Source organism: Tachyglossus aculeatus, chromosome X4 (genome assembly GCF_015852505.1).
Source record: "Tachyglossus aculeatus isolate mTacAcu1 chromosome X4, mTacAcu1.pri, whole genome shotgun sequence".
In the NCBI taxonomy this organism is placed as follows: Eukaryota; Metazoa; Chordata; class Mammalia; order Monotremata; family Tachyglossidae; genus Tachyglossus; species Tachyglossus aculeatus.
The window spans coordinates 24,100,334-24,388,691 of NC_052098.1; the positions used below are offsets into that span (position 1 = coordinate 24,100,334).

Here is a 288,358-nt window from a genome sequence, read left to right on the forward strand (position 1 = left end):
TCTCCTGTCAGGCCTTCTCTTCTCTTCTCTGGTTAGCTTGGAAGTCAACTTGATTCATAGGTCATTTTTGCAAGATCATTTTTTGGATTGAAACATGCACAGAGCAAGCAAGATTCATGCTCTTTGCCAGTGTAATGTCAGTGGGGATAGCACCAGGCAGGCAGAACCAAGTCATTTTGGAGCCCCACACAACTTGTCCCGCGTCAGGAAACCAGATGCCCACGCATCTGACTGGTTGACAGAGACCATTTCAAGCCTTCCCCCCCACCCAGCCCTGTCCTTCCACTGTGCTTCCTCTGTATATGGCCCCAAGGCAGGTTGGCATGGGGGACTGCCCAGAAATCTGGCAGGTTTTTGGCATGAGAAATGGGGAAGTGAGCATAAGGTTAGTCTCACCCCTGGGCAGCTACTGCTGTCAATTGGGAAGACTCAGGCCAATTAGGAAGCCTGCATGAAGATGCAATCACAGCAAAAATACTCTATCTGTGGGAACACCACCTAACTCTTTTCACTCTTATCATGCTGAACTGACAACATTTTCTAGAAGTAAATCCCTCCAGCATTTGCTTGCTAATGAGTCAGATATAATTAGTGTTGATCAGACGCAAGGTTGCGGACTGAATTTGTAAAATTTGTCACCCTACTGACCTATCAACTTGACACGGAAATAGTGTTGCCTAGTGGAAAGAACCATGCTTTGAGAAGACTGGAGACGGGGATTCTAGTGCCAGCCTTGCCAATGGCCTGCTTTGTGTGACCTGGGACAAGCCAATCCCATTTTCTGTGCCTCACTTTCCTGATCCTAATGATAATAATAATAATAATAATAATAATAATAATAATAATAATGGCATTTGTTAAGCACTTACTATGTGCAAAGCACTGTTCTAAGCTCTGGGGGGGACATAATGTGATCAGGTTGTCCCATGTGGGGCTCACAGTCTTAATCCCCATTTTTACAGATGAGGGAACTGAGGCTCAGAGAAGTTAAGTGACTTGCCCAAGGTCACACAGCAGACTTGTGGTGGAGGCGGGATTCAAACCCATGACGTCTGACTCCAAAGCCCGGGCTCTTTCTACTGAGCCACGCTGCATAATAGTAATTATTACCACTATTGCTGTACTTGTTAAGCACTTACAATGTGCCAAACACTGTTCTAAGTGCTGGGGTAGGTACAAGGTAATCAGATTGGACATAGTCTCTGTCCCACATGGGGCTCACCCTCTTAATCCCCATTTTACAGATGAGAGAACTGAGGCCCAGAGAAGTTAAGCGACTTGTCCAAGGTCACACAGCAGACACGTGGCAGAGACGGGATTAGAACCTAGGTCCTTCTGAGTCCCAGGCCTGAGCTCTATCCACTAGGCCAATACCTACCTACCCCTACCACTCAGGGATGTTGTGAGGCTAGAATGAGATCACTGAGGTGAGAGCACTTTGGAAAAATAAAAGTGCTCCATAAATAAAATGTATTGTTATTAGGTTTACCCCATGTGGGCAGGGACAAATCATATTTTTCATGTTTAATATAAAATATATTTAAGAGTTGAGAAGGATAAATAAGGATTAAAATACTCCAAACCGCTTAGAAATTTGAAATATAGGACCACGAAAGACCAACAAAAATGAAAACAATCCAAGCAACCACTACTTCAAACTCTTTTCTTCAAAAAGGAGTATATCACAAATGAAAAGGTATCTGTGTGTCAAAGGATAGACGATAATACAATATTTATTTCAAAGTATTAGACTGGGCACTGGGTATTTAAATCAACTTCCCATTCTCTGGAGACTTGTGCCTGAGGCAGAGTCCCTGCATCTGCAGAAGAGAGCTGGAGCCAGTGGGTAGCAGGTTGGGCTCCCCCAGATCCTTTGTTCATTTGGGGGGGCACTTCTGTAGATATACTATGTACCCCATTACCAAAGCAAAACTTCTGTAACTACCCTCTTTCCCTAGAATAGCAACGTGGCTTAGTAGAAAGAGCATGGGCCTGGGAATCGGAGGATCTGGGTTCTGATTCTGGCTCTGCCACTCCCCTACTGTGTGACCTTGGACAAATCACTTCTCTGTGCCTCAGTTTCCTCATCTGTAAAATGGGGCTCCACTACCTGAGTTGACCCAATACCTATTCTCCCTCCTACTTTGATTGCGAGCCCCCCGTGGGACAGGGATTGCATCCAACCTGATTAACTTGTATCTACGCCAGTGCTTAGAACGGTGCTTGTTACATAGGAAAGTACCATTCGAAGTATTCTTATTATCAGAAAGTTTTGGAGCTGATGCCTAAGGTGACCAAGATTTCTAGCCATCCAAAATAGATAGAGTGGGGTCTATCGGGTGTGAAACCTTGGAGCAGACAGAGTAACAGAAAGGGGCGGGGGGAGAGCGGGGATAATAGTAGTAGAAGTAGTAGCATTTATTAAGCGCTTACTATATGCAAAGCTCAGTACTAAGTGTTAGGAGAGAATACATGGATGAGATGTAGACACAGTCCCTGGCCACCAAAGGACTCAAAATCTAGGAATAGGTTGGGGAAGGGGGAGAGTGACAGGCGCACATGCTGCTAGTGGGTAGGGATGATATCTACCGGTTCTATCAATCAATCAATGGTATTTATTGAGCATTTACTGTGTGCAGAACACTGTATTAAGTGCCTAGAAGAGTACAGTACAACAGAGTTGGTAGACATGTTCCCTGCCTACAAGGAGCTTACAGTCTAGAACATTAGTATAAAATAAATTACAGATGTATACCTAAGTGCTATGGGACTGAAGGATGGGTGAATATCAAGTGCTTAAAGGGTAGCCCTATCATATTGCATTTTCACAAGGACTTAGAACAGGGCTCTGCACAGAGTAAGCACTCAGTAAATATCACAGATTCATTTATTGAAAGTTTAAACAAAAATAAAAAGATGGTAAATATGCTAGAACTAGGATACCAGGCATCTCATGGAGAAGCAGCTTGGCTCAGTGGAAAGAGCCCGGGCTTTGGAGTCAGAGATCATGGGTTCAAATCCCAGCTCCACCACTTGTCAGCTGTGTGACTTTGGGCAAGTCACTTAACTTCTCTGGGCCTCAGTTACCTCATCTGGAAAATGGGGATTAAGACTGTGAGCCCCCCGTGGGACAACCTGATCACCTTGTAACCTCCCCAGCGCTTAGAACAGTGCTTTGCACATAGTAAGTGCTTAACAAATACTATTATTATTATTATTATTATCATCATCTCATGGCTCAGACCCACAGAAGTCAGAGCTGTGGCTATAGTGGTGACTAGTAAACATTCTAAAAGTTAGCAAGACCGCTTATTTCCAGTCTTTCAGCCCCTCCCCGGCTGGAGTCGGAGCTGATGGCAGCCCAGATGACATGGGGGCCTGTCTCCCATGTGGTCGGGCCCTAGATATCGACAGCAAGGAAAGCGCTCAAGTTGCTGCTCCAGCAGCAGCAGTAACAGTGACCCAGCCCAGAATGAAATGGCTACTGGGGCTGTTGCTTATTTACCCCCGACTTCTTGCTTGCATCTTCCCTATAATAATAATAATGATGGCATTTATTAAGCGCTTACTATGTGCAAAGCACTGTTCTACTGCACGGAATTCCCTCCCTGGTCAAATCTGCCAGATGACTGCTCTCCCTATCTTCATATCTCCTCCAGAAGGCCTTCCATGATTAATCTCTTACCTCCTTCCTCTATTTCCCCCACAGCCGCACTTCAGTACTCACCCCCTGCCCATCAACCCCAATGCACATATTTTTATGTACTTTAGGCATTTGTCTTCATTCTCTACTGTTTCCTCCTTCCTATAATTGATTTTAGTGTCTGTCTCCCCTGAAGGTTGTAAGCTCCTGGAGGGCAGGGAATGTATCAACTAACTCTAGTGCACTCAACCAAGCGCTTAAGACAAGGTTCTGCAATAAGTATGGGCTCAATAAATAGTTTTGATTCACTGATTGATTGTCCCTCCCTCCACGGCAGTAGTGGTGGTAGAACCCCTGGATGAAGTGACCCATCCTGGGCCAAATTCCCACCCCCTCATCGTCACCACCACCACCACCAGTGCCACCTGGGCAGCACAGGATGGGCAATAACTTCTTTGGTTACCTGCTCAGGGGTCTCTACTATCTCTGGAAAAATCTTACACCGACCACGGGAAGAGGTTCCTCCAAGATCCATTCATTATTGACTGCTTAACCTCAGTCCTCTGGGGAGGAAGACAGCAAGGAATTTACTTACCTGTAAAGTCAGATGAAACACCAGGATGATTGGGCTCTTGGGCAGAGAAAAGCATCGGACAATGGAGGTTGCGTCACTGGAGTGGTGAAGTTTGGGGTAAGACGTCAAACGATACTGGATACACCCCCAGGTCGCATGTATCATTACGTAACTGTAACCTGGAGTAAGGTATTAAACAAAATCTCCAGGTTCTCTATGTCGTGGGGAGGCTGGACCCTGGGGTATGTCTCTAATACAAGGCTACAGTGTGCAAAACAAGAACTCCCTCCATTTTCTCATGCCTTGGCTGAATGAGTCAAGCTGGCACTGCCACATCCTGATGCAAACATTGAGCTTTAACAAAATCATGAAAATATGTACACTTTTGGTTTATCCTTGCAGCAAATTACAGGGCTGAATTGCAAAATCTGGAACTAGGAATGGAAAGAAGAAAATGCTTCAAAAGTCTTAGAGTATATGCTACTAGGGGACTGCACAATTTGCTTTAATTGAACATCTTTAAAATGAATAAAAGCGGCTAGAAGCATTTAGATATTCCAAAAGACTTCAACATTCCTTATAGTCTAATATTTAAAACAAGGTTCTCCTTTTACATAAATTTCAAAAGGAAGAGTTTATCCTGAGTTCTGCTTGTGTATATATGTGTGTGCATTCACATGTTTTTAAAGAATCCCTTTATTTGTAAGTAAAGTAGAGATTTCAGATAGGCTTCAGACAGATTCCAAATCAATGCTTAAAACCTCACACCTTTATTTTAATTCTCTGCAAACTGTTCACTTAAAAAGAGTGTTCCTCATTTCTTTTTTCTCACTTTCCAAGAAGTTGTGTTTGGGAGCCAATCTCACAAAAATTATTCCAGTGATTTATTTGTCATTTTCTTTAAAGTATTTTACTTTCCACCTCTCCTTATGTACAGTTAGGTGTGTCTATTTAGGTACAATTTCTGGTTTTGACTGGTTGAAAAAGACCCAAGATAAATAGATAGTTTTTCCCTGCTATATAGCCTCTTGTTTTCCTCTTTCAAATTTCCCATAGCATTTGCGGGGTGGGGAAAAGGCATTTCAATCCTTTCTCAAATGACTATCTGTTAATTTCTTATGAAAGTTATTCTTGAGTGCAGAAAGTTGCAGTCATTTCTTCTAAATCCTATTCTGTGTTCTCTACTGACTTCTCAATAACGAAATTATTTGCCATTTGCCTCTGTATGTCTTTGAAATGGATATAATAACACCTAATATTCTAAGGCTTATTGCTGTCTGTTAAGTGCCTTTAAATCCTTACTTGAAAGTTGGTATTTGAGATCAAATTAAGATATGAATATGATTGTTGGTATGTGCTGTTTGTCATGAAATATCTTGTCTCTAAACTCTTAAAGTTAATTTTCATATATCCCTCCAAATGAAATAAATGAATTACCAACAGAACAAAACAGAAGAAAATTGGTCATCTGAGGCTAAAAATAAGAAATTGGGATATACTTATTCTCAATTTGACTATAGAAGTAGGGTGCAACCTATCTCTTTTATGATTCCTCTTGATGCTATATGGATTTATCACTCTCAAACACGATTTTGTTTTCAGGGGGAGAGAATGTCACATTTAAGGAATAATGGGCCAAGTTGTTCATAACTTATCACCCTGTTTGTGATGTGTCTAGGGGTATCATAATGTGATGACACACATCAGTCATAATCTCACACTGCAGTTCACGCTGCTAGGCCCCATTTGGGCAGGAGTGACTACCTTATGTGGCATTCACATAAGGTACCTGTAGCTGTCACTTAGATGCTGAACCATGAAAGACCCTGAGATTCTGTTCTTCTAACTACAGTCCCCTACTGATTTTTATTTTCTATATTTGTCATTGTGTCGTAGGTTGCTTTAGCTTTTTATTTTTTTCATCACACGTTATTGTGCCTGTCACCAGTCCCATCTCCTCACCTTATATTCTTCAACTGTGAGTCCCTTAAGGGCCAAGGGCATGCAGTGCTCAGCACTGAAAACAGTGCTTTGCTCATAGTAAGAGCTTAATAAATACCAATATTATTATTATTATGTCTAACCTCTCACAGCAGGTATTCTTTGCCATCAGTTAGTACAGTGGTCTGCAATCAATTAATCGAACAACGATTTTCACTGAGTGCTTACTGTATGCAGGGCACTGTGTTAAGCACTTGGGAGAGTATAATACAACAGAATTGGTGGAACATGTTCCCTGCCCACCACGAGCTTACAGTCTAGATGAGGAGACAGCCACACACAGTGCTTATTACTACTACTACTCCTAGAGAAGCAGCGTGGCTCAGTGGAAAGAGGCCGGGCTTTGGAGTCAGAGGTCATGGGTTTGAATCCCGACTCCGCCACATGCCTGCTGTGTGATCTTGGGCAAGTCATTTAACTTCTCTGGGCCTCAGTTACCCCATCTGTAAAATGGGGATTAAGACTGTGAGCCCCACGTGGGACAACCTGATCACCCTGTATCCTCCCCAGCGCTTAGAACAGTGCTTTGCACATAGTAAGCGCTTAACAAATGCCAATTATTATTATTACTACTATACTACTACTTGTCTTATGCTGTCTAGTCATCTCTGACCCAAAGCGACGCCATGGTGACATCTACCCCAGAATGCCTCACCTCCATCTAAAATAGTTTTGGTAGTGTATCCATAGAGTTTTCTTGGTAAAAAATACAGAAGTGGTTTACCATTGCCTCCTCCCGCGCAGTAAACCTGTGTCTCCACCCTCGACTCTCTCCCACGCTGCTGCTGCCCAACACAGGGGAGTTTTGACTTGTAGCGGATTGCCTTCCGCTCACTAGCCATTGCACAAGCTAGGAATGAAATGGGTATGCCTCTGCTGGACTCTTCTTCCAGTAGTCGAGACTGGTAGAGTACTGGAAACTCTCCAGGTGTGACCCTGAGGAGCAGCGTGGCTTAGTGGAAAGAGCACGGGCTGGAGAGTCGGAGGTCATGGGTTCTAATCCCAGCTCCGCCACTTGTCTGCTGTGTGACCTTGGGCAAGTCGCTTCACTTCTCTGTGCCTCAGTGACCTCATCTATAAAATGGGGATTAAGACTGTGAGCCCCACGTGGGACACCCTGATTACATTGTATCTACCCCAGCAATTAGAACAGTGCTTGGCACATAGTAAGCGCTTAACAAATACCATCATTATTATTATACTATGACTACTAATCTCCGGAGGCATCTAAACGTTGGAATGACCATCCTCCTTTTCAAATTATTACCACTGGCAAAGAAAACCTCTGAGCTTGCCAGCCAGTGTTCTGTCATGGAATTGAAAAGAAGCTTCAAAGATATCAATAATAATAATGATGATGGTATTTGTTAAGTGCTTACTATGTGCAAAGCACTGTTCTAAGTGCTGGTCTAAAGAATGATATACCAATATATCCAACTCTGCTGATTTTAAACCGCATATTTTCCTACAAATAAAAGTATGATTCATCATTTAAAAAATCCCTGATACTATGACTTGTACAGCTCTCTTGGAGAGATGAATTGAAGTTTACGCAGTCCTGACTGCCAAAGTAACTGGCTGCAGGAAAATGATTCTCTATATGCGGTTAATGTCATTTTCAAAATTGGCCCTACCTGCTCAGGCATTTGGGGGTTAAGAGGATCCTTTTGTTAGGCAGCAAATGAGGGGGAAAAAATCACGAGTGATTTGAGTATTTATCTCAGTAACATCTCTACACATCATTGGAGTTGTCAGACAATAGAAATTGCATCCTGGTGTGTAATTACCCAATTAAAAGCTGCTGCTCAGAAGTTCAGGCAACTCTCAGTTATCCGTTTTACTCCATTACCAACCTACTTGGACTCTAGAGATTGTCCTGAAGCTTCTCTCGACACTGGTAGAGTGGGAAGGTTAGCAGGTTAGCTATCAAAAAGCTTTATAGACCTTCTACTCGGTATGGAGCATGATGCCCCATTATCATGATATGGTCTTGCAGTCTTAGTTAGCTGAAAGCCATGAAGGCTTCTTAAAGTCAATTTTCTTTGTCTTCATCACCAAAAACAGTATTGAGTGTGCACTGAATGGAGAAAATCGTTCTAGACACCTGGGAGGAAACCACAAAAGCAGGAGACACTGACCCTGCCCTCAAAGAGTTTACAATCTAATACAGGAGACTGGCAGAGAACGTTAGCTTACGTACCATGGGAAGTTAAGGAAAAAATTAGTAGCTGTTTGGCAGATTGGAAGGGGGAAGCCCTTCCAATCCAGGAGACAAGATGAGATAGAATAATCAGGAGTGAGATGCAATTAGGAGAAGAATGTGAGCTGGGGTGTAGGAGAAGAAAGTGGTAAGAATTTAAGGAGTCAGTTAGTAAAGAGCATTTACTCCAATGCTCAGAAATGTACATTTATATCCTCAGGCGTCGTACTGATTAGCTAGAAAAATTCTCAACAGCTTTGAGTTTTGTGTTGCCGATGAAAGTCTTAGTTTGTTGGTAGGGATGCCCAGATAATAGTAATAATAATGATGGCATTTGTTAAGCGCTTACTATGTGCAAAGCACTGTTCTAAGCGCTGGGGAGGGTACAAGGTGATGAGGTTGCCCCGAGTGGGGCTCACAGTCTTAATCCCCATTTTACAGATGAGGTAACAGGCACAGAGAAGTTAAGTGACTTGCCCAAAGTCACACAGCTGACCACTGGCAGAGCCGGGATTTGAACCCATGACCTCTGACTCCCAAACCCGTACTCTTTCCACTGAACCACGCTGCTTCTCGAGGCTCATCCATAGCTCATCCAGATGTAGACTCATCCATAGTTTTTGTTTTCTTCAGTTCTAATGTTAATCCATACTGCTGAGCTGAATCTGCAGGGATTCATTACCATTTGTATGTCTCCATGTCTTCTTGTATATGTTCGTCATGAAGCAGTTCCTGAATAACCGTCCCAAGGATGTTTGTTGATCTCTCTTGCATCCTGTTGAGCTAGAAGCATTTCCCAGTGCTCGATAACATGTTCTAACTCCAGCTTCCAGATCTCAGATTTTCTTCATTATTCATTCTAAAATATCAGGCTTAGATAAGTCCCAACAGGGAGTAACGGTTCCAGTGGGGTACAGACAACAGTGATTTTAAGGTGAGAAAGAGGAGGAGGCGGCTAAGGCATTCCCCGCTCAAACTTGGACTGATGAGGATTTTCTCTCATTGGAAGAGGACTTATCAATCCATCAGTGGCATTTATTGAGTGCTCACTGTATGCACAGTATTGTACTAAGTGCTTGGGAGAGTACAATACAGTTGATTGTCAGGATCCCTGCCCCTAAAGAACTTACAATCTAGTTGGCGAGACAGGCATATTTCTCTGGCCTCTCTTTCTCAGTCTCCTTTGCAGGCTTCTCTGCCTCCACACCTTCCAACAGTGGGAGTCTCAGTTCTGGGTCCCCTTCTTTTATCTACCTACACCCACTCTCTTGGAGAACACATTCACTTCCACAGGTTCAACTACCATCTCTCTGTGGATGATTCCCAAATCTATACCACAAACTAAACATGTCCAAAATGGAACATCTTCCCACCCTAACCCTGTTTTCCCCTATCTTTTCCATCACCGTAGACAACACTATTCATTCAATCGGATTTATTGAGCGCTTACTGTGTGCAGAGCACTGTACTAAGCACTTGGGAGGTACAAATCGGCAGCATATAGTGACGGTCCCTACCCAACAACGGACTTACATTCTAGCGTGGCTCAGTGGAAGGAGCACGGACTTTGAAGTCAGAGGTCATGGGTTCAAATTCTGGCTCTGCCAATTGTCAGCTGTGTGACTTTGGGCAAGTCACTTAACTTCTCTGGGCCTCAGTTACCTCATCTGTAAAATGGGGATTAAGACCGTGAGCCCCACGTGGGACAACCTGATCACCTTGCATCCCCCCAGCGCTTAGAACAGTGCTTTGCACATAGTAAGTGCTTAACAAATACCATCATTATTATTATTATTATTAGAAGTCTACTATCTTTCCTGTTTCACAAGCCCATAATTTTGATATTATCCTCAACTCATCTCCCTCATTCAACCCAGATGTTCATTCTGCCACCAAATTTTGTCCATTCTATCTACACAACACTGCTCAAACCCTCCCTTTTCTCTCCATCCCGAACGGCTACAGACTGATCCAAGCACTTATCCTATCCTGCCCTGATTATTGCATCAGCCTCCTTGCTGGCCTCCTTGTCTGCCTCTGGCCTCATTCCAGTCCCTACTTGACTCTGCTGCCTGTATCATTTTAAAAAAAAAAAACTTGAACACAACTCCCCACTCTTTATCAAACAGAAACTCCTTATCATTGATTTTAAAGAACTCTATCAGATAGCCCCTTCCTATTGATTTTCTACTACAACCCAGTCCATACGCTTTGCTCAGTATAATGAAAAGGCTTTTGGCATACTTGGTTTGAGATCTATCAGCACCTATGCTTAGTGTTGTACAGCCTTAAGATGTTCTTAATGGAGGAGGGCCCCTTCTCTTTGCCCATAGAAATCCCCAGCCATTTTCTGGTTGGATGAGATTTAGCTAGCTGAGTGTGGCTGTTTGCCAGAGGGCAAAAATTTGAACACTTCAGGTCAATCAATCATTAGTTGTTATTGAGCGTCTACTATGTGCAGAGCACTGTACCAAGCACTTGGGGCAGGACAACTGAAGGCGTTGATGACAATCCACACCCTAGATCTTGCAATCTAGCTGGGACACATGTTCAGTTGTGCAACCCTGAACGTACTGGTTTCTTCAGGAACTGAGGAACCCAATAAATCCCAGGGTGGATCCAGGTGATCCAGTCTGGCCCAACTCTCTGATCCCTCTCATTTTAAAGTCTTCCAGGAGTGAACTAGCCACTCACCTGAAAGGTTGCAGGGGATCTGAACTGAATTGCCCTCTCATAACCAGATCAGGACATAAGCGAGGCCCAGTATTTCCCATGCTTCCGGGTCCCTCTTAGCCTGGGAATTGGCTCAGGCTGAGTGACTACTCAGAGCACCTTAGATATCTTCCAGGTGACTCTAGACTGTGATCCCACTGTTGGGTAGGGACTGTCTCTATATGTTGCCAACTTGTACTTCCCAAGAACTTAGTACAGTGCTCTGCACACAGTAAGTGCTCAATAAATATGATTGATTGATTGTAGTTAGCCAATCTCCCCTCATTTTGCACCAAAATGCTATGGTGAGGCTAAATAGCCCCAAGAAGGTTTCATTTAACTGCACAGTCCTATCTGGGGCCACTAGATAAAACTTCCTCCACCACACCAACATCCCCCCCCCCTTGGTATGACCTTTGAAGAGAAACCGCTGGAATAGTTGGAAGCGATTGTTTTATAAGAGAGGAACTGCTATTTGCACACATCCTATGTCTTCCTTTTCATATTCTTTAAAAGAAAAAGGCATGGTGAAGGTTATTTTATTTCCTCGCAAATTGCCACATTGAAATAGGGGTAACCATGAACTCAGTCAATCATACGTATTTGTTGAACACCAACTGTGTGCCGAGTCCTGTACTAAGATTTAGTAGACATGATTCCTACCATTAAGGTGCTAGGGCAGGTGGTGAATGGGGGAAAGATACCAAGTGTGTAGATGGCGCAGAAGTGCTAGAGGGGCAAGAAAGGGATATGAAGTGGGAAGAGTTCAAGTTAATTGGGGCAAGCTTCCTGGAGGACAGAAGGGCTCTGAAGATGGGGAATTCAAGGGAATTCAAGGGCAAGGGTGTGCTCATCTTAGCTCCATCACCCCTCTCATCTCCAAAGCCCTATTAAAATCACATCTCCTCTAAGATGCCTTCAGCAACTAAGATCTCACTTCCCTATCTAAGACCTCCCTTCTGTATCACCTAAATTGATGAGTGCAAGCACTTAGTACAGTGCTCTGCACACAGTAAACACTCAAATACGATTGACTTAAATATGAATGACTTGAGTCTGTTCTCCTATTAAGCACTTTGGTATCCACTCCTTGCCCAGCCCAACAGCATTTATGAACATATGTCTGTAATATATTTTATGTCTTTCTCCTCCTTTAATTAATATTATTATATTTGTCAAGAACTTACTATATGCCAAGCACTGGTCTAAGTGCTGGGGTAGATATAAATTAACCAGGTTGGATACAGTGCCTATCCCACATGAGGCTCACAGTCTAAGTAGGAGGGGGAAACCAGTATTTGATCCCCATTTTACAGTTGAGGAAACTAAGGCACAAAGAAGTTAAGTAACTTGCCTAAGGTCACACAGCAAGCACTTGGCAGAGCTAGGATTAGAACCCAGGTCGTCTGACTCGCTAGCCCATTCTCTTTCCATTAGGCCATGATGCTTCTCTAGTTTGCAATCTCCTTGTGGGCAGGGATCAGCTATACTTACTCTGTTATACTGTACTCTCCCAAGCACTTAGTACAGTGCTCTCCACATAGGAAGTGATCAATAAATTCCATTGATTGATTGACTGTCAGCAGGAGAGATGAAAACAAGACACAGTGAGTAGGTTAACTTGAGAAGAACGAAGCATGTGAGGTGGGGAATAATGAGAAAAAAGAATTGATAAGTAGGAGCGAGGGGGCTAGAAAGATAGAGGGAGAGCTGATTGAATGCCTTCAAAAGAAACAGATTTTATAGGGCAAGCAGGTGTGCAGAATTTGTGTGACTAATTTGAGGAAAATAAATTGGTTATTGTGCTGCCCTTCCAAAAGAGAATATAAAATTAACCCATCTTTGGTTAAGGTGGAATTGTTCTGATATTATTATTCTTAGAAACCTGCACAGGCAAGGACTGAGACACACACATCTCAGAACCCCCAAAACCCTCTTGGGTCTCCCAGTCACCTGGCCAATGCCGTAGGTCATAGTTTGCTGGATGGCTACCTTTAAAATCTTTAGACCTCTGGAACATCTTTTTCTGTGAATACCAATTTGTGCTCATCCTAATCGGCCTTTGAACCTTCTAGTACTCAGCTATACCAATCAACAAAGACCATCACAAACTTCATTATAATAATGATTTTGGTATTTGTTAAGCACCTGCCAAGCACTGTACTAAGCTCTGAAGTCGAAACAAGCCGAGTTGGACACAAACTCTGTCCCACATAAGGCTCACAGTCTTAATCCCTATTTTACAGATTAGGTAACTGAGGTACAGAGAAGTGAAGTGACTCACCCAAGGTCACACCACTGACAAATGGCAGAATCGGGATGAGAACCCAGGTCTTTCCGACTCCCGGGCCCGTGCACCATTCATTAAGCCACTCTACTTTACCAGATCACCAGGCGTCAACTACAGTGCTATCTTGAGTTCCAAGTCACCTGGTCCCTCAAACATTGTTGCTGAGCCAGTAACAGTTAGAAAGGGGCAAGAGCTCCGCTTTTCCAAGCAAGCTAACTGAGGTAAGACACGGGTTGAGACTAGCACTGTAGCAGCATTCCATACAATCCAGGCTACTAAATCTGAGTTTGAATCTGATCCCAATCTTATTCCCTCCTGGGTGTATGATATGGCAGGCAATAGATACACTGGCTTTTATCATTAGATCATTTTCACTTGTGACATATTACATCATTATACAAAGGTTCCAAATGAAATAAAATGCTACATAAAACAGGCAGAATGATAAACTGCCTAGAGGTTGTAAATCATTGGTATATCCAAGTTCTACATGTATAACCAAGAATCAGTGGACACTCCATATGTTCCTAATCCATAGCATGCAGATAGCTTTGGGAAACGAATAGTTTAACTTGTCCCAACAAAGTACATCTTATTTTAAAAGAAAAAGAAAGGAGGGGAAGTGATTAATCCCTAAAAAGGATTAAACTTTAGATGTCTCCTTGAAATCACACTTTTGCTTCTAAATGTGAAGAAGTGAAGTAGGTATCCAGATGACTCAAATCAAATATCCCCTTTTGGCTTAATTATCTGGATATTTCAGAAGTAAATGTTTTCTTGACCTGAATTTTGGTGTCTGTGGTCTCAGAACTTCTCTACATTATGCAAATGAGGATTTTGCCAAAAAAGAAGTTCAAAGAATAAAATTACTAATATATTTCAGAAGTCAAATTCAAATGACTTCCCTAAAATAAAAAAAAAAACACAAACATGGCACCCCTGGGTGCCAGTTTCTTCTTCCTCTTGCCTGTTTTGCCTACCAGCCTACCTGCTTATCTGCTGCTCCTTTGTTTGATGACTTTGGTGAGTAATTGTGTGTGCATAAGTAATGTTTGCATATGTGTACTGAGTGTGAGGCTTATAGTGGTGAAGGAGTGTCTCAGTGAGCGTTCTTAGGAAGGGGTGACTAAGTCAGCAAGTGTGGGGTGGTTGGTTGGATGAATGAATGTGTGTGATTGGGGGTTGTGGGGCTAATTGAAAGGCTGGTAAGGGTCTGTGTACAGATGAACACTCTCACCTTCTCCAAGAATCATTCTACTAATCCCCCTCCTTCTTGCTAATGCCACCCCAGCAACCCCCGTTAGTAAATAAATAATAATGGTATTTGTTAAGCGCTTACTATGTGCCACACAGTGTTCTAAGCACTAGGCTAGATGTAAGGTAATCAGGCTGTCCAACGTGGGGCTCACAGTCTTAATCTCCATTTTACAGATGAGGTAACTGAGACACAGAGAAGTTAAGTGGCTTTGCCCAAACTCACACAGTTGACAAGTGGCAGAGCCAGGATTAGAATTTACAACCACTGACTCCCAAACCCATTCACTTTCCACTAAGCCACACTGGTATTTGTCATTCATGTATTCCATTGCTAACATTTATTTTTATCATATACATCTATTCTTACTCTTTTGCTTAGTGTATACTTGGTAATATTTGCCCATTTTTTCCTCTGACTAGATTGCAAGCTCTTCGAGGGCAGATATTCTGCTTTTCATATTTATTATACATATTCAAGGCCCTTTGGCTCCTTCCCCTCTGGCTTCTGAGCCTAACGCTCTCCAAAAAAAACCTTTCTGGATCCCACTGCACCCTCCAGCTCCCATCCCATCTCCCTCCTCCTGTTTCGGTCCAAATTAAATTCACTTATTCAGTCTGTTGAAAATCCTGTCAATTTTCCTCCACATCCCTTCCAGGATCCATCCCCTCCTCTCCATCCATCCCTTCTTTATTGTACTCTCCCAAGTGCTTAGTACAGTGGGCTGCACACAGCAAACACTTAATAAATACTATTAATAATAATTATGGTATTTGTTAAGCATTTACTATGTGCCAGGCACTATACTAAGTGCTGGGGTAGATAAAAGATAATTGGGTTGGGCACTGTCCCTGTCCCACATAGGGCTCCCAGTCTCAATCCCCACTTTACAGATGAGGTAGCTGAGGCACAGGGAAGTTAAGTGACTTGTCCAAGGTCACACGCAGAGAAGCGGTGGATCCAGGATTAGAACCCTCAGGTCCTTCTGATCCCCAGCCCCATACTCTGTCCCACTAGGCCATGCTGCTTCTCTATTACTCTATTACTACGACTAGTACAGAATACAGTACTTTTTACAGAAGAAATGTAAGCACTTAATATGAGCTTAGTAGAGTAGAATACCAAAGACCTGGCCAACACAATCCCTGCCCACAAGGAGCTCACAGTCTAGAGGCTTTTGATGGCCTTCAGGGGCCGGGCTCCTTCCCGATTTGGAAGATCCTCTGAAACATAATCGGTGATGATATGAAGTATTCTCTTTGATGTGTTTTGGTTTTTTGGGGCCTGAGGGTGCCTATGCTCAAATCTGCAGTTCTCTCTGACCATACAGTATCCCTTTAGCAATGGAGATCTTTCATACTTTAAGATTCAGAATAGGATGACCTAGCCGAGCTATAACAGTGAACTTTTATTCTGCATCAAGTTGAATTTATGGCTAATAAATTGTTTCTTTTCTACCTTTGTTAAGATTCTGTGGGTGTTTCTCATTATGACTTCATACAAATTGGAACTGAAGAGTCTCTACAGACTACCACTTGCATTTTATGACTACTTTTGTTATAAATATTGGTAACAATTCTGATAAAGAAGGGTAAACTCCTTAAGGGACCATGCTTTGCTCTTTCTCTGTAATTCCCCCAGTGCCAATTATATAGGATGACCATTTGCCCTGATTCAGTCAGGAAAGTCCCAGAATTCGGGACTTTCCAACCTTCTCATCCAGATGTTGATAAATATCACCCAAAGTCTTATCCAGGGGCTACAAGTCTCAGAACTGGGTGGTGTTTTCTTGTTTCTTTTAACTCATTCAACGCCCCAAATCCTGCATTGCTTACAGATGAGAAACCTTTTTTTGACCCCAGGCGAAGTCTAGGGAAACTCCTTGTATTCTGCTCCTAGGATAGAAATGATACTCGGAAGATCCCTGCTCAGTCCCTATCAGGTAGTAATAATAATAATAATAATGGTGATAACAATAATAATAATAATTGTTAAGCACTTACTATGTGGTGAGCACTGTACTAAGCACTGGGGTAATACAAGATAATGGGGGGCGACAGTCTCTCTCCCACATGGGGCTCATAGTCTAGGTAGGAGGGAGAACAGGATTGACTCCCCATTTTACAGATAAGAAAACTGAGGCAGAGAGTTGCCCAAGGTCACATAGCAGATAAGTAGCTTTTATTTGCCATGGTGTTTTTGTAGTTTAAGAGGTCTTATGACCACTTTAAAGTATTCATGTATACCAAATGAAAATATAACTTGATATATACCTGGAATATATTTATAGATTAATATATACAGAAGTAAGGTGGCCTAGTGGAAAGAGCGTGGGCCTGGGAGTTAGAGGTTCTGGGTTCTAATCCCTACTCCACTATTTCTCTGTTGTGTGACCTTGGGCAAGTCTCTTCTTTCACTTCTCTGTGAAATGGGAATTCGATTCCCTGTTCTCCCTCCTACTTAGACTATGACCCTCATGTGGGACCTTTTATGTACCCCAGCACTTAGGACAGTGCTTGGTGCATAGTAAGTGCTTCAAAAAAATATCATTATTAATCCTGGTCCTCGAACTCCCAGGCCCACACTTTTTCCACTAGGTCATGCTACTTGGAGGCTGCAGCCCTGGGCCTCAGGCTAAAGAGTCTGGTCACCACGCAGAGATGCAGGACTCAAGCCACCGCCTCATCAATTGGCAAGCTCCTCCTCCCGACTCTACCAACCCGGCTGCAACTTGGGATGTTACCAACATGGTGCCTGAAACAGACCTTCCCCTCCTAGGTGTTGCACATGTGCAACATTAAAGGAGGTGGGATTATGCTGGATTGACTTGCAGCCACCATCACCCAAAAGCTCCCACCCCCTCTGACCCTGTTCACGTGTAGTGGCCATTTTAAGTTGCTCTGCTCTGTGAAAGGAAGGGAGATTGATGAAGGAGCAGGATGAGGGGAGACCAGACTGGGGCGGGCCCGGGAGCTCACTCCAGCTGCCAACCACTGTCCGGGCATGACCCTAGCTTGACCACTGCTACTGACTTCACGTGACCTCCTAGACAGCCTCGAGGATAAGGCAGCCTGCAGCAGGCAGCGTGCTATCTGCCTGAGCTTGGGCAGATGGTGGGCAGATTCTTCAGGGGTTTGTTCGCTGTCCTGGCCCATCCCCGTGAGCATGGCCAGATGAGGGTTTTCTGCCTTAGTAAGGGAGGAAGCCAGAGAGTGAGATGCACAGACACCAGATGGTGATCCCTGCTGGCAAAAGTCAAGATCACCAGGGACTGACACCCAAGTCTTCTCCTTCCCTCTCAGCATGGTTCCTGCTCCCCTCATGGACACTCCCCCAGTCAGGCAATGCCTGAAACAAACGCTCTCTCCTCTGTCTTGGGGAGCGAAAATATCTCCAGTGATTGGGGGAGGGCAAGGTCTGCAGATTCAATTTGACTACTGGGCCAGAGGTCTTGCAATGCCTGGCTCATTCTCTGGGGCGGAGGGATGACACCCCCTACCCCTAATACACACAACCCCCATTTTCTGGTTGGGACACAAAAAACTGCACAATGTGATGTAATCACATTGTCCAAAGACTCCCCCTGCAACCTCCAAGGCCCATGGTGTCCTAGTCCAGGCGTGGAACCTAACAAAGCTGGATCAAGAGCAGCAGATAGGTTCATGTGCTCCACATTCCCTCCACAAACATTACCAGAGGAGAGCTGGACCTGAAAGCAGCATGTCATATGCTGTCCTCACCAATCATTCATCCAGTCACCTGACTGATAGTATTTATTTAAAATAAATAATTATAATGACATTTATTAAGTGCTAACTATGTGCAAAACACTGTTCTAAGTGCTGGGGAGGTTACAAGGTGATCAGGTTGTCCCATGGGGGGCTCACAGTCTTAATTCCCATTTTACAGATGAGGTAACTGAGGCCCAGAGAAGTTAAGTGACTTGCCCAAAGTCACACAGCTGACAATTGGCGGAGCCGGGACTTGAACCCATGACCTCTGACTCCAAAACCCGTGCTCTTTCCACTGAGCCACGCTGCTTCTCTAGCCACGCTGCTTCTCTATTAGCATTTACTCTGGGCAGAGCGCTGTATTTAGTACTAAGAGTAGACTAGGAGAAGTAAACGTGATCACTGCCCTCAAAGAGTTTATAATCTAGCCATGGAGACGGGTATTGAAATAAATCGCAGGTACTAGGAAACAATAGAGTTGAAAAGTTCACAAGTAAGTGCTATGCGGAGGTGAACACCCAAGTACCTAGGTGATGTGGAAGTGCTGAAGTCGCAGTAGAGGGATGAAGTAGGATGGACTGATAGCATTCAATCAGGAAAGGCCTCCTGGAGGAGATATGATTTCTGGAGGGTCCCCCCTCTAGACTGTAAGCTCGTTGTAGGCAGGGAATATGTCTGTTACATTGTTATATTTTACTCTACCAAGTGCTTAGTACAGTACTCTGCACACAGTAAGTGCTCAATAAATATGATTGAAGATGGGGAGAGCAGTGATCTGCTGGTTGGGGAGGGAGAGAGAGTACAGGCAAGAAGCAGAGACCGAGCAAGAGGTCAGGGGTAAGAGAGATGAGAGTAAAGCATTGTGAGTAGTTTGGCTTAAGAGGAGCAAAGTGTGCCAGTTGAGATATAGTTGGAGAGAAGTGAAATAAGGAAGAGAGCAGATTGAATCCCTTAAGGTCAGTGGTCAGGAGTTTCTAATTGATTCATTGAGGAATAAGCAACCGTTTGAGGATTTGGAGGAGTGGGGAGATGTATGGAAAAAAATGTTCTAGAAAGATGAAATCAGGTAGCTGAGTGAAGTATGGACTGGAGAGAGGAGAGACTGGAGGCAGGGAGGGAGTTCTGTGAGGAGACCTCATTCTGGGCAGTGCATCCCGGAGAGGCAAGAACTAGTCCTGGGCATTTTTTTCCCAACAGCATAACCTTAGACAAAGCATTTCTCTACACAAATTTTGTATTGTTACAGCGATTTTTTCCAGAGGACCCAAGACTCTTTCAGATGTACCATTAGTCTCTCATAGTCCCTGGGAGGTAAATTAATGGCAGAGATGTTCATCCCCTGAGACAAAGGCAAGTTAACTGCTTACTTATCCCAGTGTCACACAGTGCACTGGAGTTCCAACTAGTTCCCAGGTTTCCTGACTCCCAGGTCGGATTTATAGCTGTTGACTGCTTCAAAGACAGAAATTCTCTGCCCAGAAAACTTCACTTCACCCCAAACTTTTCCTGTCACCTGAGCACAGGCCAAAATTGAGATTAATGCTGGAGCAATGTGTTGATCTAAGAGCTACAAAGAGCGATGCTCACAAATTGCCAAGATCCGCCCACATTGCCAAGATCCGCCCTTTCCTCTCCATCCATACTGCTACCCTGCTCATTCAAGCTCTCATCCTATCCCGTCTGGACTACTGCATCAGCCTTCCCTCTGATCTCCCATCCTCGTGTCTCTCCCCACTTCAATCCATACTTCATGCTGCTGCCTGGATTATCTTTGTCCAGAAACGCTCTGGGCATATTACTCCCCTCCTCAAAAATCTCCAGTGGCTACCAATCAATCTGCGCATAAGGCAGAAACTCCTCACCCTGGGCTTCAAGGCTCTCCATCACCTTGCCCCCTCCTACGTCACCTCCCTTCTCTCCTTCTATAGCCCAGCCCGCACCTTCTGCTCCTCTGCCGCTAATCTCCTCACCGTACCTCGTTCTCGCCTGTCCCGCCACCTACCCCCAGCCCATGTCATCCCCCGGGCCCGGAATGCCCTCCCTCTGCCCATCTGCCAAGCTAGCTCCCTTCCTCCCTTCAAGGCCCTACTGAGAGCTCACCTCCTCCAGGAGGCCTTCCCAGACTGAGCCCCTTCCCTCCTCTCCCCCTCGTCCCCCTCTCCATCCCCCCCATCTTACCTCCTTTCCTTCCCCACAGCACCTGTATATATGTATATATGTTTGTACATATTTATTACTCTATGTATTTATTTATTTATTTTACTTGCACATATCTATTCTATTTTATTTTGTTAGTATGTTTGGTTTTGTTCTCCGTCTCCCCCTTTTAGACTGTGAGCCCACTGTTGGGCAGGGACTGTCTCTATATGTAGCCAATTCGTACTTCCCAAGCGCTTAGTACAGTGCTCTGCATACAGTAAGCGCTCAATAAATACGATTGATGATGATGATGAAATGGAAATATGAAGAGTTTAAAAAGACCCGCGACCAAAGGACAAGGAAAAAACCTTTCCTTTGGAGCAAGGCATTCAAAATCAGATATCTGGGTTCGATTAACAACTTTGCCACTCAGTGAATTGTCCAAAAATGACTGTATATTTCAAGTCACCCAGGGTAGAGCCTCACAACACAAATGGGAGGGAGGAAAAAACTCCGATTCCCTGTTTACTGTGTCTTCTTTAATCACCACATGATGGTGCTGCTGTCTTGCTAAAGTTAGAGAATGGAGTTCGGTTTTACTTCATTTCCCTTTCCTCCACCTCTACTCCAGTTCCCTTTCTAGGCCCAACCGAATTCGTGCAGCCCTTGCCAAGAAGCTGTCAGATGGAGGATGGCAGTGCCGCCCACCTGAAACTAGCTCTGGTTTTCTCTTTTTTTTTTTTTTGCAACAGGGTATCTTTTGCAACATTTTTGTTCCAATAAAGAATTTACAAAACACGTGGAACCGTAATTATGCTATTGAGAATGTGGTATTTTCAATTGGGGGATTGTCTTTGTTTTCTTTTTTACAACTACCTGTCTCAAAATAGGTCAAGGAGCCTAGAGGCAGCAGATGAAGACCTTTAATTCCTAGAAAGAGAGGCCACAGTGATGCAGTGTTCTTCAGAATCCACGGAGCTAAGGAAATGAAAGGTTTGAGGCTTGGCCCAGATGTGATGGCGAGCTGGACTGTTGGGTTGTACAACTTTTTCAGAAATCTGGACTCAGATCAGACGTATTAAGCTCAGAAGTACAACTAGGTTATTGAAATAGGGACACGGAATTAAGAATCAGAGTAATGCAGAAAGGAAATCATTAATGGGTTGTTGTGCAGCAAAACAGAGAACAAAGGTTTGCACTCAATGAAACTGGAATTTTTTATCGTTACATGTCTTCAACCCATTTTGGCAAAACCATATATTTTCTCAATTTCCTCAAAACTACCTCTTCTTTGTAATATGGAAACCCCAGTTTTAAGCTGGATCAGAGTTCATTTGGAAAGGTTTGGAAATCAACTGGGGCATTTTAAGTGAAATGAACTTTGAAAACATCTCCTATTATCAATAACTCAAGCATGAGAAAGGACTATTCTGACATCCAAAAAGGTGTATTCCTTTGAAAGAGGAGCTATATAACTGCATAATATATTTTTACCAATTCAATTCTTTTCCACTCATTTAGTGTCTAAATACGAGGCCTTCCTGTTGGCCTAGTAGAAAGACTACAGAGCTGGGAATCAGAAGGCTGACTTCTAGTCCTGTTTCTTCCTGCTGGAACTATGCCATCAGTGAGGAAGGATTCTGGGAGGTGGACAGGCCTAGTAAGAGTTCTGAAAAATTGCTGGCTAACATGTCAGCCAAAACCACAGAGGGGCAACTAAGGCAACTTGTTGCCTGTAGGCTGGTAAGGCCCAGTACCTGCATAGACAGTCCACTCCCTTCCAGATACAGAGCAACCACCAAATCCACGTACCTGATGAGGTCGGCTTGGGTCCCTTCCTCCAGAGTTTCATTGAAAAGTCCTGGCTCCCTCTTCCCCAGCACTTCCCCCTGGTGTGAAGATAATTTAAACTATGAAGCCAATGGATCAGGAGCCACTATAAACAGCCTGATTAATGTGACAGAGCGCCAAATGTGCTAATCTGTCATGGAACCCTTGTTCCTGATTGCTTCAGGCCAGTCTGGTCTGTCTACTATCTACAACAGCCTATGGTCAATCAATCAATCAGTCAATCAATCAATGGTGCTTATTGAGGACTTACTGCGTGCAGAGTACTGTACTAAGTGCTTGGGAGAATACAATATAATAGAGTTGGTAAACATGACCAATGCCCAGAGGGAGCTTACAGTTTACAGAGCCATTCCACATCACATGCAGTTGTGCTTCAGTATTTGAAAACAATTCTTCTCCATTTGTTGCTTATAGTGCCTCCACTTCAATTCAGTGATTGAATGTGTTGCTGTCCTCCACTTTTCTCTTACATTCTACTGAGAGAAAATCAGACTAGCAAAAGGCACTGCAAGTAGCAAGAACAAGAGTACAGAAAAGGATAGTCTGCGCACAAGCACTTGGCAGGTAATCCATTTGATCAGCCCCACTTGCCCACATGGACAAAAAAATACTGTTAGTAGCATCTTCTTTGAACACCAAGGATGGTCATATACCCACTTGAGCAGAAATACCTGGTCTAGGTCTGCTTTCATCCCTTTCGTCATCCAAGTCCCTGTCAGTGCTTCTGCCCCAACACATTCCCTGCCCTCTCCCCTCTTCCTGATCCATCTACCATCAGGTTCTTCCTTGGGGCCTTCTATGCCACAATGAAGCATCTTAGCTATGGAATACTGAAGAACAGAAGCAGAAGGCAGGCCAATCTGGTGTGTAGCAATCAGAAATAGTTTGACACATTTTGTTCCAAGTTGTTGAGCAGCCCGCAAGTTGCAGAGACAGGGTTGCAATCAGTGACAAAGTCCACAAACAGCAGCTAAAACCCCAAACAAGGAAAGGTTCCATGGATATGCAGTGTGGAAAGGATGGCTGATCGTGTATTTGTTTTCTCAGTCACATTCACAAAATGAATAGCAACATTGACAGCAGTATTATCTTTGAACAGAGATGCATTTATACCCTCACAAACTAGCTGAGTCACTCAGTCATCAAGGGGAGAATGTAGATGATGAATCTCCCTGTGGCCCAAGGTTGAGGGCAGAAGATTGTCTGCAATAGAGATCTCTTCTTCACTGACAGCAGGGTTGCAGAGGCAAAGGGCTACCTGGATCTTATTTTTGCTCTGGGGGAGCAGGCTGAAGCCAGAAAGGGTCCCAGTGAGTCCCCACCATAGTCAGAAATGGGATGCTCAAACCATTTTCCTTTAAGGAAAAACCAGTTCTTAGGGAGGAAAGTCAGGCAATATCTGTTGGTGAAGGTAGCATTACACTGAGTGTTTTGAACTGGCGAGGGATGTGGTTTGGTTGTAAGCTCCTTGAGAGCAGGGATCATGTCTACCAACTGTATTTTATCAATCTTTCCGTCAATCACTGGTATTTATTGAGTGCTTTACTATGTGCAGAGCACTGTACTAAATGCTTGAGAGAGTACAATACACCACAGTTGGTAGGCATGTTTCCTGCCCACCAGTAGCATTCAGTCTGGAGTGGGACGCAGACGTTAAAATAAATTATGGATTTGTATATAATTGCTATGGAGCTGAGGATGGGGTGAATATCAAGTACTTAAAGCATGCCGATCCTGGTGCATAGGCAATGCAGAAGGGAGAGAAAGTAGGGGAAATAAGGATTTAGTTGGGTAAGGCTTCTTGGAGAAGACATGATTTTAATCAATAAGGCTTTGAATGTGGGAGAGTGGTGGCTTGCTGTATATTAAGTGGGAGGGAGTTCCAGGGCAGAGACAGGATGTGGACAAGCAGTTGGTGGCAAGACGGATGAGACTGAGGTATAGTGAGTAGTTGGCACTAGAGGAGTGAAGCATGTGGGCTGGATTATAGTAGGAAATCATTGAGGTAAGATAGGATGAGGTGGTTGGTGGGGGCAACCATTGGAGATTTTTTTTTATTTAGAAATTTTTTTTTAGAAAAATGATCCAGGTAACAGAGAAAGTAGGACTAGAATTGGGAGAAACAGGAGGGAAGGAGGTCAGCAAGGAAACTGATGCAATAGTCAAGGCAGAATATGATATGTGCTTGGATCAGCATAGTAGCAGTTTGAATGGAGAGGAAGAAATAGGTTTCAGTGATGTTTTAAAGGAAGAACCAACAGGATCTGGTGACAGACTGAATATGTGAGTTGAATGAGGGAGATAAGTGGAGGATAATGCCAAGATCATGGATTCGTGAGACAGAGAGGATACTGGGGCTGTCTACAGTTATGGGAAAGACGGGGGGGAAATGGTGTTTGGGTGGAAAGATGTGGACCATTCAGCAGTGTTCTGCAAACAGTGAGTGCTCAGAAAAGACCATTGATCAATTCAATGAGTGAGTGATTTAAAGGAGGAAAGCATTCCAGGCAGAGGGGAATGTGTGAGCAACGGATCAGAGATGTGAAAGTTGAAATTGAGGTATAGATCAAAGGTTGGCTTGGGAGAAGCAAAGAGTACGAGTTGGGTAGAGGAGATAATAACAGTGGATAAGTAAGGGAAGGTGATTGGTGGAGAACTTGGAAGGTAATGGTTGGGTATTTTGTATAGTGAGAGAAGAAATGAGTGGCCATAAAAGGTTTGTAAGGGAAGAGATGGGGCAACTCTATGGAGGATAGACTGCAGAAACATTCAGGAAGTGATGAGAGTTTGGACCAGGCTGCCAGAAGAAAAAAAGTGTTGTTTTACTCATTTATTTTCATTTATGCTTCTTGATTTTTGCCTTTCCATTTCTAGTTTTTAGGTATCTTGAAACGGAGTTCCTTGAACCAAACTAAATTTAAGGGGAAATTATTTTGTGAAATAAAAATAATATTATCTCCCTATTCATATTTGGTGAATGATATAACTTGAGGCAATGTTTGATTTTGGATAATAAGTTAGATCTATGCAAAAGCACTTGAACTACAGGAGAACTCAGCCTTAACCTTTGTTGACCAGCTGGTCAAGTCCACCTGTCCAACAGCCCATGCTGATTTCAAAGTTAATCACAAATGAGCAGCATGCATCATGAAGCACTCAAGAGCATAAGAAGGCACCTGGAACCTACTAGTGCTGTATTTGGATGGAATATTTCCAAAGGGGAGAGACTATGTGAGAGCTAACTATGGAAATTGATGGTTACAGCCGAGCTCAGTTGCACTAGTTGGCCAGGCACATAAGAAGGATATTTTCCCCTAGATGCTTCCTTTTCAAGAGGCTTCCCTATGGATTTAAATCAGACAACAGTTTCACATACTCAAATGTGCAAGAAGAGGATGAAACTCAACTCTTGAAATTTTTCATCAAATTGTACCTTTGTACAGTAAATTGTACTGTGTGCAGTGTACCGTACTGCGCTAAGCCCGTGGGAGATACAAACAGAAGTTCAAGATGCAATACCCTCCCACAGGGAGCTGACTCTCTGATCGAGAAGAGAGACATACCAATTTTGAAGGTAAATATACAGGTTTACCTCACCGTAACAATGTGGTTACATTCCTTGAAAATGTGGCTGTGTCATGGAGCAGGTTTTCCCATAAACTTACCCGCTCTTAATGGGGATCCATTGTAGACTCCCTCGATAAACCAGAACTCCTTTTATGTGCCATATCCTATTAAATTAAACATCAATAAACTATTTTAAAATCTTGCTCTGTAGTAAGCTGTTAGTAAGTGCTCTAACTACTACTCCTACTATTCTATCTATCCCAGTGCTTCTCAAAGTGAACTACAGAGCAAGAGGCCCCTTACTGGGTTACCAAATTTCCCTATCCAACCAGCTGCAAACCTCACTCCTGATCTGGACCTGAGTTATTTTTTTGCTTACTTGTGGTTACATACGTGTACTTCACGCTTAGTCACAATGCCACTAGAAACCCTGTGCCACTCCAACTACTGAGATCATTGATCATGTAAACATTGGTGATTCTGTAAAGCTGGTGGGATGCAATGAAGGTTCCAGTGAAAATTTTAACCAAGTCCTGATAAAGTACCAGCGAGAGTGGATAGAAAGCTTCCCAGTTCTCCTCCCTCTTACCATGGACCCCTTGCCCTTCACATCCTACAGACCTGCATTCTCCCCATCTTCCGATCCCCCCTAAAATCGTATCTCCTCCAAAAAGCCTTCCCTGGCTAATCTCTCATCTCCCCACCCTATTCACCCTCTCTTCTATAATAATTCTGGTATTTGTTAAGCGCTTTCTATGTGCCAAGCATTGTTCTAAGCACTGGGGGAGATACAAGGTAATCAGGTTGTCCCATATGGGGTTCGCAGTCTTAATCCCCATTTTCCAAATGAGATAACTGAGGCACAGAGAAGTTAAGTGACTTGCCCAAAGTCACACAGCTGATAAGTGGCAGAACCGGGATTAGAACCCATGAGCTCTGACTCCCAAGCCCGTGCTCTTTCCACTGAGCCACGTTGCTTCTATGTCACCTATGCACTTGGATCTGTACCCACAAAGCACACTGATAGCCCCACAGCACTTGTGTACATATTCTTATAGTCCTGTTACTACCTGTAATTTTTTGGACTGTCTGTCTCCCCCACTAGACTATATGCTCCTCAAGGGCAGGGATGGTGTTGATCAAATCTATTGTATTGTACTCTCCCAAGTGCTTAGCACAGTGCTCTGCATGCAGTAAGAGCTCAATAAATTCTATCGACTTACTGATTGTTTGATTGCCAAAGGAATGATTGAAATTTATTGCAAGTAAATCAAAATGGGTCTACTCATTTGTCTCTACAGTTCTCTCTCAACCAAAATCAGGCACAATTGCCTGCAGAATAGAGGGGACCAGTGTGGCACTAATATTTGAAAACCTCCAGACCAGTTTGGAGCCTCTGGAGAGCTTGGGTCTCAGTGCCAATCCTTGACGATTCACTGCCGGGGAAGTGGCACCCCAAATGCCATCACCTGTGGGCTCAGGAAACCTCAGTCGGGGGCCTAGCTCTCACCTTCTGACATATATCTAAAGTCGCTTCTGGGTGATTTTCCCACCTGGACTTTTCCCAGAGCTGCGATTTCATAGGGGAAAGTCCTGAGAAGGCTCCTGAAATTTACCAAAGAGCACCAAAAGGCTCATCCTCCCAGAGCTTGCAGCCACCTTCAGATGCGAAGTGGAGTCCTCCCGTGATAGCTTGTCACCTTCTTGCCTCTGGTCTTCTCTGGCTTTTCTTTTATCCTGGGAGGAGGGAGGGGAAGAAGAGATAAAAACAACTAAGTTTGAAGCTGGTATTTCCTGGAGAGATTTGTTACTATGCCCAGAGGCTATGAAATGATGAGCATAGGCAACATATAGACTAAAAATCCAACCCTTCAAAATTGCTATTTAGATTGTATTAAAAATTCCCTTTCTGGTTCGTCTCTTGCTCATTAAAGTGCCTAGTTGCATGCTCTTTTTTTGTAGTCTGTTTCAGATTTGCCTCTCATGACAGCTTGTGGATGCTTTGGGTCCCATCCAAGTGCTGGCCCTGTGAGGTGAATGGCAGAAAGCAGGACAGCCTGGTGGAATAAGCTGTTCACTCAGGTGTTTTCTTAGAACTGTGACTTCTGTTTAAAACCAGCTAGCAGGAAAGGTCTGATCCATGCTTCATGAATTCAATATACTGTGCCAAGTTGTGACACTGTAATGTTTCTCTCTGCAAACATTCACAACTGGAGGCCTTCACACTTCACTTGAGAAAAAGAAGCAGCTTTCATTAATTCCTATCTTGAAAAGAAGCCCTCTTCAATTTTTTATTTTAATCTACCATTTCACATATTTGTAAGCCAAGAAAAAGCCCACCGCTTATGAATAATGCAGTGTGTGCTGGACATATCTTGCATCCGATTTTGAGGGAATTATGATGGGATGTTCTGTTCGTCAGCCATTGAAACCTCCTTTGCAGCAGTCTTTTGATTAAGGCATTCGGAAACAATCGGGGTGAGAAAGTTTGAGCCCTGCATAGCCTTGTAGTAATAATAATAATGATGGCATTTGTTAAGCGCTTACTATGTGCAAAGCACTGTTCTAAGCGCTAGGGAGCATACAAGGTGATCCGGTTGTCCCACATGGGGCTCACAGTCTTCTTCCCCATTTTACAGATGAGGTAACTGAGGCACAGAGAAGTTAAGTGACTTGCCCAAGGTCACACAGCTGACAATTGGCAAAGCCGGGACTAGTAGTAGTAGAGCATTTATTAGCCGCTTCCTGGGTGCAGAGCACTGTACTGGGTGCTAGGAAAGAGTGTACAGGTGGGAATTAGTCATGAATCCTGTCCCTTGAGGGGCTCACAATCTATGACTCTGGGTGGGAGCAGGAGGAGGACTGGAGACAGAGACATTGGGAGCAATGAAACACTGAAACCTTAAAACAGCATAAGGGATAAGAACAAATACATATTACACAAAATAAAAACAAAAAAGTAGGTAAGGAGTTGTAGTTTTCAGGGTCCACCTCAAAAATAATGATAGTGATGATATTTGTTCAGCACTTACTATGTGCCAAGTACTGTTCTTAGAACAAGATAATCAGGCTGACCCACGTGGGGCTAGCAGTCTTAATCCCCATTTTACAGATGAGATAACTGAGGCACAGAGAAGGTAAGTGACTTGCCCAAGGTCATACAGCAGAAAAGTGCGGAACTGGGATTAGAACCCACATCCTCTGACTCCCAAGCCCGTGCTCTTGCCACTAGGTCATGTTGCTTCTCACCTCAATGATTTCACAGCCATTAACTTATCATCATCATCATCAATCATATTTATTGAGCGCTTACTGTGTGCAGAGCACTGTACTAAGCGCTTGGGAAGTACAAGTTGGCAACATATAGAGACAGTCCCTACCCAACAGTGGGCTCACAGTCTGAAGTTGTATGAGACCTCACGCTGCGGGTGCTGTTCTCCTTCCCACTGAGGTGATGGAAAACAGGATCGGAGGAGCTCTCCTTGATGGTGCGGAGGGGAGCTGATACTGGCCCTTGCTGGCGGGGAGGGAAGGCAGCTCGCTCGGCCATGTTGGGGGGGCTGAGGGTGTCAAGGTAGTGAAAATCAGATCAGAAGTGTGGGTCCAGAGCCCAGAGGAGTTGAGGGATCTGAATTCTAGTGTCCCTATTGTTACTAATTGGTCATCTGAACACATCTGAATGTGATTGAGCAGTACTGGCCTAAGAGAGAGATGGGCAGCGCTTCATCCTCCTTGGAGATCACAGCCGCCTAATGGAAAGTAGACACCTCAGGGCTTCCCACCATATTTCGGCCCCTCAGCCTGCCCATCAGCCTAGATGTGAGAGGCTCAGCGTGGCCCCCCGAATCCAGACAGCCTGGGGGAAGGTGAGTAGGTTAGGCAGCAGCACGCTTTCCTTCAATCAGAGAAATTTACTGAGTGCTTATTGTGTGCAGAGCATTGGGAAAATACAATCCAACTTAGTAGATGGATGTGATCTCAGCCCACAAGGAGCTTAGCGTTTACAGTGGGAAACGGACTTCGAAATAGAGAGATCCCCTACTTTGTGGGACTAGGATGGGGATAAATGAAGTCAGTTACGTGAAAATGCCGTCAATATTTGGAAAGACACAGGCCATGCAAATCACAGGTAATTACACTCTTAGTACTATTATTACTATTGTCTCACTCTATTATTGTCCTTGTATCCAAGATGAAAATTTCCCTGGCAAATTTTCAGATGGCCCTAATGCCCCTATGACACTTTCTGCTCTGCTGGAGATTGGCTATGGTGTACCTCTGACAGGTGCAATCAGGTTAGAATCAACAGCTAATTCTTGCTAGGGGGAATTCCATCTGCACAATGAGGACAGTCCCCTGCATCATTCCTCTCCGTCCCCCACAGGCAAGTTCAATGCTGATGGCAGGGAATATTCCCTCATCTATTTAGTTAGCTACATGGAAAGAGATTTCCCTTCTGCTATCAGCAATTCAGTGAACCTACAGAGGCACAGAAATGAGAATCAAGTTGGGATATTTGCCTCTTTTTAAAACAGCTAGGGCTATTGATTGAAATATTTTACTCTCTTCTTCATGATTAGGGCATGGATTTTTCATGTCCTAGCCAATTTTATCCCAATTTCTACCCCTCAATTCAGTTACTTTTAATTTTGATTACCTTCTCCCTCTCCCAAACCGCCCCCCATCGAAAAAAAAAAAAAAAGAGGATGCAGGACCTGGCCATTGCTCTTGCTTGCTACTACTTGCATTCCTCTTTCTCCCTTCCCTGATCCTTCTCCTCCTTCCCTTCAACACCGACAACCCCATAACCCTCCTCTTCTTTTTCTTCTCTCCTCCTCTACCAGACTGAGCCATTGGGAATAGCCCCTTTGGAGGCCTAGAAACCACAGGAAGAAAGGAACAACTATTGAACAGCAGTTTGTAGAGCTTTTAACTCTTTACTTTCCCCTCCCAAATCCCTTCCCTCAGGCAACAACGCCCTTCTAAGTTTCCAAAGGAGGGAGCTTTAATTGCACTCTAGACTGGATGCCAACTCCAAATGGACATGGAGGCTATCACCTCCCACGGAAATGGAACTTACCTACACCTTAGACTCCTGCTTGGCCCTGGACTCTCTCATTCTATGTCTCGGTATTTCTGGTTTCTCACTCTCTGCCTCCCTGTGTCTTTTTCTTATATCTCATTTGCTCTGAGTCTCTCACTACCTCTGTCTCAGTATTTCTGCTCTCTCATTCTCTCTGAGTCTATGTCTTCTTTATCTTATTTGTTCTGAGTCTCTCATCATACCTTTCTGTATCTCTCACTCCCCATATCTCCCTGTGTCTCTATTTGCTCTGAGTCTTTCACTCTCTCCCTTCTATATCTCTCTCACTGTATCTCAGTATCTCTGGTCTCTTATTCGCTCTCTGTCTCTCTGCATCGGCACTCCTTTGTTCTGATGCTATCACTCTCTCCTCTCTGTAACTCTCACTCTCTGCGTCTCTCACTCTCTCCATGTCTCAGTATTTCTGTCTCCCATTCCTCCATGTCTCTTCTTTATCACTCACTTGCTTTGCATCTTTCACTATCCCTTTCCTCTCTTTGTCTCCCACTGTCAGTGTCTCTCACTCACTCCATGTCCCTTCTTTGCTCTGAGTCTCTCATTATGTCTCCCCTCTCTCTCAGTGTCTCCGTATTCCTCATCTCTCATTCTCTGCCTGTCCCTTCTTTGTCTCTCATTTGCTCTGAGTCTCTCACCATCCCTTAGAGAAGCAGTGTGGCTCAGTGGAAAGAGCACGGGCTTGGGAGTCAGAGGTCATGGGTTCTAATCCCGGCTCCTCCACATCAATCAATCAATCGTATTTCTTGAGCGCTTACTGTGTGCAGACCACTGTACTAAGCGCTTGGGAAGTACAAGTTGGCAACATATCTGCACATGTCTGCTGTGTGACCTTGGGCAAGTCCCTTTACTTCTCTGAGCCTCAGTTACCTCACCTGTAAAATGGGGATTAAAACTGTGAGCCCCAACGTGATCACCTTGTATCCTCCCCAGTGCTTCGCACATAGTAAGTGCTTAAGAAATGCCATTATTATTATCTCTCTCCTCTCTGTGTCTCTCGCTCACTGTTTCTGAGTATTTCTGGTCTCAATCGCTCTACTGTCTGTCATGGGTTCCCAGGCTCTCACAATCTTCCTGTGCCTCTGTCTCTTGAACATCTCTTCCAATTCCGAAGCAGCAGCACCTGCAGGGGGTTAGAGAGCTTTCCCCATTGACACCTGGATCCACAGCCAATCCTAGCACTGGGACTACGGGAGAGCAGAAAACCAGGCACGGCTCTTTGCCCTGCTCCGGCCTTGGGCAGCATGGCAAAAAACCAACAAGCTTGGATTGAAACAGAAACGCCCAGGGCAGCAGGGAATTCCCGGCCAGGATGTTGGACCGGTTATGGCGGCTGCACGGAATTCCCAGCCTGGATCACGGATCAGCTGGGAAGGCCACACGGAAAAACGGGCCCGGAGCCCAGATCGGGTCTTCTGGCTAAACAGATGTCCCGGCAACGATCCATAATCGGGCCTGCTGGGTGGCAGAAGTCATCATCATCATCATCATCATCAATCGTATTTATTGAGCGCTTACTGTGTGCAGAGCACTGTACTAAGCGCTTGGGAAGTACAAGTTGGCAACATATAGAGACAGTCCCTACCCAACAGTGGGCTCACAGTCTAAAAGGGGGAGACAGTCCTGATTGGGTCCACCGACTGCCTGGAATAGCCGACCAGGACCCACGGAGAAGCAGTGTGGCGCAGTGGAAAGAGCCCGGGCTTTGGGGTCAGAGGTCATGGGTTCAAATCCCGGCTCTGCTGTCAGCTGTGTGACTTTGGACAAGCCACTTACCTTCCCTGGGCCTCAGTTACCTCATCTGAAAAATGGGGATTAAAAACTGTGAGCCCCCCGTGGGACAACCTGATCACCTTGTAACCTTCCGAGCCCTTAGAACACTGTTTTGCACTTAACAAATACTGTTATTATTATTATCTACTCCAGGGAAGACCCCATCAGGAGCAGCCGGCTGCCCAGAAAATGAGGCCCAGATCCAGGAATGGGTTGGCGAGCTGCTGAGGAAACCTGCACCCAATCCAGGAACAGCCGCCAAATTCATATGTTTGAGTGCTATGTGCACAGCACTGTACTAAGCACTTGCAAAGTACAATTCAGCAATAGAGACAATCCCTACCCAACAACAGGCTCACGGTCTAGGATGGGGAAGACAGACATCAAAACAAGTAACCAAGCATCAGTAGCATCAATATAAGTAAATCGAATTGCAGATCTATACACATCATTAATAAAATAAATAGAAAAGTAAATATGTACATATATGCACAAGTGCTGTGGGGTGGGGGGGGGTAGAGCAGAGGGAATGAAAAGGGGCGATGGGGAGGGGAGGAGGAGCAGAGGAAAAGGGAGGCTTAGGCTGGGAAGGCCTCCTGGAGGAGGTGAGCTCTCAATAGGGCTTTGAAGGGAGGAAGAGAGCTAGTTTGGCTGATGTGTGGAGGGAGGGCATTCCAGGCCAGAGGTAGGACGTGGGCCGGGGGTCGACGGCGGGACAGGCGAGAACGAGGCCCAGTGAGGAGGTGAGCGGCAGAGGAGTGGAGTGTGCAGGCTGAGCTGGAGAAGGAGAGAAGGGAGGTGAGGTAGGAGGGGGAGAGGTGATGGAGAGCTTTGAAGTGAGGAGTTTTTGCTTGATACCAAAGTTAATAGGCAACCACTATTTAACCCCCTTCTCAGGCCCCCTGTTCCTCCCCCTTCTCCTTCCCTCACCCCCAATGATCTGGCCTCCTACTTCATTAGTAAAATTAACTCCACCAGGTCTGAGCTCCCCAAAGTCACTCCTCCCCCTTCTCCAACCCCCCGGCTCTCAACCCTCTCTGCTACTCTCCCATCCTTCCCAGCAGTATCCTCAGATGAGATCTCCTCCCTCCTCTCAAGTGCTACTCCGGCCACCTGTACTTCTGATCCCATTCCCTCTCATCTTATGAAATCTCTCGCCCTATTCCTCCTCCTCTCCTTAACTTCCATCTTCAACCGCTCACTCTCCACTTGTTCCTTCCCCTCTGCCTTCAAACATGCCCATGTTTCCCCCATCCTAAAAAAACCCTCTCTTGACCCCACCTCCCCTTCTAGTTATCGCCCTATCTCCCTCCTACCATTCCTTTCCAAACTCCTTGAACGAGTTGTCTACATCCGCTGCCTCCAATTCCTCAACACCAACTCTCTCCTAGACCCCCTCTAATCTGGCTTCCATCCCCTACATTCCACCAAAACTGCCCTCTCAAAGGTCACCAATGACTTCCTGCTTGCCAAATACAATGGCTCCTACTCTATCCTAATCCTCCTCGACCTCTCAGCTGCCTTCGACACTGTGGACCACCCCCTTCTCCTCAACACGCTATCCAACCTTGGCTTCACAGACTCTGTCCTCTCCTGGTTCTCCTCCTATCTCTCTGGCCATTCATTCTCAGCATCTTTTGTGGGCCCCGCCTCCCCTTCCCATCCCCTTACTGTAGGGGTTCCTCAAGGGTCAGTTCTTCGTCCCCTTCTGTTCTCTATCTACACTCACTCCTTTGGTGAACTCGTTCGCTCCCACAGCTTCAACTATTATTTCTACGCTGATGACACCCAAATCTACATCTCTGCCCCTGCTCTCTCTCTCTCCCTTCAGGCTCATGTCTCCTCCTGCCTCCAGGATATCTCCATCTGAATGTCTGCCCACCATCTGAAACTCAACATGTCCAAGACTGAACTCCTTATCTTCCCTCCCAAACCCTGGCCTCTCCCTGACTTTCCCATCACTGTTGACGGCACTACCACCCTTCCAGTCTCACAAGCCCGCAACCTTGGTGTCATCCTCGACTCGGCTCTCTCGTTCACCCCTCACATCCAATCCGTCACCAAAACCTGCCGGTCTCACCTTCTCAACATCACCAAGATCCGCCCTTCCCTCTCCATCAAAACCACTACCCTGCAGGTTCAATCTCTCATCCTATCCCGACTGGATTACTGCATTAGCCTCCTCTCTGATCTCCCATCCTCCTTTCTCTCCCCACTTCAATCTATACTTCACGCTGCTGCCCAGATCATCTTTGTGCAGAAACTCTCTGGGCATGTCACTCCCCTCCTCAAAAATCTCCAGTGGCTACCAGTCAACCTACACATCAGGCAGAAACTCCTCACCCTCGGCTTCAAGGCTGTCCATCACCTTGCCCCTTCCTAACTCACCTCCCTTCTCTCCTTCTCCAGCCCAGCCCGCCCCCTCCGCTCCTCTACCGCTAACATCCTCACTGTGCCTCATTCTCGCCTGTCCCACTGTCGACCCCTGGCCCACGTCCTTCCCCTGGCCTGGAATGCCCTCCCTCCGAACATCTGCCAAGTTAGCTCTCTTCCTCCCTTCAAAGCCCTACTGAGAGCTCACCTCCTCCAGGAGGCCTTCCCAGACTGAGACCCCTCCTTCCTCTCCCCCTCCCCCTCCCCCCCCGCCCTACCTCCTTCCCATCCCCACAGCACCTGTATATATGTTTGTACAGATTTATTACTCTATTTATTTGACTTGTACACATTTACTATTCTATTTAATTTTGTTAATATATTTTGTTTTGTTGTCTGTCTCCCCCTCCAGACTGTGAGCCTGTTGTTGGGTAGGGACTGTCTCTATATGTTGCCCAACTTGTACTTCCCAAGTGCTTAGTACAGTGCTCTGCACACAGTAAACGCTCAATAAATACGATTGAATGAATGAATGAATGAATGAATGAATGGAGATTTTTGAGGATACGTGGAATACCCATTCCGTAGCACAGAATGGCTGGGAAGTCTGCACAGAATTGCCAACTCAGATAGCGGATCAGATGGCCCCACAGAATTACCGTCCTGGATCACAGATAGAATTTGACAGCCACATGGAACTAATGAGCAGGATAACAGATCTGAGGTGATGGCAGCTTGGAATTTCCACCCTGGATCACTGATCAGGTTCAATGACTGCATGGAATTCCTGGGTCAGAACGCAGCTCAGATGTGACAACTGCACAAAATTGCGGGCCCTGAAACCAGACCTGATCTGCCGGCCGCCCAGAAGACCCAGAACCTGAATCCCGGACTGGTTTCCCCAGCCTGCCAGGAAAACCGGGGAACCAGATCCCCAGGCCACCCTGAAGACATGGAACTCAGATCCCTGATCGGGTCGCCGGCTGACCAGAAGACCTGGGACCCGGATCCCAGACCGAATTGCCCGCTGACTAGAAGACCTAGAACCCGGATCCCAAACCGGGTAAGTCAGCTACGCGGAAGATCCAGAACCTGGATCCCGGATGGGCCACCCGGCTGCCCAGAAGACTGGGGACCTGGATCCCAGACCGGTCCCCCAGCCACCAGGAAGACTCGGGTCCTGGATTGTGAACCAGTTCTGCCAGCCACCCAGAAGACCCAGGACCTGGATCGAGAACCAGGTCTGCTGGCCACCCAGAAGACCCAGGACTTGGATCCCACACCAGGTCTTCCAGCTGCCTAGAACACCTGAACACAGATCATGGACCAGATCCTCTGAGTGGAAGACCCGATCCATTTCATGGATCCGCTGGCAGGTCTTCACAGAATTCCCGGCCCTGATATCGGATCAAATCTGAGGACAACACAGAATTCCCGGCCTGAATCACTGATCGGTTCTGATGGCCATAAGATATTCCAGACTCAAATTGTTGATCTGATCGCCACACGGCATTCCCAACCTGGAGCACTGATCGTGTTTGAGGACTGCACAGAATTCCCAGCCCGGATCACGGATTGGATCCGGTGGCTGCACAGAATTTCTGGCCTAGATCACGGCTTGGCTCTGACGGCCACATGGAATTCTTGGCCCGGATGGCTGCTCCGAAATAGAAAATGACTTTTCACTATTTATGTTGTAGATTGTGGTTTGTATCTCTCACAATTTTACTGCAGAGTATAATGCAAAGTATAATTTCAACAAACTGCCATCTTTCTTGCCTCCTGTTCTTGGTCTGAGTAGATACCCTTTGGCCACCTGTTAATGAATAGTATATATAAATATATATATATATATATATATAGTGTATATCTCATCTGAGTTTACCTTCCCAACATGTGCCACAATGCCTCATCACCAAATGACCTGTCAGAAAATTCTAGTTTCGGTCCCAAGGGTTAATTGTTCATGGGATACTGCACTGCTGGAGCAGAAAACTTCTCAGGAAAACTTTAAGAAAGACTAGTGTCCATTTTCCATCTTGTGAATTTTGCTGGCTGGGCATGCCTTATTTCTCACTCTTTTCAATAAGAGATGCTGTTTCTAACCCCAGCATTTCCAACACTAGAAAAACTGTGACTGCAAGATCTTATCAACTGGCAAATGACTCCACCTACACGTTTTCAAATAACAATACATGGCATGGTGGTCCATCTCCCCCACCAGATTGTAAACTCCTTGAAAAAAGGAATCAGGTCTACTCTACTGTATTCTCCCAAGTGCTTAGTACAATGCTCAATAAAGCACTCAAAGTAAGCTTCTTGTGGGCAGGAAATGTGTCTGTTATATTGCTGTTTATATTCTCCCAAGTGCTTAGTACAGTGCCCTGCACACAGTGAGAGCACAATACAATTGATTGATTGGTCTGTTGTCAGTTTTCTTCTGAAGTATTGAAATCAAGAGTTGGGATGAGAAGTCCTGCCATAGTCTCAAGGGAAAATAGACTAGGTACCATGCCAAACCCAAGAGTGGGGAAATAAGTCCAGATGAATCCATGAGTTCAATCTTCCTAAGCAGGAAGCAGTTTAGAGATAAGAATAGAGACTTACAAGTGAAAGTTGTGAACAGGAAACTGCTAGTCTTAGGTTCTGGGCGTTATCTCTAGGGATGTGTGGGTGTCCTATATACACAGAAAAGACAAATAAAGTCACAATCAGCTCATGAAATATATGAGAACCATGCCCTTTCCTAGTCTCACTAAACCATGAAAATTTACTGTTTATGGAAAGACTAGATCAACCATAATGTAATAGATGATAGATAAGATTATATGATGCCTCAACTAAAGGCTTCAAAAATCTTTTTTGACTTTTTCTTCTCCACCCCCTTTGTTGTTTTACATTATGTTGGCTCACTGTTTTCCATTTCATCAGTACTATCTTTCCTATTCAAAAATCTATTCACAGATTGTGATTTTTCCTTAATCTGAATCACCACTTTGGGAAAGGAATTTAGGAACAAATACTTCACTCTCCTCTCTAAGATGTACCATGTCAGAAGTTCGGATGGTAATTTGTATTCAAAAAATTTGAGATCTTTCTGATGTTGCTTCATGTACAGCTGGCAAATGACTTTGCCATCTGTATATATATAATAATAATAGTAATTTTGGTATTTGTTAAGCGCTTACTATGTGCAAAGCACTGTTCTAAGCACTGGGGGGATACAAGGTAATCAGATTGTCCCACGTGGGGCTCAGAGTCTTAATCCCCATTTTACAAATGAGGGAACTGAGGCACAGAGAAGGTAAGTGACTTGCCCACAGTCACACAGCTGACAATTGGCAGAACCAGGATTTGAACCCATGACCTCTGACTCCAAAGCCCGGGCTCTTTCCACTGAGCCATGCTGCTTCTCCCCATCCACCAAGCTAGCTCTCTTCCTTCCTTCAAAGCCCTACTAGAGCTCACCTCCTCCAGGAGGCCTTCCCACTGAGAGCTCCTTTTTCCTCTCTTCCTCCCCACGCCCCCACCCTACCAACTTCCCCTCCCCACAGCACTTGTATATATTTGTACAGATTTATTACTCTACTTGTACATATTTACTATTCTATTTATTTTGTTAACGATGTACATATAGCTTTAATTCTATTTGTTCTGACGATTTTGACACCTGTCTACATGTTTTGTTTTGTTGTCTGTCTCCCCCTTCTAGACTGTGAGCCCGTTGCTGGGTAGGGACCGTCTCTATATGTTGCCGACTTGTACTTCCCAAGCGCTTAGTACAGTGCTCTGCACACAATAAGCGCTCAATAAATACGATTGAATGAATGAATGAATTCATTTGTTCATTCAATCATATTTATTGAGTGCTTACTGTGTGCAGAGTGCCAGCAGAAGCAGCTGAGCCCATGGTTCATCAAGATCTTCAATTAGGCAATGCCAAAACTCAATGAATATCTTCTTCATCATCATCATCAATCGTATTTATTGAGCGCTTACTGTGTGCAGAGCACTGTACTAAGCGCTTAGAACAGTGAAAATACAGAAAATACAGAAAATACAACCTGAGATCCCATTGCAGGATCAAAATCTAAACTAGAAACGATGATCCAAATGGCAGGGGAAATGTTATCAATAAAGATTCAAGGTGTGGGTCAACTGAAGTAGCTCTTACTGCCGTAGAAGACCTTTTCCTTTGATCCAGTTAAATCTAGTTCTTACAGTGTTTATTGTACATGTATACGGGAAGTAAAAGGGTATACCCTGATAAAGTTAGACTACAATGTTCTGGAGTTTTCAATAGTCTATTAAGTGATATTGCAATATTTTTTTTTCTTTCTAGGGCAGTAAAACGTGTTCTGAGAATAAGGAATGTTGGTTAAGCCTGCTTTTATTAATCACATTTTTCAACTTTGCAGGGCATATTGAAGCTCTTTCTCTATCCTGAAATCCATTGTCCAGTCTAAGTCCATTCCATTTACTCTGTAACTCAGAAAAATCCTCTTGAGAAGCAACAGGATTAAGTCTTATGATGAAATTCTACATAACACCAAAACATGAAGAGACTTGTGGGCATGGTGGTAGTAACTATTTCACTTTGGAAATGTGAATATCTTCAGATATACTGTCTTACTCTGAGGCAGGTGTCAGGCAGACATTATTTGAATCACTCCTCAAAGCAAATTATATGAAATGGGATATCCTTGCGAAGATGAAAATTCTTCAACACTCAAATACTTCAAATGAATTTTGTCTTGGAATTCGGTAAAGGTAAAATGACTCTTTGAAAGCATGCTTTCTGGAACAAATAATACAGGAGCAGGCCTACCATCTGTTTCTTGGTTGAAAAATAAAATTGACTTATTCCTTTCACCTGAAATGCAGAACAAACATGCTCTCACACCATAATAAACAGACTGTAAATGGGTCTAATTCACAGATGTAAACTGATAAAAAAAAAACAAGGTACCAACACTTAGTATTGTGCCTGGCATATAATAAGTGCTTAACAAATATCATTGTTTTTAAAAGAAGGTAGAGACAGGCACCAGGTACACAAATTCATTGTTTGTCTGGTTTTTAGGTGAAATAGGGAGTTACTTTATTATAGATGCATGTATTTGGTACCTGTTAAGCGTTCACTATGTGCCAAGCACTGTTCTAAACATTAGGGTAAGTACAAGTCAATCAGTTTGAACACAGTCCCTGTCCCACACAGACACTTCAACATACACCGTTACTATAGCCAGAGGCACCAGCTACTGCGCTACATGGCCCACTGAGGCAGACATTTTTATTATTCTGTGTAGCATAGACATGCTTCATTATCTCCCCGATTTCTTATTTTATCCATAGTTTAAGTAGTTGGGGATTGCACATAACAGAAGTCTAGACACAATTGAATTAGAGAAGCAGCATGGCTCAGTGGAAAGATCATGGGCTTTGGAGTCAGAGGTCGTGGGTTTGAATCCCGGCTCTGCCAGTTGTCAGCTGGGTGACTATGGGCAAGTCACTTAACTTCTCTGTGCCTCAGTGACCTCATCTGTAAAATGGGGATTAAGACTGTGAGCCCCCTGTGGGACAACCTGATCACCTTGCAACCTCCCCAGCACTTAGAACAGTGTTTTGCACATAGTAAGCACTTAATGCCATTATTCAGTGCTTAGAACAGTACTTTGCACATAGTAAGCGCTTAACAAATGCCATTATTATTATTATTGTTTACCATTGTTCCCTCCAAGTTGCTCAAGATGCCTCCTCTCTCAAGAAGCAATCAACTCACCTTTAAAATACTATCAACTCCCCAAAACATAGGATTTCTTAGGTTACCAAAAAAATCCTGGCTCTCCTGGAAACATGACGTTCATCAATGCAAATTCCTGAACTTAGCCTGCTTACTCGACTTTATCGGTGGACAATCCCACTATTCAGAACTTAGTGACAAAAAAAAACCTTTCACCTTAATTTTATTATAACCCTACGAGCCCCAGCCTCTAATTTTCAGTTTTACTTCCTATGCTTTGTTTTACTGTATACCCTGTTCACTCCTAAGTGGCTTCAAAATCACAGGCTCATGTATATGGAAACCTGAAAAGAAAGGCAGCTCTCTTTATTAAAATAGCAAATTCTTATAGATAGGGAGTGGTAGAAGATAAAGAGAACTCCCCTCATTAAAAAAGCTTTGCCCCTGGAGCCTTGCTTGAACATATCTCAACATGAATGAATGGTTTATCCAGGCTGTAAATTACAAGTTGAGTAGCTTCCATCCAATTTCATTAACCTGTTACTTTATGACTTGTAATGTGAACATGCGGTAAAGTGACAGTAAACAAAAGTTAGATTTTTAAAATGCCCAGAGGATATGTGATACACAATATTTACAGAATCTGTTTCTGCCTCTAAAGACTAATAAATTAAAAGCCTATCAAATTTAGCTGATGAATTACTAATATCGATGTGAACCATAAGCACGATACATTGTCTATATAGCCTGGCTCCTTTGTCCCATTCTGATGGCTTCATACTGCTCATATTTGGAGTCATAAGCAGGAATTCATCTTGCTTTTTTCTAAACGCATAACTTCTTGACTCTCTCCCGAGAACTACAATCAGCATTAGAGAAGTGGCTCTGGGGATACAATGCTATTAATGCACTCATGAAAAGTAACCTGGATCACCTATGTTTTTTCAAATATGTGGTAGCCATGGAGGCAGAGCCACACCATCAGGGTCATTTAGATTCTGGTGTTCCACATATATGGGCTGACTTCATCTTTCCTCTTAACTTTGCCCTGCAAAACTTTCCAGTTGTTCCACTCTCTACTCCAGATCCTAAAAGTAGTGTAGAACAGAGGCTTCAGGCGCTAGTTTTTCCATTGTTGACTTTGGTTGAAACTGCGGTCCTCCTTTGGCCAACCCGGGAGCTTCAGTGATCCAGGCAGAATGTTCTACCATTCTGGTGTTTTTGAGAGCTGAATCATCAGGTTCTTTTTCAACAGAGGAGCTCTATGGGGAGCCCCTCTGATCTAGGGAGATGGGAACTAACTGGCTAACCTGCCATAAGAAAAGTTGGAAATTCAGAATTATCAATTCAGTACTATCAGATTGGATGAAAGACAAAAGAGAAGCAGCCTGGCCTAGTAGATAGAGCACAGTCCCGGGAGTCAGAAGGACCTGGGTTCTAGGTCCAGTTCTGCCACTTGTCTTCTTTGTGACCACAGGCAAATCACTTCACTTCTCTGGGCCTCAGTTACCTCATCTGTAAAATGGGGATTAAGCCTTGGAGCCCCTTGTGGGACAGGGACTGGGTCCCACCTGATTAGCTTTTATCTGGCCCAGTGCTTCCCCCTCTCAGGGTCACACCTGGAGAGTTTCCAGTACACTACCAGTCTCGGCTATGGGAAGAAGAGTCAGGTAGAGGCATACCCATTCCATTCCTAGCTTGGACAGTGGCTAGTGAGTGGAAGGCAATCTGCTACAAGTCAGACTCACCTGTGCTGAGCAGCAGTGGCATGCGAGGGAGTCCAGGATAGAGACTCAAGTTTACAGCATGGAAGAAGGCACTATAATAATAATAATAGCATTTATTAAGCGCTTACTATGTGCAAAGCACTGTTCTAAGCACTGGGGCGGTTACAAGGTGATCAGGTTGTCCCACGGGGGGGAGGGGGGGGCTCACAGTCTTAATCCCCAATTTACAGATGAGTTAACTGAGGCCCAGAGAAGTTAAGTGACTTGCCCAAAGTCACACAGCTGACAAGTGGTGGAGGCAGCATTTGAACCCATGACCTCTGACTCCAAAGCCCGTGCTCTTTCCACTGAGCCACGCTGCTTCACTACCAGAATGATGGCAGATGGAGGTGGGGTGTTCTGGGAGAGATGTGCCCATGCAGTCAATATGGGGCAGAAATGACACAACAGCACACGACAAGATAAGCCCAGTGCTTAGAACAGTGCCTGGCACATTAGCAAGCCCTTATCAAATGCCATTAAAAAAAGAAAGTTGCATTTTCCCCTGAGTTCCCAAGAATTCTGACCAGCTTCATAAGACACTTAAAGGAAGTCCCCTGCCTCCAGAAACACATGTTACAGGGTATTTTTTTCTGGCAGATATGTTGCAATCAACATTTCTGTTTGATTTGTGAGTGGCTGTACCTTGTGTGCACTGTGAGGTCTCTGGCTGTGAACTGTTCATTTTCCTCTGAACATAATTTGTGGGGTCCAAAGAGTTGTTGTCTTCTTGAGAGTGAAAATATGACTTAACACCCTTTGAATCACCACTGCTGTTGGGGTATGATGTCCATAGCAATAGTCCCAGAGAGTATTACAGTGAACAGATGGTGCAGGGTGTGTTACTTAAGTCAGTTTTGCCAGGAGGTAAATTTATGCTTTACAAATGTATTTCAAAACTATGCTATTTGATTTAATCACTTAATGCAAAGACAGCTGCATACTATATTTGCCTTAACTACACTTATATGGGTTATCTGCCAAACTGTTAATTATAGTATTTTGAAAGGCTTGGGGGAAAAAAACAGTAATTACACAGATTGAGGGGAGAAAGAAACATTTCTGAAGCCTAAATTCAGACATTCATTCATTCCCAGTTAACACACAGTTACTGAAGATTTTCAAAAAATGCTAGTAAAGTGGAATAGATGTGATGGTTTTCTTTCAAAATAGGCTTTCATAGGGGTTCCCATAGCTCACTGGTAACCACAGTAACTTCATGTAAGATAGCTACCCTACCCACAAAACGAGTTTGGAATTTTCTGCCCACACTGTCTTTATGGGTTGAACTTCTCTCTGGACCAAACTGAGGAGCTAAGAGGCCCAAAGTGGGATTTTTAAATCCCACTCAATTAAATGCTCAATTAAACATCTGACAATGCCTTTATTATTGTGTCCGCAGCAGCCATAACCTCTTCCACCCTCTCTCACTTCCCGTTTTCTGGGCCCAACTTTTATTCCCAAACATGGCATTTGGGATTAAATAGACAGGCAGGGGCAATCCTAACAAAGCTCCGGAAATTGCCCATGTGAATTGGCACCAGAGCAAATAGAATGAATTATTCTGCACGTGCCGTATCCCAAGACTGGGAGTCATGAATTAATCTCTCCTTCAAGTGGTATGATGCTGGGTTGGCACTCAACAGGTCTGGGTTGAAACCAAAAATGTACCAGGGACCAGCCCAAAGGGTCAGATCCAGGACATGGACTTCTCCTGATAATAGGGTGGGGGGGGGATGCACAAGCCCATCTTCCCCGTCTTCAAAGAGCAGATAGGTCTCAACCTGCCTACTTGTCAAATGCATCAGACTTATCGGTAAGCTTACATTCCTGGATTCCACGCCATGGCCGGACAGGGTCTGCACAGCCTGTCTCCTCTTCTTCCCTACTTTAAAGCACGCAGGTGGAAATCATCCGTTCGTTCTTGTAAAGTCGGAAAGGAGGAAAATTCATATTCCGGGATGCCTCCAATCCCTGAGCATACTCTTGGGGGAGTTCCAGTAGATACCAAAATCCCAAACCAAGTGGGTGGAGTTGTAAGGTGGTCCAGTCATTTCTGAGGTTCTTCTTCTTCAAATGCCTTCAAGTCATTTCTGACCCATAGTGACTCCATGGACACACCCTTTTCAGAACATCCCATCTTCTGTCATGAAGTCATTTTGGTATATGTATCCATAGAGTTTTCTTCCTTTCTTCCACACAGTAAAAACTTGAGTCTCTGCCATTGTCTTTGAGCAATATTTTGATCACCCACATTTGACCCTCTCTCATGCCACTCCTGCCCAGCACAGGTAAATCAACTTTGTGTGACACCTCGGCTTAGACTTTTCCATTCTGGGTAACCTTATATGGCATAGCTCTAAGCTTTATCAGCTACGCAAACTCCCATGCCACAGTAAGGCGTCAATTCATTGAAGAGGTTTCTTAGGTTAATTGTATCCCATCTGTTTAAGAAAAATACGCCACTAATGCTTCAGGCCAACATTTTATCCAGCTCAATACCGTCCATCAGTGGCAGCAGGATACTTGAAAGAACTGTGTGGTGATTCCCTCCTTGATATTCATTCTCTTATTAGGGACGTACCACATGGACCATCTTTAAGGCCTTGATGTCTAACAGCTAGGGTTCCGTGCTCTCCCCACTGCGGCCCAGATTCAATTTCTGGTCAGGGCAACTTATTCCCCTAGACAGTAAGCTCACTGTGGGCAGAGAATGTGACTGTTTATTGTATCGTACTCTCCTAAGTGCTTAGGACAGTGCTCTGCACACAGTAAGTATGCAATAAATACAACTGAATCGTGAATTCATTCAGTTTTGGAATCTACTGATATTTTCATTCTGCACAGCTTCTTGTGATAAGCAGTTGACTTGCTTACTATCCACCGTGTGAGGACATAATAATTGTGCTTTTTGTTAAGCATCACTATGTGCATCTTTAAGTGCATCACCTTCACTTGCTCACTCTGAAGCTCACCTGCCATTTTTCACCCCACCCAATTGGTTTTATAAAGTCTTCTTGAGGTTTATCCCCCAGAAGAAGTATCGTGGCCTACTGGAAAGAACGTGGGCGTTGGAGTCAAGAGATGTGAACCTTAAACCCAGTTCTCCCATTTGTCCACTGCGTGATCTTGGGCTAGTCACTAATTTAGCTTCAGCTTCTTCATCTCTAAAATTGGGAATAAAATACCTGTTCTCCTTCCCACTTAGACTGCAAGCCCCATATGGGACGGGGACTGTTGCTTGTCTTGTAGTGTAAATACCCTAGCGCATAATACCATTCTTGGCAAGAGAGAGTGCTTAAACACCACAGTTATGAAAACCGAGTGATTTCACTGTGAACTCCCTCTTTCAGACCATTTACTCAAAGTAGCTGCCTTACAGTGAACTGAAGCTGGGCCCAGAACAAGGAATGCAGAAGAAACAATTTGACCTATACTGAAGTCCCACCTAAAGCAACGTGGCATAGCTGAGGACAATTGAGAAAAATGGCAGCAGACAGAGTTAAATAGGGTGCACTAATCAGGAGTAGAATGACTAAGTTAGAGCCAAGATTTCCAAAAGAGCATGATACCAAATGAAATAGTGCTAGGAGCTATAGGCAAAAAGGCAACAGCACAGTAAAGATGACCTTTAAAATTGAGCAATGCAGAGAAGTGGGTTGGCTGCACTTCAGGCTTTTCAGTCACTACCACATTCATGGATAAAAATCACATCATCAGTAATGTTATCTTCAAAACCAAAGGGCAGCACACTTCTCATTCTGTAAACATTTAGAGCTACCTCAATGTACAACTGATTTACAAAACAGTTTTCTTTCTTGCAAAAAAAGAATCACTATTTACATTGATTAGCGGTAAAAAATTGTCTTTGACATTTTCTCCTTATTAAATCAGTCCTCATGATAACGGGGCTATTGTTTTGTATAGTTCATGAGCTGGAATTCATTTTTCTTGTTCATCTCCTTTTACTCCTCAAATAGACATCTGTTCTCAAATAGCCACACCATCAGTACTTATGCTGCTTTCAAGTACCCCTGCAGTCTTCCCATGATTATACAAAGCTAATCCAGATAAGTGGTACAGAAATAGATTGTTCATTAAACTAATGCATACTAATTGCAGTACCAGTGCATGTTTGTAAGTTGGAGGCCAAGTAGCACTTGGTTTTCAGCTTCTGTATCTATCCCTAGTACCACCAGAGGAAAAAAAAAAACTCTTCAATTGTCCCTTTTCTCCATGAGTAGAAGGAAATATGGAATGTCTTTACCTTAGCTACTGGGACATTGTTTTTTCGGGGGTGGTGGGGAAATCACAAACCATAAACTGGGTGCATGGTGCAAAGCTGCATTGGGTTTGCAGAGATTGTCTTCAGAGCCTGAGGAAGTGATTTCATTCCTTCAGATGTTGATTTCCTACATAAATTTAAGGTAATAATCCCGGCCTAGATTGTTACTGTGATAAGTAAAACAATTCCAATGCCTTTGAAAATGGGCAGAATGAACGTTTAGCTATTTCAGTTTCCTAATCCAAGTCTTCCTGTAGGATAGCGCTCTCTGGGAAAGATCCATTGGATTTGCCACATTTTCCTTTTTGCAGGCCTTTTTCAATCAAGCCATAGTATTTGAGTGCTTACTGCACAAGGAACACTGTATTAAGTGTTTGGGAGAGGACAATAAAGCAGAGTTGATCAAAAAGTTCCCTCCCCACAAGGAACGTGCAGTCTAGAGGGGGAAGACGGACAATAAAATAAATTAAGAAAATGTACACAACTGCTGTAGGTGGGGTGAATTTTAATAAGCCTTTGAAGGTGGAGAGAGTGATGGGAGGGGAAGGGAGGTTCAGGCTAGAGGCAGGACATGAGCAAGGGGTCAGCAGAGAGATAGACAAGATAGAGATACAGAGCACAGGTTGGTGTTAGAGGAGCAAACTGAACGTCCTGGGTTGTAGTAGGAAATCACCAAGATGGGTGGGGACAAGGTGAATGAGTGTTTTAAAGTCATTTAAATTGCTTTAAAGCTATTTCAAATGCATTTAGTTTATCTAGGACTGTTGAATAGAACCTGAAAAATAAAGTGACATTCTCAGCTCCCTCAGCAACTCATGGGCAAACCAAGTTCAGGTGCTCCAACCCTTCCCTTGTCATGTTTTGGTCCCTATTCACACTGAAGAGGAACCTTGAGCGTTCCCTTGTATGTAGGTGGCTGTCACTTGATTCTTGCTGATACCTGAGATAGATTAATTGAATACCACCTGAATTGTCTGTGGAAAGTTGGGAGCATGCTTATCAAGTTTGTGGGGATACAAACCCACAGTTTCCACCACTTGGACTATGATTTGTGGTTGGAAAGATGAGGCGAGTCACACTTTGAACACAGCCAGAGCAGCGTGGCTCAGTGGCAAGAGCCCAGGCTTGGGAGTCAGAGGTCATGGGTTCTAATCCCGGCTCCACCACTTGTCAGCTGTGTGACTTTGGGCAAGTCACTTAACTTCTCTGTGCCTCAGTGACCTCATCTGTAAAATGGGAATTAAGACTGTGAGCCCCATGTGCGGCAACCTTGATTACCATGTATCCCCCCAGCACTTAGAACAGTGCTTGGTACATAGTAAGCGCTTAAACAAATACCAACATTATTATTATTAAATGACATTCTTCAGTGGCTCTTTGTCAATCATGCAGACCTTCCACTCCTATGTAAATGCAATGAATGCAACGCAACTTCTCACATCTACGAGGGCTAGCAATCCAACAAGACTGCTGTCCACAGAGAGCGACGAAAGCATTCACAGCTATTTTTATACATCGGAAAACCTTGGCTGCAGATGACTGACTCTCCAAAATATCCTGACCTGAGGAACAATTCGACAAGGAGATTCAGATCTTTTTGTGTGTTTAACATAACTAGACTCCCCCTTCTTGCTTCCTTCCAAAAATGTGAACGAATGAGTATGAACACTTCCAATTGTGTGCCAGCTTGCTTTCAAAACAATCATTTATATAACTGAGATTAAAGTTTAACTGGCCTATTTCAGCATTCATTTAATAAGCACGGTCTTTTCAGCAGAATCTGATAAAGATCAGATTTGCTGGAACTTGTTTTGCTGCGCTACAAAACAGCTTTGGTGTCACTGGCAATTAATAGGAATGAATCATACTGTACCCTTCCTGTTTAAACTCTTCAGCCAAGAAGTTGCATTTCCAAGTAGAATTGTGTAGTTGGGGGTAGGGAATATACTCCAGCCTTCCTTGGAGGTTGCATGTGCTTGCTTTTGTCTGATAACATTAACCTCATATTTATTTGTGCTTTGAACCCTGATTTATCCCAGCTTTGGATATGAGATGTATAGCTTCAGCCCCTTGAGAAGAGTTATCTGTATCTCAGAACTGCCATAGGTCACTGGAGATGACTGACAGAATTGGCTAACATTGAATTCTCAGAGAATTTCAAGAGGCTCTTATCACGCAGGGAAAGTCGCCCCTTCAAGAAGGAGTCAAGGGAATTGGCAAAGCAGTTGAAGATGAAATGTTTGTTGAACTTTGTTAATCTCTGGCTAAATCGAGGCCATTAGGTTTCTAGCACTGCATAATCCCTTATCGCTTTCAAACACAAACTTCCCCAGAAGGAAAAAAAGGCAAGCAACCTCTTCATCAAAGCTGCCAAGTGAGGGGCGTTAAACTGCTTATACAGTGTTTCTGGGTAGAGTACTGAGTTTGACAGGTTTCCATTGAGGGATAAATCACTTCCCAGGAAGTGAGTCTTTATATCTGAAATAGTATGGGTTCTGGATTTCCATCGGCAATGTGCTCAAGCTTAAATGGGGAGACCAAAGTATTCCTCCAAGAAGCAAGTCTCTGGATTCACTGAATCTATCTGGGAAATCATCTTTCTTGGACAACGTTACCACCCAGTGCCTTGATAACAGCATGTTCTCAGAGATAGGCCCAAAAGTCAACGTGGGCAAACAGTTGCATGAGCAAAAGACTGCTCACTAATAAGAGTTTAATTTGACCAGAAGAAGTTCCTTTAGAAAAATAGACGGTCTCAAAGACTAGATGGGAAGGCTGTGTTTTCTAGGATTGGGGCTATGGACAGCATCAAGATATAGCAGCCAGCCATTAGCAACACCACATCCCACCCAAACTTGTTCATATACAAACCCTACTGATTAATTTTAAGAGGAATCATTTAGGAACCTACAGTACTTTGAAGACCAAATAAGCAATGTGTGGTAAAAGTCTGGTTGGTTTTATTTTATTTTTATACACAGAGGCACTTCATATACCATCATATATTATCTCTCTTCAATGCCTTCCACTTCTAACTAAAGATAGCATTTTTTTTTAGCTTATTGGTTAAAAATTTCTAAGTCCTGAGGGATGCACCTATTTTATTAGCTTCATTTTACAAGAGGGAAACCAAGATCTAGAGAGGTAAGTGACTTTCTCAAGATCACACAGGGAGTCACTGGAAACTGAAAGTAGAGCCCAGCAGTTGACTCTAGACCATCTGCTCTTATTACAAAAGTACCATATGTCTTTGAAAACACAAAAATACCCAGCGTTTATTGGTCCAAAATAAAACCAACGCTTATCTCAGAAACGTTCTTTTTTTCATTTTTAGAGAAGTGACTGCATTCATTAAAAGAAAGTTAAAAATAAGCAATCAACCTGAAAACTACAGTATTAGTAGAGAGGACTAGGTTTTTTCCTGAGAAAAAGAGGGATGAATTAAAATCACGAATTCCAAATCTTTTGGAAATTAGGGTTTTAAAATAAGCAAAAGGAACAAAATGGTTATGGTGAATTTCAATTCTATTTCACTCAAAACATTTTTCTGAAAGAAACATTGACCAAAATTTATCTTTGGAATGACAGGTATAAATGAGTCGCTTTCGTTCTAGAAATTAGTTGTAACAAGGACCAGAGAAAAGCCCTGAATACATTTTTTAATGGTATTTGTAAAGTGCTTACTATGTGCCAAGCACTGTTCTGAGCGCTGGGCACATTTCTTTCTTCAAAGCACCTGTATATATGTATGTATGTTTGTATGTATTTATTACTCCATTTATTTATTTTATTTGTACATATTTATTCTATTTATTTTATTTTGTTAATATGTTTTTTGTTCTCTGTCTCTCCCTTCTAGACTGTGAGCCCACTGTTGGATAGGGACCGTCTCTATATGTTGCCAACTTGTACTTTCCAAGCGCTTAGTACAGTGCTCTGCACATAGTAAGTGCTCAATAAATACGATTGAATGAATTAAGGATCAGCTATCCAAAAATAAAGATCAGAGTGGGATCATATTTACCTGTAATTCCCTCATTTTCACGAGTCCTTTCTGGAAAATATGAATGCCTAAAAATATTAAATGGAGTCATTAACATATCTTTTTGGTTGGGGCACAGTGTGCAGCCTGAAGATTTTGGGGGAAAAACAAAATATAAAAATAAAGTAGAAATTACTTGAATTCTACTGCTCTCTAGTGGGCAACGACAGGAAACAGATCACCTTAAATAAAACCAGCACCACATTCATCATTTAAACCTCAAAAAAATTCCCCAGTCTTTTAAAATGAAAAGAAAATGATTAGCAGAATAGTAATGACCATTAGGGTGACATTACTTTATTTCCCAAATTTAAAAAGCTACTCTGTGGGTCATCGCTCCCTTTTTCTTTTTGTCATTTAGGAAGTCGGCTATTTGGAGGAATTGAGAAGTCACTGGAACATTTTAGCACTGGGAGTAATCAAATACAGAGAATCCAAAATGCAGTTGATGCTTGGTGACCCTAACTAGTCAAAGCTAGCTAACCAAACTCATCTTCACCCCCTTTGAAACATTTTTATTTTCAAGACATCTGAAGATCTTGATGAGACAGAAACATGGCCCCTGGGTGTCACTGTTGCTTCTCTAGTGGGGCAATTGAGAAATCACTAATGTCGTTTGGAAAGTCACATCATGTTTTGATAATTTTATAGGCCTGTCGATCTATATTGTTTCTGAGCTTTCTGATTGTGTGGGTTCAGTAAAGATGTCCACTTTTTTTCTCCAATGCAAATTCCTAGTACTGTATCTGAACTTTCATTTCAAAACCTATAACCAAATATGGCCTTAACAAGGCAATTCTAAAATGCTATCTTGAATCATTGATGGGACATTTCTTTACCCTTTGTACTTGTGGAGAGTGGGTCATAATAATCTAAGTGCCCTACGATCATAGTTATCTCCGTAACAACTGGGTGTGTTGGGCTTATTTATGAAAATGGTATTTCTTAAGCATTTATGCCAGCCACTCTACTAAGCGCTGGGGTAGATGTAAAATAAATGGTTTGGACATAGTCCCTGTCCCACATGGCTCACAGTCTTAATACCCAGTCTCATAATGTCAGCGGTGGAGAATTCAGCCTCCTTTATCCAGGTGAGTCCCAGATTTTCCTAGGCTGTCTGGACAATTGCAATAACTGGAATTCCAGAATGGGGATGACCACGACCAAAATGGTGAGTCTACCTTTCACTGTCCTGTCAGCTCTTCTTCCTCTACTTAAATACTTGGACTTCTATGTTTGTGTGAACTTGTTCACTTTAAATCCCTCATTTAGTTCCCCAGGATTAGAGTATCTGGTTCTGAGCTTCAGCTGGTCAAACTGGAAGGGCAGTCGAGGCCTCATTTCTGGAGGAGTAGTTCTGGGTACATGCAGTTCAATTAACATCTAAAATGTTGGAAAGATTATGGGGATTTAGATCCAGGATGGCCCTAGTTAGTTATGGTATTTCTATGTGCCAAGCACTGGGGTAGATATGAACTAATCAGATTTTTTTTAAATCCCCATTTTACAGATGAAATGACTTAGGAATGAGAGGTTAACTGATTTACCCAATGTTACCCAACAAAAATTTATATTAATGTCTACCTCCCCCTCTAGACTGTAAGTTCACTGTGGGCAGGGAGTGTGTCTGCTTATTATTATGTTGTACTCTTCCAAGCACTTAGTACGGTGCTCTGCATCCAGTAAGCACTCAATTAATATGACTGAATGAATGAATGAACTGGGAGTAGAACCCAGTCTCTGACTTCTAGTCTTGGATTCTTCCTACTAGGCCCAGAGTTAGTAAGGAGTCTGAAGATTATTACAATATTGACTATTGGAAGGGTTTGTTTTCTGGTGTTTTTTTTTTTAATCAACTTACAATGAAATACTTTTTTCTGAGTCTGCGTTTCTCCTCAGCTCCCTAACTGTAAGCTCCCTGCAGTCCAGAGAGCATGTGTGAATCAACATCTATGTATCATTCTTCAGATCTCAGTACTTTGCTTCATACATTGTTTTATAGTGCTTGTTAAGTACTCACTATGTGCCAGGTACTGCACTAAGTGCTACCAGAGAAGCAGTGTGGCTCAGTGGAAGGAGAACAGGCTTTGTAGTCAGAGGTCATGGGTTCAAATCCCGGCTCCACCAATTGTCAGCTGTGTGACTTTGGGCAAGTCACTTAACTTCTCTGTGCCTCAGTTACCTCATCTGTAAAATGGGGATTAAGACTGTGAGCCCCCCGTGGGACAACCTGTTCACCTTGTAACCTCCCCAGCACTTAGAACAGTGCTTTGCACATAGTAGGTGCTTAATAAATGCCATTAAAAAAAGTGCTGAGGTAGATATGAGATGATCAGGTTTTGGACACAGTTCCTGTCCCACATGGGACAGCACTTAGATCAGTGCTCTGCACACAGTAAGCGCTCAATAAATACGATTGATGATGATGGGGATCACAGTATTAATCTCCATTTTACAGATAATGTAACTGAGGCCCAGAGAAGTTAAAGTGACTTGCCTAAGGACACACAGCAGGCAAGTGGCCAAGCTGGGATTGGAACCCAGGTCCTCTGACTCTCAGGCCAGTGATCTTTCCACTAGGCAATGCTGCTTCTCATGTGAACCCTTAATAAATAACAAAACTATTAACCATCACTACCCCCATCTCCAGCACCACCACTTGTCTCTTTGGGCTATAGTTTTAGTTGCCCACTGGAACAACCACACAGATGTCAAACACTGCCCATAATAATAATGACGGTATTTGTTAATCTTTTACTATGTGCCAAGCACTGTTCTAAGCGCTGGGGTAGATACAAGGTAATCAGGTTGTCCCACATGGGGCTCACAGTCTTAATCCCCATTTTATATATGAGGGAACTGAGGCACAGAGAAGTTAAGTGACCTGCCCAAAGCTTACAAGTGGTGGAGCCAGGATTAGAACCCACGACCTCAGACTCCCAAGCCCAGGATCTTTCCACTGAGCCACGCAGTTTCTTGTGTAGACACCTGCCCATGTGTAGACATGTTCCAGTATCCATGCTATCCTTGGGCCATAATAACTCAATAAGTAGTTAGGTATGTTGGTGGCTAAACTTTATCTCAGCTTTAAGCCTGCAACCTCCATATCCACAGAGTGGATCTAGAATGTTGAGGTTATGGTGATTTGATTAAGAGATTAAGTGGTGATTAAGAGATTGAGAGATTAAGGTGGTGATTAAAGGAAACAGCATGGCTCGGTGGAAAGAGGCCGAGCTTGGGAGTCAGAGGCCATGGGCTCTAAATCCGGCTCTGCCACCTGTCACCTGTGTGACTCCGAGCAAGTCACTTCACTGGGCCTCAGTGACCTCATCTGTAAAATGAGGATTAAGACTGTGAACCCCACGTGGGACAACCTGATCACCTTGTATTCCCCCAGCGTTTAGAACAGTGCTTGGCACATAGTGAGTGCTTAACAAATACCATTATTATTATTATTATTATTTGGACCCAGGATGGCCCTTGGTAGGTTCTCAAGCTTTCCACTACGTTCAACAACAGTGACAGCCATAGTATTTTTGGAACACCTACTTTTTGCAGAGCACTGAACCAAGTGCTGAGAGGGATTCCAGAGGAAGAGTGACAAAATAATCTTGGCCTTTCAATGTAAAGGACAAACAAGCAAACATGTACTCCTTTAAGCACTTGATATTCACCCCACCCTGAGCTCCATAGCACACATATACATACCTGTAATTTATTCATATCCGTGTCTTCTCTTATAGACTAACCAAAATCAAAGTAATGGTTAATATATGCTGACTGTGTTTTTTGTATTTTAAGAGAACCAACATGCAGTTTATCATGTGATGATACTATGTAAAGAAAAAATAAAATCTGGTGCAAGACTCCACCAGAGTAAGGAGTTCCAGGATCAGTCCAGTAGAATACAGGATAGGTTTGAGTTTAACAACACTGGAGAATAATTCTGTTCTTTAGAACCACCAGGGATTATTCCTAATCTGAATCCAGAAGCAGATCTGCCAGCATTAGATGTAGCAAATCCCTGGCAATTCACTATAGTACTCACCTGGGAGGCAAAGGTATATTTTAATCCATCAGCATTAAGCTCAAAAACACTGATTCATGTTTATTCATAGATACCACCAGATTGTCATATATAGAAGTGTGATATACCAATCTATAAATTCCAAGGTTATCTCTGGAACCACTCTATAATGGCAATCCACCTAACAGTACTGTTGTTATTTGCAATCATACGTTACAGATTTTTGCCAAGAGTTCTCCATCTTTCCTTCCCAGCACTTGGAGAATTCTTGGGTGGATGCCAACTGGCCATTTTGTTTTCTAAATGATCCTGAATGTTAATTTAGTGTGGAAATATCCTTAATATCTTCCACAGTAATATATCCCTTTCATCTCTAAATCAATAAATGGTATTTGTGCTAAGTATTTGGGAAAAGACAATACAATAGAGTTGGTAGGCATGACCCCTGCCCACATGGAGAATACAGTTTAGAGGGAGAGACAGACATTAAAATACATTATGGATGACAAGTTGTGAGGTTATATAAATTCTGTGTAGAGAATATCAAGTATTCGAAGGGTAAAGATCCCAGTGCATAGGTAATACAGAGGGGAGATCGATTGGGTAGGGGAAATGAAGTCTTAGCAAGGGAAGATCTCTAAGAGGATATGTTATTTTGATGAGGGTTTGAAGGTGGGGAGAGTGATCATCTGTCAGATCATCATCATCAATCGTACTTATTGAGCGCTTACTGTGTGCAGAGCACTGTACTAAGCGCTTGGGAAGTACAATAGAGTTGTAATCACTAATCAAGGTGGGATAGGATAAGTGTTTGGATCATAGTAGCAATTTGGATGGAGAGGAAGGGGCAGATTTTAGATTTTGTGAAGGTAGAACTGACAAGATATAGTGACAGACTGAATATATAGGTTGAATGAGAATTGTGAAAATAACTGTAGCACTTGTAAAGCACTTACTATGTGCCAAGAACTTGAGTAGATACCAAGCAATCAGGTCAGACACAGTCCCTGTCCCACACAGGGCTCAACAGTCTAAATAGGACTTGGGTTCTAATCCTCCAATTTACAGGCCTGTGCTCTTTCCACTAGGCAATGATGCTTCTGCAATATCTTACATGAGTTGAGAATAATGCCAAGGTTACAAGCTTGTAAGACAGGGAGGATGGTGATGTTACCTACAGTGATAGGAGAGTCAGGGGAGGACAGGATTTGGGAGGGAAGATGAAGAGTTTTGTTGTGGACATGTTAAGTTGGAAGCCATGGAAGCCAGGTTGGAGGGGGTCAAGGAGAGAATTGGAGGAGAACAAGTGGAGACAGCGGCTGAAGGCAACTCACTCAAGAAGTTTGGAGAGGAATGGTAGGAGGGAGATGGGGTGATAATTGGAGGGAGTTGTGGGGTCAAAGGAGGGTTTTGTTTTTTGTTTTAGGCTAGGGGATAAATGAGCATGTTTGAAAACAGTGGGGAAGAAGCCACTGGAAAGTGGTTGGTTGAAAATGGCAGTTAAGGTTGAAAAGAATGTAGGGGGCAAGTGTTTTCATGAGGTGCGAAGGGTTGGAGTTGGTGGTGTTGGAGACTGTAGAATTTGAGGAGGTGGGGGACATATTACGCAATCAATTCCATTCTCAGTTTCCCATTTGTGATGCAACTGAATATTTTTTCATTTATTAGTTTTGACATCTTGTCTGTTTTAGTCCCGACCCTCAAAAACACATTTCATATTTTTAAAAAGAAACATGGGTCTTCTTTTGTCAACTTGTACCACATAACATGCCATGTAATCTTGTTTAACATGATACATTAGAGTTTCTGGAGTTAATCAATACAGAGCATATGTCTTGAGCTTAACAATCATTGATTCTGACAATGTAGCTTAGTGAAACGGGCACTGAATAGGTAACTGAAGTTTGAGGGCAGATTCTTCTATTAAATCATTATGTGATTTTTGGACAACGGGAGAAAAAATGCTGGATGAGAGCCAAAATATCTAGCTCTGGTTCTTCCAGTTATTCACTGTGTGCCTTGGTAAAGTAATTTAATAAAGCAACCAATAGTATTTACTGAGCTCCTACTGTGTGCAGAGCACTCTACTGAGGACTTGGGAGTATATAACAGAACTTTAAGACAGATAAATTGATTAATAAACAAATTAACATGTCAAAATATGCACAAATGCTAAGTAATGAAAAAAGTTCTAAAGGTCAATTAATCAATAGTATTTATTGAGCACTTACTGTGCATAGCACTGTACCAAGCAATGGGAGAATGCAGTGCAATAGACTTGATAGACAAGATTCCTGCCCTCGAGACCTTAGACAGACATGTGTGGGGAAGGAGGAGCTTAATGGAGGACTGCTTCCTGGAGAAACATCATGGCTTATAAGTATGAGGCTGGGAGTCAGAAGGACCTGGGTTCTAGTCCTGGCTCAGCCACTTGTCCGTTATGTGAGCTTGGGCAAATCACTTCACTTCTGTGTGCCTCAGTTACCTGATCTGTAAAATGAGGTTAAGACCGTGAGTTTCATATGGGACAGGGACTATGTCCAACCTGATTAGCTTGTATCTACCTGGCACTTAGTCCAGTGACTGACACATACTAAGTGCTTAAATATCATATTTTTTAAAAAAGAGTTGGGTTTTCAGGAGGGCTTGGAAGATGAGAATGGTACTTGGAGGATTTGAAGGTGAAAGGAGTTCCAAGCAGAAGGAAGGGTATAAACAAGGGGTCAGATGCAGGAGAATAGAACATGAGGCACAGTGACAAAGTTGACTTGGGAAGAACAAAGAGGGTGGTGTAACAGAAGAAGGGAACTGATACGTAATGCGAGATGTGATGGATTGCCTTAAAACCAGTGCTTGAGGCGGAGAACAATGGCTAACCTTGAGAGGTTTTGAGTAGACAGAGGTGTGAACTTTGCACCAGGCAGCAAAGAGAAATTTATCCTGAAGAGAGGAAAGAGATCACTGAGAAGGTTAATTCAGTAGTTTAGCCAGGATATGATGAGTTCCCAGATCCAGGTGGTGACCCTTAATATTCAGAGGAAGAGACTGATAGGAAAAATGTTGAGGAGCAAGAACTGGAGATATTTAGTGACAGAATCAATGTGAATGAGGAGTCAAGGATACTGCCAAGGTTGTAGGCTTCTGGGATAAGGAGAGTGGTGGTGCTGTCAACTGAGATGGGGAAGTTAGGTGCAGGAGTGGGTTTGTAAGGAAAATGAGGAATTCAGTTCTAGTCATGTTTTAAGCTTGAGGTCTTGGCAAGATGTCCTGGAGACAAAAAAAAATGCCAGATTGCAGAGGAAATGAAGTACTGGGGTTAGTGAGATAGATTTGAGAGTCAACCACTAGAAGAGGCAACTAAAGCCAAGGGAGTGAATGATTAAGTCCCTCACTAAGCCCTCATTTCCCCTATTTGCCTTCCTTTCTGGATCTGTACCACTTAAGCACTTGATATTCACCCCAACCCCACAGCACTTATGTATATAGTCCCATATTTTCCCCCGTCTGTAATTTATTTTAATGTCTGCCTTCCCCTCTAGATTGTAAACTCCTTGTGGGCAGAAGTTGTGTCTAACTCTAAGGTATGCTTCCAGGTACCTTGTACGGTGATCTGCATACAGTAAGTGCTAAATAAATACCACTGATTGATTGATGAGCTAAATGATGGGCTTAAGCTCTTTTTTAGGGCCAGCTGGAAGCTAAATCATTTGGATAGTCTTAATTCAATTATGAATAATAATGATGATGATAATGATTGTGGTATTTGTAAGTGCTTACTATGTACCAAGCACTAAGTGCTGTTGTAAATACAAGAATTAGGTCAGACTCAGTCCCTGTCCCACATTGGGCTCACAGTCTAAGTAAGAGGATGGACAGATATTGACTCTATTTCACAGATGAGAAACTGAGGCATAGAGAAGTGAATTGTCCTAGGTACCACAGCAGATAAGTGGCAGAGCCAGGATTATAATCCACATCCTCGAACTTCCAACCACATACTTGTCTGCTGCGTGACCATACATAAATCACTCAAGTTCTCTGTGCCTCAGTTACCTCATCTGTAAAATGGGGATTAAATTGTCCTTTCTGTCCTACTTAGATTGTGAGCCACATATGGGACAGAGACTGTGTCCAACCTGATTTTCTTGTAGCTATCCCAGGGCTTAGTACAGTGCCTGGCCCACAGTTAGTACCATTAAAATATATATATATATATATATATATATATATATGTATATATAAATTAGAGGATCTAGAAAATTGCTCTGACTACATATCCAACAATAGCGAATTAATTTAAATTCTAGTAACTTAGTTGATCTTTCAAAATATCAGTGAGAAAAATCAAGGTTAAATGTTCAACAATCCCACAAACTGCTCAATTCCTTTCCACTATGCAGGTATGCAGCAAAGAATGTATGGAAAATAATCCCATACTAAACAGGGAAATCATATGCAAGCACCTTTTATGGGAAAGGGAAACAATACTTCCTAGCAATAGGGCCCACTTGAGTTTAAAGACATTTGGCCCAAATTGCTATCAAACGAACAAAAAAAATGCAGTGATGCTGAGTCCTAATTAATGGTGCCATAGCTGAAATATTCTTAACTTTCACAACCCATAAAGCCACTTTATTTTAAATGACACCAAAACCATCCAGGTAGCTACCTATCAATCGGTAGGGTTTATTGAGCCCCTACTCGATGCTGAGCACTGCCTTAAGTATCTGAGAGAGTAGGATAGAGTTAGATGACATGATCCCTACCTGCGGGAAGACATATGAAAGAAACTTCATAAAAACATGGGTGAAGTCAAATTAGGACCAATAATCCCATCTGTCTCTACTAATGTGAACGGTGACTGGAAATCTCTACAAGATATTTTTTAGCAGGCAGCCTTTAAGATGGTGGGTGTGACTGTGAGCCCGTTGTTGGGTAGGGACCGTCTCTGTATGTTGCCAACTTGTACTTCCCAAGCGCTTGGTACAGTGCTCTGCACACAGTAAGCGCTCAATAAATTTGATTGAATGAATGAATGGGTGCTGCCGGGAGACCAGAACTGATTTCAAGAGAATAATTCCGAGATCAAACAGCTACTTGTAGAAAAAACAAGTGATGTGTCATCAACCCCTTTGGCAATACCATCACCCACAAAAGAGATGCTTAGTAAAGCCTACACTACAAATATAAAACCATCAAAAGAAGCAAAGCTGTGGGACACCAAGGCTTAAGAGGTGCATGCCTAGGCAGAGAGAATGCAAGCCAGATTTCTAGGCATCTCTGGCGATTGTATATAAACTGAAACGAAGCTCCCCTGAAGTGTAAAGCATGGCCTAATGGATAGTGCCAAGGCCTGGGATTCAGAAGCACCTGGGTTCTAATCCCAGCTCCACTTGTCTGCTGTGTGACCGTGGGCAAGTCACTTGACTTCTCTGTGCCTCAGTTACCTCATCTGTAAAATGGGGATTGAGACTCTGAGCCCTCTGTGGGACAGAAACTGGGTCCAACCCGTTTCCTTGTATCCACCTCGGTGCTTAGAACAGTGCCTGGCACATAGTAAGTGCTTACATACCATTTTTTTTTAAAGTGTTGCCACTGTTGTCATCTCTTACATACCTTTCAGCATTGAAACTAAACCTCAATGAATAAAAATCTGCCAATTTGTGAAGACCTCGCTTTGGTTCCGACACTTCCTTAAGAAGAACAAGTGCCTGTAACAGAGTATACTGGCTGAGCTCCACAAGCAAGGAGATGAAACACTGAGAAAAGTGCTGCAGGATTTTAAAATGGCACAAATAATAACACCAAGTTTAAGAAGAACGCCATGGAATGGATCATTTTCTCACCTATTTCATCTTGTTGAGGTGACCTCTGGGGTTTGGCAGGCAAATACCACCCTCCCTAATTGACCTTTGAGAGTAAGTACTTAAATATCATACTAAGAAGAACAAGGACAGGGAGGAAGAAAAAGAGGTGGAGGAGAAGGATGAGGGTTAGAGGTGATCGTGGAAATTACTGTAGAATCTCACGGCACTAGATTGCTAGAAAAATCACTATCTATCAGGACTATTTAGTACCTGTGTTCAGGGCAAATACTAAGCACTTGGGAGAGTAATAGAATGAGTAGACATGATCCCTGCCTTCAAGGTGCTTACAATCTAGCAGGAGGGATAAACTAGATTGTAGACTAAGGTCATTGTGGGCATGTAATGTGTCTACCAACTCTGTTACATTGTACTTCCCCCCCCAAGTGCTCTGCACACAGTAAGTGCTCAATAAATTCCACAGATTGATTGAAACTAAAAATCAATTACAGTTGGGAAGGAAGAGAAAAAGGGGCTACGTCCCTAAGGCAGTAAGTGTGGACGCACATACAGACCTCAAGAATGCGTAGATATTTGGTTTGGTTTCTCTCCTCACAGCACTGTTTTTTCTGTACTAATGAAAAACATATTTAACCATGTCATCCCAGAATCACAATGCAGCTCAGACCACAGTGGGTATGATCTTTTTTGCACATCATATTCATTCATTCAATCATATTTATTGAGCGCTTACTGTGTGCACAGCACCGTACTAAGCACTTGGGAAGTACAAGTCGGCAACATATAGAGACGGTCCCTACCCAACAAGGGCTCACATGCCTTCCTCCCACTCCCCGCAGCTCAACAGGGAGGCAACATGGGCCAATGAACAGAGCACAGGCCTGGGAGTGCGAAGACTAGGGATCTTGTTCCCTTTTTGCACTGAGATGCTGTGTGACCTTGGGAAAGCCATGTAATCTCTCTGGGTCTCAGTTTTTTGATTTGTAAAATGGGGATAAAATAGATGGTGAGCCCTATGTGGGATAGGAAATGTGATCTGATAACTTTGGATGCACCACAGTGTTTAGCACTTAATAAGCACCATAATTGTGATTACACACTGGTCAGGCTATGAAAGCATTTGGTACCATTAGTACAGTGGGTTTCTGGGACTAAAAATGTGTTTTAGCCATCTAAAAAGCTCATCTAGATAGATCCTAAAATAGCACCATGATGATATGGCTGGCCACGTCAGAATCGGAAGGGTCATAGCAGTTTCTTTCCCTATTATCACTGAAGTAAAATAGGGGTTGTGTCCTAGGTTCAGTCTTGTTCAATCTTTCCTACACAACCATGCTAGAGTACACAGCAGGAAATATAGAAGCTGGTACCAGAATATGATTCCCATTTTCTGGGAAACCTTGTCAACGCAAGAAATCGAGCACATCATCAAAATGATCAGTTGATGACAGAGGACTGGAAGTTTACATTCAAGACGATATGTAGATATTAAGGTGAATTTAAAGCACAGTAAAGGAAGACTCTCAAAGGGGATGGGATAACAGAGAACATTTAGAAGACAGCAACAGAAGAAATATCATTCTGGCTCAGAGAAGTCAGGAATGAGGTGACCATGTTGGAATGGAGGTTTTGGGTGGCTTAGAGTGCCATATAATCACGAAATATTACCAAGAACTGTGGGTAATAAATGCCACCGTGCGAGGGACAATTTATGTATGCTGTCATAGATTGATACTTTCAGCCAAACTCATTAACACTAATAAAAAAATCTCACTGTCAGTACTGTCATCCTCAAACCCAAAGGACAGGTACATTGAAATATTTGTAATATTTTCTATACTATGCTCCAGCCCAATGGCTGGTCCACTGGTTATAGCACTGCTCAAGGAATCAGAAGTCCCAGGTCTGCATGTAGCCACCTAATGTGGGCAAAGGCTGTGCATGCAGTGCTTGGCACATAGTAAGCGCTTAACAAATACCACTATCATCATCATCATTGACAAAGGGCTGCATCCCTGCCCACTTCCGTACTCATTGCGTTCTGGGCCCCTGTGTTAACATGACTGGTAAGTTAGAGCGAGTGCCGCTGCACAAACCACTAATGCTAGAATCAATTTCTCTCTGGATCCCATGTGCTTTTACTAATGCTTTTCTAGCATTATCACTGGGTTTCGACTTCTAGACTGTGAGCCTGTTGGTGGGCGGGGATTGCCTCTCTTTGTTGCTGAATTGTACAGTGCTCTGCACACAGTAAGCGCTCAAATACAATTGAATGAATGAAAACAAATCCTTTCATAAGGAATGATCTGCAGCATATTTTCCCATATCTTCTACTTAATAACAAAGTGTCCCACTAATGATATCTCACAAGAACAACTGCAAACAAGGCCAACAATAATTTGACTCATTACTACACACTCCAAATTTCTTGACCCCAAAAAATGAAATTTGTCAGGCATGTTGTAACAGTCAATCAATGGAATTTATTGCATGCTTACTCTGTGTGGAGCACTGAACTAAGCACTTGGGAGAATAGAGTTGGTAGACACATTCCCTGACCACAAAGAGTATACAGTCTGGAGGGGGAGACAGACATTTAAATAAATTACGGACATGTACGTAAGTGTTGTGGGTAGATAACTGCTTAAAGCGTACAGATCCAAGTACATAGATGATGCAGAAGGGAGAGGTAGTATGGGAAATGAGGGCTTTGTTGGGGAAAGCCTCCTGGGGAGTTGTAATTTTAATGACTTTGAAGATGGGGATAGCGGTGGTCTGATATATATGATGGGGAAGTTCCAGGACAGAGGGAGGACGTGTGCAAGGGATTGACGGAGAGATAGATGAGATTGAGGTACAGTGAATACATTGGCGTTAGAGGAGCAAAGTGTGTGGGCTGGATTGTAGAATGAGATCAGCAAGGTAAGGCAGGAGGCAAGCTGAGTGCTTTAAAGCTGATGGTAAGGAATTTTGGTTTGATGTAGAGGCAGATGGGCAACCACTGGAGGTTCTTGAGAGTGGGAGATATGGGCTGAGTTATTTTGAGAAAAATGATTTGGTTAACAGGATAAAGTAAGGACTGGAGCGGAAAGACAGGAGGCAGGGAAGTCAGGGAAGAGGCTGATGCAGTAGTCAAGGCAGATAATGAGTGTTTGGATCACTATATTAGCATTTTGGATGGAAAGAAATGAGTGGATTTAGTGATGATGTGAAGGTAGAGACTGCAGGATTTGGTACCACATTGAATATGTAGGTTGAATGAGAGCTATGAGTCAAGGGTAATGCCCAGGTTATGGGTTTGAGACAGGAAGGATAATGGTATTATCTATAGTGATGGAAAAGACAGGGAGAGGACAGGGTTAAGTTAGGAAGATGAAGTCTACTTTGGACATGATAGTGATGATAATAATAAGTGCTTACTATGTGCCAAGCACTGTGACAAACGCTGGAGTAGATACTAAATTATCAGGTCCCTCATCGGGGCTCCCAGTCTAAGTAGGAGAGAGAACAGGAATTGAATCCCCATTTTGCAGACGGAACTGAGGCACCGAGAAGTTAAGTAACTAGCCCAAGGTCACACGGCAGGCAATTGGCAGAGGCTGGATTAGAACCCAGGTCCCCTGATTCCCAGGCCCATGGTGTTTCCACTAGGCCAGGCTGCTTAAACTTGAGGTGTCGGTGGGGAATCCAAGTAGATATAGCCTGAAGGGTAGGGGAAAATGTGAGACTGCAGAGAAGGAAGAGATCAGGGCTGGAGAGGTATATTTGGGAATCACTCACGTAGAGATGGTAGTTGAAGCCATGGGAGCAAATGAATTTTCCAAGGGAGTTAGGTACAGATGGAGAATAGAAGGGGATCCAGAACTGAGTCTTGAAGGATTCCCACAGTCAGAGGGTAAGAGGCAGAGGTATATGTCCGTATGATGGGACCTAATTATCCTCCTCAAATTTAGCTGCAGCAGTAAGCAAATGAATGTATTTTACACTCAGTTGAGAGATTTTATTAGTACACTAGAAAAAAACCAATAGGGTGCATAATTAGGTACGCCTGCCATCTGCACAATACTCCAGGTGCAAGAAGCATTAGCCTTAAGATCACTATGACATTGATTTTACTCCATTAATTCATGTCACTTGTCCTCTTCCAATCCAGTGTTGCCAAAACTGAAACACCTGACTTGATAATCCCATTCAGATTTAAGTGGAAATCTAATAATAAGTAAAATCCTTTTTTAAATTGTCTAAATGTTACACAGTTGACTTAGAGGGGCAGTCGTGTTTTTGAATGTTGATATAACACATTCCAGGCAAAAAGTTGCTCAAACAACATTTCTTTGACTTTGATGCTGTAGCTTATGGCCCCATCAGAAAAGGAAAAGGGGGAAAAGTTCCATTTCCATAAGAACGTGGCGTTGAGACTATGGAAGAAAAATATTGAAGACCTCATCTCTTTCAATATTAGGTGACCGGTCACATAATGCTCAATTCGAAATGGGTCCCTTGATGCTGTAGTCCGCTTAATCAGTGTTCCACTAGCCATGATGCCTTGCCTCATCAAAATAGCCATTCCTTTAGCTATTCACAAGTTCTGAAATAGTTGGCCTATATCTTCTACCCATTCATATAACCTTCTTTCTGCAAAAAAGCTCCAGTGCTTCTGACAAACACTTGTGCAAGGAACAAAGCTAAATATGCGCGCTCTTCAGCATTTGGAAAAATTACAGCTATCATCTACTGTTTTAGAATCTTGAATGCACAATGCAAGAGACTGAGATTAGGTGTGAAATAAAAACCATAGCACATCAATCAGCAAGAAGCAGAAGAAAGGAAGCGGCAAGGTTCAAGAGAAACATATTTGTTTCTAAAACTGTGCAGGTGGGGAAAAACCAGGAACAAAGCAAGGCATTACCACATCATATGTGACAAATCCCTTTCAACAAAGTTCAAAGTTACCTGAACAAGCTGAAGCTGTCTCTTAAGAGAGGCCCCAGGCGGTCACTTGCCTATGGTTGCTTTGGAAACTTAGAGGGACAAGTTCCAGGAGGCAACTCTGAGAGGATTTACTTTAGCCAGTAGCTTCATTTCTACAGTGGATATCTGCCGATCCACAGAGCAAGTCTTAAAGAAGATACAGATTTTTTCAAATCACAGACAAGAAAAATAGCCTTCTGATTTCCATTAAAATATAAGAAGCAACACTAAACCACCATCCCAGTATACTGGCTCCAATGGTGGCACCATGGAGGAAAAAGGTGATGGTTTTCCTCATTATTAGGAATACCCCATCTAATGCCCCTTAAAAAAAAAGGCAACAAAATGAACCTAGGCTCTGATCATAGGATTTTCACGCTATTCAGAGACAAGACTTCTTTTCAAAATATATCATAAAAACAACATTAATCTATGAAGTACCGGAATTTTTGAGCTCTTGATTCTGGAATCCTTCTCCAGCCAAAGGTTTTTGTCAATAGGGATGCATATGTAGCTTTTTTTGAAGGAAGAACATAGTTATACACAGCTTCCTAGTCAAAAGAATCAAGCCCCATCTCTGTACAGTTCAAATACATTCCTGCATAAGTCAACTAGTCACTTGCTGTCAGGGGCATGAAACAACAGAATTGAACTGTTGAAAACACTGATGATTGTTTTGACATTCCCACACCTAGAAGATGGATAGGTTTATTCTTGCCTCCCTGCAGTCATTCTTTTAGCTTCACAATTCAACCAGACTGGAAATGTTCAGAGTAGAGCTAAATCAATATATGACATGCCTAGTCATCAGATTTCTCCCAGAGAATGCAGGGCAATAATGATCTATCACAAGACATGAAAATGGGAAGGGAATGCTTCAGCCATCCTGGTCCTTGTCCCACTCTTCCCATCTTCCTATTAATTGCTATCCTTCCAGTGAGGATCTGACAGTCTCTGGATTCAGTGCCATCTTCTCTTGTGTTTTCCAACTTTTTCCTCCTGCCCTTCTTAGGATAGGCTCAATTTACCAATTTCCAGTCAGGGTTCACACCGACCAATCACTCCCTACAATTCTTTTTATGCATTCCATGCTGTCACACTAGATTCACCATACCATCCAAGCAATTGGGTACTCAAACCACCTACCATAGCACTTACAGACATATCTTTACACCCTAATGCTTCCTCCTACTGCTAATTTATTTTCACGGCGGCTTCTCCCCCTCACACTAAGTAGTAAGCAAGAAGTCGGCTATAAGAGAGGCAAGACCTGTCAGTTTCCCCAGAAAACAGCATGGCCTAGTGGATACAGCATTGGCCTGGGAGTGAGAAGGACCTGAGTTCCAATCCTGGCTCTGCCACTTGTCTGCTGTGTGACCTTGGGCAAATCACTTCACTTCTCTTTGCCCCAGTTACGTCATCGGTAAAATGGGGATTGACTGTGAGCCCTGTGTGTGATAGGGACTGTGTCCAACCTGATTAGCTTGTATCTACCCCAGTGCTTAGAACCGTTCCTGACATATAGTAAGCACTTAATACCATTAGTTTTATTATTATTATTCTGTTTTCCTTGTCTTCATTTATTTGGATAACGCATTGTCTAGATAGAAGAATTCAGTGAAAGCTTGTTATATGTTGCTGATGAACATCTTTGGTTGAGTCGTAGGGTTTACTGGGTATAGGCCTTGGGTTTTTTTTTTTTTGAGGCTTATTACCTGTCCATATGGCTGTGCTAACTCTCTGTTTTAATTCATATCATCTACATGTCTTCTCATGCATAAGCATATCTTACGTACATATGTACATCATAAAAACAAAGTGTTACGGTATTTATTAAGTGCTCATTATGTTCCAGGCACTGTTCTATGCACTGGGGTAAATACAAGCTAATCAGGTTGGACACAGTCCATTTCCCACACGGGCCTCACAATCTGAATTCCCATTTTACAGATGAGGTAACAGCCACAAAGTAATAATAAAAATAATAGTAATAATGGCATTTGTTAAGTGCTTACTATGTGTCGAGCACTGTTCTATGCTGTAGAACAGTAGAACACTGTAGATACAAGGTAATTAGGTTGTCCCACGTGGGGCTTACAGTCTTAATCCCCATTTTACAGATGAGGGAACTGAGGCACAGAGAAGTTAAGTGACTTGCCCAAAGTCACATAGCTGACAAGTGGCGGGGCCAAAATTAGAACCCATGACCTCTGACTTCCAAGCCTGGGCTCTTTCCACTAAGCCACACTGCTTCCTCAAGTGACTTGCCCAAAGTCACACAGACAAGTGATAGAGCTTGCATTAGAACCAAGGTCCTTCTGGCTCCCATGCCCGTGCTCTCGCCACTAGGCTGCATGCTTCTCAGAAGCTACTTTTCTCACTTGGATGTGATCACCTTCTCCAATCTGGCAAAACTACATTTCAACCTTATCATTTATCCTCGGTATTGGAAAATATTCTTGAAAATGAGAAATACTGAGCTTTTCATAATATGTGGTGCTAGGTTTTGTTAGATTATAACCATGGATATCATGTGTTCAATTCAACATGATAAAAATGAACTGAAATCTTAAACACCTAGCAACAGACTAAAAAAAGCTTCCTCTCAAAAAAACAAAAAATACATCTGCTTCTTTTATTCACTCATTAATGAAACAGGTTCACTTTTATTCACTTCAACTCTGCATTTACACAAGAATGAAGTAATAAAATATCTGCATACTACTCCTACTACAAATACAGGTAACAGTTAAAGTGACTTAACAGTCTAATGTTAAGTTTCACACTCTAAAATAGGAACACGATATAATTCTTCAGCTGTCTCAAGAAACAGCTTCCTGCCTTTTTTGTTAATCTCAGGCTATTATATTTTAAAATGCTAATCTACCATAGTGAAATGAAGTGTTATGCTAATCCCCTTGTCTACTTTAACATTAGCATGCCAACACAATTACTAATATTGTTATTTTTCTGTAATTAAAATTAGTACTAATTGTAGACAGTTGCACCATTGCTTTGGTGTTAAAAATCAGCATTAAAAGATTCCAGTTTTCTTAGCTGTTGCTGTATTTTACTCTGCCTGCTTCCTGCTGCATCAGCCTCACTATATTAACAGGCATATATGAGAAGTAAACTGGATATGGGTGGATTATTCTGGTGGTCATGGACCATGTCAGGACAGGGTACTTGGTCTAATCTTGGTCCAAGAAGTCTCTTGCTCTCTTCTGCATTATTCAAGCCTGTGGGGTTGACTAAAAACTCTCCTACAGCTTTGCCCAATGTCAACTTTTGCTTTAAAGCATTCTGTATTCTATTTTTTCAGAAGACCTAAATTTTTCATAGTGTCTTAGATTAGTCTTCCCCCTGCTAGTTAAATCTTTTTTGCATTTTTATGGGAACCAATACTTCTTTTTCTGTCTTGACTGTTTCTGCACTTACTACTTTTACCCCTCTATTACAAAATTTCAGACATCTCTGCAAACATTCCAGTTTTGCAATGGGATTACTAAAGCAAACATTCCTTCTCTCCTGGATTAGATGCATTCGCTATAAGAATAATGCGGGTGGAAAAATAAAAAAAAAGGTCTTCCGCATGAAATACACAGACCCATCCAAGGGGTAGGACAAATACTTCTATTGTGTACAAAGTTTGAACAAATTTCACTTTTCTTTAGCCACATTAGGAGAGTACAGTGAGAGTGACTGTGCCTTTTGTCCGCTTTAGGATAGCAACTGCTTCTTCATGGGTAACACCTTCTAGACTCTGTCCATTAACGGCAATGATCTGATCACCTCTTTTCAGGTGTCCATCTTCAGCGGCTGCTCCCTGCAATTTCAAAGCCAACTTGTTTACTTCTGAAAAGTCCCAATGTAAATAGGAATTTGTTATACTACATTAAAACACGGAGATTCCAGATGACATGCTGAAATAGTCAATACATTCTAAGCGCAAGTGAGGAAGAAACCTCTTGTTTGTTAGATACTAAAAGTAGTCTGAGATAAAGGAATACTATCGATGGGTTCCTAGCATGAACTGCATTTTTTATTCTGTTTTAGCCAATCAACAGTACTTATTGAGCACCTACTGTGTGCAGAGCGCTGTACTAAGCTGTACTAGCTGTACTGTACTATAAAATAATGATGGTATTTGTTAAGCGCTTACCATGTACTGTTCTAAGTGCTGGGAGGGATACAAGGTGATCAGATTGTCCCACGTGGGGCTCACAGTCTTAATCCCCATTTTACAGATGAGGTAACTGAGGCACAGAGAACAGAATGCCCCTAGAAATGACTAATCCACGAGGCAGATCATAAAGCTAAATGAAGATGGGTTTACAAGAATGTTCTCCTGTTGCAGAGTGCAACATCAGCCTCACTATATTAACAGGCATAAACAAGAAATAAACTGGAGATAGACGGATCATTCGGGTGGTGATGGACAACGCCAGGACTGGGTACTTGGTCTAATCTTGGTCCAAGTCATCAATTTCTAATTCTGTATTCTTGCACAAGCTGTTCTTATCAAGTTCATTCTACACTTTACATGCCACATCAGTAGTAATGCCATTAGATACAAAATTGAAGTATTTCTAAGTTTTGAGAACAATTCATGGTAGTGCAATTTTTAAAGTATGCTCCAAGTTAGTACAGCTTTAAAAGTCTCCTGCTCAGATCTTTGGAAAATAGATCAATCCATCAATCGTATTGAGAGCTTACTATGTGCTCAATGATCTGAACATGTTCGTGTTTTTGAATATGCTTCTACTTATATTTAAAGAAATCTGGGTAATTATGTCTGTGACTAGTTTGGCTACAGGTAGGTTGACTGAAGTCAATGGAAATAATCAGAAATTCCAAAATAGCAGAAGTAAACCTGTACTGTGCCTGACAAAGTGTCTGTGCACAGAACATATCTACACTCCATTTGTGAATCTAGGTATTCTGAAGCAAAATCCAGGCTCCTTGATCACATATTTTCTACACTTTTCCTTCAGCCTCTACAGGAGGCCTTATCCAGATGGCTATTTTTAAAATTGCTTAAGCAGATAACTATGATCATATTTCTCTTATTTGATAGTTTAGATCGCTTTTTGTGTGTCAAACCTAAAACACTTTTACATTATAATCAAATTTAGGTTGATCCAGAAAACTTAACTTAAGCTCATTAGCATTTGTGTGTGTATAAAGTAAAGGGTTACAAGGAATGTGAATTTGCGCTTCTTTACCTCTCAATATAACCAGGCTCATATTGGACAAAAATATTTAATGGCCTATTCCTGGAGGGAGTTCTGAAAGAAAATGTTTGCTGTTCATCATTTGGCATTACCTCAGGCCATAAACTAATAAGCCAGCTGCTGACTACTAACAAAGAATGTTTGGGAAGAGAGGAGATGTGGTTAAAATGTATGTAGCATGTACTCACCTTTGCAAATACAGTTTTAACATAAATGGGCAAGTCTCCATGAGGGCTCCCATATCCACCTACAATGCTAAAACCAAGCCCATCTGGTCCTCTATCTAGGGTAATAGTCTTATATTGAGGAGGCCTGCAACAGAATGGGGGGGAGAATAATGTATAGCTCTGATTCACAGATTATTTGACAAAAAAAATCTGATGCTAAAAACCATATAGTCTAGATAATAGTCTGCTCACTTCCAGCAGTTGGTACCGGTAGATTCTTTTCCTTAAACTTGTTAATGCATTCTGCAGGGTACATTTTAACTTCCAATAACATCCAATAACTCCTTCATTATAGTCCCCATTTACCCTTACATTCATACCAGTCTCCACACACAACTTGATCCATCTCATTTGAGATGGCTACATACAATGCAAGGTACTAAATGTGGACCAGAAGCACTAGTATCCCAGAAAACAGGTAAAATAAATATCTAGTCTCTATATATTTGCAGTACAAAGTAAATGCTATGATAACATTAATCTATTGGTAAGCAATACTTCTTTATGCATTCACTGATCTATTGCGTGGTGCTGTAGTTTGGAATTCAAGTAAGTGGGGGTTGTATTTTTCCACGTAAGGGACTTTGCATATTAGGCAAGTGGAAAAGTTGGAGTTGAAAAAACGTTATCTTCATCATGTGTGAAATGAACCCAAGCACCTATAAGTGTCCTAGAGATAACACCAACCATTACATCACCAGTGATAAACAGACTCACCCTAAATCATCCTGAAAAATAGTGCTGGAGGTCAATCCTCCAAATGAAAGCCCAGAACTTGTTGGATCCTGTTGCTGGCTGGTGACAACACTTACATCTCCTCCAGCAACTACCTGTAAGCACAAGAAAAGGAAAAAGCCTCTCAATTAAGTGGTAAAGTAGTAAAGTAAATCCTACACAACTTGTTGGCCTCTGAAAAACTATACAAGAGAAAAAGATGAAATGTGAAGAAAATTACTTAATGGACTTTATATTCTTAAATCTTGAGAGTTTCAGTATAATAATAACAATGGTAATGATAATGATAATAATGATATTTGTAAAGTGCTTGCAAGTATCGAGGACTGTTCTAAGTACTGGGGTAGACAGAAGTTAATCACATTGAACATGGTCCCTGTCCCTCATAAGGATCACAGTCTAAGTAGGAGGGAGGGAGGATACTGAATCCCAATTTTACCGATGATGGAACCGAGGCACAGAGAAATTAAGTGACTTGCCCAGGGTCACACAGCAGGCAATTGGCAGAGCTGGGATTAGAACCCAGGTTGTCTAACTGCCAGGCCCATGCTCTGTCCCGTAGGCCATGCTGCAAGTGTAAGAAAGATAACTTCAGTAAGATCTTTTTTTCCTGCTTTAACATCAAAGCTAATTTATTCTCAAGCATTTCATGCTCTGAATCTATGAAGAAGCTTCTTACCTGTACTTCAATGGATCCAGAGGAATTTTTCAATAGGCTAACAGCTTGAGAGTGAGTCATACCCTCAGTTGATGTTCCACAAATACTAACAATCTTATCCCCCACCTTCATAAAGGGAAACAGGAAAAAAAAAAATCCATCAACTAAAACAGTCCTTCAAATATTCTCCTTTCCCACTAGAGTAGTCCTTGAAGTTTGATGGTGGTGTCGCTGATAATGTCAGTGTGTATGGGTGTACCTGACAAAACCAGTGTTTACTGACAATCCTTTCTGTATTGCATGTCAATCAATGGCATTTACTGAGCCCTTACTGTGTGCAGAGCACCGTACTAAGCACTGGGGAGAGTATACTATAACAGAATTGGTATACACAGTCCCTGCTCATGAGTTTACTGCCTAGACGAATATAAAGATTATCTCCTCCTGCACTATTGTCTTGGTTACCCACTAGGCCTGGTACTCTTTTCTTTCTTCCCTCTTGGGGTCAGAGTCTTCGAGAAGCTTCTTTCTTAAAAGTGTTACCTCCTTCCTCATAGCTGAATGCCCTATCTCCTGCAGCTTTCACCCAAATATCCACTGCCACACCATGTAGTTTGCTACAAGTGTGGCCTAGTGAAAAGCAGTGTAGCCTAGTGGAAAGATCACAGTTCTAGGAGTCAGAGAACCTGAGTTCTAATCCTGTCTCTGCCACCTGCCTGCTCTGTGACCTGTGGCAAGTCACTTAAGTTCTGTTTCCTCAGCTGCAAAATGGATTCAATACTTTTTCTCAATCCTACTTAAAATATGAGGTCTGTGTAGGACAAGGACTGTATCTGAACTGATTATCTTGTATCTACTCCAGTGCTTAGCACACAGTATGCACTTACCAAATGCCATAAAGTGATTCTTCTATCCACCTTCTGCATAAAACACCATTTCCACTCATCCTAGAGCAAATATTTGGATATCCTGCTGAAATCCATTCTCCTCACATGTATTGTCCAATGAAAGTATGATATGAATATGCATTTCTTTAAAGCCCAGAGTCTGTGTTCCAGATACTCAGTATTTATGATCCTGTATTGCCACTTAGTGTTATGCATTGTGCATTAGGTGGCCACTGTGGAACTGCTCTAGAAGTCAAAAGTGGCTTGACTGTTGGTCCAGGTCTCACAGTTATAAAGAAATTTGGAAACTACAACTTGCCCTGTAAATTTTGTTTTGATTGAATCATGCTGCCACACTGGTAAATCAATCATTCATATTTATTGGGCGCTTACTGTGTGTGCAGAGCACTGTATTAAACACTTGGGAGAGTACGATATAACAGAGTTGGTAATTTAGAGGGGAAGACAGACATTAATATAAATTATAAATATACACGTAAGTGCTGGGGGGTTGAGGGTGGGTTGAGACAAACATTAATGTACATAAATAAATTACAAATATGTACATAAGTGCAGTGGTATTGAAGATGGGGTGAATAAAGGGTGCAAATCCAAGTGTAAGGTGATGCAGAAGAGATTGGAAGAAGAGGAAATGAGGCTTCTTGGAGGAGATTTTTAAAAGGCTTTGAATGTGTGCAGGCTAGGTTGTAGTAGGAAATCATAAAGGTAAAGTAGGAGGGGGTAAGCTGATTTGGACTGCTTTAGAGCCAAGAGTAAGAAGCTTCGGTTTGATGCGGAGGTGGATGGGCAACCACTGGAGGTTCTTGAGGAGTGGGGAAACCAGGGACTGAATGGTTTTGTAGAAAGATGATCCAGGCAGCAGAGTGAAGTACAGACTGGAGTGGGGAGAGAGAGAAGGCAGGGAGGTCAGCAAGGAGGCTGATGCTGTAATCAAGGCGGGATAGGATAAGCTTGGACTAATGTAGTAGCAGTTTGGAGGAAGAAGAAAGGGCAGATTTTAGCAATGTGAAGGTTAAACTGACAGGCTGAATATGTGGGCTGAAGAAGAGAAATAAATCAAGGATAATGCCAAGATTACAGACTTGTGAGACAGGGAAGATGGTGGTGCTGTCTACAGGATAGGAAAGTCAGGGAGAGGACAGGGTTTGGGTGGAAAGACGAGGAGTTCTGTTTTGGACAAGTATGAGGTGTTGGCAGGACACCAAAGTAGAGATGCCCTGAAGATGCAAACTCTAAACCATGAGCTCTTACAAAGTCATAACGGCATCATTGCTAATTTACAGGAAGAGATGATATTTTATCCATCTTACATAACTGCTCTCTTTACTGATTACTCCAACTTGCACATCATTCCTTCCAAGTTTACCTTCTAACAGTACCTCACTTTTGCTCACACAAGGCACATATTCCCTGACATTAAGAAACTCACAATCTAAAGGGGAGGCAAAAAGCAAAGAAAACTCCCTTCCCCTCCAAATCAGACCACCACTCCATCTTCAAAGCACTTCGCAAGTAATTTTCAAAAATCGATTCATGTTGACTCAATAATATCCTTAGCACTTATATATTTGATTCCTAACCTTAGCATTTAAAAAAATTATGTACACTTATATTTGTATATTCAATTATTTATTCAGCTATTTTCATCCTGATAAACATTTGTATTATGTCCTTGTTCATCATCTTCTACTTTTTGTAAGTAGTTGTTATCTATCTTGTCATCCCCATTAAAATATTAAGCCTTGCTTCTCTTATACCCTCTCAATCACTTCAAACTTATTAAATGCTCTGTAAATACCATTGCTGAGGACGATTTGGTAGTTACTGAAAAGCAGAGTCTAGTAAGACATGGAACTCACAAAACCTGGTCCCCTTTTCTCCCTTTTGGTTCTTTGAAAACATTCGCCATTGTTTTCTAATTTGATATGAATACATTTTATCCAGAGAGCTCAAGCTATCTTCATTGACTTTAGAGTTTGGATGAATTCACAGTTAACAACAAAACTTTCTATTTAGGTTGAAATGTTGTGGATTAAAGATGAAACCTTTTTTTCCATCTGTTAACACTGCCTCAATCATCAGGTTGCAAAGGTTATGTCAGTTCTACCTTCACAGCATAACTAAAATCCACCCTCTGCTCTCCAACCAAACTGTTACCACGTTGATCCAAGCACACATTGACTTTCCCCACTTCAGGCAATACTTCACTCCACTGCTCAGATCATTTTTCTAAAAAGATGTTCAGTCCATGTTTCCCCAAGCCTCAAACAGGAACTCCTTACCACTGGATTAATAACACTCAATCACCTTGCCCCTGCCTAGCTTACCTCCTTGATTTCCTACTATAACCTAGTCTGCACACTTTGCTTCTCTAATGCCTACCTACTCACTGTACCTCAATCTCATCTATCTCTCTGCCAACTCCTTGCCCATGTCCTGCCTCTGACCTTGAACTCCCTCCCTCTTCATATCTGACAGATTATCACTCTCTCCACCTTCAAAGCTTATTAAAATCACATCTCTAAGAGGTCTTTCTCTGATTAATTTTTCCCTTTTATTCACCCCACCCTCAGGCCCACAGCACTTATGCACATAGCCATAATTTATTTTAATTTTATCTCCTCCTTTAAACTGTAAGCTTGCTGTGGGAAGGGAACGTGTCTACCAACTCTGTTGTATTATAATCTCCCAAGAGCTTAGTACAGTACTCTGCACACAGTAAATACAATTCATTAATTGATTTATTATTACCGAAGGATCTGACACACAGGAGGCCCAGCTGAACATATCTAAAGCAGTTTCACATTCTTTGCCAGTCAATAGTTTCCCCAGGAAACTTACTCTGAGTTTTTGGGTTTGAGCTGCAACTCCATTTGGGTGCATCATTGCAATGAAAATAGGTACATCTCCAAGTGGGCTGCCCACGCCTCCAGCAATGCTGACTCCCAGGGAATCAGCAGGATCCTATCCGAGGAAAAGAAAAGCAACTTGTATCAACAAACCTGAAGCATTTATCATGAAATTGCTGCAAGGCGAAAAGCGCTTTGACTGGAAGTTATGTGGCGCGGACAGCTTTGGGTGTGAAATTTCTATTTCCTTTATGACTGTTCCATTCTCCTTAGCTGTTCCCCTTCCCAATCAGAAACTTATTAACAATAAACCAGGACAGACCTAATAAATGTCAGGCAAGGAGTCTAAATTCCATTTAATAAAACCTAAATGCCCATTTTTTAGGTTTTCTGGGAACTGTGTGTGCACTGAATGGAATCACTTAAATGACTGTGTTCAATCAATCAATCAATCGTACTTAATGCGCTCTTACTGTGTGCAGAGCACCACTCTAAGGGCTTGGGAGAGTACAACAAGAATATAACACATATTCCCTGCCCACAACGAGCTTACTGTGTTCTTTTTACCTTGCGATTTAGGAAACAGGGTGAACGGAAGATGACTAGTGGTGGTGCAAGGGTCAGGGGAGTGGGGAGGTGAATCAACGAGTATTAGGTCAAACCGATAGACAAATTAATTTGATGGGCCTCACTGATCATGAAAAAAGTTCATGCAAAGCTGTGCCTACATCAACCCAATTTGCTCCAACTGAGCTATTCCCAGAAAGGCCCAGGATCAAAAGACAAAAAAAGGAGTAGATAAGTAGCATGGTCTAGTGGAAAGAGCATGAGACTGGGAATCGGAGGACCTGGATTCTGATCAACTCTACTGCTTGCCTGCTATGTGACCTTAGGCAATCCATTTAACTTCCCTAAGCAACATGGACAGAGCTCAAGCCTGGGAGTGAGAAGAATCTGGGTTCTAATCCCGGAACTGCCACTTGTCTGCTCTATGACCTTGGGTAAGTCGCTTCACTTCTCAGTGCATCAGTTACCTCATCTGTAAAATGGGGATTAAGACTGTGAGCTCCATGCAGGACAGGGACTCTGTCCAATGTGATTTGCTCGTTCCCATCCCGGCGCTTAGTGCAGTGCCTGGTACATAGTAAGTGCTTAACAAAATACCACAATTATTAATATTATTATTTTCTGTGCCTCAGTGTCCTCATCTATAGAATGGGGATTCAATGTCTGTTTTCCCCCCTATTTAACACCATGAGCCCCATGTGGGACAGGGGTTGTGTCCAACCTGAGTATCTTTTATCTACCTCAGCACTTATTGTTTTATTGTACTCTTCCAAACAGTACAGTGCTCTGAACACAGTAAGTGCTCAATAAATATGATGGAATGAATGAATGAACGACTAGTACAGTGCTTGGTGCATCTTGTCCTGTCTTACGCTGTTGAGTCATCTCTGATCCATAGTCACAACATGGATACATCTTTCACAGAACGCCCCGCTCTCCACCTGTAATTGTCCTAGTGGTGTATCCCTAGTTTTCTTGGTAAAAATATGGAAGTGGTTTACCACTGCCTCCTTCCATGCAGTAAACTTGAGTCTCCGCCCTCTACTCTCTCCCAGGCCACTGCTGCCAGAATGGGTGAGTTTTGACTTGTAGCAGATTGCCTTCCACTCGCTAGCCACTGCCCAAGCTAGGAATGGAATGGGTAGGCCACTGCTTGACTCTCCCTCCCACAGTAGAGACTGAGAGCATTCTAGAAACTCTCCGGGTGCGACCCTGAGAGGGGGCTTGATACATAGTAAGTACTTAAACACATCACTTATTATCTGAGAAGAAAGGAGTGTTTGTACTAAGGTTCAAGTTAATTTCCTTTGTGTAATTTGGAATCCCAGACATGTTTCATGTGCCTTGTAGTCTATAGAACACACACACACAGCGCCCATATTTAACATCACATTGAATCCAAAGCGTTAAAGAAAATGCATCTAGCTACTTAGATGATGACAGTTTATCAGACATCACCAATCCCAGCACATATCCTACAAAATGATGCCCTGGCTTCTGCTTGATACATAAACTTCTGGTCATAACTTAACCTCCCATCCAACAGCTTATCATTCTTCAGTCATTCCCCGAATAGAATAACCACCTTAAGGCTCCTATCATTCTAAGAATCCTATCACTTTTTCCCACTTAGTTCTGCCTTTTATTGTGGGCTAGAAACACAGTGGAATGCTTTAGACAGTTACAGAAATAGCTTTCTGTGACAGGAAATCAAGAAAGTGTCACTACACTGTAAGCTCCTTATGGTCAAGGGTTGCACCTACCAACTCGGTTGCACTGTTCTTTCCCATGTGATTAGTACAGTGGTCTGCACACATTAAGCACTTAACAAATACCACTGATTGACTCAATACAGTGAAGCAGTAACAGTCATCAAAATGAAGCCAGCTGAAAATTTAAAAACATAGCTGATGCCTCAATTATGCCTGCTTTGTATCCCAAATTACCTTTTTAATTTCAACTGTTCTTAATCCCTGTATTTCAGATGCCACTGTGAAATAAAGAGAAAAGATTGCATAAGGTTAATAGTGCTGTTTCACTTAAAAGTATAATTATGATTATGTGCTATTCGAATAATAGCAACATCTCAAATGGGTGCAGGACAGACTATGGTCCTAGTTTCCATTATTTGAAAGCCATGATGCCATTAATATAACTGAATTTTTCATGCTTTCAGACTGGAAAGTATTTCAGAAAAAGGAAATTCCTAACATTTATGTGTAAAATAAGCCTGCTGACTATATGCGCCCCCCACCCGCCCCCCAAAACCTAACATCTTAGCTACTGCTTTGCGCTGGAGAATGAGAATCATGGATACTTTATCATAGCCATCTTTGATAGCAGAAACTATCAATGAAAAAAGGATTCAAACATGCTTGACTGAGAATTTGTTGCAATGAGAATAACTCAAAGTCACAAAATGGGATAGCTCTGGGTGAACCATTATACATCTAAGCAACTAAATCTTTGATGGCCTTTTCCCTCCAGCCCCATAACTTCAGAAAATGGAGAGGTGAAGGATTTGAATGATAACCTGAACTGATATCTGAATGAATAAGGTTCGCTAGGTGACATGGCTTCCAAATTAGAATCCAGGGAATTTCACATGTTAAATTCTACAATGTATTTATACATTCAATCATATTAAAAATGAAAATTTCCATATGATTAGTTTTTGTGATGTGAGAAATTTTCAACCAATACTAATCTATCACAGATTGTGCCCTGGTGTTCCCACGCCTTAAATGAGAATAATATTTATCATTCAATTTACAAAAATGAAAGATAAGATACAAGATAAGAGTCACAGTGCCTAAGAAATAGGAAAACATTATTTAAAACAATATAATGATGCTGATGGATTCTCCCATCAGGGATGACAGGTGAGCCTCAGTTCTAATGTTTCAGGATTGAGAAGCTGTGCAGGGAAACTGATTAGAGTGTTAGTCATGCAAAGGATGCAGTGCATTTTGAAATGCATGTGAGGTCTTCTCCCACATTAGCCAGGAACAGGAAGACATGGTTTAAAATCAGATCCCCTGATTCCCAGATCAGTGCTCTTTCCACTGGACCAACAGGAGAACTAAAAATAATATCATCAACATGAATTATCTTAATAGGAAAGGAGGAAAGTAATTCTACTTTCAGGATCTGGATTCTTGAAGTGCATTAACATTAATAAAGTTGCCACAAATTCAGCATCAGAAAGGAATATAACATATAGAAATGTATCCATCAAAGTTATTAAGTACCATTAGGGGGAAAAAAAGATATCAAAAAAGACCTCAGCAGAGGTTTGAGGGGAAATGATTTAGGGAAAACAATATTTGCTGTATCAAAGCAATCTTACATGCATTTTTCTTTGGGCCACTTTCCAAAGCATCAGGTGCACTGGAGCCAGAAAGCGGGAAAGTGAAAGATGACAGGCTACCTTCACTCACCTACAAAAACAATTCATAATTACCTTTTGAGAACAAACTGAAAAAGTAAATATCAGGATTCCATGATTATATTCAGTACTATGATATCACAATGGTAGGAAGAAAACACCAGCTAAATATGCTGTTTTTCTCTAATGTGGGGGTTACGTTCTTAAACTTCTCCTAATCTAAAGAAAACACATATTATAGCACACATGGCTTGGACAACAATGTACATAAGCATACAACTGTTTCTTGTGACACTGCATTTGGTCCAGATAGACATGCTGTTAAACAATTGTTCCTTAATTTCCCATCATCCTATCCATAAAGTGTATTTAAAACATGTTATGGAAAAACTCTGTGTATACACACACACACACACATATTAAAAAATGTAACAATTCTGATTAGTTTCTGGAGCCATTACCTATATATAGGACAATTCACTTAGCAAAATATACAAAAGTATCAGGACAACTATTTGTAAGTATGATAGAGCTATGGGAGGCCTAGAGGCATTATGGTCTAATGGAAATACCAGGGGATTGGTTTCTAGTTCCAGTTTGCCACTGGTCTGCTTTATAATCTTCGGCAAGTCACTTAGCTGCTCTGGGCCTTAGTTTCCTCTTCTGCATAATGGGGATAAAACAGACTGTGAACCCCATGTGGGACAGACTGTGTCTGATCTGATTATCTTGGATCTACCAAAGCGTCTAGCCAATAGCAGGCACTAATCAGTCAATCAGTGGTATTTATTCAGTGCTGTGTGCAGAGTGCAGTACTAAGCGCTTGGGAGAGTACAATATAACAGCTTGTAGACATGTTCCCTGCCCACAACAAGCTTACCGTCTAGAGGAGGAAACAGACATTAATGTAAATAAATTATAGATATGTACGTAAGTGCTGTGGGCCTGGGGAAGGGGTGACAGTAGGAGGAAAAACAGGTACTGACTCCCCATTTTACACTTGAAGAAACTGAGGCACATGGAAGTTAAATGACTTGCCCACAGCCACACAGCAAGCAATGAGCAGAGCTGGATTCGAATCCCAGTCCTCTGACTCTCAAGCCTGTGCTCTTTCCATTAGGCCATGCTGCTTCCCTGCCTAGAATGAGCTTACACTCTAGAAGGGCAGACAGACACTGATTTAAATAAATTGTGGATATGTACATAAGTACTCTGGGGCTTAGAATGGGGTGAATACCAAGTACATAAAGGGTACAGATCCTAGTGCATAGAAGATGCCGAAGGGAAAGGGAGTAGGGGAAAAGAGGTCTTAACTGGGGAAGGCATATTAGAGGAGATGTGAACTTAATAAGGCTTTGAAGGTGGGGAGAGTGGTGGCAGGAAGAAATGAAAGACTGCCAAGAATAAGAGAGGTCAGGGCTGGAGAGATAAATCTGAGAAACATCTGGGTAAAGATGGGAGTTGAAGCCATGGGAACAAATGCATCCTCCAAGGAAGTGGGCGTAGCTGGAGAATAGAAGGGGACCCAGAACTGAACCTTGAAGCATCTCCACCGTCAGAGGGTGGGAGGCAGAAGAGAAGCCCACAAATGAGATTGAGAAGTAGCAGTCAGAGATATAGGAGAACCACCAGGAAGACAGTGTTAGAAGTCAAGGTTAGATAATGTTTCCAGGAATAGGGAGTCACAGTGTCAAAGACAAACTGAGAGCTCTAGGAGAATTACGATGGAGTAGAGGTTGTCAGATTTGGCAAGAAGAAGGTCACTGGTGACCTTAGAGAGGGGAGTTTCCATAGTGTGAAGGGGACGGAAACCAGATTTGAGGGGATAAATGAGAGAACTGGAGAACAAGGGAAGAGAGCAGGTATAGACAACTCTCGGAGTGTTTGGAGAGGAACAGTAGGAGGGAGATGAGGCAATAAATTCAAGAAGCCATGGGAGGATTTTTTTTTAGGGGACACGTGAGCAGGTTTGAAAGCTGTGGAGGGTAAGCCATTGGAAAGAATAATTGAACAGTAAATACCATGATTATTAGAGTATCTCAAGGGAAATATTTCAGATCATCATCAATCGTATTTATTGAGCGCTTACTATGTGCAGAGCACTGTACTAAGCACTTGGGAAGTACAAATTGGCAACATATAGAGACAGTCCTTACCCAACAGTGGGCTCACAGTCTAAAAGGGGGAGACAGAGAACAAAACCAAACATACTAACAAAATAAAATAGAATAGATATGTACAAATAAATTAAATAAATAAATAAATAGAGTAAAAAAATATGTACAAACATATATACATATATACAGGTGCTGTGGGGAAGGGAGGGAGGTAAGATGGGGGAATGGAGAGGGGGACGAGGGGGAGAGGAAGGAAGGGGCTCAGTCTGGGAAGGCCTCCTGGAGGAGGTGAGCTCTCAGCAGGGCCTTGAAGGGAGGAAGAGAGCTAGCTTGGCGGATGGGCAGAGGGAGGGCATTCCAGGCCCGGGGGATGACGTGGGCCAGGGGTCGATGGCAGGACAGGCGAGAACGAGGTACGGTAAGGAGATCAGCGGTGGAGGAGCGGAGGGTGCGGACTGGGCTGTAGAAGGAGAGAAGGGAGGTGAGGTAGGAGGGGGCGAGGTGATGGAGAGCCTTGAAGCCCAGGGTGAGAAGTTTCTGCCTGATGCGCAGATTGATTGGTAGCCACTGGAGATTTTTGAGGAGGGGAGTGATATGCCCAGAGCGTTTCTGGACAAAGATAATCCGGGCAGCAGTATGAAGTATGGATTGAAGTGGAGAGAGACACGAGATAAGTAATACCAATGTTTAAAAAAAAGAGCATGATACTACAATGAAACAGTAGAAATGCAATATCTTGTGATCCAAGGTCATTCCCTCATTATACTCATAACTGGTCAGATTTGATGCCATTATTGTGTCCAAATGGGGCCCAACAACTTAAGCAAGGAATAGAGAATATAGAAAGTTCATAAAAAAATACAAAGAGATATAGTGTAAGTGTAAAGCTAGCCATTTATTATGCCACCAAGAAGCCTATCAGGGGACTTTGGCCTTAAATGTTAAAACCTTGGAATGTTTCAGCAATGCAATATTTTCTTGAGGGATTGACTGAATGCTGTATCTAGGCTTTAGAAGCATTTCCTTGGTAGCAAGGGTCTTGTTACTTGAGTGTGGCTGTGGAGATAAGACCATAGAAAGCCAGGAACTCACCTGAACTTTTTCAGAGAAGTATTCAATGACCCTAGTGAAGTAGTCTATTTTTAAAAACGACCTAATTTTTCTAATTTTAAAACCAATCACAGGACTATCAAATTGCTTAGTCACACAATGAGCAAATAACCTACTTCAGCAGAGTGCCACTGCTCATCAAGGCCCAAGAAGCTCTTTCTTACTCATCACCACCTGGGACAACCCACCCTGTCCAAGTGGAAACAAGGAAAAATGGCAACAGAACCCTTTGCCCCTAGCCTTCACTGCTCCTTCCCTAGCAAAGCATTGCTCATTGCTGAGGAGCAACTGCTCCTTCCACCATCACTCAGGGGTGGGGGGGCGGTCACGGTGAGGAGGGGTTGCCCTGTCCAAGTGGGAAGGACAAGTCACAGCAAATATACAAACAATTGGTGTTCAGAAGGTTGTGCTTGCTGGACTCTGGATTGGCCTGAGGCAGTGATAAAGAGCCGGCTTCAAATCCTTATTGGAGGGACATTTCCACCAGGGAGGCCTTCCCTGTCTATGCCTCACTTTCTTCTCCTCCCACGTCTTTCTGCATCATCCTGACTTGCTCCCTTTGTTCATTCCCCCCACCCCCCTCGCAGCACTTACATACATATCTGTAATTGATTTATTTATATTAATGTCTGTCTCCTCCCCTCTAGACTGTAAGCTTGTTGTGGGAAGGGAATGTGTCTGTTTACTGTTGTATTGTACTCTCCCAAGAGCTTAGTACAGTGCTCTGCACACAGTAAGTGCTCAATATGATTGAATGAATGACTGAATGAATTGTAACATTTCTACCAACTCTGGAATCCCATTCTGTAACCACAACCTCCTAAATTGCCTTCTCTCCTATATGCTCCTTCCCCACAAAATAACTATCTTTCTTCAAAATTATTCTCTCCTAGCACAGCGACCTCCTATCTAAGGACCCCCTCCACTCCTGCCAGGCCACTTGGACTCACTACTCAACCTCCTCTGTCTTGATGCATAAACCCACACCAACAGCACCCTCTGTTCTACTCAACTCTTTCATCCTCTTCTCCCTCCAGTGATTTTTCACCACTCACTCCCAGCCCTGGATCACCTCTATAGTATGTTTCCTTCGCTCTTTTCTGCATATCGCACAGGATCGTTGGTGAAAATCTAGGCACCAGACTGACTTTCAAATTCAAATTCAATTTCAAATTCATCCTTACTTGCTATACAACTCTATCTCACACAGCAGCATTACTTCTCTTATTTTGACTCCCAAACACACTGCCCCCACCAATTATTTCACACCCTATAACCACCCAAGGTTACCCATTTCTCTTTATTTTTCTGTGATTGTCTTCATTTTCCCATGGAGACAGTAGCACACACTGGCTTCATAATGAAATTTCATTAGCTCTAAATGACAAGGGAAGTAGGATTAACCTGAGGGTAAGATGTCCAACAAAATATCCAATGTAGGTTGTTTAAAGGCAGTATAGACTACACAAGTCTTTTTTTTTTTCTTTCTAGGCCTATGCTCTCCAGCAATACTTTGCATAGACTCCACTCTTGCTGAAAGTGGGGTCTGCAATGTGATCTGTAGGTAGATAGCCCAAAGAGAATGGGCAATAACACTCAGAAGCAAAGATGTTTTCATATCTGAATGTAATGACAGGTGGTAACTGGGTCTCACAACAGTTCCTTTTTTCCCCACCTTTGGGATTCCTTCTCTTAAATGTTCCATAATGACAAACCTGGCTGCTCTGGGATGTCCTCCTTTCTGAATGGAATGGGCCAGCTTTGATTCGTCCAACTTCCAATTTTACTGTACCTAGAGAACACTGAAGAACAGATTTTTTTTATAGAAGGCTTTCCAACACTGAAACATCTCATTAATCTTTCATATTATATTTTACCACCACAGCCCAATTTTTGAAAGGCAACTTCCTATCAGTGCTTCCAATTTTCATGTTTGCAAATGGATCTAAGACTCCCAGGCTGTGTCTCTACAGACATGGAAACTGAAGGGTTGAGTAATTAACAGTTGAAATTTAGGTTTTACATAAATGAATTTTTAATTGAAAGTGAACTTATTTGTCTTCTTACCGCTCCAGGGAACACAATGATGTGCCTCCTGAGTGGGTGTTCTCCAATGCCACAATTCCACAGTTTTACTACAGTCTGCTCTCCCACTCCCCAGGGAGAATAGGGCCCAGTAAGCAATTGCCTTCTAAATATTGCTTCCTGAAGTAGCTCAAAGAAATACTTTTTAATGAAAATCATGATAATTCCTCTGACCAGCACATTAGCTCTTAGGCAATGATACCCCTTATGTCTTTTCCCTTCTTTTCACCCCTGTTTCTCATCCTCCTCTTCATTCAATGCAATTTTCTGTGGAATGCTTCCTAATTTTGTTCCTCATATTTTTTTTCTACTGCTTCTATTATAAAACTACTCCAGATACAGCAAGAAAGGAACTCCTGTAATAAATGGGCAAAATTACAACAATGTCCCTAATCCTCTGGATGTCTTTACTAAGAATGTGTGTATATATGGATACACATATTGTCTTTTGGTTCAAAGATTGAGCTATGGTGGCTAACAGGACAGTGTATGACTGACAATCCCTCCCACACTGTATGCATATAAAGACTTCCCCTTGCTGCACTGTTATGTTTATTACCAACATTACCGGACTTTCTCCCCCTTGCCCCCTTCTTGGTGTCAATCTTCCCAGAGCAACTGCTCAAATACAGTCATCTGACATCTGATTGTGCTTGGCAGACTGATCTGCCTTTCAATGCTTTCTTCCAGCTGTCCACAGTTATGTCCCTTACTTTGATGTTTTGCATTACTATGTCTTTAAAGCCATGTCAGTTTTAAGATAGCACTTAAGTGATCTGCTGTCATCTATCCTCCTGTGTCCAACCCAGTGAAGGTATGATGTCATGAGCATTGCTTCAATGCTGTTATCTTGACTCTTTATCAGGATCTTATTGTTTGAAATGCTGTCTTGCCACATGCTAACTTTTTGGCAAAGTGGGCAATTAGTAGGTACTTGTCTTGCCAAGCTAATTCCCTGATTCCTTCGTTCCCCCACCACTGACATCTTGCTCTTGCCCTCCCACTACTTGTATTCCCAACTCCCATTATACCTGGCCAACCACAAATCACTATCTTCAAAGCCCTTCTGATAAAACATCTCTAGATACATCTTCCCCATGTGACCAGTAATCTCTCTACTTTATATCCCAGTTCTTCTGCACTAGTGAACATTTAAGTGCCTATGACCTCTTAGCACTTAAGTACACATATGTGCTTGATACTTCCTCTTATCTCTACTTTCTTTCAAAGTCTGTCTTCCCCACTAGATTGTAAAGTGTCATTAATTCAATGCTTGTTTTGTTGCAAGTAATTCTTGATCTTGGAAGTATCTGTGTTAAATCAGTCCTAGTACCTGCTTCTGACATTCATTCATTCAATCGTATTTATTGAGCGCCTACTGTGTGCAGAGCACTGTACTAAGCGCTTGGGAAGTACAAGTTGGCAACATATAGAGATGGTCCCTACACAACAATGGGCTCACAGTCTAGAAGGGGGAGACAGACAACAAAGCAAAACATGTGGACAGGTGTCAAGTCGTCAGAACAAATAGAATTGAAGCTAAATGCACATCATTAACAAAATAAATAGAATAGTAAATATGTACAAGTAAAATAGAGTAATAAATCTGTACAAACATATATACAGGTGCTGTGGGGAGGGGAAGGATGTAGGGCAGGGGAGATGGCCCCACAGTCTTAAAGATTGCCTGTAATTAAGTATATCATAGAGACACTGCACTGCTTGCCAAACAGCTTAGCATAGATGGGATTTCTTGGCCTAAATAAGTCAATAGCATTTATTGAGCACTTACAGTGTGCAGAACATTATACTAGATGCTTGGGGAAGTACAATATAACAGTTTATTGATACATTCCCTGCCCTCAAGGAGCTTACAATCTAGAGAACTAATGGGACTGCTTTATTGTTATCATGTTTTCTGAGCGACTTCCAGCCACTTGGGTAGTTTGGATCAATCAATCAGTGGTACGTATTTACTGAGTGCTTACTTTGTGCACATAACTGCACGAAGCACATGGGACAGAACAATACAAAACACTTGGAAGATAAAAAATAGCCCTGCTCTCAGATGAGTTAAGTGAATGCCCCTTGGTTTCACCGTTAGAGAAAAACTTGTAAAGTATCAGATGACGGTCACATTAGCACCCTGCAAAGCAGTAGTAATATGAACAGCCTAAAGTCTTGCTGTTGGCGAATGATATAATCAATTGGTTCCAACGCCTATATTTGAGTATACTATAGCCAAGATTTTGCTCTCTTGCCTAGTTATAAGCTCTGTTGGATATTAAAAAACGATGCTTAGCCCTTTAAAAGGGCTGGAGTAAGACATTATTTATAGATTCCTTGTTGGCAAATTATTTTTCTTCACATTTCAGCATCATTGCCCACATATGCTTTGAAATCTCCCATAAGAATCAGCTTGTCAAATATTGGTTTTACTATAATGAGCCTTTCTCATCCTGGGTTTAAGTCAGTGTGGGGCATTTGCATTGGTGATTGTGGCAAAGTGGATCTGTTTTATGGGTAAGCATAGGGTCATCAAATGCTCACTGATGCTTTGGCAGACTTGACACAAGTGACTGTCTAATGGTAAAGCTTTTACTGCCAGTCCTCCTCTCCAGAAAAAGGACGACAAGACTGATTTCCATAAACTCTAGTCTACAAGGAAGTCCTGTTTCGTTCTTTGTGGTCAACTCCATATCTAGCTAGTTCATGTGCAACAAATACTGTAAGCTCCCTGTGGGGAGGGAACATGTCTTGTGCACCTGTTGTACTTTCCCAAGGTCTCGGTACTATGCACTGCAATCAGTGGGTCCTCAAATTTCATTTTTACTACCTTCTTGTTGAATAACTGCTGCTATCATCAGGTAACTCCTGATGCTTCATGATGTGATTGATATTTTCTTTATGTTTGGCAGATTTTTATTTGTATGCACATGGTCAAATGAATCAGTGGTATTTACTGAACACTTACTGTATGCAGAGCATTGTACTGAGCACTTGGGAGAGTACAACACAGTTGGTGAATATGTTCCCTGCCCACAAGGAGCCTGCAGTCTAGAGTCCTGGGAAGCAGCGTGGCTCAGTAAAAAGAGCACAGGCTTGGGAGTCAGAAGTCAGAAGTCATGGGTTCGAATCCTGGCTCAGCCACTTGTCAGCTGTGTGACCTTGGGCAAGCCACTTAACTTCTCTGTGCCTTAGTTACCTCATCTGTAAAATGGGATTAAGACTGTGAGCCCCATGTGGGACAACCTGATCACCTTGTATCCCCCCAGCGCTTAGAACAGTGCTTTGCACATAGTAAGTGCTTAACAAATACCATTATTATTATATAGTAAGTCCATAACAAATACCACAATTACTATTATTAGAAATGGCTTATAGTCTTGTGGGTTAATAATAATAATAATAACGATGATGGTACTTGTTAAGCAATTACTATGTGTAAAGCACTGTTCTAAGTGCTGGAAGGATGACCAGCTGTTGTTTTCTGGGGCACTGGCTTGGGGAGAGGCAGGTCATTTTAAGGACCACTTCCCTACCACTCTGCCTATTCAAAGTGAGTACTTCATTTCTTAGGAGAGCTTCTCAAGCACTCAGACTGTTAGTTAGAGGCTCCACATTTTAAATGCTCAATAACCTGAGTTTGTTACTTGCAAAAGACTTTGGTTTAACTACTACGTAGCCTATAGGTTGAGCGGGACTGGATCTACCACATAGCCTTGCTTAACCACCACCTCTAAGACTGTAAGCTCGTTGTGGGCAGGGAACATGTCTACCAACTCTGTTATATTGTACTCTCCCAAGTGCTTAGTAGCGATCTCCATACGGTGAGCACTCAATAAATACCACTGATTGATCGACGCTTGAAGATGCAATATGGTATCTGCACGTTGGACTACAGAGTTTCTATAAAATTCACTGGAAAACTCTTCCAGTTCAACGGCTACATTAAGGGTCCTTGAGACAATCATCCAAGAACTGTTTTATGCTGAAGACTATGGTCCTGATGCAAACATACACGATGATATGTGTATATTTTCGGCCACACTCAAGTGTTTGGAAGCATAAGATCTATGCATTAGTCATTTTATCTTTGAAACAAAGGACAGCTCCCTCTCTGTCCATCTCTCTATATATTTAATGGACAAAATGAAAACCATGCTTTGGAGCTGAGAATAGGACTTGGAAATTGTTCAATGGCAAACAAGTACCTGTCCCTTAATTATGGGTCTGCTTGTTTATGATCCTCTTATTTTATCAATATATATATAGTTCTGAATGGTCTATAGTGTACCACTACTTGGTACACTTGTGTACCACTAAGGAACACAAGAATGGAAATTCAGGAAAAAAATCATAAGTTTAAAAGCATACTGCATCAGTACCTTTGTAATGGACATGGCCTCTTGCCAAGTTTTCACAGATTCCTCTCAGGCGGAAGAAATGAGCAGAAAGCTACAGTTTTTAATAACACTGAGGTTTTAGGTTCCTTGGCCAGCCTCCTGTGCTACTCAGATGACAAGGCATTTTGCCAAGATTGCTGGCTCAGCAATTTTAATTGAAAATCCATACTGCTGCTAAATAAAATGTCTCTCATTATCTTGGAGACATATTAAAAATACCATTTTTCAACTAAGACTCATAACATTTAATTGTCAGGATTTTATTTGTAAAAATGAGGGAAGATCATAAATTAATAGGTATTTGACTATAGCCATCCAATCTGAAACTATTTTCTTTTTCTTAGAATACAACCCCACCACCACTGCTACTTCCATTGTTACCTTTAGCAAAGCAGCAACAGCTTCCTGGGTGGCATTTCGCACATCTTCCCCATTGACCATTAGTATCTGGTCTCCTTGCATCAGTCTTCCATCTGTATCTGCAATTCCTCCTTTCACAATGTCCGACACAAACACACCGGTATCATTTCTGCAAATATACCATCTTAATATTCAGCATTATCCTTTTACAATTGCATTAATGACTGCAAGCACAGTGCCTTGTCAGCTAATTATACTCATACAATTTCTCCCCCTGACAGGGAAAATGAATCCTGAATCAACATCCTTAATGAATAGGACCTGGATTCTAATCCCAGCTCTGCGACTTGTCTTCTGTGTGACCTTGGAGGTGTCACTAAACTTCTCTCAGCCTCAGTTACCCCATCTGTAAAATGGGGATTAAATCCTACTTCCTCCTATTTAGACTGTGAGCCCCATGTGGGACAGGGAATTTTTCCAACCTGATTGTCTAGTATATGCCCCAGCCCTTAGTACAGTGCTTGGCACTTAGTACACGCTTAACAAGTACCATTAATTGTTAAAATCTCTGCAAATATTGGGATCATTTTACCACCAAACATTTTTCTTCTCTCCGATTTGTTTGTAAAGAATTCAAATTCATTTTTGCAAAGAAAGCAATCAATAAAACTACTGCTTGAGTAGCTTTCTATATTCTGCTGTGGCTTGAAAGCTTCATAGATTTAAATAGCATTAAACTATTTCTGATATTAATTTTCCTCTATTCGAACTTTTAAGTTTACTTGAAACCTAAAATTAGGTCTGAGAATAAGCATTTTATGAATCAATCCAGTTATGGATAATTTTACAAGCAACCGAAATTTCTTCTCTATCTATATGCATCCCTGTCAGTACCTCCCTTATTGATGGGGGACAATGCAGATAACCCTTGTGCAATAATCAAGAATTGATTGCAGAATGGTTTTATTGACTCCATTATAAATGAAATGACCTCCTCATTCCCTAAGAGCATTCATATTTGACTTACCAAATGATCATCACAAAACAAACTAATGTGGCCTCTGATAATCTGCACTGGTGTTTTCTCACAAAATTGACTTGCAAACAGGCATTTTATCAGTGTGGCCATTTATAGGAGCCAATTAGTACATCATAATGACCCCAATTCTCCCCATTATGTGGGGAAGACCAGGTCTCATGGAACTAACTCCTTCAGAAGAGAAACACTGGTCCAGCAAACCCTATGTCTTGGGTATTGACAAGGTGTACCATCTGGGCACAAAGTAGGAGGTTGGCTGCTATCCTTTAACTAGAACAGCAGCTGCTGAAACATGCCCTGGAACCACCCAATAATTCAGGCCTCTTCCAGAAAAGCACTTCTTGTCCCCAGTGGATATCCCTACCTGTCTCACTCACAGGTGTTTGCAGCCAGAAGCAACCTCCCTAAGCTGCCTTAGACCCAAGGCAGGCCCAGGATACTCTGGTGATTTGGGCTCCAGCCACTGCCCTTTCTAGTCACAGGGCCCTTCCTTTCTAGACAAGGGATTCACTCCTTAAAAATGGGGAAGGCATGCAGAGTGAAACTCCTAGGTGCTGCCCACCATGTGTGCCTGCATCTCTGAGAATGGTCTAGAATATAATGGAATGGATTTATTTCTCTTGCCCCTACATCTTATGATGAAGCTTGTTTGTAGGATGGCAAGTCTTTGGTGCTCATTTTTTGGGCTGAAGTGCTGCACCTAAAATGACCAAAAATGTTAACGTAGTTACTTCAAACACTGCCATGCGGAGCCTGCCCATTCACAGTGCTCCATTTGCATTCAGAACGGCAATGACAGGGAGCAAAATTTAGTTCTTAGAGATCAATCGGATATACTGAGCACTTACTAAGTTCTTGGGAGAGTATTGACAGGTTTGCTGTCTTATTCATACCTTTTACCAACAATGCTTAATCCAAGACCTTTCCCTGGTTTCTTCTGTAGTTCTATATTCAGGATATCATACATATCCTCCTCCTTGTACTGGGCTTCATCTCTGTAGACAGTTAAGCGAACTTTCTGTGGAGTTTGCCTCAGGACATTTATAGCTTCATCATGTGTGGCACTCCTCAGATCAATTCCATTCACCTGTAACATATTCACACATTAACTCTGAGAAAAGGGGGGGGGGGGCTAAGAATGAGTAAACCCAAAACCTTCATAAATCAACTACTCCATGACCCAAGTGAAAACCCACTCCATTATTTATACCTCTAATATCTGATCTCCAGCCCAGAGCCTTCCATCTTTGCAGGCTGCTCCTTCTTCATAAACTTCATGGATAATAATTGCACCCTGTGGATTAAAAGCAAAAATATTTCTATTTTTTGCTACCACTAAACCCAATACCTAGTAAAAATTAAACAGGAATACCAATGGCATTTGAGTGCTTATGGTGTGTACAGCAGTGTACTAAGCATTTGGAAGAGTATAGTATGACAGAGTTGGTAGACTTGTGTTGTATAAACATACTAAAAGCTCCAGACTAAGGGCTGAGTCCTCCAGATTCCAAGCAGGCTTTCAAAATAATATTTTTCCAGCAAAAGATCAATATGCTGAGACCTAGATATATAGATTAGATGATGTATATAGTTTTAATGTAAATTATTAGGGGTCCATGGGACAGAAGTCTGACATGGTATAGCTTCATCATCAATACCACCATCAAATGATTGGACAAGGTGACCAACAATAGTGTCCGGAATGCAGCAAACGCCCCAGACTGAGGCAATGCAAATGACAATGCATCCTGGTTAGAAAGGGAAATGAAGGAGAGTGGATAACAGGATATGGACTGCAACTACTGTATGGTGAAGTGAAAGGGGAAACACACAAGTTGGAAGGGAAGAATAAATGATTCAAATACACAGAGAAGCACAGTTTCAAACAATGCATTGTATCAGTGAACTGCTGGGAGACCACTATCTTAAGCAGAGCAGCCTGCTAGTGATGCTTTCCTTGAGCAAAGGCTTCAAGAAAATCAGGCGATGAAGAGGCAGGCTTAAACACAAACATGCTACATGTGGGACAAGCTCATTAGCATGGTATGGATCTATCTTTAAGTGCAAACAATGTGGAAGGGAGTGTCAGTTTTGAATCAATCCCTTCAGCTAGATTCACATGCATGGATAGGATCTCATTATCAATAGCATCACCTAGACTGTGAGCCCATTGTTGGGTATGGACCGTCTCTATATGTTGCCGATTTGTACTTCCCAAATGCTCAATACAGAGCCCTATACACAGTAAGTGCTCAATAAATACGATTGAATGAATGAATCACCCTTGAAAAAAAAACCCATACACTAAATCAAAGCAACTACTAACCCAAAGCTGATTTTATCCATTTTTTACTTTTAGTAAATACTATCAAAACACATGAATTTCCTTCATCTGTTTTTTTCTAAAACTTTGAATTTTAGAAATGATTTTACTTAACTTGTTCTTATAACCTAAATGAGACATCTTCAAAAAATAATTCCTTTGGTGAGTATGAGACTGCCTATGTATTCTGAAGAATCACAAGACACTCACCAGTAAAGTGTCTGCCCCTCCAACAATACTCAGCCCAAGCCCAGTACGTCCTTTAGAAATATCAATTGTTGTTTCACACCCAGGGATGATGGGACAGGTAACTGGATCCGAAGAAAAGGTAGGAGTGGATGACCGGCTTGAACCTTAAAATAGCAGTTTCAAACATCAGAAAACAAGGAAGAATTGAAGTGAAAATTGCAGTACCCCACCAACTTGGAATGTTTTCCTGACGCCAGCTGTTATTAACCTCCAAAATAATGGACATGCACTATTACATTCAAAAGTTTCTTCAACGCCTTGAAAATTTCCCCTAAATAAGCTATGATCCACAAAACAGATGGTGCCATTGCCTTGATATTCCCTTTTGCCTGCTCCTTATGTATTGTCCAACTTTTCATTTGGAGCACCAGGTTGAGCCTGAGGCACTGAGTTGAAGGGTTGGGGTGCTGAAGAAGGTGATGGTAGACAGGCTTAACGGGGAGAGGGAGTTAAAGAGGAAAGATGGGGGAAAAGAAGAGTGGAATGGAAACGAGGAAAGGAATGGGGAGCAATGGGCAAAAGAGCGGGCAAAATGAAGAAGAAAGGAAAAAAGGAGATAGCAAAGGAAGGGGCCAAAGAGGGAAGAAGAGATAATACCCGTCTTCCATGGCCACACTATCACCTCTGTCCCACCACAGCTGTCAGAACCACCCAAAAAGCAGGGGCCCTGACGCTGACAAAGGAAAGACAAGCTGACACCAGACCACGGCTGGCAAATCAGTGCTAAGCAGCAGCACAGTAGCTGTGCACCACCGTGGGATTTCCACACAGCTAGCACAGCGCCTCGAAATGGGAATGTCAGCACTGCCCCTGGAGCATCCAGTCAGGCTGTTTGGCTTGTTTTCACTAAGCTCTGGGGCCAGGATTAAGGGTTGCCAAAAAGAATCCCACAGGGGCTAAGGTGGAGCCTGTGGCTTGCTGCCAGAGAGCAAGAAGTGCAACTTAATAATAATAATAATGATAATAAAAATGGCATTTATTAAGTGTTTACTATGTGCAAAGCACTTTTCTAAGTGCTGGGGAGGTTACAAAGTGACAAGGTTGTCCCAAGGGGGGCTCACAGTCTTTATCCCCATTTTACAGATGAGGTAACAGTCACAGAGAAGTTAAGTGACTTGCCCAAAGTCACACAGCTGACAATTGGTGGAGCCAGGATTTGAACCGATGACCTCTGACTCCCAAGCCCGGGCTCTTTCCACTGAGCCATGCTGCTTCCATCTTGATTCCACTTCTAGACTCTTTATGGCTAAGAGGGAAAGTGGGGGTGAGTGGGGGGCAGCCGGCCCCACCCCAAAAGCTGAAGATAGACAAAGCCATTAGTTTTGTCTGAATCCCATGGGGATGATGCCCTGCTTGGTCCCCAAATACGATCTCTAGCACCTAGGAGATTTTTCCTCTAGTAAAATATCAAGCCTATGTGGTCAGTGACTGAGTTTTCAAGAGACTCAAACTTAAACCTACAGCCTTCATTCCTTTCCTTTTCCTTCATAAGTTTATATCCTACTTCCTTGATTTTACCAAAGAATCTGAAATGGGAAAGCCAGAAAACACTATATAGCTATGACAGCTTAAGAGCCCCAAGTTTCTCTTTATATTACTTCATATAAATAGAATACTTTTATGGCTTTAAAACACATACTTTCCCCGCTTCATACTATTTTTGAATGTGTCATTTCACTTTATTTTCTGAATGCTATTTCTGGTCCAGTAGAAAATCCACGGGAGTATAGAAAGTTTCCAAGAAAGCTGATTTTAATGCATTGGCAAGCATTTTCTAAATAAAATGAATTTTTCATCAAATAAATGCTTTATTTGATATGATCCTAGATGCAAATATGGCTTCTAGAAGCAAATGTTTGATCCGTGTTTCGGCAACAGGCATTTCAAAAGAAAACAAATGTTTTGATTGTTGAAGCCAAAACAGATGTTTTCTTTGGGGCTGTTAAGACACCCAGCTATTTTCAGCACATTTTTGCTAGTTGCCTATTGAGAAGACTACTCGATCACAGAATGTTTGCACTAAACTTCATGTTTGTAAGATACAGAAAACCGAAAAGTAGAGAGAAGTAGGGTTAGGACACCTCAAAGAGCATTTTTGAAAAAACATCAGTACCTCTTGCAACAACATTTTTATATCAGTCGTTACCAAGTATACGAATTTGTGGTAAAACACTCAATAAAATATTTAAGATCTGTCATATACGTGTATTGTTTTCCAGTCCAGCTTTGCCTGTGGAAAATGAAACTTATGTCAGGGTACTTACTTCTGAGAGACTCAGGCTCAGTTGGAACTGTCTCGGGCTGTAATATGTTCATTTTGTCTCCATTGGTAGTGCTGAGTGCAGACTGGGGAGGCTGAGCATCTGGATCCTCTGCATTAATTGTAAGTTTTACTGTGGCCTTTGAGGTCTTCAGCAGACTGATAAACTATTGGATAATGAAAACAGAAGCAAACCTTGGGAACCAGTTATTTTACGTAAACAAGCAATCAATATAGCAAATAGTTTATCATTGTATCTAGGACTGTAGGAAGTGGGGTTGTAGTTCTCCCTCCCTAACTCACTCACTTTCCCTGACATGCAGCTTTCCTGACCATATTTTGATCATGAGAGATGAAATTGGGAAACCGGAATCAGAAAGGGCATGGTAAACATTTTAAGGGTATGGTAAAACAAAGCTTCAAGCAACACTGTATCCCAACTGAAAACTGAGAGTAAATAGCCAAGGATAGGCCAGCATGGTACACTGCTATCAAAAAAAGGAGTGGCTTTCACTGAGAAAAAAGCTTCTCATAGAATGAAAGCCATGGAGGAAACACAGAAAACAGGGCCAGACACTACAAACATTAAACATGACAACACAATACAGGACTGTCTTTTTGTGTATTCAATATGCCTGGAATTATGGCCCCTGAATTGATACTTTCAGCCTTCTCCTCCTCACCCCGTCCCCCGCAACACAGAAACACACACACACACGTATCACCATTAGTGATGTCCACTTAATATAAATATATATTAATCATGAATATCTATGGCTAAAGCCAAGGTACTATTAATGTGGATCTTTATAGATATTTGTCGGTATATTTATGGAAGTTTTTATACTGACTGTATACTATACTGAATTATTAGGAGAGAATAAGCATTTATTTAGACGTCACCAGTCTGTCCCTCTTCATCTCCCTGTATATTAAAACTAAATTTCTTTGGTGGTTGGAAGTGTATCAAGCAACCATTAATTTCCCCCAGTTTCCTCCAACACTCACGATAGTTGACCTTCTTTGACAGAAGGTCATAAAGACTATAATGATAAAGCTTCGGTTTTGAACCTGGATTTGTGGTAATTTAATGACCTTGAAGTCTACCAGTTATCCACAAGGACCATCATCTATCATCTAGTGATTTGATTTTTAAAAATTTGTTGGTGTGAATGATTTAAACATTTCCTGAAGGTAGTCTTTTAATTTACAAGACCTAGTTAGCATATTTCTACGGTCCAATTATGGTTCTAGGTTTTAAGGCAATAATAATAATAATAATGGCATTTATTAAGCACTCACTATGTGCAAAGCACTGTTCTAAGCACTGGGGAGGTTACAAGGTGATCAGGTTGTCCCAAGGGGGGCTCACAGTCTTAATCCCCATTTTACTGATGAGGTAACAGGCACAGAGAAGTTAAGTGACTTGCCCAAAGTCACACAGCAGAGCCGGGATTTGAACCCATAACCCATGACTCCAAAGCCCGGGCTCTTTCCACTGAGCCATAATGCTAAGTGAAGAAGTCTTTAATAACAACTTTATTTGAAAAAAGTATGTTAAATACTAATCATAAGGGGACATAAATGTTGGGATGGTCTTGCTGTCAGATAACCCTGTAAATATGAGAAACTCCAAGCAATTTTGCAAATCACAGCCCACAATATTTTCAAGGACTCTACCTTCATTCCTAGATATTCAGGTATAGCACAGTAAATGAAACTAATGTTTTTACTCCTCACTCTGGGGAAATAATTCCCTTATCTAGGTGAATTGTCATTTTCAAACTTGCTAACATGAGCACCCAAAGATTACACTAATCAATAACCACATTATTTATAAGAGCACCTTTTCCACAGGATACCCCACAACAACTTCATCATCTACTGCCAAGATCTGATCTCCAACTTTGATTCGTCCATCCTAGAAAGAAAAACAACAAAAGGTTGAAACTTAAGCCCTGGCAGTTGTACCTCCAAACCCCCACTACCTTATATTTGCTAGAACAGAAATGCCTCACCCTTGCTGCTACTCCATGATCCGTTAAACTCTTAATGACAACTCCATTAAGTGTGTCATCTTCACTGATAGCAATGCCTAATCCTCCTTGATCCTAGAAAAATAGAGATTGGAGCAATCATGAGATTTAAACAGATGGTTTTCCAAAATAGAAAAGGTTTGCATGTAAAATATAATGACACAATTCAAAAAGAGGACTAGAAAAGGGGGTAAGGATTTCCTCAAGCCCACTCTATGTGGACCATTTAGAAGGAACCAAATGTTCCTGCCTCCTCTTTGTCTACTGTATAACTAAGCCATCTGTATCTGTATCAAGTGATAGAAATATAGACTTCGATATAGCCTCCAGAGCATCACCTCCCTCAACCACGCCGCTCTTCTTCCCATTCCACCTTTACTAGAAGAATGTATGAACCAAATGCAGCTGGGCTGCAGTTACTATTAGGCTCCCTGTGCTTGCTGAAAATAAGTGCCTGGAGTCTGCTTCCCTGGAGGGCAGCATTTTGGTACTCGGCAAATCAGGGGTATCCCAAACTTTGAAGCACAAAGGGTTGCATTGAAAAACCGCCAGAGCCTGAGAGCTGCACCTACTTTGTCTACATTTTCCACTTTAAAAAATAACCAAAACCAAATGTTTAATAATATTTGCTCATTCTTTTCTTTAATGTGAAGTACCATAAAATTAAACTACATTTTTCCAGGCTATTTTTTTTATTCTACCCAGAGCCAGCAACACTTCTCACTGTTCCCTCAAAGAGCCAAAAAAAAAAAAAAGAGAGAAGAAATGAGAGTGGTCTTTCCATCTATTTTAAATCAACAATGAACATATTAATAGTCCCTTTGCTCTTTGCAGAAAATGAATGGTAAGAGGTTATTGTACTATGCCAAATTTAAGCACACTCACTTATATTTGACAAAATGATTAAACAAGCTAAATTATGACTTTTGTACTTGGGAACCCCTTGGCAAAAAAATCTTACAGACCACAAACTGAAAGGCTTTGCATGTTGACTACTTTGCATATTGTGACTTTCTTCTAGATTTTCTAAATAACTGTGGAAGGAAATACCTGTGGCTGTGCTTACATAAGCAAAGTGGAAACTCAGGGAAGTATTCATATAATTGAGGCCTCAAGCCCTACTATGGAAGGAAAAGGAGGCTTGGGGAAACTGACTTATGCCAAGTGACAAATTTATCTAGAGAACTTCTCAACTCTTCACCTTGCTTCACCTGTGCTGAGGAACTTTGCAGGAGAAAGCTGTGACATTTCACTAAATCAGAGCATTAAAAAAAAACAGTACAGTAAAATCTGTGAAAAAGGCAGGATGTCTGTAAATACAAATATCACAATAGAATGGGCAGAACAGCATGGTGACCAATTCAAAGATCAATCTATCGATGATATTTATTGAGTGCTTACTGTGTACAGAGTGCTGTACTAAGCACTTGGGAGAGCATGCATGTATCAAGGACTTATTTTTGTGCCTTTAGAATGGAGCAAAGGTGGTACAGGTAGAGTTGCCATCTTCCCCTGGGACAACTCCAATCTGGGCTCTCTGTTCCTTCCCCTCTCTCTCTTCCCTATCTCCAAACAACTGCTCACTGCAGTCTCCTGGCCCAAACTTCCCACTCAACTTCACCAAATCCTTCTAAAAAGAAACTTCCTCTAGGTCCTTGTGAGGGCCGGGAGCGTGTCTACCAACTCTATTGCAGTGTACTTTCCCAAGTGATCAACGCAGTATTCTACATTCAGTGAGTGCTCAAAAAAAATACACTGATTGCTTGATTTTCCAATTCATCCATTGACATTTTAATCTGTCTCAATCCCTTCAGCATTCATCGAACTACTGCTTGTACATAATGATCCATTTGGTTTCTTGGTTTTAATCTCATCTCACTTTTTTAAATTAGTGTGTTCATCAGTTCATATGTGCCTGTTTTACCTGTTAGTTTCTAAACCTCTCAAGGGCAGGGATGGGCATTTCTTAATTCCTTTGTAAAGACCCCAAGCTGAGCAAATGCACACACACTTATATGTACTCATTATAATTGGGTTTCCCTTGTAAACATAAGGGTTAGGTTCCTGAGCAAACCTGCAGTTGGCAAAACTAGGGTGGGTAAGCCCAAAGATTTTTTTTAATGGCATTTATTAAGTGTCTACTATGCACCTGGCACTGCACTAAGCACTGAGGTAAACACAAGTCAATCAGATTGAACACAGTCCCTATCCCATATGGGGCTCATGGTCTTAATCCTCACTTCACAGATGAGGTAACGGGCACAGAAGTGAAGGGAGTTGGCCAAGGTCACACAGCTGACAAGTGGCAGAGCCGGGATTACAACTCTGGTCCTTCTGATTTCCAGGCCCGTGCTCTATCCACTAGGCCAAGCCGGCTCTCTAGAAGATTTATGGAATAGGGTGGATTAGGGAGTATCCTGCTTCTGAAACTGAAGAGAGAGGTGGTGGAAAACCAACAAAAAAGCATTTTATGCCTATTTAAACTAAGCTGCACACCTAGGTTCTCACTGTGCTTAAGTCACTGACTCAGTGATTCATTACTATTACATAGGGAACTGATTATAACTGTTTAAACTTCATCACAGCTAGTATTAACTATGGATTAGAAAACTACTCTAGAAGGACCTGTCCATTTAAAGCCAATATGATGCATACTTACCTTAGGAAGTTCCAGATGTCGGACATTTTTAAAGGAAGCAAAGTCTGCAACAGTTACTGAAGTAGCACATGGTTCAACCTACAAGAGAGTATAGTTAAATGCATAATTTAAAAAATGCAGATGCATAATTTAAAAAAATAGTTAAGAACATTTTCTTACTGTTACTTTAACAGTCAAAGAACTTTTCAGAACATTTCTGGGACGTGGTTAGGTAGCAATCAGTCCTCTAATTTTGCATGCAAGGATCAGAGACAATTTAAAAAAGTGTTCACTGTTGTGATAGAATCAAACTGATAACTCTTGACCTTATTATACAGTGAAATTCTGGGTTTTTATCACAATTTTCCAACTTCAAATGATGTTAAGACAGTATCAAGCACTAGACAAAGTAGACCTTGAATAAATACTATTGATAGTGATGTTCCAATCAGTGAATGCCAAATTGTTTTTGAATGGCTCTGCTTGTTTACAGAGTACATTCAACACCAATCTGCTACACACACACACACACACACACACACACACACACACACACACACACACACACACACACACACACACACACACACTCTCTCTCTCTCTCTCTCTCTCTCTCTCTCTCCCCATGCCTCTCCCCCAACAATTTCAGACTTGGGACTCCCTCTAAAATCGCAATACACTGTACTAAGCATTTGGGAGAGTATAATATAACAGAGTTGGTATGGTATGGTTGGCATAACAGAGTGGTTCCCTGCCCACAATAAGCTTACAGTCCAGAGGGGAAGACAGACATGAATATGAATAGATTAAGTTACATATATATAAGTGTTATGGGGCTGAGGGAGGGTGAATAAATGGTGCAGTGCTCTGCACACAGTAAGTGCTCAAAAAATACCATTCATTGATTGACATGTTTGGTTTACCTCCTGATTCTGAAGAGTCCCAGAGTTTGAAAGTGAAGTTTCTACAGACTTCCCAAGACAAACAGCCATCTGACTAACTGCATCTTTATTTCTAGAAAACAAAGTACACACATATGAAATCATTTTCAAATGACCTTCACTGTAGAACAGATTTTAACCTACACATGTTTATAAAATATACATAATATGCATTGCATATACATTTTTAAGCCTGTATAGTCCATTTGCTTTGCTAAAAATGCTATAAAGCATTTTTTCGGAAACTTTGCGAAATAGCACTTACCTGATAAAGATAATTTTTACTTTAGATGGGGCACATTTAATTATTGAAGAGGCATTCTGATGACTTCTTCCATAAAGAATTTGCCCATTTATCTGTGTTAAAAATATATCAATCGGGTTGAAATGTTAGATTCGCAGTAGACACATAAATAAGAATATGTTCAATTTACATACACACACAACTATATACACACACTGCACACTGGTAATGCAGCACTTATTAGGGTTACTACAGTCAGAAATGGTCAAATTGTAGTGGCTTTGTCTTGGGAGGGGGACTGCTATTCCCTTGGAATCCGTAGGACATTCTAGTTATACCCTCCACTGCTAAGTGACTGTCAATCCTAAAAGTTATTCCTGCATTCATTCCCCTGCTATTGGGTGCTGCTAAAAAAAATCAACAAAATCACAAAGTCTCAATCCTCTCAAGCAGGGCCAACAGAAAAAGCCTAAAGGAGAATCAATGCTAGGAAGTTGAAAGTATTATCATCACAAGCCACTGATGAACACTGACACCTAGCAACCAAACCCCATCTCTGGCCCTTTTTCCTTCACAGTGAATTTGGCGCAAACCAACCTATCAGGAGATCCACACCTAAATAGCTATATAAGCTTCACCTATTTTGGAGAATCTTGCTATTCTTTAGGAATGTTTCAGGTTAATTTTGCTGTGCTATCAGTTTTCCTAGAATGCAAAGGTTATGGTCTTACAGAAAATCATATTGTACTACACACAACTCGACAGATGTTGGGCACGTGTGCAGCCATTTCCTCCAGTCTCTTTCTGCACTTTCTCCAGCTAAATGTGTACTGTTGGAAGAAGGCTCCCTAATAGCCTAACAGAGCTCTATCTTAAAGGCGTAATAAAATCAAGTTATGATGGTTAGAAGTGCAACTTTTCAATCGTTGTGAACATGAATGTGGGCCCAGGAGGAGGGACAGGAGAGGTAAGCCATCTCTGTGCTTTAGACTGTGTGATTATTTCTTGGAATTTTTGTTGCTTTGGCTGAGGCCGGGTGAGAGAACTCCTGGCCAAAGATGGTGTTAAGTCATAAATAGAGTTGAGCGAATTGCAGACTCCTTATATATCACTTTTCCCATTCAACAACTTTTCAACAAATAGGTTAGGCTCTCACATTCCAAACCCACTGGTCTCCAATATTTCATCCAGGCCAAATGGGGGCACAGCCGGGACAGCTCACAGAGCCATGTGCTGGATACACCTCATTTCAGAGAGGCCTATTAGTAGTAACTGTCAAATTGCAAATCCAACCCCTATTAGGCCTCCCAGATCTGCCCAGAGTTAGAAGCAATCATCTGCTTGTCCTTGAAACAAAAGCACTCTGCCATCATCATAAGCACTTCTGCCACCACAGTGATAAACTGCGATGGAGAAAAGAAAATTTTCATTAGAGATATTCTGGCCCATGGCCACAGACCACATCTGGTTTTCCAATAAAGGCCCCAATGATTGGAATAGCAGATGTGAGTATCTCACTCAACAACGATGTACAAATCAGATGAGGGCCCAGCAGGTTCTGCTACCGCGAGAGTACAAATGGATATTCTGCACTAGGGCCACAGACTGCAATCATACCCAAACCGACCATCTCATAAGGTTTGTTCTTGGCTTCTGGAGGAACATGGCAAGAATGTGTAGCTGGCTCAGTGCAAGTCATTGCCATTAATGAGAAACAACTTAAGCCTAAGTCCCAATGATGGTGAGGTGTCTGACGCCTGTACTCAAGGGTCCTATGCTAATAGACAGTCCAGGGTATTGGTTGCTGAAGAGGCTGCAGTGATGCTTGGTAGCACCCTGAATATTGACCAGCACTATTCAGAAGTCCACTGCACTGTGAACCCCAACTGGGACAGGGACTCGGTCTGACCTGATTTTCTTATATCTACCCCTGCACTTGATATAGCACTTGCCACACAGTAAGCACTGAAATACCACTATTATTGTTATTATTACAGTTAATAGAGAAGGGGACTTGAAAAGGTGTGAGCGGGGAAGTCAGAGGAAACACTGGAAGGATACAGTAGAACCAAGAATTAGACAATGATGCATTACCAGCTACAACCTGGGAGAAGCATCACAGCCTAGTGGAAAGACCACAGGCATGGCAATCAGAGTACCTGGGTTCTAATCCTGCCTCAGTTTCCTCATCAGTAAAATGGGGGTTCAGTGCTTGTTCTCCCTTTCTCCCTCCTACTTAGAATGTGGGTCCCATATGGAAGAGGGATTCTGTATGATCTGGTTATCTTGAATCTACTCCAGCACTTGGTATGGTGCTGATCACTTAAACATCACAATTATTATTAATTGCCAAGGGTAGACATGACAGTACATGACAAGCCAATAAAGGACAGCCATTTTGGGTACAAAGTCTCACACTGGAATTTTCACATGCGCTCAGGGGTGAATTTCAGTGTTAGTGGCATCTTCTTAGAATTCACAGGACAAATGTGTGGTTATGTGTGTGTGTGTGTGTGTGTGTGTGTGTGTGTATATAATATGAATAATTTAATTTTGAGCAATAGGCCGCTATTTCATCATCTCAGTACCCATTAAGTGTGGCTTTAAACACTGTCACGAGAAACTTACCTCTAGCAGTTCATCTGCAATCTGCAACCGTCCATCTTTCCCAGCTGCACCATTTGGATCAATGCCTACTATAAAGACACTCATCCTGGAACGGTCTTTATTGCCAGCAAGACTTAGTCCCAGACCAGCCCGGCCTTTCTCCAACTCAATCATATGTAATTCACCTGCTAGAGTTCCATAGCGCTCAGTTATATTTTCTGTACATACAAGGCAAAGTATTGGACAGTTAAGCACTTGGTCAGAATGCTTTTCTAATTGCACAGCTATTCAGTTTTGATCTCTAATTGGCATCATCTGCATTCAGAATATGAACAATTGTTCTGTTTCATACCACTTTAAAAAGAAAATAAAAATCTCCCCAACCCTCTCAAGTAATAATGACATCACTTCAACATTATGCCAAACTGTAAAACACAGGTGTTCCTTTTGGCACATCTAAATATATTTTAAAAAAATATATAAAAAGCAAAATAAAACCATTCTATTAGATAATTTGTCTCTGTTAATTATAACCTTGCTGGGTTTAGGGATGCCTTCTCTTGTATGGCATAGTATGGCATGAGTGGTACTTAAAAAAAAAAGTAAGCAGAAGGTGGATCATTATAAAGAACTCCATTATTCTTTGAGTTTCTGCAAATCTTCTTAGGCCCCAAAGAATCCATGGTATTTCAGATTACTGGGAAATCCTTTCTTCTAATCTTGTAGGGGATCATGGACTCCCTAGAGAAAATGGTGGGTTTCCTTCCTCACACAGGCATATGGGGAATGGAATCCTTCATCCTGTACAGAACTGGGGGTTGGGGATTTCTTTCCCACCATCTGCAGGGTGAAAAGATCCCCAATCCTCAGACTCACACAGCACCCGCCACATAAAGGGGGAGGGAATCCCCTGAAGCATTTGAAACTGATTCTGCTATAAGGGGCTCCCGCCTAGTTAGGCATGACCAAATAAATGCATCCCAAGAACCCATGTTAAACTTGGGTTCCACCTGTATTAACCCCATTTCTTGTCCGTATAGGAAAATGGAGATACAAAGAAACATAAACCAGTTTCTCAGGCTTACAAAAGGAGTCAACCCCAAGCCTCCAGACACCTCATCTACTGCTCATTCCACTAGACCACAATGCCTCTTCATAAAGCTAAAATGTCAAACTTTGGGCTGCCTGTCAGGTATATATGCAAGCTTTCTGAATTCAAAGAAATCAAGGAATAGCTCGGCCACTTGTCTGCTGTGTGACATTGGGCAAGTCCCTTCACTTCACTGAGCCTCAGTTCCCACTTTTGTAAAATGGGAATTAATACTGTGAGAACCCCATGAGGGACTGGGACTATCCAACCCCATTTGCTTGTCTCCACCCCAGCACAGAGTACAGTGCCTGGTCCATAGTAAGCACTTAAATACCATAATAATAATAATAATTATAATTATTGTTGCAATAAAGTCCCTTTTGCAGTCCTCCACGCTATAAAGAAAGTCTATACTGCTCTGTGCATGCAGAGGAGTAAGGATATAAGGGATTTAAGCTGCTGCGCGCTCTTGATCCCACTCTCTGCCATGGCCAAGTGGAGCCACTGGTAACGGCCACCTCCCCTCTACACTACTGAAAGCCCCTGTTCTTGACATGTTCTTTACATGCTGGACCGTGAGGCATTCAACTGCAGCTAAACTCCCACAGCATCTCCTCGGCTGGACAGTCATGCCACCTCTCTGAGAACCAGTACCTGTTCTTCTCCGTGTCATCAAGGAGACTCCACCCCATCCCCCTTCCACCGCCTCGGGTGGATAAAAGAAAAGCCACCCACAGCACGAAGCATCCACAAGGCCTTGGGAAGGACTGTGGCTGTTATAGTGGTTGTGTGACTATAGGTGTACCTTAGACTCTGAGCTACCAGGAGCCTGAAATTCTACTCCTCTAGCCACAGCACCCTGCTCATTTTGTTTATATTTTGTGTACTTGTTCGGGTTTCAAGTTATTTTAGGGGTTCATCACTCCTTATGTGTGTTTCAGGCCCCATCTTTTCCCGTTACTTTTCTGGATTATGAACCCTTTGAGGATGTCTAAATCTCATCTGTGCATTCTTTCCCAGTGCTTATTACAGTAGACGGCATATAGTAAGCACTTAATAAAATACTATTACTACTACTTCGACTTCTACTGTTAGGAATGGGGATTAAAATACTGTAGATAACAGGAACGTGATATGCTGCTTTAGGAAAGTGTGTTACATTCAAACAAAACCGATGGTAACTCACCCACAGATTTCAGCTATTTGTAGCTGAAGGGAACAAATAATTTTACCTGGACACCAGGTCTCCATTATCCCACTTATTTAACACCAATTCTTCCAACACCATCACAAAAAGACAACTTACTCCAGCTGTAACCAAACTCGTCCTCTTTATCCACATCTTCTGGGATTTTGCTAGAAGATGACTGTGCAGTATCAGAGCTCATTTCTGAAAATGCTGCAGAGGTCAAAGACAAGCTACACAATGCAGCCTTTTCTGGCTCTGAATCTGACTGGCTCGATGCCTGGGGAAAACAAGAAGACTGTGATGGGTAAGCGCGTTCCGTCTCCTGCACTGGGCTGCTTCAGTGAAGGACAAACAAAAACGGCAAAAACAAAAGCAACTATGGCTTTGCGATTTCAAGTCATAGCAAGAAGGCTAAGTGCAAAATATAGGAGAGAAAATCTGAGGAAACACACACATAAACAATATTAGGCCATTTGAATTTGTACTCAAAATGTACTAACAGCATGGCTGCCATTCTGAGCCCAAATCAGTGACACTTTATGGGTCATTCTAAAGTTCTGGAAGCATTTTATTTGAAGGGTGACATGGTTAATATCACAAAATGGCTTAAAAAAATTTTACCATTAAAACTTCTCATCTCTAACTGCAATGGGTGATTTCAGGAAGTGTGGGAGATCTTTCTGTCCTTTTTCTAATTTAGTAGTTTTTATTTATTATGATATTTGTTAAGTGCTTATGATGTTCCAGTCACTGTGCTAAACACTGAGGTAGACACAAGATAATCTGGTTGGACACAGTCCCTGTCCCACATAATATGGCTCATAATCTTACTCCCCATTTTACAGTTGAGGTAACTGAAGCACATAGAAGGTAAGTGACTTGCCCAAGGTCATACAGCAGCCAAGTGGTGAAGCAAGGATTAGAACTCAGGTCCTGTGACTGCCAGGCCAGTGCTCTTCCCACTACACCACACGGCTTCTTCTTTCACTCCACCTTTCAGGGTAATCACTCTAGGAAATTGAACCTGTAGATCTCTCTTATTGAAATGATTTTACTGATTAACCGGTTATACAGGTTTGAAATAGGCAGCCCCCAAACCACGGTGAAATGGTCATTCTTGCTCTCCCAGCTTAATCAATCAATCAATCAATCGTATTTATTGAGCACTTACTATGTGCAGAGCACTGTACTAAGCGCTTGGGAAGTACAAATTGGCATCACATAGAGACAGTCCCTACCCGATAGTGGGCTCACAGTCTAAAAGGGGGAGACAGAGAACAGAACCAAACATACCAACAAAATAAAATAAGTAGGATAGAAATGTACAAGTAAGCGTGATCTCCAGGCGGTGGTAGTTACGAGCGCTTAGTACAGTGCTCTGCATACAGTAAGCGCTCAATAAATACGGCTGAATGAATGAATACATACTCATGCGGCACCAATACCCATTTCTGATACGTGAGTGGTGAAAAGTACCATAAACTGTATTGCTCCCTATGACATATCAATCAATCAGTGATATTTGTTGAGCATTTACTGTGTGCAGAGCACTGTACTAAGCGCTTGGGAGAGTACAATAGAGTTGGGAAACACGATTCCTGCCCTCAAGGAGCATACAATTCATAGAGAGTCTATGTTTCCCTCACTAGATCATGTATGCCTTAGAGAAGCAGCGTGGCTAGAGAAGCAGCGTGGCTCAGTGGAAAGAGCACGGGCTTTGGAGTCAGAGGTCATGGGTTCAAATCCCTACTCCGCCAACTGTCAGCAGTGTGACATTGGGCAAGTCACAACTTCTCTGGGCCTCAGTTACCTCATCTGTAAAATGGGGATTAAAACTGTGAGCCCCCCGTGGGACAACCTGATCACCTTGTAACCTCCCCAGTGCTCAGAACAGTGCTTTGCACATAGTAAGCGCTTAACAAATACCATTATTATTATTATTTCTAATTCTACTGCACTTTCATAAGTACTAAGTATCATACTCTGTATGAGCCCCAGACTGAGCCCCCTTTTTCCTCTCCTCCTCCCCATCCCCCCCACCCTACCTCCTTCCCCTTCCCACAGCACTTGCATATGTTTGTACAGATTTATTACTCCATTTATTTTACTTGTACGTATTTACTATTCTATTTATTTTGTTAATGATGTGCATTTAGCCTTACTTCTATTTATTCTGATGACTTGACACCTGTCCACATGTTTTGTTTTGTTGTCTGTCTTCCCCTTCTAGACTGTGAGCCTGTTGTTGGGTAGGGATCATCTCTACATGTTGCCAACTTGTACTTCCCAAACACTTAGTACAGTGCTCTGAACACAGTAAGTGCTCAATAAACACAATTGAATGAATTAATTAATGAATAAGTTCTCCATAAATGCAAATGACTGATTATAGGATAGCTTTGACTATTCGGGTATTTGCTTCTCTTGCTTCCCTCCCAGGTCTTTCTGAGAATTGGCAAAGCAAAATGTTTTGATTGTAAATCCTTGCTCTAGTGGATAGAGTAATGCACTGAGAGTTCAGTCGGCTCTGGTTTGAAGCCTGGTTCCAAAACTGATATGTTCCAGTGAAATCTCAACCCCCAGCTCTGCTGATTTCTCTAACTGTAAAAAGGGGATGATAATAATAGCAGCTTCTTCCTTACAGGAATACAAGATAATAGGCATGAAAGTTCTTCCCATGAAAGGGGCAAAGTAAAGAAATCTAAATCTATTTCTTATGAAGCAGCGTGGCACGTGGAAAGAGCACAGGCTTGGGAGTCAGAGGACCTGGATTCTCAAGTAAGCCCCTTGTCAGCTGTGTAACCTTGAGCAAGTCACATAACTTTTCTGTGCCTCAGTTTCCTCATCTGTAAAATGGGGATCAATCAACCATTTTTACAGATCACTTACTGTGGGGGTTAATTCTACTTTTGTATACTTTTATAATTATTTTACTGTCTGATGCCCCATCTAAATTGTAAGTACTTTGAATGTAGGAATCATGTTTATTTATTCCATTGTACTGTATAGTGCTTTGCATGCAGGAAGTCCTTAATAAATGCCATTGATTGATTGATTGATTAGAGAAAACAAAGGTCAAACTCAGAATTCTGAAAAAATGTTGACATATCTGAACGAATCACTGACTGGATATGACTTCTGCATGGATGCTATCTTGTAGGACTGAACAGTCTTCGACGTATGCTGCTTATTACAGCACTTTTCTTTTTAATCAGATATTTCCTCAATTTTTGCTCAGGCTCATCTAAAGGTCACTGGCATTTTAAATTCCAGCTGTGAATTAAGAAAATGAATTTGGTGTACTATCACAATATCTTAACACCTGAGGAGAATAAGCCTTGAGTTTCATTCATTAATGAATGAATTACATAATAATAATAATAATAATAATAATGGCATTTGTTAAGCACTTACTATGTGCAAAGCACTGTTCTAAGCACTGGGGGAATACAAGGTGATCAGGTTGTCCCACGTGGGGCTCACAGTCTTAATCCCCATTTTACAGATGAGGTAACTGAGGCTCAGAGAAGTTAAGTGACTTGCCCAAGGTCACACAGCATACATGTGGCAGAGCCGGGATTCGAACCCATGACCCCTGACTCCAAAGCCCGTGCTCTTTCCACTGAGCCATGCTTGATTACATGAATCAATCTGATAGCCATGTCACACTATTTCTCTGATTAGGGGTGTTTCCCTTTCCCTTTGTACCATACTTACTGCTGTAAAACGTGTTTTTTATGGTAATGACATACAGCAGCAGAGTGGGCAGAGCATGGGTGTGAGAGTCAGAGGACCTGGGTTCTAATTCTGCTTCTGCAGCTTGTCTGCTGTGGGACCTAGAGCAAGTCGCTTAATTTTTCTGTGCCTCAGTTTCCTCATCTGTAAAATGGGGACTTCAATACCCGCTCTTCCTCCTACCTACACTGTGATCCCTTTATGGGGCAGGGATTGTGTCCAACCTGATTAACTTGTAGCTACTCCAGTGCTCAGAACAGTGCTTGACATGTAGTATGCATTATTATTATTATTAACTAAGGTATTTTACAATGGAAAAATAAGCACTTGAAAACTCAAGAAACATTTCTCTGGTAATAGTCTAATGTTAACTAGAAAATGAAGATATTTCTTAGAGGGGAATGGAAGAAAATGGGGAATAAAGTGAAATTATTACATGCATGAACAAAGAGAAAAAGAAATACAAAACATACAGCAGAGAGAGAGTGAAACACCCACTTATGAATGCAATTTAGACATCAAGACAAACCTTAAATGGTGTGGGAGCAAAAGGGTTAGTTGGGGAACAACGGAAGGTAACTTTACTTGGATTCTGTATAGCCTACAGTAATAGAAAACAGTATTCCATGTATTACATCTTTGAAAATACAGATAAGCCTATATTCTGAACAGCATTTCAGATACGACATTTTGTAACAGGTGGACTAAAATCTGCTGGCTATTCAGAGAGTGTTTACTGACAGTGTAGAGGACAAATAGAACCCTTCCATTCCAAAATGATTATAGACATTCATAAAAAAAATAATCAACTGACATTTTACATTTTTACATTAATTTTCAAAAGGAAGTTTTTATGTGTTTCTAGATACATACAACTCATTCCTTTTCAAAGACTTTGATCCCTGGTTTCATATCCAGACCTTGTTATGATTGCACTCCATTTTATAATTGCAGATTCATAAAGTGCAATCATAGAAAATTCCCCTAAATTAATAAAATTAGTCACAGAAGATACTCCTTAAAAGACCTTGCGTAAGTCTAATAACATTCTAGTGCACGATTTCAATGAATGAGACTTGTCTACACAGTAAATGTTGCCAATTTTTGAAGATTATAACTGTCAGAAAATTAAATAAATTAAACCCAACAAAAAAGACAGGACAGGCATACAGAGACTCACGTTCCACTTTACTGTTATGAGGAACCATCTAATCTTAGCAGTTAAAAATGAATCTACTTTGGCAGAGAGAGATACATATATAGACAATTTGCATGCTAGTACACACTTTTTGTTACTGACCAAATTTGGTACACTGTAAACTGAGGAAGGCACTGGAGCAGTAACAAAGCATTAACACACATAACCTTCAGGAAAAGAAAGGCAATGGCATCATCCAACCTTGTCAATGTTGAACTGGAGAAAATCAGCGAATGGATTAGTGCTGCTGAAGATAGGCTTAGAGTAAAGGTTGTGCGGCAAGGAAGGCAAAAGGGATTTCTAAAAGGAAAACATAAGAGGAGCTAATCTCAACACACAGTTAATTTCAAAATAAGATTTGTGGAGGTTTGGCAACAATCCTTGATGCATTTCAACTTATTGTGCGTTAGGTGTGAACTAACACATGTCACTTGCAAATTTACCATATACAACATAATTACTTTGTGGCCACCAGGCTGTTTTATCCTCATTACAATGTTTGATTCCTGTAAAGTTTCACTGTGACCATCTACCTTATGACTTTATTAGGAAATCTTTGGTAGATTACTTTGGAGGAAATTTCCTATATCACCACAGATGGAATCAATCCTATTTCTTAAAATTGCTTCTGAAAGGTGGTTTAGTGTTTGAAAACAGAATAATCAAAAGTTGAATATGTATTTTTTTTTCCTGTCGCATGGAAGACATTTTCCTTTAAGAAATCTGAGACAACACGCCTTGAATTTAGTGGACTTAAGTGTTCCATGAATAAGCAAACAGACCCTTAGAATGTGGCTGATTAATTTTGCTGTGCACCTGTAATATCCTATTTGCCAATACTACTGAAAATGCATAAGCAGAAAGCAAGGCTGGCTGCCGGTTTGAATTTAGAATTTCATGATTTCTTTAGACGTAATTCCACAGCACAGGACTGTAAACTCTTTGAGGGCAGGGAACATATCTACCCAATCTGTTATATCGCACTTTCTCAAGCACTTAGTACAGTGTTCTGCACAATGTAAGTGCTTAATACATTTGATTGATTGACTTTTCTCCTCCCCCCCTTCCAACACCTATCTTTTCCGAATGTGTCCTTTAGGGAAAACATCCTGACATTTAAAATCCACTTTAATCCTAAATAAATGGTTTTGCTATTTTTTAAAACAATATAAAATCCTTGGAAGGCAAAAAATATAAGTTGGAGAATACAATATATAATCAAGCATCTCGAAATATCTATGACATATAGCATTCAAACACAAGATGCAGCTTGCGTCACAAGACTCTTATACCTTACATCCCCTGCTTTCTCCCCCATTGCTCGCTCCCCACTTCAAAGAACGGGAAGGGAAATGAAAGAGGGTAAATGGAACATCTGTTCTTCTTAACTCTATTCCATTCACCAAATTGACACTACTGTTAAAAAATGGGAATCCACAAAATACGTTCGTGATACATTTAATTGAGATGATTAAACACAAACCCCCAAACATGGAAAAGCTATCTCTCTCAGACAAGGTTATTCAATTCTCTATAGGGTACATGAAATATTCTTTTAAAAAGGTCAGTGTTCAAGGCATACAGAATTTTGTGGCTTAAGGTTCCTGTTTAGTGCCTTAAAAAAATGAACAACATTACATAGGAAACTAATCACCTTTTGATACCAGAAACAAAGCTTTCTAGCAATTCCAAATTTGTATTTTTAATGTCATGGGAAGATAGAATTTGGCTTTTCCTGAAGTGTTATGATTATGAAATCCTAGATATTATAAAAATGTACAGATGAACAGATTTCTTACTGAAAAATCAGTTTATGTTTGTAGCCTTAAGGGTTGTTGAGAAGCAAGAGGATTATTAATAGGGGTGGGGGGGAAATCAGAGATAAAAACAAAAACAAATTTGGTCCTTTTTAAAATTGGCAGGATCTATTTATAGATTGGACAACTGGCCAACAAATTTGTCAGTGGATTAATGGTCATGCTTGAGGATTCATCAGGCATAATCCATGGAAATGTCACAGATTTGGCCATATCTAAAAACAATCAATGACAGTCAAGTCAGGTCTGCATTGTAAATACTGCCAATAAGATAAACCTGAAGCTTCCCTCACCAATAATGGATATATTATTCTAACTAGATTTTTCCTTGGAGTTAGAAGAAATTTGAAAGTGGCCACAGCTAAGCAGATCACTGACTAAAAAGAAAAATGCACTGTAAACATCTCCTTCAAAGTTTCCAAAATTAGTTGAATTCCCGCAAAAGTGACCCTTCCATCTTGACATTTTTAGAACAATAAACATGCCTCTCAAGAATTGGGACTAAAAACAAGAGTATGGCAAACGTAATGGGGAAGCAACATGGCTAGTGGATAGAACAAGGGCCTGGTAAGTCAGAAGGACCTTAGTTCTACTCTGGGTCCATGTCTGCTGTGTGACCTTGGGCAGGTCATTTCACTTGTCTGGGCCTCAGTTACCTCATCTGTAAAATGGGGATTAAGACTGTGAGCCCCATGGGGGACAAAGACTGTGTCCAACCTGATTAGCTTGTATCTACCCCAGAACTGTGCTTGACACATAGTAAGTGCTTAACAACTACCATCATCATCATCACATTGGTAACTCAGAATGTACTTCACTATAGTTCTCCAGTCATCATGGCCACATTGGTCCTTTCAGTATAAAAATTCTGAACCCTTATCTACGCAGAAGAAAGCAACTGGGAGAAATATCAGCAATGGTGGATCACTTTTGGAAAGGTCATTTTAAGAAATGTGAAACCTTGAAAGTCAAACGGTTATTTTATAACTTCTAATTAATTTTTCCAACATAGATGGGAACTAAAAATATTAAACTTTATACTCCTAAACAGATTGCTACTGAAATTATCATGCTGAGTTCATGTTTTAACACAACAAATGGAAATACAACTGCAAAGGGGTGTGCAGTTATTTAAACAAGCTGAAATCATTTTTATGAAATGTGTAATGTTACAACAGTACCATTTGGCAGATTTGCTCATCTGAATATATAATTACTACTTCACAAGAAACAGCAGAATAGTTATAAATTACAGGTGTGGATATAACGGCTTAAATTTGGAACCGCTAAATTCATTTCTCACAGTTAACTCAGCCCTGCATTCCACATACTTCAACAGGGGGGGAAAAAAAAAAAGGAAGGGATGGGAGAAATGGAGTCCCACACTGTTATGCAAAACTTCTGAAAATGAATCATCTTTAGAGCTCTTTGATCCTGTGTTGATCTAGTTAATAAGATTATAGAAAAATAGGACCTATAGTATGCTCGTTATTTTAAAACAAAATATCTGATTTTTTAAAACCTTGCAATTGTATCTTCAAAACTTTCACTACAAAGAAATTAGGATGGTGATACTTCACCTTACAATTAGTCACGTGGACATTTCTAAAGGCAATTCAAAGCTAAATTTTATCAGAGCATGTTATTCAGAGACAAAATACCATTGTTTTCCTTGTAAAATCTTTGATGAGTATCATTTGACTCTTTAGCACTCATTAAACAGTACCAATCTTGTCCCTAAAAATGCAAATGTACAATATTCCATCTAGTAGCCCCTAATCAATAGTCATTAAAAGGTTTGGGGGTGTTCATGAAGGAACTTTACCTGAGATGACTGATGGTAAAATGGGTTAGCAGGCTTCTGCCCACTGAGAGCAGATGCAGATGGAGAGTTATACAGAGACCCTGGCTGGGAAACAAAAGTTATGAAATGACTAGTAAATAAACATGCAGCTTACAAAGACTCTGCAATGAGGAAGTTTAGTTTAAAGAGGTGCATACAGCTATAACAATTCATTCAAAGGGTGATTAAGGCTTTTGATTAGCACAGAATTCAGTTTAGAGCATGGCATTAAAAAAGGAAAGTGCCCTCTGAGGCATTTTAAGTGGTTTCATTGAATTGCTACACTGCCTTTCAATCAATGTGTTTACTCCTCACTAGTGTGATGGCAAAAGAATGGTCAGCATTTATGGAGACTTATGCGTGACTTTTCAAAAGAGATTTTCAAGATTTTGTTAAAGTATTCTAAAAGCTATTTCCAGATGAATGTTGAATAAAAGTTCAAAGGACAAGACTTCCAGACTTTTGGGTCCTCATTCCAATATCCAACTTGTCCTCTCAATCAACTCCCCATCTCATACTATTTCTATAGTGTGCCTGCTCCCCAATTTATTTATGCTTACCCTCGGTCTGTTTATAATGCTCTGGACCATAAATACTACAGGGTTGCCTGCTCTCCGTATGGCTTCCACAGCTTGCTCATGGCTTGCGTCTCTGAGGTCAAGTCCATCCACCTGCAATGGAAGGGCCTCAGCTTAGCAATTTAAGAAGCTACATGTACAAACAGAGCAATTGGTTGGCCTAAGTTTTGAGGAACACGTATTTTGCTTTTAACCTAATCCAAAATACGATACAAGCTGTTGGTGGAACCTCACTTTGTAATCTTTGAGTCAGGATTTCCAATCAGCTATGGTCGTGAAAACACAAGTGCTTTTCTAACATTGCTAGCTAGTTTCTTGCAATGATTAAATGTCAATACCATTAAATGATATGAAGGAATTTTTCCTTCATAGCCTTCATCGTGAAAACATTTGTCTAGGGAACCTATTTCTGAACAATCACAAAAAGAGCTAAATACATTTTGGGTATGCTGACGTATGCATTGGTGGATGCCTTTATTTCTTTCAGTATAATGCACATAAAAAAATTCAAGAAATGAGGAGGTTAGTTTTTCAAAATGATTTGCGATGGAAATGACAAGAGCTGAAAGCCAAGATACCATGCTTATATGTTAGTCATTCTTGAACAAACAACTTTCAAATGAAAGCTAGCTTTGCTTCTTTAATGCTCAAGGTTTGTCCCGAATCAGAACTTCCATGTTTTACATTACAAGTTGATGTAAATTAAAGGAAATACATAGTATGAAATGCTGATTACTAATCTTATTCATAAAATAAAAATAAATTTCACTTGGTCACTTCTAGTGATTGCAATTGTGATATCTGTAAAACAAAGACAGTAGTAGCCACAAACATAAAGGAAAGAAAAAGTACTGTCTTTTTGTAAAGAAGTGTCTTGTTCAACCATTGTGACTATTCTTATTAATTAGCAGATTTAACCATGGCAGAGATAATGCCCCTACCTGAATGTGGGAACAGCGAGATTTTTCATTCTTAAAACAACTACCTACTACTAATTTGAAAGTTAGGAATGAGCTACTACATGCTGCTTAGTGATTCCCTTTATCCTAGGCAACTTTAAAAAAAACTTGAAATAGGAACCATACTGGAAGAGGAGAAATTTGGTGTATAGCTACAAGGACAACTTCTATATGTACAAAGGGCAAATAAAAGTCTTGGTTTGAAGGTCTACATATGATAGATTTAATCTCATGAAAGGCACTTTTTCAGAAAGATAAAAATGCAGCTGTAGAATTTGAAATTGATATTTTTATGACTTGAAATGGATCTAATATTTTTTTCTCTGAAATTTGATTTAAGAGTAGTCTTGTCTTATGCCGTCGAGTTGCCTTCAACTCATAGTGATGCCATGGACACATCTCTCCCAGGACACCCCACCTTCATCTGCAATCATTCTGGTAGTGTATCCATACAGTTTTCTTGGTTAAAAATATGGAAGTGATTTACCACTGCCTCCTTCCATGCAGTAAACTTCAGTATTTACCCTTGACTCTCTCCCGTGCTGCCGCTGCCCAGTACAGGTGAGTTTTGACTTGTAGAAGATTGCCTTCCACTCACTAGCCACTCCTCAAACTAGGTAGGAACGGAACAGATATGCCTCTGCCTGACTCTCCCTTCTGTAGTCAAAACTGGTAGAGTACTGGGAACTCTCCGTTGTGACCCTGAGAGGGGTTAAGAGTAGTAGCTCTCTTTAAAAAGAACCTGGCTGACCCAAGAATATTTTTAAGAGCAAAGTCTTTAGATTAGCAGTATGCTCTCTGTGGGCAGGGATCGTAACTATCAACTCAATTTTCAAGGTCTTTCCCAAGCACTTAGTACAGTGCTCTGCACCCAGTAAGCACTCAATAAGTATCACTGGTCGACTGATTGGAAAGTGCAGTCTGCTACTTAAATAGAAGAGAGTGGAAGTTCTTCCAGACAGTGCTTGAGATAAACTGGGCTGTGTTTTCCCTGACAACCACTGCTTTTATAAATATGGTTTTGAATATTCTTCAAATTCTGAGTATTATTTTGGCTACTTCGGTATAGGTTTTTTTTATTCCCCATGGTTTTCCATGGCCATGCAGGATGCTATCTGTCATTCCACACCAGCAACACTTTTCCTTCACTCCCCTTGGAGTGTCAAGCGTTGTGCTTCAGACCACTACTGTATCCCTAGTTTGAGGCTGGGCTTTACTAGATATTTCAACTGCCCCCCAGATCCCCCCAGGCTGGCATATGCCCCTTTTCTGTTCACCATGCAGTAACTATTTGGGTAACCTGCTGTCATCTATCCTCCATCCACTCTCCTCATATGTCCCAGAAGACCTCCATTTGTGTTCAATGCATAAATACCTGTACATATGCAAAATCAGGTCTCCAGTCATATATGGGTTACATTCTTAGAGAATCCCACATTAAGGAAACTGACACAGAAGAATGCCCGCCTTCAACGCTGCATGAAAACCCACATCCAGTTCTCCCATCACATTTTATTCAGACAAATGTGCTTTACTAGAAGAACATTCCCTAATTTCCACCAGAGTTCTATCCAAACTGCATAGCTAAAACACATGCTAAGGGAAAGTTGACTGAACACAATAGTAGTTTATTATCCTTACACAGGGAATTTACTATAATTTTAAAGTTTACTATTTCCCAAAGTTCAGTTACAACTAATTCCCTGTATAATGCTCTGCAGTTAGAGTAACAGCACAAAGCATAATGGGATTAAATTATCTATTAAACTTTAGAGAACTTGACTATGGTATACATTATAGTACCATACTTACCCATATCAATTAGATACTTACATAACTGCCCCATCCTGACTTTTGGTGAAGAAATAAAATAATTTTTTTTGTGCCCTGTAATTTCCTTTAACTTTCCTAATCTATGTAGGAAACATTATGATAATTTGAGTTTTGCAAATTTGATGATTCTCCAGTAGAGTTAACATTCCTGTAGAGTGGCATATTTGTTCCCTGCTTGGTGCTGCTGCCCACTCAGATCATCGGTAAGCAGGAGCAATGGTGAGTCAGAGCCACCATGGTTCACACTTATCTGTGGTTCACACACTGGAAACAGCAAGGAAGAGAGGCCACGGCTCCATGTGGCTCATCCGCAATGGGGCCGGGGGTAAGAATAGCCTCTGGCCTGGCCCGGCAACCTGGTAAAGATGAGCTGAGCAGCAATGGTAGCACTCGAGAGGGAGGGTAAGACAACAACAAAGCAGCACTGGCTGCAGCACTTGGGGGAGTGCAATAGAAGTATATGACACAGTCAAGTGTCCTCTTACCTTCCACTTTCTTCACCCCTCCTTTTTCCTCCCCTGCTTCTCTTATTGCTCAACTTTATTTCCATATGACCCACTTAATAGCCCTACCTCTATTTTAATGTACAAAAATTTTGCAAAAAAACTGGGTAATTGTGCAGGGGTGTAGTTAATCCACTGAGTCCCTACTGCATGCAGCACTTGGGAGAGTGAAATAAAAGTGAGAGACACAGCCTCAACTGCCCTCGTACTTTCCATCTCTCTGGCTTTCAATCAATCGTATTTACTGGGTGCTCACTGCGTGCGGAGCACTGTTCTAACCTACTCCTTTTTTATTCATCCCTTTTTATCTCTTCCTCTACTGCTAAATTTCATTCCCATGACCCATGCTACAATGTAACAAAGTTTGCAAAAATGTGGGGCAATTCCACAACAAAATACAGTAACTATTTAATGTGATTTTACTTGTAGCTTAAACTACATTAGAATCAGCAGGCCTAGAATGCATTTGGCTTTTTTAAATCCCGATCCTTCGTGAATATCGCCAGTGTGGCAGAAGCTGTGCAGTCCCTAACCCCTTGTCCTGAAGCTTTGGTTTGGCTAATCTACCACGGAACTTTGTGGAACCTAACTCTCACAGTGGGGAAGGGGAATCTGTATGTAAAAATGCTATCCACTTGAAAGAAGGATTATACCTGAAAAGAAAAAGTACACAAAAGACATTTGGCAGACTACCTCCACTATTCTATCTCCAGTTTTTAAGGTTCCGTTTTTGCCAGCTGGGCTGTCTTCCAAAACATGTTTGATGAAGATGCCCCTCATAACTTCACCATTGCTTAGCCGACTTCCCATGCCTCGTCCACCAACAATGCTGATGCCCAGGGATTTGCTGGGTTCTCTCCAGAGCTCAACTCTATGGAAACAAAAAAGTAAAAACAATATTTACACTAGTCAGGCAAATATCTACACCTCCATTTACCATGGGAAGAGTAAAATGTAGAACGTCCCTGTGGGTGGCCAGCATTGGAGTTTTGGGTACCTCAATCCCTCAACCTGGTGACATCAGCTGAAATACAGCCAATTACAGGGGAGGATTTGAACAAAGAGCAGGGGGCTGGGGAAGTGGGACAAAATCCCGGGTCATGAGAAGAGTGCCTGCTAAACTTCTGAAGGGATGAATGGAAGTGCAGCCTAGCATTTGCCAGGAAGGCTGAGGGCCAGCAAAATGAACTACCAGGGCAGAAGCTAAGGAAGTTGTGCCCACAGGCGGAAGTACCACAGTGAATCCAAGTGGGTATTAACCACTGGGATTCAAGTGAGAACAAGTACCGTATTTACCTGCATAATTTGCCTCCACCGACCTACTGCCCCAACCCAATTTTTGAGGAGATTATTTTTTCATCCACGCAACTGTAAGTAATGAAAGTGGCGCAAGCCTGGGAAAGAGGGAATGGGTAAGAATGTGATTCCTTGGCAGAAACAGATCCAGGGATCAGGGAGTTTCTTCACTGAAAAGTGTGCTTAGACTGTGAGCCCACTTTTGGGTAGGGACTGTCTCTATATGTTGCCAATTTGTACTTCCCAAGCGCTTAGTACAGTGCTCTGAACATAGTAAGCGCTCAATAAATACGATTGATAATGATGATGATGTGCTTTAGAGCAGAATAGAAGGGAGGGAGGGCTAGTTTACTGAAGGCCTACTGTCTGCAGCACTTGTGGGGGTGAGAAATAGAAGTACGAGACACAGTCTCAAGTGCTTTCTTACCCTTCCACTTCCTTTATTCTTCATTTTTTCCCTGCATCCTTTACTGCTCAACTTAATTTCCATATGACCCATTTAATAGCCCTACCTCTATTTTACTATACATAAATTATACAAAAACCTGGGTTCTTGTGCAAGTAAATAAGGTATATCAAAAATATATACCTACCATCTCCAAGCTTTAATGCAGTGGTAGTTAGTGAACAGTGATTCAGCATTGGCCCTTTCCAGATTTTTCAAGATTTTGATTTCCTCAATTATAGTTCCTTACCACCTTTACCTTTCTAGATGAAACAGAGGCTTAACCTATTCAGTCTATCCTCGGGAGGAAGCTTTCTTCGTTTTCCTGCTCATCTAGTTGGACTTCTGACTAAACAACATATTGGCGCAAACTGCGCACATGCTCTCGGAGCATGCATATGCAAAAGTTTCCCTACTACATTTTTCTTTAATGATATTTGTTTAGCGCTTACTGTGTGTCAATCCCTGTTCTAAGCGCTAGGGTAGATACAAGCGAATCAGGTTGTACAAAGTCCCTGTTCCACATGGGGTTCACAGTCTTAATCGTCATTTTACAGATGAAGTAACTGAAGCATGGATAAATTAAGTGCCTTGCCCAAGGTCACACAGTAGCCAAGTGGTGGAGCAGGATTAGAACCCAGGTCTTTCTGACTTCCACGCTCAGGCTCTTTCCACTAGGCCATGCTACTTCCCTGAAATCTTACACAAATCGCTACTGTAATTGTCACTCTCAATTTTTGATGATTTTTCCCTAGAGATAGTCCTCGACTCCCCAAAATCTTCTACTAAAACAACAGCACAAACAATGTCCACTAACACAAATCACACTTACCGCCTGGGCTGATTCCAATTACTGTAAGCCACATTCTGAAGTTCACTTTCTTCTCCCTCTCCTTCTTCACGTTCTGGTAGTTCTGGAATTTCTCTGTTAAATAGTAAAACACAATGTATTTTAAAACCCAATAAAAAGCACTTGAGAATGTCCCAACTACCCTTAGTCCAGACTAACTTATCAAAAAGAGAACTCCCAGCACGCAGCAGAAGTATTTTAGCCATACAATCAATCTGGCAATGATATAAGCAAAAACTTGAAGTAAAACTGATCCGCCAAGAATTTCATCTAAAGATATGGATGCAAAGTCTAACTATGTTTTCTAGCAATGAAATAATGAAAAAAAGAAACTCTGCTTTTAAGGGGGAAACAACAGTTTCAGGTTAATTATTCCTAAAATGTCTTTTAACCTTTGCAAATGTTTTCTTTTCTGCTACCGGAGAGAGATTGAAATTGCTTATGGTACAGCTGCAACCCATCTGTAGTCGCCAGACGCATGATGCATTTCCTTATAGGAAGTCTGTTGTAATACATGCTGGGTTTGGAGTTCCCCTTTCAATCTCTGCTGCAATTAAGCTCTTGCCAAGTGCCTAACAAAATATTCTAGGGTTTCAAAGTGAGGGTTAATGTGGATTTTAAGGTAGTTTCGTGCTCAGGAAGAGCTTTTTATTCAAGATAGCCAAAGAAAATGGCACTAAAGTTTCAAATTGTATTTTAATGCCTGCTTAAATAGTACCAGTTGATTCTACCTCGTGGAAAAATTACAAATGATTGCACACTAAATACACAAAAATGAGAGCAAAGTCGATATAAACCCATTTTCTCATCTGGCTTAGATAAATGCTCAAAGCTTTCTGAAAAGCACGGTAGACAATCTAGCAGTAGAGGGAAAGGTAGGGGAGGTAATTGAAAAAGCACAGTTGACAAGTCTACTGCAGAGACAAAGAGCAATAACCCATTTCTTTTGTTCCATTAACCCGGAAGCTATTATTGCTGCATTTAAACAGGATATTTCTCTTTCAATAGAAGCAAAACCCACTCATCTTAACCATTTTGATTTTTTTTAAAAGGTAATCCTAACTACATTTTAATAATTTCTAGATATCGGCATATGCATTCTCCTTTGATTGTTTTCAAGACTTTCTCTACTCTATTTCATTTATTACCTAGCTTTCCTGTAGTTTTAAATTCTAAATTATTCTTCATGTTCTAAACAACTCTGGATAACTAGATATCTGAAATTAGTTCAAGCTTAAAAAGAATAGAAAAATACTCAACCAGATTTCCTCATTGATTTTAAGAAGTAATGAAGCACCCCAAATTGCCCAACTTAATTCCTTCAAGCAGATTCTAGAGCTGCTTGACCAACCTTGGAGAAGCGCGTGGCTCAGTGGAAAAGAGCCCGGGCTTGGGAGTCAGAGGTCATGGGTTCTAATCCCGACTCTGCCATTTGTCAGCTGTGTGACTTTGGGCAAGTCACTTCACTTCTCTGTGCCTCACTTCTCTCATCTGTCAAATGGGGATGAAGACTGTGAGCCCCACATGGGACAACCTTATCACCTTGTATCCCCCAACGCTTAGAACAGTGCTTCACACATACTAAGCGCTTAACAAATGTCATCATTATTATTATTGTCCTATGGCTGTTCAATCAAAGGTACTTACCAAACACATAATCTGGGCAGACCACTGTACTAAGCACTACAGAGAATACAACAGAGTGAGTGGGCACTCACTCTGCCCTCAAGTAACTCACAAACTATCAGGGGAGGGGAAGGTAGGGGAAGTAATTCATTATGAAAGTATGTTTGTAAGTTTGGTGGCGATGGAGGGTGGAGTGAGTATTTGAGTGGTTAGGGGAAACTGATTCAAGTGTACAGGTGATACAGTAAGGAGGGAAAATAGGATGGGGGAAATGAGAGATTAGTCACAGAAGTCTTCCAGGAGGCAAGGGGATTTTATTATGGCTCTGAAAATGGGAAAATTAGTGGCCTGTCAGATTCCAGACAGGAGGGAGAGCATGAACAATGGGTTAATGGCAAAAAGAGCTGAGAGCAAGCACCAAGAGTAGGTTGCTATTAGAAGAGCAAGGTGTGCAGGATAGATTGTATCAGGAGACAAGTGAGGATAAATGAGGGTGGGAGAGAGCTGACTGAGTTCCTTAAAGTGAATGATAAGGGGTTTGTGCTTTATGTGGAAGTGGAAAGGCAGACATTGGAGATTTTTACGGGAGAGACAGAAGTGGGGAAAAAATAATAATCTAGAAAAATGATCCAGGCAGCGGCATGAAACATGGACCGGAGAGAGGCAAGGATGGAGGCAGGGAGTTCAGTGAGGAGGTTGATGCTAATCTCCTCACCGTGCCTCGTTCTCGCCTGTCCCGCTGTTGACCCCCGGCCCACGTCATCCCCCTGGCCTGGAATGCCCTCCCTCTGCCCATCCGCCAAGCTAGCTCTCTTCCTCCCTTCAAGGCCCTACTGAGAGCTCACCTCCCCCAGGAGGCCTTCCCAGACTGAGCCCCCTCCTTCCTTTCCCCCTCGTCCCCCTCTCCATCCCCCCATCTTACCTCCTTCCCTTCCCCACAGCACCTGTATGTTTGTACATATTTATTACTCTAACTTGTACATATCTATTCTATTTATTTTATTTTGTTAATATGTTTGGTTTTGTTCTCTGTCTCCCCCTTCTAGACCGTGAGCCCACTGTTGGGTAGGGACTGTCTCTATATGTTGCCAACTTGTACTTACCAAGTGCTTAGTACAGTGCTCTGCACACAGTAAGCGCTCAAATATGATTGATTTGATTGATTCTCTACGTGCCGGGTCATCTGGTCAATCCACGTAGGGCTCACACTTACCTCCTTCCCTTCCCCACAGCACCTGTATATATGTATATATGTTTGTACATATTTATTACTCTATTTATCTTACTTGTACATATCTATTCTATTTATTTTATTTTGTTAATATGTTTGGTTTTGTTCTCTGTCTCCCCCTTCTAGACTGTGAGCCCACTGTTGGGTAGGGACTGTCTCTATATGTTGCCAACTTGTACTTCCCAAGCGCTTAGTACAGTGCTCTGCACACAGTAAGCGCTCAAATATGATTGATTTGATTGATTCTCTACGTGCCGGGTCATCTGGTCAATCCACGTAGGGCTCACACTTACCTCCTTCCCTTCCCCACAGCACCTGTATATATGTATATATGTTTGTACATATTTATTACTCTATTTATCTTACTTGTACATATCTATTCTATTTATTTTATTTTGTTAATATGTTTGGTTTTGTTCTCTGTCTCCCCCTTCTAGACTGTGAGCCCACTGTTGGGTAGGGACTGTCTCTATATGTTGCCAACTTGTACTTCCCAAGCGCTTAGTACAGTGCTCTGCACACAGTAAGCGCTCAATAAATACGATTGATTGATTGGAGGTTCCTGAGGAGTGGGTAATCACTGAGTAATTGAGGAATTGATTAATTGAGGAATTCTGTAGAAAAATTATCTGGGCATCAGAGCAAAGTATGGGCTGGAACAGGGAGAGATAGGAGGCAGGGAGGTCAGCAAGGTGGCTGACGCAGTAATCAAGGCAGGATAATCAATCAATCGTATTTATTGAGCGCTTACCGTGTGCAGAGCACTGTACTAAGCGCTTGGGAAGTACAAGTTGGCAACATATAGAGACAGTCCCTACCCAACAGTAGGCTCACAGTCTAGAAGGAGGAGACAGAGAACAAAACCAAACATATTAACAAAATAGAATAAATATGTACAAGTAAAACAGAGTAATAAATATGTACAAACATATATACAGGTGCTATGGGGAAGGGAAGGAGGTAAGACAGGGGGATGGAGAGGGGGACGAGGGGGAGAGGAAGGAGGGGGCTCAGTCTGGGAAGGCCTCCTGGAGGAGGTGAGCTCTCAGTAGGGCCTTGAAGGGAGGAAGAGAGCTAGCTTGGCGGATGGGCAGAGGGAGGGCATTCCAGGCCAGGGGGATGATGTGGGCCGGGGGTCAACGGCGGGACAGGTGAGAACGAGGCCTAACGGTGAGGAGATTAGCGGCAGAGGAGCGGAGGGTGTGGGCTGGGCTGCAGAAGGAGAGAAGGGAGGTGAGGTAGGAGGGGGCGAGGTGATGGACAGCCTTGAAGCCGAGGGTGAGGAGTTTCTGCCTGATGCACAGGTTGATTGGTAGCCACTGGAGACTTTTGAGGAGGGGAGTGACATGCCCAGAGCATTTCTGGACAAAGACAATCCGGGCAGCGGCGTGAAGTATGGATTGAAGTGGGGAGAGACAAGAGGATGGGAGATCGGAGAGGAGGCTGATACAGTAGTCCAGATGGGATAGGATGAGAGCTTGAACGAGCAAGCTCGTTGAAGATAAGTGTTTGGATTAATGTGGTAGCAGTCTGGATGGAAAGGAAAGGGTGGATTTTAGCAATGTTGTGAAGGGTGAATTGACAGGATTTAGTGATAAGTCTGACATTGCCTGTTGTTGGGTAGGGACCGTCTCTGTGTTGCCGACTTGTACGTTCCAAGCACTTAGTACAGTGCTCTGCACACAGTAAGCACTCAAATACGATTGAATGAATGAATAGTGATAAACAGTCAATGATAACACCAAAATTATGGGCTTGTGAGACAGGAAGGATGGTGGTGCTGAACACAGTGATAAAAAAAATCAGGGGGAGGATAGGTTTTGGATAGGTATGGACTTCAGTCCATACTTCACTCTGGTGCCTGGATTATCTCTCTACAGAAACGTTCAGGGCATGTCACCCGCCCTCCTCAGAAATCTCCAGTGGTTGCCTATCAACCTCCATATAAAAAGAAAAAACAGAACTCCTCACTATTGGCTTCAAACCACTCCATCACCTTGCCCCTTCTTACCTCTCCTCCCTTCTCTCCTTACACATTCCAGCCGACACACTCCGCTCCTCTGGTGCTAACCTTCTCACTGTGCCTCAATCTCGCCTGTGCCGCCGTCGACCCCTAGCCTGCATCTACCCATGGCCTGGAATGCCCTCCCTCCTCAAATCTGCCAAACAACCACACTTCCCCCCTTCAAAGCCTTACTGAAGGCTCACCTCCTTCAAGAGGCCTTCCCAGACTAAGCCCCTCTTTTCCTCAGCTCCCCCTCCCTTCCGCATCACTTCGACTCACTCCCTTTGCTCTTCCCCTCCTCCCCATCCTACAGCACCTGTATATATATGTATAGATCTATAATTCTATTTATATTAATGCCTGTTTACTTGTTTTGATGTGTATATATCTATAATTCTATTTATATTAATGCCTGTTTACTTGCTTTGATGTGTATACATCTATAATTCTATTTATTTATATTGATGCCTGTTTACTTGTTTTGATGTCTGTCTCGCCCCTTCTAGACTATAAGCCCGGTGTGGGCAGGAATTGTTGAATTGTACTTTCCAAGCACTTAGTACAGTGTTCTGCACACAGTAAGTGCTCAATAAATACGACTGAATGAGTGAATTTGGGGTAGGAAGATAAGGAGTTGTTTCGGACATGTTAAGTTTTAGGTGAAAGCGGGACATCCAAGTACAGACGTCTTGATCTGCACACAGTTAAGAACTCAATAAATACAACTGATTGATTAAGTTTGGGATTAATCAATCAATTGGGAACCCCCCGCCCCCCCACCCCCACCAAGTTCAAGTAAGAAGGTGAATATGGTGGTGGTGAAGGGGGAGAGCATGGGAGGGGTGGATGCAATTGTCATACTGCTCCCAGAAAGTTTCTAAAGAAATACTTGAAAGCACTGGGGAGGATTTTAGCCATATTGTGCAGGCGGGATGAGTCAATAGTATTTATTGAGCGCTTACTGTGTGCAGAGCACTGCACTAAATGCTTGGAAAAGTACATGCAACCAAGTTAGTAGATGCAATCCTGGTCCTCTTCTATAGAGACTATGACAGGTGATTAGATCAGTGTGGTGGCAGTTTGGGTGGAAAGGAAGGGGTGAAGATACAACTGAAAGGATTTGGTAACTAACTGAATACACGTATAGAAGGAGAGAGAAGAGTCAAGGCTAATAATCTGGCTAATATATTTGAGCTCGGGGGCTGTTGTCCTGCATTGGCCTTTTCAGTCACACACTCATAGGTAAATTTCACCATCAGTGAGATCTTCTTCGAAAACAATGGACAAATATATATCTATATGTACACATACATGAGTCTTCAATGGAGATGAGATTTGCATAACAATAATAATAATATTAGTTTGTTAAGCACTCACTATGTTCCAGGCACAATACTAAGCGCTGGGGCAGACACAGGCAAATTGTGTTGGACACAGTCACAATCTTAATCCCCATTTTACAGATGAGGTAACTGAGGCACAGAGAAGTGAAGTAACTTGCCCAAGGCCACACAGAGACAAGAGGCGGAGCCAGGATTAGAATCCAGGACCTTCTGACTCAGGCCTGCGCTTTATCCACTATGCCACACTGTTTCTCTCATAAGAGGCAAAGGGTTAGTTTACAAAGTTGTCTGGGTAGCCTATCAATTCTACGAAGGCCGAGGTGAAGGGGCTGAATTACAGTACAACATGGTGCCACCTCTCTCCCCCACCCCTCCAAGTCACTCAAGTCACTTCACTTCTCTGTGCCTCAGTTCTCTCATCTGTAAAACGGGGATTGAGACAGTGAGCCCCAGGTGGGACAGGGACTGTGTCCAACCCGATTTGCTGGTATCCACCCCAGCGCTTAGTACAGTGCCTAGCACATATAAGCACTTAACAAATACCGCAATTATTATATTATTATTATTATTACTATTAATCAAAATGCACCAAACCATCTTGGAATCACATATTTATATCATTATCATTGGTGCATATATAGCAGAATGTAATCAATTAATGGAATTTATTGAGTGCTTCCTGTGCATAAAGCACTGTACTAAGCGATTGGGAGAAAATAATACAGAGTTGGTGATGTGCTCTTTACGCAGTCATTTTATAAATTTCAATTCAGAGATGGATGGCCTTGAATTATTGTTTTTAATCAATGTTCCAATTTAGAAGACATTCAGAGTTGCTACATTTTTTTCCCCCCAAACATCTGCCACGACTCCTGGAAGAAAACCAGGACTCTTTAAATGAAAGGCAGAGATTGGATGGTTTTAGAGGGTACTAAAGGTGGACTAGGCCTTATAACAGTAACATGCCATGGGTTCATAGGTATGTACAGAAAAATAGCAAATCATATTCAGCAAGTGTTTCTGCCCCCTCACACTAGAGCCAAGTTTTGGGCGGAAATGCTTAAAACATGGAACCTGAAAACAATCTAACAGTGGTGTGATTGAATAAATAGGTCAAAATTCAGTCTCAGTACTTTTCTTACATAAGACTTCAAAAATTTGCGTGCAGTGACCCAGGGGATGGCATATTTACCTGACATTGCAAGAAGAAAACATATCCGGCGGCACAGTCCCTTCAGGTTGCTGCCCTAAGGTTGCTGTATACTCTTCTAAGTGCTCTGCTGGCACATAGGTAATTCTAACATACAAACAGCACAGGAAAGCAAAGGAAAAAAATAAAATTCTTCAGCAGAACTGAAAGAAGGGCAAATAAAAGTGCACCCCCCCATGTTCAAAGCAAAATGCAATTATCTCTTTTTCAGATTGATTAATGATCATCTAAATATCCATGGTTACTGGCCAAACCACTCCTCAAAGCTCTGCAATACGATCAATCAAGAAATACTAAAATCAAAATATTTGAGAAAATGTTTTAGCTGTAAAAATTACAGTGAAGATTATGGATGAAAAATTGTTCCCAAATGTAATCACCCTCATGACTTGCAGAAACTTGAAAGAAATGCCTCTAGTACCTGGAATAAAAATGTAATATGTAAAGAGCAAATTTCCTTAGAATTTTTCAGAAACAAGGTGTCTCCAATTCACCTAAACCAGACATTATTAATGAAAAGTTCTATTATGTTACTTCTTAAAGTCATTTCACCACCCTTTAAAAAGGAACACAAACTAATTCTATTTATTAAAATGATTCAGAATTCATGCCATACTTTCTTCCAAATGCAATTGTGTTTTAAACAGACAGCTGCAGATTTCTAACAAAATGAGAACGGTTTCCAAGGATAGAATTTCAGATGGCAGCACAGAACTGGTGAACCATATTGCTTCTAGGCTCATGGACTCTAACCAAACTCCAATGCAAGACTGAATTGAAAGCCTCACTAATATAGGAAATTGGGGATTAGGCCCGCATGACTGTTGCCCTTTAGTTTCCCGGACAATAAACTTGGGTTAAGACCAAAGGACAAGTGACCACTCTTAGCAAATTAAATCCATTATTGGATGTAATCCTCTATAACTATGCATGTACCTTCAGGGCATCTGCACTGCAATTCCACACCACAATGATAATGCATAAATTCGAAGATGTTCATCACATCAGCAGAAGCAAAGTATGTTGGAACGATAAATACTACTTATGACACAATTAGCATCACAGTGTATCCACTCTTTAAAATCTTTGTCAATCCTTTCAGCGGCTATCTTAGGAAGGGTTACCAGCCTGGGAAGTGAATCCATTATTGAAGCTTTCCGTTAGCAGTAAGGCATTCGGGTATTTACTCAGAGGCCAGAGGGATAGCCTGCACTTTTCCAGGGAGTGTGTGGGGGAATCAAAAGCCTCCCTATGACGAATCCCACCTCTGCTCTGCCCCTTTCTTAACACCTTGCAAGGTTATCATCAGTGCTGAAAGTAAAACAAACAAAAAAAAAAAACTCGAACCATAAGGCCAGTGGACTCTACTCACCCCCACTACACCCACACACTGCTCTCGTCGCCTCTACCCCAAGGTGAGCGGGCTCTCAGGGAGAGGGGTGGTGGCAGTAACAGCCACGGTGGTGAGCGAGCAGGCTTTCCAGGGTGTGGAAAGGAGCCAGGCAGTGTCTCCATAGAAGATGACTCCGGGCATGCGGCCCAAGGCCTTGAGGCACAGTAAAATAGGAAAGGCAAGGATGCAGCTGCTGACAATCACAGAGACAGCAGAAAGCAGGGACTGGGGGCAGATTTGGGTGGTGTAGCCCCACTCCAGCCCGATGCTTCTGGGCTAAGGATACTACCACTTCCACTAACCTGCAGTCCCTGTTGCTCCCATAAACCTTTTTGCCCTGGAATATCCATTCCAGAATTTTTTTCTTATACTGGAACCAAATTCAGGCTTATTCCCAGCCCTGGATATCATCAATCCTTGAAAACGCCACCTGCAGTCCTAACCTCATCCATCCAGTTTTGGAAGCCAAAAGACACCAGAACTCAGCTCCGCTATGAGTCAAAGTCCTGGGGGTCCCAGACAGAGTCAGGGAGGCTGTGGGGAGAGTGGCTGCAAGTGGATGTGTTCCCACCCCCCTGCCCTCATCTGCTCTCTTTTTGGTTACCGGCAACTGTGCCACCTCCTCTCCCATTTCACGCCACCCAAAAGTCCTAGGGCTGCTTGGCCAGCACCTCTGCCCTGCTTATTTGCCACTGAAATTGTCACTGCTACCTTAGTACAGTGTTCTTCACACAGTTAACACTCAATAAGTACCACTGATTGATTGATCTTACCCCCCAAAAAGCCTGCTCAGCACCAAGGTGGTGGGGGCAGTCCGTATTCTGGTTAGAATTTTTTTTTTTTTTTTTTAACTCTCAGCACTGGATCAATCCCAAAAAATTCCACTGAGTGGAGCACCAAGAATACTTATTGAATTCACTGGAACAATATGCTCTTTAATACAACTCTAAGAATGGATAGAATATTAGCAATAGAGCAAAGCTGCACGGCCTAGTGAAAAGAGCACAGGCCTTGGAGTCGGAGGATCTGGGTTCTAAATATGACTCCACCACTTGCATGCTGAGCAAGTAACAACTTCTCTGTGCCTCAGTTACCCCATCTGTAAAATGTGGATTAAGACTGTGATCCCCTTGAGGGCCGTGGACTGTGTCCAACCTGATTATCTTGGTGCAGCGCCTAGCACATACTAAGTGCTTAGCAAATACCTTTAAAAAAATGCACTGTGAGTAGATCAGATTACCTAATACACCACATTAAAAAGTGAAACTTGAAAGAGCAGCACAATAAAAGTGTTTTTTTATCTGTACTATTCAGATTAAATGTCATGTCAACATGGCTGAATCCCTCATATCGATTATTCCATCGAAATTCACTTTAGGGACTGAAAACCATCGTTACAAAAATTTTCCTAACATGGAACTCAATGAGAGAAAGTTGTGGGACTCAGATACAAACATTTTCTATATTTCTTTTAGAATGCCTGCGACCCTTCATTTTAAAATAAATGCTTATTTACAGAAAAATTAATTCTGATTATGAGTGGGTAAATAGATTTCAGCTTTTATTTTCCCTGAAAAATGAAACCTAAAATTTGTGATTAAAAAACTGTACCAACTCCAATGATCTTAATATGTTTGGGACCAAAGCAAGGGGGAGGTACACACCGGGGATAGGATGGCTCCATAACAACAGAAACTGCTCAAAAGATGAATCGAGGGAAAGGAGGAGGTGAGAAAATGAAAGCTAATTCAAACCAGTCAGTTCCAGATGATCTATCTGGTCACTGAACTGCAAGTTGTAGGACTCTCCCAGGAAGCTGGAACCTCAAGATGGATTCTGCTCCTAAGAATCCTCTGAATCTCAGTAGGCTCCTTTTGAATAAACACACCTCACCTCTATTGTTTTGTTCAGTGACTGATCTGATTGATCAGACTGATTGAAAGACTGATCAATTCATTCATTCAACTGTATTTATTGAGCACTTACTGTATGAAGCACTGTTCTAAGCACTTAGAAGAGTACAGAGTTAGCAGCCACTTTCCCTACCTACAACAAGCTTATGAGTTTAGAAGGGAGGCCAGACATGAACATAAGTAATTTATAATATATAAATTAAAAGACATGTACTTAAGTGCTGTGGGGTTGGGGAAGGGGCAAATATCAAATGCCCCAAGGTCACAGATCCAAGTGCATAGATGACACAGAAGGTAGAGGAGCCCAGGGAAAAGATGAAGAATAATGGTTGTCTAATTGGGATAGAAATCAGGGTACCTGTGCTCCAGTCCTTGCCCTGCCAATATTGCCAGTACAATGGGCCAAGATAATTTATTTATGTCTCAATTTATCCACATGTACAGTTAGGATAAAGATAGCTTTTATTACCCCATAGGATTATTCTAAAATGGAACCATATAAGTGAAAACAGATTTGCACTCAGAGAAAAGATACTTTTATAAAGTTTAAGACTGGTTAATAATGATAATACTGAAATAGTACTTTAAAAGAGTGTTTGCATAGGGCTTTTATTTTTCCAAAGCATTTCTTCATCAGTGATCTCATTTTATCCTCAACATCCTTGTGAGGAAGGGAAAGGTAGGTATTACACACCTGTTCCATGAGGAAATTGAGGGACAGAGAGGTTAACTAGCTTGCCCAGGGTCACACACAGCAGGCTAGTGTCAGGGCAGAGACTAAAGCCCAGGTCTCTTGACTTCTGGCCCTGTACTCTTTCCACTAGACCAAGCTGCCTCAAATTTAGTTTATTCAAAGGCTGATATTTGAAATGAGTGGGCTTGAGGGGAAGTCTAATATATGGAAAAGTGGAGGAGAGAGGGGAGGAGAGAAAATACAAGAGAATATAAAAAGTTTGTATTTCAGAGGCTGTTCTTGTTGGGGTTTTTTTTAATCTGAGAAGGAAACATTAGCTATATGGGCAAATGTTCGGTACATTTCCACTCTCTACCAATTTTTTTCTCATTTTTTACTATTAAAAATAGTATTAAATACTATTTAATACTAGTTTTACTAGTATTAAATACTATTTTAATAGTATTAAAAATACGCTTGAAGTTCCTTTCCAATTATGTTGAGAAAACTAAGAGTTGAGTAAATTCTTGGCAAAATAAAGACAAAGGAACCATTTATGCAAACATCCCATAAATATATCACTGCATGCAGTGAAACAGGAACACCATATACACGCTTGATCACACAGCCACGCAAGACAAACCTCTAAACCAACAAGTAAAACTGAAGTTGAAATGTGCGCTGTTTAAACAGTTCAAATGACTTACTTGAACATCACTAGAGAAAATATTTGTGATTAAACTAACCTTTTGGTTGTTTTTTTTTTTAGCATGGAAGGGAAAAAATAAAAAGAACATTAGTGTCGTAGTAAATGTGACATGAGATGAATCCAGATACCAGCATGGTAGATCCAGGCAGGACCACTCTTTACAGATACTCTAAGGGTGTATTCCTGATTGAAAATAAGATTCAAACCAAGGAAAGATAATCAACAAATTTGAGAAAAAAATGAATTTTACCGCTTTAGCTGAATTTGTGTTCAAATCTGTTGAATGAAAAGCCAAATATATACGCTATATCTTTATCTGGATAGATCCCTGTTTTTGAATGTTATAAAGAGCATGAAATGGTTTCACAGACAAGTTGCAACATATAGCCATAATGAGCTTTGAATCACCAATACTCACACATAAAAGGGGGCCTGATCATCAGCAGGTGCTGGAGAAGATCTAGAATGTGAAGCATATGATGCAGCATCTTTTTACAATGGTGTTAACAAATGTCAATGTCTTTTGCTGAATGTGAGATGCATACATATGTAGTTAAAAGTGTGTGCTACTGTTTCCCCCCCCCCCCCCCCCGCCTTCCACCTCCCTTCCATCTACACCTCCCCCGGAAAGCATCTGCTCTTTGCTGGTGTCTATAGCAGTGATTATTAACAAGCATGGAAAAATGTAACTGCAATCAATCTTTTATTCCTTGATCAGGAATTCATCCCACACTTTAGGTTAAGGTAGGTGAATTCTGATTCAGCTCAGTAATTATCTGGCAGATGTTACAAGCAGCTGCTGCTAAGCGCAAAATCCTGGCTATTATTACAGAAATATAAGAGCTCCTGGCAAGGTGGAGTGAGAAGTGAAGCAGGACGCATTCTGGTGAGGCCACACATCTGGTTTTCAACAGAAAATAATGAAACCTGGAACTTAACTGGCCATACTTTAACTCTCAAAATCCAAATTATCATCACACACACAAAACAATGATGCTGCTTGCTCTCCGCCGTAAATCGGGAAAAAGAGCGCCTCGGATATGTTGCAGTAAACAAAACACTTTCTAAAAATTGAGCAATCTTGCAATTAACATTTCTTTTTAAGACCTCTTTATCTATTGTTTTCTATGCCCTGAAAAAGGCCACTAGGATTCCATGAATTTTCATCCAAAGCCAAAACTGAAATCACAGGTTGCAAAAGATATTTTACTGCTCCTATTTGGAAATCTTTTCTTTTGGGATTAATACATTATTATCAAGGATAAGCTAAGCCCTATCATTTTAAAGACAAGAGAATCATTGAGGAAATGGGGTTCGTACCTCTACTTTAAATTCCTTTGAATATCAAAGCACTTCAGCGCCTGACCAAAGTTGTTGCTTGCTTACAGTAATTTACCCCACCTCGGAATTCAGAAATGACTAGGGGATGATCCTAGCTGCTTTGTAATCCTGGCCGCCGGAGCAAAATTCGCTCTGCCCGTAACAATCTGAGCTTGGGGGGGGACGGACAACTGAGCATCAGTGAGGTCTTTTTGCATCATTAAATTAAAATACTCACTAATGTCTGTCTATCAGCATTTTGTCATCAACTGTTTGCACACTACCTCCCTAAATTTTCTTGGTGGCAATCTTGAAAGTGCTACCATCAGAAAATTAATGAGTTTTCATCCTCTGATGAAAGAGGCAGAGGATACAATACCAAAAAGAAATATCATTGGAATCAATCGTATTTCTTGAGCACTTATGGAGTACAAAGTATTGTACTAAGCGCTTGGGAGAGTACACTACAACAGAGTTAGTAGTAATGTTCCCTGCCCACAACGAGGAAGAGAAGGGATAGAGTTCATCTGAAGCATTTAAAGAGTTTACCAGAAACAAACTAAATTACTGTAACAACTGCGCTATGCTGTGTGGTTTTCTAAATTTGAGTGCTCTAGGACATGTGGAGACTTGTTCAGAGTTCCAATGGGAAATGCACCAATAAAGTCATATAGCATAAAAACTGGAAATCATATAACATGAAGTCAAAATAATCTCCACCAGACATCTGTATTTAATACAACTGAACATGGAAATTAATATCTTCAGACAAATTATTTCAGTGAGGATACAGTCTGATTTGTTTTTTTAATTAGAAAGGGGGAATGTTGGCAGCCAGAAGTGGTAAGAAAAAAGTCAGTAAAGGTACTAAATATACTTACAGCATGTTTTCATTAGTATACATGCCCTGATATTCTTCACAATGATAGTCTTCACTTGCACTCAAATTATTTATATGATTACAAAGTGCCCATAAGAACAAGAGATAAAACAGAAACTCACAGCTAATTTTTGCAAGATGAATGGCTCTTATGTAACAATAATCAATTGGAAAAAGGCTCAAGACATATTATTGCTTTCTATTGAAAATAAAGCCAACTCAGACTGCATATTTAGCATTTTTTATGCTTTCTTTGCAAGAAAGCCAGAAATGCTAAACACATTTCAAATAACAGAGTATGGCACATGCAAACATTGCCTTTTGATGTTATTTGCAATAAGGAATATTTTCTTAAGGACCCTAAGTGTGGCATTCCTATAACAGATGTGGTGGTTATCAGCCATCAAAAGGCAACCCTACTGGGTCCTATAGGAAAGAGAAAAGTAGTAAGAAAGACAATATAAATTTATTTTTGAAAGAACCACTCAACTTCTTGCATTGTTAGTAGATCACACTTACTTATCCAAACAATAGTGACATCAATTCATTTTACAATTTTGATTTTTCTAGGCTAGCCACAAAATATTTAATGCTCTAATCCTTTCCCAACTCCATACCTCGATTCATTTTACCTACTTTATGTCAGGTCCAATAAGAGAATGTCTCCTCAGCATAGCTCGAGCTTGGGCACTGGTTATGTTAAGGGCGGATTCTTCATTAATGGATAAGATGCAGTCCCCCACACCGACTCGTCCATCACGGCTGATGGATCCACCATGAATGATGCTGCGAACTATCATTCCTGAGCCAACTTTATTAGAACTTACCGTCATTCCTAGGGCAAGAAGGAAATTAGAAATTTCACTGTATGGTTGATGCTACTGCATTAATTCTAGTAGAGTTTCTCAACAACAGCAGCAACAAAAAAACCCAGACTATTTTTAATTAGCCACAGAACAGATACAACTTGGGTAAAATTGAGCTATGGCACAAATGGGTCCCTAAATTCTGCTTCCAACTCTGTGATAATGGGATTTACCCTTTTTCTAATTGTCCAGGTACGCTCTGTTACTTGAACAGTTGATTCCATGAATTCAAGGATAATTGCTAGTGAAAAGTGCACGGTCCTGGGACTGAGGACCTGGGTCTTAATCCTAGCTCCACCACTTGCCTGCTATTGACTTTGGGAAAGTCACTTCTCTATGCCTCAGTTTCCTCATCTGCAAAATGGGAATTGAATAGCTGATTCCCCTCCTACATACTCCCTGTCCCACATGGGCTCACAGTCTATGTCCAACCTTATAATAATAATAATAATAATGGCATTTATTAAGCACTTACTATGTGCCAAGCACTGCACCTTATATCTACCCCAGTGTTTAATACAGTGTTTGACCCAGAGTAAGCACTTAAATACATCAATTATTATTATTCACTGCCTAACAGTGTTTTTGAGGTCTTAATAATAATTTTGTAATTCTAAAATACACACAACTCCCCTCCATTTTGAAAAGCCCTCTCTCAATCCCACCTGCCCCATCTCTCTACTCTCAATCCTACACAAACTCTGAGAATATTCCCCCAGCTACCTTAATTTCCTCTTCATCAACTCTCCTCCTGACCCTATGCAGTCTGGTTTCAATAAAGAAAGCAGCTCTCTCTACCGTCACAAAAGACCTCCTTATAGCCAACTCAAAATGGCTATACCCCATCCTAACCTTCCTCAATCTCTTTACTGCTTGAGACCGTGACCCACTCCCTCCTCCTGGGAACACTATCAGGACTCGGTATTGTTTACCCAGTAGTAATTTGGTTCTACTCCTATTTCTCTGGTCATTTTCAATTTTGTTTGCTGGCTCCTCCTCTGCCTCTCATCTTCTTTCTGATGGCATCTCCCAACATTCAGTTCTGGGCTCCTTACTCATTTTATACTCTATCTCAGAAAGCTCACCTGTTCACATGGCTTTAACTACAACCTCCATGCAGATGACTAGCTCACCTCTCATCTGACCTGCAAACCAGCAACTTATCTCACCTACAAGACATTTCAACTTTGCCCTGCCAGCACATTAAATTCAGCACAGATAAAACAGAACTCCTCATCTTCCCCCAATCAATTAATCGATGCTCATTTTTTGAGCACTTAACTGTGTGCAGAGCAAGAGCACAACACGGCACATATGCACATATCTGTAATTTATTTATATTAATGTCTGTCTTCCCCTATAGACTGTAAGCTCCTTGTGAGCAGGAAACAGATCACATCTGTACTTTTCCAAGTGCTTAGTACAATGATCTGCACACAGAAAGTGTTCAACAAATACCATTGATTGACTGAGCGGATTTATCAGGATAACCAATACAGGTCTTCATACTGAATTCCAAGTAAACAAAGGATGAAACTTTAAGAAGGTGCGGTTTGTACAGGCTGGGACCCAGAAAGTCCCGACCTGGCTCCAGAGCTGGATGGCAGTAAGATGGTAAAGCTCATCATGAACAGGGATCATGTCTACCAACTCTGTTGTATTGTACTCTCCTAAGCGCTTAGTACAATGCTGTATACCACTGACTGATAAAAGGAAAGAACCTTACTTAACACTGGGACAAAGCAGCAGAGAGAAAATTTCTGGTGTGAGTTGAACCCCATGCCCAGACCAGTCTTAAGAGACCAAATAGTCACGCAGGCCCAGGTCCGTACCTGACCTCAGAGCCTAGCCAAAATGAGATTAAAACTCACCCCAACTCCAGAGCCCAATGGACACGGGTAGATCTCGTGTCTGAACCCAACAGGATAAAAACAAGTCTCCTGCCTGGTACCAGACCACAGTGGCAGAGACCAATTTGTTTAATTCAAAGCAGAACCACAATGAAACAGAATAAGAGCAGATACATAATCTTAGAAATTAAGGTTTAAAAATGAAAGCTCTGGTTCACGTCTTTTTGAACTTCCTACATCCTGTGTCTCCTCACTCCAGTCCATACTTTACTCTGCTGCCTGAAATCATTTTCTAAAAAACACTTTCAGTCCACATCTCCTCACTCTTCAAGAATCTCCAGTGGCTGCCCATCCACCTCCCTATCGAACCACTGGCTTTCTTTAAAGCACTCAATCATTTGCCTATCTAACCTCGCTGATTTCCTAGCACAACCCAGCACACTCACTTCACTCCTCTAACGCCAACCTACTCCCTGAACCACTGTCTCATTTATCTTGCCCCCAACCCCTTGCTGAGTCCTGCCTCTGACCAGGAACTCCTTCCCCAGTCATATCCAACACATCACCACTCTTCCTACCTTCAAAACCTTATTAAAATTGCATCTCCGATCTTAGTGGTTAAGGAATGTGTCTGTTATTGTTATACTGTACTCTCCCAAGTGCTTAGTACAGTGCTTTGCACACAGTAAGCACTCAATAAATATGACAATGAATGAATAAATGAAGAGACCTTCCCCAACTAAGCCCTCATTTCCTCTTCCGCATCGCCTTTGCACTTGGAGTTGGATTTGTACTCTTTATTCTCCCCACCTTCAGCCCCACGGCACTTCTGTATATCCATAATTTATTTTAAGGTTTGCCTTCTCCTCTAAGACTGTAAACTCCTTGAGGGCTGGGAACATTTCTACCAACTTTATTATATTGTACTCTCCCAGATGTACAGTGCTCTGCACACAGTAAGTGCTCAATATATGATTGATGTCTTGTCAAGTATTTACTGGGACACTTCAGGTTGGCTTGCCATATAAATCTGTCATTTGGGTAGAACAGTGCTTTGCACATAGTAAGCGCTTAACAAATGCCATCATTATTACAGGAAAATATACCAGCCTCAGCCAACTAATGTCTGAATAAAACATATTCCCAAATGAAGACTGTAAGCTCCTTGTGGGCAGGGATCATATCTACCAACTCCATTGTATTGTACTTTTCCCAATCAATGATATTTACTGCATGCTTAATGTGCTTAGGAAAGTACAATACAATATTGAATTGGCAGACACTTTCCCTGCCTATCAGGAGCTTAAAGTCTATAGGGAGACAGACAGTAAAATAAATTACATCCATTCAGGTAATTAAGTGGTGTATATATATAAAAAAAAAAACAACTTAGAAAGTCTCTGTTTCAACCTCATAAATGAAGAGTTAAAAAAAAAAAAAGTCACAGATTTACTTTTGCTGCTGGCCTGAGGAACAGATTGCTGTTTGGAGATCTTAGTGATACTCTGACACCTATTTATTATGGTTATTAGTCTTATGAAATGAATGAAAAGTATTTTTTCTTTTTTTATATACAATCAAAAATTACTGGTACTCCAATTCTTTCATGAGGTACATTACCTAGAGCAATAACCCTTTTACCTTCCTTTGCATTTCAAGTGTATCCAATATAGATTTTTTTTAATCAAAACTGAAAGCTACTAATGACATGGCCAGGGTCAAAGTGTTGCTGCAATTCACAGCTGATGCCATTAAAGAAGAAAAAAATGCCAATTCTGAAATGAAATTTTTGGCACAGCTGTGGCTTTCAACAGTATTAAACTTCACCTAATTTAGCTCTTTTAGTGAAAGTTAAAAGCAGTTAAACTATGGGTACAATGCTTTTGACCACCCTAATGGAACAAAAAGAGTCCAAAATAGAAAGTGGGTTCAAAGAGGATATAATACTTAAATATATGCAATTGCTGGTTAATATACAACTAACCCCTTAACCATGCTTTGCTATCAAATAAAAACCTGCTGTGATTGACTCTTATTCTTGATTTAATTTGGTGATTAGCATCCTTATTTATGAAGCTACTACCAAAGCTTTATAAAGCCTATAGAGAGCATTTTCTAAATACCATGATGATTTCCATCAGTAGATTATTATTTGGGAATATTTTCACAACTCCAACTGTTCTTCTAAATTGAAACTGCATGCAGTACTTGTTTCACTTGCTAAGATTTCTTAAATCATCACAATAATTGTGGTCAAAGCAAAACATACTTTTAGCACTGTAAACTCACCTGTGCAGCAGCAGCATGGGAGAGAGTCAAGGGCAGAGACTCAAATTTACTGTGTGGAAGGAGGCAATGGTAAACCACTTCCACATTTTTTTTTTTTTTTTTACCAAGAAAACTCAATGGATACACTACTGCAGATGGAGAATGTAGTGTTTTGGGAGACATGTGCCCATGGAGTCACTATGGGTCAGAGATGACTCAACAGCATAAGACAACACAAAATGCCCAAACAGTTTGCATAAACCCCAACTGTTACTCCCAAAGGCAAACTGGCTTAACTAGGAACTCTGGCGTGAAACATTTGTGCTTTCAGGATGGTGTGGTCTGTTCCAAACTGACTTCTGTGTGGTAATAACACTTGTAGTGAAGACACTATCGTGCTAATCTGAGTACCGACAGCTACTCAAGTAGCTCCTTATTAGGAAGGGAACAAGTGATATGCCAGGTATTGAGAAAATGCTACTTAATTGGCCTCTTGAAAACAGAGAATGAAATAAAAGCTGCTTTCTAAATGCAAGTGCCTTTAATCAAGTCAGAAGGACTTTCAGGTTTAGCTTAGTTTTTCATGACAATCAAATCAATCAGGACTGTACACTACAGGACTGTAAACCCCTTGTGAGCAGGGCTCGTGTCTATCAACTCTGTTGCATGGCATTTTCCCGAGTGCTTAGTATAGTGCTCTGCACACAGTAAGTCCACAATAATCACCATTGAGTTTTATAGACTCCTTACCATGTACATGTACCAAGCACTTGGGAAAGTACAATACAGTTGGTAAACATGCCTTCAAAGAGCTTACAAACTAGTGAGACAGATGTATAAGGATATGTACATAAGACTGTGAGCTCGTTGTGAGCAGGGAATGCCACTGTTTAGTGCTATATTGTACTTTCCCAAGCACTTAGTACCGTGCTCTGCACACAGTTAGCACTTAATAAATACATTTGAATGTATCAATGAAAGTACTTTGGGGTAGGGGTGTATAGTATCGGAGTGCTTAGAAGGTACAGATAGGTAATGCAAAAGGAAGAGAGTAGGGTGGGGAGATAAGATGATAGTCAAGGAAGGTTTGTTCTCTAGGGTCCCCTTCATATTGTTGACTGAGGGCAATTTTTGACAACAGTTTTCATATTTAAATATATTATTCCAGTATACATTTTCCTTGTAATTTCATATGAACAGGAGAATTATGGAGACAGATGAGTGAATACAGTTGCACTGATTTTCTGTGGGGTACACTTGGTCTTGATGTGACTTTGTTACTGTGTAGAAGAAAGCTCAGCTCCTACTATCCCTCATCCTTTCTGGCCATTTGTTCTAATTTCAGGTGAGAAGCGCTGCGGTAAAATGGGTTTTTGAAGGGGTGGGTAATTTTCTATTCTTGCTGCAATATTTTGGTGTTAAGGAAGTGGATTTTGTGTGTGAACCTTTTGGATAATTTGTATTTCAATTTTTGTGATGCTTTAGACTCGGATCATCTTAATTTGTATTTCATTTTACATAATAAGAGGATACCAATAATTAAATTCATGCTACTAATTCATTTTTGTATAATTACTCAAAATGGAAGGGCAAATTGTTCTTAGAATTCCAAATTATTTTAAAAGGAATTCTCTGAAAATTTGATCATTTCCATTCTAAGCAGCATGACATAGTGGACAGAGCACAGGCCTGGGAGCCAGAAGGTCATGGGTCCTAATTCCAGCTCCGCTACTTGTCTACTGTGTGACCTTGAGCAAGTCACTTTACTTCTCTGTGCCTCAGTTACCTCATCTGTAAAATAGGGATTGACACTGTGAGGCCCCACGTAGGACAGGGACTGTGTCCAACTCAATTTTCTTGTATCCACCCCAGTGCCTTAGTACAGTGCCTGGCACATAGCTCTTAAATAACCATCATTATTATTATAGTGCCACCTCCAATTCATTTTTAAAATAATTAAAATGTACACAACTACATATTGGTCTCAAATTCTTCCAACAAATCAACTAGCAGAATGCACAGTAAATGTCAACCAACTGAATCATGAACTATAGAGGATTTCAAATGAAAGGCAACTGATCTCATAGTTTTTGAGTTCAAGAAAGAGTATTAAGGACTCCTCCTAATAAGAAAGCGAGGGTAGCATAAAATCAAAGAAATATGTTAAACCCAAAATATTACTTTACATCTATGCTCAATAAATATGATAATGAATATATTAACATATATATATATATATATATATATATATAAAACTTACCAAGACTAGAATTGCCTTTTTCAACAATAATAGTCTTCTCAAATGATTTTCTGGATGACCTTTTGAGTGAGAGACAATCATCAATGGTGTTTTGTGAGATCTCTTCCAGTAAATATCCTGAATCCTGACAAAGGACAGCAAATCACATAAAAATGAATAAATTAGACTTTGTAATGTAATTTCAACATCAAATATTCTCTAAAACAAGATGAATTTTGACTTGGAAAAAAACCCACAGGTGTACTGATTATTTTGTAATAATCAGTAAGGGGAAAAATTAATGCTTAAACTCTGAAAAACATAAATATATTTTGTGTGTAGACATAAAAGCCATATACATCAAATTTTCTTTCTCCTTAACACACAATCTGTATCAAAAAGAAACTCTTACTTTTCCTGTGGAATCAGGTAGCCCTGAAGAAGAAAGATTTACATTTGGCATAACTTCAGATGCTGGCTGGGATCCAGTCCAATTTTGTGTGTTTTCACATTCATCTTGTTTCTCCTCAGTATCTACAAATGTGAGATCTTTTTCAGGAAAACTAGTAGCAGATACTGTGTTAAAGTCCCCCATCAACTGGTTCTCTTCCTCTCTTTGAGTTAGATCCATGTTGTAGAGATCCTGACTGGATATTTGCAAATCAAGTGCTGCGTCAGACGATTTTCTCCCTACATCCTAACAAACAAAATCAAGATCAGTGAAGTCACTGATCCCATCATTTTGAAAATGGTGCAACTATTGTAAAAAAATTAACTGTATTAAAACTGCTATCAAACCCGTAACATTTAATATGCATGCTTTCTCATTACTGAAAAAAATAATTAGCTTATAAAAATGTTATATTAAAGATTTGCCACCTGAAAAAATGATCTACTATGCTCATTGTGAACAGGGATCATACCTACCCACACTATTGTACTGTGTCCTCCCAAGCACTTAGAGTGCTCTACACATAGTAAGCACTCAAATACAATTTAGTGATTTTTATAGATCAACACTGCGTTTGTGGCATGATTTACACAAAGAATAACACAAACTATTTTCATTAGATTTGACATCAAATTATTGATTACTAAAATCAATAACTGATTACTAAAAAAAGGCATATTTTGTTTGGCCTATGATTACTGAAATTTCAAAGGCGATTATCAGTATGTTAGGAAAAGCTGATAGCCTACAAATCTCACTGTAGTCATATCAAGGCTACAGAACCTATTCAACTAGGCTGAAGATTAGGTTTCTGAGGACACTCAGATAATTAACACAATATATTTTAAATAAACCATTATGTTGGCAGAAGGGGAAAGAAGGCTTGATAAAGCCCCTCAGGGTTTGTCTGTCTAGCTAAGAAAAAGAGACCCCCACAATTGCAAGCTGAAGATCCAAAATACAAAAATTGGACACCATTAACATTTTCTCTCATATATGAATATTTCTATTTTTTCTTCACTATCCCTGCACTTCACTTTCCTGGCTGTTGCAGTCATTTGGTTGTCTACAAAATCCCAGGAGACTGCCAAATGAAAACACTAAATGTGCAAATGCTTGATATTTATAATTATCAGAGAATAAGACAAAAGGACTGAAAAAATCTCAACTATACAATTTAGGTCTTATAGGCAATCCTCAGTAAATAGACTAAGTAAATAGACTGACAGAGAAGCAGTGTGGCTCAGTAGAAAGAGCTCGGGCTTTGGAGTCAGGGGTCACGGGTTCAAATCCCAACTCTGCCAATTGTCAGCTGTGTGACTTTGGGCAAGTCACTGAACTTCTCTGAGCCTCAGTTCTCTCATCTGTAAAATGGGGATTAAGACTGTGAGCCCCATGTGGGACAACCTGATCTCCTTGTATCGCCCCAGTGCTTAGAACAGTGCTTTGCACATAGTAAGTGCTTAACAAATATTATTATTATTATTATTATTAAATAACCTGCTGGCATATGAAACCTAAATGAAATCATACGTAATTTTTTACACCAATGATAACTCACTTCGAGTCTTATTTTTCACCTTTTTCACAATGCTTACAAAGTAATATAAAAAGCCACTATTAGCATATTTGATCAAGAAAATAATTAGCTAAGTACTTTGTCATATTGCAGACAGTTCATACATTATTCATGGAGTTAAAAGAGAGAAAATAAAAAGCTAATACAGTAGACAACATACGCCAACTTTAGAAGTTCAGTAACAGAACATTTCTGAACTTCTGATTCAAAAGAGAATTGTCTTAAAGTCTGCAAGAAAAATTATTCATTAGCAATAGTCAAAATCCCTACTTAGTTATCTTTTTGACAACCATTAAAACATTATTTTAGTAACAAAAGAAGTGAAGAGTATAGATGTTGAATAAATTCGAGGATCCAAGCTCCCATTTTTAAGTGATTTGCTGGAGATATAGGTGCATTTGAGTGCACAATTTACACAAATGACCATGGAAATTCATATTTGCAAATGTAAATCTCAAGCATTTATCATTCCTAGGCATTTTCCACGATAAAATGTGATGGGCATTAATAAACCCTTGTTGACTTATTTTCTTGACCCACGATATACAAACCTGATTTTCTTCAAAATCCAATACCCTAAATTCTTTGACTACTATTTCTTCTGGAATATATTTACTAAAAGCAAAGCTGTTCCATTCTCCACTTATTATTCATTCTATCACTGACAACGGTACACTCTGACTGCTCCAGAAGGCTGGACCTTCTAAGGCAAAGAGCAACTGTCTGCTTTTTCACCTTTTTAAACTAGAAATGTTATCCTTGAAACACAAAAATTAATTTTCATCTTCTTGACTGGTGTAGCTCAATGTTTATTCTCCTAGCCTTTTTTTTCCCCAGAAACTGAGTAGCAATATCAACAGCACAGACAAAAATGGGAAAGCAACAGTTTTACATGCTGCAGAATGGCTCCAATATGTGCATAACCAAAGGCAGACTGTGTTTGGTTCGGTTCTTTTCTCTGATTATATACCAGGAAATCAGTTATGTTCTGGGCACCGGCTGCTTCTTTCTTGTAGAACACCAACTTTGTTCTGCACTAAAACTGATAATGTTTTCTTCCTGGAGTCAACATTCAAGAATATTGGTGTCCATGCTATATTTGAAATCCGTATTCAAAAAGATTAGCCAGTTTAACAAAAGGGATTTTCAGATTTTTTTTTCTTGAGGATCGCAGAACCAATATCTCCATCCAGTCTGTGCAGCAGAAAGGAACAAAGCATCCACACAGAAAACTGCTGTTCATAAAAGGAGCCTCAAATTGTTAGCAGTGATCTTCAGGCATCCTCAGTTGATATGCCAGAGTCCAACAATCACTATCTCTGAGAAGGTAACTGACCAGAGCCTAAATACATTTAATCAGGGTGATGTAATGGATAAGATTACCACCCCCTATCCCAAATGTCCCTGCCACCATTCAGAGTATACAAGATTTTTAATCTATTTAATAATTTCAAATATTTAAGATGTCCAAAAATTTATTTAAAGTCGAGCAACCAATAATCTTATGTAACTCGAATTTGAAATGAAATTGTACTGCAGCACTTAGATATGTTTGTTCACTTGTTCTAAAAACAAGAGCACCTAACTTATGTAACTGATGATTATCCGTGAAACTAAATACTTAGAAGCTAATAGCAGGGGTTAGAGAAAGAAATACAGAAGCCAAAATCAAGAAGATAGGTGAAAGCACTAAAAATATGCAAAACCAAGTGTTTCTCCATTCACTACCACCCCCTGCCCCCTCCAACAAAAAAACATTTCAAGATAAGCAAAGCATAAACTGAACCACTTTCTAAAATGATGCAAACTCCCAGGAGTTTCACAGTGTGTATCAAATCACCATCATTAATGGACTCTGTTTTTTTTTTTTGAGTATTTTAGTTGATGTGCTGTCTTGCCAAAATTGGTTTCAGTAAGGGGAAAAAAAAAAGTTCACTGCTTGAAAAAAAGATAAAAACAGAAGATTTCAGTAAGGCCAATATGTTGTACTTCATACTGCCAGCATTTATCCTGCAAAATATATTCTTAGTGTGCAGATTGTGTAATCCCTTTAAGTAACAATTACTAAGTCAAACAATACAATCTGTCCCACTGGCATTTGTGAAAAGTACTGTTGTGGATTAGGAGATTCCATTAGGAGATGAACTCAGCTTTCAGCCCTGAGGCCAATAAAGGCTGAATACATTCCAGGAAGGACATAGCCAGACAGACAGTCTCAGGTGTGCTGAGAGAGGAGCAGCTGCTCCATTCAAGATTATACTTTACAAGCCAATTCATGGAAATTGTACAGCATCATTTGCAATGATAACAGGTGCACCTTGAACATGAAAGAAAATGCTCTGGGAATGGTCTGGCCCAAAAAATTAATGGGTAGACAAGAAAGGAGGAAAAAAAAAAAAGAATCGAGACCCGCAACATATGTGTATGTACACCCGGAATTCAATGTGAATGAAATATTTGGAACACACAGCATTTTAAAGTAGCAGATTTTGGATATATTTTAAACTAATTCTTCATCTGATTGACTTTCACTAGCAAAATTAAGACTAGAGGTGGATCAATTATCCTAATGATTTAGACCCAGAAGGAAGCAATTGAAAAGAGAGTTGGGGGCCTATTTATGCAGTTTCATTGTTTACATACATTATATTAACTTTGGGGGAGACAGAGATAGCAATTCACTCTGGTTTTAGCATTTTGGCTATCAAGTCACATGAACTTCTCTATAGAGAAGTTCTATATCTTGCATCAAATCAAAATTACATGACAATGTTATATTAAATGCAAAAATTTGATATTCTTTTAATACTCAGCATTGCAGCTATTTGAGGAAAAATAATTTCAAATCTCTACAGAAGGAAGAATATTGAAGCAAATGATACAAAAAATAAGTATCTCCACGTATTTTCTTTGATATACAAAGTATAATCAAGGCTTTAAACCTTGTGTCTATCACCATGTCTCGAGGATATTAGCTGTAAACCATGCATTATTAGGCTGAAAGGTATCCAATCAACACTACCTAAATGAAATTGCACTTTAATCTGATAATGAACCTGTGAGCAGATGGAACACTGGCAACATAATACCCGTGCATTTGATACCACAGTTAGACATAAGCACTGACCTTTGGATAATCATAATCAAGATTTCCCATTAATAAAATTAAATGTTCTTTTTACCTTGGGAGTAGATGATGGAAAAGTGAGGCTATAGTTCAGGCTATCTTTACAGGTGCTGCCATGCAGAGCTAAAATAGAGGCTTGGAAGGTACTTTCGGTGTCAGGAGGATACTGAGACATAGAGGCACATTCGTCTTGTAGGTCTGCTTCACCTGAATCCACCTAAAATTGAATGCAGTTTCTTTATCATTTCAACACAGTCACACACCTTCTCAAAGTTTAGCTGCCTATAACTGAAGTCTCTTCATCCTGGCATACATTTCCTTCAATGTATTTGTCCTATTTTGCCCAGACTCTGCATCACAAAAAAAAAATCATTGGAAACTATAAGAGAATAAGCCTTGCTGACAACCAATTGGGCACAAAGAGTGCTAGGTATTGGGGTGAGATAAATATGAATTCAATCAATTCACTCAAATGTTCAAATAACTTTTCATTATCTATCAACAATGAAGGGAAAAATACAGACAAAAAGTGTCCTTTATGTAAAAAGCAACCTTATAAATGGCAACAAATATTTTTCTTAGTTTACCTTTTGGGGGTCAGCAGATCCCTCCCCACAAATGATTATGATTAAAAGGGAACAAAACCAGCATTCTTTTTAATAATCTGGCTTAAACCATCTGCCTGACCAAATGAGTGTCAGCTCCTAAAACTGATTTAACATAATTGAATATTTTTAAATGGGCATTAGAAATTAGTTACAGGAGCAAAAATAACATAAATTTGTAATTATTAGAACTCCTAGTTATGAAGTACAAGATTTTGTGTTATAAAGGAACTAAGAATGTTTCTTTAAATGGGCATAATGAATGGTTCAATTAGCTAGTGGTAACTTTCTCCATACAGTGAAAAGTGGAGACTTTCACTTCATTTTTTCTGAAGTATTTCAAATTGGAAATAGAGCTGAGAAATAGCGGGCTTTATCACATGGACTATACTTCATGTCATCAAAGTGACTGTATGACAGCTACATCCCTGCAAAGTAGTGTGGAAAGGTGTATGGGTCAAAATTATTTTCAGAGTGTTGCAGGAGACCAGAAAATAAATTAGTTGCTGAAACTAACTTGAGGGCTTGTGTGAGGTTCCTGGGTGCCATTTTGAGCAATGCTGTTACAATACAATGTTATCTACCCTAATATGCCCCCATAGTAAATTATACCCAGGGAAAATGGCTCAACTTCACTCATATTTATGCACTTGTATTACTGCATCAATGACTAATTTCTCACTCATCTCTTTTCCCCTTTGGTACTGTAAAGGCTTACTACCATTCTTAATGCAAATAAAATGACCAAAACATCATGACAGCCCTTTTGGATCACATGCCTGAGAAATCTGATACTGATTTTTCAAGCCCTTGTTCAAAAAATAAGTGACTTTAGCATCTAGAATATGTTGTTGGGTACATACAGTAAAGTACTGACAGATTTCAAACCTAACCCTTGTCTTAAAATTATTCCTTAAGAGGAGGATACAGTGCACAAAGGATGCTAAATATATTGGAACAGGCACTTTCCTTAACTCAAGAAGATTTGTATCAGACAGTTTCCTGGGAAGAAAATGTGACATATAATTCAGAGCATTATTTGAAAGTCCTATCTACTGGTTCTTATAAAAGGTTTTATATCATAATTGCAATATTTGTGTCTTTGCTTATACAAAAATGGCATTTATCCTTTTCTGGTAACTGTTTCCTCTTCAATCAATACAATAGCACATAATGTGTGCCTTCTTGACTTCAGGTATTTTTAGTATACAATGTGTCGCTGTTTGTTAGTAAAAGTTTGGATAATTGACCAACGCAGTAGTTTGAATACTTCTAAGTGCTAAGAAAAAAGTAATAGCACTGCATAATGAGGAGCCTTTTATACAAAAGAAACATTCCATCAATTTTAGAAAGCTTGGCAGAAAGATGAGGGCCACACATTACTATAATGTGTTGGCGATTACATTTCCCCAGAAAACCGACAAATTAATTTTTGCAAATAAATCATATTCCTGGTCTTCAGCTGCAAGAGCATAAGGAAGGAGAGGGTGTTCTTTTAAGTAATTATGCTGAATGATTTAAAAAATATGAGCAGAGAAATCAGGCAAGAACTTTAAATGCCAGAAAGGCAAAAATAATCAACAAAAAGGGGTTTTGAAAGAAATCTTGGTAAGTTGCGGCCACTAACCAGAGCCAACTCTGCATGGAAGAGGGCTGCATCAGCTGGCCCTTCCTCCTCAAATGACTGGGCAGTGTAGAAAAAGGAATCTTCCTTAGTAGAAACATAACCTTCTTCTGGTGAAAGCTGCAGAGAAAATGAAGCTCTGAGTTGTAGTGGCCAAAGTTACATTGAAGAGTGAGTATAATGGTTTGGGGAATTTTGCAGTTAAAGAAATAGTGAGCTAGAAAAACAAGAGATGAGGTCAATAAAGAATTGGAGTATTAAACATAATAAATATGAATCTTTCAAATTTTTTTTATAATTCAATAGGAATAGACCTATAATAGTCTGGAAATTTAGACAGAGTCCTGTCCAATTGTTTACTGTACTTTTTTTTTTTTTTTACACAACTGATGTCAATACTATCATGTGATCAACTTTTTGTAATCAGTCATGTGTCAAACAGTGTGGTCAAGTAACAAATATTTCTAACATTACAGAATACTGCCATTTTCATTCATGAGGATATTTTTACATAATACAGAAGTTTGCTTATAGCTTGGGAACAGTTCTACAGAGCAGTTTAAACAAACATCAATGTTTCTGTACTTCAAAAAGATGTCAGGCATCTTACAAGTTACATTATATGTGAGCATTAAATTATTTTTAATTTTAAACGACTTTTTGAAGAAGATCTGTAGTCTGAATATAAGCAAGGAAGTGAAATGGAGAGCTGAATATAGATCTGGTTCACTTAGATGAGAAGACAGAATCTCATCAGAAAAAGGTTTCTGTAACGTATTGTTTTTATGACGTTTGACCTAACAAAATTGATCAAAATCAATGCTGCTATTTATATTATTTTGTCAGCAGCTTAAACCAAAGGATTTCTGGTTCTCCTTTATAAGACATTATAAATGACTTATTTTCCCCATTACAAACACAAGTCTCCCCAAAATAACCTAAAATTGTAGGCAGCAGGTGGCTCATTTTTAATGTAAGGAAAATTGAGGACTTCTCACGAGCTCAAATACTGTCAATTCAACAGAATATCAATTATGCAAGATGAAAAGCTGCCAAAATATACTGAGTAATTGAAAACTTTATTTAGAATTGGTGCTTTCTAGATTTTAATAAAACTTATTGATAATGTACACCAATGACTGACCATTTCTGGCATCAAAAGGGGAATCTCTAATGTGAGGCCCAAGTTTCCATTTTTTTTAGATTAAAAAGAATTACTGAATAATCCCCCCATTTATATAATCCAATTATTACTGAGTTAACATTCCACCCCTGAAATAGTTCATATATATTGAGAATTTATATATAACTGCAAAAAAAAAAAATCAAGCAGTGGTATTTATTGAGTGCATACTGTATGCAGAGCATTGTGCTAGGCACTTGGGAGAGTACAATACAATGGGATCTGGTAGACACAATTCCTGCTCTCAAGGAGTTTACACTCTAGTTACAAAGACAGACATTAAAATAAAGGAGAAACAGCAAAGTATCAGTATCTGTACATAAAGGCTGGGGTGAACATCCAAGTGGTTGAAGGATATAGACCCAAGTCCATAGGAGATGAAGGAGGGAGGAAGAAAAGGATGAGAAGATGAGAGGATAATCAAAGAAGGCTTCAGAGTGGAGATTATTTTTGTAGGATTTGGGATTATGGGGAGAAGGGACTACCAGAAAGGAGGGAGGATATGAACAAAGGATCCACAGCAAGAGAGATGAGATTAAGGTACACTAAGTAGGTTGGTGATAGAGGGGTGAAGTGTGCAGATGGAGTTTTAGTGGAAGATGAATGAGCTTAGATAGGAGGGAGAGAAATGATTGAATATTTTAAAATCAATCATATGGAGTTTCTATTTGATGCAGAGGTGGAAAGGCAAGCATTGGGTGGAGAGGGAGGGGTGGATTCTAGAGGTGTTGTGAAGGTAGAACTGAAGAATCTGGTGACAATCTGAATAAGTGGGTTGAATGAGAGAGATGAGTCAAGGACAACGCCAAGATTATGGGCCTATGAGACAGAAAGTTGGTGTTTTCAGTGATGAGAAACTCATGGGAGGACAGGGTATGGGTGGGAAGATGAAGTGTCTGTTTTGGATATAAGTTAGAGGTGCCAGTAGGAAATGCAAATAGAGATGTCCTGAAGGCCAGAAGAAATGTGAGACTTCAGAGAAAGAGAGATGACGGCTGGAGATGTAGATTTGGGGATCACCCACATAGGAAGACATGTAGCCCCCAAATAACCTAAAACTGACGGCAGCAGTTGCACTCACTTTGAATGTAGAGTACCCTGTAGAAGGGTCAGGGAGTGATAGGTAGATTGGGGAATCATCTGCATAGAGATAGTAAGTAGTTGAAGTTGTGGGAGTGATTATTTTCTCCAAGGGGGTGGGTGTAGATGGGAAATAGAAAAGTACCCAAAACTGAGCCTTGAGGGACTCTCTCAGTTAGGGAAGAAGTGGAAGGCAGCACAAGACATTGAGAAGGAGCAGCCAGAGAGATAGGAGGAGAACCAGCTGAGGAAAACACTGGAAGAGTAAAATTAGAATAGAAGAGAGCTAGAAGTAGTCAGGTATCAAGCAAATAAAAGGTGCTGTCCTGAGGAAGCTTAAATAACTGCCATATTATTACAGGAAACACTGCATGCAACTGCTTAGCAAATAAAGATATGGATACCTAAATTATTATTAGAAATTATCAGTTACAGACCTATTTTCTCTTTTTTGTTAGCTGTTTTTCAATTCATAAAAAATTCACTTCCTCAACCTAAAACTTCAGATTGATTTGGAAGGACTTTTAAAACAGCCATATAGGAATATTATATTATTATCATTATTTTAGATTATACACAAGACAGTATGAAAGATTTGGGTGACTTAAGTCTGAAAGTTAATTAAGTACTACAGCAAACTATAATACTTACAGGTAAGGGTTTTGCAACTCCAATTCTAACAGTTCCAGTAGGTGCCCCTTTCAAGGCTTGGACGGCTTCTTCAAGGCTGCCATTTTCCAAATTAATGTCATTGACAAACATAAGTCGATCTCCAGGAAGAAGTCTTCCATCTTGTTCAGCTACACCCCCAGAGACTAATGAGCGAATTACGATTACCGTGCTTGTGGGATCAACTGGGTCCTGATAGGTAAAAAGACAATGAAAAATGAGTTCATATTGTAAACAATGGGTACTCTGAATGAAGCTTAACAGTTCTCTGAAGTTAGAGAAAGCTCGAGGGCTTCTGCAGGACCAGCATTACAGACAGGCAGACCTCACTCAACTTTCCCAGGGCAGGTCGTTTCGGAGACATTTGCCAGGTTGGAATACCAGTGAGAGGTCCCAACGTGGGTGGATTAAGGAGAGGAAAAAATGTACTGCTCCTTAAACACTCCATCTTTTAGATGTCAGAAGATAAACACAGCAGAGGTTCTCTGCCCAAAGCTTCCAACTGTAAGCTTAATGCTACAGTACGTATAATTGTGCAACCCTATATTAACATATTTTATGCATGCAATAAAGGAAAAGCAATCTGTTACACACACACACAGAAGAAAGCAGTAAATTAGCAAATAATAATCATAATAGTATTTACTAAGTGATTACTATGTGCCGAGCACTGTTCTAATAATAATAATAATAATAATAGCATTTGTTAAGCACTTACTATGTGCAAAGCACTGTTCTAAGCACTTGGATAGAGACAAGGTTATCAGGTTGCCCCACGTGGGACTCACAGTCTTCACCCCCAGTTTACAGATGAGGTAACTGAGGCACAGAGAAGTTAAGTGACTTGCCCAAAGTCACACAGCTGACAAGTGGCAGAGCTGGGGTTAGAACCCATGACCTCTGACTCCCAAGCCCGTGCTCTTTCCTCTAAGCCACGCTGCTTCTCAGTAATATAAGTAATATAATTCATATTCTATAAACCCAAAATGATGGTGATTGAGGAATAAATCAAATTAAGATATTCCTGTATTGGTCCATTTTTCAAGTTAAAAGTGAAACAATTCTAATTCCTTTAGACTTTTTTATCTAATATTGTACAGTGAAATTTTTAGTAGTACATTTGCTATTGTTTCCTGGAAATTGAATAGAATAAAAAGTTGTTCTATACAGGCAAAGAATATGAATAAAAGAATATCTTATATTTAAAAATAAAAAAACATCATGCAATTCAATTTCGGCAGTCACGCATGGGCTAAGTTTCTAAACTCCTTGAGGACAGGGATTATGCCTAGCAATTCTATTCTATTCTCCCAAGTGCTTAGTACAGCATTCTGCACACAGTATGTGTTCAATACAGAGGATACGGCTCCAGAGAATAAGAGGGCATCTTGTCATATAATCACCTATGGACTACAACAGTGTTATCCGTGGCTTAGAGGGTTAAAGCACCTAGCTAGTAAACAGGAGACCCTGGGTTCGAATCCCAATGGGGCCTATTCTTCTCTCAGCCTTTTTCAGGAGGATATTTGTGTGTTTGTTATTCTTCTAGACTGTGAGCCTGTTGTTGGGTAGGGATTGTCTCTGTTGCCTAATTGCATTTTCCAAGCACTTAGTACAGTGCTCTGCACACAGTAAGTGCTCAATAAATACAATTGAATGAATGAATGAATTTTACCATTAGTTAACAAGTGTAGAATTACAGTTAAATCACATAAATTTACAGACTTCTTCCTTTTCTCATTTAGGCAAAAATGGAAACCAGATCAAATTAATTCACTTCCAAATGGTCATAACATCAGTTAGTTATATTCATGAAAAAGCATATACACTATGCTGAATTTTGACCTCATAATTCTCATTTTATTTATGGCAATATGTTAAGTGCTTACTATGTGTCAAGCACACTGTTCTAAACACTGGGATAGAAACAAGTTAATCAGGTTGGACACTATGTCCCATGTGGGACTCATAGTCTAAGTAGGAGGAAAAACAGGTATTGAATCTCCATTTTACTATTAAGGAGACTGAGGCACAGAAAAGTTAAATGACTTGCCCAAGGTCACACAGCAGACAACTGGCAGTACTGGGAATCCAGGTTCTCTGACACCCAGGCTTGTGTTCTTTTCATTAGGCCACACTGCTTCCATAGAAAGTAACAGACTTTTTTTTTAAACTTTTCAAGTATAACACCACCAAGTCAATAACATGAACTCAGAAGAATTGATGTGACTCCCTTTCAAATACGGTGTTAATGAGGAAAAAATACATATTTATCCACATTTTATAAACTTCCCAAATCAAATAGATAAGCACCAGCAGTTTTATTTATTTCCTACAATCGTACAGCATCATTGTCCATTTTAATATATCTTTCATCACTTAACTTGGACCTAAAAAAAACAAACCAGCTTGCAAATGATCGTCACAAAAATTACTGATCCTGATTTGATTGAAGAAAGATTATTACCTGATAATCTAATATGCTAAAACCAAGCCCAATATTCCCCTTTTCCAGTTCAATATTCTGAATGTCAGTTTCCCACATCGCTAAAGGGGATCCTTGCACTTCTTCCATATTCTGATTCACAGCAGTCAGCTCCAAAGTAGTATCTTCAGTCTCTGAAGACCCAAAGAATTCACCAAGGTCTACATGAGGCTGAAAAATAAAGGGACACAGGACTCCTATTTCAAAAGTTCAAGATCAAGAGATATGTGTTACCTATGATAAAGTCTTTCCATAAACACAAGTACAACAACCTGACAGGACATAGTAGCATAAAATTACCAAAATCTTCAGCTTCAGTTAATATTCTAATACTTGGATAAAGACAACAATGACTGGTTAACAGCCATGCTTTTAAAGGGGGGTGAAAGCTGAATTGTAAAGCATGACAGTTGAGCCGTAAAAGATCATTCCTAGTGGCTAAAGAACAGGATAATTAGCATATGCCAAATGAAAAGAACACAAGCGTTGCTAGGGCTCAGGGCACCTGTGTTCTAATCCCGGCTCTAGTACTTACCTGCTGTGTGATTGTGGATATGTCAAAAACATCTCTGTGCTCAGTTTCATCATTGTAAAATGGGGATTACATTCCTTTCTTCCACCCCCCTTTGACTATGGGCCTATGTAGGATAGGGCCTGTGTCTCATCTAATTATATTCTATCTACCCTAGTGCTTAATACAGTGTTTGGCATATAGTAAGTGCTTCACAAATAGCACAATTACTATTATAGTTCATGGTCTGTCTCATCCAGCCTGGGATTTCCAAATTCTGCCATCTATGTATCCATCTGAGTTTCACATGAAATGGAAAGTGAAATGGTGACTTGGGCTTTGTTATCCTTCGTATTTTAAGGTAATTATACTGGGGCTACTTCCTGTTTGTCTTTTATCCTGTCGAGCTGTCTCTGACCCATAGTGACTCCATGGATATATATCTGTCCCAGAACACCACACTCTCCATCTGCAATCATTCTGGTAGTGTATCCACTGAGTTTTCTTGGTAAAAATACGGAAGTGGTTTACCATTGCCTCCTCCCGCACAGTAAACTTAAGTCTCTGCCCACAACTCTCTCCCACGCTGCTGCTGCCCAGTACAGGTGAATTGTGACTTCTAACAGGTTGCCTTAAACTTGTTAGCCACTGCCCAAGCTAGGAATGGAATGGGTATGCATCTGCTTGACTCTCCCTCCTGTAGCCAAGACTGGTAGTGTACTGGAAACTCTCCAGGTGTAATCTTGAGAGGGGACTTCCTGTTTAGAGTTTACCTTTACCAAGATTTACACTTTCTACACTCAAAGACAGGACAGGCTTTGGGCACCAACTATAACCTTCCACTTCGCCCATTAGCCCCTATACTGAGAGCAGGTGGGCCCCTCAGTTTATGGTCACCACTGGAAATATTTATTTAGGTTCTTTCAGCTGCAAAATCCACATTTATGCATGATTTTAAAATAGCATGGCTCCTATTTATGACCTTGCAGTATGAAACAAAAAATTTCAGAGCCAATCCAGCCCTGGACAAAAGCCTCCTGATTGAATGCTACTGATGCAAGTTCCAGCCCTGCCTCCCTAGCTATATGTAGACCATTCAGAGAGGGGAAAAAACATTTGGGGTATTAAAAAAGTACAGTTCGATAAACTTCCTGCCTAAACAGTTAGCTTTATTTTGCTAGCCTAATTCTCAACATTTGGGTTTTGGCAAGACAGTGTGTGTGTGTGTGTGTGTGTGTGTGCAGGGAGACAGAGTTAGAAAGAGAAAAGCAGAGGAAATATCTGGAAGTTATACAATAGCATATGTAAAAGAGTGATTGAAAGCATGAATTCACACACCTTAAACACTAGGTGGGAAACCTATTAAGAAGACTAGGAGAAAATTTCCTTAGTCATCTCAATTGAGAAAATATTCCCCACTGTAATTACATTAGGAACATTGGGGAGTTAAATACTTACAAAAACCTGTCTACTTCTTAGACTTAAACCCACTTTATCCCAAAAATTGCACTGCTTTAGTAGCTACGTACCTTTTCAATCAGCTGGATGTCAGTGAGATCCAAACTATCTGAACCACAGGGAGCAACTGGACGACAGCAGACCATTGTCACCTTGATGGGCAGCTCTTTTAAAATGTTCACTACATCTTTGTGATTTTCACCAAGCAAAGATATTTCATTCACCTGTACAAAAATGTTACGGACGAATTTTGCCTATGAAAATGTTAGCTTATTATTACATTGATAAAGATAAATTCTAAGTTCCTTGGATTTAAATGGCAAGAATGACTGTGAATAGACATCCTTACTGGTCAGAAATTCACCAAAAGACACACTGATGCTACTGCTTCAGGTGCTCAAACGAATAACACAGGATTTGTAAAAAGTGGAGGCTCAAAGATATGGATAGGGAAAGTTTTTCAGCAGACTGAAGTAACTTGCTGAATACAATCCTGGATCTGATGGCATTCATATAGGAATCCAAAAAAACGATACTCTTCAGACATCTAATCTAATAGAGAAGCAGCATGGCCCACTAGATAGAGCACCGGCCTGGGAGTCAGAAGGACCTGAGTTCTAATCCCGGCTTCACCATTTGTCTGCTGTGCGACCTTGGGCAAGTCACTTCAGAGAAGCAGCGTGACTCAGTGGAAAGAGCCTGGGCTTTGGAGTCAGAGGTCGTGGGTTCAAATTCCAGCTCCGCCAATTGTCAGCTGTGTGACTTTGGGCAAGTCACTTCACTTCTCTGGGCCTCAATTACCTCATCTGGAAAATGGGGATTAAGACCGTGAGCCCCACATGGGACAATCTGATCACTCTGTAACCTCCCCAGGGGTTAGAACAGTGCTTTGCACATAGTAAGCACTTAATAAATGCCATAATTATTATTACTATTACTTCACTTCTTCGGACCTCTGTTCTCTTATCTGTAAAATTGGGATTAAGACTGTGAGCCCCACGTATGACAGGGACTGTGTCCAACCTGATTTGGTGGTATCTACTCCAGTGCTTAGTACAGTGCCTGGCACCTAGCAAGTGCTTAACAAATACCACAATTATCATTATTGTTCCAAGATATGCATGCGTTCTCCATGTATGGAACACTAGGAAGATACCACAGGCCCCCAAAGATGTCACCGCATTTATCATTTTCAAGAAGAAAAGGGAAAGAGTTTATGATAGAAACTAGAGGAGAATCATCCTGCTTTCCATCGAAGGCCAGATTTTAGCCAGAATCCTTAACAGATGACTAAAAACAGGATTAACAGTGAGTTACCTGTATCTCAATGTGGCTTCAAACCTTAGCACAGCACTATGATTTTCGCAGTGTGACTCATATAGGAGAGTTGCCAAGAGCAGCACCAAGACCTCTACACTCTGTCCATTGCCCTCAAACAAAACATTGACACCAACAGGCCAGGGCTCTGGAAATTTGTTAGGTAAATTTAGCCATCCTGAGAAATTCGCCAAGATCTTCAGGCATGACACATTTGGTAGACTGTAAATTTCTTGTAGACAGGGATCGTGTCTACCAACTCTTCTGTATTATATTCTCCCAAGTGTTTAGTACAGTGCTCTACACACAGTAAAATGCTCAATATATATAATTGATTGATAGTAGTGGTATTTATTGAGCACCCACTCGGTACAGTGCACTGTACTAGGTACCTGGGAGATGGCGAATAAAAAGTGATACACTTCCCTCCCCACCAGAAGCTTACACTCTACTAGGGGAGAAAAAAAAAAATATTTGCAACTCATTACCAGAGCCAATCAGGGCTACATGGTCCAATCCTTGTCAATCTATTCTAGGTTGCCATGCTTGTGGATACAACAAATGAAGAGTCCAAATTCACTTCCAATACAATGGGAAACTCTTCCAACTCAACAGTCCATGAATATTTATAAAATTCTTTGAGACAGTGTGTCAGGAATTGCTTTATACAGAAGACTCTACAGTAGAGGTACACATGTAAAAGGACACGTAAACGGTATGATTTGTTCTGCAGATATGGCACAGTGCCATGGGCTGCATAAAAAATCTGAACCGTACCAGCGCATATTCAGAAAATCTCCAATTTTTTTGAATGAGTTTTCTACCCCTGCTGCCTCCACTTCCTCTCCTCCAACTCTCAATCAATTACATTTACTGAGGGTTTACTGTGTGCAGAGTACTGTTCTAAGTGCTTGTGAGAGTACAATATATCAGAGTTGGCAGAAATGTTCCCTACCCATAAGGAGCTCACAGTGTAGAAGGAGACAGACATTAAAATAAATTCCAGATATGTATATAAGTGCAAAGGGCGGGGTGAATAAAGGGTACAAATCCAAGTGCAACTCTCTTTCACCTTCTGCAATCTGGCTTCTGTCCCCTTCACTCCCCCAAAACAGCCCTCTTTAAGATCCCCAAATGATCTCCTTGCCAAATCTAATGGCCTCTACTCCAACCAAATCCTGTTTGACTTTTCCACTGCTTTCAACACTGGAGATCACCCTCTTCCCCTGGAAACATTATCCAGCCTTGGCTTTCCTAATGCTATCCTCTCTTGGTCCCCCTCCTATCTCTGAGCACTCCTTCTCAGTCTCTTTCACTGGCTCCTACTATGCCTCCCACCCTCAAACTGTGGGGGTACCTCAACATTCAGTCCCTTCTACAACCACTCCCTTGGAGAACTCATTCACTCCCATGGCTTCAACTACCATATCTTTGCCAAAGATTCCCAAATCTGATTCTCCAGCCTTGATGTCTCCCCTTCTCTGCAGTCTCAAATTTCCTCCTGCTTTCAAGGCCCCACAGACACCTGAAATTTAACATGGCCAAAATAGAACTCATCTTGAGTTCTAGCGTGGCTCAATGGAAAGAGCCCGGGCTTTGGAGTCGGAAGTGATGGGTTCAAATCCCGGCTCCGCTACTTGTCAGCTGTGTGACTTTGGGCAAGTCACTTAACTTCTCTGGGCCTCAGTTACCTCATCTGCAAAATGGGGATTAAGACTGTGAGCCCCACGTGGGACAACCTGATCACCTTGTATTCTCCCCAGCGCTTAGAACAGTGCTTTGCACATAGTAAATGCTTAATAAACGCCATTATTATTATTGTTATTATTATTATTATATCTTCCCACTTAAGTACTGTTCATCCCTGACTTCCCCTTCACTGTAGACAACACCTGCATCCTTCGTCTCACAAACCCATAACCTTGGAAATATCCTCAAGCCAGCTTTGCCACTTGTCTGCTGTGTGACCTTGGGCAAGTCACTTCACTTCTCTGTGCCTCAGTTACCTCAAATGTAAAATGGGGATTGAGACTGTGAGCCCCATGTGGGACAGGGACTATGTCCACCCCAGCACTTAGAAGAGTGCCTGGCACATAGTAAGCACATACATACCATAATTATTATTATGACTATTATCGCTCTCAATAAAGCCACACATTCAATCTGTAACAAAACCCTCTGGATTTCACTTTCACAACTTCTCTGAAATCCGCCCTTTCCTCTCCATCCAAACTGCTACCATGCTGATCGAAGCATGGTATTACCTTCCTTGATTACTCCATCAGCCTCCTCACTGACTACCCTGCATCCTGTCTCTCCCTTCTCCAGTCCACACTTCACTCTGCTGCCCAGATTTTTTTGGAAACACCATTCAGTCCATATGTCTCCACTCCTCTTGTCCAATTCCAACGGTTGTCCAACCACCTCAGCATCAGACACACACTCCTTACCCGCAGCTTTAAGGCACCCAGTCAGTTCTCTCCCTCCTACCTAATCTCGTTGATCTACACCAACTCAATCCACACATACCAATCTACTCTCTATTCGTCAATCTCATCTATCTCACCACCAACCATTTGTCCACATGGTCCCTTGGGCCTGGAACTCCCTCCCCATTCACATCCAACAGTCCACCACACTTCCCACCTTCAAAACCCTCCAAAAATCACTTCTCCATTAAGCAGCCACCCCTGATCGATCCTTCATTTCCGCCCTTCCCCTCTGCATTGACAAAGGCCAAGAGGGCGTGATAGAGCCACAGTGAAGTATAGTCACAAAAAATGAGATGTAACAGACTATTCAGAGACCACAGCAGCTGACAGGCAGCAATTGAGAGTGAAGTTGCTCTCCTTGAGCAAAACCTTCACAGAGATCAGGGTGCTAAAAGACGTACTCAGAAAAAGAAAGAACTACTGTGTGAGACAAACCCATTAATGCAGCAAGGATGCATCCTTAAGTGCAAATATACAATGTGATAGTGTGTATTGGTCACTGCTCAACATTTTTAGCCTCACACATTAATAGGATCTCACCATCACTACCATAATATTCAAAAATGAAAAACAGCTGGGCAAAACTCTTTCAATGGCACACTTCACAAAAATGCAATGTTGTCCCTCCCTTGTCTTCTCTCACCACTGTAGAAAAGATGCAGGCACAAACAATATTAACGTACCCTCTTCAACACATTTTACATCAGAACGTATGATTTAGTTATCCCCAAGGTATGTTATTTACTGAAATATATATATTCAAAGAGGGAAAGTGCCAAATACAATCTGACAGACCCAAGATTGTTTATCATACTGTGACATTTCAAAATTTTACTCTACGAAACGAAAGTGCAGACCATTTCTTCATAAGCACTTAGTACAGTGCTCTGAACATAGTAAGCTCACAATAAACACCACGGATTGATTTCTTACTTCCAATAGTTCATCTCCACTAAATAACTTTCCATTATGTCCAACAGGGCCTTCTGGGAGAACAGATCGGATGAAATGATGTCCCACAGTTGCTTCCAAACTGATTCCCAACCCGCTGTTCTCGCTGAATTTATTCACTTGGGCCACCTGAAAAAAAGACACACTGATATTTGTAAAGTGTATATTTGTAATCTTTGTCATACACAAAGTACCCAAGCTTTCGGGATGGAAAATGTGAGAAAATACTGCTCAAAACTTCTTAGTTTGTTTTAAAGAGCCCATATAACCATCAATTACTTGAGTCAACACAAGATCCAATAACAATGGAAGCTGAAAAGGTGCACCCAGCTGTTGCCTCACATTCTACTTCTCTAAGGGTCAGGAATGTTGTTAGCAAACACTTTGCAGATGAGAGGTATTCCATAAGAATTATGGATGAATGGAAGGAAAGATGAAAAAAAAATCAAACTGGGTTGTACCTATCCCTAGGAAAACTGATGACCCACACTGTAACAGAATAGCTTCTTCAGCAGAAATGTATTCCAAATATGGCTGCCCACACTTTCTCATTTTTAAGCATATTACAGTTACCATTTTACTCAAGTGCCTGGCAATCTTTGCACATTTCAACGTAGGGGCTCAGGCAGCTCCTAAAATGACAAATGGGGCCAGGTGTGCCAAAAGTGACAAAAAGGAATGAATAATAATTAGGAGGACAGAGTTCCTGCCCTGGCTGACATCTATAATTTCATGGGTAGTATTCAGCTGCCATTTATCCATTACAAACCTTGCAGAGGGGCTACTGTGAATAAGTTTTACTTGCCAGTTAAGATTATTTGCTTCTTCCATGTCCCAGAAATTGACAGCCAAGTAGCATTTAAAAAATTATCCACCCCAGGTTTGGTGCAACCTTTACTACTCAGCCCCAAAGAGTAGAAGGGTAGAATTGATTGTACAGGGATGCCAATAAATGGGTGAAGGAGTTAAAGTAATCTTCATTTCACCACAGTGCTGGGGGTATCACATAGCAAAGGGAAAGTAGCAAACAAAATGTTTATAAGAGAAGATGATACAGTGATGAAGATGTCAAACAGGTTATGTAGTGAAGAAGGGATGGGGCAGTTTCCCTTGAAATATTAGACATATTCCACAACTTTTTTAATACGTCAAAGGCCTTTCATCATCTTCCAAACCTGAAAGTCTTAGGACTTGTGACTCAATCAAGAGCTGCATAAACTTCTGGTTACCTACTCATGGTTTGAGTGAGGTTCAAATAATGTAACAAACTTTTAAACTTGTGAACCTTGCAACTGCCAGGCACTGGCATTTTTCATATTTTGTTTCTTTTCATAGTCTTAAGCAAATCAGCATTTCAAACCTTAGTCCTCCCAAAAGGCTGCGAGTATTTTTGTCACTGTAGCCCAAAAACATTGATAATTGGTAAAAAGTGCTTTATGCTGGCTTTTCTGTTTTAAGAATAAATTGAATGTTAAGAATTATCCTCTAAAAAATAGGGAAAGAGTCATACTATATATTTAAATGTAAATATTTACTGTCAAAGCTATCATACTAGTAACTCAAAGACTTTTTGCATTAGGAAATACTGATTAACATACCACTATTTCATAATTAACACCCATAATTCTTTGCCACTTCTTCCGCAATACTTCTTCTTCCCCTTCTTCCTGTTCATCTTCAGTTGATGTTAACTCATAGCCTAAGATTTAAACAAACATTTGATTATAAATTCCCACCCCCTCCAGTGTATAAGAAGTTAACTCTGATCAGAACTCATCATTTCATCAAATCTTTTATGAAAATGAATTTCAATAAAATTTCCTTCCTTGTGGTAGCCCTTCTTTTGGAAAGATAATTTGGATGGATGGCTCAAGAAAGTATAGTTAAACCTAGAAATAATTATGAAGTGTAGGCGGCTTCTTCCCTTCTGCCTTTCAGCTCAGTCAGGGTCACCCATACAAAAAAGCCCTCTTTCAATCCCACAGCCCCCTCCAGTTATCCCTCCATCTGCCTTGTTCTAATTTCTACCCAAATTATTGGAACAGATTATATACACCCACTACGTTCAATACTTTTCCATGAACTCTCTTCTTGACCCACTTCAATCAGGTTTTCGACCACTTCATTTTACTGAAATTGCACTTTCAAAGATCACCAATGACTTCCTTTTAGTTGATTCCAATGAGCTCTATTCTGTTCTGCTCTCCTTGATCACTCAGCTGTCTCTGACACTGTGGACCACTATACCCTCCTCCCTCCTTATGTGGCCTTTGTTTTCCTGACAAGACTTTCTTGGTTCTCCTTACCTCTCTAACCGCTCATTTCCAGTCTTGTTAAATGCCTTCTCTTTCTTCTTGTAGTCTCTAATATTAAGTGCTCCACAAGGCTCTGTTCTTGGTCCGCTTGTTTTCTTTTTCTACCCCCACAAAGGGAGCTCATCTGCTCACATGGTATCTCTTACCACCTTTATGCTCAAGACTTCCAAATCTGTAGACTGTAAGCTCCTTGTGGGCAGGGATCAGGTGTACCAATTGTACTGTACTTTCCCAAATACAGTAGCAGCGTGGCTTAGTGGAAAGAACACGGGCTTTGGAGTCCTGGGTCATGGGATCGAATCCCTGCTCCGCCACTTGTCAGCTGTGTGACTTTGGGCAAGTCCCTTCACTTCTCTGTGCCTCAGTTCCCTCTTCTGTCAAATGGGGACTAAGACTGTGAGCCCCACGTGGGACAACCTGATAAACTTGTATCTATCCCAGCGCTTAGAACAGTGCTTTGCACATAGTAAGCGCTTAACAAATGCCATCATTATCATTATTATTATTCCCAAATGTGTAGTGCACACAGTAAGCTCTAAATACGATTGGCTGATACATCTACTTCTCCAGCTCCGATCTTTCATTTTATCCAAAATCCCACATTTCCTCTTGCCACTAGGATGTCCCATCGGCACCTCAATCTTAACATGTCCAAAACTGGACTCTTCATCTTCCCATCCAAATTCCTTCCTCCTCACAACAAAACATTCCCATCTGTAAATGACACTTTGTTCTCTCCCTCCCAGCCCCAAAGCACTTATGTACACATCTGTAATTTTATTTATTTGTATTAATATCTGTCTCCCCCACTGTAGACTGTGAACTTGTTGTGGGCAGGGATTGTCACTGTTTATTGCTGTATTGTACTTTCCCCAAACACTCAGTACAGTGTTTTGCATACAGTAAGTGCTCATTAAATATGATTGAATGAAAGAATGACACTACCAACCGCCCAGTCCCAAAAGCCCACAACTTTAGTATTGACCTTGACTGCTCACTCTCATTCAACTCTAGCTTTCAACCCACTATTAAATCCTACCAGTTCTTAATAATAATAATGATGGTATTTGTTAAGCACTTATGTGCCAAGCACTGTTCTAAGTGCTGATATAATGGTATTTGTTAAGTGCTTTCTGTGTGCCAAGCACTGTTCTAAGCACTGGGCTAGATACATGGTAATCAGGGCTCACAGTCTTAATCCCCATTTTACAGATGAGCTAACTGAGGCACAGAGGAGTGAAGTGACTTGCCCTAGGTCACACAGCAAAAAAGTGGCAGAGGCAGGATTAGAACCTATGACCTCTGACTCCCAAACCCATCTTTTTTCCACTAAGCCATGCTGCTTCTCTTACTACATGACACTTTTTGAACCTGCCCATTCCTCTCCACCTAGACTGCTCATACCTTATCATATTACAGCTGGACTACTGTGTCAACCTTCTTGCAGTTTTCCTGGCTCAGCCTCTCCCGACATCTCTCTATTATATCTGTTGCAGACATCATCTTCTTGAAGTATTCCTTATCTCATCTCCCCTCTCCTCAAATCCCACCTATTTCCTTCCACATCAAGCCAAAACTCCTCATGATCAGCTTAAAAATTCTCAATTTACATCTGCCCTCATAACCTACTTACCAGATCATTCCTCCCAAGCTAACCATTGCCATCCTAAATAAACCTTTTCTGCACTCTCCCTCTATTGCCCCATCTCTCGTCTCCTATTCCATCAACCAATCACTGATATTAACTGAGCATTTACAGTGGGAAGAGCACTGTCCTAAGCACTTGGGAAAGTACAATAGAATAGGTAGGCATAACCCCTGATCAAGGACCTTATTCCTGTACAAATTCCTCAAATGGGTTACATTCACCAGACATATCCATTTCCTCCCCTCCAACTTACTTTCTTGACCCTCTAAAATCCAGTTTCCACCCCCTTTCCTTCACCTAAGACTACTCTCTTCAAGTTTACCAATGTCCTCCTCTTGACAATCCCAATGAAATATCAGGTTGTCCTATGTGGGGCTCACAGTTTTAATCCCTATTTTACAGATGAGGTAACTGGCACAGAGAAGTGAAGTGACTTACCCAAGGTCACACAGCAGACAAATGGCAGACTTGGGATTAGAACCCACATCCTCTGACTCCCAAGCCCGTGCTCTTGTCACTAAGCCACACTGCTTGCAGCATGGCCTATTGGAAGGAGCATAAACCTGGGAGTAAGGGGAACTGAGTTCTAATCCAGACTCTACCACTTAATTGCTATGTAATCTTGGGCAAGTCACTTCTCTCTGCTTCAGTTCTGTGATCTGTAAAATAGGAATTCAATAACCGTTCTCCCTCCTACTTAGACTGTGAGCCCCATGTGGGATAGGGACAGTGTCCAACCTGATTATCTTGTAGCTACTCCAGCACTAAAAACAGTGCTTAGCCAATTGAAAATACTTAAACACACACACCACAATTCTTGTCATCATGCTCAATGTACCTCAATCCTATTTTGCTGCCAACACTTTTCCCATGTCCTTTGTCTGGCCTGGAACTCCCTCCCCCTTCATATACACTGGACCACCATTCTCTCCAACTTCAAAGCCTTATTAAGCTCACAAGAGGCCTTCCCTGATTAACCCCTCTTTTCTGACTCACTCTTCCTTTTATACGCTTAGATCTGGACCCTTTCAACGCTTGGTATTTACCCCACCCTCACTCTCACAGCACTTATGCACATATTCACAATTTATTTTCATTAATGTCTGTCTCCCCCTCTAGACCGTAAACTTGTTACAGGCAGTATGCTTACTACAGTACTCTACAGACAGCAAGTACTTGATAAATCCCATTGATTGATAGAAAACACATATAGCAAGGAACTAATTATCCTCTAGGCAATCTCTTTAACATCCATATTTCAGGTTTTTATATAAGTTCTGGAATATTGTTTCTAAATTTATTTTTTTTTAAAAGGCACAATTACCTGGCAGTGTTGACTTATCTTCCTCTACAACTTGGACTTTGCATTCATTTTCCTTCAGTGATGGAGAATCTTGATCCTTCTCACAATTTTCTGAAAAACAACAAATCAATATGGTCTTGGGTTCAGGTGCCGGTAACTATATTTATTACATTTACACGAAAATTTTCAATTGGGTTTGCTAAACATTCATGTTCAATGATTTCATAGTAAAACCTCATTTTTTATCCTCTGAAAATTTAAGGTTTCAGAAAGCATAAGGCACAAACCTAAGATGTTCATATACTCATACTGGAAGGAAAAGAACATTGTCTAGCAAAGAACATCTTACACATGCATTCTTATTGTCTTTTGAGAACTTAGAATTTTCAGTTTCATGCCAAGTGTTCTTTAGTCCTTTAGGTCATCTGAGAATCTCTGCATTCTACCCTAAACTTATACTTTGGGATCATATTAGTGATTGTGCATAAGGAGAGATCAAGGAGGCTCTTTTCCAACTTCATCAAGAAGTTTAATCCCATTGCCAAGAGCAAGTCACTCCTTTCAGCTAACTATATCCCAACACAATATGTGGAGGTCTTCTCTGGAAAAATGAAGCAGCCCAAATATTCAGATAATTCAGGACAAAAGATAGCTCAGGAAAATATTTCCTAAATAAGGGAGATTTTAACTTTGGATGGGGAAGTAGGGAAAGGCTTGAAACAGCTAGATAATCAAGGGGGAGGTGCATTATGGGGAGTGAATTGATTTATAAACCTGGACTTAGATTTCAAATTGCTGATGAATGAATGAATGAGTGAATAAAGTGAAGTCGCAGAAAGGCAGGCTAACCTATCCAAGGCCAAAAAGACTCAGAGGTACAATCAGGGACTGAAATAAAGCCACCCAAGTCTTCCAATCATGGCCCAAGTGTTTTTTATACACTTTTAAGTCCCCCAGTTTAAGATACCCTTCACAATACTTCAACTAGGGTTGATCTAAGGGTTCTGGGAACTTGAAGCAGGGATGGAATTGGTGATGGGGCAGGTAGGGGGTTTTGGAGGAGCTGAAGTTCCTTCACTTCTGCTACTCTCCCACCTAACTCCAAAGCCATGGTAGGTACCAGTTGGATCCAAGCCAATTAGTGCAGCACATCTTTAACTTGGATCCAGGAAGGAGAGTAGCATTGTCCTGGGCAATCACTAGTCTCATTGTAACCCACACTGGTCCAATAGAGTAACTGGTTCCTAGGGCAACCTGGGCATGTGGGGTGCAGAGCAGCTGCTCCACTGTTGAAGTGTTAATACAGTCCAGACGTCACCATCTATCCTATTTATCTCCATTTTCCTGTGTAGGTATGAGTACGCAAATAATTGTAGTAACCATAGTATTTGTTAAGCATTTACTATGTTCTAGGCACTTCAATAGTTGTAGCATTTATAGCATTTATTAAGTGTTTACTATGTTCCAGCACTGGGGTGGACACAAGCAGATTGAGTTTGACTCAGTAGCTGTCCCACATGGGGCTCACAGTCTTTGCCTGCCTTTTACAGATGAGGTAACTGAGGCATAGAGAAGTTAAGTGACTTGCCCAAGGTCACAGCAGAAAAGTGGCAGAGCCAGGAATAAAACCCAGGTTCTTCTGATTTCCAGGCCCGTGCTCTATCCATTAGGCCACGCTGCTTCCCAGGCTTTCATTTGGCAGCTCTGTATTAGGAGAAAACCCAATCAGGAAATGTTACTTTAAAACCAAACTGGTTTGAGTTACCTTTGGCTACATTTGTTTCCAGCGAAGAAAACACCACATGTTTTGCAGCAGTTGCAGTTCCGTCCTTGTCTGGCTGGCTGTGGGCTTCTTGTTTAGTCCCTCGCCTCACCAAAGTGAGCCTAACAGTTTGTCCTGTCTGCCGCAGAACCTCAACTGCTTGCTGATTGGTGTATCCCTGAAGATTTGTGCCATCCACCTGAAGGTGTAAAACGGTATGTTAACCATTAAACTAAAATATTTCAATGTTTATATATCTAGGCATTTACCTTCCCACTTCTCCCTTCCTTACAAAACCTTCAGACTCATAACTGCTTTCTTCTAATCAATCTTGAAAAGAGCGAAATAATCTACCTTATACATTTGAAGACTTTTAAATCTTTTCAGTTTACCGGTATTGATGGCAGAAACCAAATCTTATGCAGTATTAAAAGCAGCTTGGGAGATGGTGAGGTACTTTGCCACACAACCCTGTAGAAGCTTCATTTACCTTAGACAATTAGTGGACAATACAGAGCTAACAAGTCATAACCAAGAACACAAAATACTACTTTTTAAGAAACAAAACAGGAAACTTACATATGCATATGTAGTCTTATAGTGCGACCTCACAAACAGAAAAGGCAGCATTTTTACTTTTTGAATCAATACAGATATTGGTATGTAATTACTGGTCAGTTTTGGCCACTGCTAGGAGAATTTTTTTTTTTTTAACAACCCCAAAACACAGCAATAAAAACATTGAAAATGAATACAGGGTCTTCCATTTACTCTACATCTTCACATGTAGAAACAAAATCTCAAAAAGGAATATGTGCCTACTTACTGCTATAATTTGGTCACCGATGTGAATCCTTCCATCATGTTCAACAGCACTACTTTTAGTAATGCTCTTCACAAATATACCTGAAGGTTCTGTAATTTTTTGAAAAAAAAAAAGAAAAAAAATCACTGGTGGAGACTTTTCCCATTTCTATGCACTGAAATTTTAATATGTTTCCACTTGGGTTGTAACTACAAAAGAGTGGGGGAAAAGCTACTCAAATGTTTCAGGAAAAAAAAATCTCCTGCCACTAAGTGTAAAAAAAAAAAGTTATTTTTGTCTAATATATCTAATAGTAATCAAATTCCTGAACTGGTTACTTAAATTTCTATTGTATTTCTCCATGGAAGGCAAAGTCACTATCCCTTGAAACTGTGACTACTTTATTTTAATGAGATGTAAACGGATGGACAGTTGGTGATAATGTCTCTGGTCAAACTGAAACTTTGATGGAAGACAGTTTAAACATAGACAAAAGAGTTTTCCAGAGTCAGTAGTCATGCATAGATTTCTGATCATATGACCCACTACTAAAAAGCCCTAGATGGTCCCAGAACTAGAGTCACCACACAAATCCTGCTTGATTGAGCGATCAACAATTAATGGAATATACATAAATAAAGGTTAAATTAGCTAAAAATCTGTCTTGGGGGTGAAGATCAGATTGCTTGGAGATTCAATTCTGTGTTGAACCATCCACCATGGCAAGATGGGGTTGCCAGGAGAGCCTATACTGATCACCTGAATAAAAATATTCTGAAGCAATATATCTGTAGTAAGCAGATATATTCCTTGCCCAAGACACTGCTTTCCAAATATCAAAGTGAAAGAGATGCCCAGTGAAAGATTTACAGTATGGCATTCATATCCCTTGGTTCCAAAAAATCTCTCACCAAAGTTGTTTTGGCCAGTGACACAGAGATAAAGGGAAAGTAACCTCTCCTCCCCATTCCTCTACCCCATTCCCCATTCCTCTACCATTTCTGTCTCCCTCTTTTAGACTGTGAGCCCACTGTTAGGTAGGGACTGTCTCTATATGTTGCAGACGTGTACTTCCCAAGCGCTTAGTACAGTGCTCTGCATACAGTAAGTGCTCAATAAATACGATTGATTGATTGATTACCCACTTTTATTAAAACAGTGCTTAGCACATAGTAAGTGCTTAACAAATACCGTCATTATTTTATGCCAGGTTGTATGCTTGCTTGAATTATCCAAATTATTGTCTCAACTCTCTACTTCGCAATGTCATACCAAGCAGAAACAAACTAACCTAACCTATAGCCAAATTTAACAGGATATTGTGTCTAAATTAACAATAATAATTGAGGCATGTTACGCACTTACTATGTATCAAGCACTGTACTCAGTGCTGGGTAGACACAAGATAATCAAGTCCCACATGGGGCTCACAGTCTAAGTTGAAGGGAGAATTGAATCCCCGTTTTCCAGACGAGGGAACTAAGGCATAGAGAAGTGAAGTGACTTGCCTGAGGTAAAGCAAATCAATCAATGGCATTTATTAAGCATTTCCAGTGTATAGAGCACTGTAGTAAGCAGATATAGTCCTTGCCCAAAATAAGTTTACAGTCTAGAGGTCACACAACTGGTGAAGTCTTCATAAGAACCCAGGTCTTCTGACTCCTAAGCCTTGCTCATTCCAATAGACCACCCAGTTTCCATCTATATTAATATACACATGGAATATATTTATGTATTAAGTTACATTTTAATTTGGTTTACGTAAATATTTTAAAAGCTTCTAGTTCCCATGGAACCTCTTAAGCTACAAAAACATCATGGCAAATAGCATACAAAAACTATATTATAAACATTTAATATTAAACATTACCTGAATGTTTGTCTCCAATGTAGCCAGCAATAGTTATTCCTAATCCCTGGATATTTTTGGTGAGCTCCACATCAAATTTCTCACCCTCTCCATTTTTCTCTATAGGAACCTCCACCTATATATTTTTTTTTAAATCCAGACAAAAAACAAATCTTCAAGAAGCACAACATCACACAAAGACCGCAGCCCATAGAACAGAGCAGATGCCATCCTTATGTAAAAATAATGCCATAAACACATATAATGTGCAAGTCAAGGGGGCAATCATATGTACTTCCAAGCATCCTATTGCAACTCTCCGGGACAGAATCCTGGGCTATATGGAGCATAGGTCTGACCCCATAATAGTATTTTTTTAAATGGTATTTGTTTAGAGTTTACTATGTGCCAGGCACTCTACTAAACACTGGAGCATAAACAAATTAGTCAGGGTGGACACAGTCTCTGTCCCACGTCAGGTTCACAGTCATAATCCACATATTACAGATGAAGTAACTGAGGCCCAGAGAAGTGAAGTGACTTAATAAAAACAATAATAAGGGTATTTCTTAAGCACTTACTATGTGTCAAGCACTGTTCTATGTGCTGGGGTAATTACAAGGTTGGACACAGTCCCTTTGTCCCACATGGGGCTCACAGTCTTATTCCCCATTTTACAGATGAGGTAACTGAGGCACGGAAAAGTGAAGTAACTTGCTCAATTTCATACAGCAGATAAGTGGTGGAGCCGGGATTAGAACCCGGGTCCTTCTGACTCCCATGCTCGTGCTCTATCCACTAGGCCACACTGCTTCTCATTATGAGTTCATTACCATTTTACTATTATAACTGAAAGAAACTTGGGCCGAACATCCCTTTTTCATCTAAGATCCAGATCTCATCAATACTAGCTCAGTTCAATCTGTGAAATAAGTGCTTACTGAAAAATGGAATAATTAAGAGCTAATACATTTAATATTAGCCAATAGATGCAGTAATGTAGTTAGTGCAACTCAAGTTAGTAAAACTGATAAGCTTCAGTAGATTTGACTGTTGTGCCCAGGTTCAGGATGGGTAATGTAAACTTCAGTGCCCTTGATTTACCATGGCAAAGTTCAGATCACATGCTATCTGACCTGTACTTAGATTAATTTTTGTTTTTTCCCCAGATGAAGTCAAATCCCTACTATGAGCCACTGACACTTAGACTCAATAGACTGCAATGGTATGGAAAGCTTTTTTTTTCGTCTTTACACATAATTTCCTCTGAAAACTTAGCAAAAGTTTAGCGTTTAGACAATTACAAGAAAATGACAGGATGAAATCTGGTTCAGTTGAAACAAATGTGCTTGCTATTTTTAATAAGTCTTCTGCAAGTGCTATTTTAGAGAGTGGCAATTTGACTATCAGATGATTTCAAAAGACGCACCATCTCCAAAAATGATGATACACACAAAATAGATTTTTAAGCTTTCATTACATCAAGTGGTTTTGGACAAAATCCATTTATTTATTGCTGAATACAATGTTTTGTTTACCACAGAAGAATGCCCTTTAAATGCTTCCCCAAACAATATTTCTTTTGTTGCAAAAAAATAGCAACAAAATGTATCCTTTAGTCCTAAAACTCGTGGAAAATTTTACGTTTTCTACTAACGACAATCCAAATATTTTAATGGAAAGAGGGAGAAAAAAGCCTTTATTTTAAAAGAATAACTTTCACCAGGTTAAAATAAGTGAATGGATCAATTACATGTGCTACCCCATTTAAATTGGGTTTTTTTATGCTCAGAAAAGCAGATATAATTGAAAAAAAATGCTTCTCAACAACAGTTTTGATATTGACAAAAGTTTTGTATCAAGGAAGTTTCTGAAATGTTCAGATTTCAAGACTCTTCATAACTATTGTCAGACCTTTTTTCATACTAATCAACAGATAAAGGTAGTTGTGAGCAAATGACCAGTACTAGCAATTTCAACAAGAAAATAATGTTCTTTCCTTAATGCTTGTTTCTAAACTTTTTCCAACATTATAACGATACCCTGAATTCCCATAACCCTAATTCAGAATGGACTCCCCTTCTGCTGTGAAATATGAGAGGAAAAACCAATAGGCCTTGGGAAAAGATTGAATGGGAAAGGTAAAGGAGACAAAAGAGTCAAAGATAATGAATGCCAAGATTTGTAAGTTTACGGTTGGCAATCGATGGTAGATACAGAGATCAATCGATGGTATGCACTAAACACCTATGGGGTGTCACTCAATAAATACTACTACTTGTGTTCCTAAGCACTTGAGAGATTAAAACAGAAACAAAACAAATGATCCTTGCTCCAAGCTTACAATTTAATAGCATAGAAGTTGTAGTTGAAAATATACAAACTGATGAGCAACCCCAAGAAATATAGATGGCTTAGAGTAATCACTGTGGGACTCAGGATTCATCAGCCTTGTATTACACAAATTGTAAAAGTAGGAAACATAGAAGAAGCCGTCAGACACAGAACACTTCAGTTTTCTTTGCATGGACAGGATAGACCCCTAAAATTAGGTTAGCCAAACCATGCACAATGTAAACTAAAGTTAATCTGGTAATTACTAAGTAAGTAGCTTAAAAGGCAACATTTGTAAACAAACAGACGATCTATAGCCATTTTTTCCATGGCGATTCTTCAGGCTACATATCTCAGACAGGCCATTGAAATTCCACCACTTTTGACTTCAATTTAGATGGACCTGTTTCCACTTATTTACCTGTTTTTCTGGCATGGCTGGAAGTGAAGATGACAATGGGTTGCCTGAGGAAGTTGCTAGTGGTGACTCTTCCATAACACCTCTTGCAATCACCAGTTGCACTCGGTTTCCACACTGCCTGAGAACTTGTGCTACTTGCTCACTGCTCATACCTGTCAAATCGGTATCACCAATTTTCAGGATGTGGTCTCCACTGCATAATCGCCCATGCTGGAGGAAGAAGTGACCAATTGGTTATACATAATCATACAGTAACAAGTCAAATTGCATCATCTCAAAGTTACCGAATTATCATATGCTCATTCATTCAATCGTATTTACTGAACGCTTACTGTGTGCAGAACACTGTACTAAGCTCTTGGGAAGTACAAGTTGGCAACATATAAAGACGGTCCCTACCCAACAACAGGCTCACAGTCTCATCTTGGGAAGAGGCAAAAAAAAAAAAAAATACATTATCCATATCCACATATAAACTTTGAGAGTGGGATCCCAGTTTAGAGATAAATTTGAGTTCATTACTGTTGAAGATTACACACTGAAGTTAAAGAAATGTACATAAAAAGAACATGTATTCTGCTTACAATGAATTACTACCTTTTCCAGATTTAGTTCCATTAAGTCATTCAGAGGTAAATAGGTGATTTGAATTATGTGACTGGGTTTTCCCACCATACTTGGTACGTCATGTATAACCAAATTGAAGGAAAGGGTAATGAAAAATAGTCTGCTGCCCACCCAAGGGGTTTGCAGCTGCTTTACAGCCAGGTACTGTCCTGTGCAAAATTAGTGCCAACCAGAGATTTGGAGGGGGAAGATGATCCTGCCACCTAGCCTCAGTCCTGTCAAGTTCCCTCCAGGTGGGAGAAATGGAGGAACCTTTCCTTTTCCCTGGACAGTTCATAGATGAAACACAGACTACAAGAGCCAAGTAGCTATCCACCCCTCCATGCCAAAATAGTCTCTTCTGGAGTTAGGTGTTCTATGCTGGGAGAGGGGAGGAAGGAAATGGGAAAGGCAGGTTTAGTTAAAAAAATAGACAAGATGATGGATAGACAATGGAAGACTAAGAGAGGCAACATATTTAATGACTGATATACATTGAGCACTTACTGTGTGTGAAGCGCTATACTAAGTGCTTGGGAGAATACAACAGAGTTGGTAGAGACAGTCCCTTCCCACAAAGCATAAGGTAACCCAGCTTCCTTTGTGCACAAAACCACTTGAAAAGGGCCCTCACAACTGTTAAAAAAAAGCAGCACTCCCTTGCATACACTAAAACATCAAATTTTTATAAGCACTTATGATAACAAATGGAGACCACAAAAGCTTACTAAAAGACATAACAATTAAGCTAAGAAACATGCATGACCATTGGTGGAATCCCAAAGGCGGCCAATATGCTGACCACTCATCAGTGGTATTTACTGAACATTTACTGTGTGTATAGCACTGTAGTGAGCGCTTGGGAGAGTACAATACAACAGAGTCTCCCTGCCCACGAGCTTACAGTCTAGAGGAAAAGTCTAATCAGGATCCCTCCCACTGTAGAATTAAACTATTTCCTGTCACCCCAAACAATACCTCTCCCCATTCTCCAGGACAGGCATGGAGTCATCCCTCGGATTGACAGTGTTCTTATTCATCAAACGATGGGTCCCAGCCATTCCTCTGAGTCAGGACATGTCGGTCCTGGCTGGTGGCTCCAGCAAAATTAATTCCTCCAGCACCACCTCCCCCTCTCCCATCAGTCAGTCCATGCCCTGTGGTCCAGGGTGTGATGCCCAGGGCAGTGCTTGGTACTGGGAGTTGGGGAGGGGCTTTCTTTACATTGTGAGCAGGGATTGTGTCTGTTGGTTGTTGTATTTTACTCTCCCAAGTGCTTAGTACAGTTCTTTGCACACAATCAGTGCTCAATAAATACATTTGAATGAATTAAGTTAATAATGCCATCCATATCACTACAGTACCACTAAAGAAGATAGCTGGAACCGCCCTCATCACAAAGGAATGACACACAGATAACAAGCACAATAAATCAATCTTCTGAATGTAGTCTTCCACAGTTAAGGAGAAGGTCTTTTAAGGAACAGGAAAATTACCTAAATATGAAGGCATGTCTCTAGCTCCAACTTCTGAAGTAACTTCAGCAGCTAAAGCCATGAAAAAGGGTAAATCATCTGGATCTGGTAGCAATCAATCAATCAGTCGTATTTATTGAGCACTTACTGTGTGCAGAGCACTGTACTAAGCGCTTGGGAAGTACAAGTTGGCAACATATAGAGACAGTCCCTACCCAACAGTGGGCTCACAGTCTAGAAGGGGGAGACAGAGAACAAAACCAAACATATTAACAAAATAAAATAGAATAGATATGTACAAGTAAAATAAATAGAGTAATAAATATGTACAAACATATATACATGTATACAGGTGCTGTGGGGAAGGGAAGGAGGTAAGATGGGGGGATGGAGAGGGGGACAAGGGGGAGAGGAAGGAGGGGGCTCAGTCTGGGAAGGCCTCCTGGAGGAGGTGAGCTCTCAGTAGGGCCTTGAAGGGAGGAAGAGAGCTAGCTTGGCAGATGTGCGGAGGGAGGGCATTCCAGGCCAGCGGGATGATGTGGGCCAGGGGTCGACGGTGGGACAGGCGAGAACGAGGCACGGTGAGGAGATTAGCGGCAGAGGAGCGGAGGGTGCTGGCTGGGCTGGAGAAGGAGAGAAGGGAGGTGAGGTAGGAGGGGGCGAGGTGATGGAGGGCGAGGTGATGGAGAGCCTTGAAGCCCAGGGTGAGGAGTTTCTGCCTGATGCGCAGATTGATTGGTAGCCACTGGAGATTTTTGAGGGGAGTAACATGCCCAGAGCATTTCTGGACAAAGACAATCTGGGCAGCAGCGTGAAGTATGGATTGAAGTGGGGAGAGACAAGAGTGGGAGATCAGAGAGAAGGCTGATGCAGTAGTCCAGACAGGATAGGATGAGAGCTTGAACGAGCAGGGTAGTGGTTTGGATGGAGAGGAAAGGGCGGATCTTCGCAATGTTGCGGAGCTGCGCCCAGCAGGTTTTGGTGATGGCTTGGATGTGAGGGGTGAATGAAAGATGGAGTCGAGGATGACACCAAGGTTGCGGGCTTGTGAGACGAGAAGAATGGTAGTGCCGTCAACAATGATGGGAAAGTCAGGGAGAGGGCAGGGGTTGGGAGGGAAGACAAGGAGTTCAGTCTTGGACATGTTGAGTTTTAGGTGGCGGGCAGACATCCAGAAGGAGATGTCCTGAAGGCAGGAGGAGATGCGAGCTTGGAGGGAGGGGGAGAGAGCAGGGGCAGAGATGTAGATTTGGGTGTCATCAGCGTAGAGATGATAGTTGAAGCCGTGGGAGCGAATGAGATCACCAAGGGAGTGAGTGTAGATCGAGAATAGAAGGGGACCGAGAACTGAACCTTGGGGAACCCCCACAGTAAGGGGATGGGAGGGGGAAGAGGAGCCTGCAAAAGAGACTGAGAATGAATGACCAGAGAGATGAGGAGAACCAGGAGAGGACAGAGTCTGTGAAGCCAAGGTTGGATAGCGTGTTGAGGAGAAGGGGGTGGTCCACAGTGTCGAAGGCAGCTGAGAGGTCAAGGAGGATTAGGATAGAGTATGAGCCTGCACATACCTACAAATATAGAGGGGAAACTAATCCCCTGACGATCTGTACATCAATTGTATTGAGTGCTTACTGTATGCAGTGCACTGTACTGTGTTCCTGGGACAGTACACTTGGTTACCTCCATGCTATGATACTGTTTATCAATGATTCCCTACCCATAATGAACTTACAGTTTAGAGGGGGAGACAGACATTAATATAAATTATGGACATGTACATAAGTGCTGTGGGGCTGAGGGAGGGGTGAATAAGTGGAGCAAATCAGGGTGACACAGAAGGGAGAGGGAGAAGAGGAAATAAGGGCTTAGCCAGGGAAAGCCTCTTGGAGTAGATGTGCCTTCGATATGGCTTTGAAGGTCGGGAGACTGATCATCTGTCGGATATGAAGAGGGAAGGTGTTCCAGGCCAGAGGCAGGACATGGGTGACAGGTTTTAGGCACTGTAGATGAGACTGAGGTACAGTGAGCGGGCTGGCATTAGAGGAGCGAAGTGTGCAGGTTGGATTGTAGGAGAAGAGCAGCCAGATGAGGTAGGAGAGGACAAGGGGATTGAGTGCTTTAAATTCAATGGTAAGGAGTTTCTGTTTGATGTGGAGGTGGATGGGCAACCACTGGAGGTTCTTGAGGAGTGGAGAAATATGGACTGAGTGGACTCCCAGGCCTGTGTTCTTTCCACTAGGCTATGCTACTTCTCAACCTTGTACAGTGCTCTCAATACAACAGGCATGCTACTGAATGAATACATGAGAATCATTAAAAGTCTTTGACAGGCACCCAGGAGACTATCATATCCTGTGGACTGTGATCTTAGGGCAAATACACAAGATGTGCAAATGATTATGAATCGCTTTGCACAAACACTAACAATAAGCCTGAAAATAAATCTAACCTTATATACCCACCTACATAAAAAGAGTTCTATCAGCAATACCAATCTTAAAGTGAAAAAGAAATTGTGCTACCTGGTATTACAGTATCCAATACTGCATGGATAGACAAAGTGGAAGAAAAGAGACCATACTGGCTTTGGGGAGACTGACAACAGAACTTCAAGCTTCATACAAGTTGAAGATCTATAAGGCTATAATGTTGTTCTATCTTCTGTATAGCTGAGAAACCTAAAACTACCACAGACCTAAAACTACAATGTCACCTACAAACCATTCTCCCTATCAAATGAAAAGGAAAAGATGACCAACAACAAAGCAGTGTCCAAGTGACATAACTTCATTACGGAAGAAGATATGACTAGATAACTGGATAAACGGCCTCTATAATAAAGTGAAAGGGGGCACAAATAAGCCAGGAAGGATAGAATAAACTATATACAGATAACAAAGTACTGTATCACAAATGACAGAGCAGCGTGAATATCAGGAGACCATTACAGTAGAGAAACCAGGCTGGTGGACAGCAAATGGGATAAAGGTGACTCTCCAAAATCAAAATCTTCATAAAAACCAGGAATAGCAATAGGCTGACTGGAAAACAGAGATAGGGTCTGCATGGACCTACAGCTGAACAGCAGGAGAATCATCTTTACATGCACACAGTGTGGAAGGACATTTCACCCACACCCACGGTAAAGATTTCACCATTGGTAGTGTCAAAAATGAAGGACAACAATCCCTCTCTAAATCACCACTGAAAAATGAATATCATGGTTTAGTGATGAGAACAGGATTTAAAAGTTCTGAAGTCGAAACGGTGCTTGATGATTTTTACACACACTCCATCCTTCACTTTAATACAAATAAAACCCAAGGTTTTTGTAAAAGTAATTACAAACAATAAATTATAGTAACTTGAAAAGAATTTTAGTGAACCTACCTGGTCAGCCACTCCTCCTGGCAGGATGGTTTTAACTATGACTCCAGTTGATTTTCCTCCCACTATACCAAATCCTAGGCCTGACCCATCGTTCACCAGTTCAATGGTCTCCATGTGCTGCCAGTGGATCTTGTAAAGAATAATATCTGTATAAGTTCATAAATAACTAGAAAAGATGGTTGATTGCTAAAATGACATCCCAAATGATATTTGGTGGCAAATGTTAAAAAAAAAAAATGCAGCTTTGCCACAGGAGCCCAGAGATTTGAAAGACAGCAGCCATCACACTAGTCTTCCAAATGTCCTCTGCTACCAGAAACAGACTATTAGCCTAGGCAGTCTTTTGATGGTCCAGAATGGCACAGCTTATGTTCTTCTGTTTTATCCTGCTTGGTTGGATACCACGATTTCATCAACAAGTTAATAACCTTACTACTTTGTGTGATATTCCTACAAATTAAAATGACATATAATATTACTTAATTAGGGACTTCAAAAATATGTTCTGAATTGCTTCTACATTCAATGATGTATGATAGCTGCATGTTTGTCTTGAATGGTTTGGAATATTCCTACTAAAGGCATCAGAATGATCATGATGACCACTGTAGGTTGATAATAGAATGCTGATTGATAGTATTCTATTATTCACTTATTCTATTTAATCATTTTTTATTTGCTTGTAAGTTTTTAAATCTTCCATTAATTCAAACCATGCTTTTAAGGTCACTAAATTGGATATTAAATGTATTTTATGCAAATTTTATAAAACTAATCCCTCCCGAATTTCCCCTACTCATTGGAAACGGGTTTTAATCAGAATTATTACCTCAATTTCATAAAGTTCACAGTTCCGCATAGATGAGCTGGGAACAAGGGGGATGCAAAAAAATAACTTCTGCTTGAATTCAAATTTAGCAAATCTGCCTGGAAATTGGCCCTGTCCCATCTTTCAAGCCTAATGGTTTCCCAGCAGGTTTCCTATAACCTCCCCTCGTCCCTTCTGTTTTGATTCTATTTTCAGAAAATTAAAAAAAAATCTACAGCTCCAATGCAGCCGACCTCAATGGTGGATTCCAACATGGTGGCTTACCCAGTCCCTTCTCTTCCCAGTGGCCTGTACACCCTAGAAAACAAAGTCAATTGGCTAGGAGGAGGGGGCTTAGAAGAGAAAACCCAAGGGTCTTTCCTGCCCTCCTTCCTCCTCTCAATCCACTGCATGCTCTCCCTCAATCCTGCTGCCCTGTACCTCGACTTTGCAGCCAGCGGGAAAGAGGGTTGACAAGGTCCGCAGAGGTGGGATCCACATGTTGGCGATGTGGTTGGGGAAACGAGGCAGAAGGGGGCATGAGAAGACTAACTGGAATGTGGAATGCTGGGGTGATGGAAAAGGTGCTTGGCATAAAAGATTTGGGTTAAGGATGGAGCTGGTTTTACATAGCTTGACTAGAAAGATGTCTAAGACATAACTTTGGAGGCTCCTACAGCGGCAAAATTTGATCCTCTGATGGATAACTAAGTACAAACCATAGAACCAACTAATTCATCTGAGGCCGAGTAGAGGTTATTTCAGCATGTGCAGGAGGGAAGCAGCGTGGCTCAGTGGAAAGAGCCCGGGCTTTGGAGTCAGAGGTCATGGGTTCAAATCCCTGCTCCGCCACTTGTCAGCTGTGTGACCTTGGGCAAGTCACTTAATTTCTCTGTGCCTCAGTTACCTCACCTGTAAAATGGGGATTAAGACTGTGAGCCCCCCGTGGGACAACCTGATCACCTTGTAAACTCCCCAGCGCTTAGAACAGTGCTTTGCACATAGTAAGCGCTTAATAAATGCCATCATCATCATCATCATCATCATTTAACCTCCCCTCAGGATAATGTGATTTTCCCAATCAGGTTAGGTAAAGAGAACAAGAGGAAAAAGCCCACGAGGGGCACAAATAGCCTAAGGTACCAATGATTATAGGCCCAGGAGGCAGCCAAATAGACTTGCATCCTTTTCTTTAATTATGAAGAAAATTAAAATTATGAAGAAAGTCCAGTAATATACTCACCGGATTGGAGTGAGCTGAAACTGTGCTGGCAGCAGATGGGGAACGAGAAACTATCGGACTGATGAGTTGAGGCAAGGAGCCTCTGGCGATAACTAGCTGGACATTATCTTTCGCTTTTTGAAGGATGCTGATAGCCTGTTGATGTGTAATTGTCTGATCAAGAGCTTGTCCATTAATAGCAAGGATTTGATCCGTTTCCTTTAGCCTTCCATCTCTATCACGGAGGAATAACAGTTAATAACCAAAATATAAAGCATCAGTCTTTGAAATTACAAGGTTGCAGGATTTTTTTTTTTTTAAAAAAAGGTCCTAATATTTTTTTCTACCGTATTTTCCACACTTTGTGATCTTATCTACCCAGATGGCCCAGTGGCAGAAGCACGGACTTGGGAGTCAGAAGAAGTGGGTTCTAATCTCAGCTCAGCATGTTATACTGGATAGAGCATGAGCCGGAGAGTCAGAAGGTCATGGGTTCTAATCCAGGCTCCGCCGCTTCTCTGCTGGGTGACCCTGGGCCAGTTGCTTCACGTCTCTCATCTTGCCTCAGTTCCCTCATCTGTAAAATGGGGATTGAGACTGTGAGCCCCAAGGGGACAGGGGCTGTGGCCAATCTGATTTACTTGTATCCTCCCTAGTGCTTAGCACAGTACCTGGCACATAGTAAGCGCTTACATACCACAATTATTATTATCTGCCATTTGACCTTGGGCAGTCACTTTTCTTCTCTGTGACTCAGTTACCTCATCTGTAAAATAGGGATTAAAACTGTGAGCCCCATGCGGGCCAGGGACTGTGTCCAACCTCATTACCCTATATCTACCCCAGTGCTTAGAACAGTGCTTGGCACACAGTAAGTGCTTAAATATCATAATTATTAGATACTTTGGCCCCTCTGATAACCAGCTCTTTTTGAAGACAATCTCATGGCTACTCTCAAATGGAAGAACTTTTTTTGCCTCTTCTCCTTATTCCTGTCTCACTTTTCACAGTTGTCCATATACTAAATAAGCTCTACCTTAGGTACTCACAATGATTAACACTGAAGGGAAGCTTCCGCTTCTTCTTAACTTTGAGTCTTTAACCTTTTTGTTCCAGTCACTGTGTACAGAACTGAGTCAATTTTTCAGATGCATCAACAAACAACATTATTAATGCATATCTACACTGGGCCACACTAAGTAAAAAAATCTAAATGGGAACCACGGGCTCTTTAACATGAATACCGTAACTTCATTATCAACCCAATGAAAGGAAGGGTGTTGACTTCCTGTTTTAGATCACAATTCAGCATTGTTCAACTTGCATTGTGACTTGTGGAAAAAGTACAAGTCTGAGAGTCAGAGGACCTGAGTTCTAATCCTGGCCCTGCCATGTGTCTACTGTGTGATCTTGGGCAAGTCATTTAACTTCTCTGTGCCTCAGTTACCGCAACTGTAAAATGGGGATTAAGATTGTGAGCCCCATGTGGGACAGGGACTGTGTCCAACCTGATTTTCTTGTATCTGCCACATCACAGTTGCAGGAGTTTTTTGATATGTGCCTTCTGATTAGACTGGGTGACCATGCAATGGTAGGTCACTTTGGGGATCCTGCTTACCTTTCTGACACTGGGCTGCTCAACTTGGAAGACCGACTTGCCAGGTTGAGGAAGGGATAGGAATGCTATAGATGACTCACGGGGTGATGCAGTGGTGTCCACTCAAAATCAATGGGATTTATTAAGCACTGTGTGCAGACCACTGTACTAAGCACTTGGGAGAGTACAACAGAGTTATTAGACATGATTTTTGCCAGCAAGGCTTTTAACTCTTTAAAGGGGAAGCTTTCCCAATTAATCCAATGTATTGATCGCCTGTGAACAGAACACTATACTAAGAAGTACTAAGGAGATTACAATAGAATCATTAGACATAATTCCTGCTCTCAGGGAGCCTGCAGTCTAGTGGGGATGACAGACATTAAAATAAGTTACAGACAGGAAGACATAAGAGTGTGAAGATGATTGCAGGAGTGCTAGAGGGGTGGGTGCATTTTAGTGCTTAAATAGCATGGAATAATAATGATGATAATTCTGTTAAACACTTACACTTACAAACATAATACTAAGTACTGGGGTAGAAGGAAGATAAGCTGGTCAGGCACAGTCCCTGTCCCATATGGGCCTCATAGTCTAATTAGAGGGAGAACACGTTTTTAACCCCCATTTATTGATGAGGAAACTAAGGCACAGAGATGTTAAGTGATTTGCCCAAGGACAAACAGCAGGCAAGTGACAGAACTGGGATCAGATTCCAGACCTGTACTCTTTCTGCTAGACCATGCTGCATAAGCAGCAGATACAGAAGAGATACTAAGGGGAGATGAGAGATCACTCAAGAAAGGCCTCCTGGAACAGATGTAATTTCAGAAGGGTTTCAAAGATGGAATTCCCAACACCTAATGTTGCATCAACAAAATAGTCATCCTTAGCTCTTACATATTTATACCCATTCTCAGCCCTTCTGAACATATTGCCAATTATATAATCTACTCTTTATTCATTTACTCCTGCTATCACCATCCTTATTATTATTCTTTTCACCCTCCTGCCCCCACTATTTGCAAATACTTAATCCTGCATACTACCCTCAAATTATCAGACCCTTGAAAAGAGGAAATATGTGCGTTGTTTTCTGGTGTGCTCACATAAGTGCTTAGTGCAGTGGTCTGCAATCAATCAGTAGTATCTATTGAACATATACTGGGCAAACACTAAGCATTTGGGAAAGTATATTAGATGAAAAAAAAACCCCACCAAAAACTAACAACCCCTATGTTCAAGAGTTACAGTCCAATGGGGAGACATATACACTTATTTACAAAGGAGGAAGAGCAAATGAAAATAAAGTGTGATATTGGTTAAGTGCTTATTATTTGCTGTACACAAGCTGGAGATTTTTCATAGTTCATCTATAAAGCTAACGTAGATATGCAGCATGTGTTTACTGCCGCTGTTTTTACTGCCCAGTTAACTAAAACATCCCACTTTAGAAATACACTGTTTTCAAGATTGTTTCAACAATAAAATTAGTATTCCTTTAAAGTCTTACTTCATATGGGAATTTAAGGAAGATGAACTTCAGAAACAGGTTGATGAAATTCTGAGGCTGACTTTTAAAAAACATCAAAAAATTATCAGGTGTCAAAACAATTTAAATGTGAGGTCATCAAAACAGCAAAAGAAAAGAACGTATAAGTGATCTTACCTGTGTGCCACGCTGCCCTCTTGTATTTCTTGCACAAATATTCCCAGTTCACCTCTGTTTTCACTCTTCAATCCCACAACACTAAACCCCAAGCCACCACTCATAGGTTTGACAAGCTCTAGAGTCTCTACATGACGACCCTATTCAGGAAACAACAATGACAACAATAAAGTGTCAGAAAAGACAGAGGAAAAACAAATCATCTGCAGGTATGCCAAACGTTTTAACATGATCCTTTGTACCACTTTGAAGGGAAGTGGATTGTGTTTTGTTGAAGAACACTTTGTCATTTTCTCTATTCTAGAGACTACAACAACTGAAGATCATTTGAAGTGCTTCCTAGATAGAGTAGATCTGTCATAACCCTTTTGAATATGACTTGGAAAGAACATGACGGAAGAAAAAGAGAGCCCAGTTCTCTTAATGTGGGCCATGAATACGTAGTGTATTCTCATAGTGTACTGTAACCCTCAGGTCATGCCTTAGGTGTAAGTTGTGCCTCTCATTATACCGTCTAAATAGAAGGTACCCTGTCCCTTATCTCCATTCTCCAGTCCCCTTGTAGACCAATTTCAATTCCTTGATTCACTTGGGGAAGGGTCCTGTGTCTCCCCTGCACCCCCCCTCTGATTTCTATTCATAAGATTGTGACGCCCTCGAGGGCCAGGGTCCATATCTAATTCTCACCTGTATACTCTTTTTCCCAGCGCTTTAATACAGTGCTCTGCACACAGTACACACTTAATAAAGACTATTACTACAACACTCCACTTGCAGAATGCTAGAAATTTGATGGGGTAGCTGTTTGGCTACTCCTACTACTGCCAGCGTGGGCAGGCTGGCAAAAAGCCAGGAAATGGGCCAGCTCAGAACAAATCACAAGATTGTTTAAAGAGTGAGTCTCAGCAGCGGTGGACTTACGCAGTCCTTGCTTGGGCTTTTGCTCTTCTGGGAACTAAAGGAGGGGAAGAATAGTTCACTTGGCTCTGCTCCAGGTATTATTTCAATTTGATAGAACAAAGTTGATTATATAATCAACTAAATTGAAATAATCTAGACTGTAAACTCGTTGTGATCAGGGAATATGTCTACCAATTCTGTTGTATTGTACTCTCCCAAGCACTTAGTACAGTAAGTGCTCAATCAATACCATTGATTGATTATGATGGGATTTTCTACCATCTTCGTCAAAAACCCTTATTTCCACTGAAACAAAGGGCTGACAAAGCTGGGTTTTTTGTTGTGTTTTTTGGGAGGGGTTGTTTTTTTTTTGGCAACTTGGGGTTTTCAAGAATGGAACTGTGGTGCTGTGGCAGGAATGCCTCAACATACTAGATTGTAAAGCTCCTCCTCTGGGTTGTAAACATCTTAGGGGCAAGGTCATTGTACTCTCTCAAGCACTTAGCATATTCATTCATTCAACTGTATTTATTGAGCGCTTACTATGTGCAGAGCACTGTACTAAGCGAGTGCTCTGCACATAGTAAGCACTGAATAGATACCATTGAATGATTCCAAAGTAAATCAGTGAAGTTTAAAGGGGACTGAGTCACAACAAGATATGTCATTTGACCCCAACATATCATTTGCATTAAATAAACATTATTTAGCAATTTTTTAATCAGCCAAACAGTTCAATCACTTTTCTGTCACATGGATAACTCCATTTTCACTCATATTCCCAAAGTTAAATGCCAATCACCCTCTGATTACAATACTATAAAATTACACATATAACAAATTATAATCATTAGCATTGGTCAGGCGTGCTTTCTTACCTGTGACATATTTTCTATCAACTGTTCAAGCTCATCACAAGAGGGTCTCCCATTGTTCTGAGGAAGACTGGAGACAATAGATGTCTCTGGGTTGCCATTATTCCGAGCCAGTAAATAGGATTCATTATGGGTGGGGCTCACGCTAGTGCCAATATGGGATAGTTGTGGTAACTCAGCAGTTGAAGAAGTAGTGCTGACCTACGGATGACATTCAAAACGCAACAAAATTTGACTGTCGTATTAATGGACAAAAGCCAACTGTAAACAGATTTTTTTTAATCGATAAAGTGCATTGATAGCAAAAGGCGGCCGGATGAACGTTGCCATGCTTCTGACTAAAATGTGCCTGTTCCATCAGTGACATTAATCAGAAACCACAGGTCAGATTCTTATCCTTCAGGACTAGCTCCTAATTGCAAAAATCAAAGGTATGTTGGTAATTATGCCTTGAGTTTGGACTGTGTGCGCATGCAGTTTGGGGTTTTTAGCAATTCCTAAGACATCATCAATCGTATTTATTGAGCGCTTACTGTGTGCAGAGCACTGTACTAAGCGCTTGGGGAGTACAAGTTGGCAACATATAGAGACAGTCCCTACCCAACAGTGGGCTCACAGTTTAAAAGACACAATCTACTAAAAGACACAATCAACGTTCGTTGTGGGTAGGAAATATCACTGTTTATTGTTGCACTGTACTTTCCCAAGTGCTTAGTACAGTGCTCTGCACACAGTAAGCATTTAATACGATTGAACGGACGTTATGTACCATGTCTTATTCAACTGTGCAAGGTCCAAAGTCCTAAAGACAGTCATTCATGAATTCCTACCAGCAGATAACTGCACCCTGGAAGCACACACCAGAAAAAGACATGCAAGTGTCAGCAGGGCAGTATGGACTGACAAGAAGCCTGAAGAAAATCAAAGTAATCAGCCTGCAATATGGAAAACACACACAAAACTCTACCTAGGCAACTGAGCTAAAAGCTGTCCCAGAATTATTTAACCTGACAACACATTAACTATAATAGACAAGGAAGTAAGAAAATAGAATCCAGAAATCCAGCGCATCCTTTGGGAGACCGTCAGATTGTGGCAGGAGCAAGGTATTGGGCTCCAGACCAAACTAAACATGTACAAAGCTGTAGTGCTATTTAACCTTTTCTGGCTATAAGACTGGACACACCACCGGCATCTTATCCAACTCTTTAAGCAGTTCTATCAGTGTCACTTGCAGGCTATACTCAGCATCAAATGATAAAACAGCGTAACAAAGAAGGGAAACAGTGTTGCCCAGTGGTTAGAGCACAGGCCTGGGAGTCAGAGGACCTGGGTTCTAATCCCAGCTCCACCATTTGTCTGCTGTGACACTTTGGCAAAGTCACTTTAACCTCCTCATCTGTAAAATGGTACAGGATGTCTTTAGTTCCAATTTTCTTATGGTATTTTTAAGCGCTTACTATGAGCCAGGGACTGCACTAAGCACTAGGTTCATACAAGCTAATCACGTTGGACAAAGTCCATGTCCCACATGGGGTTCATGGTCTTAATCCCCATTTTCCAGATGAGGTAACTGAGGAACAGAGAAGTTAAGTGACGTGCCCAAGGTCACACAGCAGACAAGTGCAATCTCCGTCTGCTCATGTGCACAGGGGCCTGGGAAGGGAACACAAAGATTGTGGAGCAAGCAGGGTGTCAACCCCACCTGGGAGAAGTGTGGTAGACCCAGATCCCTTCAGATGGGCTTACACAAAATGGCATGTACAACTTGAGTGTGTTATATTGCATGCCTGCCAAAACACGAGACTTCACATATGTCTGCATGACCAGTATTTACAAAGGCTGTCATTGTCCACCCTATTTTGATTACAATTCTTCCTAGTTCATCTTGACATTGCTTGAATGCCCTTAAGGAACATAGCATCCACTCAGAGCATTGATAGAGCATTGCATCCTCCTAAAGTTTTTTTGTGACTGGCCTGAGAGCATTCACAATTGATGAGAGGATCCAGGATTCCTGACCAGTGACTTATAGCAAATCCACTCTATGTTCATTCATGTCATTTTACAGCATGATGATGCATTTTTATGAAGAAAAAAAAATACTTGGATGAACCTTGCCCAGGCTGGTGATGGGAAAAGCCTAGCCAGTTTGTTGGTGCCTCTAAGTAAAACATGTGTTGAGCAGTTTTAAAGTGCTGGAGAAGATTTTGCTTCCTTGGAAAGATTATTTTTGGCACATTGCTGAAAGAGCTTGAGGGAATGTTGCTTATGAGGATAGAGGTTCGTGGGGGGGAGCCTTAAGGCAATCACTATGGGTGAATTCCATCTATTTTAGGAATTTCTTCTATGCCTCTTTGCTACAATGTTTTGGGAAGGACGAAAATCCGAGCCATTGTGAGTGCTTCAACTAAAAACATCTTATCTAATGCGTGAAGGCAAAACAGCATTCCCTATGGTAGAGGACCGATATTTTTTCTTTCCACCAGAGACCATACTCACATCCCCTTTCTTCGTGAGTCGCTCCCTTAAAAGTGGAGTGGAGGAGAAGGGGACAGCAGCAGCTTCTTGGGAAGGGCTGCTGCCCACGGACTCTGTCCTTGCGATTTTAGCTGAGGCAGAAAAATTGGGCTGCAAGCCAGCAAATAGGAAGCAGCAAGGTGCAGGAAGCCACTAAGATTAGAAATAAAAGTTAAAGAAAGAACCAAAAGTGTGTAGCACACAATGTGGTTCAGTCCATAAGGAGTGTGAAAGGGGTCTGAAAAGTGTCTGGTAACAGAAGGGTGGGGTGGAAAGAGGGTGAGAAAGGAGTTGATTCTACTGCAACTAGCATCAGGAATAGAGTTTACAAATCCTGGGGCACACAGAAAACAGCTTTGCACAGATCTCTGGATTGTAACATATTAAGAGGTGCTTGGAGGAACCACGATGATTCACCACCTTGACATCCATCTGAATGGTAATAATAATAATGGTATTTGTTAAGCACTTAAGCACTGTTCTAAGCGCTGATGGTTGTACTAGCAAACATCTTTAACTTTCTCTCCTGTAACCCATTATGAGTCTCTATAGATCCCAAGACACTCTTCTCCCCACTCCCATTTCCACACAAACTCCTTGAATGGGTGGCATACACTTGTGGCTTCCACTTCCTCTCCACCAACTCCATACTTGACCCACAGTAATCACAATTTTGTCCCTTTCACCTCTACTGGGATCATGTTCACCAAGATCTCCAATAGGCTCTCATCCTAATCCTGGGATGCAGGGTGGTCTAGTTAAAAGAGCATGAATCTCAGAGTTAGAAGACCAGGGTGCTAGTCCCAACCCTACCGTCTCTTGTTGTGTGATCCTGTCCTCTTAATATCTCTGTACCTCCATTTCCTCATCTGCAAAAGTGTTCTCCCTACCTCAAATTGAAAACCCTAAATGGGAAACAGACTCATTTGATTACTATGCACCTACCTCACTGTTTGGACAATTCAAACACGTTCAAAACTAAACTCCTCATCTTCCTACCCAAAGCCTTTTTTCCCCCCCATGTATAGAAGATTTGAGTGTTTTGACTGCAGAAGGAAGAGCCATCCAGTAAGTGAGAGGCTAAAGATAGCAGAAAGGGAGGGGAGGAGGAATGAGTGACTTTAAGAAGTGGGAGCAGAGGAGGTCAGGCAGTGTTTTCAAGTGAGGGGGAGTGGTCAATAGCATCAAAGCAAGCTGAGAGATCAGGGACAACTAGGGCAATGTAGATCTCATTGCACTTGGCTATGCAGAGAAAACTTACGACCTCAGAGAGGGCAGTCTTAGTGGAAAGTAAAGGGAGTGAGCAAAAGGCCTAACTGTAGTGGATGAGGAAGTAGATTTGGAGGCAGTATGTCTACCCCAGAGCACAGCTTGGTGTCTGACATAATAAGGACTCAAAAGTGGCAGGGAAACAGTATGGTCTAGTGGAATGAACCCAGACCTGGTTACCAGAGGAACTGGGTTCTAAACCCAGCTCTGCCACTTGCCTGCTGGGTGACAACTTCCTGTGCCTCTGATTCCTCATCTGTAAAATGGGGATTCAGTACTTGATCTCCCTCCTACTCAAACTATAAGCCTTTTGTGGGATAGGGACCTGATTATCTGGACTATACTCCATCACTAAATACAGTGCTCAGCACATCTCAAGTACTTAAATCCCACAATTATTAGGGACAAGAGAGTGCCAGTGATACTGTGCAAACCACTCTCACTGTATGGTAGTCCCTCAGTAGTCAGATTGTGTTTCTTCTGTCCAACTTCTTTACAATCATCCCATTTCAACTTGCCATGGGACAGCTATTCGAAGGACAGCATCAGTAATGTCCTCATGGGCTCTCTGAACAGTCAATGACAAACTGAACAATGATAAGTACAAGAATGTATGGGGAGAAGCATGACAAGCAGGTAAATTACAAGATTAGCAGCCCTTGTCATCAAGCATCCTACAGATATAAGAGGTTAGTTCTGGAAGGACTTCCTGGAAGAAGTGAACAATCGATTAAAAATCTTTTCTTTCAACCTGTAGATAATAGCAGCATGGCTAGAATCCTGTTTATATGCCACCTAATTTGAAAAGAACAGTCAATATTAGACATCGATGACCTTTCAGCCAAGAAATGCATTCTATCATGCATCATTATGTTGCAGTGACTGGCGAAAAAAATAATAGGAATGGGGCAAGCAGAGAGAATCTTTCAATGCTGAGTTTAAGGTCAATGACATGCAGCACCAATTTTTTCTTCAGAAAAATCAATCCTCTTATACCAAACCTGGTTTATCATAATCCATGGCAACTTCAGAAAGTCTGCCAGCATAATCTACACAGCTCAGGTTGAAGCAGATGGCATGATGAAAGCTGTGACAGGCTTAGGATTCCATACACAAGATCCTAAAGCCTGTGTTTTTTTTAAGAGAAAAATTATTCTGGGTGATCATACAATGGGCTAGGCTGTACGCACTAGGAATACAATCTACATATGGGGAACTAACTCTTAACAGTGCTGTTAAGAATGCATATTCTTAAAAGTCCACCCAGCACTCTAGAAAGTAAATACATTTTATACATTGGATACTTTAATCTAATTTACCCGCTCTGACTCAAAGCATTACAATCCTCAATTAGAAGTTAGTCAATAACCATAATTGCACTTGTAAAACAATTTTTCATAAAGGATACCCATAATATTAGAAAAATGTAATGAGAGGCCAGTACGACACAGCCGTAAAAACCCCAATGGTTATCCTTTTCCATCCACATCAAGAAGCTTATGACCATCAGCTTCAAGGCTCTCCATCAGCTCTCTTCACCCACCAGTGTCCATCTCGCCCTTTTTGGAACTACTAGGCTAACCTGCTTATTTTGTCTTGCTCTTGAATACTCCACCTTCAACACAGATCCTTGTCCTTGCCCTCCCTCCTGCCTGGAACTCCCTCCCCTTTCAAATCCATGGCACTACAGATTTTCCCATCTTGGACATCCTGGAAATCCACCTGACATCAAAAGATGCTAAGAGGAACAGTATTATAGGTGGCTGCCTTGGCGGCCATTATCATGACAATGGTTCTCCCTCTTAAAAAATATTTCTCTCTATATCTACTCTGTACTGATGAAAATCCATAAACATACTTAAACCTTCCCTGAGGTCTTGAACATTCATTAACTCATTCCTCTAGCAACCTATACTGGGGCTCTCATTCACAAATTCATTTAAAACCTATTTGAACCTCTCGATATTTTCTGTGATTCAATACGTACTATGTGCAGAGAACCATATGAAGTGTTCAGGAGAGACTCTAACAGGGTAAGGCTAACCAACACACACCATTTTCAAATAGAGGAGAAACAATGCAGCTATTGATAGCAAAAGTTACCTACATAAATCATTGTAAATTATATATTCAATGGTATTCTTCAAGTGCTTATTGCATATCTAAGTTGATAAAAGTGCACAAGCGTAAAGCGCAGGGGAACAAATACAAGTGCTAAAGGCAGTTCCTCTAACACCAGCCTACCCTCGGTATCCTGATCTCATCTATCTCACTGCTGATTCCTTTGCCTATGTTCTCCCACTGGCCTGGAATTGCCTCATCCTTCATAAATCTAACAGCCCACCTCTCTTCTTCCCTTCCAAGCCCTCCTAAACTTACACACACACACGCACACACACGGTTCCATATTCACCTTTCCTTCTGCATCACTCACGCATTTGGATTTGAATCCCTTAAGCACTTGTCATTCACCCCACCCTCAACTCCACAGCACTTCTGTTCATATCCTTATTCTCTCTCATTTCTCCTATCTGCAATTTAATGCCCATCTTCCCCTCTAGACTATAAACTCCTTGTGGCCAGGGATTGTGTCAACCAACTATGGTACCGTACTCTCTCAACTGCTTAATATGACACTCTGCAAACAGTAAGTCCTCAATAAATATAATTGATTGATCAATCTAAGGATGTAACCCGGGAAGACAGAGCTTAATCAGTGAATGCCAAGGAGAGCTTTTTTTGCAGGGCTCTGCATATGGAGAGAACTGTGGTTCAGTGGATTCAAAGAAGGGAGTTCCATGCCTGAGGAAGGGTGTGAGCAAGGGGTCACAGGCAGAAGAGTTTTTGATACAAGGACAGTGAGGTTAGCTTGAGAGAAACAAAGCTGGGTGAGAAGAGAATGGAAAAGTAAGAGGGAGAGAGCTAGTGGAGTGCCTTTAAAACAATGGTCGGGAGATTCTTCTTGATGCAGAAAACATGGGTCCTTTTGGGAGACTTGGGGAAGTTGGGAGACAGATGCAAAACACTTTAGAAAAATGACACAGGCGGCAGACAAGTATGGACTGGAAAAGGGAAAGACTGGAGAGAGGGAGACTAGTGAGGAAAAGGCAACAGTAGTCTGCTGAGATGTACAGTGCTGTTGGCTTTCCACTTTCAGCACTAGTCACTGCTTTCTAATCTGCTCCTAGGTGTCCATCTTCCTTAATGCTATACTCTAGAAGAGACTCCGCCTGCTGCTTTTTTTTAAAAAAAAAAAACTAGGTTAGACCTACAGAAGTAGATTCATACAGAGATTTCCAAAAATTCGTGTCAATTCCAGTTATCCAGACTAGAGAGACACTGGCCAGGGATGATGATTTAGAAAGAAGCACATTGTACCAGGTCCTTGGAGCATGTGAACTGTATGCTCAATACAGCTGCAGTCACAGAATGCTGGCAGCCCTTGGCTCCCTCTCCCCTACTGCCACGCAGCCTAGACTCAGAGGCTCTGGGAACACCCTGAAGCCACCCAGACTATCAGAGAGGTGATAAGAAAATGAATTTTTTATGGTATGTTTTAAGCGCTTACTGTATGTAAAACAGGGTTCTAAGTGCTGGGGTAGCTACAAGTTCATCAGGTCAGTTACAGTCCCGGTCCCACATGGGACTCATATCCTAAGTAGGAAGGAAAACAGGTATTTAATTAATTCCTATTTTACAGTCAAGGAAACTGAGGCACAGAGAAAAGTTAAGTGATTTGCCCAAGGTCACACAACAGGCAAGTGGTAGAGCTGGGATTAGAACCCAGGTCGTCTGGCTCCCAGTTTACCAACTAGGCCACACTGCTTCTGGGATTGGGGCTCTAAACCCTGAATCAAGTTGATCACTATCAGTTTTTATGATTGTATCTTTAAATTATATAAGTTACTTATCCATATTAATGCCTGACTCCCCCTTTACATTGTAAGCTCACTGTGGGCTGGAAACATGTCTACCAACTCTGTTATACTGTACTCCCAAGCACTTCGTACAGTGCTGTGCACATAGGAAGCATTCAATTAATACTACTGATTAATAGTATTCCTTGAGTACCTAATAATAATAATGATGGTATTTGTTAAGCGCTTACTATGTGCAAAGCACTGTTCTAAGCGCTGGGGAGGTTACAAGGTGATCAGGTTGTCCCACGGGGGCTCACGGTCTTAATCCTCATTTTCCAGATAAGGTAACTGAGGCCCAGAAGTGAAGTGACTTTCCCAAAGTCACACAGCTGACAGTTGGCAGAGCCGGGATTTGAACCCCTGACCTCTGACTCCAAAGCCCGTGACCTTTCCACTGAGCCACGCTGCTTCTCACTATGTACTGAGCACAGAAGGGCCCAACTAAAGGTGTCGGGAAGAGGAGGGAAATATGATTGAGGTGAATTTCTAAGAGGATTTTGAAAAAGAACAACCTGATTTGGTGAAACAGAGAGGGTGTTCCAGGCAGGAAAGAGGCATGAACAATAGTTATCCCCTGCTAGAATGTAAACTCTTTGAGGGAAGGGACTATGTCTACTAGCTCTTTTTTTTCCACTCTCTCAAGCACTTAGGGGAGTCCTCTACACACAATGGTTGCTCAATAAATACAGCTGATGGATTTATTGAAGAGGGAGGCACAAGCTTTGGGAGCCAGAGACAGTTGGGAGGAGCAAAGAGCACTAGCTGAGTACATCAAGCACCCTGGGATGGGTTTGGAAGCAGTACTGCTAATGTTGGTTTTATCTGCATAATTCAAGAAGAAGCAATATTGCTGTACAATGTTGAGCAATTCTCTTCAGGAAAACATGCCTCATGGAGACACATTCGATAATTAAACCACTTCTCTAATTTCCCCTATCAAAAGCAGAAACTAGGAAACTAAAGCACTTCATGCCATTTCATTCATTCATTCAATCATATTTACTGAGCACTTGCTGTGTGCAGAGCACTGTACGAACCACTTCGGAGAGTACAATAACACCATATGATCCTGCAACTGGAAAAGAGCAAGGCACTTTAAATAGGTAACCAAAAATGGTCCACAACGCTATCTGCCACTGAACTGCAGGGATTGAACGTTTGTGTCACATTACTTTATTTCAGCTTAATAACTCTTATGATTGATTGATTACGAAACCAGAGACTGATTAAGGAACAGAGCCAATAAAACTCCAATGAGTTGTCTCCTAATGGTTCTCAAACACACCTAAGTATCTTTTCAAGAGACAACTACCCTTGCAGTACCTTACTTCAGCATGGATCTATACTCACCTAAATTAAAACATGTACCCAAAAGGCAACTTCTGACATCCCTAATCCCCTCTGAAGCAGCCTAAATTCAAACCCAATTACTGCTTATATCCAAATATAAAAGAATAATGAAAGGAGAGAACGATCCGCTTCCTGCTATGGCTCAACAAGTGGACAGCTAAGGAAATCCTATCAGTTGATAAGGGGATTTGGGTGATTAGAAACTACCCTCCTGGATTCTACAACTTTCCACGCCTAAGAACAAGTTCATTCATACAGAAAATATTTATGAAATGCAGGAATCTGGCAAAAGAAACATGTTCCCAAACCAGCCCTTCTCAAATTATTCATCTTGCAAAGAAGTATGCCACCCGTACTGGTTGTCCTATTCTGCCATGATCGAGGCATGGGGTTGATTTTTCAAACTTCAGATTTACTAACATTTATAGAATAACAGTGGAGAGCAAAAATAAACATCAACAACTAATCAATGGTATTTGAGGGCTTACTGCAGGCAGAGCACCATACTAAGCGCTTTGGAGAGTACGATACAACAGAGTTGTTGGAGTCCTGGCCCACAAGAAGCCTACACTGCCATCTGCCTCCCACCATGAATGCAGATGACAGGGCTGGTAGAGCCCCGCCTAGACCACAACTCCTTATCCATGGGCTTGTGTAACTGACAGTCTTAGCATGCTGCTGCAACTACGAGTCCCAGTGAGCCACAGGAACAAGAGTAATAATTATTATTATTATTATATTTGTTAAGCACTATGTGCCAGACACTGTACTAAGCGCCGGGGCAAGTACAGGCAATTTGGGTTGGACAAAGTCCCTTGTCCCACAGTCTCAATCCCCATTTTACAGATGAGGTAACTGAGGCACAGAGAAGTTAAGCCCAAGGTCACACAGCAGACAAGTGGAGGAGCCGGGATTAGAACCCATGACCTTCCAACTCCCAGGCCAATGCTCTATCCACTACACCATGCTGAGAACATGAGCAACCCATCAGGAATGCTGATTTCACCTCCCCAAGTGAGTAAGATCAGGCCCAAACAGGCGTCTGGAAGCGCTTGGGGAAAAAAGAACTTTACTTGTGCTGGGCCATCAATTTCCAACCAGTGCTGGATTCTAGCATTTGAACAAAATTTGGCACCTAAAAACCCATGAAGAAATGATTTTCTTTATACATAAAAGGCTGACTCAGGGGTAGAGAAGGACTAAAAAAAGGTCTCAGTACACTTCAACTACCACCCAATAATCATTCTTATGCCCTCTTATGATGGGATATCAGGAAGGGCATTTGGGGCTTGCTCCTTTCTCCGAGACTTTGACAGAACACAGCCAGCTTCCTTCTCAAACTTCCAGAACCAATCAATCAATCAATCACCCTCTCTCTCTTGCACAGCATCTGCTGCAGAAAGTCAGAGACAGCCAGTTTCCCCGCATAAAAGAATCCACACAGACCGAGCACAGGGCAGGTAAAACTTCTACTTTACCTTTGACTTTAAAAGGGTAAGTAGGAAGGAGAACAGGTACCGAATCCCCATTTTAAAGTTAAGGAAACTGAGGCACAGATAAGAGAAGTAATTTGCCCAAGGTCACACAGGAGGCAAGGGACCGAGCTGGTATTAGAACCCAGGCCCATGCTCTTTCCTTAGTCCATCCTGCTTCCCACATATTATCCATTTCTACTATCCACTGCAATTACTGGTCACCATCATCTACCCTCTCTACTCCAACTTTCTCAGCTTTCTCTCCCCCTTTTAGACTGAGCCCACTGTTGGGTAGGGACTGTCGCTATATGTTGCCAATTTGTACTTCCCAAGCGCTTAGTACAGTGCTCTGCACATAGTAAGCGCTCAATAAATACAATTGATGATGATGATGATGATTTTAAGCCTTTCTCACATTCCTTTTCTTTCCTCCTCCATCTGTACACTGATCCTCTGGGACTCCAACATCCATGCAAATGTTCCCAACGATTTCACGCTGCCCATTTTCTCTCATTCAACTCTGTCAACCTCCTGCTTCATCCCAGCCGCTCACCAACTTGGACACCCACTAGACAGCTCTTGTCACTGTACCATCTCCAATCTTCCAACTCTGAAATCCTGCTCTCCAATCAATCAATCAAATCGTATTTATTTATTACCAATTACTGATTTTATTTATTTATTGATTACTCTCCAATTACCATCGCCTCACCTTCCTTCTCTGCCTCAAACTCCTGCCCCATAAAACTATCCCGTTCCCACATGGAGACTCTGATCTCTCTACACCTTCCAATTAACCTGAGTTATCGTGCCACATTGTCTCCATGCCCAACTTACTTTCTCATGACCCAAAAATCCACCCCCTCACCTGAACTTCCTTGCATCTCACTCCATTCATCTTGTACCACCAGCCCACAACTCTGGACCACCACCGCAGCAATCCAGACTTTAAGCCAACCTCATCCTCACCTGTTATAGCCCTGCCCTCTCCTCCATCCATCAACAATACTTCTCCACCTTTATTGACTCCCATGCCCATGGTCCACACCAGCTGTTTCAGACTTTTAACTCCCTCTTTAAACTCCATCCTCCCTCATCTCTTACCCCTAATGACCTGGTCACCTATTTCACTGATAAAATTGAAACTGTCAGGGGTTGTCTCCATGAGAAACAGCATGACAATGGAAACAGCATGGAGCTGGTAATCAGAGATCCTGGGTTATAATCCCTAATCTACCAATTCCTTTCTGTGGGACCTTGGGCAAGCCACTTAACCGCTCTGTGACAGTTTCCTCATCTACAAAATGGGGATTAAATATTACCCCCTCCTTCTTAGACTGTGAGCCTGAGGTGGGACAGGGATTGTCCAACTTGACAATCTTGTGTTTACCCAGGTGTTTAGCTAATGCTTGACACATAGTAAGCGCTTAGCTAATATCATAATAATAGTCTCCCTAAACATCTCTCCTGCACCTCTCCAGTCCCACCTGTCTCAACTCTCCCATACTCCCCAGCGATATCTCAAGAGATCTCCCACCATCTCTTAAAATCTGCTCTCGCCAACCCCATTTTCTTTGTATTGCCCTCTCCCTTCTTCCCTCCCTGATTGTCATATTTTCTTATAGTATCTGTTAAGTGCTTACTATTCTCCAGACACTGTACTAAACACTGGGGTAAATACAAGATTGGGCTGGATACAGTCCCTGTCCCACATAGGACTCACAATCAATCCCCATTTTACAGATGAGTTAACAGGCACAGAGAAGTTAAGTAACCTGCCCCAGATCACAAAGCAGACAAGTGGCAGAGCTGGGATTAGAACTCAGGTCCTCTTACTCCCAGGCCTGTGCTATTTTCATTAGGCCATGCTGCTTCTAAATTTCTCAGTCACCTTCAAATGCTCCTTCTTAAATGGCTCCATCCCCACTGCTTTGAAGCATGCCCATATATCTCCATCCTAAAAAAAACCAAAAAAACCCCAAAACCACATCTCTTTGGTTCCACTGCACCTTTCCATTACCACCCAATCTCCCTCATACCATTCCTTTCCAAACTTCACAAGCAAGTTGCTTACATCTGCTACCTCCAGGGCCTCTCTTCCAATTCTCCCCCAATCCCCTGGCAATCTGAATTCCATCCCTTCTACTAAACCGAAAACTGCCCTCTCTAAGGTCACCGGTGATCTCCTTGACAAATCTAATGGTCTCTAACTTATTTTAATTCCTCTTTGAATTCTCAGCTGCCTTCAGCACTGTGGACCACCCTCTTTTCCCCTCTTATCTAACCTTGGTTTCACTGACACTGTCCTCTCCTGATTCTTCTCCTATCTCTCTGGCCACTCCTTCTCAGTCTCTTTTGCAGGCTCCTCCTCTGCCTCCCACCCACTAACTGTGGGAGTCCCAAAAGGTTCAATTCAGGGTCTTCTATTTTCAATCTACACTCACTACCTTGGAAAATTCATTTAGTCAGTCAATCAATTAATCAAAGGTATTTATTGAGTGCTTACTGTGTGCAGATCACTGTACTAAGTATAATAGAGTTGGTAGACACAGTTCCTGACCACAAAGGAAATTAGTCTAGAAGGGGAGACAGGCATAATAATGATAACTGTATCTGGTAAGCACTTACTATGTGCTAAGCACTGTTCTAAGTATTGGGGAAGACACAAGATACTCAGGTATCGAAATCCCATTTTAAGATGAGGTAACAGACACAGAGAAGTTAAGTGACTTGCCCAAGGTCATACCGCAGACAAGTGGTGGAGACGAGACTAGAACCCAGGTCCTCTGACTCCCTGAGACCTGTGTAAATTACACATGGAGAAATGACAGAGAATAAAGATATGTAACTAAGTGCTGAAGTTAATATCAAGTGCTTAAGGGATATAAATCCAAGTGCATAAGCAAAACAGAAGGGAGGGTGTATAGGGAAGTGAGGACTTAGGGAAGGTCTCTAGATTGTAAACTCATTGTGGGCAGGGAATGTGTCGGTTTGTTATATTACACTCTCTCAAGTGCTTAGTACAGTGCTATGCACACTTTACATGCTCAATAAATAAGATTGACTGATGTGATTTTAGAGGGGCTTTGAATGTAGAAAAATGGCTGTCAGAAATGAAGGGGAAGTGGGTTCCAAGCCAGGGAGGACGTGGGCAAGGGGGTGGTAGCCAGACAGATGAGAGATACAGTGAGAAGACTGAAATGTGTGAAATGTGAAATAAGAGGTGAGTCGTAGTGGCTAAGCTTCAACTACCATCTCTCTCTTTCTCTCCAGACTCACATTCCCTCCTGACTTCAGGAAATCTCTACTTGGATGTTCTGCTGGCACCTCAAACTTCACATATCCAAAACAGAACTTGTCTTCCAATGCAAACCCTCTCCTCCCCATGATTTCCCCATCATTATGGATGGACAATATCACCATATTCCCTGTCTCAGAGGCCGATAACCTTGACATCTCCCCCACTCATCTCTCTCATTCACCCTACGTATTCTGCCTGTCACCAAATCCTGCCAGCTCTATCTTCACAATATCTCTAGAATCTGTCCCTTCCTTTCCAAACTGCTACCTGCTCTACATTGTAAACAGAATTCCTATGAAAGTAGGCATTGGAGACATCAGTGAGCATGGTCTCGGAGTGAAGGAGACAAAAACCAGATTGCAGAGGGCCACGAAGAGAGTTGGCTGTGAAAAAGTGAAGACAGTGGTTATGTAAAGCCTATTCAAGAAGGTCTAGACAGGAACAGGAAATGGAAGATGGAACAATAGCTGGAGGGTGTGGTGGGGTCACCAAGAGTCTTGAACATGTTTGAAGGCAGAGGGAAGAGAGACAGAGGAGAATTACCATCTAGAGAGAGCACCATAAGGGAGAGGAGGAAATTGGGAGCAAGTGTTTTTGCATCCTCCAACATGGCTGTGCATAATAAATTGGACCACTCAATGAATACCATTGATGATGACAACGATGACAATAGAACTGGAACCACTGTGTGTTCCTCCTTTTCCAAATCAGTGGTATTCATTGAGCTTTTACTGTGCACAGAGTATTCTACTAAGTGCTTGGGAGAATACAATATGAGTTGGACATGTTCCCTGCCCTTAAGAAGCTTTTAGTTTGCATTGTCAAGGGGAATGGATAAGACTGAGTACCCCCAGCTCTGATGTGATCAACCATACTATTATGAAATGGTCTCAAGATCTTAATTTAACTTTTCAGGGCAGCCAAATTTACTGCACAATTTCCAGAATATATATCTAGTGATGGAATCAAATGCTTTCATACGGTCTACAAAGAAGATGTATAGTCCTCCGTGATCCACTGAGCGCTTCTGCTGAACCTGACACGCTTCTAAAGATCATGCCCACTAGGCCACTCCATGATCTGAAGCCTCAAGTGAAGTGGCTTGATAATTGCAGAAGTCTGATCTTCCATGTCTGGAAGGTGGTGGCCTCTGAGATCCTGTAGCATCTTCACATTGTTCCATATGTTGAACAAGGGTTCACATGTTTGTTTTAGCAGATCCCACTATACTCGCAGATCTCAGTGGGTATGCCATCAGGTCCAGATGCTTTGCCATTCTTCATTGCTCTGATGATTGTGATGACTTCCTCAATAGTTGGGACAAGTTGCAAGGCTTTCTAGATTTTGAAGGGTCTCATCTACAGGAGTACATATATTGAGAAGAATATTGAAATGTCATCTCTTCAAGAGTCCCTCCTTGTCTCTGATGAGGTTGGAGCAATCTTCACTCTTCAGAGATGCCTTGATAGCACGTACAGGGCCATATGATATCCTAATGATGTGCAGAAGTTCATGTGTTATTTAGTGGTCTGGATAACTTTAGACCTCTTCTGCTATGGCATACCACCACCTATTGCTCACAGGCAAGACAGGTTTCTGCAAGGCCCACTTTTTGAGGTGCTTCCATGGTTTTACTGGTGCAGTAATTTATTGTGCTGCAAGTAAAATCACCAGCCTGGGTGATTTTCAGGGAGAGTATAAGACTCTTAACCTCAGGGTAAAGTGTTGATTCTCAAGAATACAATTCAAGAGCTCTTCAATGGTTGCTGTTGGCGTTCTATTTAATTGTACCAAATTTGAGCAGATTGGCAATTGGCCTATCTTTAAGGCCCCTGTAAAATGAGATTGACCCTAAGCAAGTAACTTAAATTTCAAGATGGCACATTCCTAAAACAGAGTCTAACATTTCCATAAAAGAAAAAAAAAAAAGCACAACAGAAGCAAAATCAGTGCCAGAAAAGAGTTACGTATTTGTTTCCTTAGGTTTAGCATACAGGAATTATATTACTTATTTCCTGGCATCCACTCTGATAAGTAAATGTTGTTACGCTTTAAATATTAAAAGCTACAATGTAGATTTTATTTTTAAAATCACGAAATGCTTTAGTCAAACAAGACCCTGGACTGGCCAAACAACCAAAGGCACAGAACTTATGACTGTTATCCATACACGATTTCTAATCCATTCAATGTGTGGCCACTTGGGAGTAAAATATGATGTTTTTCAAGCACTTGTGCTTGCTTTTTTCTTTTCTCCCCCTTTCAAAATTGATGGTAGAACTTGCACAATGGCAGACACCTGCATCTCATAGCCTATTTCTTTTGTAAAATCCTTGGGCTGGCTTGTATGGGAAAAAACATCTGAGGAATGCAGTTCATCCAAAGAGTTCTCATTAGTAATGTCTTGCACTCTTGTCTGGGAAAAGTGGTGGTCACAGTTCTGGCTGATTATGTTTAGAGACTATTTTCAATAATGAAAAATGGAAACAATTTAGAAACCAAATACTTGAGTGCATTTCCTGATCCTCTTCTATCCTGGTTCCTGTATCATTGTTACGCTACAGCATCAGCATCAGAAAAGAAACACTTAATAAAATTTGAAGAAGCTTAGTCCTCAAAAGAAAAACCTTGACATAATGTGCTCTGTGAGGACTGAGGATTCCCACACTAATAAGAATGTAATTTATTGCCTGCCATTGTTCTTAACTCTCTAAATTTGCATTATAAAAATGCTTATTTTGTTCAAAAAAAAAACAGAAGGAAAATTTTGGTTCACGGAAGGCTTTGAGGAATTTAAAGAAAAAGGAATGTCTGAAGCACCAGTTTCTTAGTCCTCTGAGGGGTAATGAGTCACCAAAATACCATGCTGATGTGTCTTCTCTTTCAGGATCTTTCAATAGATTTTACTAGGACTTATACAATTTACCTCTAAGAATGAGCAAAAAATAGTTTTCGTACTGTAGTAGTGAAGGAATCAGTCTTTCAGCTCTGAAGATTTCAATTCAAAATACTATTTTAGGTCACTGGTAAATTTGATATTCACGTCCTAGTCCAGGGACAGACCATTTAAGTCTGTCACAAATTCTTCACACAATTAGCACCATTTGTTGTTTGTGCTAGAGACAGAGATGAAAGGAGGGAGAGAGGGGGAGAGAGAGAGTGAGAGAGAAGAGAACGTGAGCGAGGCACACACTCAGCACACAGGACTAGAATAACAAAATGGTGCTGCATTTCAATTCATTATAGAAGAACTCCCACAGTGCCTACTTGCCCAGCAGAAAGCAGGCATTTTAATCTCTTCTTTCAAGTGCTCTATATTTACACACTTTAATTTAAATAAACAAACACATAAAATCTGTTATTGCACTAAAAATAAAGTCCATGAATTTCCTACAGTAAATAAGCTCTGTTATAAATGTGAAAACATAAGGTTGTTTCCCTATCATTATTTTAGGTTTTTCTAACTCCTCCCAGTAATGTATAGTTGAGCTAGAGAAAAACAAAATGACATTACAGATTTCTTGCAATTCTGTTTTCACCAAAATAATAATTTCAGTGGTCAGGATTCTCCTTATCTCCACCACTAAATAAGAATTCCATCTACTTTAGTGAATACTCAATACTGCTTACTAAAGGCACATTTTCCTTTCAATTGGTCTCCTCCCACTAACCATACCATGACTCTTCCTGGCTATCTTTGGAGGTCAGCGGGAAGATCCTTTCACCAAAAGTCAAGTGAAAAAAAAACCCAAAAAAACAACCATTTTTCTTCTCCATCTCAATCATAACCTCAGATCCTTTTACATGCTTGTTTGGACTTTTGTATCAAAGGTGCAAAACAAAGATCTTCTACGTATTTTAGTGTTGGCAGTAATGCTTAAATTGGGCAACATTTAAAAAGAGGTCACTCTGGTGACAACCTGGAAATTTGTGTGTATATACACAAATACTTTATATATATATATATAAAGAACTTTATATATATATATATATAAAGAAGTATTTTGGGCCTATTTTTCTAACTCTAGAAAGAGATGTTTCTACACCAGCTCTCCTAAAATGAGGCTGGTGCATTCTTACAAAACTCCACATTAAGGGAAAAAACTCCACCCCTTCTGACATTGTGGTGCACTGTACCCAAAAAGGCTCAGGTTGCTGGACAAATTTCCCCCAGTTCTCTAACAATGGTCTAGGCAAAATGGGTAGTAGAAATACATGTTGTAGCAGAACTCAATTCACTCCCCAACAGAAACCTAATGCCAGCATCCACCTTACCTTCAACCCTGCTGCCTCAACCAATCTAGTCCCACCTCCAAACTTAATAATAATAATAATGGTATTTGCTCAACACATACTATATGCCAAGGACTGTTCTAAGCACTGGGGTAGATACAAGGTAATCAGGTTGGACACATTCCTGTCCCACATGAGGCTCAGTCTTAATCCCCAATTTTACAGATGAGGTAACTGAAGCACAGAAAAGTTAAATGACTTGCGTAAGGTCACACAGAAGACAAGTGTAAGAGCCGGGATTAGAATCCACATCCTCTGATTCCCAAGCCACTAGGCCGCACTCTGCCAGGCATCTTGACATCCAAATGCTGCCCTGACTGGCAGAGGTGCCCCAGTGCCTAGACTAATCTCTTCAAACCATTAATACCTGGGACAGCTATCTAAACAGTCCCCAGAGTCCAGGCAGCAGAGCCCCAGGGTGCAAGGTGATGGAGGGGAAAGAAGAAGAGGAAAGAGCGAGACCACAAGCTTCCCTGGGCATTTGCTAGCAATATGCGGACTCCAAACCAATTAGGAGGCGTGCACAAACGTGCTGTCCCATCTCCACAAGCAAATGCGTTAAATTGGGGCAAAAAAGTACTAGTTACCAATCACCTTTCACTGAATTGAAAATGACTGCCTGACTGCAATGGCCATTAAGCAGCAGGCTATAATCACTAAGCCTCTTTTTACTTCTTTTTCCAACCGCAGTGCGATCTATCTAGCCAGGATTTGAGATTTATGAAAGTAGACCCAGTTTTAGGACCAAAGGTATTTTTTTAAAGCATTAATCCTATCAGTTCCCATAGGCTTGCAATCTTTATAAATCTTCATTATGTATAAAGGACAAGTCGGTGTGAAAAAATAAACCACACATTTCTGTTACTTTCTCTACCAGCTCATTTGCCAAGCCAAAGAACCACTTAGAAACTCCATTTCCACATATATTGTACCAGACAATTTCCAAAGGATAATCAGGCATTATAACATCATGTGTGACAAATTTCTGTGGCTAAATTGCTTACATGTTTATTTCTTGACAATAGCGAGATTTGTCATGAATAAGCATTAAGCCCTGTAGTTATTAGCTATTATCTTTGATGACTAGGTGGCATTGCATTTGACAGATCACTGACATATGATCACAGTTCTTTTTTCCCCAAATTACATGTGATTCAGGCACTAGGAAATGAACTGAAACCTAGAAGAAAATATTCAGGTATAACAGAGCCTTCTTTTAGCTGGCAGGTATAACAATACACAATGTAAGAAAATTAAACAGAGGTATCAATTAAACTCAGACCTGCTAATATTTTTGACAATATTTAAATAGCACAGCCTCCTTGGGCATAGCTGGGTTTTTTTTGCCCTCTCAGTTACATACCTGTCAAGTATTTAATCTGCTAAAGAACACCACTTGATTTTGAAGGTTAGCTTGACTTTGAACAATAGTGGTCTATTTTCCCAATGTTTTATTTCAATATTAAGTAGCACAAAAGCAGCACTTACGATAATCAGGTCAGACTCAGTCCCTGTCCCACATGAGGCTCACAGCCTGAAGGAGAACAGATATTCGATATCCATCTTGCAGATGGGGTAACAGGCACAGAGAAGCTAAGTGGCTTATCGAAGGTCCCACGGCGTGCAAGAGGCAGAACCAGGATTAGAACCCAGGTCCTCAGACTCCTAGGCCCTCGCTCTACCCACTAGGCAAAACTGCTTCTCTACAGAAATCCACTAACGCATGCACACACACAGAGTACTCTTGTAACACATGAGTTACATTCTTGAAGAGCTCCAGGTTAAGGAAAACCAGTGTTATAATAATAATGATGGCATTTATTAAGCGCTTACTATGTGCAAAGCATTGTTCTAAGTGCTGGGCACTGTTCTAAGCACCGGATGCCTTGGCTAATACAGGAAGCATGTACACAACCGTTTCTTGCAACATCATATTAGCAGTCTGTCCAGATAGACGTGCATTGACAGAACATTCCCACCAGAGTTCTAACCAAAATCTGTGATGAAAACCAGCATTACTGGCAATCTGACTTTATGCCTGCGTGTATATTATACATATTGTCTGTCATGCTCAAAAAAGTGATCGTTTACAATGAAGGAATAACAACTGGTGCATGTGTGGCAGAGTTATTGTCAGTCCATAGTGCTTGGCTAACTCTACAAAGCCATTTACACTACTGACTAGCATGCAATCTTGGATGAGTGTGCCTAGAGGGTGCAGTCATAAGCATATGGCAACTTCTGAATTGCTTTGGATGACACCCAAAGACGGCTGAATTGGAGATGTTTCCCACATAAGTGGAAGCTCATTCCAAACACCTATATCCATGCCCCTTGTTGAACAGTCTGGCACCACTGTGTAGAACAAATTGGCCAGACCTATTACACATACCTGTTTTACCCCATTGACGAAGGGAAATGGATTGGACAGGTCATGCCGGGTCTGGAACAACCAGCCAAAACACTGTGAAGCAGTTTCAAACTTGGTGAACCCATCTGGATGGCCAAATTCACTGAGTAATTTCTAAAATCTCCACCAAGGAATTTGCACAGTCTATGCAAATCCTATAGAGGTCCTGATGCCTTCTCCTTGCATTTTTCCTCTACATGGTGTGATGACAAGCATCATGTCCACTAATCACGCTGAGGTCTGAAGTCACACTGGAATTTTGTGATTGTACACTTAACAACATTCTTCAGAAGCCAGCCCAGGTCTCTGGCGAGGTTCTTCCACGACTGGAGAACAATGAGATGCCTCAAAAATTAGTGCAGTCTAATATTCCCCCTTTCTTCTTAAGGTTGGTGACATCTATGAGATGCTGTAGCATCTCCAAAGTGTTCCACATATTGAGGAAGAACTTGTTTACTTAAGCAGGGTCTCCTCTCCATGCTTGTAGAGTTCCGTAGCAATGCCTTTGGGTCCGCGTGTTTTGCCATTTTTCATGGCTTGATTGCCATGGGTTGACTTCCTCAAGAAACTCAGACAAGAGCCATGTCTTTGCAGGTTGGAAGGGCATCATCTTTAACAGAAGGTATGTTGAGGATTATTTTGAAATACTGGGGTCATCTCCTCAGAATCACTTCATCTTCTGTGATGAGGTTAAAGCCACCTTAACTATTCAGAGGGCCTGTTTGGAGATTTGGGGGGAGGGGGTATGGGGGGGAGGGGGAGCAGCAGTCCTCTCCTAAACCACCTCCACTGCTCCCTCTCCCCCCGGGTCACAGGGCAGGGAAGCTAGTGGGAAGTAGCCATGCTGGGGAAGATGTAAGGTGCAGTGGCGACTACCAGAAAGGCAACAGAAGTAAAAAGAGGTTAAAGAAATAAAAAATGTGCCACACAGCACAGTTCACCACATATGGAGAGCAGGTAAAGGAGAGGGCTGGGCAAGTGGAGAAAAGGAATGATGGGAGGGCAGAAAACTGACTTACCTGCAGTTGTTCGACGTAATATCAGGGATGGAGTTTACGAATCCTGGGGTACATCAGCGAACACTATTATGTATATCTCCAGACTGCACATATTGCAGGGTGCTCGGAACCTGGAGTACACCTGTACGCCAGAAGCAAAAGACACTGACCTTGCCCTCGAGAACCTTAAGAAGGCAGGTGAAAGACTGGGGTTGAGAAGCAGGCCATCTATATAGAAGTGGTAGCTGAACTCACGGAATAGGATGAGCTCACCGAATGTGACCAGAGAAAAAGAAGAGTAGGGGAATGAAAAACCGAGCCTTCTTGGGCAACCGCAGTTAGGAGGTGAAGTGTAAGATGAGCCATTGAAGGAGCCTGAGAAGTAGTCAGAGAGGCTGGAGGTGAACTAAGTGAGTATAGTGTTTCTAAGAGTACAATGGTGAAAATTTGAAGGGGAAAAAGAAAGACAAATAAAGGGGTGGAGGTGGGGTGGAAGAGAAAATAAGGAGTGGAGAAAGGGAGAGGAAGGAAAGGAAAAAGATAGGCGGAGAGGAAGCTAAGAGGGCACTTGGGACTGTGTCGCTTACTTCTATTATAATCAATTCCTAGAGTCTTCTATGGAGCCGAGGCTTACCTGTCATTTGACAGAATACGTCATCATCATAACACTGACAACCGTGGTATTTGTTAAACATTTACTATGAGCCAAACACTGTATACTAAGTGCTGAGGTAGATTCAAAATAATCAGAACACAGTCCCTGTCCCACATGCGGCTCACAATTTAAATATTTATTCACTCATATTTATTGAGTGCTTATTGTGTGCAAAGTACTGTACTAAGTGCTTGGGGAAGTACAATATAACAATAAACAGACACATTCCCTGCCCACAATGAGTTTACAGTCTAGAGAGGGAGACATATTATAAATTGCAGATATGTACCTAAGTAGAGGGAGAACAGCTGCAGAATCCCCATTTTACAGATGAGGAAAACTGAAGCACGGAAAAGTTAAGTGACTTGCCCAAGGTCACATAACAGGCAAGTGGTGGAGCCAGGATTCAAACCCAGGCCTTCTGACTCCTAGGCCTGTGCCCTTTCCAGTGCCACACTGTTTCCCCATGTGCCTAGTACAGTGCTTTGGACAGATAGATACAGACACAGTTCATTTAAACAGCCTGGCTGCTGTATTGCTATATTGTCTCCGTCTCTTGGGACAACTGGAGAAAATGTAGATTAGGTACACAAGAGTGTTAAGGAGGTAAGGCTGGCACTTGGAAAGTTTATAGCTGGTGATTTTTTTTTTTTAAGTGATGATCGAAGTTGTCAGAGTATGTTAAGAAGGGAGATATGTTCTGGAACAGTTGATTGGGTTAAAGGAAATATAGTACTACTGCTGTGCAGAATAAAGGCAGAGTAGTAGCAGGTGGTGTGAAGTTTGAAATGGTAGAAGCATGCTTGGTTTCTGAATTTCCTCCAATGATACTCAGGGATTCCTGAGCACAGGAGTAGAGGAAGCAAAATGTTGAGGTGACCAAGGGCTAGAGGGACAGAAAAGCAAGGGAGCTGAATTCAGTCACCTTCAACATCAACGAACAAGTCAGAATTCACAACAATGTGGCCCTAGATATGATAATAGCACTGAGGCAATGCTTTCTGCATCTCGATGTTGTTCAGTGGAGCATGTGAGAAAAATTGACAATATGAGGATACCCAAGCAGCTTCTGTTCAACTAAAAGGAGCACATACAAGCAGGTGGGCAAAACAAACATTTTAAATACACAGTGAAGCACAGTCTTGAACAAAGAGGTCTACTAGCAGACTGTTGAGAGACAACAGCAGACAGACCCACCAATCTGGCTTTCAGCAATGATAAGAGGCACTGCATCCTTTAGCAGAAACTTCAGCAAGATTGGAAGACCAAAAATAATGACAGACCCTCTCAGTGGCAAAGGCAGCACTTCAGAAAATAACTAAACACATAGCCAGTGCAAAATGGAAAGTCAGTCTCTCATAGGTCTTTATGCACCTCCCTTCCCAGATAGGCTCTACCATCAGTAGTGTCATCTTTGAGAATGGCATGCATATTCTAGTTCTATATGAATGCTATTTCATTGTTTCTTCTATAAAAATGGAACAGGAAAAAGAACATGTGTTATATTTAGGAGTTCTCATGTTTTGCACCATCTGATGCTGTCATGTCTCATTCATTTTAAGAGGTGAGAATCTCCACCAACTGATGACAATGTAATTATTCCTTTTACTGTCAAAATAGAAGTGCTTCCCATCCTCACACACGATTACACATGCAAATCTTTGCTTGTCTGAAGTCTTGTGAGCATAAAATGCTTTAATCTAAATGAGCAAGATCACCTACAAAATAACTACAAGTGATGAACAACAAAATCTGCTTCCTTCTATCCTGAACACTTATATTTCCTCTCTCCTGCAGGAATGCATCCCTTGGATCCAGACAGCTTTCAACAGGATGTCACCATCTACAGTATGCAGCAATAACCACTGCAAAAATAACTAGAGGGGAAAAAAAGCTACATGAAATATGAGCATGACTCCTTGATTTAAATGAATTAGGCATTCACCTGAAAAAGTCAGTTTTTCAATGTAGCCTGAGCCACTTCGAAGATCTTTGAACTTTTCCTTATATGGATAAAAGATACCCTACCTGATCTCTCAGCAGTTGAAAAGAAGATTGAAGGTTCAGGATCTGGCTGAAGAGAGGGCTCTGCAGGACTGACTTCAAGAGGCTCAACTTCTCTTCATTTGCTATGTCACCACGGTCACGAAGTTTGGCCTGCAAGCGTTCCACTGCCTGAAGGGCCCGATGTGTGTCTACCAAAATATTCATTCATTACCATTCAGTGATTGGTAAACAGGCCCAGAGCAAACAACTAGATAGCCTCTCACCTGTTTAAATATGTCATTTTTCTCCCAAATAGTGTGACATGTTATGCAAAGTGTGAGAAAAGAGGGTTGAAGGCAAAAAATAGTCATCAGACTCAAACATGCCAACAAATACTAGGTTAAAATAAAAAAGAAAAACAGTCTATGGGTCAGACTGGCAAATGCACTCCCCTGTTCAATACCTGCCCTCCCCTCAAACTGTAAGCTCATTGTGGATAGGGAACATGTCTGCCAACTCTCTTGCACTCTCCCGAGGGCTCAATAAATACCAAAAGCATCCCAGACTATACAGCAGCTTCAGATTACTGTCCTGGGGATTTGCTATGTACTCAGAGTGGCCCTACCAGACCTGACAGACTCAAGAGGTCTGGGAGGTGGGGGATGTGGCAAAGATGGAGGATTTTAGCTCCACCAAGGAGCTTCTAAAACAGCCACTGGTCCAAATGAGGGGTTCCAGAACTGCCCTGATCCCTCAGTAATAGGTGGACTGGAAAAGCACCTGATGTGAATCTTCAGGGTTTGGGAATGTGGGTGTTTTAACATTTCAGCAATATCATGACATTTTGACTACATGCCAGCCAAAACATAGCAAAATTCCAAATCCACTAGAGCTGGACTCAGATCAAAAGTTCTCTCCATTCACAAGTAATGACCCACTTGCACGGTTTTCAAATGAAAAACAGGAGGAAGCCACTTGGCCTCAAATCTCCCAGCTAACACTCCTCCCTCCCTGGGACAAAGTAGGGGAGTGCTCTGTGGACAACCTTAAATTCTTTGTCTGTTTTTTTACTCTAGTCTTCACACACATGATAAGAAGAAAAAAAACTGTGGTATTTGTTAAGCACTTCCTATGTGCCAGACACTGTACTAAGTAGTGGGACACATATGAGAAGCAGCGTGGCCTAATGGATAGAGCACGGGACTGTGAGCCCCACCTGGGACAGGGACTATGTCCAACATGATTAACTTGTTTCTACCCCAGTATTTAGTACAGTGCCTGGCACATAATTAACAAATTCCATTAAAAAAAAAATAAGATGCAAGATAATCAGGTCCCACATGGGCCTCACAGTCTAAGTAGGAGGGAGAACAGGTATTGAACCCCCATTTTGCAAATGAGGAAACTAAGGCACAGAGAAGTGATTCGCTTAAGTACACAGCAGGAATGTGGGAGCTGGGATTAGAACCCAGGTCCTCTGACTCCCATGGCCATGCTCTTTCCACTACGCCACACTGCTTCCCTAAGTGTAACATCCAATTATCTGAAAGCAAGGAACTCAACGGATAGTTACACCTGACAAACGATAGGACCAAGATAAGCTATGGTCCAACCTTTCATTGTGTTATCAATTTTAAATGATTAAGTGCTAAGAACAAAACTGAATCTATGTCCATGTTAATGCCATTTAACAACACTCTTAATGGTTAGAACAATTTAACAGTTTTTTCCAAGTTAGAAAATATTTTGGTTGCATTTATGCTGTTCATAAAATAGGAGGCAGGTAAGAAAAACCATTCTTGGCATTTGTTCTGTAAAAACAGATAGAATTCTGGTCAACTGCAAGGACTCTAACACCTTGCTCTGAAAGGTTTTAGGTATTCCTTTCTTTTGCAAGGATAAAATGGGAAGGAAAAATCCTTACCTATTGTTTCCAACATGTTTTCGAAAATTCAGTGGAGGCTGTTGCCAAAAAAACTGGGAGGAAATATAAAAATAAAAATGGTCATTGCAATGGAACTTAAGAATTTTGATCTCAATATTATGAATACATTTGACAATCACATGCCTTCAACAATGCCTACATCTCTGCCCCTGCTCTCTCTCCCTCCCTTCAGGCTCGTGTCTCCTCCTGCCTTCAAGACATCTCCATCTGGATGTCTGCCCGTCATCTAAAACTCAATATGTCCAAGACTGAACTCCTTATCTTCCCTCCCAAACCCTGCCCTATCCCATCACTGCTGACGGCACTACCATCCTCCCGTCTCACAAGCCCGCAACCTTGGTGTCATCCTCGACTCTGCGCTCTCGTTCACCCCTCACATCCAATTCATCACCAAAACCTGCCGGTCACAACATCGCCAAGATCCGCCCTTTCCTCTCCATCCAAACTGCTACCCTGCTTGTTCAATCTCTCATCCTATTCCGACTGGATTACTGCATCAGCCTCCTTTCTTCTCTGATCTCCCATCCTCCTGTCTCTCCCCACTTCAATCTATACTTCACGCTGCTGCCTGGATCACTTTGTCCAGAAACGCTCTGGGCATGTTACTCCCCTCCTTAAAAGTCTCCAGTGGCTACCAATCAACCTACGCACAAGGCAAAAACTCCTAACTCTCAGCTTCAAGGCTCTCCATCACCTCGCCCCCTCCTACCTCACCTCCCTTCTTTCCTTTTACAGCCCAGCCCGCACCCTCCGCTCCTCTGCCGCTAACCTCCTCACTGTGCCTTGTTCTTGCCTGTCCCACCATCAACCACTGGCCCACATCCTCCCCCTGGCCTGGAATGCCCTCCCTCCACACATCAGCCAAGCTAGCTCTCTTCCTCCCTTCAAAGCCCTACTGAGAGCTCACCTCCTCCAGGAGGCCTTCCCAGACTGAGCCCCCTCCTTCCTCTCCCCCTCCCCATCCCCCCACCTTACCTCCTTCCCCTCCCCACAGCACCTATATGTATATATGTTCGTACATATTTATTACTCTATTTTACTTGTACATATTTATTCTATTTTATTTTGTTAATATGTTTTTTTTGTCTGTCTCCCCCTTCTAGACTGTGAACCCGCTGTTGGGTAGGGACCGTCTCTATATGTTGCTAACTTGTACTTCCCAAGCGCTTAGTACAGTGCTCTGCACACAGTAAGTGATCAATAGGATTGAATGAATGAATGAACAATTTAAAAATGAAGTTGTCCCCTAAATTAGTCCCTCAAAGAAAAAAATAGAAGTGAAAGTTATTGCACAATCAGATGCTATTAAAGTTTCCAAAATATTTATTTAAAATCAAGCTATGATGTCACAAAGCCAGCCCTTGGTTTCAGGCTCTGAAAGTACAGGTTGTAGGCTACATAGATACTAGAAAATTTAGTGCCCCGAAGACAATAAACCCACTACCCACTGTCAGCCTTGGCTATTAGGAAAGTTTTCTTGACAGGCCCACCTTCCTCATCTGGATTTTCAGTCCTCCAGCAGGGCCCTGATGGAGCTCAACTGTATAAAATGAAAGAACCTTTCCAAACTCCTTGAGCAAGTTATTTACGCCTGCTGCCTCTACTTCCTCTCCTCCAATTCTCTCCATGACCCCCTCGTTCAATTTGGCTTAAACCGCTTTCACTCCACCAAAATTTTCCTCTCAAAGGTCACCAATGACCTCCTTCTCGCCAAATCCAGTGCATAGAACAGTGCTTTGCACATAGTAAGCACTTAACAAATGCCATCATTAAATCCAATGGCCACTACTCCATCCTAATCCTCCTCGACCTCTCAGCGGCCTTCAACACTGCCAACCGCCTCTTCTGGAAACATCCAGCCTTGGCTTCACCGATACTGGACTTTTCTGTTTCTCCTCCTATCTCTCTGGATGCTCATTCTCAGTCTTTCTGCAGGCTCCTCAGCCCCTCATGCCCCTAGCCTGGAACTCTCTCTCCATTCATATCCAACAGACCATCACTTTCTCCACCTTCAAAATCTTCTTAAAATCATATCTCCTCCAAGAGGCTTCCTCAACTAAGCCCTCATTTCCCCTACTCCATCTCCTTTATGCATTGCCCTGCGATTGGACTTGTGCCTTTTACTCATCCCATGACACTTATGTACATATCCATAATTAATGTATTTTAATGTCTGTCTCCCCATCTAGACTGTAAGGTCCATGTGGGCACAGAACATTTCTACCAACTCTTATACTGTACTCTCCCAAGCGTTTAGTACAGTACTCTGCAAACAGTAAGAACTTGATAAATACAACTGATTGATTGACAGAGGGTCATTACAGCAAATTTTTATAGCAGTGGAACTGGTGAGCCTCATTACCCTGAATATTCACTTTTACAGATTCAGTGCAATCCAGGCAGTCCATTTTACCAACAGTCTATAATCTCATGCCCTTGTTCATATTAACACAGAACTAGGCATTATGTTCATTTCCCCACAAAGTACATAAGCTATTTAAAAGTATTTTTAAAAATTTTAAAATAAAGCGATAAGTATTACAAGTAGAGATTCACACCACCCTCCCCAGTACACATATACAAAAAAACCCCAATGATGCCAATATAATTAACTATCACTATAGCATTCAATTCCCCAAGAACATAATTTGAGCAGTAATGAATGTCTTTACATATGCCAAAAACATTCCTTCACAGCAACACATGAAAGGTTTGATATGTTTGCACTAATATGTGCAGGACAGGACAAAGAAACGTTTATTACATATAGGTTCTTAAATAGAAAATAAAAACTTTTAAAACCTGAAAAATATAAACCCTTTAGTATAGTTCCACTCTAAAAGCGTTCCTGGTAATGATGTGAAGGGACCCCAGGGAAGGTGTTGGGAGCTGAAGAGTAACCATCCAGAAGTGAAAGCTGCTGAAAGTGAAGACAAATCTTTTCTCCCCTAATTCCTGACCAGACTAAGGGGTCCCTGAACAATTGGGAACCCTGGGCCCTTACCCAGGGGTTCTTGTTGTTGTGTGGCCCTAACAACTCCCTGCTGAAAAATGGGGTGGCTCAAAGCCTACTACAATCCTCCCCACACACTTAAGCTCGTTGTGGGCAGGTAATGTGTCCATTTATTGTTGTATTGTACTCTCCCAAGATCTTACTACTGGTCTCTGCACACAGGAAGCTCTCAATAAATATGACTGAATGAATAATGCCAACCTACTTGCTGCACCTCGATCTCATCTATCTCGTCACCCACCTCTTGCAACTCTCTCCCCCTTCATATATGACAAATCACCACCCTCCCTGCCTCCAATGCCATATTAAGATTGCATCTCCTCTAAGAGGCCTACCTTGACTAAGCCCTCATTACCCTTATTCCCTTTCCCAAGGGCTTAGTACAATGTTCTGTACCTAGAAAGCACTCAGTAAATACCACTGGTTGACTGAGCTGGGCTTGTTTGATTGAGAGGGACATAATAATAATAATGACGGCATTTGTTAAGCGCTTACTATGTGCAAAGCACTGTTCCAAGCGCTGGGGAGGATACAAGGTGATCAGGTTGTCCCATGGGGGGCTCACAGTCTTAATCCCCATTTTACAGATGAGGTAACTGAGGCTCAGAGAAGTTAAGTGACTTGCCCAAAGTCACACAGTCACATGTAGCACTTATGTCACTACTGGTGAGTGATTAAAGCAGGTGAGTGACTCAATCAGTCAGTCTACCAGGGAGGCCACAATCCCCTTTGTGACTCTAGAGAAGGCACTGGGGCACTTCTGGGAGTATCAGACTAATTATGTAGCATTTGCTTTAAACATAAACTTGTTTATGCGGAAAGATGACTCAACTAGGAAAAAAATGTCCCAAATGCATATAAATTTGTGATTACCTTAAATACTAGATGAAAAAAAGAAGAAAAAATGTAAGAGCTTTGCTGTTACGGGCTTCTGGCTCAGCAAGATGCAGCATCTGCTACTACAATTACATTTAGCATTTAACATAGTTCAAAACACCAATATTACCTGAGGCAGAAAAGCACAAGCAAGCTTTATATTTTTTTGTAGGTAGTCGGTCAGAGTGAATTGACCATTAGTGCTCCAAATGGATCATTCAGCATATTTTCACAGTTTAAGGGGGTGGAATTTCCTCAAGTCTCCAGTGGGACCAGAGTAACGTTTCAAGGGAGGGGGTAGTGTGAAGGTGCTGAGAGTGGAGGAAAAAGAGAAGTACAAAGAGACACTAAGAGGAAAGTAATTTATGCTTCAACACATTACCGCATTCACCAAATTCTTCAAACAGAACCCCCTGACCATTGACACATTGACAATCACCTCGCTTATCCTTACCTATCCCATCTCTTCTCCTACTACACCCCAGCTTGCATTCCTACCAAAATCACCTCCTCACTGCATCTCATCCCTAACTCACTCTCTCTCAACCCCTGGGTCATGCTGCTCCTCCTGCCTGTGCCATCCTTCCCCTTCAAATCTGTCAAACTTCAGCTCTTCCCATCTTCAAAGCTCTCTGAAATCTCAACTCCTCTGGGAAGCCCTCCCCCAATTAATTTCTCTTCTTCCTAAGTAACATCTATCTAACAATCATCTTAGAGCTTTTGCAACACCTCAGCATTTAGGCACTTGCAACCTTGTTACATGTTTGTACACAATTTGTACATTCTGCTATTTAAACACTTCTCTTTCTTAGATTAGGTTACATTGTAAACTCCTAGTGAGCATGGATGTGTCCTACTCTACTGCAGTACTAATAACTGTGGCATTTCTTAAGTGCTTACTATGTGTCAAGCACTGTATTAAGTGCTGGGGTAGATAAAGATAATCAGGGTGGACACAGTTCCTGTCCTATATAGGGCTCATAGTCTAAGTAGGAAGGAGAATAGGTACTGAATCCCCATTTTGCAGATGATGAAACTGAAGCACAGAGAAGTTGAGAAACTTGCCCAAGGTCACACAGCAGAAAAGTGGCAGAGCCAAGATTAGAACCCAGGTTCTCTCACTCCCAGGCCCGTGCTCTTTCCTCTAGGCCACGCTGCTGTTCATACTCTCCCAAGTATCCCTCTCACCTATGAGAGCAGCGTGGCCTACTGGAAAGAGCACGGGCCTGCGAATTCTAATCCCAGCTCCATCACTTACTTGTCTGCTTGTGACTTTGGGCAAGTCAATTTTCTGTGCCTCAGTTACCTCAGCTGTAAAATGGGGACTACGACTGGGAGCCCTATGTGGGATAGGAACTGAGTCCAACATGACTATTTTATTCCTACCCCAGTGCTTAGCACAGTGTCTGCCACATTGTAAGGGCTTAAATGCCATTTTTTTAAAAAGTCCTTAGTTCAGTGCACTGCAATCAGTCAACAATATTCATAGAGTGCTTACTATGTGCAAACCCTTGTACTGAGCACTTAGAAAGTAAATCGATTACATAAACCAATCCCAGCACTCATAGTTTACAACCTGCACATAGTAGGCTCTCAAATACTATTGCTAGGAAGATTATATTTCACTGTTCTTTTTGACTGGCAATCTCACATTGCTTCCCTTTTAAAGATATCCATTGTGGTCTGTTGAGTGCATATCTGGTGGATTTTTTCTTAAACTGTATGCCAAACATGACAGACTTGGCCAGAAGCCTTCAGTTACCATGACACTCAGAAGAGAACATCTAGAATCCTGTGAATGTTTTTCACGTATGGAGATAAAAATTAAAAAATTGGGGGAGGGTGCAGGGGGAGAGCAATTCTTTCTCTAGTGATTGAGAATACTAACCATAAATTTAAGTAAAATGATCATCTGATCTGTTTTACCACTACTAAACCTACTTTTGAATTTTGCAAAAAATAAATAAATAAATAAACCAAAAAAAATAAACCTACAGCCTCTACTCCATCCTAATCCACCTCGACCTCTTAGTTGCCTTCAACACTGTGGGCCACCCCTCAACTTTGGCTTCACTGACCCTGTCCTCTCCTGGTTCTCCTCTCTCTCCGGCTAATCAATCAATCGTATTTATTGAGCGCTTACTGTGTGCAGAGCACTGTACTAAGCGCTTGGGAAGTACAAGTTGGCAACATATAGAGACGGTCCCTACCCAACAGTGGGCTCACAGTCTAGAAGGGGGAGACAGAGAACAAAACAAAACATATTAACAAAATAAAATAAATTAACAAAATAAAATAAATAGAATAGATATGTACAAGTAAAATAAAGTAAGAAATATGTACAAACATATATACATATATGCAGGTGCTGTGGAGAAGGGAAGGAGGTAAGGCAGGGGGGATGGAGAGGGGGAAGAGGGGGAGAGGAAGGAGGGGGCTCAGTCTGGGAAGGCCTCCTGGAGGAGGTGAGTTCTCAGTAGGGCCTTGAAGGGAGGAAGAGAGCTAGCTTGGCGGATGTGCGGAGGGAGGGCATTCCAGGCCAGGGGGAGGACGTGGGCCGGGGGTCGATGGCGGGACAGGTGAGAACGAGGCACAGTGAGGAGATTAGCGGCAGAGGAGCGGAGGGTGTGGGCTGGGCTGTAGAAGGAGAGAAGGGAGGTGAGGCAGGAGGGGGTGAGGTGATGGACAGCCTTGAGGCCGAGGGTGAAGAGTTTCTGCCTGATGCATAGGTTGATTGGTAGCCACTGGAGATTTTTGAGGAGGGGAGTAACATGTCCAGAGCATTTCTGGACAAAGACAATCCAGGCAGCGGCGTGAAGTATGGATTGAAGTGGGGAGAGACAAGAGGATGGGAGATCAGAGAGGAGGCTGATACAGTAGTCCAGACAGGATAGGATGAGAGCTTGAACGAGCAGGGTAGCGGTTTGGATGGAGAGGAAAGGGTGGATCTTGGCAATGTTGCGGAGCTGAGGCCGGCGGGTTTTGGTGATGGCTTGGAAGTGAGGGGTGAACGAGAGAGCGGAGTCGAGGATGACACCAAGGTTGCGGGCCTGTGAGACGGGAAGGATGGTAGTGCCATCAACAGTGATGGGAAAGTCAGGGAGAGGGCAGGGTTTTGGAGGGAAGACAAGGAGTTCAGTCTTGGACATGTTGAGTTTTAGGTGGCGGGCAGACATCCAGATGGAGATGTCCTGAAGGCAGGAGGAGATGCGAGCCTGGAGGGAGGGGGAGAGAGCAGGGGCAGAGATGTAGATTTGGGTGTCATCAGCGTAGAGATGATAGTTGAAGCCGTGAGAGCGAATAAGGTCACCAAGGGAGTGAGTGTAGATCGAGAACAGAAGGGGACCTAGAACTGAACCCCAAGGCTCAGTTCTGGGTCCCATTTACACCCACTCCCTGGAGAACTCATTCACTCCCTTGGCTTCAACTACCAACTTAAGCAATCGTATTTACTGAGTGCTTACAGTGTGCAGTGCACTGTACCATATAACACTTGGGAGACACGTTCCCTGCCCACAACGGGCTTACAGTCTAGAGGGGGAGACAGACGTTAATATAAATGAATTATTAATATGTACATAAGCGTTGTATTACTGAGAGGAGGCTGGATAAGGGTGCAAATCCAAGTGCAAGGGGAACACAGAAGAGAGTAGAAGAAGAGGAAATGAAGGCTGAGTCAGGGAAGGCCTCTGGGAGATGTGCTTTTAATAAAGCTTTGAAGGTGGGGAGATTGATCATGTGTTAGATATAAAGAGGGAGGGCGTGACAGGTAAGAGGTCCGTGATGAGATAGATGAGATCGAGGTACAGTGTATAGGTTGGCATTAGAGGAGTGAAATGTGTGGGCTGAGTTGTAGTAGAAAATCAGGGAGGTGAAGTAGGAGGGGCTAGGTGATTGAGTGCTTTCAAGCCTAATGTAAGGAGTTTCTGTTTGATTCAGAGGTGGATGGGCAACCATTGGAGGTTCTTGAGGAGTGGGGAAAATGAATTGAATGGTTTTATAGAAAAATGATCTGGGCAGCAGACTGAATTATGAACTGGCATGGGAAGAGACAGCAGGCAGGGAAGTCAGCAAGGAAGCTGATTCAGTAATCAAGGCAAGATAGGCTAAGTGCTTGGATCAATGTGGTAGTTTGGATGGAGAGGAAAGGGTGGATTTTACTGATGTTCTGAAAGTTGAACCGACAAGATTTAGTGAGAGACTCAATATGGGGGTTGAATGAGAGATTAGTCAAGGATAATGCCAAGGTTATAATAATAATTTTGGTATTTGTTAAGCGCTTACTATGTGCCAAGCCCTGTTCTAAAGTTATGGACTTGTGAGACAGGGATGATGGTCTGGAAACAGTCTGAATGAAAAAGCAGCGAAAGTGACAGTGTATAGTAAGAACTATTTATCATTTAAGAATAGGAATTTTAGAAGTATTGATTCCAAAATTGGGAAGCACATATCCCTGGGGGTTTGCTAACTCGCTCCTGTAAGTCGATGAAAACTGTAAAATACTATAGCCAGACCAACCTCCTCCAGCACCACTGGAGGCTACATGCTGGAAGCCCCCTTCCCTGCACCGGCAGTGGGCAGACAGGGACTGAGACACATGTGATAAGAGGTCTCTGGTGGAGACACTGCCCCAAACCTGAATTAGGTTCCCTTGGCAACAGAGTAAACCAAGAAAGTAACCTTAACAACCTTGGAGAAGATGAGATGGTGGATTTTCCGGGTGCTCGATATGGGCAGGGAAAGTGCCTCCAAACTGTTGCAATGTACTCTCCCAAGTGCACCAGGGAGCCTGAGGACTTCCATCTCCAAAAACCATTCATTTGGTTGCCTTGTTATTGTTTGATCATTTGTTGACTGTTGTTTACAGTCCATTGTTTTTTGTTAATTTTAAATCTTCTGCTCCAACCTAGATTGGGCGGGACAAAGTCTGTCTAATTTGTTATGTCTGTGTCTACCCTAACTTTTAACAAAGTGTTAGCACATAGTAAACATTTAAGAAATACCATAAGCCTCACTTCAGGAGCCTCAGTCCTGAATCTGCATTAAGGAATCAGTTGTGTTAGTGGTCTGTGCCGCACTACTCGCACTCTCTGTTCCTTCCTAGTCACGTTCTCACAAGGGCAAGGAGTGCAATGAATGAACCCAGCAGGTAAGGGGGCAGGGTGCAGAGCAAATGAGAAATGCCTGTAAATGATTTTTCTAGCGCAGGAGTCACAAAGTGACCACAATATAATGCTGATGCAGTACAGTGGCTCCATAAGCCAGAGGGCAATTGGCTTGGTAGCTGCTGTGGTCTTTACCACCCGTTTTCCAGCTATTTTTCAGGACTCCTGTCAGATATGTCTACCCCGTGGAATGTTTTCATCAGACCACCATCATGGCTCAGACTCAATGTTGCTTAATAATGTCAACTTTTAAAGTGATAGAAAGATATGGTTCAATGTTGAGCACAGCTCTTGCATGACATTACTTTCTGGAACCATTGTCTTTTTCCAGCCAACCTCTTATCATATATTATTCCAGTATATTAATACTGAAAGAAATAACATGATGCAAATAACCCTGCTACTAGAACTAGAACAAGAAACAAAAAATTGCTTTGCTACTTATTACAAATGAGAAGTTAAAATAAAAAAAAATGTTCACCCAGACAAAAACATAAAACCCAAAAGAGGAAGCAGGAAAAAAAAAAGCCCATTTGGGGCCTATAGAGGTAGAGGAAGATTCAGATAATCAGGTCAGGCGCAGCCTCTGTCCCACATGGGGCTCACAATCTAAGTAGGTGAGAAAACAGGTATTGAATCCCCATTTTACCGAGGAGGGAACTCAGGCACAGAGAAGTTAAGTGACTTGGCCTAGGTTACAGCATGTAAGTGATGGCTTCAGGATTAGAATCCAGGCCCATGCTCTCCTCACTGGGCCATGCTGCTTGTCTTTACCGTTACTGAAGTCTTTCCTATACTCTCAAATGGCAGTCTTCTCCTTCATTGCCCTATTCTTTGATCCTTATCATCAAATGGAGTTGACCTCACTTAAGAGATGGAAAAAGAAGATGATTTTTATAGGGATCAATGAAAATTACTATCTCTTCAGATAGTAATATGTCATCTATGCTAATACAATTCAAACCAGGCTTATAACACAAAAGGCACAGTATTTTAGGTATAGTATATACCTATACTATATATATACTATATACTATACTATATATATACTATACTATATATAGTATATTAGCTTCGTTAGCTAATTCTGATCATCAGTCAAAAATCAGCTTTTGACATGTGAATTATCTAGAATCCAATGGATAGTTATTGCTTGGCTGTTTATCTTGCAGTGTTCACGTGATCAGCCTAATAGGCATTATTTACTCAGACACACCACAGCAAAGCTACAACTCAGAAAATCTGCCATTGGCAGAATCCAAGTGTACTAAAAAGATTATAAAATACTAAGGCAGATGGATACCTAGATTTAATTGTATTCACTCATATTTTTACTAATTTGGCTTGAAAAAAATTAGGAATGAACTAGTTCCAATAAACCTATTACTTAAACTCTAACATAACTGCCCCCTGTAAAGTGGCTTCTAGACCAGTAGTGCCCAAATAACATTTGCATGACTATGCCTCTTTAATAATAGGCCAATGGTAATACAGGTATCATAATAATAATTATTATGGTATTAAGCAGTTACTATATGCCAGGCACTCTTCTAAGCACTGGGTGGATACAAGCAAATTGGGTTGGAAACAGTCCCTTGTCCCATGTGGGGCTCACAGTCTCAATCCCCATTTTTCAGATGAAATAACATTCATTCATTCAATCGTATTTATTGAGCGCTTACTGTGTGCAGAGCACTGTACTAAGCGCTTGGGAAGTACAAGTTGGCAACATATAGAGATGGTCCCTACCCAACAGCGAGCTCACAGTCTAGAAAGGGGAGACAGACAACAAAACAAAACATGTGGACAGGTGTCAAGTCATCAGAATAAATAGAAGTAAAGCTAGATGCACATCATTAACAAAATAAAGAGAATAGTAAATATGAACAAGTAAAATAGAGTAATAAATCTGTACAAACATATATACAAGTGCTGTGGGGAGGGGAAGGAGGTAGGACGGGGGGATGGAGAGGAAAAAGGGGGCTCAGTCTGGGAAGGCCTCTTGGAGGAGGTGAACTCTCAGTAGGGCTTTGAAGGGAGGAAGAGAGCTAGCTTGGCGGCTGTGTGGAGGGAGGGCATTCCGGGCCAGGGGAAGGACGCGGGCCGGGGGTCGATGGCGGGACAGCCACAGAGGAGTGAAGTGACTTGCCCAAGGTCACAGCACACAAGCGGCAGAGCAGGGATTAGAACCCATGACCTTCTGACTCCCAGGCCCGCCATTATCCACTACACCATGCTGTTTCTTTTCATGCATTTTAACCTAAGCAGAAGTATCAATCATATTTATTGAGCAGTTACTGTGTAGGGAACACTGTAGTAAGCTCCTTTTTAAATGGCATTTGTTAAGCACTTACTATGTGCCAGGCACTGTACTTACTAAGCACTGCGGTAGATAGAAGCTAATCGGGTTGAACACAGTCCATGTCCCAAATGGGGCTCATGGTCTCAATCCCATTTTAGAGATGAGGTAACAAACACAGAGAAGTAAAGTGACTTGCCCAAGGTCCCACAGCAGACAAGTGGTAGAGCTGGGATTAGAGTGGTTGCCCAACCACCTCTGCATCACCACTGGCTTTAAGGCACTCAATCACCTTGCCCCCACTCCTACCTCACCTCACTACTCTCCTACTATAACCCACTTCGCTCTAATGCCAACCTTCTCGTTGTACCTAGATCAATCATATTTATTGAGCGCTTACTGTGTGCAGAGCACTGTACTAAGCGCTTGGGAAGTACAAGTTGGCAACATATAGAGACAGTCCCTACCCAACAGTGGGCTCACAGTCTAAAAGGGGGAGACAAAGAACAAAACCAAACATACTAACAAAATGACTAGACTAGATCTCATCTACCTTGCCGTCAACCCCTCACCCATGGTTTCTGGCCTGGAACATCCTCCCTCCTCAAATCTGACAGAATTAATTTCTCCCCCTTCAAAGCCTTATTGAAGGCACATCTCCTCCAAGAGGCCTTCCTGACTAAGCCCTCCTTTCCGCTTCTCCCACTCCCTCCTGCATTACCCTGACTTGCTCCCTTTATTCAACCCCCCTCCCAGCCAGCTCGTATATACAGATCTGTAAGCTGTTCCTTTATAGTAATGACTGTCTCCCCCTCTAGACTGTAAGCTCGTTGTGGGAAGGGGCTGTGTTTGTTATATTGTGCTCTCCCAAGCGCTTAGTACAGTGCTCTGCTTATAGTAAGCACTCAATAAATACCATTAAATGAATGAGTCCTTTTGACTCCCAGGTCCATGTTCTAGCCACTTTGCCATGCTGCTTGCCACGCACTTGGGAGAGTACAGTATAAAGAATTGGTAATAATAATGATGGCATTTGTTAAGCGCTTACTATGTATAAGTGCTATGTATGTACTATGTATGTACCTGTATATATATGTTTGTACATATTTATTACTCTATTTTACTTGTACATATCTATTCTATTTATTTTATTTTGTTAATATGTTTGGTTTTGTTCTCTGTCTCCCCCTTCTAGACTGTGAGCCCACTGTTGGGTAGGGACTGTCTCTATATGTTGCCAATTTGTACTTCCCAAGCGCTTAGTACAGTGTTCTGCACACAGTAAGCGCTCAGTAAATACGATTGATGATGATGATATGTTGCCAACTTGTACTTCCCAAGCGCTTAGCACAGTGCTCTGCACACAGTAAGCACTCAATAAATACGACGGATTGATTATGTGCGTTCTAAGCGCTGGAGTCACACCATCCCTGCCCACAGGTTTACAGTCTAGAAGAACTTACTGAAGCCTGCAAAAAATAAAGTGTTCTGGCTTTAACAAGATTTTGCTAAATCAAATTTTAAATTGTTATGCTGGCATAAGAAGAGTTTGATACATTTGGCTACCCAAACTGAAATAGACATGGGTTGGTTGGGGCTTTTTTTTTTTTCCAAATTTCTGTTTTAACTTCACCCCAAAGATGGAAAAGGGGTTTCCTTCAGGATTTACGAATGCATGCTCCCGGTGAACTGCTCGTTCCTAAAGCCCACCATCCCTTCCTTGCTAACCTCCGCCGCTTTCACCCGGGGCTGTAACTTCAGAAGCGCCCGCGGAGTTCCGAGGAAGGGAAGAGGGAGGATGTTTATGCAACCAGTGGCCTCCCCATCCCCCTACTCTTCCCCCTCCTCCCTCCACCCGAACAGTCACTCCGTTTGTTGTACGGGATGGCTCAGTTTGGGGGCCGCCACAGCAAACACAACCTAAAATAACCCTCCAATAGGGCTCGAGAAGTCTCCGAAGACCTGCTACGTGAAAAGATCCGGATTTGAGCGGTGCAAAATCGCAAAGATGAAAGCAGGGGCGGGGGAGGAAAAAGGCGACTGCAGGCTCTTCTCAACCAAGCTCTCCGGATTTTTTTTTTTTAAGGCTAGAAACGCCAGTGGCGTTTACACCATTCTGTCTCCTACCAGTTGTACAACTGTGATCCGGGTCCCCGGGCTCATTCCCAGATCCCAAGTAAACAGGCACGAAGCATCATTTGGCCGCTCCACCCCCGAGCTTCCTCCCTTCCTCGAACCCCCTTAAAAACGGGCCTCCCTCTCGGTCTTTTGAGCCAGAACATCCCTGGGGGGGGGGGGCGTTTGCCTCCTAACACTGCACCGGGGCCTTGGAGTACCCACAACCAACCCAGCGGAGAAGGAAGCAACAGGCTCCAGGGCCCACCGGTGGCTTCTTAAGAGTCTAGGGCCCTGCCATCGCCGAATACGAGCACCGAACGCGGTCCTCGCCCTCCCCGCCACACAGACAGACGATCGAGCAATCAAATAGAGAAAAACAAGAAGAAAACCCTTCTGCAACCACGTTTAGAGCGGGAGGGGAAAGAAAAAAGTTGGCTGCTCAGTGCTGATGGGAAGCCTCCTTTCCATCCTTTTAAAGCAACAGAAGGAGAGCCGTTCTGCCAAAGCGTTAGGGGACTGGGCCGGGCGAACCCCTTATCTTTCCTCCCTTCCACTGGCCCCACAAATTCCCGATGGAACGCTCCCAGGAAGAGGGCGGGGGGGGGGGGAGAGGGATCAGTGGGGGGGAGGGGGTTCGCTCTGCATTCCTAACTCACCACCCCCTCCTCCGTCGCCGCGCCTCCAGGCTGCTTCTCCCAGCCAGCACCGTCGCCCGTTTTCTCCGCTCGCTCCAGTTCCCAAACGCAGTGGGATTTGCCGGGGGCGAAGGAGGGTCGTTTGTGATCCTGTTTTCTCCCCCTGCCTACGCTCTTTATCCTCTCTCCCGAAGTAACGGCCCCGAGAGGAACGGCAGGATAAACACACACGCTATCAGGAAACTTAATCCTGCCCAGCCATTAAGCGGCTAGACGCCAATCCCCCCCCCCCCGCAACCGTCCTCCTTCCCCCAGATTTCCCACCCCCTTTCCTATTTACTCCTCTCCCACTCCCCCTCTACAAGACGCACGTGGGCGAATACGGGCATTAGGAAGAAGCCATGACAACTACAATCAACTCCCCATTATTCGAGCCAGGCTTGACCGCTTTGCGGTTGGTATGTCGAGGGGAACTCTTGCCACACAAAACTTGCTCTGCTTTAAAAAAAAAAGAATTGCCCTGCGGCTGGAACTTCAACCACTCCTAATCGGGCATCCTACATTACAAGCAAAGTGCCTTTCGAATTAAAAAGATAGCCCCGAGATGGCTGGAATTGTACTGTTTATGTATAGTAAAGGTCTTTGGACCAATTAAATGCCTGGCGTTAGAGGTAACTCAGTCCATTGCTTTTTCAACTGCCAGAAACCAGAGAACAAAATTGGGTATCATTCATAGGCTTTTTTAAAGAAAATTTTTAAAGTGTGCACCCGGGGGGAATAAGACGATGCAATCTGTCTCCCCTTTTAGACTGTGAGCCCACTGTTGGGTAGGGACTGTCTCTATATGTTGCCAACTTGTACTTCCCAAGCGCTTAGTACAGTGCTCTGCACCCAGTAAGCGCTCAATAAATACGATTGATGATGATGATACGTAGACCAAGACAATATTTAAGTAGGTCACTATTTAAGAAAATGTGTTTGAAATCTACCTGTATGTAAAATCTCCATGGAATTAACACAATTCGGCAATGATTTCCCCCCTAAATGAGAGTTTAGGAACATTTTCTGATTTCATGTTAGGCCCCAAGCCACAGACCCCCTTCTTACCTGCCTCAGAAGTGCTCAGTCGGCCTCTCTCAGAACAATAGGTATTACAGGCCCTTACCTGTGGTGACCGTTTCAAGGGAGGAGCAGGAAGGGGAGGGCAGCAACTTTCACCCCAATCAGTAAGGAGGCAGAAATGTCATTAAACCGCAATCCTGACCAGCATTTACTAAACCAGAGACCACTTTAAAATACAATAAATTCCCAATACGACTCTCTAGCCCCCAAATTTGAGGGATTCCGCTATCGCCAGCACCAAAGACCCAGGCAACTACGAGAACTCTCAGCCAATCGATGGTATATATTGATTACCTAAAGTTGCTGAGCATTGTTACTAAGCACTTGGGAGACTATGAAGGAAGAAAAACACATGATCCCTGCTCACAAAGAGTTTATGATCTGGGAGACAGCCATACAAAAATGATTTACAAATAGTGGGAACTGGAAAAAGAACAGGACTACAACTAAAACCAAGAATATGAAGGGAATAAAGGAGTAGAGTACACAAATCTTCTAGAGTACATAAATCCCCTTCTAGACTGTGAACCCGTTGTTGGGTAGGTACCGCCTCTATATGTTGCCAATTTGTACTTCCCAAGCGCTTAGTACAGTGCTCTGTACACAGTAAGTGCTCAATAAATACGATTGAATGAGTGAATGAATGAAATCAATCTATTCATAAGTGCTAAGGGTAGCTGTTGGGATGACCCTACTTGAGGGTGATGGAAATTATCATCTATCTATCTATCATATTTATTGAGTGCTTACTATGTGCAGACCATTGTACTAAGTGCTTGGGGGAGTACAATATAAATGAGTTGGTAGACCTTTTCCCTGCCCACAGGGAGCTTACAGTCTAGCGGGGCTTTTGGAAGGATATGGCCATACTTAACCATTTCTTGAATACAATGCGGGAAACAGCCCGGCCTAGTGGAAAGAGCATGGGCCTTGGGAGTCAGAGGACCTGGGTTCCAATTCCAGCTCTGCCACATACCCGCTGTGTAACCTTGGGCAAGCCATGCAGCTTCTCTGTGTCTGTTGTCCCATCTAGAAAATAGGGTCTTAATACCCTCTCTCAATCAATCAATCATAGTTATTGAGCACTTACTTTGTGCAGAGCACTGTACTAAGTGCTTGTGAGAGTACAACGTAGTTAACAATAGTAATAATTGTGGTATTTGCTAAGTGCTTATTATGTGCCAGGTACTGTACTAAGTGCTGGGGTAGATACAAGCAAATCGCGTTGGACACAGTTGGTAGACACATTTTACCTGCCCACAAGGAACTTCCAGCCGCCCCCAGCCCCCCCGGGCATTAATAATAATGATAATAATGGCATTTGTTAAGCATTTACTATATGCCAAGTACTGTTCTAAGTGCTGGGTGGGGTGGAATACAAGGTAATCAGGTTGTCCCACATGGGACTCACAGTCTTAATCCCCATTTTACAGATGAGGTAACTGAGGCCCAGAGAAGTTAAGTGACTTGCCCAAAGACACACAGCTGACAAGTGGCGGAGCCAAGATTAGAACCTATGACCTCTGACTCCCAAGCCAATGCTCTTTCCATACCAAGGCTCACTCTCCGGAAAGTGAAGGCAGCTGTGGGGCGGTGTGGTGGGCAAAGAAGAGGAACATAGAGGGACCCGTCACATTCCCCCTACTTCATACTGATACCCCACAGCACAGCAGGGCAGCACCCCAATCAATGGTATTTATTGAGCACTTACTGTGTACCGCTCAGTGGAAAGAGCACGGGCTTTGGAGTCAGAGGTAGTGGGTTCAAATCCCAGCTCTGCCACTTGTCAGCTGTGTGACTTTGGGCAAGTCACTTAACTTCTCTGGGCCTTAGTTACCTCATCTGTAAAATGGGGATTGAGACTGTGAGCCCCACATGGGACAACCTGATCACTTTGTCCAGTGCTTAGAACAGTGCTTTGCACATAGTAAGTACTTAATAAATGCCATCATTATTACCGAGCATTCTACTAAGAGCTTGAGAGAATACAATAAAGTCAGTAGGCATGATCCCTGGCCCTTAAGAACTTACAATCAGATGGGGACAAACATTTAAATAAATCACAGGTAGGAGAAACGATAGGGTATACGGGCAATGCTTCGCGCACAGATAGCATTCAATAAATACCATTGACTGATTGACTGATGATGTATACGTTTTGAGGGTAGGGTTGGGGTGAGTAACAAAGCGCTTAGAGAGTCCAGGAGGGAGAATAGGGTGGAGAAGTGAGAAATCATACACATTCCCTCAGGGCTGTGCTCCCACAAATCACCTCCACCTTGGTGCCTCAGGACATCCATTTTCTGGGGGAGGGATCAGGGAAGAAGCAAGCACACTTAGTAGGGACAGCGGAAGCCAGGCAGCCTTTTGTCATGGGGCAGGAGTCCTCTGGGAGAGAGCAGGAGTCAGAAGGACCCCTGTCCGCTGTGACTGAGTGTTGTTTCCCGATACACTGCTCCTTTCCCTCCTTCACCTCGCTTCCCCCCCCGTGACTTGTTCCCCTGAAAGCAAAGGCAGCTCTGGGGTGGGGAGAGGGAATCACCCTGTTCCTCCCCAGTCCTATTAAGCCCTAAACACACGGAAGGGTGCATCAGATAACTCTGCTGGAGAATGCTGACCCAACAAAGATTTCTTAGTTTCTATTTCACCGAATGCCCAAACAGCCTCAAACCCACGTTACCCCTCTTTATTTACTATCTGCTTAATTACCTCTCCCAACCAAGAAATTGACAAGATTCCCTTCTGAGGCACTGAGATGAATAACTAGAGAGTGGTGATTAGCGCCTATTTGTATGAATGATTGTATCTTCCCTCCAAGAGTCCACTATCCTCTAAGTGAAGAGGAGGAAGCCGCAGATGTTTTGAAGGAATAATTTAAGGGCTTCCTGGGATGAATTATGAAACACTATGAAACATGAAGTCTGGTCTCATGCTGTCCTTTCCCTGTAACAGTGGGCAGCGCCTTTTTTTATCGTATTTGTTAATCAATCAATTCATTGTATTTATTGAGAGCTTACTGTGTAAAGTGCTATGTACCAGGCACTGTACTAAGCATGGCATACCTGGGAGTCAGGTCATGGGTTCTAATTCCAGCTCTGCCACTTGTCTGCTGTGTGATCTTGGGCAAGTCATTTCACTAATCTGAGCCTCATTTTACAGTCATCTATTAAATAGGGATTGAGACTGTGGAACTGTGTCCCACCCGATTTGCTTGTACCCACCCCCCACTACTTGGTACAGTACCTGGCACATAGTCAGTGCTTAACAAATACCATAATTATTATTATTAAGTCCGTCGGATTGGGCACAGTCCCTGTCCCACATGCGGCTCACAGTCTTAATCCCCATTTCATAGATGAGGCAACTGGGGCACAGGGAATAATAATAATAATAACTGTGGTATTTGTTAAGCACTTACTATGTGCAAAGCACTGTTCTAAACGCTGGGGGAGGATACAAGGTGATCAGGTTGTCCCACGGGGAGCTCACAGTCTTAACCCCCATTTTACAGATGAGGTAACTGAGGCACAGAGAAGTGAAGTGACTTGCCCAAAGTCACACAGCTGACAAGCGGCAGAGCTGGGATTTGAACCCATGACCCCTGACTCCCAAGCCCTCTGACTGAGCCACGCTGCTTAAATGACTTGCCCAAGGTCACAGCCAACAAGTTCCAAAGCCAGAATTATTACCCAGGTCCTTCTGACTCCCAAACCACACTGCATCCCTTTAGGAGCGAGACAGTTAGATGAAAATCTTTTGAGGGCACCAGCTTAATTACCCAAGCAGGGGCCATGTTAGTAAATTAATCGGGGTGTGGGGGACACAATTTGGGGAGTCAACTGAAGCCTCCTTAAAGCCAAGGCCCCTGGGCTGAAGTTCTGGTAGTCTGTCTTGACCCAACCCTGAGCCCCGTACTAAGGGAAGCAGCAGGTAAATTCCAGTCTGCCATGCCACCAGCCCACGTACCCCAGGAATTTCATCCCCTAGTTCTTCTACTGCTCCTACCACTCAGAAAGGTGGTAATCAGGGAGGGTGCTGGAGGATGCTCAGGCTCCTTTTTCTAAACACTATAGAGGAAACACTGGATCAGAGCCCATATATTGTAGAGGAAATGGGCTATACTTCCAAATGAGTTCTCACTCTGATTCCTTCCCTCTTTTAAAAAGTGTCTCCCTCAGTGTCCCTTCCTGTGATGTTGGCCCTACTTGCCACTACAAAGACCACAGAGGCTACCAAGGCAACTGCCTGTTGGGTAATGGCACAGTGGCTGAGCAATGGCACAGTCCTACATTCACTTTGGCCATAAATGGGTCCTATAGTGCAACAGGCCTGGGAACCATCTCTAGTACTTAAATGCTCTATTTAGGAGTTGTAGTAATAATATTTATTTATTAAGTGTGTACTATGGGTAGAGCACTGTACGAAGTGCTAGGAAAGCATGTATAGGTGGGAATTAGACATGGTCCCTGGCCCTCGAGGGACTCAATTTAAGAATATAAGGGGTGGGAGGGGACTGGCGACAGACACTTCAGGAGTGATGAAACAATAAAACACTAACACAACGTGAAAGACGGACAAATACCCCAAATAAAAACTAGAATCGGCAGGGTGCTGTGGCTAGAGCAGCAGAATTTCTGCATCTTTGTACCTCAGAGTCCAAGACACACCTCTAGCCACAGCAACCTCTTCAACAGTCACCAGTCCTCCTGGGGATTTGGTGAGGCCTGACACATATGTCCAGTTTGCCACCTACCTCTCACCCACTTCCTGCCTCTGGCCTGGAACGCCTTCCCTCCTCATGTCCAACAGACAATGACTCTCCCCCACTTCGAAGCCTTATTGAAGGGACATCTCCACCAAGGGGCCTTCCCTGACTAAACCCTCCTTTCCTCTTCTTCCACTCCCCTCTGCATCGCCCTGACTTGCTCCCTTTATTCATCCCTCCTCCCAGCCCCAGGGCACTTATGTACATATCTGTTATTTATTTATTTATTTATATTAATGTCTGTGTCCCCCTCTAGACTGTAAGCTCATTGTGGGAAGGCAATGTGTCTGTTTATTGTTGTATTGTACTCTCCCAAGTGCTTAGTACAGTGCTCTGCATACAGTCAGTGCTCCAAAAATACAACTGACTGACATAGTAAGTGCCTAACAAAGCAGAAGAGAAGCAGGATGGGTGAGTGGACAGAGCACAGAGCTGGGAGTCAGAAGGACTTTTTTTAATTTATGGCATTTGTTAAGCGCTTATTATGTGCCAGGCACTGTACTAAACGCTGGGGTAGATATAAGCTAATCAGTCCATGTCCCACATGAGGCTTACAATCTTAATCCCCATTTTCCAGGTGAGGTAACTGAGGCCCAGAGAAATTAAGTGACCTGACCGAGGTCACACAGCAGACAAGTGGCAGGGCCTGGATTAAAACCCAGGTCCTTCTGACTCCCAGGCCGGTGCTCTACCATTAGGCCATGCTGCATTCGGTGATAAAGAACTGGTAAAAGGCTAAAACTAGATAATGATTTGTGGTCATTGGGCCTCAGAGGTCCAAGGTTACTTGCTTTCTACTGCTTCTTTATTCTTTTTAGCACTCCATTTAAATGAAAGATTTGACAATTGCCCATCGATGTTAAGACCATCTTGTTAACAGACTTTAAAACTTAAAACTTCTCTCATCATCTACTTCTCTATACATGTTCCTTTTACAGTATTCCTCTTCTGGGCAAAACAAAAAAAAAATTGTTCCTTTCCTTTTAACATCATGGAAGAACTGTCACACCTTTTAAGAGAAAAAATGTGGGCCAGTGAGGTCACAGAAGCCCTTGGGGGAAAGGAGGGAGGAGGGGAGGGGACACAGGATGAAAAAGATTTAGAACCATTAGTTTAGAAAAAAGCCTTTGGGAGGAGAGAATGGTGAGAGAGAATCTCAAGCATGGGAACAATGTAAAAATAATTCCTACCTCAAGAAAGTCTAGGGCAAAGGTCACTAGTATTCTTTGAGCTGAGTGCCACAAAATCCCATAAAATGTTGGAGTGGGGGAGGGAAAAGGCATGGACAGTGATGTTTTCTTTGCTCTTTCTTCTCTGCTGGTCATTGATTTCTTTTCTTTCTCTCCCCTCTGTTGTTTTTCTTGCTACCTCTCTCCCTGTGTTTCCTCTCAAGTTGCTTATGTCTGCACTTCCTTCTTCATTTGTCTGTGGTTTCGCTCTTCTGATCTTTACTATTCGATTTTCTTCATGATAGCTTTCAATTTTTTCTGCACTCCTTTGCCTCCTACATTATATTTAACACTGTCACCATTTGGGTTCTTCCTTGCCACTTCTCTTTTCTTTATTTCCCCAGCTGTTATTTGTCTTTCTAGCTTCAGGTCCTGCTCCCTAGGAAGCTAAAAAGAAAGGTGAGAGAGGGGAAGGGGACTAGGGGAGGAAAAGACCCTACTGATTCTCTGTTCTACACCTACTCATTACTCAGTATTTGCCTAATGCTGGCTTTTGAAATTGAGGTTGAGTAGCAGAACTCCTGGGACTAATAGTATAGAGGGTTATTTGAGAGGGCTATAGACTGGAAAGTCATGTTTTGTTCATTCTCTTCCTTTGAATTTACCTTTTTTGTTATAATTCTTTCCTACATTTTAAACTGCTATTTCTACCTGATACTCTAATTCCCTCTTATTAGTGATTATTTGCTCCTTTTGCCTTCTCCAGTATTCCTTGATCCTTCTTCTCCCTCATTATATTGTTCTCTTGTTGGTAAATTGCCATGTTTTATATTTTCCCCCACTTTCTCTTTCCTTTATTTGTCAAAAAATGCCTATAAGTGAATTAGTTATGGTTTTTATTAAGCACTTACTCTGTGCTAAGCTTTGGAGTAGATAGAAGATAACAGATCAGACCCAAGCTCACAATCTAAAGGTAGTGAGAGCAGGTAATAATAATGGTAATGGCATTTATTAAGCGCTTACTATGTGCAAAGCACTGTTCTAAGCACTGGGGAGGTTACAAGGTGATCAGGTTGTCCCACCGGGGGCTCAGTCTTAATCCCCATTTTACAGTGAAGTAACTGAGGCACAGAGAAGTTAAGTGACTTGCCCAAAGTCACACAGCTGACAATTGGTGGAGCTGGGATTTGAACCCATGACCTCTGACTTCAAAGCCCGTGCTCTTTCCACTGAGCCACGCTGCTTCTCTAAAATAAGGAAACCAAAGCACCGAGAAATTAGGTGACTTAACTAAGGTCTCACAGCAGACCCGTGGCTGTTTTGGGACTAAAACTCAGCTCTCCTAACTCCCAGTTCCCTGCTGTTTCCCTTAGACCCCACATTGCTTTCCCTAAACAAAGTTACCAAAAATTCCTCCCTTCAGTTTAGTTTTTACTTAATTTAACTTCATAATGAAATGTTCCACCACTATGAAAGAAAAACATTTAGTTTGGATTTCACATTCATTCATATATTCATTCATTCAGTCATATTTATTAAGCGCTTACTGTGTGCAGAACACTGTACTGAGTGCTTGGGAAAGTACAACTAAGCACTGTACTAAGCGTTTGGGAAAGTACAATACAACAATAAACAGTGACATTCCCTGCCCACAACGAGCTCACGCTCTAGAGGAGGAGAATGATAATTATGGTATTTGTTAAGCGCTTACTGTGTGCCAGGCACTGTACTAAGCTCTGGGGGAGATACAAGCGAATCAGGTTGGACCCAGTCCTTGTCCAACATGGGCCTCACATTCTCAATCCCTATGTTCCAGATGAGGTAACTGAGGCACAGAGAAATGAAGTGACTTGCCCAAGGTCACACAGCAGAAATGGTGGCCGAGTTGGGATTAGAACCCCCGCAACATTGCCAAGATCCACCCTTTCCTCTCCATCCAAACCGCTACCCTGCTCATTCAAGCTCTCATCCTATCGCGTCTGGACTACTGTATCAGCCTCCTCTCCAATCTCGCATCCTCCTGTCTCTCCCCACTTCAATCCATACTTCACGCCGCTGCCCGGATTGTCTTTGTCCAGAAACGCTCTGGGCATGTTACTCCCCTCCTCATCCCCTCCTCAATCTCCAGTGGCTACCAATCAACCTACACATCAGGCAAAAACTCCTCACCCTCGGCTCAAGGCTCTCCATCACCTCGCCCCCTCCTACCTCACCTCCCTTCTCTCATTCTACAGCCCATCCCGCACCCTCGCTCCTCTGCCTCTAATCTCCTCACCGTGCCTCATTCTCGCCTGTCCCACCATCGACCACCGGCCCACGTCCTCCCCCTGGCCTGGAATGCCCTCCCTCCGCACATCTGCCAAGCTAGCTGTCTTCCTCCCTTCAAGGCCCTACTGAGAGCTCACCTCCTCCAGGAGGCCTTCCCAGACTGAGCCCCCTCCTTCTTCTCCCCCTCCTCCCGCTCTCCATCCCCCCCGCCTTACCTCCTTCCCTTCCCCACAGCACCTGTATATATGTTTTTACGTATTTATTACTCCATTTATTTTACTTGTACATATTCTATTTATTTTATTTTGTTAATATGTTTTGTTTTGTTGTCTGTCTCCCCCTTCTAGACTGTGAGCCCACTGTTGGGTAGGGACCATCTCTATATGTTGCCAACTTGTACTTCCCAAGCGCTTAGTACAGTGCTCTGCACACAGTAAGCGCTCAATAAATATGATTGAATGAATGAATGAAGAACCCATGACTTTCTGACTCCCAGGCCCATGCTCTAACCACTATACCATGCTGCTTCTCAACATTTAATTTTCCCATTGAAACAATCACAAATTGTACAACCTATAAAACTGCATAAAGAGAGACCAGAAGTTAGAACACAACATATTTAACATCTAAAGGGAGAAAATCTTGAAAACTATCTTCAGAATCAGAGTTGAGAGAATAACTGGAAAACTCTCTCCATCTTGGCAATCTCACATTTCCTCCTGTCTTCAGGATAGCTCTACATGGATAACACCTTAGCACCTCAAGCACAATATACTCCTCATCTTCTTTCCCAAATCCTCTCCTCCGCCTAACTTTCCCTTTACAGTACACATCACCACCATTTTCCCTGAGTCCTGAAGACCACAACTTCTCTTTCGACACCATTGGTCAGCCTGTAACAAAATCATGTTGGTTTTTCCCTCCACGATATTTCCAGGATCCTCCCCTTCCTCTCCATCCAATCACCACACTGGTCCAGGCCCCTGTCATATTCCGGCTGTCTACTGCATCAGCCTCTTTCCTGATCTCCCTGCCTCCGGCCCATGCTTCATTTTGCTGCCCAGATTATTACTCACAAATATCATTCTGCAAACGTCTCCCCCTCTTCAAAAACCTCAAATGGTTACCCATTCTTCTCCACAGCAAGTAGGGTGCAGATGAAAAGCAACCTGGCCTACTGTGAGCCCATTGTTGGGTAGGGACCGTCTCTATATGTTGCCAACTTGTACTTCCCATGCACTTAGTATAGTGCTCTGCACACAGTAAGCACTCAATAAATACGATTGAATGAATGAATGGTGTTGAGAAGCAGTGTGGCTCAGTGGATAGAGCATGGGCCTGGAATCAGAAGGATCTTCGGCGCTAATCCTGGCTCCTCCACTTGTCTGCTGTGTGACCTTGTCTTCTCTGTGTCTCAATTACCTTATCTGTAAAATAGGGATTAAGATTGTGAGCCCCATGTGGGACAGGGACTGTGTCCAACCTGATTATCCTGTATCTACTCCAGCGCTTAGAACAGTACTTGGCACAAAGTAAGCGTTTAACAAATACCACTAAAAAAAATAGAGACTGGACCTGTGAGTCAGAGGACTTGGGTTCTAAACCCGGCTACACCACTTGTCTGCTGTGTGACCTTGGGCAAGTCACTTAACTTCTCTGGGCTTCAGTTATCTCATTTGTAAAATGGGGATTAAGACTGTGAGCCCCATGTGGGGCATGAACCGTGTCCAACTTAATTAGCTTGCACCTTCCCCAGTGCTTAATACAGTGCCTTGCACATAGTAGTAATAATAATGGCATTTGTTAAGTGCTTACTATGTGCAAAGCACTGGGGGGGATCCAAGGTGATCACGTTGTCCCATGTGATGAGGTAACTGAGGCTCAGAGAAGTTAAGTGACTTGCCCAAGGTCACACAGCAGACATGTGGGGGAGCCAGAATTAGAACCCATGACCTCTGACTCCCAAGCCCGTGCTCTTTCCACTGAGCCATGCTGCTTCTCTACAAGCACTTAACAAATGCCATAAAAAAGTCCTTCTGCCTCCCAAGCCTGTGCTCTAGCCATTAGGCCATGCTGCTTTCTCTGCTGCTTTATTAAGCACTAACTATGTCAGTCAATTAGTCAGTCGTATTTACTGAGCCCTTACTGTGTGCAGATCACAGTACTAAACACTTGGGAGAGTACAATACAACAATAAACAGATACATTCCCTGCCAACAACGAACTTACAGTCTTTACTGCGAGCAAGTCACTGGGATCTCAGTAAATACTACAATTTCTGTGATGACTACGATGACAACTACTTCTACTATTACTACTACCATTTATCCACTCTCTTGTCCCACTAAATCCCAGCTCACAGTCTCGGTTCTTCTCAAACTAGCCTACTCACTGTGCCTCATTCTCACCTGCCACTAGGCTTGTTTACACCTGAAACTCCTTCCCAGCGTTTGCACTTATCTCCTAAACCCTGTTACTTAAGCATTAATCTGCATACTGTAGGTATTCAATAAACATACTGATTAAATGAATGATTGAGAAACTTTACAGTTAAGTACTAAATAAACAAGATAAAAGCCAAATTTACCTTACCATAACAGGGATCCCCCAACACTACATAGATTATTCATACTCTCAACAGTTTACCAGGAACACTTAAAGGATCAATCCATCAATGGTATTTATTGAGTGCTTATTGTGTGCAGAGCACTCTACTAAGCTTTCAGGAAAGTACAATACAATATCATTGGACACCATCTCTGTCCACAAGAAGCTGAATGCTGAGGGAGGAACTGAGCATTGTCTCATACATTCCTACCCATCCCAAAGTGCATTCATTCATTCAATCGTATTTATTGAGCGTTTACTGTGTGCAGAGCATTGAGTTAAGTGCTTGGGAGAGTGCAATAGCGTGGCTCAGTGGAAAGAGCCCGGGTTTGGGAGTCAGAGGTCATGGGTTCTAATCCCACTCTGCCACTTGTTTGCTGGGGACCTTGGGCAAGTCACTTAACTTCTCTGAGCCTCAGTTCCCTCATCTGTAAAATGGGGATTAAGACTGTGAGACCCACATGGGGTAACCTGATCACCTTGTATCCTCCCCAATTTAGAACAGTGCTTTGCACATAGTGTTTAACAAATGCCATTATTATTATTATTAATATTATTTATAATAATAAACAGACACATTCCCTGCTCACAAAAAGCTTATAGTCTAGAGGGGGGAGACAGACATTAAAATAAATAAGTACATTACATATATGTACACAAGTTGTCCGGGGCTGGGAGGGGGAAATAATAATAATGGTATTTGTTAAGCACTTACTATGTGCCAAGCACTGTTCTAAGCACTAGGGGAGATACAAGGTAATCAGGTTCTCCCATGCTGGGGCTCACGGTCATAATCCCCATTTTAAAGATGAGGTAATTGAGGCCCAGAGAAGTGAAGTGATTTGCCCAAGGTCAAACAGCAGACAAGTGGCAGAGCTCGAATTAGAACCCATGACCTTCTGACTCCCAGGCCCATGCTCTATCCATGCTCTTAGAGAAGCATTGTGGCTCAGTGGAAAGAGCCTGGGCTTTGGAGTCAGAGGTCATGGGTTCGAATCCCGGCTCCGCCACATGTCTGCTGTGTGACCTTGGGCAAGTCACTTAACTTCTCTGAGCCTCAGTTACCTCATCTGTAAAATGGGGATTAAGACTGTGAGCCCCACGTGGGACAACCTGATCACTTTGTATCGCCCCAGCGCTTAGAACAGTGCTTTGCACATAATAAGTGCTTAACAAATGCCAACATTATTATTATTATCCACTATGCCATGCTGCTTCCCTACACCATGCTACTTCCCACCACTCTGGGCAACACTTTGAGGTAAAAGATACTTAATCAATCAATGGAATTTATTAAACATTTACTGTGTGCAGAGCATTCATTCACTCATTCAATCGTATTTATTGAGTGCTTACTGTGTGCAGAGCACTGTACTAAGCGCTTGGGAAGTACAAGTTGGCAGAGCACTGTATTAAGCTCTTGGTAGAATACCCTGCAACAGAGTTGGTAGACACATTCCCTGCTCTCAGTGAGCTTACAGTTGGTAGGAGGAGACAGTCATTAATATAAATAAATAAGTTACAAGTTACAGATATGTACGTAAGTGCTGTGGGGCTGAAGAAAGATCAGCAGCATGGCCTAGTGGATAAAGTACAGGCCTGGGAGTCAGAAGGTTCTGCGTTCTTACCCCGGCTCTGCCACTTACCAGCTGTGTGACCCTGGGCAAATCACTTCACTTCTCTGTGCCTCAATTACCTCATCTGTAAAATTGAGATTAAGACTGTGAGCCCCAGAGAAGCAGCGTGGCTCAGTGGAAAGAGCACAGGCTTTGGAGTCAGAGGTCATGGGTTCAAATCCCGGCTCTGCCAAATGTCAGCTGTGTGACTTTGGGCAAGTCACTTCACTTCTCTGTGCCTCAATTACCTCATCTGTAAAATGGGGATTAAGACTGCGAGCTCCCCTCCCCACCCCGCCCGTGGGACAACCTGATCACCTTGTAACCTCCCCAGCGCTTAGAACAGTGCTTTGCACATAGTAAGTACTTAACAAATACCATCATCATCATCATCATCATGTGGGACATGGACTCTGTCCAAACAGATTAGCTTGTATCTGCCAGTGCTTAATACAGTGCCTGACACACAGTAAGCGCTTAACAAATGCGTAAACGATGCATAAGGGAGAGTGAGTCGGGAAAAAGAGGACTTAATCGGGAAGGCCTCTTGGAGGAGATGCAACCTTAGTAAAACTTTGAAGGTGGGGAGAGTGGTGGTCTGGTGTATATGGAGGGGGAGGGAGCTCCAGGCCAGAGGGAGGATGTGGGAAAGGAATAAGTGGTGAGATAGAGGAGAACAGGACACAGTGAGTAAACTGACATTAGAGTAGTGAAGTGTGTGGCCTGGGCTGTAGTAGAAAATCAACGATATAAGGTAGGAAGGCGTGAGCTGCTAAGGACTTTCTGTTTGTTGCAGAGGTGTATGGGCGGGCAACCACTGGAGGTTCTTGAGTAGTGGGGAGGTGTGGACTGAACTTTTTGTTTTAGAAAAATGATCTGGGCACCAGAGTGAAGTAGAGACTGAAGGGGGGGAGAGACAGAAGGCAGGGAGGTCAGCAGGGAGGCAGATGCAATGGGCAAGGTGGAATAGGATAAGTGCTTGGATTAATGTGGTAGTAATTTCGATGGGGAAGAAAGGGTGGATTCTAATGGTGTTGTGAAGGTGAACTGACAGGATTTAGTGACAGACTGACTATGTGGATTAAATGAGATACATTCATTCATTCAATTCAATCGTATTTATTGAGTGCTTACTGTGTGCAGAGCACTGTACTAAGTGCTTAATGATAGATGAATCAATGTATAGAAATGAATAGATGAATTGAGGACAATTGAGGACTCTTCAACTTCGGCTTCAAGGCTCTCCATCACCTCGCCCCCTCCTACCTCACCTCCCTTCTCTCCTTCTCCAGCCCAGCCCGCACCCTCCGCTCCTCTGCCGCTAATCTCCTCACCGTGCCTCGTTCTCGCCTGTCCCGCCGTCGACCCTCGGCCCACGTCCTCCCCCTGGCCTGGAATGCCCTCCCTCCCCGCATCCACCAAGCTAGCTCTCTTCCTCCCTTCAAGGCCCTACTGAGAGCTCACCTCCTCCAGAAGGCCTTCCCAGACTGAGCCCCCTCCTTCTTCTCCTCCTCCCCCTCCTCCCCCTCTCCATCCCCCCGCCTTACCTCCTTCCCTTCCCCACAGCACCTGTATATATGTATATATGTTTGTACGTATTTATTACTCTATTTATCTTACTTGTACATATCTATTCTATTTATTTTATTTTGTTAATATGTTTGGTTTTGTTCTCTGTCTCCCCCTTCTAGACTGTGAGCCCACTGTTGGGTAGGGACTGTCTCTATATGTTGCCAACCTGCACTTCCCAAGCGCTTAGTACAGTGCTCTGCACACAGTAAGCACTCAATAAATACGATTGATTGATTGACAATGCCATGGTCATGAGCTTGTGAGACAGGGAGGATGGTAGTATAGTGCTCTGCACACAGTAAGTGCTCAATAAATACGATTGAATGACTGAATGGTGCTGTCTACAATGATGGGAAAGTCAGGGGTTTGATGGGAAGATGAGGAGTTCTGTTTTGGACTTGTTAAGGCAGGGCATCCAAGTACAGATGCTCTGAAGGCAGGAGGAAATGAGAGACTCAGAGAAGGAAAAAGATCAGGGCTGGAGATGCAGATTTGGTAATCATCCACTTAGAGATGATAATTGAAGCCATGGGAGCAAATGAGTTCTCCAAGGGAATAGGTGTAGTTCTTCAAGGGTCCCAGAATTGAGCTTTGAGGGACTCCTACAGTTAGAGGGTGGGAAGCAGAGAAGGAGCCTGCAAGCAATATATTATATATTAATTATTTTCCTCAAAAATCTCCAGGTGCTACCAATCAACCCACACATCAGGCAAAAACTCCTCACCCTCGGCTTCAAGGCTCTCCACCACCTCACCCCCTCCTACCTCACTTCCCTTCTCTCATTCTACAGCCCAGCCCGCACCCTCTGCTCTTCTGCCACTAATCTCCTCACTGTGCCTCGTTCTCACCTGTCCCGCCTTCGACCACCGGCCCACGTCATCCCCCTGGCCTGGAATGCCCTCCCTCCGCACATCCGCCAAGCTAGCTCTCTTCCTCCCTTCAGAGTCCTACAGAGAGGTCACCTCCTCCAGGAGGCCTTCCCAGACTGAGCCCCCTTCTTCCTCTCTCCCTCCTCCCCCTCCCCATCCCCCCCGCCTTACCTCCTTCCCCTCCCCACAGCACCTGTATCTATGTTTGTACGTACTTATTACTCTATTTTATTTGTACATATTTATTCTATTTTATTTTGCTAATATGTTTTGTTTTGTTGTCTGTCTCCCCCTTCTAGACCGTGAGCCCGCTGTTGGGTAGGGACCGTCTCTATATGTTGCCAACTTGTACTTCCCAAGCGCTTAGTACAGTGCTCTGCACACAGTAAGTGCTCAATAAATACGATTGAATGAACGAATGAATGAACAGCAGCAATTAGAAATAGAATGGGAACTCCTAGGAGCGGACGCGTTGGGATGACTGCACGCACAGCAAGAGGGAGAAATAAAATAGGACTTGGAGCTGTAACAAAAGCAGAAGTTCCAATGCTGCCAACGTTTACATACACACAGTGTGAAAGGGATTGTCAGTCACTCCTCATTGATCTTATTAGTCACACTCAAAGATACTGATAAAATCTCCCCTTCAATAGTCTGTCAATTTTGAATACAAAGGTCATATAAAACACTCCCTCCCCGGCAATAAGGCAGGAAGGAAAGGCAGGAAGCTGTATTAAAGATGAATAGAAATGAAACTATGCAAGAGACTCCTTATGTTGGAGTCACATTCTGAGAAAAGTTATTACAACGTGAATTGATATTATGCAAATCCAATTATACATTGATAAGGAGGGATTTAAATTCTGGACCCCTTTAGGTGAACCAAAGCCTGTCTGTGACCCTGAGTCGTGGCTAAAGAGACCACATAAACATGGGTCTACTGAATCATTACACTTCAAGCTACAATAGAACTAAGTCCATCTGAACTGTACCCAAAACTATTTATCACCACTGTACCTATGCTTTGTGAGAATTTGTTTTATTTTTAAATGTGTAAATGTGAATCCAGAAAAAAGAACCTATTTAAAGTAAAGGGCACCTGTAATATGCTTCCGCATTCAAAGAAAATTTTAGCTCCATGTTTCTAGTTATTTAATTCTCCATTAAAAGGTATCTGTGATTTTTTTTATGGTATTTGTTAAGCGCTTATTATGTTTCAAACACTATTATAAGCGCTGGTGTGGGTGCAAGTTAATTAGGTCAGCCACAATCCCTGTCCAGCTTGTTGTCACAATCTAAGAGGGAGAACAGGTATTTAATCCCCATTGAGGAAACTGAGGCGCACGGAAGTGAAGTGACTTACCCAAGGTCACACAACAAGCAATTGGCAGAGCCAGGATTAGAACCCAGGTCCTCTGACTCCTAGGCCCATTTTCTTACAATTGGGCCACACTGCTTCTTATATTGTGATACTGAGGTAACAGAACACAATAATTTGCTTTGCAGTCCTTCTAAATTGGTGCATTATCCAGCAGCAATACTAGCAATATCAAATTTAGATATGACTTTTTAGCAGCCAAATTCCTTTACATCTTTTCTGGCATAATAGTTGATAGATTAACTACCATTCAACTAATTGGAACTATTATTGGAAAGCTAATGCTTCTTGGGAAGCAGCATGTTGTAGCAGATAGAGCACGGGCCTCGGAGTCCCAGTGTCACGGGTTCTAATCCCAGCTCTGCCACTTGTCTGCCGTGTGACCTTGGACAAGTCATTTCACTTCTCTGGGCTTCAGTTATCTGTAAAATGGGGATTGAGACTGTGAGCCCCACAAGGGACAGGGACTATATCCAACTCAATTTGCTTGTAACCATCCCAGTGCTCAGTGCTTAGAACAGTGCTTGGCACATAGTAAGTTCTTAATACCATTATTATTATTATTATTAGAGTGCCTGGCACACAGTAAGTGCTTAACGATGACCATTATTATTATTACTATTATTAATGATGTATTTTTTTTTATCTGACTAAGGGTAGTGAAAATGGGATTAACAATCCCATTTGAAGTTCAAAGAAGTATGCCACTAGTTTAGGCAAAATATGGAAATATGTAAAAATCTCTTTTAATTCTCCTGTGTCATGAGCACTCAACATAATTTAGTCAGACAGTCCTAATGCTCACTGGGATTTTTTTTTTCCCTTTTGGAATTACAAGACTTGAGTTCCTGAAAATACTCTCAAATGCTATGGGTTGAAAGTTGAAACTCACTATATAGAAACACATGCTAGATGGGTTTCTATATAGTCCTAAAAACTGAGGTCTACAATAAGAGGAAGTTAGAGCGATATAATGGATCTGTTTGAGAACTGTAACAATGATTTGAACTGCAGTGAAAACAACTAAAACCCTGCAATATACATAGAGAACCAGTGTGGCTCAGTGGAAAAAGCACGGGCTTTGGAGTCAGAGGTCATGGGTTCAAATGCCAGCTCTGCCACTTGTCAGCTGTGTGACTTTGGACAAGTCACTTAACTTTTCTAGGCCTCGGTTACCTCATCTGTAAAATGGGGATTAAGACTGTGAGCCTCCCATGGGACAACCTGATCACCTTGTAACCTCCCCAGTGCTTTGCACATAGTAAGCGCTTTATAAATGCCATTATTATTATTATTATTATTATAAAATGTAACCTTAAAATAATGTAGTGAGTTTTCAATCCATGTGGTACAACATGAAGTTCTCTCAAGTGATTTCAAATTTCTTTTCAATATTTTTTGTTGGGTTTTTTGAGCTTTCACTGTTCTATGGGAGATGACCAGCAGGTATGCAAGAAGCATATTAAAGGGTATGCTCTAACTTTTTTTTCTCACAAAGAAACAAAAGCAGCTGTGAGTTAACTCACTGGAAATAAAAGAAAGGATAGGAGACAGTAGGCTCTTTCAGACTTGGCAGAGGACTGAATCTCTGAGGCTGGTAGCAGCTTGTGAAGGCTTCTGTGGCTATCTCGTGTGTATAGTTGATTTGTGGCTAACTAGAATTCTCCCTGGGTATGGCCTACACCTTTAGAGCAAGCAACAAATTACCCAATATTATAAAAGGTTCAGAGCCTGAAGTCATAGAAGTTAATAAGAAATCTATGATAGGGGACGGTGGCTAAACTCATAATTAGAAAATGTCTATATTTTTGTTTCCTGTGATAGCTTTGCACTGTTAATAATAGTAGCTATATAGTCTGGGGAATGATATAAACTGGATCCAAGCCAGGCATTACCACAATGAAAGCCTTTTATTTGTGTAGAAATGTAATTATTTAAATTGAAGCTTAGCTATAGTTAGTAATAACTTGGTGCTAAAAGCTCTCTCACATTTGAGATTCACTTACATTGTGCCTGTACTGAAAGGACTCCAGGTAAGACTATAGAAAAGAAATCTACACTTCAGTTACAGTAATCATGTTTCAGCATGCCTTTTAAAAGATTCTTATGTGGTAACAGTGCAGAATTGTTAAGGAAATGGAACTCTCTGGCTAGAACAGCTTGTGCTCATATTATGAACTGAAATTTCCTCCTTCAGTGTATTGCAAGTCAGATATGACAATATACATGGGTGAGGAAAATTCACACACACCTTTGGGCTAAAACGAACACCTCTCCTGCCCTCTCTTTGACTCTCTTCATTCTTTCCGGCAGTATCTCAACAAGAGATACTGCACCTCATCTCAAAATCCACCCCCTCCACCTGCACCTCTGACCCCATCCCTTTGCACTTTATCAATGCACTTGCCCCTCCCTACTCCCCTCCCCGACTGACATCTTCAGCGATTCACAGCGTGGCTCAGTGGAAAGGCCCCAGGCTTTGGAGTCAGAGGTCATGGGTTCAAATCCCGGCTCCGCCAATTGTCAGCTGTGTGACTTTGGGCAAGTCATTTCACTTCTCTGGGCCTCGGTTACCTCATCTGTAAAATGGGGAGGAAGACTGTGAGCGCCCCCATGGGACAACCTGATCAACTTGTAACCTCCCCAGCACTTAGAACAGTGCTTTGCACATCGTAAGCACTTAATACATGCCACTATTATTATTATTATTTTTATTATATTCACTTTCCCATGGCTCCTTTCCAACTACTTTCAAACATACTCATGTATTCCCTTTCCTAAAAAAACTCTCCTGGGACCCCCATGGCTCCCTCCAGTTATCTCCCCATCTCCTGCCTAACATTCCTTTCCAAATTCCTCAAGCAAGCTGTTTACACTCCTTAACCTCCACATCAAATTCCTTATCGTGGGCTTTAAAACTCTCAATCACCTTGCCCCCTTCTTCCTCACCTCGCTACTCTCTTACTACAATCCAGCTTGCACACTTCACTCCTCTAATGCCAACCTACTCACTGTACCTCAATCTTGTCTAAAATAATAATAATAATAATAATGGTATTTGTCAAGCATTTACTATGTGCCAAGCACTGTTCTAAGCACTGGGAGTAGATACAAATGGCTATCTCACTGCTGACCTCTGGCCTGGAATCCCCTCCCTCTTCATATCCGGTAGACAATTATTCTCCCCCCACCCCTTCAAAGCTTTCCCTGACTTAAGCCCTCTTTTTCTTTTCTTCCACTTCCTTCAGTGTCGCCCTCACTTGCTCCCTTTATTCATTCCCCACCTCCCAGCCCCACAGCACTTATGTATATATTTGTCATTTATTTATTTATATTAATGTCTATCTCCCTCTCTAGACTGTAAGCTAGTTGAGGGCACAGAATGTGTCTGTTATGTTGTTGTATTGTACTCTCTCAAGCACTTAGTAGTGCTCTGCTCACAGTAAGTGCTCAATAAATATGATTGATTTACACCCACTGCTTCCACAGTCTCTCCTTGATCCCCTGGATTCTTGCTTCTGCCCCCCACCCCAACTTCATGGAAATAACCCTATCTAAGGTCACCAATGATCTCCTTCTTGCCAAATGATGATGACGGTGTTTGTTAAGTGCTTACTATGTGCCAAGCACTGTTCTAAGCGCTGGGGGGGATACAAGGTAATCAGGCTGTCCCATGTGGGGCTCACAGTCTTAATCCCCATTTTACAGATGAGGGAACTGAGGCACAGAGAAGTTAAGTGACTTGCCCAGAGTCACACAGCAGACAAGTGGCGGAGCCGGGATTAGAACCCATGACCTCTGACTCCCAAATCCAATAGCCTCTACTACATCCTAATCCTTCTTGGCCTTCGAAACTCTGGACAACCCCCTTCTCCTAGAAATATTACCTAACCTTGGCTTTATTCACACTGTTCTCTCCTGGTCTTCTCCTATCTCTCTGTCAGTCTCTTTCTCAGGTTCCTTCTCTGCCTCCCACCCCCTAAATGCCCACTCCCTCAAGCATCAGTTTTGGGTCCCATTCTATTCTTCAGCTATACCCACTCCCTTGGAGAACTCATCCATTCCTATGGATGATTCCCAAATCTATCTCTCCATCCCTGGCCACTTTTCTTCTCTGCAATCTCACATTTTCTCCTTCTTTCAGGACATCTCTACTTGGATGCCTGCTGACATTTCAAACTACTTTACATGTCAAAAATCAATGGTATGTATTGAACACTTATTGTGTGCAGAACACTGTACTAAGTACTTGCGGAAAGTTCAAAAGAACAGAGTAACAGAATTCTTCATCTTTCCACACAAACCTGTCTTTCCCCTGTCCTTCCCATCACTGTAAATAACACCACTACATCTTCTCTGTATCACAAGCCCTTTAGCTTGATATCAATGTCATCTCATCTCTCTCATTCAACCTGCATATTTAGTCTGTTACCAAACCCTGTTGGTCTTCAATCAATCATATTTACTGAGCTTTTACTGTGTTCAGAGCACTGTATTGAGAAGCAGCATGGCGTAGTGGATGAAGGACAGGCCTGGAGTCAGAAAGTCATGGGCTCCACCACTTGTCTGCTGTGTGACCTTGGGCAAGCTGCTTCACCCTTCTGGGCCTCAGTTACCTCATCTGTAAAATGGGGATTGAGACTGTGAGCCCCACATGGAACAGGGACTGTGTCCAACCCAATTGGCTTGTATTCACCCCAGTGCTTAGTGCAGTGCCTGGCCACATAGCGCTTAACAGATACTATAATAATTATGGTATATTAATACTAATAATTAATACTAATTATTAAGCACTTGGGAGACATCAATATAGTAGAGTTTGTGGGCACATTCCTTCTCCTAAGGAGTTTATAGCTTCGAAGAGGAGACGGACATTAAAATAAATTATTGATATGTATGTAAGTACTATAGTCCCACCTTCACAATAGCTCTAGAATCTGCTTCTTCTCCATTCAAACTGCTACTATGGTGATCCAAGTATTTATTCTATTCCACCTTGAGGTCAGCCTTCTCACTGACCTCCCTGCCTCCTGTCTCTCCACACTCCAGTTCATACTTCACTCTACTGCCCACCTCTCCCCACATCAGTCTATATCTCCCCACTCCTCATAAACCTCCAATGGTTACCTACCAATTTCTGCATTAAACAGAAACTCCTTACCAATGGGTTTAAGGCACTTAGTAAGCACTCCCCATCGTACTGTACCTCACTAATCTCCTATGACAATTTAACCTGCTCACTTCACTCCTCTAACACCAACTAATTTTCTGTACCTTGACTGCATTTGTCTCACCATTCTTCCTCTGGCCTAGAACAACCTCCCCTTTTGTATCCAACAAATCAATTTAACCAGTTGTATTTACTGAGCACACAGAGCACTGTACTAGATGCTTGGAAGAGTACACTGTAACAATATAACAGAGTTGGTAGATACATTCCCTGTCCCAACTATCTCCTCACCTTCAAAGCCCTACTAAAATCTCATCTCCTCCAAGAGGACTTGCCTTAACTTCTCATTTTCCCATCCTATTCATCCTCCCTTCTGTGTCATCTAATGCAGTTGACTCTGCAATAATAATAACAACAGTGATAATGGTGGTATTTGTTAAGTGCTTATTGTGTGCCAAGCACTGTACTAAGCACTGGGATAGATACAAGATAATCAGGTTGGACACAGCCCCTGTCCATATGGGGCTCACAGTCTAAGTAGGTGGGAGTAGGATTTACTCCCCATTTTACAGATGAGAAAACTACAGCACAGAGAAGTTAGGTGACTTGCCCAAGATCACGCAGCAGACAAGTGGCAGAACCAGGATTAGAACCCAGGTCCTCTGACTCCCAGGCATGTGCTCTTTCCAATAGGCCATGCTGCTTCTCATACTCTGAAGTACTTGATATTAATCCCAGCCATACAGCATTTATGTATATATCCTTGTACTCTGCCATTTCCTTTATCTGTAATTTATTTTTCTTCTCTCTCCCCCTCGAGTTTGAACACTTATGCTGTGAGGCTGAGGGAGGGGTGAAAAAAGGGAGGAAATAAGGGTGATGCAGAAGGAAGTGAGAGTGGAAAAGAGGAAATGAGGGCTTAGTCAGGGAAGGCCTCTTGGAGGAGATTTGCCTTCAATAAGGCTTTGAAAGTGGGGAGAGTGATTGTCTGTCAGATATGAAGAGGGAGAGCATTCCAGGCCAGAGGCAGGACAAGGGCAAGAAGTTGGCGGTGAGATAGAGGAGACTGAGGTACAGAGCATATTGCTAACCCATTACTCCTGTTCCAAGGATGCTTGGAGGAGGAATAGAAATCCATGCTCCGGTATCCCAGATCTAGCATCCACTCAGCTGAAGTAAATCTGAGTGGTAAAGAGAGTGGATGACAACTGGTGAAGGAAGATTGTGATTGTTCTGTTCCCTTTTAATGTAAACTTACACCTTAGAGGTTCACTGTTCTGCAAAGATGCAGAGGCTCCAAGTTTTTGGGGTTCCGTCCATGGGCTCTGGGATGAACCCTGGCCACTCTGGGTTAAGCCCTCCCACTAGCACAGAATGCCCATTTTTTTTTCTGTTAAATTAAATCAAAGAACATATCTCAATAGCTTGATTTACATAACTGTAGAACCACTCCATCGTTCCCATTCTATCCATCAATTATTATTTGTCCAAATGTTTTCACACCTAAACCTTTACCACTGACAACACCATCATCCTCCCCCTCCCTCCACCCTACCTCTTCCCCTCCCCACAGCACTTGTGTATATTTGTACATATTTATTACTCTATTTTTAAATTAATGATGTGAATATAGTTATAATTCTATTTATTCTGATGGTATTGACACCTGTCTACTTGTTTGGTTTTGTTGTCTGTCTCCCCCTTCTTGACTGTGAGCCCATTGTTGGGTAGGGACCATCTCCATATGTTACCGATTTGTACTTCCCAAGCACTTAGTACAGTGCTCTGCACACAGTAAGCATTCAATAAATACGATTGAATGAATGAATGAATTATCCTCTCTGTTTTTCAAGCCCATAACCTCGGCTTGATTCCTCTGTCTCCTTCATCATGCATTGTCAGTATGTCACCAAATCCTGTTGGTTCTTTCAATTAACCAATAGTATTTTCATATTTAGGGCTTGAAAACATATAACGGAATAGAATTGGTAGACCCGATTTTCTGCCCTTGAGTTTACAATCACAATATTTCCAAAATCCAGTGCTTCCTCTCCATCTAAACTGCCTCCTGGCAGACCTCCCTGACTCCAGCCTCTCCATTCCACTTTACACTTAAATCTGTTGCCTGGATCATTTTTCTAAAACATCATCCCACACACCTCTTTCCATTCCTCAAAATTCTTTAATGGCTGCCCATTTCACTCCATATCAAACACTTAACCATCGACTTCAGGGCATTCGATCAACTCCCTCCTACTAATCCTTGCTTCTCTCCCACTACAACCCAGTACACATGCTTCACTCCTGTATTGCCAACCTATCCGTGCCTCGTTCTCATATCTCTCACTGTGCACATCTTGTTCATCTTCTCCCTTCTGCCTGGTACTTCCTTCCCTACTGCTCTTCCCATCTATAATCACGTCTCCTCCAGGAGATCTTCCTTGCTTAATTTCTAGTGTCCTCACCCTATCTCTCCCCTACTGCCACTTCAACACTTCCATGTCATCTAGGTACTCCCTTCTGAAGCTTTTATGTAGTTTCTTCTCTTGTCTGTTCTCCCTCCTACTTAGAGTGTGAGTGCGATGAGTGATTTGATGATCTTGTATCTACTCCAGCACTTAGGAAGGATCGTGTCTCCTTTTTTTTTTATTTCTTAAGTGCTTACTATGTACCAGGCACTGTTCGAAGCACCGGAGTAGATACAAGGTAATCAGGTTGGACACAATCCATGTCCCACATGGGGCTCACAGCCTTAATTCCCATTTTACAATTGAGGTAACTGAGGCACAGAGAAGTGGACTGGCCCAAGGTCACACAGCAGACAAGTGACAGGGCAGGGATTAGAACCCAGGTCCTTCTGACTCCTAGGCCTGTGCTCTATCCACTTGGCCATGCTGCTTGTACTCTCCCAAGCACTTAGTTTGGTGCTCTGCAGCCAGCAGGGGCTCGATAAATACCTTTGATACTTCAACCCATTTTAAAAGTCTCTCACTAAAGAGATTCTGTTGGGTGTGGGGGTGGGTCATACAAAAAAGGAATTGGGTTCTTGGTTTAGCTTCCTTGTGTTAATCTTCTGATTGGGTCTTTGAGTGTCTGTGCATCTATGTATATATGTGCATATACGCTTGGCCTTTTCAGTCACACCCTCTCCCATAGGCATAGTTCATCAGTGTGGTCTTCATTGAGAACAAAGGACAATGTGAGGTCCATAGCTCCAGACGCATTGTAAACATACAACCAGGATCCTTTATTGTGCTATCTGTCATCTTTGTTATTTGCAATACCGTATGTTGTTTCACAATAATAATTCATAATTATGGTACTTGTTAAGCTCTTACTATGTGCCAAGCACTATTCTAAGCACTGGAGTAGATACAAGTAAATCAAAGCTGGACACAGTCCCTGTCTCACAGGGGGATCACACTCTTAATCCCATTTTTATGGATTTTTACAGATGACGTAACTGAGGCCCAGAGAAGTTAAGTGACTCGCCCAAGGTCACAAGTTCTGCAAAGAACTCAGTTGACATTTGAGTTATGTGGTTTCCTTTATCTGTAAAATGGGGATGAGATACCAATAACATCTGAATTGCCATGGGATCTCAAAGACCACAGGAGCCACCGGAACATGAAAACGCTACCTCTACCACTCCTAACTTCTCCCCAGGGCAACACCCATGAGTTAGGAATTAGTGGGTCAGTGGGGATAAACAGTAAAGTCACTGCGGGCAGGGAAAGTATCTACTAACTCTGTTGGACTGTACTCTCCCAAGTGCTCAGTACAGTGCTCTGCACACAGTAAGCACTCAATAAATACTGATTGATCGATACAGTGCAGAGGTGTAGATGAGCGGCAGTGTGGCTTAGTAGAAAGAGCATGGGCTAGGGAGTTAGAGGATCTGAGTTCTAATCCCAGCTCTGCCACTTGCCTGCTATTGAGCAATTCACTGCACTTCTCTGTGCCTCAGTTCCCTCTGCTCTCCCTTCTACTTAGACTGTGATCCCCATGTGGGACCTGATTATCTTGTATCTACCCCAATGCTTAGTACAGTGATTGACACACAGTAAATGCTTAACAAATATTATTATTATTACTGAAGCAGCGTGGCTCAGTGGAAAGAGCACGGGCTTTGGAGTCAGAGGTCATGGGTTCAAATTCCGACTCCGCCAACTGTCAGCTGTGTGACTTTGGGCAAGTCACTTAACTTCTCTGTGCCTCAGTTACCTCATCTGTAAAATGGGGATTAAAACTGTGAGCCCCCGTGGGACAACCTGATCACCTTGTAACCTCCCCAGCACTTAGAACAGTGTTTTGCACATAGTAAACGCTTAACAAATACCATCATTATTATTATTAGAGGGATGGAGAAGGCCAATTTGGATAGGAGGTAGGCTGATTGCCAGACTCCCCAGAGTGACACAATAAGGTTTTTATTATCATTTAATACAAAGTATAATGCCAAAAATGTTTCCATAAATAAATACATATGCTAGCTGTGGTTGGAAAAATGCAAATCAGATGGTTTCAGTGCTTTAAAAAATGTTTGAAGGATTTTACACATGAATTAAATGTATATTTTAAAAAGACACGTGTGATTTACATATATATGTACATATAGAGAGAGATTATGTGCATATAATTGCCCTTCATATTAGAAGATATTGCTGAAGGTACAGTTCACCTGTGCATTTATAAGTGTATGTCTGGCCAGTGTGGAACCCACAGTCCCAGCTACATTGTGTGCTCAAAAAGGCTGTCTTTGTTATGTTTAATCCTTGCAGTGTTTGGGGCTGTTTTCTTTCTTGCCTCTCTTCTTTTCTCATTTCTTATGAAACTTTTACTTGATAAGAGCCACTCTTTTCTTGATGGCAGTGTACTACAGTGGCCTGTCCTCAGCAGTTGACTCCTGGTTTTCAGCTGGGATGCAGTATTGTCAGAGGCTTTGTTTTACTGAGTCCTCAAAATGGAAAGAGCACGGGCTTGGGAGTCAGAGGTCATGGGTTCAAATCCCTGCTCCACCAACTGTCAGCTGTGTGACTTTGGGCAAGTCACTTAACTTCTCTGTGCCTCAGCTCCCTCATCTGTAAAATGGGGATTAAGACTGTGAGCCCCCCGTGGGACAACCTGATCACCTTGTAACCTCCCCAGTGCTTAGAACAGTGCTTTGCACATAGTAAGTGCTTAATAAATGCCATCATTATTATTATTATTACTTAACTTCTCTGTGCCTCAGTGTCACCCGTCGTCCGGGGACAGGTTCGTTCAGTAATCGGCGAGGCGAGGGAGAGAGAGAGAGGCCAGGGACGGAAAACCTGAGTTTTATATAAAATTTATTCTGCGAGGCGAATTGAATTATTTAGTGGTTTAGGCGCAATGGATTGAGCTTCCCTGTCGAGAGGAATGATGATGATGATGATGGTATTTGTTAAGCGCTTACTATGCGCAAAGCACTGTTGTAAGTGCTGGGGGGGGATACAAGGTGATCAAGGTGTCCCACGTGGGGCTCACAGTCTTCATCCCCATTTTACAGACAGGGGAACTGAGGCTCTGAGAATTTAAGTGACTTGCCCAAGGTCACACAGCAGACATGGCAGAGGCGGGATTCGAACCCATGACCTCTGACTCCAAAGCCCGTGCTCTTGTCACTGAGCCACGCTGCTTCTCAATTAGCAGTATTCAAACTTCCCTAACGGAAGGAACACAATCATATGTTAATCGCGTATGGGTGAGGCGGCTAGCTCTCACCCATGTGCACTTCCCACTCGGGAAGAATCCACTTACTTTCCCACATGGGAGGAATTCATTCCATTACCCGCGCACGTGGTGGGCGGCTAGCTCTCACCCTGTGCTCTCCCTACATGGGAGGAATCCACTCATGATTCCCATCAGCAGCGGGGCACGTGGGTCCCACCCACGAGACACTCACCCGTCCTGCGGCCCTTGCCTCAGTGTGTTGGTTCTGGTTGCAGAGTGGGCATCTAGCCTTCTGGACAGAGAAAGACACGTAGGCTGCTGCTGCTGCTGCTGCTGCTGTGGCTGCTCCTCCTGGTGTTCTGACCCCAAAGGTCAGAGGTGACAAGTATTTATCTATTTATCGCCTATGCCCCGGGCCGCTCCGGCCTCAGTCTATTCAATCTCTGCCCTCCCCCCTCCTCCATACCTAATTTGATTGGTACAGGGGCGAGGGACTCCTTCTGCATTCCCGTCTTGGGCTGTCAATCTAGCAGATTTGGTTGTGGGGGGCAGTATCCCACCCTCACTTTCGAGTTCTGCCTGCTGGCTCAGGTGGTCACGAGATAGTATTTGACCTTGAGATGGCTGGTACCCCAGGGTCACCTCGGGACACTCAGTTACCTCATCAGTAAAATGGGGATGAAGACTGTGAGCCCTACATGGGACAACCTGATTACCTTGTATCTACCCCAGTGCTTAGAACAGTCCTTGGCACATAGTAAGCACTTAACAAATACCAACATTATTATTATTATTCCTCTGCCTTCTTGCTTTTGGTTTCCCAGCTTCAGCTGTCCATCAGCTGCTATTTAAGCATCCTGCTGTCACTCATTCTTCTCCTATGTTGCGCTCAGCATAGCAGAGTCAAGGTGAGCTTGGATTCAATGCTAGGATACAGACCACATTCCAGGTCTTCATTGTTCATGATCTTATCTTACCACTCGATTTTGATTCTGGCCCATAAATGAAACTGGTTGAAGAACTGCCCAAGGATCAGATGTGGTATCCAGGACCCTCAGCCATAGAGAAGGTTGGCCGGACAATGCTACGGCTCTGGACACCTTCAGTCTGCGGCTCTGGACACCTTCAGTTTGGCATGGCAACTGATCCCATGCTGCTGCTGCACTCTTAACAGTCTTCTAAAAGATATGCTGGCCTTGATGTGTTTTTCTCCTTCCCTGTCTATTTTTGCATTGTGTGCTGCCCAAGTACATATACTGTCTGTGTGTGTCTGTGTGTCTGTCTGTCTCTCTCCACCCCGGGAGTGAGACTATGTATCTAGGTAATCAATCAATCATATTTATTGAGCACTTACTGTGTGCAGAGCACTGTACTAAGTGCCTGAGAGAGCACAATATAACAGACCCATTCCCTGCCCACAACCATACAGTCTAAGCAGCATGCTAACCAATGATGAAATGATAGATAAGGAAGCACAAAACTAAATATATCAAAATTACACACAACCATCCTACAATGAAGTCTTCTCTTTAATTTTAATATCCACAGGATTCAAATCATCATGTTCTTAGTTGAAAACTGGGCAGTTCTGGAAAAATTTGTGGTAATTATTTCATCACCATAATTATTTATTGAGCATTTACTATGTGCAGAGCACTATACTAAGCATTTGGTAAAGTACAACAGTCTTGAACTCTGCTCTCAAGGAATTTATTATCTAGATCAATCTTTACAACCTCACTAAAATCCATCCTTTTCTCTCCATCCAAATTGTTACCAAGTTAATCCAAACACTTATCCTATCCTGCCTTGATTACTTATATCAGCCTCCTTGCTGACCTCCCTGCCTCCTGTCTCTCCCCATTCCAGTCCATACTTCACTCTGCTGCTTGGATCATTTTTTCACAGAAACGCTCAGTTCATGTTTCCCCACTCCAAGGATCTCCAGTGGTTGTTCATCCACCTCCACATCAAATAAAAACTCCCCACCACAGGCTTTAAAGCACTTAATCACCTTGCCTCCACCTTCCTCACTTCGCTGCTCTCCTACTACAACCCAGCCCGCATACTTCGCTCCTCTAATGCCAACCTACTCACAGTACATCGATCTTGTCTTCTCACTGCGGACGTCTCTGCCACATCCTGACTCTGACCAGGAACACCTTATCTCTTCATATCCAATGGACAAGTACTCTCCCCACATTCAAAGCCTTATTGAAGGCACATCTCCTCCAAGAGGCTTTCCCTGATGAAGCCCTCACTTCCTCCTCTCCTACTCCCTTCTGTGTCACCCTGATTTACTTCTTTTATTCACCCCACCGTCATCCCCATGGCACTCATGTACATGTCCATAATTTATATATTAATGTCTGTCTCCCCCTCTAGATGGTAAGCTTGTTGTGGGCAGGAAATGTGTCTACCAACTCTGTTATACTGTACTCTCCCAAGTGCTTAGTGAAGTGCTCTGCACACAGTATGTGCTTAATAAATATGATTGAGATCAGGGAATCATTAATTATTAGACTTCATTGCTTTCTCAATTCCTCATTGAAGTGGTAGGGAATGTGATCATTCCTAAATAGACAAAAATGGAAGCGAACTACTAAGTATGAATGTTAACATTACTTCTTATCAAATGACATTTGACAGAAGGGATCCAATATTGATAGTTAATGAATTAAGTGGTCACAAATATGACCAGGTCCAATCCCATTGATTCCTTGAACATACTTATTTTTGGCTGTTCCCCCCCCACTCCCAACCCCCCTCCCCCTCTTTTCCCTGTTTTTTTGTCCTTTTTGCCTTGTACCTTGGGAGTTCCTTTAGGGCCAGGGACAAAGCATCTTCACAGCACTTAGAGTGGCTGAAACGCTGTACTAAGTTATTCAAAATAATATTATCCTTACCATTATTGGTTGCTTCTAAATTCATTACAGAGGTCATGTCTAAATAAGACCAGAATTCCCAAATTGGGGTTGTCAGTTACTCCAAATAGCCCCCAGGCTCAGGACAGGGAAGAAATTTGCTTAATGCCTTACATGGCATTAATTTGTAAAGCAATCAGAGGGAAGGTTTGCAATGGAGTATGCGGCCAGTTAGGTTGGGAAGAGAGAGACCCTCAGCCATTCTGAGCAGAGAGGCTTTGAACCATGTGCTTGGGAGGGCAGGATGCAGGGACATTTTGGAGCTTTGATCCTGGAAGGATGCAGGGTTTAGGGAGGGTAGGAAGATGATCCCAGGAGCAGGGCCAGAAACAGCATGGTGTAGTGGACAGAACACGGGCTCAGAAGTCAGAATGTCATGGGTTCTAATCCTAGCTTCATCCCTGTCTGCTGTGTGACCTCGGGCAAGTCACTTCACTGGGCCTCAGTTCCATCATCTGCAAAATGGGGATTGAGACTGTGGGCCTCACATGGTTACAGGGACTGTGTCCAACCCAATTTGTTTGTGTCCCAGAACTTAGTACATATAGTGCCTGGCACATAGTAAGTGCTTAACAAATACCAAAATATATACCTTGAAGATTTAGAATCCAACAGTTAGGAGTCTGGAGGAGTGAGAGTCCTGCCTCTGAGGAGAAGTAGGACCAATAATAATAATGATGGCATTTATTAAGCACTTATTACATGCAAAGCACTCTTCTAAGCCCTCTGACTTCCAAGCCCGTGCCATACTGCTTCACTAGATTGTAAACTCTTTGAGGGCAGAGATTGTTTTGACCAACTCCACTAGATTGTACTCTCCCAAGAGCTTAGTATAGTGCTCTGCACACAGTAAGCACTCAAATGTGACTGATTGATTGATTGAAAGTTGAAATGAGGGTGGGGCTAAGAGGAAGAGTAGTTTACCGGATAGCCAGGTGGAGTCATCTGGTAAGGTCACCACATCCATTTTACTTCCAATGAAATCGGTCGGCTGGCTACTCTTTTGTGGAATCTCTTGACTTTTCATTCATTCATTCAATCATATTTATTGTGTGCTTACTGTGTGCACAGCACTGTACTAAGCACTTGGGAGAATACAAGTCGGCAACATATAGAGACGGTCCCTACCCAACAACGGGCTCACAGTCTAGAAGGGGGAGACAGACAACAAAACATGTAGACAGGTGTCAAAATCGTCAGAACAAATAGAATTCAAGCCATATGAGCATCATTAACAAAATAAATAGACTAATAAATATGACGATATGAATACATCACTTTAGCTACATTAGTCAGCTATAAGTGATTGAGTTCCCTTCAAGGCCCTACTGAGAGCTCACCTCCTCCAGGAGGCCTTCCCAGACTGAGCCCCTTCCTTCCTCTCCCCCTCGTCCCCCTCTCCATCTCCCCATCTTACCTCCTTCCCTTCCCCACAGCACCGGTATATATGTATATATGTTTGTACATATTTATTACTCTATTTATTAATTTATTTATTTTACTTGTACATATCTATTCTATTTATTTTATTTTGTTAGTATGTTTGGTTTTGTTCTAGTATGTTTGGTTTTGTTCTCTGTCTCCCCCTTTTAGACTGTGAGTCCACTGTTGGGTAGGGACTGTCTCTATATGTTGCCAACTTGTACTTCCCAGGTGCTTAGTACAGTGCTCTGCACACAGTAAGCGCTCAATAAATACGACTGATGATGATGATGATGAGTTCCGTTCAAGGCCCTACTGAGAGCTCACTTCCTCCAGGAGGCCTCCCAGACTGAGCCCCTTCCTTCCTCTCCCCCTCGTCCCTCTCTCCATCCCCCCATCTTACCTCCTTCCCTTCCCCACAGCACCTGTATATATGTATATATGTTTGTACATATTTATTACTCTATTTATTTATTTATTTATTTTACTTGTGCATATCTATTCGATTTATTTTATTTTGTTAGTATGTTTGGTTTTGTTCTCTGTCTCCCCCTTTTAGACTGTGAGCCCACTGTTGGGTAGGGACTGTATATGTTGCCAACTTGTACTTCCCAGGTGCTTAGTACAGTGCTCTGCACACAGTAAGCGCTCAATAAATGCGACATGATGATGATGATGACTGTCTCTATATGTTGCCAACTTGTACTTCCCAGGCGCTTAGTACAGTGCTCTGCACACAGTAAGCGCTCAATAAATACGGTTGATGACGATGATGAATTAAAGCCATATGAGCATCATTAACAAAATAAATAGAATAATAAATATGACTTGATAGGAATACATCACTTTAGCTACATTAGTCAGCTATAAGTGATTGAGTTCACAATTTGGGGTACTAACTGGTTCTGACTTATTTGGGTCAGTGTCCAAGAACCAATTGTCTCATGCCCTGAAACCATCACAAGAAGCACTGTGAAAAATCCTTGTTCCTGGGGGAAACATATGTAAGCAATGTATTTTTAAAATCCTACTTCTATTAAGCTCGTTTAAAATAGTCAATTGACATTGGTGATGATTTCAGCACTGTAAGCCCCAACAAAATGTTATTGTCGATGGATAACTATTATGTGTGCTTGCTACCATTAGATGTCACTGCAGTCATTGGGCAAAACTTTTGGGGTTTCAACAAAGTTGTCTCTTGATTGCCAATAGCACTTATATTTAGTAGAATGCAGTTTACAATAAGGATAGGACAGAATGTTCTGGAAAAAAAAAAGTTTTCTCGTAGTAGCAGACTTATAAAAACGATGATTTAAAAGGAAGCCTAAAAAGACTTCTTGAATACCATAGGGAACGAATGTAATCGTGTTGGTGGGTTTTTTCCAACGATATGGTGGATTTTTAAAAAAATATTTTTCACTGTTTTATGGTTGACTTAATGAACATAACTACATCAATACCGTCTACATCGCTGGACAACTGGGATTTTTATTCTTATGGTTTTAAAATGTTGCTTGAGAAAGGAGGAGCTTCGAAAGATTAATTGAAACTCCATTTAAGCCCTTATAAAAGTTTGGAAGCTTTCAAATGTATTGCGGTGACGAAGTTGAAGACATTTCATAGTTGAAAGTACAGCATGTTCTTGTAGAATTAGATTTTCTTGTTCGCTGTACAACAAAGACATGTTCAATAAGCAAAAGTTGCTGCTTTGTTCCACCATTCCCGCAGCTGATTCAGAATGAGGCAGTTCTGCTAGGACTCTCCAGACTTGAACTCTGGAGTAAATTATTCTCAGTAGAGGACTTGCAGCTTTGGAATTCATTCACCCAGGTGGTCCCTCTTGCCAGAGGGGCTGTTCTTATTAGCACATAATTTGAGGTGTGTGAATGTGCCCCAGGCATCTATTTCACTGGATCTATTTTATAAATTGAAACTGATGATGGTGATCTTTCCTAAGTGTGACTTTGGGAAACTTACTTTATATAATTACTTAAAGACGAACTCCTATTTTAAAATCATAAATTACAATTCTTACTTTCTCAAATAAGGAACTGAATTCATTATATAGGCCCTAGAAATTTGCCATTTTTGCCAATTAGAGTAATTATAGTAAAGCCTTGGGTATTAGGGCACCACCAACTTTGAATTTGTGAACATTAGAACTGAGATTTTATTATACAATGCAAGAAATCCAGGACTTAGTATAAAAATTAGCCTGAGAAAATGGCTGCAGTAGAGAAAGAGGCAGGAAATGAACGGGGATAATTCTTCAAACAGATCAATGGAGGAGGGGTCTGGTTGGAAAAAGGGACAGGACTAGAGTTAGGGAGAAAGAGGCAACAAATGAGAGAGAAAATCAGAAAAGAGAAGGCTTGAGCAGGGAATAAAGAGTTTGAAGTTTTTAAGCATCAATCAGTCCCGAACTTCCCTTTGCTGAGAAAGGAAGTGTGAGGGAGGGAGGAAGAGAGAAAGAAAGAGCAGAAAAAGATATTGTGGACAGGGAAAGTTTCTGCTGTTTTGTACTCTCCCAAGCATTTAGTACAGTGCTCTGCACACAGTAAGCACTCAATAAATACCACTGATGATGATTGATTGATATCAGAATTCCTCGTCATTCTTCCTCCTGACAGGTAGGTTCCTTGTAGCCTTTCTTTCCCTTACCCTCTTCTGGCCACAGGTAAGAGGGAAAAGGTAGCCTCTCTTCCTAGCAGTGTGGCTCAGTGGAAAGAGTACGGGCTTTGGAGTCAGAGGTCATGGGTTCAAATTCCGCTCTGCCAATTGCCAGCTGTGTGACTTTGGGCAAGTCACTTAACTTCTCTGGGCCTCAGTTACCTCATCTGTAAAATGGAGATTAAGACTGTGAGCGCCTCGTGGGGCAACCTGATCACCTTGCAACCTCCCCAGCGCTTTGAACAGTCCTTTGCACATAATAAGCGCTTAATAAATGCTATCATTATTATTAAGCGGCCTGTGAATGCTGCATGCCCTCCTAACCTGCCCTGATCTGAATGTTATTTTGTACTACCCATGTGTTTAATATAAGGGAGAGCCAGGAATATGAGCACTTCTACAATTTGCTCTTTAAATCAGACTTTTCCTCCATCTACACCAAATTAGAGATCTTTAGTTAATTGACAAGGAGCTCAGACCTTTTGTAGCACCTAGAAAAGTCTTTTGGTTGGGCATGCAAATTGTGACATTTTTCCAGGAGTGTTGAGAGGGCAACCAACACAGCCTTCATGCCTGATATTAATTCCTTTGTCCCTAGAATCTTTTCTGCAAAAGCCTTCCAACCCTAGGTGGGGTTCCAGGCATTTAACTATATAAATCGGTGAACTCCAATAGTTGGAATTTTCAGCTTCTGGCGAAGGATACCCTGTCAAAATAAAAGGGAAATGTAGTAGTCATGGTATTTATTGAGGGCCCAGTGGTACAATGAACTATACTAAGCACTACCCTCGGAGAACTGACAATCCAATGGGAGAAACAAATACTCAACTCCCTCTAAGGAGGGAGAAGAGGATGGAAAGATGGATAATTGAATAAATGAATGCCTAAATAGAATACATAAAATGATAATTGCTCTGTGCTGAGTTGGTCCGAACATGCTGAAGTGGTAATACGAAGGATATGATCTCAGGAGAAGAAAATTAATTGGGAAAAGCCTCCAAGAGGAATTAGGTTTCAGGAGGGCTGATGTTTACCATGTCTAACTTTTCTATTTCCCTAACTCTTCTTCTAGTAAACTCATTCTAGACCACTAATCTATGAATTTATCCAAACATCCTTAGAACCTACCGTTATGTTTGCCCTGCCTGACTTCTTGTGGTAATAGACTCTACATCCTAACCTCTAGCTGTGGGAAAAAATATATTTATTTTTAATCTACCACCTTTAAGCTTCAATGGGTGTTCATTCCGATTGTACCTTACGTGCTTTTGTAAACTTCAATTGTGTCACTTCTCAACTTTTGTTTTTACCAACTGGAATCCTATTCTGTTTAGTCCATTTTTATACAGCAGCCTTTCTCCCTCCTTGCACACCAATGTTGCCCCTTTCTGTAACTTTTTTGATTTTTAGCCTGCCTACTTGCTTACTGCACTCCGTGGCCCAGTGGAATACAACTAGGAAAGAAAGTAGAGTGAGGTGTGTTGCACAAACCACTATCACTATAATCAATTCTTCCAAGTTCTTTGTTGCTTCTGAAGTCTCAGGATCAAGGCTTGCCCACTGTTTTTGATAAGAGACCCATTATCATCATAGAGGTACGCTCAGTCAAAGGTAATCACTGAACGCTTAATGTGTGTACTAAGCGCTTGGGGAAAATACCAAACTATAGAATTGGCTGCGGTGATCCCTGCCCACAAGGAGTTTACAGACTCATGATAACAGATATTGTAAAGCCATTTTTGAAAGCGTTACTAATCGAGGGTATGACTAAGCAATTAACAATAATAGTACACCAACTTTTCATTTCAAGCATGTGAGAAAAAAGAGGGTCAGGTATTTTGAGATGGATGAGGACAGACTGTAAACTCCTTGAGGGCACAGAATGTGTCCACCCACTCTGTTGTACTGTACTCTCCCAAGCACTTAGTACAGTGCCCTGCACAAAATAAGCACTCAGTGTATACCACTGATTGATTGACAGGCTTCAAAGAGCACATTCATTCAATCATTCATTCAATTGTATTTATTGAGCACTTACTGTGTGCAGAGCACCGTACTAAGCGCTTGGGAAGTACAAGTTGGCAACATATAGAGATGGTCCCTACCCAACAGCGAGCTCACATATGCCAGAAAGCCATCATTTTGGGTCTTTTCAGTCCCTGATTGGAAACTCTCATGTCTTGTCAGACACTTGGAATGAGAACTTCAGGGAATATAGCTGAAAAAAAGCTGTGTTCCTGATGAATGAGCACCTATGCATCACAAATGTTGTTGTGATGGTTAAAACAATATAAAATGTTTTGAATGACATGACCATCTCAGTACAACTCCTTACAGCTAAAACATTTTAGACATTATCTCTTATAGTAAAGTAATAGATATCACAAATTCTATAATTAAAATTTCACTACAAGAGGAAAAGGCTGAAAAATTGTCCTGGTCCCAAAACTCTAGTTAATATCTAAACCCTTGGAAGAGTATAATAGGGTTAGTAGACACTATCTCTGATCTTAAGGAGTTTATAACCTAGTGAGGGAGGCAGACCCAATAATAAATTACAGATAGGAGGAAGCAATAGAGTAGTAATTGATATAGTCGTTAAACCCTTACTATGTGCCAAGCACTGTTAAGGGTTGGGTTAGTTCTAATAGTCAGATCACACAGACTCTGTCCAGGGCTTACAGTCTGTAGGGCTTACAGTCTAAGCGGGAATGGAAAACAGGTATTCTTCATTTTATGGATGCGGAAACAGGCACAGGGAGATTAAGTGTCTTGCCCAAGGCTGCACATCAGGCAAGTGGCAGAGCCAGAATTGGAATCCAGATTACCTGGATCCCAGTCCTCTGTTCTTTCCATCAGGCCACACTGAGTACAGAGAAAGGCATACAGTGCAATTGTTGGGTGTGAGTACTGAAGTGCTTGTTATGTGGAAGTGCTTGTCGGGTAGTTGAGGGGCCATGAGGAGATGCAAAAATGTTCAGGACATATTTCCCCACTCTTCAAAGAGCTCCAGTGGTTGCCCATCCATCTCTGCATCAAACAAAAACTCCTCACCATTGGCTTCAAAGCTCTCAATAACCCTGCCATCTCCTACCTCACCTCGCTACTCTCCTACTACAACCCAGCCCGCACACTTCGCTCTTCTAACGCTAACCTTCTCACTGTGCCTTGATCTCGTCTATCTTGCCTCTGATCCCTCGTCCACATCCTGTTTCTGGCCTGGAATGCCCTCCCTCCTCAAATCCACCAGACAATTATTCTGCCCTGCTTCAAAGTCTTATTGAAGGTACATCTCCTCCAAGAGGCCTTCCCTAAATGAGCACCCCCCCTCCTTACCTCTTTTCCCACTCCCTTCTGCATCTCCCTGACTTGCTCCCTTGTTCTTCCCCTCCCTCCCAGCCCTACAGCACTCACTCATTCATTCATTCAATCGTATTTATTGAGTGCTTACTGTGTGCAGAGCACTGTACTAAGCACTTGGAATTATGCACATATCTGCAATTTATTTATAACACTAATAATAATAATAATGGTATTTGTTAAGCACTTATTATGTTCCAGGCACTGCACTAAGCACTGGGGTGTAAACAAGCAAATCAGATTGGACACAGTCCCCGTCCCATGTGGGACTCACAGTCTCAATCTCCATTTTACAGATAAGGGAACTGAGGCCCAGAAAAGTGAAGTGACTTGCCCAAGCTCACACAGCAGACAAGTGGCAGAGCTGGGATTAGAACCCATGACCTTCTGACTCCCATGCCCATGCTCTATCCACTATGCCATGCTGCTTCTCATGGAAGAGAGATGATTGTACCCCTTAAATCCAACGGTCAGGAGTTTCTGCTTGATGTGGAAAGGTATGAACTACTATTGGAGGTGGGGAGATATAGCACAGACGTAAGTTCTAGGAAAATGACTGGAAAGGGAGAAAGTCTATTTGTTCTCTCCCTAATAATCCCTCTCTGTTCACACTTGACATGCCACTTTCTCACTCTCTTCACTTGGGTGTGCTGCAGTTCTTAAAGCCTGTAGTTCAGGGAAATTTTGTAATAATAGGGTACACATCCTTGCCAGGGTTTCTGCAAATTCTCCTCTGAGTTCCCTTGGAACTTTTCAGGGAAGGTCTTCCAGTGCAGGTGATTTATTGACATCTAGTTTATCAATTTGATCTTACCATCTGTGGTCACTACCATTTGATCCGATGCTTTTGTCCTGCATGCTACATGCTACAAAGCACAGTTTGAATGGGAATCTAATATCTTCCTCAATAAAGACTGAACTAACAAATGCATTAGGCTTCTTAGCTATTTCCTTTTCATCCCTGAGTGCACCTTTTACCCCGACAATCATCACACAGCCTTACTAATTCCCCAGCCAGTTTCCTGCTTCTGAAATACTTGAAGAATCTTTTTATTAGCTTTGGCATCCCTTGCAAGGTGTTAGACAGACTCCTTTTTGGACAATCTAAACTCTTGTTTGTACCTGATCTGCCACTTGTGTGATCGCCCTACTTGTGTACATTTTTCATATGTTAAAGGATGACTACTTCCCTCAGATGACCTCTTTCACCCTGTTACCTATTTGATGGCTTGAATTTTTGTTGCTGCTGTTGTTGTTTTGTCCTCATATTTTACCTGGGCCTTTAAAAGGGTATTTTCTTAACATTCATCCTCCAGGCTTCCTGGAAGTTACTTTTTCATCGTGCAAAGCTACCCCTTTCAACTCTTTCTTAATAAGGATCACTATTTTTGAGAGTTTTCTTTTTAAAAAATCAAATATCCTTGCATTGATCACTAATGACCTCCTTCTTGCCAATCCAATCCAACTCCAATCTACCCCATCCTAATCCTCTTCAACCTTGCAGCTGACTTAGATACTGTGGACTTTCTCCTCCTTGAAACATTATCTTGGCTTCACTGACACTGTCCTCTTCTGGTTCACTTTCTACCTCTCTGGCTACTCCTCCTCAGTCTCCTTTGCAGACTTCTCTTCTAATAATAATAACTGCGGTATTTAAGTGCTTACTATGTGCCAGGTACTGTACTAAGCGCTGGGGTGGATAGAAGCAAATCAAGTTGGACATAGTTCCTATCCCACAGGGGGCTCATAGTCTCAATCCCCATTTTACAGATGAGTAACTGAGGTTAGAGAAGTAAAGTGACTTGCCCAAGGTCACCACAGATAAGTGGTGGAGTCAGGATTAGAACACATGACTTTCTGATCCCCAGGCTCATGCTCTATCCACTACACCATGCTCTTCTGCCTCCCACCCCCTAAGTGAGCCTTCAAAGCTCAATTCTGGTCCCCTTCTTTCCTCCATCTACACCCACTCCCTTCAATTAGCTCCTCTAGAAGGAAGCAGCATGGCTTAGTGGAAATAGCATGGGCTTGGGAGTCGGAGGTTGTGGGTTCTAATCCCGACTCCACCACTTGTCAGCTTTGTGACTTTGGGCAAGTCACTTAACTTCTCTGTGCCTCACTTACCTCATCTGTAAAATGGGGATTAAGACTGAGTTCCACGTGGGACAACCCGATAATCTTGTATCTATCCCAGCACTTAGAACAGTGCTTGGCACATAGTGAGCGCTAACAATTACCATCATTAATTAATTCTATGCTGATGATTCCCAAATTTACTTTTCCAGCCCCGACTTTTCTCCTTCTCTGTAGTCTTGCATGTCCTCCTGCCTTCAGGACATCTATACTTGGATGTCCCATAGACACTTCAAACTTAACTTGTCCAAAAAAGAACTCCTCATTTTCCCACCCAAGCCCTGCCCTTGCCCTATTTTTCCCTTCCTATAGACACTATTGCCCTTCTTGTGTCACAAGCCTATAACCTTGGCATTATCCTCGACTCATTTTATTTATTCATTCATTCATTCAATTGTATTTATTGAGCACTTACTGTGTGCAGAGTACTGTACTAAGCACTTGGAAAGTACAATTCGGCAACATAGAGACATTCAGCCCACATGTTCAGTCTGTCTCCAAATCTTGTCAGTTTGCCTTCACAACATCTCTAGAATCTGCCCTCTCTTCTCCATCCAAACTGCTACCATGCTGATCCAAGTACTTATCCCATCCCACTTGGATTACTGCATCAGCCTCCTCACTGACCTCCCTGCCTCTTGTCTCTCCCCACTCCAGTCCATGCTTCATTCTGGTACCTGGATCATTTTTCTAAAAACATATTCAGTCCATGTCTGCCCACTTCTCAAAAACCTCCAGTGGTTGCCCACCCAGCTCTGCATTAAACTCCTTACCACTGCTTTAAAGTACTCAATCAGCTGTCCCCCTCCTTCATACCTCACTGTTTTCCTATTACAAGCCAGACCACACACTTTGCTCTTCTTAATGCCAATTTACTCACTGTACCTCTATCTTGTCTACCTCACCACTGACCTCTTGTCCACATCTCCCTCTGGCCTGGAACTCTCTCCTCCTCCATATACACCAGACCATCACTCACCCTACCTTCAAAGCCTTATTAAAATCACATCTCTTTCAAGAGGCTTTTCCCAACTAAACTCTTATTTCCCCTACTCCCTCTACCTTCTGCATTGCCTATGAACTTGGATCTGTACCCCTTAAACACTTTATCACCCCACCTTCAGCCTCACAGCACTTATGTACATATCCACAGTTTATCTTAATGTCTGTCTCCCCTGTAGATTGTAAACTCCTTGTGGGCAGGGATAGCAACTACCAACTCTGTTGTACTGTACTCTCTCAAGCACTTAGTAACCACTGGTGTAACTGAGCACGTACTGGATGTGCTTTTATGCCCCCAATGCATATACTGCTACATGTTCCGTAGCTTTGCCAGCTGTATTTTTACTAAGTGTAGAGCCTACTTAAAGACTGTGATTTAATCTCCAGAACCAGCATACATCTGATTAGTCAGTGAATTGGGATAGGGCTGCAGGAATTATCCACTAGAGGAGCAATCTTTGCTGCTCTGGGAACCTCAGAATTTAAGTACATGACCTCCTTCCTTTTGAGCTATATAAAGCTAGCCCCACCCCACCCAGGTATGTAGCTCATTTTGTACTCTCTGAGTGAAAAAATACAAAAAGCAATACTTGCTTTAAGTTGAGTTTTTATCCTTCTTTCTTCATCTCAATTTCTTCCTCTGCCAGAGCACTTCACTTTTTCCCTCACTAGGAAGGGTTACTAAAAAAAAAAAAGTGAAATGGTGAAACATTTTTCAAAGGACCTAACTGCTTATACCTGAGCTGCCTCAAAGGAAAATTTTCTGAGAGATCAGAGTCTCAATCTACTGCCCAATACACTGAGAAATTCTTCTGAAGGGACGTGTTATGTTGCCAGCTTGTACTTCCCAAGCGCTAAGTACAGTGCTCTGCACACAGTAAGAGCTCAATAAATATGATTGAATGAATGAATGTCACCTCTTTCCATTTTCAGATCCAGTTTGCCCACAGTAAATCATACTTTGTTCCAAAGGCTTAGGTATCAGCAACTGTTTCAGTAAATAATACAGTCCTGTGCCTTGAGATTTGGTAGGAAATGTATTTATCCTTTCAACTTTAGGACTGGTCAGTGATTTCAATTTATCAGCTCAGTAGAGTTGAGGAGACAGACTTAATCATTTGGTTTGGATGTCCTGTATTTTCCAAATGATCACCTGGGCTTCTTTGCTTATCTGAGTCAAATATGTGAAGGTCTGGTTCCAGGTTACAAATAAGTCAGTGACTTGGCCACATTTACTGATTTCACTCAGGAGGTTATATATTCCATAAAGCCAGGTCACTATCTCACAGGGCTGGGACTTCTAAAAATTGGTGATCCCCATGAAGTTATTAAGGACAGAGGTGGAGGTTGGTGACTGGCCACTGATGTTCTTTGTACAAATTGTACAAAGTTCAAAAGTACAAAGTACAAATTGTACTTTCCAAGCGCTTAGTACAGTAATAATAATAACAATGATGATATTTGTTAAGCACTTACTATGTGCCAAGCACTGTTCTAAATGCTGAGGTAGATACAGGGTAATCAGGTTGTCCCACATGGGGCTCACAGTTTTAATCCCCATTTTACAGATGAGGTAACTGAGGCACAGAGAAGTTAAGTGACTTGCCCAAGGTCACACAGCCGATAAGTGGCGGAGCCAGGATTAGAACTCACGGCCTCTGACTCCCAAGCCCGGGCTCTTTCCACTGAGCCACACTGATTCTCTACTCTGTGCACAGTAAGCGCTCAATAAATACAATTGAATGAATGAATGAATATTCCTTTTGTCAGAATGGATACTGGGCAATGATTCAAATCCCGGCTCCGCCACTTGTCTACTGTGTGGCCTTGGGCAAGTCACTTCACTTCTCTGTGCCTCAGTTATCTCATCTGCAAAATAGGGATTAAACTGTGAGCCCCATGAAGGACAGGGACTGCATCCAACCTGATTTGCCTGTATCCAACCCAGAGCTTAGTACAGTGCCTGGTACTTAAATACCACAATTATTATTATTATTACCCTGCAGTACAATAGCCAATCATCAACATCATGATCATTAGCAGTATTTATTGAGTGGTTACTGTGTTGAGTGGTTACATACAATAAAAGTAGAAGGTATGATTTCTGGCCCTCAAAGAGCTTACAACTCAATGGGGCAGACAGGCAGACATTTTTTTGTCCAAAATAGGTGGAAAAAAGAATGAGCAAATGAGATAATTATCTAGATAAATATGTGAGTGGTTGATAGAATGACATATCCAAGAATTACTCCTGGAGTAGATGGCTTTTTAGGAGGGTTTGAAGGTAGGGAGGGATGGGGATGGGTGAATTTGAGGCAGGAGGGAGTTTCATTTGAGAAGCAGCATAGCCAAAAGTAAAAAAGCATGGGTCTGGGAATCAGATGACCTGGGTTCTAATCCCGGCTCTGCCAGTTGCCTGTTGTGTGATCTTTGGCAAATCACTTAACTTCTCTGCGCCTCAATTTCCGATGTGTAAAATGGGGATGAAATACCTGTTCTCCCTCCTACTTAGGCTGTGACCCCCGTGTGGGACAGGCACATAGTTAATCTGTCATGAAATCCTGTTGATTCTACCTTCACAACATGACTAAAATTTGCCCTTTCTTCACCATCCAAACTATCATGCTGATCCAAGCACTTATCATATCCCGCCTTGACTAGCACATCTGCTTCCTCACTGACCTCCCTGCCTCCTGCCTCTCCATTTCAGTCCTAACTTCATTCTGCTGCCTGGCTTATTTTTCAAAAAAATGTTCAGTTCACATCTCCCCACTCCTCAAAAACCTCTAGTAGTTGCCCATCCACCTCAACATCAAACAGAAACTCTTTACCATGAGCTTTAAAGCACTCAATTGGCTCTCTCCGTCCTACCTTACTTTACCGAATTCCTATTACAATTACAATTGGAGAAGCAGCGTGGCTCAGTGGAAAGAGCCCGGGCTTTGGAGTCAGAGGTCATGGGTTCAAATCCTAGGTCTGCCACTTGTCAGCTGTGTGACTTTGGGCCAGTCACTTCACTTCTCTGGGCCTCAGTTCCCTCATCTGTAAAATGGGGATTAAGACTGTGAGCCCCCCGTGGGACAACCTGATCACCTTGTAACCTCCCCAGCGCTTAGAACAGTGCTTTGCACATAGTAAGCGCTTAATAAATGCCATTATTATTATTATTATTACAACCCAGCCCTCACACTTCTCTCCTCTAATACCAGCTTATTCAATCTCATCTATTTTGTCATGGACCCCTTGCTCACATCCTGCCTCTGGCCTGGAACTCCCTCCCCCTTCAACGTCACCCACTTTCAAAGCCTTATTAAAATCACATCTCCTCCATGAGGCCTCTGCGATTATGTCTTCATTTCCTCTATTAACTCTCCTTTCCGTGTCACCTATGTACTAACATCAACCTACTCATTGTACCTTGATCTCCTCTGTCTCACTGCCAACCACTTGCCCACAACCTCCCTCAGATGTGGAACCCCATCCTTCTTTGTATCCGACAGACCGTCATTCTCCCCACCCTCAAAGCCCTAGTAAAAACACATCTCCTCCAAGAAGCCTTCCCTGATTAACCCCCCACACACACACCCATTTCCTCTGTTCACCATCCCTTCTGTGTTGCCTATGTACTTGCATCTATACCCCTTAGGCACTTGGATACACACAGCCCTTATATACATATCCTTACCCCTGCCATTTCCCCTAATATTAATTTCAATGCCTGTCTCTCCCTTTAGATTATAAATCCTGGTGGGGAAAAATCGTGTCTACCAACTCTATTGCACTGTACTCTCCCAAGTGCTTAATACCCAAACAGTAAACGCTCAACAAATAACACTGATTGATCGACACTAGAGACAGGCAAGTGATGGAGCCAGTATTAGAACCCTGGCCTCTTGAATAATAATAATAATAATAATGGCATTTATTAAGTGCTTACTATGTGCAAAGCACTGTTCCAAGCGCTGGGGAGGTTACAAGTTGATCAGGTTGTCCCCCAGGGAGCTCATAGTCTTAATCCCCATTTTACAGATGAGGTAACTGAGGCCCAGAGAAGTGAAGTGACTTGCCCAAAGTCACACAGCTGACAAGTGGCGGAGCTGGGATTTGAACCCATGACCTCTGACTCCAAAGCCCGTGCTCTTTCCACTGAACCACGCTGCTTCTCAGGCCTATGATACTTCCCTCTGATGAACTAGTATTAGCTCCTCTCTGATGGCCCACATTGGTATAGAACCATAAAATTATAAAATTCAAAGGACCCCAGAGGTCATTTAAACCTTGGGCACCTTAGCCCACGGGTTTACAACACTTTTGTACTTGCTAGAAATTCTTGTCATTTTCAGCTAAGTAATGAATAGGAACCTAATTTCTATTAATAAAATTATTGAAGCTTTTAATAAGGAGGCAATCCACTTCAGGTTTACAATGGTTGTGAAGTTTAAATACCTTTAAGGCTTTTTCCCTTTATGTATACGATCTTCCTTAATAGGCTTGCATACCAAAAATATGCTGTCATCTACCATATTTATTAGAGGAGAATTGGGCCTTAGCCATACCACTAACACACTCAGACCTTACCAGGCTTACGAAATTAGAGTTAACCAACTTTTTCCTGGGATGTTACCTCAACAATAAAAATGGTACTGGGGTGCAGCTGTTCTTCAGCTGGGGGTGCTATGCCCAATGATTAATGATACAACGCATGATGTTGTTACATAGTTTCATCATTAAATATCATCCCCGAAGCAAGTTCCTAAGAGGTCCAGGTACTAGTTGTGGCATTTAGGCCAATTTCCAGTTTTTATAATTAGCCTTTATGTGGCCATACCTCCTCTTTGTTATATAATGTGGTCTTTCCTTTTTAACTTCAGGATTTAAATAGTTTTGATTCTACTCCTATGTACGTGTCCCTTCACTATCAGCCCTTCTGAATTGCTATGCTTGGTGATGTTGGGAACATAATAATGGTAATGATGGTATCTGTTAAGTGCTTACTATGTGCCAAGCACTGTTTGAAGCACTGGGGTAGATAATAATAATAATAATAATAATAATGATGGCATTTATTAAGCTTACTATGTGCAAAGCACTGTTCTAAGCGCTGGATATCATCATCATCATCAATCGTATTTATTGAGTGCTTACTATGTGCAGAGCACTGTACTAAGCGCTTGGGAAGTACAAATTGGCAACATATAGAGACAGTCCCTACCCAACAGTGGGCTCACAGTCTAACAGGGGGAGACAGAGAACAAAACCAAACATACTAACAAAATAAAATAAATAGAATAGATATGTACAAATAAAATAAATAAATAAATAGAGTAAAAAAAATACGTACAAACATATATACACATATACAGGTACTGTGGGGAAGGGAAGGAGGTAAGATGGGGGGGATGGAGAGGGGGACGAGGGGGAGAGGAAGGAAGGGGCTCAGTCACAGCAGACAGCGTGGCTCAGTGGGAAGAGCACGGGCTTTGGAGTCAGAGGTCATGGGTTCAAATCCCGGCTCCAGCAATTGTCAGCTGTGTGACTTTGGGCAAGTCACTTAACTTCTCTGGGCCTCAGTTACCTCATCTGGAAAATGGGGATTAAGACTGTGAGCCCCCCGTGGGACAATGGGACAACCTGATCACCTTGTAACCTCCTCAGCGCTTAGAACAGTGCTTTACACATAGTAAGTGCTTAATAAATGCCATTATTATTATTATTATTATTATTATTATGCGACTGAGTCAGGATTAGAACCCAGGTCCTTCTGACTCCCGGGCCTATGCTCTATCCACTGGGCTACGCTGCTCCTCTTCCATGACATTTGTCACGCAGACAGAAGGGCAGCACAAATAGCACATGGGCTGGTTGGATCTGGACTTGATATCACAGCACAGGGTGAGGTTATATGTCCTGCTAAAAGATGAGTGTCAGAGAGGTCTTTTCTCATTAGAGCACTGCCTGTTCTGAGGGTAAGGTTCACAGTCCTTCCATATCTGTCCAGAGGTACCAGTCTGTATATATGTTTGTACATATTTATTACTCTATTTATTTATTTTACTTGTACATATCTATTCTATTTATTTTATTTTGTTAGTATGTTTGGTTTTGTTCTCTGTCTCCCCCTTTTAGACTGTGAGCCCACTGCTGGGTAGGGACTGTCTCTATATGTTGCCAACTTGTACTTCCCAAGCGCTTAGTACAGTGCTCTGCACACAGTAAGCGCTCAATAAATACGATTGATGATGATGGTGATATTGCACGGCCCCTCTAACAACTGCCCAACTCTGCTGATGTTACTGCTGCATTCCAGCACCAGTCTGTCTAGTTGTGCAAAGTACAACTGTGTAATTTTGTTTATTTTGTTTGTGGGGAGGCAGTGTGGCTTAGTGGAAAGAGGCCACAACTAGGAGTCAGGGGAGTTGAGTTCTAATCCCAGTTTCATGTGCCTGATTTGTGACCTTGGGCAAATCACTTGATGGCTCTGTGCCAAGGTTTCCCCATCTGTAAAATGGGCATAAAATACCTGTTTACGACTCTTCTAGACTGTGAGCCCTGTGTGAGATTCAGGGACTGTGTCTAATCTGATTATTTTATATCTGCTTCAGTGCTTGGCACATAGTTAATTCTTAACAAATATGATCATCATTGTTATGATATTGTTTTTGCTTTTCCCCCAGGGTTTTGTAAGAAAATGAAAATCAATAAAGGTATTTACTGACCACTTACTGTGTGCAGAGCACTGGACAAAGTGCTTGGGAGAGTACAATACAACAGAGTTGGTAGACACATTCCCTTACCACTAAGAGCTCACAGCCTAGAGGAGGAAGGTCTCTTGGAGACTATCTGTTTATTGTTGTATTGTACTCTCCCAAGAATTTAGTACAGTGCTCTGCACACAGTAAGCGCTCAATAAATATGATGAAATGAATTGAATGAATAATAAGGTTTTGAAGGTGGGGAGAGTGGTGGTCTGTTGCATATGGAGAAGGAGGGAGAAGCAGCATGGCTCAGTGGAAAGAGCCCGGGCTTTGGAGTCAGAGGTCATGGGTTCAAATCCCAGCTCCACCAATTGTCAGCTGTGTGACTTTGGGCAAGTCACTTAACTTTTCTGTGCTCAGTTACCTCATATGTAAAATGGGGATTAAGACTGTGAGCCCCCCGTGGGACAACCTGATCACCTTGTAACCTCTCCAGCGCTTAGAACAGTGCTTTGCACATAGTAAGTGCTTAATAAATGCCATCATTATTATTATGATTATTATAAGTCAAAGGGAAGACATGGGTAGAGGGTCAGTGGTGAGATAGACAAAATTAAAGCACAGGGAGCAAGCTGGCGCTAGAGGAGCAAAGTGTGCAAGCTGGGCTAGTAGGAAATCAGCAAGGTAAGGTAGGAGGGGGTGAACTCCTTGAGTGCTTAAGAACCCTACAGCACTCTGGGGTTTATAGTCAATGATGGCTTAGGAATATGGGCACGAGGGCACTGTGGTGTCTGCTATTGTTGAGGTTTCATAGATATTCTGTTCTGTGATGATGATGATGATATTTGTTAAGCGCTTACTACGTGTAAAGCACTGTTCTAAGCGCTGGGGGGGATACAAGGTGATCAGGTTGTCCCACGTGGGGCTCACAGTCTTAATCCCATTTTACAGATGAGATAACTGAGGCCCAGAGACGTTAAGTGGCTTGCCCAAGGTCCCACAGCTGACAAGTGGTGGAGGGGGAATTGGAACCCATGACCTCCGACTCCAAAGCCCGTGCTCTTTCCACTGAGCCACACTGCTTCTCCAGGCCTGTGACCACAGACTCTACCCTCCGTCCCTACCAGTCATCTTATAATATGTGCCACTGCGCATTGGCGACTGGATGAGCAAGTGTGGATATGGCTCAGCATAAACCATCCCCACTACTGCAAATCAACTCCACTGCATGGTCTGCTGGTGGTACGGAACACCTTTCCCCTCTTAGCCATTGTAATGCTCAACCTGAATATCTAGGGCTGAGGAAAAACTTGCATTATCACAGGCAGATCACGGGAGGAATTCTCTCTGCAACACCTCCTCATAAATTACAATCTTGACATGACTGCCATCACCTTCAAACTGAAGGACAACCCTATTCCTGCATTGTGTTGCCCCTCCTTTGGATTATGTGGCCTGGAATATGCCTGGATGTTATTCCAATTATCTCCCATAGTAGGAGGAGATGAGGTCAAGAAGTTTAAACAAAGATTGATCTCCAACTTTCTGGCCCATGCCCTTTCCACTAGACCACGTTCATAAGAATCTGTTTGGTTGATTGAAAAGAAATGAGCCTTCAGCCTGTTTTGAACCTATGTTGTAGTTAGGATAGCTTAGCATTCAATAGGTAAGATAGCATGCTTTGCGTTTCATGATGAATTCTACCTAGACCACTGTCTGAAGAAGCTCATTTTAGCCTAAGGAACAAGTCTAAAAATTGCATTTCTTTACATAGCTGGAAATAGCCCCATCAATGTTTCTAAGTCATAAATACTCTCTTCTTTGCTCTTTTATGTCTTAGTATAGGGTTCATTCATTCATTCATTGTCATATTTATTGAGCGCTTACTGTGTGCAGAGCACTGTACTAAGCGCTTGGGAAGTACAAGTTGGCAACATATAGAGACGGTCCCTACCCAACAACAGGCTCACAGTCTAGAAGGGGGAGACAGACAACAAAACAAAACATGTGGACAGGTGTCAAGTCATCAGAATAAATAGAAATAAAGCTAGATGCACATCATTAACAAAATAAATAGAATAGTAAATATGTACAAGTAAAATAGAGTAATAAATCTGTACAAACATATATATATATAGGTGCTGTGGGGAGGGGAAGGAGATAGGGCAGGGGGGATGGGGAGGAGGACGATTGATGATGATGAGGAGAGGAAAAAGGGGGCTCAGTCTGGGAAGGCCTCCTGGAGGAGGTGAGCTCTCAGTAGGTCTATGAAGGGAGGAAGAGAGCTAGCTTTGCGGATGTGCGGAGGGAGGGCATTCCAGGATTATTACCGAACTATTAACCACAGCATATTTGACTACAAAGAAGAGTTACAATATCCTCAAACATTGATTTGCACCCTTTATTCACCCCTCCCTCAGCCCCCCAGCACTTACATACATATCCATAATTTGTTGACCATTCCCTACTCCTTGAGATGTTATCATAGCACGGTTTCATTCATTCATTCATTCATTCATTGTCATATTTATTGAGCACTTACTGTGTGCAGAGCAGTGTACTAAGCGCTTGGGAAGTACAAGTTGGCAAAATATAGAGACTGTCCCTACCCAACAACAGGCTCACAGTCTAGAAGGGGGAGCCAGACAACAAAACATGTGGACAGGTGTCCAGTTATCAGAATAATTAGAAATAAAGCTAGCTGCACATCATTAACAAAATAAATAGAATAGTAAATATGTACAAGTAAAATAGAGTAATAAATCTGTGCAAACATATATACAGGTACTGTGGGGAGGGGAAGGAGGTAGGGCAGGGGGGATGGGGAGGATGCAGTATTTACTTGGTTCTCTACCCATCTTTCCAACTGCTTCATTTCAGTCTCATTCATAGGTTCTTCCACTTTTTCTCTCCTCACTGAGGGGGTCCCACAGGGTTCTTTTCCGGGTGCCTTACTTTCTCACCCTTCGCTACTCTCTAGGAGAAGCAGCATGGCCCAGTGGAAAGAGCACGGGCCTGGGTGTCAGAAGAATCTGGGTTCTAATTCTGGCTCCGCCAAATGCTTGCTGGGTGACCTTGGGCAAGTTACTTAACTTCTCTGCATCTCAGTTCTCCTGTTCACCCTCCCACTTAGACTGCTAGCTCCATGCGGGACAGGGACTGTATACAACCTAATTCACTTTTATCTACCCCAGTGCTTAGAACAGTATTTGACACATATTAAGCACTTAAATACCATTTTTTAAAAAAGTTTCTACATTCACATGGCTTGAGCTACCACCTCTGACAATAACTCCCAAATCTATGTCACCAGCCCCAAGCTTTTCCCTGCTGTACAGTCTTGCAATTCCTGTTGCTTCCATGACACCGCCACACGGATGGGACATTAAACAGCACTTTAAACTGATAATGTTTAAAACCGAACTCCTGGCCTTCCTCCCTAGCCCCACTTCTCCTAACTACCCTATCCCCCAGAAGCCCACATTCTTGGTGTTATCTTTGACTCTTCACTATCTTTAATCCCTCCCATTTAGTCCCATTCACTCCTGCAGGTTCTTTCTCCAAAATATTCCTCAGAATCACCATCCAAATGGCCACCACCTTTGTTCAAGTTTTTCTCAGAGCTGTAACAGCTATAATTCATTTTTGTCATAGCTATAATAGCTATAATTCTATTTATTCTGATGGTATTGACACCTGTCTGCTTGTTTGGTTTTGTTTTCTGTCTCCCCCTTCTAGACTGTGAGCCCGTTGTTGGGTAGGGACCGTCTCTATATGTTGCCGATTTGTACTTCCCAAGTGCTTAGTACAGTGCTCTGCACAAATAAGCGCTCAATAAATACGATCGAATGAATGAATGAATGAATGAATGGATGTCAACTCGGGATTAGATTACTGTTCTACCAAAATACAGTTCTCCCCATAACCTAAACCCTCCAAAGATCCCAGCTCCCTCAAGCTTTTTTTGAAGATTATTTTTTCTCTCACTTACCACTTCAGTATTTATATACTGACAGCCACCCATAGCGCTTATGAACTTATTTTATGTACTCCTACAATTTATACATTTTAGCTATTCACTCTGCACACTTGACTCCTCTAGCACCAGTTTGCTCACTATGCCCCAATCACGTCTATCTCACCACCGACCCCTTTCCCATGTCCTCCCTCTGGCCTGGAACTCCCTTCCCTTCCACATATGCTAGACCACCATTCTCCCTAACTTCAAAGCCTGATTAAGGTTACATCTGCTTCAAGTGGTCTTCCCAGATTAAGCCCTCTTTTTTGCGGCTCCCTCTCCCTTTTGCATTGTCTATGCACATGGATCTGCGCCCTTTGGGCACCAGATATTCACCCCACCCTCAGCCCCAGCGCACTTACGTACATGCCTATAACTCATTGCTCTATATTAAAGTCTGTCTCCCCCTCTAGACTGTAAGTTCATTGTGGGCAGGGAATGTGTCTACCAACTTTGGTGTAGCATACTCTCCCAAGTACTTAGTACAGTGCTCTGCACGCAGTAAGCACTCAATAAATACTACTGATTGATTGATATTCACTCATCTTTCCACTCTCCTTTTCATACTATCAGCAAATAATTTTGTGCCTGGTTTTCCCAACAGATGGTCAACTCCTCAAGGGCAGGGATAATGTCATCTACCTCTATTGTACTCTTCCAAGTGTTCATTACAGTGTTCTGAAAAGAGTAGGAGTTTCACACACATGATTATTGATCGATTGATAGACCTAGATATTTATTTTATTTTGTTAGTATGTTTGGTTTTGTTCTCTGTCTCCCCCTTTTAGACTGTGAGCCCACTGTTGGGTAGGGACTGTCTCTATATGTTGCCAATTTGTACTTCCCAAGCGCTTAGTACAGTGCTCTGCACATAGTAAGCGCTCAATAAATACGATTGATGATGATGATGATGATGATTCAAACCCGCAACTAGTTAATTCACGCTCATGTGCTTTTGGAATAATCGAAGCCTGGATACTTGCCAGAAATCACCATATACTAATTCCCATTATATTGTTAACACGTCCAGAGTAAGTGGTATTCGATGTCTCTTTCCTTATATATAATGCTACATATTTACATCAGAAGGATCACTTAAACTTTTGTACTCAGGGCTTCATGCTATTTCAGTGGAAATTTCCTACTATTCATTAGGCATGGTGCAACGGTTAAAAACAAAAAATGAAAAACCCAAAACAATAATATTCTAAAACCCACCAAAGAAGGAATAAATGTAATGCAGCCAGGACTGGGTGGAATTTCACCAGTATGATTTCCAAACTGAAATGTCATTAGATTTTCAGATGTTATGGGACAGAGAAAAAAGGCAACTATAAAATTTGGATCTCCCAATGAGGAAGGCATGCAATATTTAATAGAGAGAAATACTATCCAGTGTGTGAGGCAAACCTTCCTTTCCTGCCTGCTTAGTAATGTTTCTGGGCTTCAAGTTCCTAAGTTTAAGGTATACCATTTATTGGCATCCAGCAGAGAAGTGAAGTCCTTTTATTTGGAAATACATTAGGAAAGAATTGGCAGCATTAGTTGTACCCTAGTTTGGGAGATTTTCACCTTTCCTGTAGTCTGTAACTAGCAGGCACTCTCCCAATTGTAATTTAGACTAACTATGACTTGGCATTTGTTTGTTTTTAAAACGAGTTCCATGATTAATTTTGAAAACCACAAATATTTCTTTGTGGTTTTTTATGAATTTAATTTTGCATCTGTTTTTCTTATATTCAGAACCTATGAACTTCCAAAAATATTTCTCCTCAGTTATTGGGACTCACTGTTGGACTTTTTAAGTTGGCACTCCTATTTCAGGATTTTATCAAGTCTATTTGCTATCCTAAAGCTGTTTAACTTCTATTGCCAGATCAATATTCCTACATCTTCAAAGCCCCAATTATTTGAATAGAACAGATGAAGCTTGAAGGTCTGTATAGCTTAAGGAGTGTTGATCTTCTGAATGGCTGTGAGATCTGGACCAGCTACAAGGGGCACATCCAGGTTTTTGAGCTGATTCTTGAGCACCTGTGAAGCATACTGAACACAAATGGCCACAGAAAATTACCAGCAACAAGGTTCTGGAACGCAATCTGTTCACCAGCATCGAGGCAATGCTCCTAGCAATGCAGCTTCACTGGGCAGGATTTATGAGAACATAGCAGGATGCCTAACCAGCTACTGTAAGGCAGCTAGAAAAGGAGCACATGCAAGCAGGGAAGAAAGAAATATACAGTTTATAGACATAGGGAATCAAAGTTTCAACCAAAGCTAAAATGCAGTGTATTGTTGGAAGGCCATCACAACAGGAAGATCAACCCAATGGGCAGTAACTGAGAAAGAAAGTTCTCTCTTTAGCAAGGAGGTTGTGAAGATCAGAATAGCAAGAGGTAGATTTGCAAACAGAGGTCCTGAATAGAATAGATGTACCAGCACAGCAAGTAACTAACTATATTTCCAAGAATACAATATGGACGAGGGTATTTTTGCTCAGTTGTTTTTCAAGCTTCACTTGAATGCATGGAAAGGATCTCACTTTCAGTAGTGTTAGCATAATAATAATTTGGGTTAAGCACTTCCTATGTCCAGTACACTATGCTAAGCCCTTGGGTAGATACAGCATGAGAAGCAGTGTGGCTCAGTGGAAAGAGCACAGGCTTTGGAGTCGGAGGTCATGGGTTCAAATCCCGGCTCCACCACTTGTCATCTGTGTGACTTTGGGCAAGTCACTTAACTTTTCTGTGCCTCAGTCACCTCATGTGTAAAATGGGGATTAAGACTGTGAGCCCCACGTGGGACAACCTGATCACCTTGTAACCTCCCCAGCACTTAGAACAGTGCTTGCATGTAGTAAATGCTTAATAAATGCCACATTATCATTATTACACAGGGCAGCTCTCTCTCTCTCTCTCTCTCTCTCTCTCTCTCTCTCTCTTCCCCCCAGCCCATCCAGTTATCACCCTATTTTCCTCCTACAATTCCGCTCCAAACTCCTTGAGAAAGTTGTCTACACCTGCTGTTTCCAGTTTCTCTCCTCCAGTTCCCTTCTTGACCCCTCCAAACTGGATTCCTCCTCCTTCACTCCACAAAAACTGCCCTTTCAAAGGTCACAAATGATCTCCTCCTTGCCAGATCCAACAGCCTCTACTCCATCCTAATCGTTCTAGACTGCTCAGCTGCCTTCGACAGTCGACCACCTCCTTCTCCTGGAAACATAATCCAACCTTGGCTCCAATGACACCATTCTCTCCTGATTCTCCTCCTATGTCTCTGGCTGCTAATTCTCAGTCTCTTTTGAGGATTCCTCCTCTGCCTCCCAACCCCTAATTGAGGGAGTCCCTCAAGATTCAGGTCTGTGTCCCCTTCTATTCTCCATCTACACACACTCCCTTGAGAACTTATTCGCTCCCATGGCTTCAACTACTCTCACTATGCAGATGATTCACAAATCTACATCTCCAGCCCTGATCTTTCTTCTTCTCTGTAGTCTTGTGTTTCCTCCTGTCTTCAGGTCTACGTGGATGTTCCACCAACAACTCAAACTCAACATGTCCAAAACAGAACTCCTTATCTACCCACCCAAATCCTGTCCTCTCCCTGACCTTTCCTGTAACTGTAGACAGCACCACCATTCTTCCTATCTCACAAGTCCATGGCTTTGGTGTTAACCTCGACTCATCTCATTCAACCCACATATAATAATGATAATAATAATAATAATAATAATAATTTTGGTATTTGTGAAGTACTTGCTATGTGCAAAGCACTGTTCTATGCACTGGGGAGGTTACAAGGTGATCAGGTTGTCCAATGGGGGGCTCACAGTCTTCATCCCCATTTTACAGATGATGTAACTGAGGCACAGAGAAGTGAAATGACTTGCCCGTAGTCACAGAGCAGACAAGCGGCAGGGCCAGGATTCGAACCCATGACCTCTGACTCCCAAGCCCATGTTCTTTCCACTGAGCCACACTGCTTTTCTATCTGATAGACAGATATTCTATCTGTTACTAAATCCTGTTGGCTGAACCCTCACAACACCACTAAAATCCACTCTTTCATCTCCATCCAAACTGCTATGCTAATCCAAGCACTTATATATCCCACCTTGATTACTGCATCAACCTCCTTGCTGACCTCCCTGCCTCCTGTCTCAGCCCATTCCAGTCCACACTTCATTCTGCTGCCTGGATCATTTTTCTACAAAAGTGTCCATGTTTCCCCACTCCTCAAGACCCTCCAGTGGCTGCCCATCCACTTCCACAAACAGAAACTGTTTACCATCAGCTCTAAAGCACTCAATCACCTTGCCCCCTCCTACCTTACCTCGCTGCTTTCCTACTACAACCCAGACAGCACACTTTACTCTTCTAATGTCAACCTACTCACAGTACCTCCATCTCGTCTATTTCACCTCCAGGCTTTTTTCCGTGTCCTGCCTCTGGCCTGAAACACCTTTCCCCTTCATATCTGACAGACGATCACTCTCCTCACCTTCAAAGCCTTATTGAAGGCAACTCTCCAAGAGGCCTTCCCAGAATATGCCCTCATTTCTTCTTTTACCACGTCATTCTGTGTCACCTTTGCACTTGAATTTGCACCCTTTATTCAACTCTTCCCTCAGTCCCCCAGCACTTATGTACATATCTATTTATATTAATGTTTGTCTTCTCCTCTAGACTGTAAGCTCATTGTGGACAGGGAATGTGTCCACCAACTCTGGTGTACTGTACTCTCCAAGTGCTTAATACAATGCTCTGCACACAGTAAGCACTCAATAAATATGATTGATATCCACCTATATACACAAGTTTTCAGAATATACATATTCATTTTTCTTACTCTACACCCTCTCTCTCAGAAAGCTCATCTATTCATAGAGAATAAGCGTGGCTCAGTGGAAAGAGCCCGGGCTTTGGAGTAAGAGGTCATGGGTTCAAATCCCAGCTCTGCCACTTGTCAGCTGTGTGACTTTGGTCAGTCACTTCAGGTTTTGTTCTCTGTCTCCCCCTTCTAGACTGTGAGCCTGCTGTTGGGTAGGGACTGTCTCTATGTGTTGCCGACCTGTACTTTCCAAGCGCTTAGTACAGTGCTCTGCACACAGTAAGCGCTCAATAAATACGATTGATTGATTGATTGATTCTCTGGGCCTCAGTTCCCTCATCTGTTAAATGGGGTTCAAGACTGTGAGCCCCCTGTGGGACAACCTGATCACCTTGTAACCTCCCCAGCGCTTAGAACAGTGCTTTGCACATACTAAGCGCTTAATAAATGCTATTATTATTATATGTCTTCAGCTGCCACCTCTATGCAGAAGACTGACAAATCTGTTACTAGCCCCATCTTCTCACCTAACCTACATGCCCACTTCTCCTCTAACCTACAACTCCAGTTGGATATCTAATTGGTAACTCAAAGTTAATGTGTCCAAAACTAAACTATTCAACTTCTTTCCTAAATCCTATCCTCCTTCCAACTTTCCTGTCTGTGAATGACAGCATCGTGACTCCCCCCTGTATTTCCAACTCTCACATTCTAGCTAGTGATAAATCCTGCAGGTTCTTCCTACACGACACTTTATGCATCTGCTTGTTCTCCACTCAGACTGGACCAGCATGGTCCGAGCTTTTGTCATACTGAGGCTTAACTCTTGTATCAGCTTCCTCCCTGACTCTAATCCACAATTCACAATATTGCACAGATCATCTTCTTGAAATATACTCATCTCAAATCACCCCTCTCTGCAAAACCATCAAAATGATCTCCCAGCAAGCAAAAACATACGATCAGTTTCAAGACTTGCCACTAAATCCATCATACATATCAACCCTCTTCACCCATTTGTCTTGTCTTATGCTGTCAAGTCATCTCTTACCACTCCACTCCATGGACACATCTCTCCCAGAACACCCCACCTCATTCTCCAATCGTTCTGATAGTGCATCCATAGGGTTTTTTTGTAAAAATAAAAAAGTTATTTACCATTGTCTTCTTCCACAAAGTAAACCTGAGTCTCCGCCCTCAACTCTCTCCCATACCACTGCTGCCCAGTTTTGACTTGTAGCAGATTGCCTTCCACGCCCTAGCCCCTGCCCAAGCTAGGAACTGAATGGATATGCCTCTGCTTGACTCTCCCTCCCATAGCTGAGACTGGGAGAGTACTGGCAGAGATTAGTCTATTTGTAAGTACTTTAATGTTTGTCTTCTGCATTAGATTGTAAACACCGCGTGGGTAGGGGATGTGTTTTTTATGCTCCCATTGCACTTCCCCAAGTGCTTAATATAGTACATTGTAACTAATGGGTGGTCAATAAATACCATTGACTAATAGGACAACACTCTGCACTATTCCTAATAGGTGCTCAATTTTAAAAAAAACAATAACAAAAAACCTGTCATTACTGAGGTGAGATTTAGCTTATGAGGGAATGGAATTCACCAAAACCACATTTTTACTTCGGAACTTCTTTTGGTAACTCTGATCAAGTGGACAACGGATCTGGTCAAACTGGCTGATGGTACATGAAGTGTTTTCAACATAGCAGGGAAAGGCAGTGTTACCTAGTGGAAAGTGAACAGGACACACGGATTCTAATCTGGGTTCCACCATAAAATAATAATTATAATAATGGTATTTGTAAAGCACTTACTATATGCTAAGCACTATTCTAAATGCTGGGGTCGTGTGTGTCCCACGTGGGGCTCACAATCTTAATTCCCATTATATAGATGAGGTAACTGAAGCACGGAGAAGTTAAGTGACTTGCCCAAGGTCACACAGCAGACAAGTGGCAGAGCCAGGATTAGAACCCACATTCTCTGACTCTCAAGCCTGTGCTCTTGCCACTAGACCATGCTGCTTCTCACTTGCCCAAGGTTCCACAGCAGGCAAGTTACTTAACCTCTCTGAAACTTCTTTTCTCTTCTTTAAAGAAGTTCTTTAAACTTCTTTTACTCATTTGTAAAATGGGGACAAAAAACCTGTGCTCCCTCTTTCTTAGACTTTGAGCCCTCTGTGGGATAGGGGTTGTGTCTGATCTGATTGTATTGTTTCTCCCCCAGCATTTAGCACAGTTCTTGGCATATGGTAAGTGCTTAACAAATACTAGAATTATTCTTAATAAAGATCCTTTTCAGCACTGTAATCCTGTTATTTGATGGAGAGAGAAATAGGAGGCATTGTTTCTAATGGAAAGAACATGGGATTAGATGGCAGGAGGCCCAGATTGGAAATCCCATCTCTGCCACTGGCTTGTTGCATGACCTTGGACAAATAGATCCCTTAACCTCTCTGTGCCTCAGTCTCCTCATCTGCAAAATGGGGTTACACTGCTGGCTCTCCCTAGCTCTTAGATTATGAGCAGTGTGGGGGATGGGAATTGTGAGATAATAATAATGATAATTATGGTATCTGTTAAGCACTTACTATGTCCCAGAGCTAGGATTAGAA

General features: G+C 42.0%; 1 protein-coding gene and 3 non-coding genes across 12 annotated transcripts; 1 reads left to right on the forward strand and 3 right to left on the reverse strand.

Moving 5' to 3' along the window:
• Positions 1-7,026: 7,026 nt before the first annotated feature.
• Positions 7,027-7,164, reverse strand: LOC119948587. The gene has a single exon (XR_005456973.1). It is a non-coding gene; the product is annotated as a small nucleolar RNA SNORA7 (small nucleolar RNA).
• A 35,387-nt stretch (positions 7,165-42,551) lies between these two features.
• Positions 42,552-42,689, forward strand: LOC119948393. The gene has a single exon (XR_005456792.1). It is a non-coding gene; the product is annotated as a small nucleolar RNA SNORA7 (small nucleolar RNA).
• A 25,815-nt stretch (positions 42,690-68,504) lies between these two features.
• MPDZ (multiple PDZ domain crumbs cell polarity complex component) lies at positions 68,505-228,666 on the reverse strand. 9 transcript variants are annotated; one of them, XM_038769582.1, is made up of 50 exons: positions 228,470-228,666; positions 214,322-214,374; positions 212,440-212,606; positions 188,224-188,421; positions 186,446-186,585; positions 183,201-183,414; positions 181,150-181,278; positions 175,679-175,888; positions 172,945-173,059; positions 171,096-171,184; positions 170,273-170,468; positions 168,529-168,618; positions 164,840-164,940; positions 163,224-163,370; positions 158,553-158,705; positions 156,495-156,683; positions 154,010-154,219; positions 151,099-151,215; positions 148,922-149,083; positions 144,122-144,406; positions 143,731-143,854; positions 137,123-137,321; positions 134,705-134,746; positions 129,581-129,685; positions 122,166-122,258; positions 120,286-120,463; positions 116,280-116,390; positions 115,702-115,785; positions 112,261-112,359; positions 111,391-111,462; positions 107,244-107,403; positions 104,869-105,065; positions 102,262-102,353; positions 101,979-102,069; positions 101,077-101,154; positions 98,400-98,492; positions 98,228-98,302; positions 96,386-96,548; positions 94,083-94,225; positions 92,760-92,843; positions 92,443-92,636; positions 90,532-90,679; positions 85,375-85,461; positions 80,394-80,484; positions 78,991-79,034; positions 76,470-76,592; positions 72,742-72,846; positions 72,045-72,157; positions 71,289-71,412; positions 68,505-69,692 (listed from the first exon to the last, which is right to left on the reverse strand). In XM_038769582.1, the coding sequence occupies exons 2-50, from the start codon at positions 214,335-214,337 to the stop codon at positions 69,546-69,548; spliced, it is 6,387 nt and encodes a 2,128-aa protein (XP_038625510.1). In that variant the 5' UTR covers positions 214,338-214,374; positions 228,470-228,666; the 3' UTR covers positions 68,505-69,545. The 9 variants fall into 9 exon arrangements, with proteins under 9 accessions (XP_038625510.1, XP_038625511.1, XP_038625512.1 ...); XM_038769583.1 differs by lacking the exon at positions 111,391-111,462; XM_038769584.1 differs by lacking the exons at positions 111,391-111,462; positions 115,702-115,785.
• On the reverse strand, positions 78,129-78,266 carry LOC119948635. The gene has a single exon (XR_005457019.1). It is a non-coding gene; the product is annotated as a small nucleolar RNA SNORA7 (small nucleolar RNA).
• Positions 228,667-288,358: the final 59,692 nt, after the last annotated feature.

Bases quoted from the DNA above. Each gene is read 5' to 3' on its own strand.
- MPDZ (XM_038769582.1), bottom strand. The intron at 156,684-158,552 runs GTACGTAGCTAC...TTTATTTTTCAG, and splicing joins ACATCCAGCTGATTGAAAAG to CCTCATGTAGACCTTGGTGA. The intron at 129,686-134,704 runs GTGAGTATTGGT...TTTGTATGTTAG, and splicing joins GATCAGGCCCCCTTTTATGT to AATTACCTATGTGCCAGCAG.